Source organism: Nuphar pumila, chromosome 6, assembly GCF_984573655.1.
Source record: "Nuphar pumila chromosome 6, dmNupPumi1.hap1.1, whole genome shotgun sequence".
Lineage (NCBI taxonomy): Eukaryota > Viridiplantae > Streptophyta > Magnoliopsida > Nymphaeales > Nymphaeaceae > Nuphar > Nuphar pumila.
Genome location: NC_143254.1, coordinates 20,626,253 through 20,914,610, shown reverse-complemented (window position 1 = coordinate 20,914,610; position 288,358 = coordinate 20,626,253). Strand labels below are relative to the sequence as shown.

At 37.6% G+C, this 288,358-nt stretch overlaps 9 protein-coding genes and 2 pseudogenes across 12 annotated transcripts in view; 8 read left to right on the top strand and 3 right to left on the bottom strand.

Moving 5' to 3' along the window:
• LOC149834262 (auxin response factor 16-like) overlaps positions 1-7,617 on the top strand; it is a 9,894-nt gene extending 2,277 nt beyond the window's left edge. Inside the window, exons 2-13 of the mRNA XM_090011300.1 lie at positions 60-172; positions 267-365; positions 468-524; positions 765-920; positions 1,008-1,092; positions 2,346-2,436; positions 2,568-2,732; positions 2,834-3,032; positions 3,119-3,257; positions 4,017-5,731; positions 6,570-6,760; positions 7,106-7,617. Coding sequence (XP_089867426.1) covers positions 60-172; positions 267-365; positions 468-524; positions 765-920; positions 1,008-1,092; positions 2,346-2,436; positions 2,568-2,732; positions 2,834-3,032; positions 3,119-3,257; positions 4,017-5,731; positions 6,570-6,760; positions 7,106-7,301 — 3,206 coding nt within the window. The 3' untranslated portion in view covers positions 7,302-7,617. The remainder of the gene's footprint in view (positions 1-59; positions 173-266; positions 366-467; positions 525-764; positions 921-1,007; positions 1,093-2,345; positions 2,437-2,567; positions 2,733-2,833; positions 3,033-3,118; positions 3,258-4,016; positions 5,732-6,569; positions 6,761-7,105) is intronic.
• Positions 7,618-31,070: 23,453 nt separating this feature from the next.
• LOC149834261 (uncharacterized) lies at positions 31,071-32,181 on the top strand. The gene is made up of 2 exons (XM_090009327.1): positions 31,071-31,448; positions 32,122-32,181. Exons 1-2 carry the CDS (start codon positions 31,071-31,073, stop codon positions 32,179-32,181), a joined length of 438 nt encoding a protein of 145 aa, XP_089865453.1.
• A 3,879-nt stretch (positions 32,182-36,060) lies between these two features.
• LOC149834260 (20 kDa chaperonin, chloroplastic-like) lies at positions 36,061-42,924 on the top strand. Its single transcript, XM_090011299.1, has 6 exons — positions 36,061-36,132; positions 36,201-36,384; positions 38,606-38,785; positions 41,010-41,165; positions 41,599-41,676; positions 42,549-42,924. Exons 2-6 carry the CDS (start codon positions 36,220-36,222, stop codon positions 42,720-42,722), a joined length of 753 nt encoding a protein of 250 aa, XP_089867425.1. The 5' UTR covers positions 36,061-36,132; positions 36,201-36,219; the 3' UTR covers positions 42,723-42,924.
• A 28,133-nt stretch (positions 42,925-71,057) lies between these two features.
• On the top strand, positions 71,058-72,026 carry LOC149834259 (ethylene-responsive transcription factor ERF018 pseudogene; annotated as a pseudogene).
• Positions 72,027-85,180: 13,154 nt separating this feature from the next.
• LOC149834258 (ethylene-responsive transcription factor ERF017 pseudogene) lies at positions 85,181-86,716 on the top strand (annotated as a pseudogene). The gene is made up of 2 exons (XR_016432518.1): positions 85,181-85,465; positions 85,682-86,716. The product of XR_016432518.1 is annotated as an ethylene-responsive transcription factor ERF017 pseudogene (transcript).
• A 6,620-nt stretch (positions 86,717-93,336) lies between these two features.
• On the bottom strand, positions 93,337-119,298 carry LOC149834257 (uncharacterized). 2 transcript variants are annotated; one of them, XM_090011293.1, is made up of 14 exons: positions 118,864-119,298; positions 108,033-108,088; positions 106,792-106,966; positions 106,442-106,543; positions 103,932-104,003; positions 102,234-102,350; positions 102,079-102,156; positions 99,751-99,813; positions 99,550-99,646; positions 97,655-97,733; positions 97,354-97,562; positions 94,639-94,784; positions 94,408-94,530; positions 93,337-93,782 (listed from the first exon to the last, which is right to left on the bottom strand). In XM_090011293.1, exons 3-14 carry the CDS (start codon positions 106,840-106,842, stop codon positions 93,627-93,629), a joined length of 1,293 nt encoding a protein of 430 aa, XP_089867419.1. In that variant the 5' UTR covers positions 106,843-106,966; positions 108,033-108,088; positions 118,864-119,298; the 3' UTR covers positions 93,337-93,626. The 2 variants fall into 2 exon arrangements, with proteins under 2 accessions (XP_089867419.1, XP_089867420.1); XM_090011294.1 differs by lacking the exon at positions 118,864-119,298 and adding an exon at positions 111,908-111,994.
• Positions 119,299-142,344: 23,046 nt separating this feature from the next.
• Positions 142,345-153,552, top strand: LOC149834256 (U-box domain-containing protein 35-like). Its single transcript, XM_090009326.1, has 9 exons — positions 142,345-142,552; positions 143,129-143,250; positions 144,857-144,978; positions 146,120-146,180; positions 147,261-147,428; positions 147,922-148,041; positions 150,270-150,689; positions 151,133-151,876; positions 153,466-153,552. Exons 1-9 carry the CDS (start codon positions 142,345-142,347, stop codon positions 153,550-153,552), a joined length of 2,052 nt encoding a protein of 683 aa, XP_089865452.1.
• Positions 153,553-155,152: 1,600 nt separating this feature from the next.
• FLU (Tetratricopeptide repeat (TPR)-like superfamily protein) lies at positions 155,153-171,667 on the top strand. Its single transcript, XM_090011298.1, has 5 exons — positions 155,153-155,342; positions 157,272-157,564; positions 158,695-158,830; positions 170,347-170,664; positions 171,085-171,667. The coding sequence occupies exons 1-5, from the start codon at positions 155,186-155,188 to the stop codon at positions 171,285-171,287; spliced, it is 1,107 nt and encodes a 368-aa protein (XP_089867424.1). The 5' UTR covers positions 155,153-155,185; the 3' UTR covers positions 171,288-171,667.
• A 12,099-nt stretch (positions 171,668-183,766) lies between these two features.
• LOC149834254 (FCS-Like Zinc finger 13-like) lies at positions 183,767-185,461 on the top strand. Its single transcript, XM_090009325.1, has 2 exons — positions 183,767-184,359; positions 185,302-185,461. Exons 1-2 carry the CDS (start codon positions 183,767-183,769, stop codon positions 185,459-185,461), a joined length of 753 nt encoding a protein of 250 aa, XP_089865451.1.
• Positions 185,462-213,739: 28,278 nt separating this feature from the next.
• Positions 213,740-254,049, bottom strand: LOC149834253 (oligouridylate-binding protein 1B-like). Of its 2 annotated transcripts, none has more exons than XM_090011295.1 (12): positions 253,857-254,049; positions 249,269-249,330; positions 248,821-248,923; positions 221,846-221,922; positions 221,692-221,753; positions 221,520-221,607; positions 221,181-221,256; positions 221,069-221,099; positions 215,954-216,073; positions 215,410-215,495; positions 214,519-214,692; positions 213,740-214,351 (listed from the first exon to the last, which is right to left on the bottom strand). In XM_090011295.1, the coding sequence occupies exons 1-12, from the start codon at positions 253,950-253,952 to the stop codon at positions 214,082-214,084; spliced, it is 1,245 nt and encodes a 414-aa protein (XP_089867421.1). In that variant the 5' UTR covers positions 253,953-254,049; the 3' UTR covers positions 213,740-214,081. The 2 variants fall into 2 exon arrangements, with proteins under 2 accessions (XP_089867421.1, XP_089867423.1); XM_090011297.1 differs by having other exon boundaries at positions 215,410-215,492; positions 253,857-254,048.
• A 26,215-nt stretch (positions 254,050-280,264) lies between these two features.
• On the bottom strand, positions 280,265-285,507 carry LOC149834252 (putative polygalacturonase). Its single transcript, XM_090010038.1, has 5 exons — positions 284,916-285,507; positions 283,669-283,789; positions 282,584-282,832; positions 281,664-281,817; positions 280,265-280,971 (listed from the first exon to the last, which is right to left on the bottom strand). The coding sequence occupies exons 1-5, from the start codon at positions 285,363-285,365 to the stop codon at positions 280,446-280,448; spliced, it is 1,500 nt and encodes a 499-aa protein (XP_089866164.1). The 5' UTR covers positions 285,366-285,507; the 3' UTR covers positions 280,265-280,445.
• Between the last annotated feature and the right edge of the window lie 2,851 nt (positions 285,508-288,358).

Genomic DNA, 288,358 nt, shown 5'->3' with positions numbered 1-288,358 from the left:
ACTATGTAGACATCGTATTGTTTTATTCCATCATTCTGTATCTTTTATTCTGGGAGCAGGACAACAGAAAACTATCAATTCAGAGCTATGGCATGCATGTGCTGGACCACTTGTTTCATTGCCACCAGTTGGCAGCCTTGTAGTTTACTTCCCACAAGGTCACAGTGAACAGGTGTGCATTTTGACATTGATTAAATACAGTCTTTTGTGCTTTTGTTGCCTGGGGAATTGAACTCTGAAACAGGCTTTGGATGCTGTAATTCTAGGTTGCGGCCTCAATGCAAAAGGCAAGTGATGGGCACATCCCAAATTATCCCAACCTTCCTTCGAAACTGATTTGCATGTTGCACAATGTCACCCTTCATGTATGGTAGTTTCCAAATATCTTATGTTCCTTGTTACTGTCCCCTCTGCTTGAAACTTGGATTAGATGCTCGTTGCTTAGAAGAGTTCTATTTGATATTCAGGTTGATACTGAAACAGACGAGGTTTATGCTCAGATGACTCTTCAGCCTGTAAATAAGGTTGTGCTTGGTGTGCTACTTGCTACCGTAATATTTTCTGCTTATCTGATTGTATGAGACTCTTCGGCCTGTAAATCAGTTTGTCCATAAAGTGCTACTGGCTACTCTAATATTTTCTCTTTGTCTGTTTGTATATTCTGGTTCTTTTGTTATCTATTATCCTTTTGAGCTCTATTTTGGGTGCGTCTTATCTTTGTGAACACTTTCCAAATTAATGCTTTGGTTCTTCTGGTACTGCAGTTTGACAAGGAAGCTTTGCTAGCATCTGATCTTGGTCTGAAGCAAAGTAGGCAGCCAACAGAGTTCTTCTGCAAAACACTTACAGCAAGTGATACAAGCACACATGGTGGATTTTTTGTACCCCGGCGTGCAGCTGAAAAAATCTTCCCTCCTTTGGTATGTGCTTGTCTTCTCTTTGCTCATCTGCCCCATGATGTTTTTTCTGGCTTTCCTGCTTGTACTTATAGTAACATGGTTGTTTAGGACTTCTCAATGCAACCACCAGCTCAGGAGCTAGTAGCCCAAGACTTGCATGATGTTTCATGGATATTTCGGCATGTTTATCGCGGTATATGGCCATTCTGCACTTCTAATTTGTTATTGTAACTTCTAGGCTGTCATAATATATGTCACACAAACACTCCATATGGGGTGGCGTACCCGTGTTGACACAGTAGGACACGAGTACAGGTACTGCACGGTGTACAGGTACGCCGTGGGTCAGGTCCAGGTAAGTGTTGGGTCAGGTCCAAACCTGACCCGATCTAAAAAAAATTGGTGATGTTTGACTTGTGGTCAAAGGGGTGAGACTATTTTGGTCCCCCCTCACCACGATAAGCCCTCTCTCTCTCTCTCTCATTCCCCCCACCCCCACCACTCTGGTTTACCCCCCTCATTTTTTTTGGGCATTGACCTGGGTGGGGGGAAAAGAGAGCGAGAGAGAGGGGGGAGGGGGAAACAAGAGAGAAGGGGGTTAAATGAGAGAGAGAGAGAGAGGGAGGGGGAGGGGAATAAGAGAGGGTAAACCAAACGGACGGGTGGGGGGGAACGAGAGAGAGAGAGAGTTACAAAGCACCCCTTCCTTTTTACAATGAAAGGAAACACCCTTTTATGTTTTAAGAAATTTCATTTTACCCCTTCTTTTTCTTTTACACCCTTTTATGTTTTAAAAAAATTCATTTTACCTATGTTACCGCAACACAACGTTTCTTACCCGTGTCGTCATGGGTATGGGTAGGGGTGGCAATTTGTGACACGACCCGCTTCTTAGCCGGGTTCGGGTTTGGCTTAAACGGGTTCGTGTCGTAAACGGATCGACCCGCCTAACCTGTTTATTAAACGGGTCAGGTTCGTGTTAGGGGTATGCCAACCCACCAACCCGTTTAACCCGTATATTATGTATTCGCTTCCCTCTCCCTCCCTCTTCCTCCTTTCTCTTCATCTTGGCCGTCTATGGATGGCCTCCGCCTCGTCCTGTCCTGATCTCTCCACCGTCGTGTTAGGGGTATGGATCATTCCTGGTTGTCTCCAGAAACCCAAAATGTGGTTATGGAAACACGACTATATATATATACATACATATATAAACTCCAAAAGTTGGACATAAATGACCCTGGGTGCGACGCGACGCGGGTGCAGCACCCAGTTGGCCGAGTCCCTGTGACATAGCCACTATGACATTGTCTGTGTTATTTGGCAATTAGCTACTGATTCGTCCTGGAGTCCTGGACAAAGTTGATGTGCCTGATCGGTTGCAGGCTCACTGTTGCTCTTGTATGTTGCGCTTTTACTGATGGGTTACATGTAGACATATTTTTCCAGGTCAACCAAAGCGGCACCTACTAACTACCAGTTGGAGTGTGTTTGTCAGTGCAAAGAGGCTTGTTGCCGGTGATTCTGTACTGTTTATGAGGTATTTTTTTGGAAGATCCTGAGTACAAATATTCATGCTAGCTTTGCTTTTAGTCTTCATTTTCTTTGTGGTTCCTGAGCTCAAAGTTATTAGCTTTACATAATTACCTTTTTTTTTTCTTTGTCAAACAGAGATGAGAAATCACAGCTTTTATTGGGGATAAGACATGCTAATCGGCAGCCACCTGCTATTTCCTCATCAGTCCTATCGAGTGACAGTATGCATATAGGAATTCTCGCTGCTGCTGCACATGCTGCTGCAAACCATAGTCCTTTCACCGTATTTTATAATCCAAGGTAATTGCACAGGCACATAATTCTTACTCCTGTTTCCTAGTACCCATGAATAAATTTCTTTAATCTGGTGTTGCCATCCATGGGTATGCATGGTTTTACAGAGCAAGCCCCTCAGAGTTTGTTATCCCCTTCTCCAAATATCATAAAGCTGTATATGGAGCACAGATTTCTCTTGGCATGCGATTCAGAATGATGTTTGAAACTGAGGAATCTGGTGTGCGGAGATATATGGGTACGATCACAGGCATCAGTGACATAGATCCCATAAAATGGAAGAATTCACATTGGTGCAACCTTCAGGTTTGCTTTCTTATCAAGTTCATCAGTTTGGTTTTAATATATCCACATTCTCCTATAGCCATTCTGTTATTTATATGCTTGAGCAGGTTGGATGGGATGAATCTACTGCTGGCGAGCGGCAGAGCCGGGTTTCTCTTTGGGAGATAGAACCAGTTATAACTCCATTTTATTTATGCCCTACACCACTTTTTAAACCCAAATGCTTCAGACAACCAGGAATGCCAGGTACGTTTTTTGGAAACCAAAGTTGAAAGTATGCCAAACTGGGTCAAGTCTGGTTGGGACCCAGAATCCTGGGCCAACCTTCTTATCTTGTCTGGAAGTGTGCTTTATTAATTTGCAATCAAATATTTCCCCCCTATATAACTGCTATTAGGTCCAAGCTCAGTTTTATCTTAAAGCCACAAAAAGGACCAACAGTTTGCTTGTTGTTGATGCCTCAGCGATTATATTTCTGACAACATTCTCGTTAGTCATGATTAGTTACCATCTGTCTTTTCTTCATAATTTTTGGTTTACAAAGTTGTGGAATTTCTATCTGTCTGTTAATTGAGTACCACCTCTTGCTATCTATTATTGTCATCATCCTCGTCGTTGTCATTATCATTGTTGTTATGACTGATGCTGCTAGTAAACCATTCTTTGTTCTCCGAATCGCTTCATCTTCTGTTTAGACCGGGTTGGAGATCAATCCCTTGAACAACCAATCACCAGGTCCTATCTGTGGGTCCATCGATCTGGGAATCCTAGCTTTGCTCTTACACATCTGATCTACTGATGCTGCTGAGGTGTTAAACATGTCTTAAAGATACTGCCATATTTGTTCAGAATTGCTGATCCTATCATCTTGATACTTCTCAAAATTCCAGCCATCGTTAAATTTTGTAGCTGAAAACTGGTTGATGTTCTCTTTTAACTTTGAGTTCAGATGCTTTGAGGCCCGATGTTAACTGTTATTGACCAGGAGTTATTAATGTTCTGCAGACGAAGAGTTAGAGATAGAGAATGATTTCAAAAGAGTAATGCCTTGGCTCACAGATGAGATTGTCATCAAGGATGCTCAAAACCCTATACAACAAGGTATAAGTTTAGTCCAGTGGATGAACATGCAGCAAAAGCTGCAGAACCCCCAATTTCTTGGTTCAGTAACTCAAGCTGACTACTACCCTTCTATCACACCATCACCACTGCATAAAGTTGGAATCGATGACCCATCAAGGCAATTGGGTTTTCAGGGCCATGCCCTACCCTTACCTAACCTACAGTTTGGACTGCCCAACTTGCAGCAGCAAACCCAACAACTTGATCACCTTCAGCAGCAAGATAGGACTCTGGTTAATCCTTACCTACGGCCACAGAAGTCAGACATTATTGATCAACAGCAACAGCAGCAGCAGCAGCAGCAACAACAACAACCACCACCTCCACCTCTTCAATACTTTGTTAATCAGCCATCAGCACATGCTCAACTACAAAACCAACCACTGCAGCAGAGCCTCATCCAGTCTAAGCTCCAACAGCATCAACTGCTTGGACAAAACCTGCAACTCCAGCAGCAATTCCTTCTTCCCATTCAGAACTCCGTCCAACCTCTTTTACAGCAAAGCTTTCAATCTCAAACACATGCAGCAGAACAACAGTTACCATCAACTTCAAATCAACGTCAACTGCAGCTGTTGCAGAAATTGCAGCAGCAACAACAACATCAATCACAAGTAAGCACAAATTTGCTGCCTCAGCAGATACGGCCACCACAAGCACAACTGCAGAGCCAGCTAACGTCTCCAGCACAACAGCAGTCCCAGCAGCAGCAGCAACAACAACTTCGACAACATCAGCGGCAGCAGATGAACCCTTTGTTGCATCAGATTGGTGTTGTTTTGCACAATCATCCACAGCAGAAACCACTACAACAAGAGGTTCAGTTGGTTAGTCCACCTCCACAGTTGCTGCCTATCTCATCCAGCCACCTACAAACTCCAACCAAGGGGTCATTGCCTGCATGGGCTCGTTCAGCGTTTACGGATGATGATTCACGATCGAGCTCAACCGCACCTCCTTATAATAACTGTTCTGCCTCTTCCAACTTCATTAACAGAGCACAACAGTGTTCAGTCATGGCAGATGATCCCAAAGCAGCCGTGAACAGCAGTTTAGTTCAAGAAGCTCATCATCTAAATCCTAATGTTCAGATAAAGCATGAGTTCCATTCCACAATTGATCAAGCATCTTCCCTATTACCATTGAGGAATAATACCATTGATCACTTGGATGCAATTTCTTGTGCACCGTTTAGCTTAGAAGGTGGCCAACAGAATTTCCATATGCCTTCTTTTCAACTGTCTTCAACTCTTTTCAGAGACAATAATCAAGATGGTGACATTCAGATTGACCCTCAAAATAATCTCCTCTTTGGTGTCAACATTGATGAGCCTTTGCTGACTGGCTTGGAGACAGATAGTCCGTTTTCTAATGAATTTGGTTCGGTGAAGGACCTTGAAAATATTATCTCTGGTTATAGTACTCCAAGAGATATTGAGCCTGAATTATCTACATCAGCAGTATGTTCTCAGTCCTTTGGTGTTCAAGACATGTCCTTTAAGCCTGGGTGTTCAAATGAAACTGCCATTAATGAAGCCGGCTTTATTAACAAAAGTTCACGCCCTCAGATGTTGCAGCGTGTGCGGACATTTACCAAGGTATGTTTGCATGCTGCAAGTTTCACAGAAACCCTCAGAATGTTGCTTGAGCGTATGGTAGAAGAAAGTTTCTTGGGTGTGGTGGAATGTCAACTATACATGCCCATATTCATTCCTCTGTCACTTTGTATGAGAAGAACATCAGCATGGTTTTGACTTTTGAGAAATTCATATGGCTGCCTTTGATTTGTACGCACTCTTGATGTATTTGAACCTTCAATCTTCTCTGCTTCTGCGACCTGACACCTTTTTTAGAGACCCAACAATCTTATTTTGCATTTTCTAGCAAACTTTTGAGTGGTTTTGACTAAACCATCTACCAAATACTTGATCAGGCTGTGTTCCCTGTGTAGCTATTGCTACGAAGTAGTATTAGCATGGTGTGACAAGAGGTCACAAGACAGAATTTGTCCATTATTTTTCTCTCAAAAAGGATTTTTTGTCCATTATTTGACCAGAACATGGTCAATATCAGGGACACCTTCTGTTTGCTACATTGTTGTAATTCAGGGAAACTTCCAAAAATAACTTGAAACACTGACAACTTTCACAAGTTGGAACAAATGGTGGTCTTCAATGAGCATCTTGTTGGTTATTATATTGGAGGAGTTTTGCCCATTTCCTATTCATCTCTCCTGTATCTAGTGGTCTCAGTCCCAAGCAAGTTCAAGTTGTCAGTCGCCTGATTTTTATTTTCTTACCTGTTTTCTTTCCTTCCAGAGAGTGTTTTAGCTTTGTTTGGTTGTGAAACCTTTTAAACGATGTGTATAGACCTGGACTTCGAGAATTTCCAGACAAGGTTTCTGTTAACCATGTGGACTAAAACCTTCCTTTACAGGTGTACAAGCGGGGTTCAGTGGGGCGGTCAATCGATGTCACATGCTACAAGGGCTATGATGAGCTCCGTCATGACCTTGCCTGCAGGTTTGGAATCCAAGGGCAGCTTGAGGTTCCACAAACTAGTTGCTGGAAGCTGGTCTATGTTGACCATGAAAATGACGTTTTGCTCGTGGGAGATGACCCTTGGGAGTAAGTTTCTTGTTGAATTATTGTCCCATCTTCCTTTATTCCCATCTATAGATCCACCAGCGTGTTCACGACTCTTCAATTAATTAGATGACCACATAGGTCCTGGAATAAAAATATGATTGTACACCCCTGGTTACAGATCCATGCATTTGTGGCCCTCAGATGCAGGTTCTCTCTCATCTGTGCCCATTAGACTGTCTATACTCCATGGTATTTTTTTGCAATGCCACAGCCACTTCTGCAGCAACCCTAATCTATCTGCGTGAATATTGACATGTTCAGGTGCATAGATCACCTGAGAAGATCAAGCTGCTCATTGTTGAATATTTCTTTGGTTTTCTTCAGGGAGTTTGTGAGCTGTGTTCAGTGCATCAAAATACTTTCAGCAGTGGAAGTCCAGCAGATGAGTCTTGATGGTGATCTGGGGAACATGCAGATACCAAATCAGCCGTGTAGTGGATCACAGGATAATGTAAATATGCGGCGAGGCTGTTGCGAGGATGACTCAGGCCGTCACTCCTTAGCTTCATTTGACCGCTAGTGCAGGGCTACAGTGGTGGCACCATGGTGATGTGTGGCTTTTGCTTGCCCGTGGTTGGAGATGGTGGGCATTAGGTTTTATTCGGTGAATGAGCATTACCATGCCCTTGCAGCATAGTTGGCAAACCCGGCGAGTTGATTCAGGAATCATCCGAGTCGACCCGGATCGGACCCCAACTGGGTCACGATTCAGGACTTCCAATCCAACCTATTAAATACATTTTTTAATCATGTATTTTATTATTTTAATGCATAATTCTTATATAAAGTCACTTGTTACGAAGAATCTAATATTGTTCAATGAAAAAAGTTAATAATTATGTATAATTATATGTTTTTGTAACTTAGCTATTGACATATTAGCTTGAAGTTTAATTATTTCCATGTATTATTCATGTGCTTACACTATAAAATAAAGTAGGGGTCCGATCCGAGCCCGAGTCACGAGTTTGCTAACTATGCCTTGCAGTCTACCCCAGCATCTGGCCTGCTGGTTGCTGTTAGTGTGGGTTGATTGTCGCAGAGGTTTGTGCTAAGACAGACAAGCAGGGAAGATGGTCCCACAAAGGTAGACGATTTTGCTCTCCTCTGCCCACCGGGTGAGCTAATGTATAGTAGAATCTTTTTGGAGCTCACAAGAGCAGAAGTATCCATCTGTGTTCTTATTTTTCTGTTTTTTCTCTCATGTTCTTCAAATAGTTGTCACAATTCTCAAATTTAATGGTGTGTATATGAAATTGTGATTGGGCTTCTTGCTTTCATGGTGTAAGTTTTCGGAGTACCTGCACTGTGATATATATATATATATATACATATATATATATATATATATATATATATATATATATATATATATATATATATATATATATATATATATATATATATATATAGATAGATAGATAGATAGATAGATAGAGAGAGAGAGAGATCATGATTTTATCTGCATTTTTACTTGCCAACAATATTACTATTTTTATTTGATAGGAACAATCACACCACTTTTTTCACAACCTTTTTCTCTGTGGAATTGAGACTCATTATCCATAGGTTTTTTACATTTTAACCAGTGATCGGTGACCCCTGTACTATCAAATAATCAATTGTTCTTAAGAAAGTAACAAAAAACATGGTAGGACTGATAATTAAATTGTGATGTTGCGTGTGAGATGAACTTGAACCACTCTTTAGGCTCCCTATAAGGTATTTGTGGTGAAAATCTCAGGAGTTATATATGTTATGCAGTTTTGAATAATCACCAGCCGTTTTACCATTTTAACCGTAAGTATTTCCACTTTAGAGCTACGTGACAAGGACATAGGTACATAGACTTGACATTAGATAGGCTGCACAATTTTTTCTTGAAACTAGGATACAAGGTATCGATTTTTTTAAATTGATGATAATGTTGGGAAATTTGAAGTGTGGCAAGTGAGTGTGATTGAAGGTAGGCTCAAAGGCATATGCATCTTTAAAGTTATAGTTGCCCCACTTAGATTCTTAGTTCAATATGATGCATGCAATCCTGCTCTGAACTTTCGCCTACTCATGAAGTTCAGCTCATACAATCGAACTTTTTCGCTTACTCATGAAGTTCATCTCATGTCTTGCACTGATTGAAACCGTGCAACTTGACATAAACCACTTTAAATAACTTTTTGACTCAAACCAAGGATGACATAGCTAGGTCAAAGCGAGAGTTAAATGGAGAGATGGCAAAATCTAGAGAGCATAGAAAGATGGTAAGAGTTAGAGTACTCATGAGAGAGAGAAACAGAAAATAAAAGAGCTCAAGGATGTGTGGTGAGAATGAGAGAATGCTAAAGTATACATAACCCTAAGCCCAAGACATCAATGGCCCAACGGTTAGTCGTGAATGCTTTAAATGACCCAATCAAACGACTAGCCTACATAGGGACAAAGGCTAACCGCACTCAACGTATGAAAAAGATATATATTAGGTCAAATATAACCCTATTGAGGTAAAAGATATAAAAAAAACCAAGGAGCAATCAATGACCAACCTATTAGGAATTAATAGGAACAGCTAGGACTGTTGACCATAAAACAATGCATGCGAGAATGTTGGACTAGGTCAAGGGTGGCTCAAGAGGTCAAGATGACTTGGACTTAGATCAATAAATGATGGTCAAAAGTCTTAAACAGTTGGTCAAACTTACATATAGTCAAGGTCCTAAGCATATAATTATCCCAAATCCAAAATCAAAGTCTAAATGTAAATGTAAATCTAAATCCAATTCTAAAGTCTAGAATTCAAGGTTGTCATGCTCTCACTCAATGTACTTTGCTCTTAAAATCAATTCTACCCTATATAAACCTATGCAAAGACCCCTTCTCTTCAATATAGGATTAAACATTTTGAAAGTAGTGAAAGTGTCCTAAAATGACTTAGGTAAATGAGGTTAATAGGTAGGCAACATAGGTGCAAATCACATAATTTTGAGGAATAGACACTGACATAAATAACATGTTTGTGTGACATAGCTTTACTAAAGCAACACCCCCTTTTTCTCTTGCCTCTCTTTGATCAATTACTTGAAAGCTCGGCACATTTGAAAGTGAGAAAAACTCTTATAGGAAAAAAAAGTTTTGCCTATAAGAAGTTTTTCAAAAGAAAATTTTTGCTTGTTTGTGTAGCATGAGAAAAACAAAGTGAAAAATATGAATTTTTTTGCCGGAGGTGAGATGGTGCTAGTGATGGTGGTGGGTGGAGGTGAGATGGATGGTGGTGGTGATGATGAGATGGTGGGTGGTGGTGGTAGTGAGATATGGTGAGATGAGGTGGTGAGAGTGTAAAAATAAAATTTGTCTTGGTAGAAAATATTCCTCCACCCCCTCCGATGGAGGAATGTTTCTTATCAAAAAGTGTACTTTTAAAAAAAGGCTCTCTCCTTTGGAAGGGTCAAAAAATCTGTACAAATTTTCTATTTTGCATCACTTTTCCTACATCTTTCTCACTTTCAAATATGCCCTTAGAGACTTAAAGAGGAAAATAGCTATACATTAACCTTTGCAAGTATTTGCCCTTTAGGGCATGCTTGATGGAGAGGATAAGTTTTTTCCTTATTTGAGAGAAAAAGTTGCATGGTTGCTCCATGTGAGTGGAAAAAAGATAGGTCTAAATCCAAATTGAAATCAAATAAATATCAATATTTAATATTTAATATTTAATATTTAATATTAATATTTAAAGTTCATTTGACAAGCCCAAGATCTAATGCCCCTTGAGGGCCTTGCCCTCTAAGGCAGCTCTTCTTATTTTAAACTCAAGGAGTTTTTCAAAGATGATCAATATGAGACTAAACTTTTTTATAAAGTGAGCTTTTCCCTTCAAAAAGCCTTTTCAAATAACTAGGCAAAAGAAAATATTATTTTGCTGAAGTCCTTGGTTCCAAATAAACATAATTTTGAGCAAAATAACAATAATCTCTCGTGTGGTTAAAAATTAGGATAGAAGGAAAGAGTGAAGTTGTTCATGAAAGTCATATGCATAGGTGAAAGTACCTTTCAGTTTAAACATATATTTAGTGTGAACAAGATTCAGACTGTTTCAGAAACTAAGTAGCTAGTAGCTTTGAACTTAGTTTATAATATGAAATTCTTAGGCCTATTCACACACATACTTAATTTACGTAACTATATGTGCCATCAATATATATAAAGGTTGTATTTATTTAAGGTCCTATGCAATATCCCATTTTATAAGTGTTTTTAGAGACAACCTCAATCTCATAGAAGATGACCCACACCTTTACACTCATATATATGAGTGTCAAAAATAAAAACCTGTTTTAACCACCTTTATCAGTCTGACCTACAGATCTCATTAAGAGCCAAGAGACTCATCCTCATGTCCCATGTTTTTTGAGCACTTATGTTAAAATAGAATATGAAGATACTCTCGATCTTCACATATATAATAGTACTCACCTAATTACTCCAATGACTTGCTATTTCCATTGAACCAAGAACTCAGTTGACCTAAGTCACTTGGTTAGGTTTTCATCACGGGTAATTTCTTTAGTAGATTTTAATCTCATTCTTTTAGATATATTTTTAATGATTTTATGTGAAAGGCCTTTCGTAAGTGTATTTGCCATATTTTGGATACATTTCATATATTCTATTAAAATTACTTTTTGTTTGAGTAAATTATTCATAGTATTATACTTTAGACTGATGTCTATATTTTTTGTCATATATATTGCTTTCTACTTTATATATAACAACTTGTCTATCGCAATAAATTGCTACTGAAGGCAAGGGTTTGCTATCCAATGAAATATCAATCAAGGGATTCATTAGTCATTCTACTTCCATACTAGAAGATGCTAGTGCTATAAAATCAACCTCCATAGTTGACTGGGTTATGATAGTTTTCTTCTTAGATGCCTAGAATATTGCTCCAGATTCAAGGGTAAAGACCCATCCACCTGTATAGAATAACCCATAATCCAATGTCCCTTTAAATACTTTAAGAAGATTGCATCATAATGCTTAGATCTTGGATTGCTAGTATATCTACTTAGTTTTCTCATAAAAAATGCTATATCTGGTTTAGTTTCATTCATAGCATACATAAGACTATCAATAATACTAACGTATTCAAGTTGAGAAATACCACTTCTAGTGTATTTAAACAATTTGACATTGGGATCAAGTAGAGTGTCAACAACCTTGCTATCAAAACAATTAAAATTTTAAAACAATTATTCAATATAATGTGATTGAGTTAGACTATATTCATGTTCATGTCTAATGAGTTTGATTTCAAGAATCACACAATACATATCTTTCATATCAAAATTAAATGACTAGAATCTCTTAGTGTTATTTATGCATTATATACTATTGCTAAATATCAACATGTCATCTACATATAAGCAAATTATGACTATGTTTTCATGATTAACTTTAGTATAAATATATTTTTTATATTCAAGGATAATAAATCTATAATTGGAAATTACTTGATTAAATTTTTTATGCCATTGTTTTGGAGCTTGTTTTAATCCGTATATTGACTTAAGCAATTTTTAAACTTTATTTTTTTGACCAGTAACTACAAAACCTTCATGTTGTTTTATGTAAAATTTTTCTTCAAAAATACCATTTAAAAATGCACTTTTAACATCCATTCAATGAATTTTAAGTTTGAAAATTGAAGTTAAGGTTGTAAGTACCTTATTAAAGTGATTTTAGAGACTGGAGCATACATGTCAAAATAATCAATCTTAAATTTTTATTTAATGTCTTTTGCTACTAACCTTTTTTTAAATTTGTCAATTGATCCATTTGGTCTAAATTTTTCTTTGAAAATATATTTACAACTTATTGGTTTAAAACTAGGTGGTAAGCTAGTTAAAAATGTTGTTTTATTTTCAAGAATAGAATCAATTTCACTTTAAGATGTAGTGTCAGGTGAGAACATAGCTTTAGAAAAAGTTATTGAATCTCTATCAATCATGTAGAGATTATGTCCCAAAATCAGTTGGTTTTCTTGCCCTCTTACTTTTTATAATATCTAGATTTTCATGTTTCAAAGCATATTTTTTGGATACTGATTCATGAAAATTATTTAAAAATAAAGATTTTGCAAATCTTTAAAAGTTAGATATTTGCTAAATTCAGCTTGTATAGATTTACAAATTACTTTAGTCTCTAAATTCATGAATCTATATGTTTTTGTTGTTTTGATAGTAGCCAATGAATAAACATGTGCTAGTTTTAGGTCCTATTTTAGTTTGTTTAGGTTCATTCAATCTGACATAAGTAATACAACCCCAAAATTTAAGGTAACTTAAATTAATTTTTTTAGTTTTTCATAATTCATAAGAAGTAAATTTTAATTTTGAGTAAGGTGCATAATTTAGGATATAACATATACTAAGTAAAGCTTATCCCCATAAATTAAAATCAAGACTAGAACTAATAAGCATTGCATTCACCATATCAATTAAGGTTCCATTTTTTCATTCTACAACAACATATGCTCTGAAAGTGTAAGGTGTAATGTTTTGTCTATGTATGCTATGCTTTTTATAAAATTTAATAAAATTGTAAGATAAATATTCTCTACCTTTATTTGATCTAAATGAAGTAATTTTGCAGTTATGAAAATTTTCATTAAATATCTTGAATTTTTTGAAGGACTTATCTTTGCTTTTTATAAGATAAACATAAGCAAATTTTAAAAAATCATAAATGAAAGTTATAAAATATAAATTACCTCCATGAGTTGGAGTATTTTTTAAATCACAAACATTATTATGTATGAGTTCAAAAATTTTAGATTTTCTTTCCACTCCATAAAAAGTTTTTTTTTGAAAACTTTGCTTGAATGCACACATCACATTTATTATAATGATCATGCTCACAAACTAGAATTAATCATAGTTTACTCATTGTGTTAACGAACCTAAAATGCACATGACCAAGTCTAGCATGCCATACTTCAAGTGAGTCAAACAAGTAAACAGAAACAAAGACATTATTATTGATCACATTTAGTTTGAATAGTCCATAAAAAATAAATCCTTTTTCAATAAGTACATAGTTCTTCAACAATATTAAATTGTTGGATTTAAACACAAGCTTAAAACCACACATTGTTAGTAGAAAGGCTGATACGAGGTTCTTAGTCATGGTAGGCACATGATATAATTTGTGAAGGTAGGACTTTTCCTAAATATAAAATTGAGTTTCACACTCCCTTTTCCTTCAACCTTTTCTGGATAAGAGTCTCCCATGTAGATTCAATTGTCTTTCCCCATGACATCATATATTTTAAACATACTTCAGTCATTACAAGTGTGAATTGTAGACCCTGAATTCACATACCATCCTTTGTCGATTTGAACTATAAAGATTGAACTTACTACAACCACTAGGTTCTCTTCGAGAGCTTTTGGCTTGGTGCCCTGTCTTTCGCAATGACGCCACTCTCGCATAATGCCTTTATTTGCGACACATATAACAAAAAATAATTTCTCATTTGGATTTCTTAAAAAAATTGGGTTTCTTAATTTTTTACTTTAAACATGGCTTAAACTTTGGTTTACGATTCACCAAATTCATTTTGATACTTATATCTTTAACTCTTTTATTTTTATCTTTGTGATGAGCTTCTTCTTCTATCCGAAGATGAGAAAGTTATTCCAAAAAAAAATCATAATTTTTATGTTTTGACATATTTAAGTAGTCTTTTCATGAGCTCGATAATTTTTTAGTTATCGCAAGCACTTGAAAAGACTCATCAAGGTTAATGCCTTCTACTTTAAATTGATGAGCTAATAATTGCGTTTGATCAACTTGAGGTAGAAGAGGGTTGTTATAAAAAAATTTGAAATCCTTATATTTGCTAACAAGAAACTTGCAATTTTCTACATCTTGTGTGTTATATTTATTCTGAAGAGCTTCCTAGAGCTTTTGCGCATATTGTACATTAAAGTAGAGATCAAATAGTGGGTCAGACAAGGCATTATGAATGTCCCATTGACATACATAGTCATCTTTCTTCCACTAATCATAGGGAAGTTTGCAAGTCACAAAGAAATTTGCAAATCTTTATATGAGGTACAAAATTGTCCAAAAAGAATGTAAAAAAATAGGTCAACAACCCGACTAAATCAAATCCAGAGGAAAGACCAAGACCAAGACCGAACCAAACCGAACCGAATCCAAGTTCAAGTTGAAGTCCAAAGCCAAAACCAAATCCAAATTCAAATCTATATCAATATCAATATCAATATCAATATTTAATATTTAATATTTAATATTTAATATTTAATATTTAATATTTAATATTTAATATTTAATATTTAATATTTAATATTTAATATTTAATATTTAATATTTAATATTTAATATTTAATATTTAATATTTAATATTTAATATTTAATATTTAATATTTAATATTCAAAGTTCATTTGACAAGCCCAAGATCTAATGCCCCTTGAGGACCTTACCCTCTAAGGCAACTATGCTCATTTTAAACTCAACGATTTTTTCAAATGAGATCAATACATGACTAAACATTTTCATAAAGTGAGTTTTTCCCTCCAAAAAGCCTTTTCAAATAAATAGGCAAAAGAAGATGTTATTTTGCCAAACACCTTGGTTTCAAATAAGTATAAATTTGAGCCAAATAACAATAATCCTCCATGTGGGTCAAAATTATGTTGCAATAGAAGAGTGAAGTTGTTTGTGAAAGTAATATGTATAGGTGAAGGTTCAGTTTGATTGTACACTTAGTGTGAATAAGATTCAAACAGTCATCTAGTAGCTTTAAACTTAGTTCATAATATGAACTTCTTATGCCTATTCACACACATACTAATTTTAGGTAACTATATGTCATCAACATATATAAATGTTGCATTTATTTAAGGTCTTTTGTAGTATCCCATTTTATGAGTGTTTTAGAGACAACCTCAATCTCATAGAAGTCGATCAACACGTGTCTTGGGAAAGTTTTATGTAGACTTCTTCCTCAAATTTGCCCTAAAGAAAGGCATTCTTAATGGCCTTTTGAAAAAGGTTGGAGTTAAAGTTGCACGCATAATATATAAAGATTCTTTGGGCATTAATTTTGGCATTTGGGGCAAATGTTTTTGTGTAGTCGATCCATTGGGTTTGGGTAAACCCTATGGTCACTAACTGGGCTTTGTATCTCTCTACGGTACCATCACTTTGATACTATATTTTATATATCCATCTACACCCAACCACTCTTTTTTCTTTTGGAGAGTTTAACAACTTTTCAGGTTTTGTTCTTGTAAAGAGCTTCAAGCTCCTCTTGTATGGCTTTGACCCATTCAAATTGTGAGCCTAAATTCAGGTAATTTGATGGTTCATAGGGTTTTGAAATCTTGCTATGAAAATCCATGTATCTTTTTGGTAAGTGATTGTAAGCAATATGCTCCTCAATGGGACGAGTAGTCACATTGTATGTCACAAAATCTTGTAGATGATTGGGGTTGCTTAATCTAGTCTCAAAGTTAACTTCTTGTTTAGGATTGACCTCATTTGGGATGTCAACAACACTGGTATCATGGGTGGTGGCCCTGTCTTGATTGACATCAATAGGAGTGTAGGTAAAAATATCACCTTAGATATTTAAATTTGGTAGCATTGTGGTATCCATATCCTCCCCTGAGTTTTGCTCCTATTGATGTTCTCAATGATTTGGAAATATGGAGAACCCTCATCAAAACTAGCATTGTAAGACACATACATGTAGACACCCCAATTTTAAACAATCATTATTTCATAGATTTTATCAAAAATCAATATCTTTTGTTCAAAACTACAGAATCTAATTTAAATATATTTTTGGCATATAATATTATGTTTTCAAGCTTTTTATTCAAAAGAAAAATTAAAGAGGACATCATAATCTTTCCAACACACTAAAAATCACTGCAAACGGACATCAAAATAAAAAGTTTTAGCCAACTTTTTTAGCCTGTTTGGATCTGGTTCCCGATCTAGAAATATTCTAGGTTATCACCTAGATTCAATTGTCGCCCAAACTTTTTGGACCTGGATCTCTGTTATCATTCACAACATGGATCTAGATGTAAGTTGTTGTTTGAACTGATTGGATTTAGATTAGATCTAGTTTAGTTGGAGTCCTTGTAATTTGGATTTGAATTAGTTCCAAGCTAAGTTGTCACCCAAGATATTGATCTAGATCAAATCAAATCTAAGTTGGTGCATATACAAGTCCAATTGCCATCTAGGGAATGGATCTAGACTTCATTTGAGTGACAACCTAGGTTGTAGCCCAACCTAGGTGGCACCCAAGCCAATGTTGCCTATTCTATGTCTGACTTGAATTTATATGGTGTTTTGAACTCCAAAAACTTACCAAGAAGCCCCAAATTTGGCCTATAGCCCTTCAAAAACTGAAATTTTAACTTCTAAGACTTACCAAATTTGATTTTTTAACGCCTAAGCTAAATCTCTAGCCAATAGGAATTCATCATGTTATTCTTCTGACAAATCATATTTAGGCTCATGAATGACACCTAAATATGGATCTTTTGACCCATAATCTCTAAACCTAGGTCCAAGATCCAGTTCTATACCAATAAATAGGTTCACTCTCGCTTCCTTAGTCCAACATCTATGATCTTTAGGCCTTCAACACCCACACTTTGTTTGATTCACTCCAGCTTAGTGCACCCATATCCATATCATGTTGGAGCCTTGACCCAAACCCTAGATTTATATCCTTGTCTCATCTCTTTTTAAAGTCTTTGTCTAGCCGAAGCTCTGCCCATCTACTATCACACTCATTATCGTCATTGTAGAAATGACTAACTAACCCCAATATAAGACTTGTATTTATTGATTTTTCTGCTTTTGTTTGCTATTCTATTTAAAATAAGTGTGGATTTGTCTAACAGTTCATATATTTGTGTCTTTTGGATCTTTTTTTGACTCTTGGTGGTGTTTCTGCACCATCAAGTTCATATTTTTCTTATGATTCATGTTCAAGGTACATCATGTTGCATGTTAAAGCCAAGATCAAAGGAGAATCAATGTTCTTAGAGAGGTTGATCCCTTCTCACTGGAGAGGAAAAAATGGTCAACTTGCAAACGATGATCTCATTTCTCCTTCAACTAGATTTGCATCTAGTTCAAAACTTCTCCTTGTTAACCCTCAACAAATCAACATATTTACAAAATTGGCACAACCGATGGGACCTTGCTTTCTCATTTGAAGCACCTTAAGATTCCGGAATTAGCATGCAAAGGTCAAATTTTATCATGATTCATTGATTTTCATGTCTTTGGATCCAGATCCACCTAAGATCCAAAACCTAGTTCTGTCTTGCTTTCATTGTGCACACTTTGCACATTTATATCTGTGTCCATTTTTTGCATTCTTGTTGTCGTTGGAAAGCTTATTCATCCTAATTTTTTTTGTTCTTTTTCGTGCAAAGTTAGATTTTTTCTCTACGGTCGCAAATTTTTTTTAGAAAAGCACACAAAATTCGTGTTGTTTTTCTTGATAATTTCTTCTATTTGGCTTGTATCTCAACTTGCATTCATTGTATGATCTCATTAAAAAGTTCAGGGTTAACACTTTCTCTACTCTTTTGGGTGCTTTTCCAAAATTTGCCATTTTACCTCAGTTTTTTGTGATTTGGCCCATGTTTATGTTATGATAGAATAATGTCTTTTCAACCCTCTATCTTTGTAATCACTGTGTAGAATTTGGTGATTCTTGTTTCCTTGGAAAGCTAAGACAAATATCATTTTCTATTTTCTTTGATTATGCTTCTAGATAGGTATTTTTGCATTTTTCTGCTGCAGATAGACATCTGGCTGCTTGTATTTTTTAGTTTTTAGGCACGTTTTATTTATTAGTTACCTAAAGCTAATATGCCACATACCCCTTAACCAACCTTTTATAATTCTAAAATTAAGATTCCAGTGCATTTCTGAAAAATATAAGCTTTAATTTATTACAAGTTTCTTTCAGCTAAGACTTTTCAAGGTAGAAATTCGAAATAGTGCCAATATGCGACCTTGTCTAAAAAGGCTATCCACGGTTAGAGAGGTTAAATAAGTCAATTTTAATTAATAGTTTCTTTCCAATTTATAAAGTTGACCTTTTGCAAATCATATTGGTTCTATAGTAGGCATGTTTACTCTATTTAATATCATACCATCTATGCTCTCTCTCTCTCCATGCTTTGAAAAGCATCCATTGTAAGTGTTCTACATAGGCTTGTTTCTTTATTTTAGCTTGTTGGTACAATTAAAACATTGGGGCAGGGGTTACATGATTATTCTACTTACCTTATTTTCACTTTATTGCATGTTTGCTTCATAACTTAGACTTGGATGACCAAACTAGTGTGAATCATGTTGGCTTTTGAGTTTTGGTGCATCTTTTTTGTTCAGTTGGTGCATATAAAAATTTCAATGTAATACAATTTAGAATAATGCTTTCATAGAATATTTGCATAACACCAAGACATGTTCTTGGTGCAATGTGAAATTAATTGCTTATATAGAATCAATACAATTTAGAATAATGCTTTCATAGAATAGTTGTAGAACACCAAGACGTGTTCCTGTTGCAATGTGAAATTAGCTGTTTATATAGAACCAATCATGCTGCACCTGATCCTCCATGTTCCTGGAAACATAGAGCATGTAAGAACAATCACATTGCATCAGCTAAGATGTGTTCTTGTGCAATGTGAAATTAGTTGTTTATATAGAACCAATCACATTGCACGTGAAGAAAGGTACTGTTTAGTTTTTTTTCTATCTAAAACCAATCAGTTATATATAGAATAATGCATCAGGTTGTTTAGTTGTTTATATTTACAATAATTCTTGTAATATTGGATTGTTATTTTTTCTTAAAAAAAAACTGATCCAACCAGACCTGTCATGTAAAACCATACCTATAATTTCATATTCAACTTTATCTTATCGAATTTGGGTCTTGATCCATATTTGGATTTGCTATTTATATTTCAGATTTTGTTATACAAGATTCGGCTTGAATTCGACCCATTTGCACCACCAATGCCAATTTTTATATATTTCACAAGTTCACTTCACATCTTACACAACATATGTATAGAGTCCGGACCAACCAACAATCTCTCTCTCTCTGAAAACAGAGAACGTATGGGAGCTTCACAAAAATTTCACGCTTCATATTTTTCTCCAACATTCATTTCCCTCTTCCACTTTAAGTTCTTCTAGGTAAGGTTTAGATAGCTTGGGAGTGTTAGTGAAATCTATGTTCAATTGAGGCATTGCGCATATCATGTTCATACACAATGGCATATGCCAGCTTGGTAAGATTCAATATAGTAGTTGCAACTTCCATTCATGATCATTATATTTTCATGTCATGGTTATTTCACATAGATACATCATTTAGTTGGTTTTACTTATAAGGTGTGTCATTTACATTGACATACTCTTCCTTGTCAATGCTTGTCCTTTGGACAACCTATATGTTAAGATACATAGGACAATCTTAGAAGGATATAAGGCCATAGGCATTGAGATAGGTTTGGCACCCTGCATAGTTGTCTTGATAAGCCGATAAAGAATGTATTTTTCTAAAATAAAGCAAGAAAAAAATGTAGAGGTCCTAAATCTTTTATAGAAAATCCATCATTGAGTTTTAAGATAAGACCTTGAATCATAGCTAAAGAGCTGTCTGTAACAACAATATCATCCACATATATAAGAACATAGATTGTTCCTTGATCCGAAAGAACAACAATGTATTAGTCTTGATGCTAATGAATCCAAGTTTCTTAAAACAAGAACTTAACCTAGAAAACTCTAGGTGCCTGCTTGAGGCCATACAAGGCCTTTTGGAACTTAAAAACATATTAAAAAAACTGAGAACTTTCAAACCTAGGTGGTTGTTGTATAGACATCTTTAGAAAGATAACCATATAAAAAGATATTTTGCACATCCAATTGTTTGATAGGCTATCCATGATTAATAGCAAGAGAGATGATTAATCTAATGGTGATCGACTTAACGACAAGACTGAAGGCTTCAAAATAGACTTGGACCTTTTTGTTGATTATAACTTTTTCAACAAAACTAGCTTTATATCGTATTAAAATTGAGTTTATACTTCATGTAGGGTCAAATATTGGGATAACAAGCACATCAAAAAACCTTTAAAAAACTATAATCAAGATTATGATTGAATATTTTTTTCAAAAATAAAATACCAAAAACAATCTTAAAGGGGATAAAATTTATGAAATAAACTACAATATTAAAGGTAAACATCTAGTACTTGGTTGGTATTCTAGACTTAGCCATCATGGCCAATCCAGTATCGACAATGTATCAATGTTTTTGTTCAACAACTCTATTATGCTTTGGATGAGATATTATATAATCTATTCCATACTCAATTAAAACTTTAGAAAGTACATAATATTCTCCAACCCAATCTGTATGAAAATACTTTATTTTTCTTCCCACAAGATTTTCAACAAGAATCTTAAATTTTTAAAACTATTAGAAACTTCATATTTATGCTTATATAGATAAAGTGAATTTGAAGTATCTATCAATAAAAATGACATAGTATCTAACACCATTATTACTAGCCACTAGAGCAGGACCCTACACATGAGAATAAATAATATCTAAAAGTCAAAAATGAGTATTAAAAGATTAATCAGAAGGTAAATTATGAATCTTGCCTTTCCAACATATTTCACAAACATTATTATTAGAAAGTTTTTCATATGGTAAATCAAACAGGGCTAATATATATTGAACCACTCACAAAGTTAGGTGCTCAAATGTTCTCTGCCACTAACCAATGGATGCCCTCTCACCACCATGAGCTTCTTTAGACGTCTCTCTAATATTAATTCTCTAATTCTCTAAAAACCCTCTTTACTTGTTCCTTAAAGAAGGTGGTTCATGGTGCGAAGATCCTTCACATAACACCTATTAACATGAAATTCAAAGAAGATATTATTATCCTTGTAGAATCTTTAGATAGATAAAAGATTTGTTAGAATGCTTGGCACATGTAAAATATCTTTTATAAGTAAATCATGTTAAAATTTAGAAGAACCGATATGATTGATTTGCAAATTTAGAAGAACCATCGCCAATCTTTACAAAATCAATGCTTTGATATTTATTGTGGATGGATAAATTGTTAATGTCATTGGTGATATGATGAGTAGCTTCTGTATCTAGGTACCACCCTTCGTCACTATAAGAGACCAAATTGCTCAACGAATTCTTTGTATTAAGTATATCTCTACCCAAGATGAAATTGCAGACATTTTGACTAAGCCTCTCTTCCTTGCATTATCAACATTTGTAGGGCAAGCTCAATGTGCTTCCTATTGCATTGAACTTGAGGGAGGGATGTTAAGATACATAATAAATTTGAACACTCCCAAAATGATCAACCAGGAAGAGATAAGAAAGATCAACCAAGAGGACATAATGATGGACCAGACTCAAGACTCATGGTGAATCAGGACTCTCTTAGAAGGAGACTCTAAAAAGAAACAACCATATGGAAGAGTAAAGGACAATATCAGGAAACCCAAGATAATGATAAGTTTGTAATTAAAGAATGTCATTGGAGAGAAGTCCAATATGATTAAGAAAGATGAGAGTCAGGAAGATGACTCATGCGATCCTAAAGAGCCCTCAAATGCTATATTATAATCACTATAAATAAGAAATAAAGATATCCATGGAGCCTATTTTCACGTGGACGTAGGTACTTGAGGTGACCCAACTACATTATATTTTGTGTCCTTGTATGTTTTTGTAAAACCCTCCTCCGACAAAGTCGCCGGAGGGGATAAGCATAAAAAAAAAACCTGCAGTTTTCCCCCCAAAAGGGGGAAACCGCGTAACGAGTGGGGGTGAGGATAAACCTCACCCCCCATAATCCGCGGAAGGGGGGGGGGGGGGGGGGGAGGTTATCCTCAGCCCCTCACCCTGCGTGAGGGTTATAAAAACCCTCACGCAGGTCCTCCCTTCCGCACCCTGCATCGAGAGAAAACAAGAGAGAGAGAAAGGGAGACTTACCGGCGACAGCGGCAGCAGCGGCGACAGTGAGGTAAGTCTGACCTCCCCACCTCCTTCTTCGTTCTTCTTTCTGGTTGGGAGCACAGGGGGCCGGCAGCCATTGCTGCTGGCAAGTTGCAGGTTTTAAAAAAAAAAAACAGACAAAGAAAGAGGGAGGGGTCGGCCGGCCCTACGGCGGCCGACTCCGACGGCCGGCCCTACGGCGGCCGACTCCGACGGCCGGCCCCGGCGACCGGCCGACGCCATTGGCCGGCCCCGGAGGCCGGCCCAGACTGGTGAGTGCAGAGAGAGGGTCGGCAGGGGCCGACCCCCTGCACCAGAATCGGAAGGGACACTGCCCTTCCGCCTTTTTAAATCTGGGGACCGGTTCGGTCCTGGGACCGAACCGGGTCGGTTTGGGTGCAACCCAGACCGAGCCCACCGGTCTGGGTCGCGCCCAGACCGAGTGCTTTAAAAAAAAAAAAAGAAGTCTGGTTCGGTCTGGGTGCGACCCAGACCGGACCGGGTCGGTCTGGGTCGCACCCAGACCGAACCGGGTTAAGTGATTTGGGTGAACCGGTTCGGGTCGAACCAGTTCAAGCCGAATCGGTTCAGGGCGAACCGGTTCAAGCCGAACTGGTTCACGTCGAACCGGGTTCGATTATTTCGGATTCAGTTCGAACCGGTTCAAACCGAATCGGGTCTGAACCGACCCGGTTGAACCAAGGTCCAAACCAAACCTTTCGGATCTGGATCTGGGTTTTTCGGTTCGGGCCCAGTTCAATCTGGACCTGTCTCAAGATCCAGATTAACCGGGTCCAGATCTGAATGGATCAGTCTCGGATCTGGACCCAGTCAGACAGGTCTGGACCCAATCGGATGATCCTAGATCCAGTCAGGCAGATCTGGATCCAATCAGACTGTCCAGGATCCAGTCAACAGGTCCAGATCCAGTCAATCGGGCCTGGATCCAGTCGGACTTGTTTGGATCCAGTCAGAACATGATGGATCCGGTTCGGATCCAGTGAAACTATTCTTGATCCAGTCAGACTTTTCTGGATCCAGTCATGTAGTTTTGGGATTCAGATATGAAATGGATCTGAATCCAAACAGACAGGGTTTGGATCCAGATCAGAATTGGATCATAAGACAGTCTCGGATTGCCCGAAATCTGAATTGTACCGAGAGATCCATTTGGATACTTGAGATCCATTTCAGTAAAATGGACATATCTTCTCACTCCGAACTCGAAATCGAGTGAGGTTTTGTGCGTTGGATTCGTATTAAAGAGGGAAATCCATTAGTCTAGGAAATACAGTCAAAATAATAATACAGAAACCGTGGTTTCTCGAATAAGATTCGGGAAGGGTATTTTGGTAATTTGGTAAGAAAATTGTGAACTTATTCAGGTATATTGCTTTAATGACCAGATACCATTGTTAAAGCTTCTTAAGGCTCGATTTCGGAGAGAGTACGTTGTTTGCACTTGAGGTAAGTGATATTATAAGTAATCTTAGATGTAAATAAACATTTTTTCGTTGGTTGTTATTATGTTGTTATTGATTAGCATAATAGTTTTGAAAGACCATGACATGCATAAAATCCATGCTTGACATTTAGAGTTGAGTTATATACATGTTGATGTGATATGCAAGTTAGTTTTGATATGTCATGCATGATGAAAAGAAATTCGAATTGTGATTGCATGTTTATATGATTGCTAAATATCATGCATTGTGATGAGACCATGTTTAGTTTAGAGTCTCATTTAATCTATTCACGTGTGAATAGATACTTTAAGATCAGCATGCATGACCCCTTAAATCCCGGAAGTGGCGACTTGTGTCAAGGGCTACCTGGTTCGCGGCCAGAGTGCAGCCACCATGGAGAGTGGGCCGCCGGTGATTTAACGATGTAGAGACACTACATCATTGCATGCTAAGTGAGAGAGGTGTGAGTCCTAATGTCACCATGAGATTAAGAATGAGATTGTTGTGATTAGTCATGACACCACTTGTGAGAGAACTAATGAACTTTGAATGTGAGAATATTGTTCAATGTGTGAACTTAGTTATGACTTAGGATTTCACTCACACTGGTTTGAGACTCTAGAGGATCATGGATGGTTGATAACCATCATGTTTAAGATGTAGCAAGAACCATGCTGAGATTGAGAGCTTGACCTCCCGGTTAGCTACCGGTGGGGTCCCCGTGGTGGTTCACTGCAGTGCCTGGTGGTCTGGGGGCCACTGGGAGTGTATGGTTCATTGTCTGGCCAACATGTAGAATTGGGGTGTTCTACAGGGTTGCTACGCCCATATATGGCTATTACCGGTATAGCCAGCCTAGTGATAGTTGTGTGAAAGAGAGTATTTGAGAATGATAATGAGAGAAATTAAAATATACAAACATGTGTGGTGTATCGAGAATTAAAATAAGACTAGGGGCTTAGAGCCCACTACAGTTGTAAATTATTGTTTATTTACTTATGATTATTTCTTAGTGGGTTGTAGACTCACCCCCATTTTTTGTTTAATTACAACTATAGGTCCTAGGCATTAGATCAGTCGCTTGTGAACAATTCTTTTTCAGTCTTCAGCAGAGCAGTGACATATTTTTACTTTCCTTATCATTGAAAATGATGTAATTGCTTTGCTTCTATTATGAATGATGACTAATGTAAGAAAAAGTTTTATTATGCAATAAAATGAAAAGTTTTTTTTTAGCCACGTTTTCACTATGTAAGCTTTGCACTCTTCCCTCTAGGAAGTAATACCAACCGAACTCGGACTCCTGAGGTCCCAGATCAGGGTGATACAAAGTGGTATCAGAGTCAGGTTTACACAGAAAAAATGTTCATCATTCATAACAAGACTCAATGACAAGATGTAAGTCTCTGCTTGAATAATTCAAGTTAGTGATTATATGATTTCGTAATTAGGAATGACTAACGAACAAGGCAACAACGAGGTCCCACGGGCTCAAGACTCTGTTGAGCCTCCCTTTGTGAGAAGAGAGAAATTCGTTGCCGCAATGGCAATGGTTACGGGAGTCATCACAAGCATGACTCAGGTGGTTAGAGAGTTGACGCCTCAGCCACCTCCGATCTACATAATTCTCGGAGACCGGGATGGTTATCGTCAGAACTACCCCTACACTACCCAGGGGCCACATCCTCCACCTTACGGAAGGAGGAATTGCCAATGCAACTGTCAGAGAGCGAGGGCTGCACGTGGGCGAATGGGAGGAAACCGGATGGCGGCTCGAGGAGGCATCGGGAAAAGAGCATCTCCGAACACCAATTTTGTGCCTCGGGGAGGGTCTCGTATGGCCAGAGGACGGGGACGACATATATCCCGGACTAGTTATATGGCGGCCATGAGTGGGGGAAACCGGAGGGTTCCACCTCCATTTAATGATCTTCTGGCTGAAGAAGCTCGAAGAGCTGCATTTCAGGCAGCCGAAGCAGCTCGGCAGGTAGCGGGAGCCAACCAAGGTGACCTAGGGTTTGGACAGGGGCGAGAAAATTCAGAAGAGAGAGGCGAGGATGAAGACCCGAGTGATGATCCTGCCTCCTCAATATACACCCCTGCCACACCTACCCACACATCTTCTTCACCGTCGTACACTCCTGCTTCACCTCCGTACGACTTGAACGCTTCTCCCGAGACTCAGACTCAAGGGAGTACAAGGAACAGGCCCTACTTCGGATGGATCGAAGAATGATTAGGACTAGTTAGTTTGCTTAGTAGAATAGTATTATTTTAATTGCATTGTTCGTCCTTTTTCTTGATTAGAATGTTTCTCAAGTATGAAACTTTTTGGAATGCAATAAAGTGAATTATTTTGCGTAAGATGTGATAAAAATCTTGTGAGATTCTAATGAAACATGTGATGTTAAGTAAGAATTTTACTGCAGTACAAATGACTACTCGCAGAGGAACTTCGTATCTTTCCAAGGACACAGTAGCAGCTAGGCGGGAAAGGGAAACCATTGGTGGACCGTCGCGAAGGGCACCCTCATCTTCCCCTACTACGAAAGGGGCACGAGTTCAAGGGAGTCACGCAACAACGCACACGCCGGAGAGATATACTCATCATGAAGGTAGAAAAGAAAGTATGAAGATTCCACCTGGATCCCCAATGAGTTAGAGTACGAGGGTACCGCCTGAGTATACTACAAACCGCATATTGTATGAGCTGCTGCAAACGACTAGGGCACAACAAAGTCAGCCACAGACGGTGATTTCTGGTATCACCTCATGGGCGGAGAGGTTCAAGAATATGCAGCCTCCGCTCTTTAATGGCACTCCTGACGGTGTCGTGGCAGAGAATTGGCTGATGCAAGTTGAGAAGGCATTGGATGCTATCCAATGTCCAGATGATTAGAGAGTTTGGATAGTTGTATCCAATCTGACCAGCGATGCAGAGCACTGGTGGAGGTCCATCAGGGACACCTTGGAGCCGGACACTTACTTGCCTTGGTCCACTTTTGTGAGGAGGTTTTACAGGTAGTTCTTTCCAAAGTGTCAAAGTGACATGACAGTCGCCCAATATACTGCACGTTTTAACTCTCTCTCCCGTTTTGCCAGGTCCTTGGTGGCAAACGAGAAAGAGAAGTGCAGAAGGTTTGAGAGAGGTTTGAGGCCCGATATTTTGAAGTTGGTCGGGTCACAACAAATAAAGAAATACAGCCGACTGGTGGACTATGCCTCCATGTACGAGTTTTGGGAGATGCGGACGGTTGAGAAACCGCAAGTGAAAGAAAAAGTCAAGACGGAAGATAAGACCCAACATAGCGGTGGCAATATGACAGAATCTTCTCGAAGGAAGTTTTATTCTAAGGAAAGATTCCAGCGCAGAAATAAGAGGCATTTCGGAAGACAAAACCCTGGTCAGAACCAGGGTAAGCAAGTCAAGAATGCTGGCAATCAGCAAGCCAAGCGGCAAAGGTTCCAGAAGCCGGTCCAGTCTGACAATGCTTGTAAGACTTGTGGTCTCCAGAGGCACGAGGGTAAATGCGACTTGAGGAACGTCAAATGCTTCAACTGCCAGCAGATGGGTCATTATGCTAATTATTTCCCACAGCCTGATCGAAGAAACAACGCTCCACCAAAGCCGAAGCCAGCAGTACCAGGTCGCGCCTATGCGACTGCTCTTCAAGAAGCTCTTGCCAACCCTGATGTGATTGAAGGTACACTTCTTATTTCTGGTGTTCTTGTGCGTGTGTTATTCGACTCAGGAGCCACACATAGTTTCTCTTCTTCAGCTTTTGGGAAAAGGTTGTCAGTGACACCTTCTTGATTGAGTGTTTCTTACTTAATAGAGACCCCTATAGGAGAAACCACTATTATGGATACTGTGTATCCTAATTGCGTTATAATAATTAAAGATCGAGAGTTGCCTGTGAACTTGTTGCAACTCGACTTCAAGGATCTAGATGTTGTTCTAGGCATGGATTGATTGTCGGACCATCATGCCATTATCGATTGTAGAAGTGTTTCAGCTTTCAGATACCCCATACTCCAACTTTCACATACCAGGGTGTTAGAAAGTTACATAAGCCGGCTATCATATCGTGTTTAAAGGCCAATATTTATATTGAGAATGGATGCATGGGAGTCCTAGCGTACATGAAAACTGAAGAGAAAGAAGACCTCACAATATCAGATGTAGACATAGTCCGTGAATTTGATGATGTCTTTCCAGAAGATCTCCCAGGTCTTCCTCCTGATCGAGAGATTGAGTTCCAAATCCATCTAGTTCCGGGAACAACACCCATCTCGAAGGCTCCCTATCGAATGGGCCCTGTGGAACTCAAGGAACTCAAGGAGCAAATACAGGAGTTATTGGAGAAAGGATTTATTCGACCTTCAGTATCTCCTTGGGGTGCTCCAATTTTGTTCGTCAAGAAGAAAGACGAATCACTGCGTATGTGTATAGACTATCGTCAATTGAATGCAGTAACCATAAAGAATAAATACCCTTTGCCGAGAATTGACGATTTATTCGATCAACTGCAAGGAGCGGCATGCTTCTCAAAGTTGGATTTGAGATCAGGTTATCATCAATTGAGAATTAAGAAGGAAGATGTGGCCAAGACAACATTCAGATCAAGATATGGCCATTATGAATTTATGGTCATGCCTTTTTGTCTGACCAACGCACCAGCTGCCTTCATGGACATGATGAATAGAGTGTTCAGACCTTATTTGGACAAGTTTGTCGTGGTATTCGTCGATGACATCCTCATATACTCTACCTCGAAGGAGCAACATGAAGAGCATCTGAGGATAGTTTTGCAGACACTTAGAGAACATAAACTCTATGCCAAATTCTCTAAGTGTGCTTTTTGGTTAGAACAAGTGTCCTTTCTTGGACACATTGTTTCTAAAGACGGGATTATAGTAGACCCTGCAAAGATTGAAGCAGTCACCAATTGGTCAAGACCCAAGAATCCTACTGAGATTCGCAGCTTTTTGGGGTTAGCTGGGTACTATTGGAGATTCGTTGAAGGATTTTCGTTGTTGGCGGCTCCTATGACGAAGCTCACAAAGAAAGATGTAAAGTTCGAGTGGAATGAGAAATGTGAGCAAAGCTTTCAAGAGATAAAGAAGCGTTTGACCACTGCTCCAGTGTTGGTCTTACCTTCTGGATCTGGAGGTTTCACTATTTATAGTGATGCCTCACACAAAGGATTGAGTTGTGTTCTGATGCAACACGGAAAAGTGATAGCTTATGCATCTCGTCAGCTCAAAACTCATGAAGTCAACTATCCGACACATGATCTGGAGCTAGCAGCGGTGGTTTTTGCTCTTAAGATATGGAGACACTATCTCTATGGCGAACAATTTGAGGTCTTTACCGACCCTCAAAGCCTTAAATATTTATTTTCTCAGAAAGATTTGAATTTGAGGCAAAGGAGATGGTTGGAATTTTTGAAAGATTATGATTTCAAGCTAAAATATCATCCGAGTAAGGCGAATGTAGTCGCTGATGCTCTTAGCAGAAAGACAGGAGCTCTAGCTAGACTTGCAGACTGGGGTTATTTTCCTCGGTGGCTCATCAGAAGGCCGAAGCTCAATGCTTACCAGGTCGTTTATTATTCGTGCAAACCACATTGAAGTCAGAATTGTGGGATCAAATTAAGAAAAAGCAACCCATAGACCCAGAATTAATGCAAGTAAGAAAGAAGATTTCAGAAAATGAAGAATCAGAATTCAAAATTGATGATCAAGGACTTATTAGATTTCGTCAGAGAGTGTGCATTCCCAAGGATGATCAACTTAGAAAGCTGTTGATGGAAGAGGCACATCATTCTAGATATGCCATCCATCCCGGTAGCACCAAAATGTATCGAGATCTGAAAGATACATTTTGGTGGAATGGTATGAAGAGAGACATTGCTGAGTTTGTTAGCAAATGTTTAGTATGTCAGCAGGTGAAGATTGAGCACCAAAGATCAGGTGGTCTTTTGCAACCACTTCCCATTCTCGAGTGGAAGTGGGCGGACATATCAATGGACTTCGTTTCGGGGTTTCCTAAGACGAAGAATGAGATGGATTCAGTATGAGTGATTGTCGACAGGCTAACTAAGTCAGCTCACTTTTTAGTTTGTAAGACAACTCACTCGTGTGACCAATTAGCTCAATTGTTTATTAGAGAGATTGTGAGACTTCATAGAGTACCTGATTCAATTGTTTTAGATAGAGACTCGAAGTTCACATCACGATTTTGGCAAAGTTTTCAAGAAGCTATCGGGGACACAATTAAAAATGAGTACAACTTTTCACCCTCAGTCTGATGGTCAATCAGAGCGAACCATTCAGACCCTTGAGGACATGCTCCGGGCATGTAGTTTGGAGTATAGCGACTCGTGGAATGATATTTTGCCATTAATGGAGTTTGCCTACAACAATAGCTTTCAAGCAAGTATAGGCATGACTCCATTTGAGGCATTGTATGGTCGACGATGTCGAACTCCATTGTGTTGGGATGAAGTCGAAGAAAGGAGTTTGTTAGGACCAGAGATGGTTCAGCGAATGACAGATCAAGTGAGATTCATTTGAGAGCATCTTCTCACAGCACAAAGTCGACAGAAGAGTTATGCAGATAAAAGACGTCGAGAGTTGGAATTTGAGCAAGATGATCACGTGTTTTTAAAGATATCTCTGTTTAAGGGAGTAATGCGTTTTGGTCGAAGGGGAAAGTTGAATCCCAGATATATTGGACCATTTGAGATACTGGCGAAGGTTGGTCAGGCAGCATACCGGTTAACTCTACCAGCTTCCTTATCTCGAATTCATAACGTGTTCCATGTCTTCATGTTGAGGAAGTATGTGCCAGATCCCTCCCATATATTGGATACAGTTGAGACTGTATTAGATTTGCAAAATGATTTGGGTATGAGAGAAAAACCCATCGAAATTCTGGACACGAAAGTTCAAAAGCTGAGAAACAAGGAGTTATCTCTCGTATTGGTAGATGGAGCCATCACAGCAGTAAGGAGGCTACATGGGAGCGTGAATCTGATATCCGCGAGCATTTTCCATAATTGTTTCCAGGTAAGATTCGGGACAAATCTTCCTTTAAGGGGGGTAGAATTGTAAAACCCTCCTCCGGCAAAGTCGCCGGAGGGGATAAGCATCGAAAAAAAAAACTGCAGTTTTCCCCCCAAAAGGGGGAAACCGCGTAACGAGTGGGGGTGAGGATAAACCTGTCAACAGACTGTCCAGGATCCAGTCAACAGGTCCAGATCCAGTCAATCGGGCCTAGATCCAGTCGGATTTGTCTGGATCCAGTTAGAACAGGATGGATCTGGTTCAGATCCAGTCAGACTATTCTTGATCCAATCAGACTTTTTTGGATCCAGTCATGCAGTTTTGGGATTCAGATATGAAATGGATCTGAATCCAAACAGACAGGGTTTGGATCCAGATCAGAATTGGATCATAAGACAGTCTCGGATTGCCCGAAATCCGAATTGTACCGAGAGATCCATTTGGATACTTGAGATCCATTTCAGTAAAATGGACATATCTTCTCACTCCAAACTCGGAATCGAGTGAGGTTTTGTGCGTTGGATTCGTATTGAAGAGGGGAATCCATTAATCTAGGGAATCCAGTCAAAATAATAATATAGAAACCATGGTTTCTCAAATAAGATTCGGGAAGGTTATTTTGGTAATTTGGTAAGAGAATTGTGAACTAATTCATGTATATTGCTTTAATGACCAGATACCATTGTTAGAGCTTCTTAAGGCTCGATTTCGGAAAGAGTACGTTGTTTGCACTTGAGGTAAGTGATATTATAAGTAATCTTAGATGTAAATAAACATTTTTTCGTTGGTTGTTATTATGTTGTTATTGATTAGCATAATAGTTTTGAAAGACCATGAAATGCATAAAATCCATGCTTGACATTTAGAGTTGAGTTATATACATGTTGATGTGATATGCAAGTTAGTTTTGATATGTCATGCATGATGAAAAGAAATTCGAATTGTGATTGCATGTTTATATGATTGCTAAATATCATGCATTGTGATGAGACCATGTTTAGTTTAGAGTCCCATTTAATCTATTCACGTGTGAATAGATACTTTAAGATCAGCATGCATGACCCCTTAAATCCCGGAAGTGGCGACTTGTGTCAAGGGCTACCTGGTTCGCGGCCAGAGTGCAGCCACCATGGAGAGTGGGCCGCCGGTGATTTAACGATGTAGAGACACTACATCATTGCATGCTAAGTGAGAGAGGTGTGAGTCCTAATGTCACCATGAGATTAAGAATGAGATTGTTGTGATTAGTCATGACATCACTCGTGAGAGAACGAGTGAACTTTGAATGTGAGAATATTGTTCAATGTGTGAACTTAGTTATGACTTAGGATTTCACTCACACTGGTTTGAGACTCTAGAGGATCATGGATGGTTGATAACCATCATGTTTAAGATGTAGCAAGAACCATGCTGAGATTGAGAGCTTGACCTCCCGGTTAGCTACCGGTGGGGTCCCCGTGGTGGTTCACTGCAGTGCCTGGTGGTCTGGGGGCCACTGGGAGTGTATGGTTCATTGTCTGGCCAACATGTAGAATTGGGGTGTTCTACAGGGTTGCTACGCCCATATATGGCTATTACCGGTATAGCCAGCCTAGTGATAGTTGTGTGAAAGAGAGTATTTGAGAATGATAATGAGAGAAATTAAAATATACAAACATGTGTGGTGTATCGAGAATTAAAATAAGACTAGGGGCTTAGAGCCCACTACAATTGTAAATTGTTGTTTATTTACTTATGATTATTTCTTACTGGGTTGTAGACTCATCCCCATTTTTGTTTAATTACAACTGTAGGTCCTAGGCATTAGATTAATCACTTGTGAGCAGTTCTTTTTCAGTCTTCAGCAGAGCATGATATATTTTTACTTTCCTTGTCATTGAAAATGATGTAATTGCTTTTCTTCTGTTATGAATGATGACCAATGTAAGAAAAAGTTTTATTATGCAATAAAATGAAAAGTTTTTTTTTTAGCCACATTTTCACTGTGTAAGCTTTGCACTCTTCCCTCTGGGAAGTAATACCAACCGAACTCAGACTCCTGAGGTCCTAGATCGGGGTGTTACAGTTTTTTTACTATATAGACTCAAAAAAAATATAAATAAGACTACACATCAGTAGGAACAACTCGTTCTTTTAAAGGGCTTCCTTCACATTCATGTGAGCAACCTAGTGCACCGAGCTAAAACACTGATTTGGTTCTTCTAAGGAGATTATTCCAAAGATTGCTTGATTGCAGAAACTTGAGGTCCTAGCCAAGGCCGGTTATGATTACCTTACGAGTTTATTCTATTAGTTTTCATGTAAGAAAGAAAAAAAAATGGTAGCTTGAAAAGGCTTTGCTCATTTGGTAGAGTCGACTTTGTGAATGTCATCAAGTTGAGAAGAAATGTCACAAGTTTGACAAAATTATTTTGATTTTAAACCTGACCCATTTACATACTAATCTGAATTATACCCAAATCAATTAAAACCCATATGGGTCTATGTTTCATAACTCAAACCCGAATCAAATTTGGACATGTTTAGGTCCAACTTTTAAACCCAATTAAAAATGGGTCTACTTAAAACCTAACCTGTTTATATCTGACCAGAGTTATACCCGGACTCATTAATCCATGCGATTCTATAATTTCGGTTAAACCTAAACCTAACCTAAACTAGATTGGATAGGGTCTGAATCCAAGTTTTAGATCCATCTGAACCCACCCAGTTGCACTCTGTCACAGGGACACACCATTTTGGGTGTGTATCCCTAGTGACACAAGCGGATATGGTTGGACATGCTGACATGGACACTGATACAGAGTATTTTAATAATTTTAAATAAACTTTTTAATACTTTTTGATATTTTTCAATAAAATAATTTTTTATCATTAAATTATTAAAAAAATATTGATTAAAAACTGAAAAATTCTGCGTCCTCGTTTCTTATTTTCTGAAAAAATGCGAGTCGAGACGAACCTCATGACATAGGCGCGTCTGGCCCACGAGTCTGTGACGATGTAAAAAAGTAGCAGTTCTTTTGACACCCTCGTGACGCGATTGCGGAGTTCGCTACAACGTTCTCGAACTCTCCATTGGCCGTATTCGATTTCTAGCACTTAACAAATTTACCCTTGAGCAACTTTATTAATGACAGGACACTCCTGGAAAATTCATCACAATGACGGAAAAGCCCTCCCTTATGCATTCCAATGACTGAAACCTCCACACGCTAACGCACACCCCTAGAATTCGATGTCCAGATTCCATATTATTTACTAAAATACCCTTTACTTTTCTTAAAACTTAATATCCTAAAAATCCTAATCAGTCTTGATGCTCTACGATTGCTTTTTCAAACGGGTCGGTCAAGGTTGACCCAACACCGGATCCAAATTTAATGAGTCGATGTAGATGTGCATTTGGATCCGACCTGGAATACATTGCGGAAATCTGGATATAGATGTGGTCTGACCCTCTCTGATTCTGGATCCACAAAAAATAGGTAAAATGTATCGATTTTCATGTGAAAAGGAAAAAACAGGTCATGTTAGACCCAAATTGGACTTGGCTTCATACATATTTATTCAATTCCCACCAAACCTGACATTATGGTGTAATTCTTAGTGGTATGAACAGCTATCAGCAGGATATGCAAGTTTATGTTGTTTGCATGTGTTTTCATATGAGGTATGCCTTACAAGTTTTTTTTTTAATTTATTTTTTAACAATTACACATTTTCTAAATGTATTTCAAAAATTAGATCCAGAATAATATTCATATCTGATATAAAAATCCAATTCAAACAGATTCAAATGCTATTCGAATCATATCATCCAAAACAAAGCCATCTGACCCAATATTTGTTTATGTCCATGCTGTGTGCTTTAAATGAATCAAACAATGGACATGTGGTCAATTGCAACCTTATCCAAACCAGACAAATGCCAACACACAGGAACAATCTCACCCAGCTTGTCCAGCACAACTTTGCTCCCGACCAACAGTGTCCAGACAGGACTGTTCTACATGAGAATGTCCATGCGATCAAATCAAACACATCCTTACCTAATGAAATAATGCGTTTTTTCTCTCAATATCCAAAAAGAAAATTTTCAAAACATAAGGGCAATTTCTTGCATCCAGGCTAAGCTCAAAAAAGAGATAAGGAATAAGATTAGGGTGTCAATGGGTCAGGTTTGACCCGGACTCAACCCATACCAAAACCTATAGGGTCAGGGTTTGATGATAAATAAGAAGGTCGGACTATAGAGCCAGGTATGTTTTGTGAAATTTCATACCATACCCATGGACCGACCCGACTAAGATCCACAAATTTTCAATGTAAAGAAGGGAAAAAATATTATTTTACTGAGTATGGTCTGGGTGGGTCTGATTCATGTAATCCTTATAATATTCGGGTATGATTTCTCATATGGTAGGTCCGATTAAACTCGAATCAGGTCCCGGTATCAGCATCTCAAATCAGGTCTGGGTCTGGTTTCACCTGGTTCAAAACCAAACCCGACCCGTTGATACCCCTTAATTAGATGGTCCATCATCTGAATTGAAATTAGGGCATTATTGTAATTTAACTTTCAATCCTCCGCGATAAAAGCCCCGGTACTACCGGGGAGCGTTGGTAGGGTTTTTAGGTTTTATCTTCGTTGTCGTCGGTGCTTCTTCTTTTGTCTATCTCTCTGGTTCGTCTCTTTGCCCTAATCCCTATCTCTTTCTCCTTTCTCCTTTCCCTAACTCTCTCTCTCTGCAGATCCTTCTCCCCGTCAACGATGGCTACCATCCGGTTCGTCGCTTCCTCCGCCGCTCTGTCCTCCTTCGAAGGTCTGAGGCCCTCCGAGATTAAGGTTTCGTCCCTCGGCCCCAGAAACCTGGCTTTCGCGAAGCGGTCCTTCACGGGACTCACCGTGAGTGCGGCGACCGTCGTCGCGCCCAAGGTATAAAAGCTTCTCTGTCTGTTTGGGTTTTCTGCCATTTCTTTGTCGAAGAATGAGGTTTTCTTTGCTGTCATCGGCTGTAGGCGAAGTAGTTATTGCCACCCTTGTTCACAATGATGGAGCTCTGGTGTTTGTCCCTTGTGGGTTCTGTAGTTGGAATTTGGTCCTCTTTCGTTTCTGCGTTGTGTGCGTGTGCGCGCGTATTGAAACTGAGTTGACAACAGATTACTGTTTTTCGCATAGATTACGTGTGTGAGTGTAAGAATTATGTGACTCTAGTGTTTGTTCTTCGTGGATGAGTTCTGTCACGGGTTTCATCCTCATTTCTTGTTACTCTTGGTGTGTGCACAACGGAGCCATTTTCTGGTTATCGTTTTCTGATCGATTTGTTGTATATGTACTACCTTCTAGCTGAATTGTTAAAGCTTCCTTAGTCTTGAAACTTGGTCTGTGACAAGCCGGCGTCTAGTTTCTGTTGATATGCAGGCCACCGTTGGTATATTACCGTTGATGTGCTGCTGGTTGTTACTGTTTGAAAAATTGCCTGGGACCACTAAAGAATGAATGTGAACATGGTAGAGGTACAAGACTGCGTTGCACTGTAAATGCGTGTTCATGTTGTCGAATCAATGTATAGTGTCTTATACACACTGAATAGACTATTTTTTGGTCACCAACCAGAGGACTTGGGCTGTGTTAAAAAAGTTGTAGAATATGATTCTAAGATTATATTTGCCATAATTCTTAAGCTTGTGAAAATGGAGAATTCTTATTTAAGATATTGTAAAGTGATGTGTCTGAGAGTGCTCATGTTGTCGGAATGGTTGAAATGTATTATTATTATTATTTTATTTCAATCTTTATGGAGATGTGTCTATTCATAACAAGAACAATTTGCCATCTGGGTTGGTGACAATTCCAATTTCCAAAGCTGAAGAAATCAGCAATTGGGTAGTGTCATAAGAAAGGCCGTTCCTTCTCGTTTCTTATACCAATCTGGGTGTCAGAAACTTGGAAATTCACATGCCTTTGTTACCCTTAGTATTCATCTAAGGAGATGCTTTTTGTACATTCACTGGTGTTTGATTATTTCAATGTACAGTTTCATGCTTTTCTGATAGTCAGTTCTACTAAATCCTTCCAAGATTGTCTGAAATTGTTAGCCTTTTTGTTTCGTTGGAGATGCACAACTATCATATTCAGTGTAGTGACTGCATTGGAGTAAACAGTTTCTCCCATTCTTTTTCTTTGAATTTGTGTTTTGGCTTGGGGTGTTTTGCTTATGCTGCATTGACAACATTAGATTGAACGGAATTTCTCAATCATTTTGTTTGAATTCTTGTTCTGCATTGGGGTGTTTTTGCTTCTGTTATATTTGCAGATTCCCCTGTGCGCTACAACCAAAATTTTCCTGCACACCTAGGTTGCTTTTACATCATGACACTTAGCAAGGTGTACACATGGCATTTTTGTGTAGTGGACGTTAGGTTGTTTTGGCGGCTGGAGTTTTCCCTGTAAGGTTATTATGGTTCCATTTATCATTCGTGATTTATATCATTGTTTAGTCTGTTCTCCTTCATGTTCAGTGCGGCTCTTGATAATTTGAGTACCAACTTTTATCATGGTTTCAGTTGCAATAAATACAAAGCTCTTTTTCTTTTCTAATCAAAATTACTTTTATTTTTCATGAGCTTTATGCTCAAGTTGTTTATAGCATAATGTTCATCTTTAATCAGGTCTGTGATATTTGGTTGCTTGCTTCCCCTGCATTCCCAGTTTATTTCCAGTTTCTGGCTGAAATGATTGTATCTCTATATGCACTGTTTGCTTTTCTCTCTGGCATTAGCCTTGTTGTGGTTTGATATGCAACAGTGGTTGGCGATTTGTTCCCAGCCTCTATTTGTTGAAATTTCGTGGTATTGATGTGCTTATCAGCACTCTCTTGTCACCTAGTTTCTGTGGAGACATAAGGTTATACTATGTTGCACATTATAGTCTTTGATTATTCTGTTATTTCCTAATATGTGACTTTTCTCACTGCGTGGATTGCCATATTTCTCTCATCTTCATGTACAGTGTATATTGCCTTTTGCTTTTGAATTGGGAAAATCTTATGATGGTCTGGGTTTATTCTGATGCTTTCATATATCAGTGCTCTAGTTTCATTTAGAATTTTGATTTATCAATGCCTCTATCTAATGTTTGTATGTGTTCTCTATAGTATACCAGCGTCAAGCCCTTGGCTGATCGTGTCCTAGTGAAAATTAAGACCGTGGAGGAGAAGACTGTAGGTGGTATCTTACTCCCTACAACTGCCCAGACCAAACCTCAAGGAGGAGAGGTCGTTGCTGTTGGAGAGGGTAGAACTGTTGGCAAGAACAAGGTTGAAATCAGTGTTCAGGTACTCACTGCAGTTGCTACCTGATTGTCCTCTGTCTTCTTTTCTTTCTAACCTAAGACAGTTTGGTGATCTAAAACATAAAAGAGCTGTTTTTAGCATGATTATCATTTTTCAATAAAATGAGGTCTATGTCCTAGCACTTTTTTATGGTCCTTTTTTTCCTCACCATCTGCGAAAAGATATTAAAAAAGGGGAAAATATGTTCTGCTTTGGCTCCTCCCAAGTTACCTGGGTTTAACCATGGTGTTTTTGCTCGTTCTTGTTTTGGTCAAACCCTTTTGCCTCCTTGACACAGCAATAAGACAATACCAAAGACAAAATTCGATGGTGCTTTACTGGTACCCATGCAAAGCACTTTTGTCCCCTTGAGATTGCAATAGCACGACACTGAAAATGATCATTTTCACTTCCCTCAGAGCACATTTGATAGTTGCACTGTTGACCGAAGTGTCCAGGCTTGGAAGAATAAGCAGAATTTAAAAACTGAAATTCTTATTGAATATCATTCAATGTGTTGTTTTTCCTCATTTCTGCCCAAAAAACTTTAGAAATACAACAGTTTCAAAATGCCATTTCTGATTAACATGAATGAATTAGGCATTATCTTTCATACTATCGTCAGTGCTATACCCTAACAAAAAAAGAAGTGATATATACCATCCTTAGTTGTCATAAGTGCTACTCGGAGCTTAGGCGGAAGACCCCTAAAAGAGGACTAGGCGGGGCTTAGGCGGGGCAAAAAAAATAAAACATCAAGAAATCAACTAGTCTCTCTCTCTCTCTCTCTCTCTATATATATATATATATATATAGAGAGAGAGAGAGAGAGAGAGAGAGAGAGAGAGAGAGAGAGAGAGAGAGAGAGAGAGATCTTGCCCCTGTTTCGTTAGGTCACTGTTAAGACTCCAAAAATCATAGTTTTTAGATGTTTTATGCTTGATCTGAACCATTAGATGTTTTTATCATTGAGAGAACATGAAATTGCTTGAGCATCATTATTTTCGGATGTGTATTTTAAGAGCGGTAAAAAAAAATTATCGGTTAACATCATACTAAAATTTCATGATAGTTCACAGTTTTACGTCAAATCAATTTGAAACAAAAGTTTGTTTTTCAATAAATAAGTATTGGTTCAAATTGAGCATAAAATAACTAAAACTTTGATATTTGAAGGGTCTTAAGACTCTTAACAGTGATATAAAGAAAAAGGGGACATGATGAACCTTGTTCTCTCTCTCTCTCTCTCTATATATATATATATATAAACTAAAAAAACAGATTTAATATATGTGCGTGTCAAAAACACATGCATACATGTAAACAACAAAAAGAAAAAAAGAAAAAGAATGAGAAAATGGAAGAAAAGAAGATAAAGAAGAAGAAAAAAAACAGAAGAGGGGTGGAAGGGTGAGAAGAGGAAGAAGCAGTCAAGCAGAAAAAGAAAAATAAGAACTAAAGAAGTAAAAAAAAAAAGAAGAAAAAAGAAGAAAAAGAAGAGGGGAAAAAAAGAAGAGGAAGAAAAAGAGAAGACCGAGGGGTGAGATGAGGAGGAAGAAGAAAATAAGAAGGTAAAAAAGAAAAGCAAAAAAAGAAGAAAATGAGAGAACAAAAAAGAAAACTTTTTAGGGGGTGGAAGAAGAAAAAGAAAAAAAAAGAAGGGAAGAAGATAAAACAAATAATAAAAAACGACAACTATATCCCTGTGGCCTAGGCAGATACAAGTTACAACCTAGGTGAAAAAACAGAGCTCTACTGCCTAGACCCATATGCCTAGGCGGTGGCCCTGCGCCTAGCCCACTTAGGTGGCGTAGGTGCCACTTTTGACAACTAAGATACCATCTAGTTGTCACATTATCTTCCTGGTTATTTTAGTTGAATTGTTATTGGATCCAATCCTATGAATTTCATCTCTACAGGCTTCTAGTGGAGTGTACATGTATTAAATGAAGAGATTTTTTTATGTTTGTAGTGGTTTTCAAAGAATTCTAATGCTACATTTATCTAAAATTTCACAAGTGTTTCCCATCATGTCAATTAGATCCAAAGCACACTTGGTAAATAAACACCAGTCACTACACTTATGAGGTTTGATTGAGTGAATCATGCTTGAAACTTCAACTCCAGTATTCTATTATCAGTAGTAACAATTACACACACGCACACACACTTTACTGCATAGTTGGTCTATTCAAATACTAATTCTTTTTTCTACTGTTCATCATAGACTGGTGCACAAGTTGTGTATTCCAAGTATGCAGGCACAGAGATTGAGTTTAACGGAAGCAACCATCTTTTGTTGAAGGAAGATGACATTGTCGGTATTCTTGATAGTGATGATATAAAAGATCTTAAACCTCTCAATGATCGTGTCTTGATCAAGGTCAGTCCCTATATCCACATTCTTGCACTCATATGCACATAGACACAAAAGCTTTAGACAATAAAAGGTTAAAGCCTATGGGCGCGTCAAAGTCATAACTAGTTTGGGACCACACAAGTAAATTTAATCTTTTCGAATAACTGTCATTGTGTGAAATTTGTGAGCCTATCTATTATCATCTCATATTTATTGTGCACTAAACTTTTTGGATATATTTATTATTGTTGAGTGTGATCATCCACCTCATGATCTTCACACAGCATTGTAGTTTATATCTTTCTGGCATATTCAAGAAGTCTGACTGCCCTTATGACAATCTATTTGTTTCTGCGCTATAAATGCTGTGTTAAGATGGCTGTTGTAGCTGGTGGATTGAAACTTGATATATTTTGAAAAAATAAATGTATGCTCAAGCTTTTGCCTTTTAATTTAGGTTGCACAAGCGGAGGAGAAAACTGCTGGAGGTTTGTTACTGACAGAAGCAACCAAGGAAAAGCCTTCAATCGGCACAGTGAGTTGCTTATCTAATTTAATTTAGCCTTGTGATTGTCTTGTTTGTTCACATGCTCTTTATTTATTCTTTTGTGGGAATTGTTCTGTATTTTTTTCAAGTTCGTTCCTCTCTAGCAAGTTAAAAAAGCATCAGATATCCACCATTTTTAATTCAATTTGCGGAAATTTTGTCCCCGAGAAATGCCATTGTTTGCTTGCTTACAATTTTCCTTTACTTCCATAATGAAAATGTCAGATTTGGTTGCATTCTTTATTCTGCACAATTTGCAAAATTAGTAGCAACCTTCGTATATAAACTCCCTGCAGCTGCAAAAAGGGAGGTCCAATAATTTTGAGAATTGTTGGCTTATGTAAAATCAGGTGAGTATAAAGATTGCTGATATCAAAACTTAATTAACTTTATACAAATCTAGCCAGGATATGACCGTCCGTGTGGATTACCAGACAACCCATATGCATCCTTTAAGCGCTGTAACGCCCAAATGTCTTGCGTGGTTCTTTTGTTTTGTAATTAAGATGAACTTTCACTCATGCCTCCTCTTCTTTTAAACTACAGAGTAGCCTCTGGGATCATGTTTCATCTAGTGAACCTAGTGTAAACCAATAACGATCTTCATCTCATGCAGAAATGCTTCTGCATAATGTGCAATGCTGATTGCAACGCATGAGAGACATTTTGTGTTCTAAGTTCTGTTCTAAGGCATTTGTTCTACATTGGCATGACCAAATTGAGTTCCTAGCAATTCTGTGATTCTAAGAATCTGCAGTTTTGCCCCAAGCTCAGTATCCTAAACTGTCATACTTGAACGCACGGTTTTCTTGCCTCTGGGCTTTTTTGTGCATGTCTGAAAGCTGAGTTATGTTGTGCAGGTTGTGTCGGTTGGACCTGGACCTTTGGATGAGGAAGGTAGCCGGAAGCCGCCGACTGTCTCTCCAGGGAACACCGTCCTATACTCTAAATATGCTGGCAATGACTTCAAGAGCAGTGATGGCTCAGAGTACATTACTCTTAGAGCGTCAGATGTAATGGCTGTGCTATCTTGACCCTGCAACTTAGGCCTTTGTGTTTTTATTAAGGGAAGCTGGGGTCAGGAAATTAGAAAATGTAGGGTTTGTGAGTGACGCTGCTTCTGTCAATTGTTATCGCGGCTTTTCTGCTTGTTATTTAGTTATAATTTAAGGTAATACAGCCTTTTAATTCACTAATTATTTCAGCTACTATCTGTTTGAATATTTTTTTCAAAAATCTGGCCATACAATTGTGATTTACATGCTCGTTCGATCCCGACACAGGTAGGTTTTTATAAGATTTAAAAATTGATGGTTCATACTTTAAAAATATTCAATGCTTAAAAAACATTTTTTATATAAAAAACATGATTAAAGTGTCATTTCATAGCAAATCGATCGTGCCAAACACAACTGTAGGGTCAGATTTGAGGCTCGATAAGTGTTAGGGAGCTACCACTTTTCATATATGTATAAAGAAAGAATAGGTAAGGTAGCTCTGTAAATTCACAATGTTGATCGACACAGAGCTGTAGATCTGGTTCACTTGTTAATCTTTGAGAGATAAGACTTAATTTTTTCATTCAGTGTTGATTTTATAGTTTTTGTTGGAACCGACGATTATGTTAATTCTTGGCTTAGCCTTCATGGGTAGAGTTCTTTTTTCTTATCAGTCAGATGAGCAAGCTGAGACTCGGCTTGAAATTATGGCTAGGGGTTGGCAATGGGTCGATTAGCTTGGCTCATCTTGAACTGGTTTCCGGTAAGGGTTCTAGAATTTAGACCTCGACTTGTTACGGATGGAGTTGAAAACTCATGTTGGGCTCATCTCGTGCTTCTTAAGCATAATGGACAATGAGTTTAGTGCATTAGGCTCAAGTCAGCCCGTGTTAGGCAAAGAGCGCGGGGACCATATTGCCAAAGTAAAACATGATTGAAAAAGGTGCTCAGCTTGTTCGGCTCGTTTATAAACCCTTTTGGAGAGAGAGAGAGAGAGAGAGAGAGAGAGCATGTTGGGGTCTGTGGTAATTAGTTACCTGGTTTGGCATGGGTTCTGGGCCAATTTTTGGGTCCTAAGTTGAAAAGATCTAGGCCTAGCCTTGTAATTGGTCACATTGAGCGTTTGGTAAGGTATGGTACCTACTCAAGTAGCGGTGTAAGCTGGTTAGGTTCGGTTCAGGTATTGCAAGACCGATTTTTGAATCAGGTCTAAAAATTAGACCCAAACTTTGTCTTTTGATTCAGGATCGGCTTTAAGTTTGGGTATGAATAGAATTGACATCCATATGAGTTAGCGGGTTCAGGTACAAATTGGTTCAGGTTTTAAGTAGATCCATTCTTATTAAATCGGATCTAACAAATAGGTGTATCTTATCTAGTTTGATTGGGGTTCAAGTTTGGGTTTGGGTATGACTCAAAAAGTATGGATCCATATGGGCTAACAGGTTTAGGAAAAAAAATGGGCTGGTTACAAATGGGTTGAGTCTTAATTTAATTTATGTTCTAGTTGGGACTAGATATTACTAAGATTGTAGACTTGTATGGTTAATCAGTTCAGGTATAAATGGGTGAGTTTGTTTTAATGCAAGTAATTTCTATTAGGATTTGTAAACTTTTAGAGTTAGAAAAGCTGTTATCATAAAAGAAATATACTGAATTAATGATAATTACATTCATAAATTTCTCATAATCGATATGCAATTAGGATCCATTTGGGTGTTTGTCCAAGAAAAGTTCAATTTTGGTTTGGTTTGAGCATATATTGTATAGAACTGTTTGGTTGGGTATAAGACAGTTTTGAGTACATACCGGATCCACATTTGCATTGGTTCAGGTATAAATTACATAGAACATTAGAGTTGGGTCTAGAAACCAGGTAGGATCTGATCGGATTTGAGTTTATATTTTTCATACCCAAAACTGACATGTTTTTTAAAGATTTTAGACTTTATACCTGGCTCAAACTCATGAGTCTATCCAAATTAGGTCGCTATGAGGCTAATCGGTTCGGGACACACCCCTATTCTCAATAAGAAGCTAAAAAGGGAATCAAACTAAGCTCTGTTTATTTGGTGTCCATTTACCAGTCGTAGAGAGCAAGATCAAGTGAGAATAGTGTCTTAATAATGTGTAAAATAAAAATAGCAAGTTAATATTGCCTTTTCTTGTGTACCCCACAACCATAGGGAGAGCTAAGGTTGCTAGGAAAGAAACAAAAAATGATCATACTATATGGTAAAATGACGTGTTTTTATAAAAACCTTACAATTTGCAAAATCTGCATGATGATCACGTGTTTTATTTAATATTGTCATCAGATTTACTCTTTAGTGCTTACTAAGTTTAGGGTTTATATATATATATATATATATATATATATATATATATATATATATATATATTTGTTTGTGTTGTAGCTGCTTTATGTTTGTTTTCTTATTTTTTAGTTAATATTCAATGTTTTTGTATTGGTTTATTGTGTATAACCATTGTATAGGGGTTAAGGTGTTATCGTGGGTAGTTGGTTTTCATAGTGGTCGTTGTAGGTAGTTATGTTAATTAAATGTATGAAATGTATATGGGTAATATTTTTTTGCATGTTATTTTTATTAGATAAATGATATATTGTATGGTTAGTGTAGACAGTTAATGATGGACTCTGAAATAATTATAGTATACTATTGTAGAATTGATCACCTTACTTAGATATCTATAATCTTCTCAACAAATAGTAGCTATAACGAATTTATGGCTTTGACGTCTCATAAAATCGGATATATGAAAGTGTCAATGATCCTCTGTTATAATTTTTTTTTGAACCTAAATAGCCAATATATTTGGATGAATGTATTGAAAGATGATGATGTGAAATCAATATTATTTGGTATTGATGTTTACTTAGTTGCTCGCAACGCTAAAGAATAAGTGAAAATTTTGCATCTATCTGCGGTACCATCTATCAAGCTCAGTCCTTTAGCGATTATTCAACTATCTCAAACAACGAACGATATTGACATCTCAATCATTCAGTTCAATCACACGAAGGGCATTCAATTGCCCAAACAAATTAAAGATATAGATGTACGATGTGTAGGCAATGAAAAATGAACAATTGATGTTGTACATGATCAAAAGATCACTGCAGAAGATGTGGAACCATGTGAACAAACCAATGTCAGTGATCTTTGTAACACTAATTTGAATTATAGTGATCTTCATCATAGTAATTTGAATGACAATGTTCTTTATCGCAGTAATTTGAATGACATTCGACATTCTTAAGTAGATAACAAAGCTATGTACAAGTTGTTGCACTTTATAATTTAGGATGGATATAAAATTTTTATGGCTAATCATGAATGTTGAAAGTGCAAGAATTTTGAATACATGAAACATAAGCGATAAATATGATGATTTTTCATTTAATTTGTACAACCAAACAATCAATTTATAGTAGTAGTAGTAGTAGTAGTAGTAGTAGCTATTATGTCGATGGTGGAGACTCAGATAATATCGATGATAATGACTATACCATGTCGATGAGAGATGAGGAATACAGTGATGGCACACGACCAATAACATTTGAGAAGTCCCTTGATATGTTGTGTAACCTATATGAACATTTGTTGAGTAATATAACTGCTTTATGTTATTATACTAATGTGACATGATTTGAATATGTTCGCGTTTGATAAGTTCTCCTATAATAAAACTTAATTAAAAATCATTAAAAAGGAGGCATCTCATTTGCATGACAACTTGCATAACAAACAACTTAATGATTGTGAACAATTTTAGTGGCTAACAACAAACTCAAACAATCAAGAAATTATTTTCAACAAACGATTTAATGATCTTCAATACTATTGTGAGTTTTTTAAAGATCACGTGGTCAGAAATAACTATAAATTAAAATTCTTAAAGAGCTATAATAATAAAGTCATTGTAATATATATGAGAAAGAACTTGCATATGATAGTTAATTGCCCTTGGAAGACCTATTGCACAAAAGTGTACAAAGCAGAATTCTCTCAAGTGAAGAAGTATCAAAGTAAATATAATATGGTAGATCATTGGGCAACTTTGTATTGAAAAAAGTGCCTTCCAATTGGATTTTAAGTATTATTTTATAAACGCATACAACCTGGAGATAACTCTAATAGAAATTATGAATGACATAAGTCTCAATAAAGGTGTGGAGGTTACTTATAAACATGTATGGTATGGATGAGAACAAACTAAGAAAATACTATATGGTTTATTCGAAGAATCTTTTAGGATGCTTTTCACCTATTTGGATCATTTGATTAAGGTTAACCAAGGATCACTAGGGTATATTGAGACCGATTAGAAATATCGATTTCACTACATGATCCTATTTTTTCCTCCAAACATCAGTGAATTTTTTAAAGAATCCTCCAGCTCTTATGATAGATGATACATTCTTAAAAGAAATGTATACATATATATTATTGTGAACCCATAGTATTGATATAAGATGACAAATGATTCATATTGATAAGAAGTTGAAGGATTTATGACATAATTTTTAAATGAACTCATACTCTTCGATGAATATAATGAGAGAATGCAACTTACAGTTATCTCAGATAGGCATGAAGGTCTAAATTATGTTATCCTCCATATATGACCTATATGTCATGTTGGATATTGCATGAAGTATTTGATAGAAAACTTTTTTAAGAAATTAAGTTCACCACTCAATGCACTTTGGTGGAGTGAAACTCGAGCATCAATTAGACAACATTGCAATTATTTTCTTAAAAAAAATTGAAAACAAGATGTAGTTGCATACAATTATGTTGCCACTTACGTAAAAACAAAATATTGGGCTAACAATAACTTTCTAGCGAAAAGATATGGGTGCTTAACATATAATATAATAATGTGCTTCAATTCATGGATTCTTGCCATATGTGATAAGCCCTTAATTCTTTTTATTAAAATGCTTAATCTCAGACAAAACTTTTTGAGAAAAAAAAATATTGGGCATCATATGTCAAGCGTACCCGCGACTCTGAGTTAAAGGATGGTTTAAATCTTCGCCAACGCGTTGTAATACTGAAGGTAAAAGAAAAGCTAGAGAAACTAAAGAGAAATGTACAACAACTATGTGTGCAAGTAGTGCATTGCCACCGACATCGATACAAACCTGTAATCAATGTCACGGTTATAGTGTTGATTGTGACAAACAAAAATAATCTTGTGAAGAGTGGCAGGTTAGTGAGATTCCATGCAAGCATGTAATTACATGCATTTTGTATGAGGACAAGCTATTAAAGGATTAATATGATAAGTTCTTCACAGTTGAATCATATCGAACTGCATATAATGCATATCTATTACTTTTGATGACATATAATGTTTTACACTTCGCTCTATCAACTCTTATATTTGTCTATCCAAGAGTCAGATTAAAGAGGAGGCGGTTTCGCCTTTCTGCTTCTCGAAAAGATTTTTTTTTTCCAGCAAAGCCATGAACTTTATCTGCCCATTACCCTAAGAAAAAGAAAAAAAGAAAAAAATGATGCTTAATGTGTCATGCACGTCAAAATCACCCCTTTTGCTCGCTAAGTAATTTTGCAATTTAGTGGACATATCACCATCAATTTTTACTTTTATTTGTCGCTTGTCTGCGGTTATAGGAAAGTTTAGATTTATGTCATGAACATTATCAATCTCCTTCCTTTTCATTATCGTTTGTCCAACAACAAAGATCTCATCCTCAATCAAATGAAAGTAGAAAGTTCATTAGTTATAAACAGAAGAAAAATGGTGACACAGGCTGAATGTTAGGTGATGCCTAGTTCTCCTGTTCTTTGATTTTTTCTTTTCCACTAAAAGTGTTCCCTCTTATTTAGGCATGTACATCTACACGCGTCACACACACACACACACACACAGAGAGAGAGAGAGAGAGAGAGAGAGAGAGAGAGAGAGAGAGAGAGAGAGAGAGAGAGAGAAGCAAGATTTTTGTTGACTAAAATTAAGCACAACATACAGGATTCACTTGTTTAAAAGTGCAACATTGACATAAAGGTTCGACCAATACTTTTTGCTCTAAAGAAATGTTATTTGCCATTCTGTACATGTGTTTGCCAGTATCTAACTTAATGGAGTAGGCATTAACACAGCATGAACTTCAGTGATGTAACTAAAGCACTAAAAAAGCACCATAGGATTATCTTACTGGCAGTGTGGCCCCTTTGTATGTCAAGCATTATTTATCAGGATTGGCAAGTCAAATAACATGCTTGAGTCAACGCTCGACGATCCGCGACTCTGAGTTAAAGGATGGTTTAAATCCTCGCACCTGCCCTTGACATAGGTTGACTAGATCACCAAGGTGAGTTTGTTGAAGTCCCACTAATTTGACGTTTGACTTAGGGGGGGGGGGGGAGGGAAAGGACAACTTGGTTTACTTTTTCTAAGATTTCTCTTTCCAATATGAAGTCAAAACTCAAAAGTCTGATGACATCGTCCATTTGCATATTCACTTTGGTCTCTCATTTTCAAGGAAAGTTTATACTTGAAAAAAAAAGTTGGCCATTCTTGCTGGTGTGTGTGTGTGTGTGTGTGTGTGTGTGTGTGAGAGAGAGAGAGAGAGAGAGAGAGAGAGAGAGAGACTTATCTTCAGCCTAACACTATGTGTGTATAATGCATGTGAATGTTTATCATGCTGCAATAGCATGTCAGTGCCACTGCACCAATTATCTCTTGAAGCTGTGGGATCTACTTTCCCCCCATGTAACGCCTAAGATCTCTTGGTTCAAACTAGGATAGAAGCAGCTGGGTCTAGGTCCGGGTCCATCCTCATCATCTACTAGATCATACCCTGGTCATCATCCAAACCATATAGAACCAGGTCCGACCAAAATTAAGACAAGATTGTGGATTCTATGATCCACTTATTAGGATCGCCCAATGGAATTTGCATTTACGACCTCCTTGTAAAGTCCTTGTGGTACTTCCTCCTTGCACATTAATGTTTGTGCCGTTGATTGTAAATATAATCGACTTAGCAAACCCTGCCTTTTTCTGGTGACTTCTATCAATGTAAATATGATGTACTACATGTATTTTTTGTGGAGACCAACTTTTGGATCACCATATTCCCACATGTATACAATTTTTTTTTGGTGATCCAAAAATGATGGTACGAATGCATGCATTTTTTTTACTCAAAAGGTATATTTTTTCATTAAATAAACATGATCTAAAAGTCAATTCCCACTAAATCCTTGAAAGTATCTACGAGGACAGATTCCGTCAAAACTTGCATCATGAGATTCCAATTAGATTGTAGGTACAATGGAATATATATATATATATATATATATATATATATATATATATATATATATATATATATATATATATATATATGTTACACTCATTTTTATATACAATTTAGTAGAAAACATCACTTTCCCATTTTTTTGTGAAACTATTTTTTTTTTTGAAAGGCAAGCTGGGGTTAGGCGGACCCCTACCAAGAACAACAGCCGCCCCATGTGACAGAGGGATTCGATCCTTCAGCTTGACACAGGACCCCGCTTACCACATGGGATACCACCTCATGGTATTGTGAATCTATCCTTCTACATAGTTTGTTTAGTAAAAAATAGGACTAGAAACACACAATCAGGTGTTTCGGGCATAAAAATCAGTGACCCACAATATATTTAAAATTTAAAAATAAAAAAAATCTTATTTTTTACATTTAAAAAATATGGTCCAAAGTGTTTCCTAGCACACACACATGTGAGGTTAGTTTGAGTGGAATTTTCAACTACATACCATGGAGAGTAGCAATATATATATATATATATATATATAAAATTCCTACTGCCACGTCAGACAATTTTCAAGCCAAATAGGCCTTGGTCTCTATCCGAAACACACGCATACTTTTAGTGGTTTTGACTTGGGTCCTACAAACATTGTGAGTAGTGAGAGGGGAAGGCAGTCTATCTATGTGCACACCGTGCAGGTCTGAAAAGGGCAAAAAGGTCAATTATTTTGACCTCTTAGAGGTCAAGTGCACAGAGAAAAATAAATGGATAAGGCATATTTTTTAGGAAACGGATCCCATCATTTGGTTCCATCATACATTCAATCCTATAAATCCTGGATGGCTAGGATTGAATGTAGGATGGAACCCATTCTATTTCAAATGATGGGATCCGTATGGTCCCATACCGCTTGATGGGAACGGGCCCACAAGGCTCCGGTCATCTGGCAGGAGTAACTTGTGAATGTTACCAAACTGACCGGATGTCACAAAGTTTGAAACCGACAGGTGGCATCCCTTGCCGCAAGATCGAAGCTGGGTGTACTTGTTGGTGAACAGGAAAGGGAGGACCTCAAGGGTTTTACTTACCGGAGGCCGAATGTGCGGTCGGTGACGGGCGGTTTATTCCTTTAAATTATCCAAAAAAAAGTATGTGGAATAGGTGCAGCATGCATAGGAACTGGAGGGCTCTTAAGTGGATTGGATATTGGTTCAGCTACCAGATCGACCCTAATATCTGCATTCGTGTGTGTGTATGGACTATGCATGTATGCACGTGCATGTGTTTTTGAAATTTTGTGCTTGTGTGTGTGTGCACGCACGTGCATGTGTTTTTGTGTTTGCAAGTGTGTGAGATTATATATATTTGGTGCACACACTCATGTGCAGCTAGGACTGCAATTAGATCTGGTATACCCAACCTGACCCGATATCCTAAACTAATTATGCTGGATCCGGCGTGATATTGATAGACCCGTGGATTTAGGTTGAGTCTAAAATCTAAAACTCATTTTAGAAATAGGTTGTTTCTTGCGTAAAACTAGTATAAATATGGATCTTTGTGTACCTGTCTTGATTTTGCCCTATCCAAATGGTTGTAGACCAGCTGAACTTGTTTCAAACCCAAACTGAACATGAACCGACCCAAACCTGAAACCCCCACCAACCAAACCAACCCCAAGCCCAACCTGGTTTGTACCCAAACCAGTTTCAACTAATGTTCTTGTCATCTCTCAATCTTGGTATGCTTTAAAATAGTGATCCTTATAAGCTTTTCAATTTACAAAAGTTTATAACAGGGTCGGTTAATATTTAAGGGAATATATTGGATATAGTCTGTTGTACCTACATTAATTCTAGTTGGAATAAACCTTTTGTTCATGTTTTTAGATGAAAAAAACATGTTATGATGCGTTAACAACAGTCGGTTTTTGCATCATTATCATTGGGAGAACCTCTACTGCTCTATATAAGTCGGGTTCCAGGATCCAAAAGTAGGTTAATACTAAAAACAATATGTAGATCATATCCATGAGTTTATTTTAGAGCCACGATAAGGTGTCATCACGTGGTACACTTTGAGTGTGCCTATGCACTTGGTAGCTCTCCATCTTCTTTTGAGTCCCACAACTTGACTAGAACTCCTACATTAGACTCTAGTTTGTTGCAATTTTTATTGAGGAAAAAACAAACTTTGGCTAAAACATATTTCTGTTTAGTTCTATTTGCTTGTGGTGTATTGTTATTTCCTTTTGTTTAGACTAGCCAGAGTTGGAGTAAGGCGTACGAGAAACTTATATTGTAGAAACTACCATTGAAGTGTTTGTGTGTGCAGGTTGAACAATAAATTCTAAAACTAAAATTGGATTCACTAAATTATCTAAAAAAAAATTCTTGATTTTTTATTTCTCTAGATTCACAATTAAATTATCTAAAACTTTTGTATTTGAACTTTCGGCAAAATTTTGCAATGATTAACCTAGTTCTGGTCTGTTCCAACTAAGCAATTTTAGTGGTTTCAGCTGGTGAAAACCAGTACACTGTTCTTCTCGACCACCTGTGATCAGAAAATTACAAACATAGATTCATTGGAAAGGTGAGCACGTATCCAATAAATTATGTGTCGTTACCTTTGCTTAGTTAGGAACGTAGTTAGGTCAAAACAACCCTGGACTGAATCCTATCAGAACTCAATATCCCAGTCCTTAGCTTCTGCACGTGAAGATTCAATTGGATCTTGGATGGTGAATTGACCCATTGTCGGATCCACATCACAACTGACTGACTGCCAGCCAAAGATAGATGGCATCATGTGCAACGACACACTTCAAAGTGTGCCATGTGATGGCACCTGATCCTGGCTTGTTATTTTGACCCCAAAAAAATAAAAAAAATGAAATTTCCTAAGTCGGTTATACATACAAATGATTGCAGCAAACTTTAACCCAATACATAATCCTGTTTAATGATAAGATCCAAGCATATTAAAATATGGGCCTCTTTAAAACTCTATCCATTTTATACCTGGCCTGATTTAGATCCAAACGCCCATATGGGTCTACAGTTTCATTCATACCCAGAACCGAATATGAACCTGAACCAAAATTGGGTCATGTTTGGGAACAATTTTTTGGACCTGATTAAAAAATATGTCTATTTAGAAGAGAAAGCTATTTAGACTGGATCCAAGTTATACCCAAAACCATCAACTCATAGGGGTCTGTAGGTTCAGTCATACTCGGACCAAAACCTGAACAGTAATAAAATTGGGTAGCGTCTAAGTTCAATTTTTAGATCCATTTCGAAATGGGTCTGACAAAACCCAACCTAAACCAACCCAATTACACCTGTGTAACCCACGATTCATCGTGTTTGGGTATGATCCAGGCGTCAATGCCTATTTAGGAGGAAAAAATATCTCAGGCGTATTGAAAAGCAAATATCTAACCCTATATCCTTACCATGTGTAGAGAGATCACATCATGATTTTATCCAAGTCCAATACAATTCCCACATATAAAGCCCCAAAAAAGACCATACATATCCAGTCAGTTTTGGTTCCACTAAGTTGGGTGTACTCAAATTTGGTCATAGACTTTAGGACCAGTCAAGCAATACCCTAGTTTGGTGACAGGTCATTCTAGTCAGGTTTGATTCCTGACCCAACTAGCTAGGTCTAACCATCCTATAGACTTTATCAGCCTGCTAGGGTTAGGGTTGGACATATAGGCCAGCTTGGTTCAGCCATACTGTTAGTCATGTCTGCAAATCATGTGGTTAGGCAAGGCCATGTCTTTAGCTAAAACTGAACCCATTTCAAAATTTCAACCATGCAAGGCTTGTTTTAGGGCATCTTGCTTTGGAAAGTGAGCGCACTAGACTACACCCTTCTTAAGTTCATTGCCTATGTGTTAAGTGGGACCTTTCTTGGTCCTATGTGTTAAGAGCGCACTCAACTATATTAACAAATTTTTAGCATTCTTAATATCATTGTTTTTTTTGGTGTTTCTAAGGCATTCCAATGTCAAAGGAAGAACAAGTGGCCTTTCAATCACTCCAAAATCATGATTGGTTATTACAGAAAATGAAGCAGCTTTTTCAAAATTTTGAGTTGCCTACTATTATTGGAAAAAAGAAAATTTGAAGAATTTAAGTTTTTTTTGTGGGCCCACGATAGCTCCGCTAATCTAGTAGGGGCAATTTGTACATGTCACTAAGTCCACGAGACATCATAAGTTTGAAACCCACAAGAAGCATCCCTTGCCACAATATCAAAATTGGGTGTACTCCATGGTGGGTAGGGAGAGCGAAGGGTTTTATCAACCAAGGCCAGCCAATGTGGCGTGTCAGTGATGGGAGAATTGTATATTGTCTTTTGAGATATTAAGAAGATTATACTAAAGATAAATTACTGAGAAATTTTTAATATAGTGCTATCTATGGCATTGTCATCTTTATTCTTTATGTTGCTTTTAGGTTTTATTTGTTTCTATAGTATAAAGACAGTTTTTTTTTAATTATTTTATTAATTAAAAATTCCAATTTATTTTAAATTCTGCAAGAAAAATGAGTGTATAATTAGAAATTGTTGAGACTGATATTAAATTAAACGATGCTAAATTTCTAATCATCAAGCTAGGATGACTTTGAACCAATCAACTAAAATGACACACACACAATCACATTGGACAACGATTTAACGTGGTTCAACAATATGCGTGTCTACGGCCATGGAACAATAGCTCTCGCTTCAAGTCACCTGAGAGCTTTGTTTATTATTATATTTATAACCTTGTAAAGATCTTTAGGTTACACATTTTAGGGGATTGAAGGACTCTTGAAAGTCTACACATTTTTGAGGTTTGGACTCTTGAGAATCTTGATCCATAAAGGTCTTCTTGAGTTGGGACACTTGTGAGAGTCCTACATTAGGGAGTCTTTCACTTTGAGGTGAGTCAAATGTGTGAGAATTCTTGAGAGAGTCCAACCTATGAGAGTTCTCAGTCATGTGAGATTCTTGGGAGAGCCCAAGTCCAACGTGTCTTCTAACATCCTCCCATCAACTTCAATGGGGGTAGGGAACACATTGTGTTTATTACAAATAAGTTGGTAGTGTAGAGATGACATTGGTTTATTTAATGCATCAGCAAGTTGATCCTGAATTGAAATATATCTGACGAATAACTCTCTTTTTGCAATTTTATCATGCATAAAATAGGGTTCAATCTCAATGTATTTATTGTGTTTGTGAAAAACTGGATGAGTCACTAAGTAGGAGGCCCCAAGATTGTCACACCAAAGATTTGGAACTTGGGTGTATGTCATACCCAATTCTTTTAAGAGATACTAAAGATATATTAATTAGGCTATGTCATTGGCAATGGCTATGTATTCAGGCTCTCTACTAGAGCATTGGAGCTCCAAGAAATTAAACTGGACCCAAAGAAGATATCATAACCATTGGTCAACCTATGATCGTCAGAGCACTCTGTCCAATCTTCATCTAAATATGCTGAAAGCATAGGTTGGGAGGATAGTTTTAACAAAAAATTGTAATACAGAGTCTCCTTTAAGTATTGTAAGATACACTTTCCTTCTTCCCAATGGGAGTTCGTCGAAGCATGCATAAACTAGCATACTTTATTGATTGCAAAAGAAATACCTGGATGAGTAAGAGTAGCATACTGTAAGGCACCCAAGGCACCCACAATAATCCTGTATAAGGTGGGATCACTAAATTTAGTTCTAGACATTGCTGAAAGGGCAGAAGAGAGAGAGCCATAGGCATGGATACAAGCATAGACACCTTCACCAGTAGGTCTAAAATATATTTTTTCTGAGATAGGACTAGACCATGCTGGTAGAAATTTGCCTCTATCCTAAAAAAAATGTAGGGGTTTGAGGTCTTTGACATTAAATTAGTCATAGAGTTTGTTAATCAACTGTTGCACAAGATTGAGAGAACTGCTAGTAACTATAATGTGATCCACATATATTAGAACATAAACAATCTCATGATGATTCCTATATAGAAACAAAGATGTATCTGTTTGAGCTCCAATAAAGCCAAGAGTTTGTAGGTAAGAGCTTAACCTAACAAATCAGGCTCTTTAGAGCTTGTTTGAGGTTGTACCAGGCATTTTAGAGCTTGCACACATACTCAGGGTGTAGTAAATTTTCAAAACTATTAGATTGATTCATATACACATCATCTGGCAAATAACCATGCAAGAAAGCATTTTGAATATCCAACTGACCAACAACCTATCCATTATTAACATTAAGATAAGGAATCAATCTAATAGTGCTGTGTTTTACCACAAGACAACATTTCAAAGTAGTTTAAGCCCTCTTGTTGACTGTAATCTTAAGGTAAGCCTTGTAGCATTCAAGGGACCCATATGCACACCTCTTGATTTTATATATCTACTTGTAACTTACAACATGTGGAGCTTCACTTATGTCTTTTATTTTATAAGGACATCATACTCTTTTTGCATGGCTTCACACCACTTGGTATCTTGGTAGGCCTTTTTGAATGAGATAAGTTCTTAATCTTGAAGAATAATAGTAAAAAGAACTATATATTGGAATAAGATAATTTATGACCTAAAAGACTTTGAGTTTTAAAGTACCATCTTGAAACCAAGTGATCATATGGTGAGTTTTGGTAAAAGGAGCACTTGATGGGCTCAGGACTAAGACTAATGGGAGTTTGGTTTGTATGATATGATGAGCTCCTAGAGATCATTTGGCTTTGTTCATCAAGTAATACTTTGATTTTCATTTGGCTCCAATGGGATGATTGCATTGAGATTAGGACTAAGAGATGAAATAACAATGAGCAGTTCAATCTAGATTGTTTTGGACACACTATAATTTTGGCTCTTAAATGGAAAATAATTTTCATCAAAGGCAATAATACCCATGATGTTGAGGAACATATCTCATAAATACATATTTTTCATATTTGAAATCCAAATTATGTTTCCTTTATGGGGCATAAACAAGGATAACAAGTACATAAAAAACTCAAAAAAATTATAATCAAGATCATTATTAAACAGTTTCTTCACGGGAGAAATATCATTGACAATCTTAGAAGGGATGCAATTACTAAGATAGACTGCATTACTGAACTCCAAGGTCCAATACTTTGGTGAAACTCCAGCTCAGGTCATCATGGACAAACATGTATTAATGATCTGTCAATGTTTTGCTTAGCTGCCCCATTCTGTTTATGAGTATGGGGACATAAAATTTTGTGTCATATGCCACACTCAACCCAATACTTAGAGATGGATTCATACTCTCCTCCCTAATCAATGTATAGATATTTTATCTTTCTACCTAGAAGATTTTCAACAAGCATCATAAAATTTTTGAAAACTCTGGCCACATCATATTTTTGCTTAATGAAATAAAGTCAAGTAAACTTAGAATATCCATCTATGAATGTAATATAATATCTAAAACCATTATTTTCAATCACTGGAACATGACCCCATACATTAGAACAAACTATGTCTAAAGGATCATGACACGTGTTAGTGGAACGTCCAAAAGGTAAATTGCGACTTTTCTTTTTTTGACATGCTTCACACACAGTCTTATTAAGCAGTTTTTTATATGGTAACTCAAATGTATCTATTATTTATTATACTATTCATAGTGCAGGATGACCAAACCTCATGTGCCAATACCTAATAAATGTATTTTTTTCAACAAATGCCTCCTTAGGGATGACTTCCATGTGAAACTGATAGAGACCTCCTTTACTTGTTTATTAAAGAAGGCAATTCTTTGTGCGATGATCCTTCACATAACAACAATTAGCATAAAATTCAAAGTAATCATCATTATCCTTGCAAAATCTTTGAATAAATAACAAATTTTTAGTAATGTTGGCACATGTAAGATATCCTTTAAAATCAAATCATGCTGAAATTTTAAGAAACCAATATGATTAATTTTCAAACTTGAATTGTCATCAATCTTTACTGAGTCGGGTCCCTGATACTCATTGTGAATGGATAGGTTGTTGATGTCATTGGTGATGTGATGAGTGGCTTCTGTATCGGGATACAATCTTTCTTTACTATATACTAAAGCATCAGAGTAGGGTAGAACATGCAAAGTTGTGGGAGGAGTTGATGATGACTTTCCTTTTGCCATATTTGAGATTTGATAATATTGACGAGCCAAGTAGTCAAGTTTATCACAGTACTAACACATGATCCTGGGTCTCTCACCCTAATTATTGTTGAATATGCCACCTAAACTACCTCGACTTCTATTATTTTCACGATGACCCTTTCCTCACTTAGGTTGTCTAGATGAAAAATTAACAGCAAAAACAGTAGTCTATGGTAGTGTCATCCATATCTTTGATTTGAGCTTCATGGACCAATAAAGGTTATGTAACTCATCCAAGGTGATAGGTTCTTTTCTAGTTAAAAATACTCATCTAGTGTTCTATTCATTTTCTTGAGATCTTGCAACTATAACTTGAGTTGCATTATGAGAGATTTTGTTTGGGCGACATAGAATCTCTTAATTTAGGGCAGTCCATACGTTCTGTGTAGAGTGTAACCCAACTATCTGAGTATGAATTGACTCAGATAACAATGATATGATCCAACTAAGGATAAGTTGGTCATATTTTAGTTATTTCACATAGGTTGGATTTAAATCCACTGAATCTCCAATAAATTTCAGGGGTGCAAGCTTACTACCATCAACATACCCCAGTAAGTGTGTAGGTTTGGTATGAATTGTGATTCCCAAAGAAGATAGTTCTTTGAGGTCAATTTAATGGCTAGATAATGATGTACATTACGGAGCATAGATGGATAAATAGAACTAAAAAACATACCCAACATAGATACAAATGATGATGAAGTCGAGATGGTGTTGGGATCTATCACTATCAGCAGGCATTGGATCTGAGAGATGGTCGATTATGGTGGCTCTGATACCATAAAATGACACACACACACAATCACAATAGACAATGATTTAACATGGTTCGGCAATATGCTTGCCTATGATCGCAAAAAAATAATTATTATATTTATAACATTATAAAGGTCTTTGGGTTACACATTTTGGGGGATTGAAGGATTCTTGAAAGTCTACACTTTTTGAGGTTTGGACTTTTGAGAGTCTTGATCTAGAAAGGTCTTCTTGAGTTAAGACTCTTATGAGAGTTCTACATTAGAGAGTCTTTCACTTTGAAATGAGTCAAATGTGTAAGCGTCCTTAAGAGAGTCCAACGTGTGAGAGTCTTCCATCATGTGAGATTCTTGGGAGAGCCCATCGTGTGCAAGTCCAACGTGTCCACTAACACAACCTTATATATGATTCTGCAATTAAACAAACTATTAGAATCTTAGGATAATAATAATTGATAAATGTCAAGAATTTTCATGCTCTTGAGTGATGTCATGAGGTAAAACAAGTGTACTAGAGTGAAGAATGGATGTGCAACTAGTTCATATCATAAATGTTGATGAAAAACTAAAGCACTTTCCAGTATTAAATTAATCTAAGGTGGGCCACATAAGGCATGCTTGTTGTCGGCCCCACCTAGGGTTTGTGTTGCTGGAGGGTGGATTCATTAAGTAGCCCAGTTCACGGAGGGTTCTTAGTCATAAAAAAAAATTAAATTAATTTCAAGCTATAATAAGTGAGGATGGCAGTGGACCGAGGGAAAATGGGGCCATGGCCCTCCTCGCCCTGTTTGGACTGAGGATAAAGGGCATGAAATGAGGATGGAGATGGGGATGGACTTACGCTTTCCCCCACCCTACCCCATCCCCATCCTGATCCCCACTTTGCCCCATCCCCAATCCTTCTAAGGGATGACAATAGACCGAGGGAAAATGGGGCCCTGCCCCGCCTCGCCCCCCGTTTGGACTGAGGATGGAGGACATGAAACAGGGATGGAGGCAGGGGTGAAGGTTAAAATCCATCCCCGTGCAGGGATGGATGTTCAGATTTTGAGACAAGGTGGGGTGGGGTCGGGGTGGAGACCTTGTCCCTCGCCCCGCCTCGGTCTATTGCCATCCCTACCAATAGGCAAGTAAATATAAGAACCACATATTAAGAAAAAATAATAACAAAAAATGCACGATATATGCGTGAAACACATTTTTTATTGGAGTAAATCTTTTTTTTCTACAATGAAAGCTAGGGTTAGGCGAACCCCTACCATTTTATTAGAAATCACATGGGAGGCACCCTAACAATGCAATTCTTGTATTTGAAGGCAATGAAATGACTTCTTGAATTTGTTCAGACATTGAAGACAGTTCTGAACCATTGCATCCTTGTTGCACTAGATTGAGCTTTGTTGGAATAGAGATGGAAGCCACTGATAAAACTCAACAAATATGGATCCACAGAGGGATCCTATTCGATGCTTGCATCGATTTAATGTGTCCCACCACCTTGCAAGGTCCCTCGTGGAGAATTCGATTCATATCTTCCATATTATTCAATCGAATCATGAAGAGTCCTTGACTGATCGATGCAAACTTGATCGAGCAGCAAATATTCACATTAAACGCGGTGCTTCAAAGGCATATTGATACTCAATATTAGGGGTGGGAATTTCTGACACGACCCGCCAACCCGCTTCTTAGGCGGGTTCGGGTTTGGCTTAAACGGGTTCGTGTCATAAATGGGTCAACCCACCTAACTCATTTATTAAACAAGTCGGGTTTGTGTTAGGGGTATGCCAACCCGCCAACCCACCAACCCGTTTAATAAACAGATTCGGAGGGTGGGTCAACCTGTTTACCCAAACCTGATCTGCCAACCCGCTCGCTAACCCGCCAACCCGTAAACTTTTCAATGTAAAACGATTTTGGCGGGTTAAACATTTTAATGCCTATGGGGTCCATCGATCCCTTACCCCCGCCAAAGTTTTGAATTCACGTTGTTTATGATTTAATGCGACAAGTTAAAAATTTTAATGCTTGTGGGGTCCACCAATCACTTCCCATAAAAAAAATAGGACAAGTTAATTCAGCCACGTGAAGTGGCTGTCAAGATTCCTGTGTGGGGTCCGCAAATTCTAAGGGAAAATGACAGGACACCCCCTCCAACTTTTCAAAATTGATAGGGTTAAACCGTTAAAGGCCGTCAAAACCCTTAACCTGACCAGCCAACCCGTTTATTAAACGAGTTAATCGTGTCGTGTCAGGTTACCCATTTAATAAATGGGTTGGGTTCGTGTTTGCCACAGCCGACCCAGTTAATAAACGGGTCGGGTTCGTGTTGAGGTATGCTGACCCGCCAACCCGCCGACACGGCCCGCCAACCTGCCAACCCGACCCGATTGCTACCCCTACTCAATATGCTTTCAGGGATTTCCTCTTGAGATTCTGGTCATCTAGGTCAACTTGAATGGGACCATCATTTCATAGTGTCAAGCAGAAGGATTCTCCAATCTCATCTTCTCCCCATGAAGAATCATAGAAGCCTTGAACACTGAACTAGACTGTGTTGGCGTATTTGCAGAATCAAACACAAAAAGCATACCTGAAGACGCCATGGTGTGCGAGTGTGGGTGCTCGACGTTCTCCTTAGCCGGTCGACACCCACGATGAGCCCAGGCCTTAGGTCGATGGTGAGCAGGACCCTATACCACATAAACCTTATGTGGAATTTGAGGTAGGCTAATAGCTATGAATCTCTTACCATTTGATGACAGACTACCCCTTATATAATGAGGGGAAGAGGCAGTTACGTGAATGTGGTCTCTCCACATTCACGTAACTCCCACCCATTAACTCTCTATTATGTGGCCCACTAAGAGGCCCACTAATGGTGTCAAACCAGGTTACCCAATGAGTTGGACCCAAATCCGTTATGTCCAACATTCTTCCACTTGACCCATTGACACCAAAAGTGCACTAAATCGAGGTTTATACCGTTATCTCGATTTAATTCTTCATGTGGGTTCACATGCTACCCTTTATCACAAGAATGAATCATATGAGTCATGGAGATGAACACTGTTTTATGAAATATCATATTTCTATGTACTACACTATAATTCACCTTCAGTGTTTTAGTATGTTGAAATTACCTTTATGAATAGGTTGGTCTCTTACCTATTCTATTGGTCCTTTAATATTGTTATTTTGTTATTCTCTCTAACCGTATGAGAGTTGTTGTATGCAAAATCAACAATACACAAAGTCATAGAGAATCAAATCATTTTCACAAATGTGATCACATATAATGTATTGTCATACATCAGAATGAATAAAAAAGGCCTATCTCTTTTACATGTTGGGAATACAATCCCGGTGCTGGCCCTTTAGTAAGGAGATCTGAAGTCATTTCCTTCGTTCCGATTGTATCAATACATATCAGTTGATTCTCAGTCATTTCTTTAACAACAAAATATTTTAACTCTATGTGTCAACAGGATGTTGAGCTCTTGTTATTTGAGAAAAACACAACTAATTTATTATCACAAAAGATCTTTAGTGGTCTCTCAATAGAGTCTACAATACCAAGACCTATAATGAAGTTTCTTATCTAAATGGCCTGTGACAAAGTCTCATATAGAGCAATAAATTCTGCTTCTATGGTATGAGCAACAGTGGTAGACTACTTTTCACTTTTCCATGAGACAACACCACCCACTAGTAGGAAAATGTATCCAGTAGTAGATTTTCTACTGTCAATACACCCTCCTAAATTCACATCAGAGTATCTAACGACCTCTAGGTGGTTAGCTTTTTTGTAGGTCAACATGAAGTCCTTCGTTTCTTGTAAATAGCGCATGACCTTCTTCGCTGCCTTTCAGTGCATAATGCCTGGATTTGACTGATATCTACTAAGCATTCTCACAACAAATGTTATATCAGGTTGTGTGCAGGTTTGTGCATACTGCAAACTCCCAACCGTTAAAGCATATGAGATAGTTGCCATATGGGTCATTTCATTATCATTCTGAGGATAACCTTTTAGACTCATTTTATCCCCTTTCACCATGGGTGCCGAACTAGTTGAATAATTCTTCATCCTATATCTTTTAAGAACCTCAAGGATATAGGCTTTCTGAGAGAGGCTAATGACACCCTTAATTTTGTCATGACGGATCTCAATTTCAATAACATAAATGGCCTCACCCATGTCCTTCATATTGAAATGAGAGAAAAAAATATCTTTTGTCTCATGTAGTAGACTCAAATCATTAGTTGCAAGAAGAATATTGTCAACATACAAAACCAAAATTCTGAACTTACTCCCACTAGTCTTAATGTAAATGCACTGATCAATAATGTTTTCAGTGAATCCAAAGTTCATAATTACCTGATTGAACTTCTTATACCACTGGCAGGCAACCTGTTTAAGTCTATAAATTGACTTTTTCAATTTGCAAACTAAATGATTTGAGTCATCTACACTGAAACCAGGAGTTTGTTGCATGTATACCTCCTCTTCCAAATCCTCATTCAGGAAGACACTTTTCATATCAATCTGATGTAACTCTAAATCAAAATGAGCTACGAGGGCCATGATTATTCTCAATGATTCCTTAGTTGAGACACGGTAAAAAATTCAATTATAATCAATGCTCTCTATCTGTGTGAAACCTTTTGCAACAAGCCTAGCCTTGTAACTCTTTACATGACCTTTAGAGTCTGCTTTGGTCTTATAGACCCATCTACAACCAACATGTCTAACTCCATCAGGTCGAGGTACAAGATCCCACAATTGGTTCTTTGCCATAGAGTCAAGCTCTTCTTTTATGGCATTGATCCAATGTGTTGATCTTTCACTTTCAATAACTTCTGCAAATGTGAAGGGATCATCCTCAATATCTATGAAATTATTGGACTCTTGCAAATACACCACATAGTTTAGATGGATAGCAGATTTTTTGATTCTCGTAGACCTCTATACAGGTGGTTTAAAATGAGCCTTTGTATCCTGTTGTTGTATATCCTCATCAGCTTTTCTGTAGGTCAACATGTAGTCCTTCGTTTCTTGTAAATAGCGCATGACCTTCTTTGCTGCCTTTTAGTGCACAATGCCTATATTTGATTGATATCTATCAAGCATTCTCACAACAAATGTTATATCAGGTTGTGTGCAGGTCTTTACATACTGTAAACTCTCAACCGTTGAAGCATATGAGACAATTGTTATCTGAGCCTTTTCATTATCATTCTGAGGACAATCTTTTATGTTGATTTTATCCCCTTTCACTATGGGTGCCGAACTAGAAGAACAATTCTCCATCCCATATCTTTTAAGAACCTTAAGGATATAGGATTTCTGAGAGAGGCTAAGGACACCCTTAATTCTATCACGATGGATCTCAATTTCAATGACATAAATGGCCTCACCCATGTCCTTCATATCGAAATAAGAGGAAAAAAAATCTTTTGTCTCATGTACTAGACTCAAATCATTAGTTGCAAGAAGAATATTGTCAACATACAAAACCAAAATTATGAACTTACTCCCACTAGTCTTAATGTAAATGCACTGATCAATAATATTTTCAGTGAATCCAAAGTTCATAATTACTTGATTGAACTTCTTAACTTCTTCAATTTGCAAACTAAATGATTTGAGTCATCTACACTGAAACCAGGTGGTTGTTGCATGTATACCTCTTCTTCCAAATACTTATTCAAGAAGACAATTTTCATATCAATCTGATGTAGCTCTAAATCAAAATAAGCTGCGAGGGCCATGATTATTCTCAATGATTCCTTAGTTGAGACAGGAGAAAAAGTCTCATTATAATCAATGCTCTCTATCTGTGTGAAACCTTTTGCAACAAGCTTAGACTTATACATCTTTACATGGCTTTTAGAGTCTGATTTGGTTTTATAGACCCATTTACAACCAACAGGTCTAACTTCATCAGGTCGAGGTACAAGATCCCACACTTGGTTCTTTACCATAGAGTCAAGCTCTTCTTTTATGACATTGATCCAATATGTTGATCTTTCACTTTCAATGGCTTCTGCAAATATGAAGGGATCATGCTCAATATCTATGAAATTATTGGACTCTTGCAAATACACCACATAGTTTAGATGGATAGCAGATTTTCTGATTCTCGTAGACCTCTATACAGGTGGTTCAAACTAAGTCTTTGTATCTTGTTGTTATTGTATATCCCCATCAACAACCGGATCTAGCTGAGATTGATGTTCATTGACCAAACTTTTTCTGACATTGTCGAAAGGGATAATGACGGAAAAAACTAGGTCTTTATCTTTAGCAGGTATAAAACCTAAATCATGCATTTCCTCAAAATCAATATTTTAAGATGCATCTATCCCAATTTTAAGAAATCTCGCTTTATCTGTTTCCACTATCTATGGTGTATGAGATGAACAATAAAACTTAAAGCCCTTGGACCTTTCAAGATAACCAATAAAAAATTCACTAGTTGTCCTAGGATCAAAGGCTTTTATATGTGGGTTATACAATTTAACTTTTGTTGGATATCCTCATATACACATATATGATAAAGAAGGTTTTTTATTTGTTCATAACTCGCAAGGAGTTCTTTGAACAACCTTCGTAGGAACCTTATTCAAAATATAACTATTGTCCTAAGAGCTTCACCCCACAAGGCCAAAAAAAGGTTTGAGTGATTAAACATCGCTCGAACCATTTCTTTAAGCGTATAATTTCTTCTTTCAGTTACACCATTCTGATAAGCACTATCAAACATTGTATACTGAAGTACAATGCCTTTCTCTTTTAGAAATTGTACTAATGACCCTTCCTTTTGTCACATCTCAGTGAAACAATCATAGTATTCGTCACCTCTATCAAACCTGACAACCTTAATAACTTCACCGGTTTGTTTCTCAACTTCTTTCTTGAAGTCTTTAAAAACCTGAAAGACTTCTAAATTTTCAAATAATAAGTAAAGATATATATATATATACCGTGAGTAATCGTCTATAAAGGTAACAAAATACTTTTCACCCATATAACATGGTGAAAAAGAGTCACAAACATCCGTATGCACTATCTCTAACTTTCCATTGCTATGTTTGGCATCTTTCTTATACGTGCTAGATTGCTTAACATTTATACAGTCAACACATGACTCTATATTTGTAAAATCATGAGATTCAAGGATTCCTTCTTTCATGAGTCTTTGGAGTCTTTCTTTCAAGATGTATCATAACCTTCGATGCCAAAGAAAATAAGATTGATCTTCCTTAGGCCATATTTATTGTCAATCATTGTGTTCACTACATAATGAGATTTCTGAATTTAGAATTCGGTTTTTAACCAATACATACCATTACACACATATGCAGAACCCACATTAACAAATTTTTTGATAATAACAATCTTAGAGTTTTCAAATTTAAAACTAAAACCAAATTTATCAAGTTTTAAAATTGAAATCAGGTTTTGACTATAGGATAGAATATAAAATGTATCGACCAAATTCAAAATGAATCTCAATTCCAACACTACTCTGCAGGTCCCAACATTCTTGACATGCGAATGCATCTTATTTATTGAGAAGATGCTTTTTTCATGCTCTATTAGTTTCCGTTTGTTCAAAAATGCATGCAAGCAGTTTGTAATATGCATTGTGCCACCAGAATCAATCCACCAACTATGCAATGGAATATGAATCAAATTGCACTCATGCGAAACAAATGACCTATTACCTTTATTTTCGAGTCATTTTCTTATACTTCAAGCAATGCACATTCTTATGCCCCTTCTTTTTGCAAAAGAAACACTTTATAGAAGAGCTTTCTGACTGAAATTTAGCTTTCGGTTGAGAGTTTGAACTCTCTCTAGTGGCTTTCTTCTGATTCTTCCTCTTGAAGGAGCTTTTCTTTGGCCCCGACCTCTGTTTTTTTTATTAGAGGTCATATGTGCACTGGGCACCCTCTCTCCCTTCAGTCTTTGCTCTTCTTCAGCACACTTTAATAATAGGTCATTGAAAGACCACTCATCGTTATGTGTGTTGTAAGAGATTTTAAAGGGTTCATATTCAGAAGGCAACGAAGTCAAAATTAGATGGACCAAGAAAGAGTCAGAAATGGTGAACTTCGTGTCATTCAATTAAGATGCAATATTCCTCATTTTTAGAATGTGCTGTCGGATGTGACTGTTACTGATATATTTCATAGATACCAGTTTGGACATGAGCGTATTGGTCCTTGTCTTATTAGAACTGACAAATTGAACCTCAATGACTCTTAAAAATCTCTTCACTGTCTTGCAGTGAAGAATGATGCCTAGAATATTCTTAGTCACTCTTGATTGCAAAAGCAACATGCTAAGTCTATTCGAATGCTCCCACTTCTCAGAGGCAACCTTCTGTTCGGTTGTACTCTGTTCTATAAGAGCGAAAGGTTTGTCAGTTCTAAGGGCTAAATCAAGGTCCATATAACCCAGGGTGAACAACACTTTCTTTTCAATCTAAAAAGTTAGATCCGTCTAAAAGGAGAATGTTACTAGAGCCGTCAATAAAGAAAGAACCTGATACAACAAGGAACAAAACAGAAAGACATTATTATTGTTGCTCAGACAAGACCCGTGCTGAAAAGGTAAAAATGAGACCTTTTATTTTTACATTTTTTGAGACAAGCATAGTTAAGCCATTATCGTTCCACTTTGGTGGAAACGACAATACTCATAGTTGCTCTATCTCTTCAATTCTCAAAAAATTGACTTCAGTTGGTGAAACTAGCAGATCATGTAACCAGAGGCAATTTAGCATTATACTTTTGGGTACGAACATGCTTCATGGGCTAGAATACATATATATTATTACACTCTGTGTGAATTTAGAATACAACGACCTACCTTTGAGTACAATCGATGTTTCATAAATTCACACACAATCATAATAACAAATCTTAATACCGTCCAAAGAATCCTCAATCAACACAACTCAGATCACTTTGGTGATTGCATGAATCGATCAATCAAGATCTTTTACCGAAAATATATTTATATTATGAAGTATGCCCATGCACACATTTTAATGCATGTATATTCATGACAAAATATATTTTATATCGTCAAAATACACGTTCATGCTTCAACTTATGTGCATAAACTAGTTTTGATAATAAAATGTCATGAATTTAGTCATAATTTATGCCTAAAACATTATGCATAAATTAACCAACATAAAACGAATTAACATGCATAAATCATGCTTTCTTAATAATGAATACTTATAAAGCATGAAAAATAACAAAAGTGTGCTAATATGGGTAAAACTCGGAGTTCTCAAGTTGAAACCGGTCTAAAAACACCCCGAACCGGTCTGAAATGGCCCCGAACCAGTCATCTAAGGGTCTGAACCGGTTCTTAACCCGATAAACCAATGCATAACATGAATAAAAGCTCATAAAACCCTATAATCGAATGAGAAAATCCCTGTATTTTTATATATTCATGAAAATAGTGTCTCTACATCTCAGAACCGATGAAAACTGAAAGTAACCGATCAAAATTGGCTTCAAACCGGTCCCGAAAAGGTCCGTATCAGTCACATATCTGGTTCAGTTTTAAATAGTGTTTGGATCCTGTTATGGATCTGATCTGATCCAAATAGGATCCGAACCTTGCAGAAGCATGGGTCCGACCCGGGTCAAATCCTGTCTGAACTGGACCCGATCTGAATTGGACTCGATCCATATTGGACTCGATCTGAACTGGACCTGGGTCAGATCTGATCTGAATTTGACCCGATCTTTCTGGATCAGACCCATACCCAAAACTATTATGGGTCTGGGTCTGATCCAATGGAACCAACAGACCCGATCCACCCAAAATGGGTTTGGATTGGGTCAGAATGCCATACCCAATCTGGTATCCAACATTAAAATAGAAACCTGAGGGTTTCTGTTTACGATTTATGAGAGACCAAAAAAGTTTCTCTCTATGTCGCCCCACGGCAACCCACGTCGTCGTACGACGACCGACACCGGTGCCCAGCTGGCGACAATCACCTATCCTCGATGACGCACCCCCAACGACACCCCGGCGAGAGGTAAGGTTGTTGTATTTACCCTTTTTTTTAATATTTGTCACCTGTCATTGCCGGTGACCTGCATCGCGCCACCGACAACCCACATCGCCCCATGGTGACCGACACCGATGGCAATCTCAATGCGGTCAATAGTCGTCTGTGATGTCGATCGATAAGGGAAAAGGCCCCTTCGGCATTCTAGATGCAGGAAGAGTCATTGACGATGCTGTCAGTGAATCGGCGGTGCCACCGGGCAGCCAACGGCGCCGACAAGGCCACCGTCTATCCATGACCCTCTCACCTCCCCGACAAAATGCCACTGATCGAAACCCCAGCCCGATGGCTGAAGAGGCAAACAGGGTTTTGAAAAAGGGGGTTTTCAAAACCTTGGTTGCCGCACGTCGCCGGATGGACGCCAATGATCTGGCAAAAGCAACTTCCCCCTCCGGCAATGTTCCGCAGTGTCCTCGGTGCCAGACGACCACCCTGCAGCCCGGCGACCGACAAGACTAAGCATCGACGTGAAATTTGGGGTAGGCTAATAGCTATGAATCTCTCATCATCTTCATGGCAACCTATCCCTTAAATAACGAGGGGAAGAGACAGCTACGTGAATGTGGTCACATAACTTCCACCCACTAACTCCCCATTACATGACCCACTAATGATGTCAAACCGGGTCACCCAATAGGTTGGACTTAGATCCCTTATGTCTAGTCTAGGAGACTCCACATTCCCTTCCACGATATTAGCCCCAGCGCGGCTAGTCATTTGCATGGCCGTCCCTAACTCTGAGAAGCATCGTGCTTCTCATCCTCCACTAAGGGAGTCGAGTAAATCTTACTTTTAGGGTTTATGGTCCAAGCACACACACACACACAGAGAGAGAGAGAGAGAGAGAGAGAGAGAGAGAGACTATAGGGATTTTGACATTGTTTTTGGATCAATAGTAAATATTCAAAGGTCATAATCTTATCACCATTGTCGTCTTTACCTCATGCCACACAGTCATCCGTAATCATGCATGCATGCCACCGTTCACCGTGAAATTGCAATCATGCCATCTCCATCATCCAATTAACAGCGCAATGACCCATCACATTATCATCATCACCATCACCATCACCATCATGCCCTTGTATCACTATCAATATCATAAAAAGAATAATGGCATGTGCCAAAAGTGATAAAAAATCCGCCCCCTGCCAAAGATAGAAAGTAAAGACGCATCCCCAATGAAAAGCTTGCAAACGGGTCAGACTCGGCTGGATCTTATCAGATCTGAATTCAAATCCAAAATGTAAACAGTAGATCCCAGTTTGATCCGGATCTGAATCAGATTCGAGGAGGAAAACATGCGGTAATACTGGGTCTGAAAAACTAAAACAAAATAAGCTATTTAGATGTAAAAAATGTTATCTAGTCAGATTTTGAATCGGATCAATTTGAAATTCGACTTAAAATGTTGATCCAAATCTGATCCTAATCCGATTCCAATGTATATTCAAATCGTACTTCAAGGATCCATATCTTGAAAAAAACAAACAAACATGTCAGACCACATCGAATATCTGTCCATATCCAATTCGTATTCTGCCCTACCCAATGTACGCAGCCAATTCGAAGGGGGGTGGGGGGCACCTGCTTAATTTCCCACATTCATCACCATTTATTCGTGCCCTTAAACCATAAAGAAAAATTCCAAAACCATCCCTTTCAGTTGCTTAACATTATTTGTACAATAAAAAAAAAAGTAGCCCCACAAATCAAGAAGGAAAATAATATGATGGTCTTCACAAGGAAGGGTCCTAGAAAAATACCCAAAACGAAACCTTATCCACTAATAAACACGTGATGGAAACCCTAACGCGGTTGACAGCTATCACTTTTTAGAGAGAGTGAGAAAGAGTTGAAATCAGCCACGTTTCAATTGTTTCTTGACTGGAGACTATTAATACGCTTTAAACACGTTGGCATAAGCAGTATATAGTCATTCAACACCACCTCACTCTCCTCAACCAAGCAAGCAGCAACCAGTAAGCACAGTGACCCTCTCAAAAACAAAATCTCTTCAGCAGAAATTTTTTTCCGAAGAATCTCTTCTTCTTTTTTTTTAGTACCCAATTCGATAAGTGCCAAGATATTGTTCTCTGACGGTTGTGCTAGAAAGGAGAAGTGGTCACTGGTGATGGGAAAGGCTGTGGAGAGGAGCAATTCAGAGGGGGGAATGGAAGATGGAGTTGGAGCAATGAAGTTCAAGGGAGTTCGGAAGCGGAAATGGGGCAAGTGGGTGTCGGAGATCCGGCTGCCGAACAGCCGGGAACGGATCTGGCTGGGGTCGTACGACAAGCCGGAGAAGGCAGCGCGTGCCTACGACGCCGCCGTGTTCTGCCTCCGCGGCCGGAACGCCAGGTTCAACTTCCCCGATAGCCCGCCGGAGATCTCTGTCGGCTCGTCGTTCAGCGCCGCCGAGATCCAGGCAGCAGCCGCGAGGTTCGCCCACGGCGCAGACGAGGCTGCCACCTCAGATGATACGAGCCAGAGACATGTGGCATTGTCTGCATCGTCTTTGGCATCCGACGTGGCAGTGCCGGCTTCCGGAAGCGATGTGACGAACTTGGGCATCCACTTTGACTGGCCGAACTTGGAGTGGGGACTGGCGGATTCCGACGAAAGCGGGTTCGGCCTCGACAGCAGCTGCATGTCTTTCGACGAATATTCCGGCGGATATGCCGTGCATCCGGCGGTGGACCTGGAGGAGGAGGAGGCAGGTGGGTTGGGGTATCCGCATCATCAGCCCCTTCTCTGGACGTTCTGAGATTGGGCTGTGTCAAATTCCGGCGACCGGAATTTTTGGCCTCCGGACGGAGTGAAGCCGGAGAGAGTAGCACATAACATTTTTTTTTTGAATGGCACATTTTTCACATGCCATTTTTCTCTCTCATTGTATTTTTATTAATATTGATCCATTGTTTATGTTTATTTAATGGGTTTCTAAATAATTTAATTACCTTTTGTTATTGTATACACACAATTAAAGACGAATGATCTTTCGAGTCCTTCCACGTAGGGTTAAGGATATAAATGGTTTGGATGTGGGTGTAAGGGGATCGACATGAATTCGGATTCAGATCCATACTGGGAAACTGCCTACTCTGACCTTTTCATGCATTTGGTTTTGGAATTTGATCAGATCAGGATAATAGAAAACGCAAACATGATATGGCTGTTTAGGATATTGGATCCGCAAGGAGTAAGGGTGTCAACGGTCTGGTTTATCCGGACCCCACCAGACCGAACCAAACCCTATAGGGTCCGTGTATGGTGATAAATAAGAAGAGCTGATTAAGACCCGGGTCAAGAACCGAAGGTCCGATTAATACATGGACCCGGTATAGTTTGTGAAATTTTATATCGACCGGAGTTCCGATTAAGACCCACAAATTTTCAATGTAAACATGATAAAAATTATGGTTTTACCGGGTATGGTCTGGGTCTGGTTCATGTAGTTATTATTGGGTCCGGGTTTGGTTTTTCTTATAGTGGACCTGATTAGACCCGGGTCTGGACTAGATACCATACCCAAAAATCTGGTCCAAATCTGGTTCTACCTGGGTCCAAACCAAACCCGACCTGTTGACACCCCTAGCAAGGAGCGCACAAGTCGCTTGCAATCTTGGTGTATGGTGATTGGTTGGATATCCATCTCGTGCTCGACCCATTGGTATAAGATCCACCATTTCAGAAACAAACGTGTTTGTATAGTAGAATAAAGGAACAAATTACGTGTTTCATAATGACAGACGACACCAATTTTTCACACAATATTATAACTGGCCACAACTAAAAAGTATGGCAAATTTAGTCTACTTATTTTTTTCTTAACAGTTTTGCCCTATTGTCGCCTGAAAAATCATAGTGCCTGATTTTTTTTCGAGGGCAACTTTATTATTATTTTGGGAACATGCAATAAGAAAGAGGCAAGAAGGTGGCAATGAACCTTAGCCCGGCCCAAGGTTGACCCACCTCAGTGCAGCCAGACTAAGAGAGTTGGGCTGGGTTTTGGTCTGGGCCCAGCTGTTTAGGGTCAAATAGAAGGTGGATGACCACATGGAAATAGGTGTATGAACTGTACGCGTTTGTTGTCACATTATTATTTTAATGAAGAATCATCAAGTCAAACAAGAAGATCTATAGCATCTTTCTATCACACGGGCTGTTCACAGTTGCACGATACCACCGAGTGCTTCTCCAAGTCGCTGTCTAATAAAAAGACTGTGACCGTTGTCTAAGCAATGTGATACTGCGCTTGTGTGATGTGATGTGATGTGTTCACTGTTCAACACGGTTCGTTTTTTACTGGAATTGTGGCACTTTGGTTTGTGTGGTTTGACATAATTACATGAACTTTGTTCAAAAAAGAAAAAAACTTTTTCAAAAATAACATGAACTTTTATTATTTTTTTAATTCCAGAAGTTTTAGGGTAAAGTGCGCCATTGATTTCACAAACATGTTCTTTTACTAAAGAAACTATGTAGAACTTTATCTAAAAATTAGAAAATGTTAAAAGCAGGTGGTTTAATGGTTTTCGTTGGATTTCTCTTTCCCTAAAAAAAAAAGACTGTTTTCGTTCGATGATGCAGAGTAGCCAATATTTTTTTTCATCTCTCTCTCTCTCTCTCTCTCTCTCTATATATATATATATATATATATAGAGAGAGAGAGAGGTATACGTTGGGAAGTAAAATATTGGGCTTTATATATACTAGTATGAGAAGAATTGTTACATCAAGAATTAAAAAAACTATAAAATAAATTTCTCAATGATTCAGTTTCTTTACAAATACAACTTGTTCTGTAACTTACTCTTGTGCCGATATACATTTTTAATGCTATTAAAGAGTGTCAGTTGAAAGTCAATGATCACTGGAGAATAGTATTGGATAGCCAATGATTGCTCAGGAACCCAAAAAACGGTGTTTATTTACATTACATATAAAAGCTAAAATGTCAACTTTTTGCAATATTGTTCTCACAAAATAGATGCAGAGAAAGCCAAAGATAGAGGCGGTTAGGAGAGCAGGTTGTATGTTCCCCCGACGAACACGGGGCAGCATGTTCCGGGGGTCCGAATGAGTGCCAAAGATAGAGGCGGTTAGGAGAGCAGGTTGGCACTCATTCGGGAGTTATGTACGAAAAAATATCTTGGGATCCACAATATTCTTTCGTACACACCCAAACTGACGAATGAGTACCAACGTGGCACTCATTCGGACCCCGACACGTGGCCCCGTGTTCCAGGGGGAACATACACCACCCTCTTGACGGTTATAGAGATATAGGGGTTATGGGGGGAATGTCATCCTGCATGACGTACATATATATAAGGTTTTTTGTTTTGTACATTAATGTTAATATATTTTTATCAAAAACATAAGAATGAAGAATAAGAGGAAGAAGACAAAGGGTGTATTAATAAGAGATTTTTTTTTAGAATATTTGTTGCAATTAATGAGGTTGAATCTATGTTCAATGTCAGCCATTAGTTAGGAACCAACAGTTCCGTCATTTTTTTTTTGACATAAAAAGCTGGGGTTAGGTGGGCCCTACATATTTATTAAGATAAAGAAAACAAACTGTACAGCTTTACATAGGGGGACTCAGTCCGGATCCATGTTACACCACTGTTTATTGTTCTCACTGACTGCCATAGTCACTAGAGATTTTTCAAACATACCAACTGGGGCTCCACTTGTTTGGTTGGAGCAGCTAGTGCACGTCACCTTGTGTTAGGACGTTGCAGGTTCAAAACCCAATGGTATAGTTGTATAACTGGTAAGGGTCAGCTTAACCCCAGCTTGCCTTAAAAAAGAAAAAAGAAATCTTGCAAACATGTTAAACTCTTTGGGAGTAGTGAATCACACAATACTTCTGTCATAGCACCCAAGGCACTGAATCAACGTCTCTATATCTTCATTGCCTCTGCCCCTTCAAACATATTGTTAATGTGGTTCACCATATATCTCCACGAATTTTCAATGATGATTGGCGAAGTCTGTGAAACGTGCTCCAGAATTTCACCCAAAGGTGAAAATCTTGCCCCCTAAGAGATGATCTGTCCACCCTCCACATTCAGCATTGATATACCATCCCTCCAAGGTGAAAATGTTCATTTTGATCCATTGATCTAGTATGGGCGACCAATGCCTTTCATATCTCCATCTCCACATAGCTGGATGATCCACTCCTCTAGCTACAATTGCATAACATGTGTTCTTTAGCGGCCCCAATACATAATTGCTGAATTTGGTGAGCATTAAGAACTCTATCCTCAAAAGATAATTTGATTATGAACACACCATAATTTCCATATAACAATTTGAAAGGTAACCAACCATGTGTGACACTGGTTTGGAGGAAAATCGAGTGGGTCCCCACCTTTGTAATACCTCTTTAGATCTGTTGTGAGTACATCGTTGGCCCAACAGGTGACGAACTTGGCTCCAAATTCTCTGGAGTATCGAACAACTGAGGAAAAGGTGCTCAAGTGTTCATATTTTTTTATACAAAAGGAATTCGATTTTTAAGATTCGATAATCTAATGGGACATTGTTTTTGTAAAAGATTCACATTCATGCAAACCAAGGATTCACACACATAAGCAAATACATTTTTACATGGTTCGATATAGTATGACCTACATCTATGTTAAAATCCTCTTCTTGTCTACATGATGCAGAGAGGGAGGATGTGCTCTTTATTTATAAAAACAAGAGAAAGGTTCTTTATGGGATTAGACCTCTCGTGAGTACAATCAAGTCCGGCAAAGACTCTACAACTTTTCTTGGAGTCCTTACTATGTTGGTTTCTATGATAGAGAGGAGCTTTGTTGGGCTTCTCATCTGGAAGAAGTATCTTCTCATCAGGAGTCTCCATGAAAGTACTTGATTTACTTAGAGTTCTTGTTTTATTGGAATTCTTCACATGAGACTTTGGTGTAGTTGTTGGACCTTGATCACTTGGACGCAAGCCAGAATCCACTACTATAACATGTCCCCTCAAGCCAATCTCTTTGGGATTGAGCTTGTCTCTGAATTGGTTGAACTTATGTCCTGACAACAATTTGGTGAGAATATCAACCACTTGATCTTCTCACAGACGAAGTGATAGTTAATCTCAATATGCTTGGTTTGAGCATAGAACACTGGATTAGCAGCAAGGTATGTGGTGCCCAAATTATCACACCATTGGTTAGAGGATTCTTCTGAAATTATGTTCAACTCTGCCAACAGTTGTTTGAGCCAAACAAGCTTAGAGATGACACATGCTACTACCTTGTACTCGACTTACGTACTTAACCTGACAATAATACATTGTTTAGTAGAACTCCATGACAACAAATTTGGTCCCATAATATTTTAAATAGCCACTAGCATATTTGCGATCACATGGGCAATATGCCTAATCAGCATCAGAGTACGTAGCCAAGTGAAAAGACTCAGATTTTTTAATTTATAGACCCATATTTAAGGTTTCCTTGAGATATCCTTGAATTCCCTTTATATGAGCCCAATGGCCTTCAATAGGTTCATGTATAAATTGACAGACCTTATTAACAGAGTAGGCTATATTTAGTATGGTGAATGTAACATATTGCAAGGTCCCACAAAACTTTACTGAGTAACATCTTTCAACAATATCCCTTTATGCCTAGAGGAGCGTAGCTAGAGTAACCACATGTTTACACTCTGCCATGCTTGTTCTAGATCACTTCAATTCTAAGAAAATAATGCAACGATATCAAGTCCTTAATAGAGTGTTCAGTACCAAAGTCATGAATGACTTGCCTGACATTCTCATAAGAATTTTCTACGATAATGATATCATCAACATATATCAAAACAAACATATAAAAATATTATTATGGCAGATAAACAGGGAATGATCAACCTTAGACTCAATGAACCCCAACTATTCCAGATACACATGAAGTCTCTTAAACTATGTTCGAAGAGCCTATTTCAAGTCATACATGACACAATTTAACTTACAGTCAAAATTAGGGTGATTCTTATCTTCAAAACTAGAGAGTTGGCTCATATAAACTTCTTATTTTAAAATACTATTAAGAAATATATTGTTAACATCAAATTGATGGATAGGCCAACCCAAACTAATAGCAACAGACAAGACCATCCTAACATAAGTGAGTTTGATAATAGGGTGGAAGATTTCAAATTAGTTGACCCCCTCTTATTGATTGTACCCTTGGCTACTAAATGTGCCTTATACCGAGCTATGCTTTCATCCAAATACTTCTTAATCTTGTATATCCATTTACAACCAACAAGGTTAGAAGCTTTGTCAAGAAGGATAAGGGTCCAAGTCTTATTTTGATAAAGAACCTTAATTTCTTCTTCCATAGTGCTACACCACTTAGGTTCGGCCACACCTTGAAGAAAGGAGGATGATTCTTATTCTTTCTGACTTATTTCACTTAAGAGGTGATTCGATATTTGGAGCCAAAGAATAGTCTGGGTTTTAATGTACCACCTTGGGACTGAGTAACCTTGTGATGGGTCCTGGAAGGTGTTAGGCTTGGGAGATCATGGTCAACAACAAGTTCCATCCCTGAGGATGTGGGCTCGGACACGTCATATCTACTTGAATGGTTGGGTTGGGAAGGCGAAGGGATTTCAATATCATCTTCAGAGATAGGACAAGGTTGGTCTAATGTTTCAGAAAAGGATGCATAAGACAATTCAGTAGGTAACATGATTTCAGTAGCACTAGATAGGAGTATTGGGGTTATAGAGTGACTCTATTGAGGACTTTTATTTGAGGTATATCTACTTGAATGGTTGGGTTGGGAAGGCGAAGGGATTTCAATATCATCTTCAAAGATAGGACAAGGTTGGTCTAATGTTTCAGGAAAGGATGCATGAGACAATTCAGTAGGTAACATGACTTCAATAGGACTAGATAGGAGTATTGGGGTTATGGAGTGACTCTATTGAGGACTTTCATTTGAGGTAGGACTCCTATTGAAACTAGGTTTCTAACTTTGGATCCATTTTGACACTTTTTCAGTGTAATAGGCTCTCTTTTTTTATAGGAAAACTTTTTCTCATAAAAAATGTCTTGAAATAAATATTTTCTTTGCAATCATAACATATGTAACCTTTGTAATTGAAACCATATCATATAAAGATGGAGGGTTTGGATTTTGGATCAAGTTTGGACTTGGCATAAGGGACCAAATACGGATAACATGTGCATTCAAATATTTTTGGATGCTCATACCCATGCACACTTTAAGAGAAGTTCATATGGTGAGTTTTGGCCTAGAATTGGTGTAGAAAGTCGGTTAATGAGAGATACAATAGTTTTAAAGACATCTACGCAAAATTTATAATCCAAAGAGGCATGATACAATAAAGTCAGTCATGTTTCAATATGTTTATGTTTTCTTTCTACCTCACCATTTTGTTCAGGAGCGCGAGGACAAAATAACCAGCATTTGATCCCACAGTCATTCAAAAACTGCATAAAACTCTTATTAACAAATTCTCCCCTTTCATCACTTTTGAATATCTTAATTTGACTATCAATTTATTTTTTCACAATATTTTTGATTTTTATAAATTAGAAAAGAGCATCAAACTTCTTAACTAATGAAAATAACCATAAAATTTTAAAGAAGTCATCAACAAGTAACAAATAGAATCGATAATCTTAACGGGATGGTGTCGAAGTGGGCCCCCAAAGGTCCGCATGAACCAACTCCAAAGGAGCTTAAGTAGAAAAGTTTGTGCTAGCAAAAGGTAGTTTATGAATTTTGCTAATCATATAAGAGGAATACAACTCGGGGTCATTCTTGTTCAAATAAACAATAGATTTATTGTTCACTAAAGTGTCCCAAGCTTTAAACCCAGGGTGACCCAACTTGCAGTGCCACACTTCATCATAACATCTAAATTTATTTGGGCTAACTTTAGCAAAACTAACTTGAGGAGCCCAATTTTCTTGTTATTGTTGTCCTCTTGGCCATGGGTAAAGTCCTCTCTTTGTCCACTTAGGAGAGTAATCATGTTCAGTATATCCTTAACATAAAAACCATTAACATCTATCAAACTCAAATAAATAATAATTATCTCAAAAAAACTTGTCTACAAACAATAGATTTTGCTTAATAGAAGGAACATGAAGGACATCTGTTAACTTAAAAAATATATTCTCATACTGCAGAGATATATCACATGAATTAAAAATTGGCAATTGTGAGTTACTTCCTACCGTGATGACATCTGACCCATGATATTCACTATTGTCATGTTTTGGTCCTATGATGTGATAAGATGTATGGCCCCCATATCAAGGTACCATGTAGAGTCCTGCATATTGTTAAGTGTCATGGCAGCAAACACTTTTGGGATGTCATAAGAAGTATAGGCTGTGTGGTTTTTGTGACCGCAAAACTAAAAAATTACCTAGCCATCTTTCTGATCACGTTGAGATGCCCTTGGTTGTCCTTGATTATCTTTGTTTTCAATGTTTTTAAATTTTTGAAAGAAGGGATTAAAACATTCAATCTCTCTTCCTGTACCACCACAGCCTCGACCATGCCACCTTTAAGAAAAAAAAGTGGTCATAGATTATTCACTTGGCTGAAGAGACTTTGGATTTAATATTTGAAGTCTATTTTCTTGATTTAGCAAAAGATTAAAAATCTAAATCAACTTAGGCAGCTTATTGAGAGTAGAAGTAATGACAATTGTTATAAAACTTTTATAGTCTCAAGAGAGACCATTCATAGTGAATTGAACTAAGTCTCCATCAAAGACAAGTTGGTGTGCAAAAAACTTAACATAGTATAAATATTACAACATAGTCTTTTCTTCCTTTTTCATATTATGGAGATCATGCTTCAACTAAAGAATATTAGTACTTGAATAAGAAGCATAAAACTGTTTTAATGCAATCCAAGCTTTCCTGGTAGATGGAATATGAATAATTTATCCCAACACCAACTCTGTCACAATGACCTTGATTAAACTCAACGCGAGTTAATCAACCCTTTTTCATGAAATAAATTTTGGATTGGGTTTTAATTGCTCACTTTCTCTGATGAACGAACTTAGTGCAGGAAAAGAGTCATCCACATATTTGACAAGAAGGTCTTCAGTATACATCAGAGACTCAATTTTAGAGCACCATAGCAAGTAATTGTCTTTGTCATGAAATCAAAGTACATAGAGCACATTTGTACGGTCATGATTTAAAAATAAAATTAAAAAGGCCCAAAAAACTTATTTAGCACGCAGTTTATCACCAAATGGGTTTAACAAAGACCCATTACTCCTGATATATGTTAGGTGTAAGAAGGAAGGGAGAGAGAATTCAAAAGAGAAACTGGGTTATTTAGAGGAAGTGGTCTTGATGAAGTGGAATAGTCCCATATTGCTTGTGCTTGAGTTTTTTGTGGGCTTTATAAGCCACATATGAACTTATACACTTGTTCTTGAGAACAAGAGAGTGGGATGACCAACACACACGCGCGCGCGCGTGCGCCTGCCCACCGTGCCGAGCCGGGCCGGGCTCGGACTCGGGTTCGGGTAAAGTACCTTTTTACCCATATCCAATCAAGACAAACTACCTTTTTACCCAAAGTTTCTTTGTATAGTTGGATTCTGTAACGGGTTATGGGAAATGATAACGGGTCACGACTCCTCGTAGTTCATGCCCGTTATGACTCTTCGGATTCCGTAACGGACCTCGATCTTTCAAAGTCCGTTAACGGATCACGTCTCCTCAGAATCCGTAACGGGTCCTTCCACGTTTCATAACCGTTCGTAGGTTATAAAAGCATGGTAAGGGCTAAGGTTACGCACAGGCTGAGACATACGCATTTATGAAGCTCTGTGATTTCCCATCTCCCATGTTGCTCTCTCTCTCTCTCTCTCTTTCCTGAGTTATCCTGAAAGGGTGTTCTCTGCAACATTTGATTCGTGGAGGTTGTTTTCGAAGGATGATCCGTCGGAGTGCACCGTTCAGATCGTCGTGGATATTGTATCCTGGGGGAAGAACGCCAGACCCTAATTTGCACTGTATGTGAGGGTGAATCTTCTCTAAGGGGAGTATTTTCGTATTGCTCCCTGTTCTTGTTTCGATCTACTGTTAATCATTATTTATATGTTGTTTTATATCATGATGTTAATTGCGAAACTGTGTGATCCGAAATACGATCCAACAATATATACATAGCTCAAAATCAAATCTTAAATATGTGAGCCCTGCTCTATTTTCCCACATGGGTTTTCACTTTAGCCCCCATTTCGAATGAAGGAGGCCCTGAAACAAAAACTTGGGAGCGAGGGATCTCTTAACTGATCCCCTGTGTGACCCAGCCAATCGCATAGCATCATTTGAGTGGGACCCTGCATTCTCTTGCTGCTGGGGTGCATGGAATGTTGTCACGTGATTGGCTGGAGCACTTAAAGAATCAGTTAAGAGATTCCTGGATCCACACTTAAAACGCCCCCTTTAATATAGAAATGGGGGGTAATTTCCTGGTATAGACCTACTTTTTGCCTGAAATTCATTGTTAAGTACCACCCTTTCTAAAACTCCAGATATAGACCTATGTTTTCCTAACAATAGCCAAATAAGGACCTGGTATATCCTACCACTATCTTTACCTAGTTAATCTAAGTCACATATTTTGAAATGCCAAATATATCCTTATAATCTTTTCTTTTTCATTCATCAATATATTTATATCTATCTGACCATGTTTGAAAGGATCGTTACAAAAATATGGGTTATATCTGATCTCCAATTAGGGTTTTAGTTTTAGATCTGAATTTGACTCAGATCTCATGATAGACCTATTAATTTCAAGTAGTAAAATGGGTGTCATTAGACACAATTTTTACCCAAAATCGGACTTTAATGTATTTTCGGTTCTAACCTTGTTCTGAATAAGCCCAAATTCATATATATGCTATCCAGTATAAAATATGGCTCTGATCCAGTTTGAAACTCAATTTTTGATGATTGGCTCTAGTTTTAGACCTATATCCTACTCATGTCTCATAATAAAGCTTTGAATATGGTTGGGCTCTATATAACGGGTTCCAGCAAAATAAAGTTACACCTATCAATTTTCATGTGAAAAAAGGTTTGGCTTGCCTGATTTTGATTCAAAGTGGCTTTATCAACCAAGACCCAATATATATATATATATATATATATATATATATATATATATATATATATATATATATATATATATATATATATATATATATATATATATATATATATATATACACACATTGGGTATGGCCCAAATTCAGATGTTAACCAAACCTGAAAATATGGGTAAAATCAGTAGAAGTGTGATCCGTTTTAATCATATGCAAGTTTAACTTTCAAGGCTAAAATAAGAATTTTAAAGTACTTTTAAACGTTCAAGGGATACAAGCATAGTGACAAAAGTTTTTATGGGCAATTTCTCGTTTTTCAAAACTCATGAAAAATTAAAAAAATCCATAAATATAGCATTTTTTGGCAAAATCTCAGAAACAAAAAATAAATTAAAAAATATAAAAATGATTTTTATAAGAAAATATTAATAAAATTTATTAATATCGTGTTTAAATCACAATAAATAGCCGTTTAAAGCATAAATATCGTGTTTAAATCACTGTATTTTATATTTTTTTCATAAATCTTGCGATATTTTGAAAATCTCTTGAGAAATTGCCGTTTTAAACTTTCAGGCAATTTCTCGCGATATTATGGCTAGATTTTTTTCATAAATCTTGCGATATTTGTCACTATGGATACAAGTTAGAGAAAGCACATAAAGATAGATAAAGGGTAAAATAGAAATTTTAAAATATTTTTAAACATTCAAACGATGCAATTAGGAAATCACATATAGATAAAGGATAAAATAGGAATTTTAAAGTACTTTTAAAAGGTTCCCCACTGTTGGGTGTGACAGAGGTTAACCCAAGGTATTTATTTAGCCATTGGCAGTAAAAACAATGGTCCATATCAGGAAATTCAGAAAAGATGGTACCTGACATAGAATTTCAGGTAAAATACGGGTCTGTATAAGGAAATTTCCCTGTAAAAATATAACCATCAAAACCCTAATTTATCAAAAAAAAAAAGTCTTTAATCAATATCAGACCTTAAAAGAAAATTAAATAAAAAACGATTTTTTAGATGTCACTAAAGGCATGATAATCCCCTGGATAATTTATTCACACCAACCACCTTGTTTTATGCTGTCTTTCATTATTAAATTAACAAGAATGAAGATTAGTGAGGTTATTAACCATAAGTCAATGACTTCACTTAAACGTGGTATATTGGGAGCATGAGTGGAGGTTTCATTAGAGTCAAAATAGGTAGAAGTATGAATATGGTTTCAATAAAGAGACCATGTTAATAACATTCAGTTATGTTACCTACTAAGATGGATTGCTTTGTAAATTCAAAACAGTGGCTGCTACAAAGATAATTACTTATGTGGCTGCTGATAATTTGCCGTTTTAAAACTTTTGTGATTATGATTTTTTTTGGCTGCCGTTTTAAACTGTCACTGTAATCCTTTAGTAAGATGCAGGGCCCAGCCATCACCATCATCCTTCTCTTCTAGAAAGGAGGGAGAAGCTTCTTCGTTGGGAGGTCCTGGAACCCAACTACCCTGAGTCCCCCACACAGGTAATGACTCAGCGCAGCCAAAAAAAGGCACGTGAAAGAAATGGTGAATCATGTAGTGATGGCAGTGGACCGGGGCGGCGGCACCCTGACTCGTCTCAAAATCCTGCCTTTCATCTCCGCACGGGTTTTGATTTTAACCTCAATCTCTGCCTTCATTCTTGTTTCGTGTCCTCTATCCCGGTCTAAATGGGGGTGAGGCCTTATTTTTCCTCGGTCTATTGCTATCCCTAAAAAAAGATTGAGGACAGGACGGGGCAAGGCGGAGATCCGGGCGAAGCTAAGGAAAGCACAAGTCCATCTCTGCCTCCATCCCCGCATGGGTTTTGATTTTAACCTCAATCTCTGCTTTCATTCCTGTTTCATGTCCTCTATCAATGGGGGTGAGGCCTTATTTTTCCTCGGTCTATTGTTATCCCTAAAAAAAGATTGGGGATAGGACGGGGCAAGGCGGAGATCCGAGCGAAGCTAGGGAAAGCACAAGTTCATCTCCGCCTCCATCTTGGCACGGGTTTTGATTTTAACCTCAATCTCTGCCTTCATTCCTGTTTCATGTCCCCTGTCCCGGGGTCTAAATGGGGGTGAGGCCTTATTTTTCCTAGGTCTATTGCTATCCCTAAAAAAAGAGTGGGGACAGGACCGGGCAAGGCGGAGATCTGGGCCAAGCTAGGGAAAGCACAAGTCCATCTCCGCCTCCATCCCTGCACGGGTTTTGATTTTAACCTCCATCCCTGGTTCAAAGTGGGTGAGGCAGGTGGGACACCGTTTCCCCCCAGTCCACTGCCATTCCTAACTAGGGGTGGCAATCGTGTCGGGTTGGTGGGTCAGCATACCTCAACCTGAACCCGACCCGTTTATTAAACGGGTCGGCTGTGGCAAACACGAACCCGGCCCGTTTAATAAACGGGTAACCCGACACGACCCGCCAACCCATTTAATAAATGGGTTGGGTCGGGTAAATGGGTTCTCAGGTTCGCGGGCCGACGGGTTGGCGGGTCGGTTTGGCGGGTTGGCAGACGGGTTGACCCGCCCGCCTAATCCGTTTATTAAACGGGTCAGCCGGGTTGACGGGTTGGCATACCCCGAACCCGACCCGTTTAATAAACGGGTTAGGCCGGTCGACCCTTTTATTAAACGGGTTGGCTTAAGCCCAACCCGAACCTGCCTAAGAGTCGGGTTGGCGGGTCGTGTCAGGTTTTGCCACCCCTATTCCTAACCGTGTGTCTGACTGCGGTCTCCCCCGAGTTAAAAAAAATAGTCAACCTTCAGCCACTGTCATCAAAATTACCTAAGAATTGCAGTGGGTCCAACATGCTGGTCCAACACGGTTTAAGAGAACAAGTTGGTGTGCTCGACTGAGTGTGAGAGAGAGAGAGAGAGAGAGAGAGTATAAAATAGGCCCAAACAGGCCAACGGAAGACGAAACACTGCGATAGCACAAATCAGGAACTCGGCAGGCACTTCCGGTTTGTGGGCACGCTAAGATCCGGAACAGAAACTGTTTTCTTCGTTTGGTTCGTGAACGATTTCACGAATTCCGGCGACCCTGAGGAGCTCCCCATCCGAGTTTTGCTGCCCACTAGAGACTGTGAAAGTGAAACTCAATTCCACCGAGCTCGAAATTTTTTGTGGGCAGGCCGGAATTAGAATCGAAATCGGGTTTTCTCAATTGGGCTGGCGGCAGATTTCGCCGACCCGGTCGAAGAAATTCGGTGGGTTTTTTTTAGTTACTGGAGCTCGATTCCGGCTAGTGCGGGATTTTTCCGGCATGTTTGACGGCTAAAACGGTGATCGAAATGGAGTTTTATCAAGTTGGTGTGGCTTGATTTTTTTATATTACGAGCTACCATATCGAGACATCGTTCTTTTTTTATTCCCTGGGGAGGTCAAATCCCGATCAAGATCTTATTTTTTAGATTGAAAATCAGGTTTTCGGTGGTGAATTTCATGGAGGAGATGCTGAAACCATCGTCGGAGCAGAGTGAGAGGCCGGCGAGCCGGCCAGAGACAGGGGAGTGCTCCGGAGGTGGCAGCGGCAAATTCAAGGGGGTGAGGATGAGGAAGTGGGGGAAGTGGGTGGCGGAGGTCCGGCTGCCGAACAGTCGGGAACGGATCTGGCTCGGGTCGTACGACACGCCGGAGAAGGCGGCGAGGGCCTACGATGCCGCCGTCTTCTGCCTCCGTGGCCCAGACGGAAAATTGAACTTCCCGGAGAACCCGCCGAACATACAGGCGGCATCGACTCTGAGCTCGTCGGAGATCCAGAAGGCGGCTGCGCGGTTCGCGCACGCGGGAGAGGCGGCCGGCGCTCCATCGGAGTGCGAGAAACATGCAGCCGGCGACGACAAGGACTGGTCGTTTCTGGAGCCTCTGATGGCGGATTCCGGCAGCGGGGGATCGGAATTCGGCACGTATTCGATGTACGAGGTGTTTCCAGCGGAGGTTGGGTTCGCTCCGACGGTGGAGGAGGAGGATTCCGGCAGCAGCGCCTTTTACCAGTCTTCACTTTGGAGCTTCTGATATGGTCGTTCTATTGGAGAATGCCGGAGATTTTTATTTCCCGGCAGAATTTCCGGCATAATGATTTTTTCCGTTTGGGTGCCCCGGTGGCAGGATTTTTTTTTTTATTTCTGTGGGACCCACATGTGAGGTCCTTACCAGCACCATATTTCTGATTTCCCCCTCTCTCCTCATAGCCTATTTTTGTTTCTTGTGGGTGAGGTGTGATTGCGTGGGCACCTTGCCTATTTTTTCCCCTCCGCTGGATGCATGATTTAGACCGTCCGATCTTCACAATCTAATGACTCTGAGGAGTTTATACTTGAAAAAAAAAGTGGGTCCCGCAGTAGTGGGGGCGCACGTAAATATCCATACATGACAAGCTATCCTTTGTTTTTTTATTGTCATAAACCATAAAGTGTACTCTGAACAAAAATGATTAAAATATTTTATTATTATTTCGTGACATTTTTTGTGGTGGCCTACATTTATCCTCCATGTGATCCACATGATATTGGTAATGCACGTTAGCACTTGCTGGTTGCAACTTGTAACGGTAGCAAACAAAAACTTGTTAGTTTTTTTTTTTTAATTCAAACTAATACAGTAGGGCTAATTTGATATGTGTTTCTAAATGTCTTGCAATTTTTTATATTCTCTTCCTATTCAAAATCGTAAATAACTAGCTTTAAAATATCCTTTTTACCCTTTGCATGCACAAAATTCATAAAGTTCACACGAAATGTCATTTTGTTTCTTCAGGTACCTCAAATTCTCTCACTTAAAATGAGGTTCACACATTTTTTTCACAGACTTCACAAAGTTTGCTTAATAATAATTGTGAACATTTTGTCAAACACAAACCTCGAAACTTCACAAATGCTGACTAAGTGCGCCATATATATATATATATATATATGTATGTGAACATTATGTTAAACTCAAACCTTGAAACTTTGCAAATATCATACTAAGTGTACATATATCTCATAAGTTTGCATAAAAATATGTGCAAACATTTGGTTAAACTCAAACTTCGTAACTTCACAACTTTGCAAATACTTGACTAAGTGTGTATATGTGTAAGAAGTTTTCATAAAAATAGGATTGAACATCCTCAAACATCAAAACTTTCCTAATATCTGACTGAGTTCGCATATACCTTAGAAATTCACATAAAAATAGGTGTGAACATCATGTTAAACTGAATCTTGTAACCTCGCAAATACCTAACTAAGTGCGCTTATACCTCACAAAGATCGCATATACCTCATGAAGTTCGCACTTCTTAACAATTGGGTATAAAATCTTATTCTCCACAAAAAAAAATCATGTGAACCTCATTTAAGTGAGAATTTATGGCACCCGACAAATCGAGCGACATTTTGCACAAACTTCGTGAAGGGTAAAAAGGACATTCCAAAGCTAACTATTTGTGATTTTGGATACGAGAAAAATATAAAAAATTGTAGGGCATTTCAAAAAATGTGTCAATTTAGTTGTAAAGTACGGTCATTTTTCATAATTCAAACTTGTATCATTAATTACTTATTTACTAAAAAATCATGCTTTGCAGCGAACCAGTTTAACACAAAAAATAATTTTTAACTATTAAGTTTTTAGTACAATATATACCACTAATGTTTTTGTTGAGCTAAAAACACAACTAAGCATAAAAAAATATTTAAACAAATACATATTTTCTACTAAATAAAACATAAAGATCACATCTAAGGGTTTAGATTAAATAAAAAATACATGCAAGTATATTTTCTAAAAGGGGCTGGGACGGTTTGAAAGATAAATGTTCTAGGTGGTACACATTACTCAACAAAAACTTGTTAATATTTGGTCTTTTTTTTTAATCTAACCTGGTAAATCTGATCTATACGTTTTATTTAGTAGAATCAGCTGTTAAATTGTCCACTTACAACAAATAGGTAAAATTTTAGAAGGCCTGAAAAATCAACCACCCACAATCTGATATATTCATCACTTATAAAATCGTATTTTTAGGTCGAAAAAACACAATCCAAATATCAATTCCTAGCGCTTGGGCCATACTGAACCCATCTATGGGTCCAATGAGCCAAAATAACCTGAGTCTATGATTTTCAAAGGGGATATAACGCCTTGGTGACGAAATTATTAATCCAATAAAGATGGAGAATGATCATCTCAAGATGCATGACTATATGCATGAGAAAAGAATCCGTGTCATCACGAAGCCAGTGGCACAAAGCCAAGGTGTTACTGAAAATGTGAATGAGATTTTTGGAAAAATATGATAACTCTCCCATATGGGAAATATTGCATTTTTTTAAATATTTTTTCAGCTTTTTTAAACGGTTTAATTATCATAATATCTTGAAAATATGTTTTTGTGGCATACATTTTTTTGGGGGGGCAAAAATGGAAGGTTCCGTACTATTGGCAGTATGAAATCACAATATCTTGAAAATATTACCACATGTTTATTGTTTTGATATGAACCCTCTATTTTTCTTTTTAAAATATTATGATTTTATCACAATATATATTTTTATTATTTTTTGTCAATACTTTGCAAATAAAGTGCAAGAAATGTAATTTTTTTAATTTCTCAAGAAAAAACAACTGTCTTTTTTTTAAACGCTATCACTCTTGTCACAATAACCCTGACAAAAGTTAAAACCGATAAAATATCAACAGCCAAAACTTGCAAGAATTTGATTTTTTTTTAAATCTCACATTTTTGGGAAAAAAACTTGGCAATAAAAAATTAGAAATCTAAAAATAAATTTTATAGGAAAATATAAATAAACAATGTTTTAAAAAAGCATCATTATCTTATGATATGAAAACATAAATATCGCGTTTAAAACACAATATTTATGTTTTTGATGAAAAACTCAAAAACTTACCATTTTTTTAACTTTTGGGTAATTTCTCTCAATTTTTTTGTGACATTTTCATAAATCTCGCAAGATTTGTCAGTATGGTCACAACCACAAAATGTTTGTCTAATTTCAAGATGGACAAATTGTTGCTGATTTTTGTTTGTTACAAGCCCCCCAAAGGGATTTGTTGCAGTGGAGGGGGCCTTGGCCACTAGGCAGGTGGTCAAGGTCCCATTCCCATGAGTGTCAGCCCCTCTTAAAATAAGGATAAGCCCTTGCTCAGCCAAAGCTTGGTGACTCCTTAGGAACAAGGGGGTGAGACATGAGTTTCCAACGTGGAGACAATTATAAGTACCGCAGGCTTTAGTCAGCACGACCAGGTCTATGATCGTGAGGGTGATTTTTTCTTTCATAAAAAAAAATGCTTCACTTGTTGTGTGTCTGGTATAGTGCTTCATTAAGGATGTGTTTGATTGCTTGTCCAATATTAGACAGAATTGTAGAACAGAACAGACAAAACACATCTGTAATAATTGTTCTTCATCCAACATTTTGTTTCGACTCAAATAGAAATCATATTTTTATTTAAAAATAAATAAATTGCAAGAAAATAAAACATGAATAAAACCTAAATTGTAAGAAAACAAATCATAACCAATGAGGCTCATATCACCGACCCCAATTGTTTTGAGATGAAGGCGTAGTTGTTGTTGTTGTTGTAAGAAAAAAAATCATAACCAATGAGGCTCCGCTTGTCTGGTAGGAGCAGCTAGCGCACATCACTTTTTGTTGGGATGTTGTAGGTTCAAAACCCTATGGCATAGTTGTATATCTGGTAGGGATCTTCCCAACTTGCCTTTTAAAAAAAACAAAAACAAATCATAAATAAACCAAAAAATCCTAAGCTACAAGCAAATTGAACCATAAAAACAAAAAAAACATAAATAAACCATAAAATTAAATATAAAAATCTCTATTTCAAACCTTAATCAAAGAAAAAAAGTTTTGATTAAATTAAACATAAAACTCTAATTAAATAAATTTGATTCAAAGCCCTAATAAAAAATATTTTTTAATATTTAATTCAAATCATAATTCAAAAATCTCTAATTCAAACCCTAATAATAGAGAAGAAGAAGAAGAGAAAGAAAGAGAGAAAAGAAGAAGAAAAGAAAGCGCTTGGCAGGGGTGAAGCCACACAGGATAAAGGGTGGGTGTGTGCCCACCCTGACTTGAGAATCCCTAACCACATGTGCAATGGCCACCATGGGTTAGGCCAGGGTTGGACAATGCCCATCCTCGGACCCAACCCATGTGTAAAAACACAAGCCCCCCCCCCCCCCACACACACACACACACACATCAAACAAAAAAAGTTTTGATCAAATTAAACATAAAAACACTAATTAAAGATATTTGATTTAAAGCCCTAATAAAAAATTAGTTTTTATATTTAATTCAAACCATAATTAGAAAAGCCCAAAATTGAAAATCCTTAATTCAAAACCTAATGAGAGAGAGAAGAAGAAGAATGTGCGAAAGAAAGAGAGAAAAGAATAAGAAAAGCAAGAGAGAGAGAGAGAGAGAGAGAGAGCACATGGTGTCACCGCCCCCACAAGGGTGGAGCCACATAAGATACAGGGTGGGCATGCACCTACCTTGACTCCCTAAGAGCGGGTTAGGGCCACGGTTGGACAATGCCTGTCCTAGGACCCAACCCATGCATAAAAAACACATGTCCCTCCCCCCCATACACACATTGATTCACCATCCCCCATGAATTCTTTCTTTCTCTTTATTCTTGGAGTGCATCAGTGTTGGGCTGGCAGCTTTCTAGCATTTAATTCAACTCTCAAAGACAACAACCCATGATAAACCACACTACCCCACAACCCTTATTCAAAGCTTGTGCACAGTCAACCTCAACCATATCTAACTAATTGAATCTGCCCTAGCTCCAATCAAACAATGATAAATATTGATAAAATCACTGAATATTGACAAGCAACAGACAAAAATAAGTAACTATATGCAAAAAATCTTAAAGATCGTAAACCCTAAACAATAAAAAGAAAAAGATACTGCAAACTTAATAGCTAACCAGAGAAATGGCGAAGGATACAACAACCTTGCACGAGATGGAGCAAAAACTTTCACGAGAATCACTAGAAGGGTTGGGGTTCTAGAAGGAGGAGAAGGAAGATGATTGGGGTTATAGCTCTTTCCAGATACAAAAAATAAAATAAAAAATAAACACGCATTTATATGGAACAAAATTTTACAAGAAAAAGTAATTGAGCAATATAAGTACGATTGGAATTAGAAATTTTGCAATATTGAACTTTCACAATTTGTCATAATTTTACAATACTTCGTGTGATACTCGTTCGCAATATCATAATTATCGAACTTTCGCAAATTTTATGATTTTTCGTTGGTGATTGCACGAAACTCATCACGAGTTTTGCAAATTGTTTAAGATTTCATAACCTCACATGTGATTTTGTTAACGAGTTTTGTGGGTGTATTATTTTAGCGTCATGACGTGCGAAAATAAAAAATTCACACGGGTAAAAGCGCCAAGAAAAATTTGAGAACATGCAATATTGTTTATTCGGCGGATTTGGTAAATTGTGGGTCATTTTCGAAAACTCGTCATTTTTGTCGTACAGTATAGAGCATAATTTATCAGACGAATGCCCATTGCTAAATGCGCATGATCAACAACGAGCACTGATTTTATATAAAAATAACCTTTAGTGATGGTCTGTTTTCTGCCTAGATCTTTAGCGACAGGCCAAGACCACCAAAGACCACAAAACACAAAAAAAAAAATTGATGAATGAGCATCGTTCGATATTAAGACCATTCAACCCTACGACTTATATATAGAGAGTAATGCATTCCTTCTGCCACTTTCTCGTTCTGCCCTATTCTGCCCCCTTAAAATTGCACGCATGATCCAAGAGTCAATTTCTAGTGAATCGGTCATGCATAACACATCCGTAAGGTTGGATTTTCGAAAAAAAATCCATCTGCGTGCAGGTTGAGCAGGGATGAGGTCGGGTATATTACCATTGCTCTCTCTCTCTCTCACCTAATAGAAACTATAATTTTCGTAGTTTTTGAGTTTTTAGTAAATAAAAACATACCGATATAATCTGCAAGCATTTATTATAAGAAAACAAGTTTTTGAATCATGTGATTGTGAAGAACATGCTTTTACATGATTCTTCACAAATCAATCCCCCACAATGCGCTAATTTTTTACGGCAAAAAAAAAAACATTATCCATGATTCTTATCAAATAAACTATCTTAAAGGCATCTATGAGGTTTGATTGAGAAAATGTAGCCTAAAGTTCTTAACCCATAGTTTCTAATGGGTGGACGTAGTTGTAGGTGCTTATAGAGGACCCCATCATTACTAATATCATGGGCAATGAATTTTTTCCTAGAACTCGCCCCAGGGATAGGGATGTAAACGGTTCAGATGCAACCAATACCATAGTCAACTAATCGGAATCGGATGTTGGCTAAACGGATTCAGATTAGGATGGTGAAAAGCTCATACCAGATCCACTTAGTTAAATTTAAATGGATTTAGATGTCCATCAAATTCGGATATTTGTCAGATTCAGTTGCAAAAAATAAAAAAACATATCCTCATCCAATTATAATTGGACATGGTTTTGGCTTACCAAATGCAACTAAATGGAAACGTTCGGTCAGATATTGGATAAAATTTGATTCATCGACGTCCCTACCCAAGGACCTTTATATCCTCACTGATTCACATCAGAATGGACCAGAAGCAATTAAGCATAGGATGCCTAAAACATCATCTGACCTTGAATGGTGCATGAGCCATATTTCCAAATAACACGAGGTTTAACCAATCTGCAAAGACATAACAGAGCAACAGACTATCAGCTAATCCTGCATCCTGATCTATGTTGGAAAGGGGCTGAATAGCAGAATTGCTGGAGAAACAGATGTTGAACCATCAGCAATGAACAGGGAATTCAAACCAAGGGAATCCAGGATAATCCTAGAGCTTCCACATATCCAAATCCTGGAACCAACAAGTCTCATAAATCAATACCACATAAATATTGTCTAAGGATCAACACTGAATCCAGACCAACTGACTTGTGCAAATCCATGAGGTCTCCAGGCACGTCTGTGGCAGAGAGAGAGAGAGAGAGAGAGAGCAATATTTCTTTTTATTGTCAAATAATGCTACAGATATGAAGGTTCAACCTGATCTCAGCTAATGACCAAAAAGAAAGGATTGAATGGTAGAGGGAATGGCAGGTTGAACCTCAAAAAATGGATCAAACAATAATACACAAGCAAAGACAGCTTCTTGCTGGTTGCCCTAGGAGATTGCACTGTTCAAATAATGCAGGACTTACAACCATTCATTCAAAAAATTTCCGAAGGCTCAGATTCCATACCAGAAAAGGAGCTGCATAATCATAAAAGTCTTCGCTTTAAACATCATCAAATTTCTTTGGTTGGCGCCGCTGTGTAAAACTTTTAGTTAGAGAGTTTAGGAATGAGGCACCGACTAGATGGCCCTTTTTACGGTACAGATGTTTTCCACTTAAATCCGTGCGGAGCATCCCAGGCTCTTTAGGTCGGTCAATCTGAGAAGGACAAGCAGCATAGTTTGGCATGGCCATGAATGGAAGATAATGCATGCATGTATGAATGTGTGTGTGTGTGTGTGCATCTTACCAGGAAAGCCACAGGCTCACAGCAAGGATGGCAGGCACAAGACAGAGCTTGACTCATAATTACCAGGATGCAAAATGGATATGAGAAGTGACACAAGGCAGAAGCAGGGAAGCAAATGTTAAAAATAGTATGAAGCATGAAGCAGGATATGTTTCTGAAGGGATTTTGAAAACGTACAGGAAGCAAAACAAGAAATGGCGAGAAGCGGTAGGAATTGAAAGTAGAAATGAATAAGAAATGACATGAAAACAAGTAGGAAGTGAGATAATCTCAGCAATGAAACGAGTATAATACTTGTGATTTAAAACATAATATATATTTAACAAGGGGGAAACGAGGAGCACAATTTCCCTTGCATAAAAGCACAATTCTCATTAATGGAAAGTGAGTTTCCCCATGATTCCCACTTCTTAAGTGTGCTTCCTACTCTAGGAAGTTGATTCTGGTGACTATGATTTGACTTATTAAAATGTGTATGAGGTGCACCATAAACATAAACTAAATGGCAATGCATTTACAAATAAGTGTGCATACCTTGTCTACTTTCCCATTTTTCAGGTGGTATCGAACACCTGACCAATTTATGGATTGTGTAAAATGCGAACGCATTGATGAGATTGGGTACAAAAGATTGTCAACCAACATGGCAAAGAAGACCTGCTCCACAAAACTACACAAATTAAACCTGGAAAAAAAAAGAAATAATTGCAAACGTAAACAGAAAAGACATGCACAAAAATCAGAACAGCTTTGTTATCTACTTACAAGACCCCAGTTGTATGAATGCAGAGAGACTGGTGGCTCTTCTGGTGATAACATATTGCATAGTTGAATCTCGACTTTTGTGAGGTTCCACATAGCAAGAAGTTCAAGGAAAGTGGATACAGCCAAGCAACGAACAAGCAGTAAACCTGAACAAGAACATTTCCATTGTGTATCATGTATCATCTAGAGACGCATTGCCAACATCATGGTACTTTAGCAATCAAGTGAAGCAACTATCAGTTTTCAATAAGAGTTCTCCATTATTTACCAAAAGCAGTAACTTTGCTTCAGAAAAGTAATGATACATATTTAATTCAATGAAAAAACTAAAAGAGGTTGCCATGCCAAGTGCCAACAATTCATGTGAAATCCTTTTTCACTCTGTTGGACACCTGTAAGGGAGTTTAATATTAGCAATGTTAAATCGGCTAATCAACAGTTTTCTGGACTAGAAAGCACTCCAAGTTTCATTACAATTTATCAAAATCCTAATACCAAAAGGTCATGTTTGTCATTAAGAGATTTAAGTATTAGTAACACATTTAAATTTTGATTGTATCTGACACCACAATGGAATAAGCCTGAGTTCCAATTGAAGTTGAAACTGTGGTTTTTATTGGCACTAAAAAACATTAATTTATTCAGTTTAACATTGCTAGCATTAAGCTACATTAGATTAACCAAATATCTCATCCCCATAATATACATACATACATACATACATATGTAACCACCAATATCAATCTTGGCAATATCTCAAAAAAGCAACTTATTGTGATATCATGGATTTTATATAGATCTCAAAAAAATATCAGGTCAATCTCATTGTTCTGAAAAAAAATACAAAAAAGCAAAACAAGGGGTTTTGCAAATACTCGTAATTCCTGCAAACGTAAAGAAAATAAAAATATCTTAACATATAAAAAACAAACAATAAAAAAACATAGTAAATTATAGAATACCGTAGAAGGATATTTTGATAATAAAAAAATTTGTGATATTTTCAATCTATTTGCTATTATAATATACCGTAGAAGGATCATTGTTCAACATTTTTTTTAATTTTTTCTAGATCAGACACTATAGACGTGATGCCATTAGTTTATTTAGTGAAATTGTAGATTAGGAATTTTTTATGTTCACACAGTTTTTAAGAAACCTAAAAATCAGCAGTCCATATTGCACCAGTACTTTTACTTTAAAAAAAGGTTTTTGATTAAATAATTTGATCGAAAGCTAGTTTTACAGTAACAAACAAAAACAAAAAACGTTTACATGTCTAGACTAAGCAAAAAACCTGCAACTATGGCCTTTTGAACATGGTCTACTACATACAATGGTACTACTGACCACACACACACACAGTCCATCAGTTTGGTAGGCATTAACAAGTTCAAGTTTTCCTGCTCTTTTCAATTCTTGAAACAACGTGCTGGTGCCTTGTACTGACTGCACCTGCAATGGTGTGTTAGCAAATTTACATAAAGTACACCTAGTCTTTCCAATATGAATTTTCACAATAAGAAGCAAAACTATGAACGTTTCTCATGAAAATTCTTAAAGGGCATTTTCATATAAAACCCATCTTTTGCACTATGTTCCAGAGACTCACCTTTTCAAAAAGTACATTTACAGCCTTATGCTATTTATAAAAAATAATAAAAGATAAATCAGTTGTTGTATTCTTTTATGTTAAGAGTGCAGATGAAAAATCACTTATATATAGATGAAAAAGCCAGTATTTGCTCTAAATGGATATTCTAAAGGTGATTTTCCAAAGGGTACTTTAATAAGTTTATCATAACCAAAGGTTAAGCTATAAAATCCTGAGTTAGGATGGACTAGGTCACTATTTCTCTTCCTTTCGAGAAACATAAACCTTAATAGTAAAAATAAAGTGGATCTTTTTCTGGTATATAAGGTAAAAGTTGGGTTCTTAGTTAGAAATTTCCCTTCAAATTACCGATTGGCACTGCCAATCAAATGCACTACCATTGTATTTCGAAGAACTTTTAGATGAAGCAAAACTTGGAGAATTTGCTGACCTCCACCAAGGCAGGGTAAGTGCCAAATGAGTGTCGTTGTCATTCTATGCATATTTGCTGTAGTAAAAAAATGGATTCTTTCGTATAATATAGGGAAAATTTTATTTGAAGGTTTTTGCATTGAAATTTCACTAGTTTCCATGTTTAGATTTAAATGACAACTGGACACCTGATTTTGATAAGGTTGGTCTGCAGATGCAGAAAAGAGGGGCCATACTCCTATCATTGTCACAAATATCATTGTTGGGAAGTTCACCATAAGATCTTGTGATACTTTAAAAAGAAATCCATCTTTTTAGGACAAAATGGGAATATATTGATGAATTTAAAATGAATAATAAATTAAATGTTGCAAAAAATAAAGAGAAAATATAAAAAGGAAAATTATAAATCATGTGAAAATCGCAATGTAATAAAAATACAAAAATTGAATATATGATATATCATAATCTTATTATCAATTTCATAGTTTCGTGAATTTTATTGCAACAGTCATGGTAAATTAGAAAAAAAATGGTGATGTTTGTGACCGAGGCTCATGGAAGATGATAACAAGACCACCATTAACAATTAAAGACCTAATTGCAGCCAGAGTCTCTTGGCAGTCACAGGATTAGGATAAGAGAATCTAAAACTAGGATGAACAAAACAAACAAACGTAAATGCCCACCATAGTTGCAGGATGTCCCTTTTTCCGGGTAATCACTGAATCCAACTCTTAGTGCAGCTGCAATGTGAATCATAGCCATAAAGTATGGCATAACGAAACCCCAGGATAGATAACAGTGCACAGCAAAAAGAGCTTTGTTCATCAACCAATTGGCCCTTGTTACATATGACTCCAGGACAAACGTTTGCTTCCTCAAATAGTTCCAATACCTGCATAGAAAAGTATGAAATATGAGTTGTGACCACATAGTTGAGGCATTTATAATTATCTCTTTTGGAAGATGAAATGGGTCTCTATGCACCTTGAAAAACTTAAATCACTTGCAAGTGGGTGAGGAAAGATGGCAACTGGTGGTGAAGTTATTAGTTGCTTATGTGCACCTATGACAACAGAAAGTAACACTTAGAAAAAAATGCAACTCAATCCATGCTCCAGTTATTAAAAATAAAATCAAGCATGTTCTTTTCCAAACTTTAGACATGCAGATGAGAACAAGTTATTATATAAATACTAATGCAGTTCCCTAGGTTATCTAAGGTAAGAGGGGACATATCACCCTTTGTTCTTAAAATGATATAAATATCACTGAAGGGAGGAAGAAATGAAATGTAGTGGGAGACGTGATCTCCACTCAAAAAAGTCAAGTATATCAAATAAGGCATGATCACAGGTATGCCTCCCAAACAAACCAGGCTGAATGAAAAATTCACCAAAGGATAGAAATATGTGCACAACATTCCCCAATGTGCCCTTCAAGATGCACCCACATCATTAACACCACCTTCCAACTTGTCTGCCATGCTTGTTGTGACCCGTGAAGCCATTAAGCATGTGACAAGTACATAACCCAGGAAATTTCTAATGGACAAGAGAAGCTAGGCAGCAGCCAAGGCATGAAAGACAAAGTTACCAGATTCATGATGGTTGTTCATTGAATGAACTTGGCATGCTCCCTTCTTATCAATGCCACCTCATCAAGCAATACCAACCTCAAAAGAATACACGTGTGAAAAGCACTCCATGGTTTGCCAGAAAAAAGTTAGTTCATTTATTTCACAAATGAGCACACCAGACATTTTTGATCTCTATATATTTCATTAACAAACCAATCAGTAAGATATATGGTGACCCAGATAAAAACCAAAATATCAAGTCAATGAAATTTCTGCTGTTGAAAAAATCTAAGCAGTGCTTTGGAAATTAGTTAGTCAGCTGTCAAGGTTACCATTTCAAACCGACAGCTGGGTTATGCTTTAAACCAAATAATGCAAGAAAATTTTGCAATGATGGAATTGAATCCATAAACAGAACAACATAAGGAGATATCCCCCTACAGCTTAACAAAAACCATAATTCACGAGGTATTGAGTAAGCCAGAAACCAAAACCTAGATATACAAGTTAGCCTATAAATGAATATTAAAATCATCTTTTTTCCAAAGGAAACCATCGAGTTTTTTGTGTATGCCAGAATTTGCCAACCGCCGAGGTGCACATTTACCATATCCTGTTACAGTTGTCTCTCAGTGTAAAAAACCCCAGGGTACGCCCTATTGCTCAGCAGGAAATTCTCACCATTGCTTTGGCATTCTGGCAAGGGACGCACACCTTAGGTATTGAACTCTTGATGTCCTTCAACTTGAAGGCCTTAAGATGACCCACTTAACCAGGTGTGTGGAGCCTTTGTGGCCTAAAAGCAGTCTTCAAGCAAAGAAAATATTGCATAACCGGAAGCTTCTTAGATAGGTGGGAAGCCCACTTTCCAGAAACTCACTTCGGAAGCGCGATACTCCATGCTTTTGAAATTTGATGGGAATCTTGATTCTCCCACGCTTCTCCTATACTTTCCACACGCTTCATTTATTCTTCTTATATGTTTTCTCACTCTACTTTTCATATTTTTGTGTTTCCTCTCATGCTTCTCACTCACCTCCATGTGCTTTCTCTAAATTGGCAGTCATTATTTTTAGATTTTTTTAAAAAATTAATTCTTATACTAAAAAATCATGAAATTTAAGAATAGTCACTTTTATTTGTGTTTCATTTCTATTCTCATTCAATTCTTATATTGTCTTTTTTTATTCCTCGCTTCCTATACATTTTCAAATGCATCGCTTCTCGCTTCCGCTTCCTAGCCAGGCAACCTTGGCATAAACACAAAGAATTTGATAACCATATTATAGAAGCAAAAAGCTACCTGCTACAGCAGCAAGGGTCATATCATCAGAGTATCCACCATCTCTAAGACAAGTAACCACACCATATAGGTCATTCCTGAAATCATCTGAATGCATCTGAGCAGGATATGATGCAAAAGAACAAAATTAGCACCATCTGAGGCTTATCTTCAGCCCCTCTCCATTGGCTATAGCATCAGAAAGAAATATAGAACAATTACCATCATGCAACCTCCCCATAAAAAGAATGTTCTTCCACCAGTAGCAAATCCCATTGAACAAGGCTGCAAGTATGTAACAATTCAAAATATCATAAATTCACTATTTGTAATATTATTTTATAAGAATAAGCATGTCTCAAGAACTCATTCGTTTCAAGAAGTTTGACATGTCCAAGACTTCATGCATTCCAAGCCAATGTGAGAAAACAAGATGTGAGAGGCAGCATTTGGGTGAAGAAGATGGGACAGGATGCCTATTAAATCAAATACTATTGAGTAATAAATAGTTAAATACTCCAGGTGAGCAGGAGCATGTTTGCCTGCTATCAAGAGGCCAGCTGTGATTCCATCCTTCTCCCTTCTTATAAGGGAAAGAAAAATTTTCAGGGTCTGCCTATTTGGTAAGAATTCCCAGAATTCATCACCTAACCTGATCTCCTTGTACTCAAGAGGTGTGAGGAGGAATTTGTCCTTGTCCCACCAGTACCTCTACAGCCAACAACTTCCCTCTGTCGGAGAAGACAAAAAAAAAAAGAAAAGGCAAAGCCCAAAGAATGAGCTCTAAGGCCTCCAAAGGACACAACCCAGTCACCAGTTACAGTAAAACCAAAAAGGAGTTCCATGCATAATGCAGGGAAAGTAGAAACCTGTGGCTAACGTAGAAGTTTCATTTATTTCTCAGTTTCTGTGCAACAAAAAAACAGAGTCTACATGTGTTACACTGGCAGAAAGTTGAAAGGCCTCATTAATTAAGAAGCCACCTTCGCAAGCCCATAGCCAACATTAAGAAGAAATAAGATTCTGGAGAAAAGCCATGAATAGACTAACAAAAAGATATCTAATACACAGACGAGAATCATGGTTGCCAGACTCAGAAGTGTGTCATTCACAGCAAGCAGAAGTAAAAATTGAATCATTTAAAATCTATAACAAGTGATAAGCAAAAAAGAAAAATAAGAATCTAACTGGAAGCGAGACAATACTCGAATAGAAGTGGATGCACTATGATTTCTTAACTAATAAAAACATATGATCTATGTGTTGTAGAAATATAGAACAATAAAAAAAATAATTTTCAAATGAAATACTAAATGCAAGTATACATATAAAGATTCACATTCCATATCATCAATGGCATAATAATAATTACTAATTATGGCAAATAAAGACAATAAAACTACATCACACGGATACTGCATCTTGACTACCATTCTATATCCCCTTATATGCTGGTCACATTGGAAATTTCATAAAGGCAGTGGTATCCTCATATCCATAGCAGTATTCACGTGACAGAAATAAAGTAACATAATCTCATGAATGACTAAAAAAATAGTAATCTTTCTTCCTGAAATGAAAAGAAAAAGAGTAACTTTTGACATTGTGGTTCCTATGTTTGGGAATCTTGATTCTCAAGAAATCAAATCACAATTTTAAGAATCTGGGAATTGTGCTTCCAATTTGGAGAATCTTCTCATTTCCTAGGTACTTCCCCCATTTAAAAGAAAATTATTCCTTAAACAGTTCAACAAGTCATTTCTTGCTTTCAAAGCATGTTTCCCACTCTACTAGGACACTTCCAATAAATTTGGATAACTTGCTCTGCAGCCTATGCAGTCAAAAGCGCTAACAATGCTTCAGCACTGGCACTCTTTGCACTTAAGTGAGATGTCGCCTAGAAACCTAAAATAAGTACATAAAAGTTTATAACAAAACAGAAATTGAAAACATAAAAAGTACGTCAAAATTATTAAATCATGCCTCTAAAATAGGGATGCAAACAGATCAGATCTGGAAGAGCTAAATACATGGGAGAGTCAGATCCGGATCGGGTTGGAAGTTGGAACAGCCAAAAATCACAAAACCCGTATCCTGGATCTGACCAAATTAAATTTTAGCGCATTCTCTCTAAATGCAACCACTAGGTATTGGGCCAGCATCTAGGGTGCCTAGACATGCTTTTAACAAGAGACACTACAACAGGTATTAGGCAATAAGATCTAGAACATACAGTAACTTCATATTGTCTTGTGTGACTGAGTATTGAAGGCATCTCTGCAAGTACCCAGCTAAAATACAATGAATAAGCAAGTAATATGCTCGGTTCTTCATTCAACTCATAGGGGTTATCCCCAGCTTTCCTATCAAAAAACAGAAAAGAAGAAGAGGGCATCCAATAAGTTTTTTCTATAACTCTAGATTAATTAAACAAGAAACTTTCCTTTTTTTCATGTAAATAGCACTCAAGTTCAAGAAAATTCTGCAGGACAGAATACTTCGAACATGCCAAACAGAATGTATGCGATATCAAAAGAACTAGTTGCATACCATGTGATATTCATAAATGCAGTAACTTCCTAGAGTCCCAGAAGGCAAATCAAGAGGATATCCAGTTTGAATAAATATCTGCATGGCATATCCATGTCAGCAAACCTTTTGCCTAGAGGATCCTCTCACACCCATTATAGAAATTGTGAACGTACCTTAGGGTTCTTCTCCATCTCTGCAGTGAGGGCTCCAATAGTCCCAGGATGCAGCCTAACATCATCATCCAGGAACAAAACGTACTTGCTGTCTTTATGCATTCTCTCCACGCCAACCTATTCAGATACAAGCATAACACAACATAAATTGAAATGTTCCAAGAACATCAAATCCTAAAAATACATGGGATAAAAAAACAGCTTCAAGAACAAAAATTACTAAGAATCTCATTAAAGAAAATCTTGAATCAAACTTCCATGAGATTCATCAACAAGAATCCTTATAACAATGCATTTCAAAATCATGAAGAGATATATTTAGAGTGGATATTTAATTTCTTTTGCCAAATGGCACCTAAAATGTTGCAGAGTGTAATCACAAGAATGCATAATATTCTGGAAGAACAAAAGAGAAAGCATCAGTGCAACAGAAAAGAAATTGAAGATGACTTGATACAGCATACGGTAAATGAAGATTGTTGCACTAAAAGTAAAAGATAGAAAACAGATGATAATGGAGAAAGTCCTAGCAAAGAAAACAAAGCCATATGAGCATAAAAGACAATGCAAGTTTCATAGTCTTGTGTCATGCCTAACATGTCCATTCCATTCCTCTTTCTATGCAACATTGTATAAAGTTATTACACCAGTCTTAGTATTTTCAATAATCCATTTCAGAATTGTTGCATCCTTTGGCACCTTTTAGCCAGTTCCAGATGGCCCACTGGTGGCAACGTTCATTGGAAATTTGCACAAAGATGGCTCACCCCTAACCAAGTACCTAACAATCTACACATCCAGAAAAAAGAAAGACTTGAGGTGCAATGGAAAAGGAGAAACAATGAAAACCTGAATACAATTTTTAATGCACAAAAAGATTCCTAAAAGGAAAGACTTAAATGTGATCAAAAGTTGAAAAGATAACCATTACCACAATAAGCAGGACCAAAACTTATAAAAGGTAGGGAGAAAGAACATAAGATGCAGAAGCAGCCCAAGCAAATGGAACCATTACCACAATAAGCAGGACCAAAACTTCTAAAAGATAGGGAGAAAGAACATAAGATACAGAAGTAGCCCAAGCAGATGGTTTAGCTAACTCAGCTTTTCTGTAGACATATTTCAACAATCGCTTTGGAAATTCATAAGGACCGACCTTGGAAGCTATAAATCTCTGAGACTAATTTACTAAAATCTCAGAGGGAGACTTTTGGAGAATAAAGAAAGAAAAAACTTTTCATTGTTTTCAAGATTTCAAATAAAGGGCCAATGAGTTCTAATTGTTTATGCTTCATGTTTCTCACTTTTTTGGGGTAATCAAACAACTACATATTTTCTTAATGCAGGTAATTGGATTAGCTTATTCAGGTGAAAAATTACCATTCTACAACTTCATAACCTCTTGTAGCCCCAAGCACAAAATAGAAAAGTAAACATAAACTAAGATAGCATCAGCCCCTCCCCTCCCCAAAATAAAAAACAGAGAGAGAGAGAGAGAGATTTCTCTCATAACAGGCTAGCATGAGGTAAGGATCCAACACCCTTATCTGGCTTTTCACATGGGGAAAGAGGGACTGACATGAAGGATAAGGCAGTGCTTGAAAATATTTCACATATAGGTTTCAGTAAATACTGAATCATGTTGCATTCAATTTACCAAAATAAATTATACATCAAGAAACAAACATGTTCACATACTAACTGATTATGAATTTTCTGACTGCAGGTTGTCGACAACCCAGCTACAACAATCTTTGCATCAATAGAGTCCTGCCAAGGAACAGTGACAAACAACATATCAGAACCGCAAAACGAGAGAACCTATATAGATAATATGAGGCATATTTATAGATTTCAATAGACATCAGAATAACTGGGATAAAAATCTGAGGATGCACATCTCTATGGTTTGAACACATGCAAGACTGACCAGATCCTCTATTTCCACATACCAGGTGAGGGGAGGCAAAGAAGGGAAATGGGAACTTATCATATGATTCTGAAACCTGGACTCCTCAAAATTCTGCTATAAACAAGGAATGGAACTGAACCCAATAATAATGATCCAATGAAAGAAAAGAAACTTTATTTTCATTTTTGAAGCCAATAAAAAGTGAAATTCTTGGCACATGTGGTGTGTCAGTCTCTTGGTAAACAGGGGCCTCAATTTCTTTATCATATTACTATCCAGCCCAAATCTCTGTTAGCTTGTGCACGTCCATTTTTAATGGACGTGGGCATATGGGTATATATGACAAAGATCCGATCCAGATGAGAATATGGCTTATAACATCTGGCTTAGGTATCATATAATTTTCATCAGGATTCAGACCCACATCATAATCAAATTGGTGGAATCCTAACCGCTGAATGATGATGGAAAAACATCAATCTTTTTTATTTTTTTCATAGAGGGATGAGCTCACAGCAGGTCTTAAGAACTCGGTCATCAACATAAAAGTTGCCAGAACTTTAACTAGTGTACATATGAAGCCACATTAGATAAATAATGTATTACATTGTTGTGAGAGGCGTACGCCTCAATACCTGAAGCGTACGCCTCAGAGGCGAAGCGCACGCTCAAGGTATTGAGGCATTGCAGTGAAGCGTTTCAGGCTTGAAACACACGCTTCACTCATGTGAAGCGCACGCCTCAAGTCGAAATGTGCTTCGCTTCTAAGGCGTGCACATCATGTTTGGAGTCGCTCAAATCGGAGCTCGACGGGCTGCTCGGACTGAGACATAGGACGCCGACGGTGACGGAAGAGGGGCTGGCACCGTCGGAGCTGTTGGATCGCTTGGCCGGAGGGTTGCCGGCAGTGGAGCACTTGCGCTTGAGGGTGGAGTTCCAGTGGTTCTTGATGGCGTTGTCTGTGCGGCCGGAGAGGATGCGGCCGATGGTGGCCCACTTATTGCCGTAGCGGGCGGGAGGAGGGAATGAAAAACCTCGCCTACGACGCCGGAGATGCCATAGCGGACAGATTGATGAACTAGTCCCACCCTTCCGCATACCGGATCATGATCGCCGCACCGTGGAGCGTCGAGGAGATGACGGAGGATCCCCGCAGGTTGACGGCATCTGCCTTCCCGACGACATCCACGTTCCTGACGGCCCGAAACACTGGCAAGGACTGCACGGATACGGCAAGGCGCTCCCTCTGATCCTGGGAAGCGAAGAGGTCGAGGTGGAGGAGGTAGCGGTTCTTGGGGTGGTAGACGGCGCGGAGGAGACGAAGGACGCGGTCGCAGTCACCGTTGGAGCCGGAGATGAAGTAGGCGAGGGAGGGAGGGTGCGGGACTGCGGAGATGGAGGCGGAGGTTGGGTTAGGGTTAAGGATCGGAGGATTGGGGAGGAAGTGGGCAGAGCGGAGAGGGGGGAGTGAGGAGGGCGTGCGGCAAGAGAAAGAGAGGATGAAGAGGAGGAGGGAGGCGAGGGAGGTGGAGAGGAGGCGCTTCCCCTCCTTCGTTGAGGTCGACGTTAGCGCTAGGGTTTGCTGGTGCGGTTGCATTTCCCGGTGGCGGTGGTGGCATTTTTTCTCGGGTGGCAGTTCTTCAGTGCGACGTGTTGAGAGGCTTTCGGACCGGAGAGGTGGTTGGCGACTTGGCTCTTTCTCGTTTCTTGCTTCGCAAACAACACTGTGTTTTCCAAAATTTACAGAAACGCCATTTCAGAGTACAGATCGGGATAAAGTGGTTTGGATATGGTGGGGCATGCTTGATCCGAAGTTTATGGGTCGGTTCCGTATTCGGATTATCCTACTCACAACCACAGCCATCCATCATTTGCCATCGTAGATCTTGTGAAGACACAATTTATTTTATACTATCATTTATTATTTATTATTAGTTTTTATTTAAAATTTTCATTATTTTATTAATATTATATATTTTATTATTTTGATCATGAAGCTTACGCTTCAACGCCTCGAGGCTTACGCTTCGCTTCATAACAGGCTCAACGCCTCGCTTCGCCTCATCGCATTTAACAACCTTGATGTATTAGGATCGTTGCATAAATCCTTTACATCAGATTGGCTTGTTTGAGGATAATAGATGACTCCTAATATTACCATTTATTCGGCAACTAATACTGTTAACAAATGATGACAGATGCTCCAGCCTTTTGCAATACATAAATTTACTGGTATCTCTCTAACCTAGACAAATTATAAAACAGCACAGGAACATGATAAAGAAAAAGTATTCACCTTATAATCTGAAATCAAGAAGGATACAGCATGATAAGCTGGATCATCAGTACTCTCAACTACAAAAAGAAATTCCAAGGGTCCACCATAGAGAGAAGTTATCTGCATTGAAGTATTTACACAGACAATGTAGAATTAGTCATCAAAACAAATAAAAGCAAAAGAAGGCCAAAGAAGAAATGGAAAGACCAATATGAGCACATGAAAAACTCTCATTGGAAAACAAATGAATGGAGGACATCCACCTAAGAATACTATCTAGCCATATTTATCATTATTGGTACTACTTTGAGAAATATCATGTAGCAGTGCATCTAATAGAACCCAGTTTGCTATAAAGGAAATACAACCTGACTTCTCCAGTTTTGCAGATTGTGCTCTCCAAAACCTTTTAAAGGCATGATAACCGACACTCTTGGCAAGTTTATCTGGCTGTAGTGATCAAGGTCATTAATATCTTCACACAGAAACGCAAAGTTATTGCCTCTTCTGATTCGATCTTTTAATTTTTTAATCTCTCTATTCCTGGAAAAGGATAAAGCATATTTCAGCATAAGCAAGGACATAATATGCTTGCAGCTTAATGTACTAAATTAGTGTTCATGCTATTTTTACTACTTTAAAGTTTCAAGTTAGCTTTACAAGAATAATTGTTGGAGCTTTATAATTACTTCTGTATTTAATTTCAGAATAACACAAAAAGTTTAATGATGGGACATGCCTCAAGAAAATGCTTTTCTGCATTTGTCTGTCTTCACTGCTTCAGTGTTTTATTTTTGGCATACATAGAAACAAAACCATTTATGTAAGTGGGTACAATAATACCTCAACAATCTGGACATAATAAACCTCCCAAATAATTTGTCAATGCAAAATCTTTTTAAAAAGCAAAATACAGATTGTTTTGTTTAAACTAAAATCATTTTTCTAGAAACATAAAAAAACAGGATACCTCGAAATAAAAGGAATATATGCATCTGAACCAATTGACTCAGTTATATGGAACAATGTAGGGTCTGTTAGACAAATCAACAAAAAAAAATGATGCCGATGATTATTAGCTTCATGACTGTTAGTTAGCCTTCACAGAAAGAAAAGATCCACATGCACATTGAGCCTAGCAGATCCACAGGGCATTCAAGGATAATAATCAAGATTAAATAAATGTCCGACTCAGTAAAGGTATAGCATAGATGAAATCCACCTCATGCACCATTTACATCTCAAACTCTGCAGAAAAATCTTGAACAGTATGCACCAATTCAAAAACCAATCAGAACCACTGGAGCCCAAAGAAAACCTTCTGAAATATCTAACGAATCTAATGAGTAATGACAGTCCACATTTGAGACTCCTTGATTTTCAAATCAATAAGAAAAATCCATTAGGATTATTTTGGGCAAAATGAGACAAATACATTCAAGAAAGATATTTTGTTTTGTTCCAAAATAGTAAGATAAACAAAAGAATAACACAGAATATGATAGTAATTACATACCCATGATATGATCAACAGCTATAACAATAAATATAACATGAAATATGATATAACAAACAAACAATTACATAAATACGTGGACAACTTCAATACCTGACATAAGCAGCCAAAGTCCAGCCCAGAGCAAGAGTTAAACAAATTATGCATCCCTAAAGATAGAAAACAATGTCAGACAAAATGAAAAGTTCACTATTACAAAGCTCAATGAGAAGTTCACTATTACAAAGTTCAGCCATGTACTTTAAAAGAACAACAAACCCAGTGCATTCATATCATAGTTACACACAGTGCTGATTATGAGAGATGATGTTGGTGGGTCTGGATCCAAGATCCAGAAACAGATCTGAGTTTATTGGATTATTTTATTCTTTCCTATAATGCCCTTTGTGTTATGTATAGAGTCTTTGTTTATGTTGGGTATTTTTGTCATAGTAAAATTATGTGACAGTTTTAATATACAAAGGAGTCATTCACACGATATCCCACATTGTAAATTGTGCAGCAACAGCCCCTTTTACATCTGGTTATTCTTCTTCCTCCTCTTTAATTACTTTGGAGATTTAAGATACCTAAATATATAATGATACTGAGGACAAATAGCATCAATGTTTCCATAAAAAAGGATTGGGGAGAAAAATAGTACAATAATATCAGGAAAATATCATAAAATGTTGATAAACGCTCATGAGCATTTTCACTATTTTTCATATGTTTCCAGGCAGAAAATTCTGTTTTGAATGATTCTAATGGGTTATTGGAATTAATGATGGAACAGACCTTATCCAATATCTCAAATGATCGCATGGTCACATTTTGTTTAAGTGGCACTTTAATCATTTGTCAATAATGAGACAATACCCACCTCTTTCACTCATGCTTCACACCCTTTTATGGACGTTGTATGTGAGTCTCTTTATAGTGTCTCTCTTACATTTATGTGAAACCAAAAAGGAATAGTACAAGTTTATTCCGACATCAAACAAAAAGTGAGGTTGAGGGACCTCTTATATATAAGGTGAGAGGACTAGTTATAACGAGGCATTTAAAAGAAAAAAAGCTTGTCACATTATACCTTGTTAAACATTTTACTTACTAGATTTTATTACAACTTAAAAAAAAGTAAAGAAGACTCCATTAGCTTGGCCAAGTAGATTGGGACTTGCTTGGTTGATTTGACCGGCTTTAGTTCAAACCGCACCATATTGCTTTTGTGACTCTGTTAGGTGCTGATATGAGAAACTGGGCAGAGTCACGAGGTGACTCGCCAAATTTTGACAACTATGAATGCTACTCTTGAGGTAGTATTTGCCAGTTCCACTTTTGGGTGCAAATATAAAGCCAAAGGAGTAAATGCCTCAAACACCTCCTCAATTCCTTGGTTGCTTTCTCAATTCCTTTCTCCCAAAATAACCATTATCAGAGTAGTTGACAGAAGTCTAGCCACTTCCTCCCTACCAGAACTACCAGCTCCCAAACAATTTATAACAGCAATTTAAGATGTTGTTACACTATCACATGATATAATGGTATAATAAGGAGGGTGCAAGAGAGGTTTGAGCTGCTTTTATCACAAAAAAACTTTGAAAGTCCACACTTGGACATCTAAGATTTGAAAATAAGGGGAAAGGCATTTGGCAATAAGGGAAAGACATACTAGGGAACAAATGATGAAAGTTGACATGATAAAAATGTAAGGATGTTGAGGGAATCAAGGAAGTGGTGGGAGAGGCCTACTTGTTCAATATTTACCAAGGGAAGGGAAAAAAACATGGGGAACAAGCAGAGTGTGGATTGAGTATGTTTACGAGATAGACAACCACACCTCATCGATAGATGTATAAAAAGTACGCTAAAGGGAACGAAAATAAAGGAGAGGGCGCAGACCACTAAGAGGTTGCAAACACATGATATGAAGAGCAGAATCCATACTAAGGGTCTGATGACCCTAGTGATGCAAGTCACCACTATTGAAGCTATATCAATGCATTGATTTTGAGAAGAGAAGGATCCAAAGGAGGTCACCAGACTAGGAAGTGAAAGAAGGAAACGAAACCAGAAGCGAGGTATTTAAAATTTATAAAAACTGTGAAGCAACGAAAAATCAATTTAAAAGTAAAAATAGGAATAAAAAAGGAAGTGATATGGGATCGAGTAGGAAGCAAAATACTAATCAAATAGGAAGGGAATAAAAACTAAAATAAAAATGACAATTCTTAAACTTCATGATTTTGCAATGTAAGAATTAAATTCTTCTCAAGATATAAAAATGATGGCTGTCAATTTGGAGAAAATACATGAGAAGTGAGTGAGAAGCATGAAAGAAAGCACATGGAAAACATGAAAAGAAGTATGAGAGAAGTGCATAGAAAGCATGTAGTGAAGCAGGGAAGAAACATATGGGAAGCACAGGAGAAGCATGGGAGAATCAAAATTTTCATAAAGTTTCGGAAGATAGGAGTATTGCTCTTCCAAAGAAAGTTTATGAGAAGTGCATTTCTCACCTATCTATGAAGCTTCTGGTAACTCTCTGGTCATCCAACCTTCACAGCAACCATGATCTATTATGAAATGCTACATCCAAGCTAGACATGATGGCTAACATAGCTATTGGTAGTGTTGGGGCATCTCTTTAAGCAGAAGACAGCACCAAGTCAGCCAACCAAACCAAAGGGCCGATTAAGTTCACTAGAAAGTGTTCCTCAAAGTTCGTATAGCATGTAATGACTCAGTTATGGGCCTCAGCAAGCCTTGTACAATTGTTGAACCTTAGTACCCATCCATTATTATTGTGAACCTCCATAATGACCATGGATTTCACCAATAGAAATACCACTAACCAAATAACACCTATGATGCAACAGATGCACCAAGCAAGACTGTCATATCTGATCCAATCCCAAATCCCTGTAATGTTCAAATGTAAGGTTCAGATAAACACCGACAATATAGGCTGATTGCTAACATAATGACCAAGAACCACAAATTGATCCAAAGATATTGATACTTGATCAATTCCACGTGTTTAGGGACCCATTCCTTATGTATTTGAGTTGAAACCAATCTCCAATCATGAACAACCAACTTCTGTAGAATCAATCAATTACATTCTGCTGTCTAGCATCCAAAACAATAGATCTCCTTGAATTATCGTGCTAACCCACCACACAACCCACTTCATCTTCCATACATGATTCCATGTTATCAGGATTTTTTGGGGAAAGGAAAATTTCGCAATAAACTCAAAAAAATTGTTTTTCTCAGGAAATTCTCTGAAAATATCAGTATATTTAAATTTTAAAAAATACATAGATAGTATATAAAAATACAAGAAAAATACAATTGTATATGCATAAAGTATATAAATATTGTGTTAATAACGTGATAATATCGGTGTTTTTCTCAGGGTTACATTGGTTTCTGCAACCTCGCGACAGAATCAGGATATTGTCAATAAATGGTCGAAATTTGCGACTGTGCTTCTATCATCAATATTAGGAAACCACTGCACTGACATCCGTCATGTTCTAGATGTCATGCGCCACAAATCGGCCAGGACAAAACCTTTCATCCTGTTTTCCAGCATCAAGAGCAGGCAATGCAGAAATTTTGGACGTTTCACCAAGGCTAAATGTAAATTATGCAACCCCTCTACATAGAAAATACATAAATAATTAAATATAAATCATACCATGGCTAAACCTTGGACAAAAAAAGAACGCACACAAGCGATCCTGCAAACTCATAGTCGATATATACCTCAACATTTCAGAGAACTTGTAATAAAAAAAAAGGATTGAACCAATATCACGATCCTAAACACGCATCCACGATTCCCTCCCAAAATTTCGACTGAAGAACACAACAATCAAGCCAAACAACGAATCACACGAATCACAAAGCCGAGAACTCCGAAACCGGGCGATCTCGAACGTCGTCGGGGAGAGGGAGGAAGAAGAAAAAGCGTGTACCTGGATCTGGAAGAAGACCGCGAGCGGGATGCAGAACGCATTGCTCGCCGCGATGAGGTGCGAGTCGAGCGTCCCCGACGAGACCATCCTCAGACCCCGCCGAAGATCCGCCGGCGAATAAAGCGAGCCAGAATCAGAAGTGAAACGAATCTCGTCCGGACTCTCTCAGATCGCCTTTCTACAGAGCGATCGGGAGGAGAGACCGAGACGAAACCTCCAGAGTGAAGGAGGAGGAGGAGGAGAACGACGGAGGAGGAAGGGAAAGAAGAGGAAGGAAGGGAGGAAGAAGGGAAGACCGAGGGGTGGGAGGCGAGTATTTATAGGGGCGAAGGAGGGAGAGTGAACAGTGGCCACAAGTTTTCGTCCCCACGGAGCGGAGAGAGCGAGCGATGGCCTCAGCGCGCGCGGCAAAGCTGAAACCATCGGAGGGAGCGGGAGAGAGGGGAGGGAGGGAGGCAGCCTATTTTTGTAAATAACGGATCCAGCTCCTATTATTATTATTTTTTTTATTATTATTATTTTTATTTTTATTTTTATTTTTTTGCCCCAAGGGTTGGCGTAGTGGGCGGGCAGTCAAGGTTTCATACTGACGGACGTCGTCTGGGCAAGCCAATGCATAGCATAAGCCCGGACGGCAGGGTCCTGCGGGCATGACGATCATAGATATGGCAGGCCGAGCTAGCGTAACCAGGTCTTAGTGACGGGTGCAGCAGGTTATAAATTAAAAAAAAAAAACTTTTATTTTTTTTATGTTCAATATGAATAATATTTTCATCTATGTCAGATCATTTTCTCAAACTGATTTGGCAGATCATCTTATCTGCTCTTACGAGAGGGGCTGGGGCAAGGTCTCTACCCCCACCCCGTTTTAAAAATCTGCCCTCCATCCTCAGACGGGTTTTGATTTTAACCTTCATCCCTACCTCCATCCTGTTTTATGTCCTTCATTCCCAGTCCAAACCGGATGAGGCGGGGCGGAGGCCCATTTCCCCTCAGTCCACTGTCATCCCTAAAGAGAATTTTAGCATTTTACTAACCAATATTGGGGAGGGTGGGGCAAAGCATAAGTTCATCCCTGCATGGGTTTTGATTTAAGCCTCCATCCCCATTTCATGTCCTTCATTCTCGGTTTACATTAGACGAGGCAGGGCCAGGCTCCGATCTATATACTTAATTCATAGGTGCTCAATTGTGCTGACCGTTCATCCTGTGCATCGTAATGAACGATCAACGTGCAAAAATGAGAAAAAAAAATAAAAAATGTGCTTTTTTTTGCTAAAACAACCTTTGGAGGTGCTTTCAAACCGCCGCTAAAGGTCTGGCGCTTCAAAACGCCATTAAAAGTCTAACCGAGACACGTGCAGCATTTTATTTTTTTAGCAGTGCTTTGAAAGCACGGTATTTTTTCTATTTTTCATGTTTTTTTCATGCTGACCGTTAATCACACTGCATGATGGATGGTCAGCGCTTGAGTTCGGATTGAGACCCTACTATATATATATATATATATATATATATATGTGTGTGTGTTTGCATGTAAAAGAAAGGCTTAGCAAATTTTAATTTTTTATTATTTTTTGTTGTGTTTTCAGTGAAAACCAGTTGCTAAAGATGCAAAAGTCAACAGTTATAAAAAGCATAAATTTTGTCCAACTCAAAAAAAAACTTTATCCAAAGGACAATTCCCTCTAATTGTCCATGCTGCACTAAAACTTAAAAATCGAACGGCCATCATTTGTTCCACACTTTTCAATGATAAATTGTTTTCTCTCTCTTTATATATATATAATGCGTGCATGTCCCCCGCTGTAAAGAAAAAAGAAAATAGCATCTAGTGGTGTGCAAAAGCACCAGTAAAGGTCGAGGGCCTTTAGTGGCACGTATGCGCTACAAGTGAAATGCACTGCTAAAGCCTTTGAAACTCTGGTGACGCTTGTGGGCATCACTAAAGGTCCTTCTTATAAACTTGTGTATGCCATTGATAGCAAGTGTATGGTGTAACATCAAATCATTTACAGTTTAACATTATACCTATAGTTTAAAAACCTGTCGGGTTGACTCGGTCAAGATCACCCTGTCACCGGGTCAAAAAACAGTTGTGACCCGACTTTAACAAAACTCGACTCAGTCATGGGTGAGTCATATATATATATATTAGTAATAAAATTATACATTAAATATATTAGTAAAAATACTATAAAATATAGAAAATATATACATATATTTATATATTTTATATAAAATATAAAGTTTAACATGACCCAGCTGAGTCATGAGTTACTCACGGATGAGCCTAGTGACGACTCACAGGGTTTTAAAACACTGATTATACCTCTCTCTCTCTCTCTCTCTCTCTCTCTCTCTCTCTCTATATATATATATATATATATATATATATATATATATATATATATATATATATATGGGATAACATTTGGAAACATGCACCTCTTTTTTTTTATTGAAGCTAACCCTACAGATGTTATATGCATTCTTTGCTTAGTGGCTTACAATATGCAATACTTTCCCATGTCATAACATTGTGTTTTTTCATCAAAGAAACATGATCCAAAAGCTAGTTTTCACAATTTTAAACATGTTGAATCCATCCATAAGATAGTTTTGATCAAAACAAACTTGTGCATGGAGATGAGCCATTATAACTCAATGGTGCCATTACCAAATGAATATTTCTCCTAAGGCTTAGTTGGTCAGCCTCTTTATTTCTCCAAAGGATGGTAGGTGCCATCAAGCTTACCCATGAGCGAGAGGAAAGGCATGAAGTCCTATACTATTCATCATCCAAAACAACTCCTTTAAAGAAGATTGCCCACTCAACAAAACATGTAGAACACATCTTGAAAGTCAAATATGCTACAAAAAATTAAAAATTAAAAAATATATAACTTTTCCTCCGGGGATGTAGAACCCATGAATGTAGCCAATATTTTCAAAATAAATAAAATCTAGAAAATGTTGTTTTGAAGGCTAAAAATGCATTTCAAGTTAGAATAACTATGAAATGAGCCAAAAGTATTGAATTTTTGCATATAACTCCTAACGTGAAATGACTCGATCAAAATTGGGGTGTTTAACAATACTTCTCTTTATTGTCAAGTATACGAAGGGTCACCAATTTTGGAAAGGCTAAAGGATTGACTCTATCACCGTGCTTTTTTTAAAAAAGTCTTGTAAAAAACAAAGACATTGACGAGACATTGCAAGTTATAGCTAAAGTCATGGACATAGCTAGGGTCTCTTTATGATACATGTCTATGGAAACATAGAGGAGCCAAACAATGTTGTATCAAAGACTAAGCTAATACCTTGTTTTACACGATCATTTTTTCTTGAATTCGGTAGGCGAATGAGACATTTTTGTTAAGAGAGGTTAGACAAAACAAGTGTCTTATCATGTAAGATTGCATAGAAGACAATTGACACATTTTTTTCAAAAGACAAATATTTATTGAAAAGACAAGGATAAAGACAAACTTTTATGACAAAGACTTTAGGATACAACAAAGACATTTTTTTGAATATGACAGTCATTTTGGAGACGATACACTTGGTTCTGACATGCTTGGAGATAAAGATGGTTATGCGCTTGTCAAATGTATATTAAATTGTTCTATCAATCTGTAGGATAACCTTTGGACCTAATGTTTAAGTTGTCTACATGATGATCCTAATATAGGAATGAGTAGACTTACCTAATAGAACAATTATGTTACTACGAATTATATTAGCTGAATAAAACTTTTTAGTAACAAGCTGAAAAATGCATATGACATGACATGCTAATTGATAAAATGCTATTATTTGACTTATTTTGATCAAGATAATTACAAAACAAGTTCTTAAGACAAATTTTTTGACTCATAAAAGATCAACCTTTTGAGAAAACAATGCAAATGATTCTTATCCTGGTAAAAGTCATCTCTGATACAAAAAAATGACTTGATAAAATGCATTGTGACACCCTAAAAAAATCAGCAATTTTTTTTTTTTGAAAATAGAGCACAAAGCCGAATAACAAATTTTCTCATCTTTGAAATCATTTTGAAAGAAACCTATCACACATCGGAAGTAAAACATTTTCAATGAAGCAATGTTTCTATTGATATGCATGATAAGTTTACAAAATTTTAGTGGTGAACTTCAATAATTTTTTTACAAAATTTACATTATAAATATTCTTGATAAAAGCCCCAAAACACACACAGGGCCCTCAAGGAAGTAGAAGAGTCACGATCCAGCTCCAAGTATACTCAAGTCCATTGCATTCATCACGTCAAACCCACCTACCCATGAGTACCAAAAAAGGGAAAAGAAGGGGTGAGATAAACATGTCTCAACAGGTAACACGACCACCCATCTCGCGATCTCGAATATAGATAGGTTGACAAGCCAATCTGAACTTCAATCAAGTCCAAGGCTCAACACGAGTTCAAATCCCGACTACGAGATTTGACTCGACACAACCTTCATCTCAAGAGGTATCTCTACGAACCATGCACACCCTAGATGTATGCATATCTTTTATTTTTTTCTCCATTTAAGTTCTTTTGCTTGCTATAAATTGCTTACAAAAAAATTATTTAAGTTTTGATAGTATTACTATTTCCATGAGGGCATTACTGCTCGGGCTGCTATAGGCTCATCAGTCTACATGGGGATGTATTTTCAACCAAGAGTGTTTTACATATTATATTATTAACCCTACAGGAACTTGGTTATACCAACACCAAGGTCCAAAACCCTCCGTCAAAGTGTTCTTTCTCTTGAAAAAGTCATAGTGAACTACCCTAGCATACATAGTTGAACCTCAAACAAAAAATGAGTTTGTAGAAGACTAGTTCACCCTAGTGACCAAAGCAGGGCTCACAACAACACTCCACCGCCAGCTGAGAAAGAGTCTATCATCAACTCAACACATTCCACGGGATTGGTGCAAACTCGCTCTGAAAACGAGTACAAAGTCGCTGAATGTGACAAGTTACCCCATCTTTTAGGGTATAACCAAACTGATATGTGTAACTTGTTTTATATTTAATTAAAATTTATTCTTAATTTAGTTCACAATGTACCCTCTGTGTACACAACGAGCTACACTGAAATCTCTAACTTAAGAGAAATTATCTTTCTTGAAACTAGTGCAATAACCTTATTGCATTCTTGAGTCACCTTTGTGGCTGAAGTCTTACGCTCAATGAATCCTTATTGCACCCTACATTAGGCTCTAACTTGGAAAAATCATTTTCCAAGATCTAATTTACAAGAAAATTTGAGAAACTTGGTAAACCTCAACACGTTGAATACAAAGTTTAATAAAAAACCTTTGAAACATTTTAAGATATGAGAAAACTAAGGCATCATAGTTGCTAGTGTCAGGGCAGCGTAGTGTCTATAACGGGGACAATAAAACATTTTTCATTTATATATAATTTCTTTTGAAAAGAAGTTCAGGGCAGCACAAAGCCCATGACAGAAAGATGTTTTGAAAGGGTGAACAGGTCAACGTAAATGCCTTGACAGGAAAAAAATTCAAAAGAAGGTACGGGGGGGGGGGGGCAGCATAGTGCCCATGACAGAAAATTTTTGAAAGACAAATTAGGGCAGCGTATCCACTATGCATAGATATATTTATATATATTACATATTTTTTTCAGCATGAAAGACATATCAACCATTTCAATATTACTAAGAAAAACAAAAATTTATTTTCTAATCCATAAACCAGAAAATGCACGCTTTATTCATAACTAAAAAGGAAAGTTTCTTTGACAGGCAACCACAAGCATACAAGTGAATGCCAAACTAATTTTCCTTAACATCATTACCAAGCATACATATACCAAAACTATAAAATTTTCTTCTTTGAACAACATTCTAAACCTACCCATATGTATATAAAAACAAAAAATATTATTAATTGTTTTTTTCTTATTTAACAACATGATAAGCAATACCATCTCATCGTTGGATTCCCAAATATCAAACAAAAAAAATCGCAGGCATGCATTTCTATATATATATTTTTTTAACCCATATAAATTCAAAATAGAACCCTTTTTTTCATTTAACAGCATAGTAAACTTAACCAAGTCGTTATTTGAAATCCCAATAAACCAGAAAATCGTAGGGGTCGATTTCTATAAAAAAAATTTAGACAGAGAGAAATCAAAACTGAAATTTAATCACATGAATCAGCATGATAAATATAACCATCTCACTATTGTAATTCCAAACATTGAACCAAAAAAATTGCAGGGCATGGTTTTTTTTATAAATAAAATTTTATTTTCAGTAACATATAAATCAAACAAACACCCTTTTTTTTAATCAGCATGATAAACAGAACCATCACCATTACATTATGGAATTCCAAACATCAAACCAAGAAAATTTGCAGAGCATGGCTTATATAAAAAAAAATTTATTTCAGACATATGAATCAAATTGAATTTTTTTTTCTCATGAATCAACATGTTAACCGTCACCATTTCATTATTGAAATTGCAAACATCAAAACAGGAAAATTTGTAGGGCATGGTTTATATTAAATAAATTATTTACAGACATATATAAATCAAACTGAATTATCTTTTTTTTAAATCAGCATGTTAACCACAACCATTTCACTATGGGATTTCCAAACATAAAACCAAAAAAATCGCAAAGCATGGTAACTATATAAAAATTTTATTTCAGATACGTATACATCAAAACTATTTTTTTTTTCTATGAAACAACATGACAAACGTGCCCATGTCATTAATGGAACCCCAAACTTCAAACCAGAATCACAGGGCAAGGTAACTATATAAAAAATATATTTTAGATACGTATACATCAAAATTGATTTTTTTTTTCATAAAACAACATACACGATACAGCCACTCAAACGCCCTATGCATGCCACTAATCATGAAAATGAGGGGCCGTGTACCTACCTTGTTCTCTTAATCCGACAGGCACAATCCCTAGACACAATACACAAACCCCTAGCATGCCCACAGCCACCGCTTGTCCTCCTCCTCGAGGATGCCCAAAACAGCACAAAAGAGAAGCCAAAAAAAAATAGAAAATAAATAAAGTAACATAGGGAAAAAATAATGAAATAGGAATGAAGAAGAAGAGGAGGAGGGAGGGACCGACCTATCCAAGGTCGTCCTCCCTTCGAAGCTCCTCTGATGGGGGCATCTCCTCAATGGCAGCAACAAAGGAGAACAAGGAAAGGGGCAGCTCCCACGCAGCACCAGGACGAGGCTAGGAAGAAGATGGTGGTGCACCGCCGGTGCCGCCGAAAATCGGGTGGAGATGGTGGAGGAGAGGAAGAGGATGAGAGAGAGTGTTAGGGGGGTGCGGCAAGGAGATGAGAAGGGTGAGAGAGCAAAGTCATTGAGGAGAAAGGAAAGGGGTTTAAATTGGGGGTGGATTCGGTTAGGATCCATCCGGATCCTGCCTCAATGGGTCAACTAGCCTCCTAGTTGGTCTAACTGGGTCCAACCTAGTTAGACCAACTAGGGCTGGACCCTAGCAGGGTCAGCCACTTGGTTGAGCTCAACTGACCTTAGCAGGGTTAGCTCTGCTGGGGTTGGCTAGATTGGGTTGCAAGGACTATATTGCCCTTCATGCTAGAAAAAATGCTAAATGAGTCTCCTAGACCCATTTCTAGCCTCCCACGTGTTTAAAAACAACATCTCATTTCACTGGATCAACCTAAAACGGCTTTTTTGGGGTTGACCATGTTGGGTCAACTCAATGTCAGACAATTATGACATGCATGACCAAAATCTCTTTGAAACACTGAAACACTCTTAAAATATACATAATGCTCTTGAAACTTGTCGGGCTTACTCTAAGCTCGTATTAACTATGTTTCTAATGAAATAAAGATTGTTCTTCTTAGAAAAATACATAAGAATTCAACCATACATATGAAAATAAAAAATATCTCAATTTTTTATTATCTAAATAGGAAAGGATTAGTTGTTCAAAGTAGGAAGGTCTTGCCAATGATCAACCATCGATCTCAAGACAAAGTAAAAACCTTATTTCATACAAAAGTCTCTTTGACATAATAAGTAGTGATGCAATGTAAGAAGTCTTGTCGATGACCAACTATCAATCTCAACGAAACAAACAACTGGATAAAATATAATAGGTCAATGACATCTTTTTAAAAGATTGACGCAAAATAACATCTCTTGTAAAACCTATGATAATGAACCATGCATTTCAAAAAAACTCAATTTTTGGTAAAATAAAAAAAATTACAAAAAAAAAATGTCAAAAGAAATCTTATTGTAGGATCAACTTGTAGACCTTTTTAGGTCAAATGCAATAACATAAATTATTGGATGCAATATGAATGCTATTAATGAGACAATCAAATCATGGTGCAAAAATAACTTCATGACAAACAAATAACAGAACAAATACGATATTTATAACTGATAATGGTGTATGTCATAATGCTAAGTGCTATGGTGGGACTTATGAAATGCAATGTAAATGATGATCTAAGTCTAAAATGACTGCCATTTTTTTTTAAAAAGAAATCGCCCCTTGCTAAAATTGCTAAGAACAAATTTTGAAAATAAAAATTTTCATTTGACTGAATATTTGTCATGGAAAGTCTTGCAGATATGAGAAGAATGAGTGTTAAAGTGAGTATGTGCAACTTGCATTACTTAGCAACAATTTGATTCTTTGTCAATGTTGACTTACTTTACCTTCTAGTTTTTTCTCCTAATTAGAGTCATTATAAAATAACAGACTCATTCTTCTTTAATAGAACAAATCTTATTTTTAACCTTTAAACTTCAAAGCAACTAGTCATAGAGGCACATGTATAAGTTAATGCTTCAATAATAGCTAATTTAATCTCACAAAGATTGAGACTCTAAGAACTTTTAAATGAGCAAAACTCTTTAGCCATTTAGGCATGAAAATGAGAGTTTCAAGTGCATAAAAGCCCATGACTTTTTATTCTAATACAATTTAATCTTCTCGCTCCAAGGCTTGCATCAAACTTATACATATTGAATATTTTTAAGTGACTAACCATTTTTCAAAGACTTTGAAAGAAACAATAGGATGTGTTATGAACTTGGAATAATAAGGACAAATAGTAATAACAATGAAAATGAATAAAATGATCAATTTTTTAGATAAATAAATTTTTTTTCAAACTTTGGGTATCATGAGCCTCAAAAAGAGTAATAAAGAAGGTTGAACATGATATTCTTAAATGCAAGGCTCAAAGAAAAGCAAGTGGATAAAAAAACACTGAAAATTTAAAACTTGCTCACTTTTTTCTTTCAATAATGTCATTTTTTCCTTCTTTTGTCACTATCACCAACACCTAAAACTGGATGATGACTTTTAAAAAAAACATCGAGCCTAGGGGATGATACGACTCTTTTTTTTGGCATTTTATCACTTTTTTATGCATTTTGGTATTTTTTACTTTTTTAGAACTTTTTTTATACTCCACTTTGTAAAAAAAAGGCTCAGGATAAGGCTGAAATGGGTACATTTTGCTTTAGACAAATGAGATGACCAATCTAGTCATTTTTAGGAAAGTTAAAAATAAGACCTAGAGCATAAGGTACCCAAGCATAAAATGGATAAGTCTATAATACTACCCAAAGAAGGGGATGGGAAGTAAAGTCAAAGAAGAAGGCAGTCTTGGCATCTTTTAGCTTTAAGAGTTTTTCCTCTAAGTGAATTGTCATGGTCTTAGACCATAAAATATGAGATTGTAGATGTTGTTGCATTATTCATCCTTTGTTATTCTTAAACTTCATAAAAAATTACTCTTCTATTTGACCACAAACTCATTCATTTTTTGTGTCTTTCACATAAAGGACATTACCTTTAAGTTTTCTCTTCAAAATAATGCAAAAAAATTTACCACTGCTAATAATGTTTTGAGTGGAATGAAGTTCATGTGAACTTTTCATAAATGCAATGACTTTCTGACAAAATTCATTCAAATGACAACTCTTTTTAGAAAATGACTTCTAAAAGTTTCAAAATTTTATTTTTTATTTTTTTGAATTTTTAAAAACTTTTTATTTTTTGGATTTTTTATTTTCAATTCTTTGAATTTTTTAAATAATTATTTACAAAAGATTACCAGAACAAATCACTCACATTCTCAAAAGACATGAGAATGATTAGGTTCATGACATTTTTCTCTTGAGGTATAATGTGACCCATGTTTTGATTTTGTCCTCCTTTCCAACCTCGATCTTTTAAAATAGCATAGATTTACTCGGTACAGTACAAATTACAAAGTACTCTTTTACTAATTTCAACATCAGAGGCAGAGGTTTGAACTAAATATATAAATAACGTGTTTATTCTATGGACATTGCTCATGGTCCAGGCTAAGATCACAAGATTGAGGAATAACATATGGGTATGATAAGGTTGCATATTTCTTTGATGAATTTTGAGTTGTCCTGAGAAATATCATCAGTAGAATGCTCTTTTCTCAAAGAAGACATAAGAAATTTCAACTTTTGATTACCCATGACATAATCTAGATAATTTATCTAAGAATGGTGGTTTGCATATGTCAAATTAGACGAGTCAAAGTCTTGCACTACAACAAATTCAAGATCTTCGATTCAATTATAATTTCAAACACCTCTTTTTCCTTTAAAATAGGAGCATCAGTGGTTGATTCTAGTGCAATATGAGCTTCTTTTTCAAAAACCATCACAAGACTTTCTTTTTTGGGAGCCTTCTTACGGCCTTCTTTTGAAGCCTTGGTACGATTTTTTCTCTTAAAGCCTTGGCAAGACCTTCCTTTTTCTCCTTTATAATGACAGCCTCAGTGAATGACTCAAGACAATCGCTTTTTGGGGAACTTGTCCAAAAATATTATTTTCTTTCTCCTTAACTTAAGTCTCACATTTGTGGGCTTGAATGAAAGTATACTGTGGTGTTTAGACAACTATGATGCTCATTTCTGATCAATAAAGTCAATGTAAATGCTGAAAATTATGACAAATTCTTTTAATATTAGTTTAGCTTTGCTAACCATATAGACTTCCTCATTTTAAATGCAACTTGGTAACTCCTAAGCTTCTTTATTTTTCATTAATAGTTTACCTTTGTCAATTTGCTCTTGGACTATGTGTGCCTAAGGGGAATGCACTCTTTAGTATCATGACCAAGAGCCTGATGATATCTCCAAACATTTATTGAGTCTTTTCTTTCATCTATGGAGCATTTGATACTTTGGGCAATTCAAAATCCCTATTTTGCAGTAAAATATTTAGGACTTGAGATTGAGTTTGTTGGATCTTGGCAAACTCTTTGTCATTAGGTTATCTATGATTTTGGGTTCGCCTTTGGTTTTGCTTAGGAGAGTCTAACTTTTTTTTTTTTTTTTAAGAAGTAGCCACACTAACTTAGCTCCTAGATGATTTTTCATTATTGGATCTATCCTTTTTATACCCAATATTAACTAAAATCTTATCATTTTAAGGTTTCTTTTTATTCAGGTGGCACATCATTGAGTAGCCAAGAGACTCTTAAGTAGCTAGTTGAAGTCATCTATGATCATGATGAGTGCATGAGATTCACGTATTGGATCCTTTATCAGATGATATACAACTTTCTATCAATTGATAAAGTCTTGGGCATCTTCATTCTTCTTTTATATGAGATCATAGAGCTAGCTGATTGTTGGCAATGCATCGATCTTTTTTCAGAACCTTTATATGAATAAATTCGTTAGGGTCTAGAATTTCATGATCTGATGGATGTTCAAGGTAGAGAACCAAAACAAGGCTTCTCCATTCAAGATTATAGAGAACCATCAAATCAAGGCATGGTCATTCTTTAGACAGTTTAAATAGACATCAAGAAAATGACCGCGTGGGTTTATGGGTTTTTCGCCCCCATTAAACTTGATAATTTTTTTTGAAGCGAGACCCAAAGGGTCATTGCTCTAGGCTAAAATAAAGTCCTAGATCTCATAGGGTCTCATTTCACCATTGGAACTTTGCATCTGATGACTCATATTTCTTATCTCATCTTCCAAACTATGAACATGGTCTTCATATTTATTGGGTGAAAGATTTTGGATCCAAACCATAAGAACTATGACCTATCAATGGCGGGATGTCTAGATTTGTCTAACAAGGATATTATGACATTTATGCCTCTGTAACCATTGTTCTTATTGCTGCAAATTTTTTAACAGGATTCTATTCTATGTGAACCTCTATTGAATCTCTTTTATCATCAATTTCAAAGCAACATTGGACTTTTCTAACTCTTCAAGAGTAGATCGGTCTAAAAAATCCCAGACTACTACTTTTCCTCTGTTTGACACTTCATGATTGTATTGAACCCTATCTTCCTCATCTTCTGGATATGTTTCTTCCCCATCGAACTGTTCGAAAGGATCCATTTGGTGTGGATGAATCACGACCAATCCCATATTAGAATTGTCTTGAAGTCAACTTTGTAGTTCCCTGATACCTCTAACCTTTTTATCAGGTTGTCTAGGTGGGTCATGGGTTATGGACTCAGATTGCAAGCTTGACTTAGGGATCTTAGAACCCTACCCTTGGTTTGATTGGTTCTTAGAAGTTTTAGTGTGAGAATCCTTCTTGAGAACCATCGGTCTGGGTTTTATAAACACACAGGAGTCCACACAAATCATATAATACACAAATCAGATTTTAAAAGACATGTTTTTCTAGATCTTTTAGATGATCCACGAAATTGCGAATGGCAAAGTTTTGATAGGTATAAGCTTTCACCTTGCCAAACCTTTCGTTATATACCCGATCCATGGTTCCTGCTACGTACAAGTGAGTATTTGGCCTCCTTTGGTCACCACCTACATACCTAAGTTGATGGCATCTGATATTGGTAGAGGATTCAAAGATCCAAAATATAGGACAAGATAGGGGTTTTGAAAATCCAAAAATAAAAATTATGGCTCTATAATAAAAGTCCTAAGAAAAGGATAAATTGAGAGAGAGAAGTATAGTTGATACAAACAATTCTCACACAGAGTGAATGACTACCTTGCTGAAGGTTGTAAATTTTTCTAAAAATCCCATGTGACAAGAGTTTTTCCAACAAGTGTTTCTAATTAATTTTTTTAATCTAAAACAAGTAAGCAAACACCCAATTATAACTAGGGTTTCTACCTATGAAAGTGAAAAATAAATACTCAAAAATATTTGTTTTCAGTCAAAAATTTTGAAAAGCTAAAATCCACTTTCATGAGGTGTGGTTGAATCCGATTCATGGGAATGTGTATCACATGATCAAAAACTGGATCCAAAAGAAACCCTTACCTAAGAATTTCTTTTAGGTCCAAACAAAATACACCACCACCACCTAAATAATAATATCAGAATGATAAAAGACTCAAGGGAGGTGGAATCATAGGATTTAGGTACTTGAAAGTAGGATCCGATCCAAAGTTAGGGAGTTACCAAAAATCTTCTGTAATCCAAGATTCATACCAAACATTGACACTAATTTTGGATACAGAAGTCAGCAAAATCAAGAAATACTCTAAAAATGACATAAAAATAGGACTCCAAGATCTTTCCAACAACACCTTACTCACTAGAAAATGACAAGCATGTGTTGAAATACAACTTCAACAACATGCCTAAAGCATTAAAAAAATAGACACTAGAATACCTATTTTGACTTATCTAGGGAACTCTTCAGCCACCAACACCAAAAATCAAGAAAAAAAATAAAAAATAACTGAAAGTTAGCTTTCCAATGCCATCAAAATCACCCTGATCCAATATGCAGTTGACAAGATATGGCTTTCGAAAGACAGGCTATCTGATAACTACCAACATCAAAGCAAAATTTTGCCCCAATTTTGCAACCAAAAAATGATGATCCCATAAGGGTTTTCAGTTTTGACTTAAAACAGAAGCGTTTTATACATAGATCTCAGTTTCTAATGGCTATGAAAACATCAAGTGTTAAAATTGGAGTGCTGACATATGGTCCAAAGAACATAAGCAAGTTGGCATAAAATAGTAAAAAAATTGAATGTTCTCTTGATTTTCATGCATTTTTTCAAAGGCCTTAGAGGAAGAATCCAAATTCGCACAAAAAATGAGAAAGGTAGTTATGAACATCTATTCTCAACAACTCCTAGAATGCAGTAATACGACTTATAGATAAAGAGACATGTCTCTGCCAACTAGGCAATGTTAGACAGGAAAATTAAATATAATTGAATTTTGGATCTAAGGGGGATCTAATATATGAAAATACTAAAAAAAATAAAACTGACCTCACATCACTAATATCCAGATATCTTTAATTTTTTTGTCGAGATGAGCGGTTCCACCATGATAAACATTCTATGGATCTACAATTTTTTTAAAACAAAAAGGATGGGTTTTATCTAAAAAATATATTTAAATTTAAAAACCAGATTTGAATATTAGAAACAAGAGATATGGGGTTCACTCTTCAAGTTGTGTTGGCTCAAGTTCAGGGAATAGGTGAGACGAGGGATCTAGACCTAGACTAGGTTCAGGTTGGCTTAATTGGGTTGGACTCACGCGCAAAAAAAAATTGGGTGATGGAATTTAGGAAGCTAGGTTGGACAATAGGTGTAGAAGAGTTTCTTTACTTAGGTTCTAGACCCTGAACTAGGGAGAAGAGAACCATATTTATAAATTCTTTATAAGTTTGGATCTTAATCATATAAATCTAAGATCTAAAGATCCAAATCTTCTTATGGATGACGTGGTAAGATCCTAATGATTGGTGGTTTAAAGGTCTCTTTCTGATTGGCCAAAGTTACCTTGCTTAGATGCTAAGGCTTCTGTGATGAGGAGATAGGCATGATCGGTATTCTGGGACTCCAAGATGTAGTTTATGTTCAATTAATATAGTTCTATGAATATGAGAAAAAGGATTCTAGAGACTTATCTTTAGTTGGTGAGTGAATCAAGATTAAATGAATCACTAACAACATGTGCTGGTAACGACACTCAAAAATGCTATTGACATAATAAGATTTTTTAACGATAATTCATCATCTTTGGGCCCTCCTAACGACACATCAAAAAACTGCTAATGAATAATCCAAAACCTGCTAACAATAATTCAATTGTCATTAGCAATCCCAACGACAAACCTTAATGTCGTCAAAAAATTGGCTAAAATAGTCCTAACAAGTTAACTTGATTTGGCCATAACTTATTATCCGGATATCAAATCGAGACATGGTTTAATGCATTGCAAAGATAACATCTTAAAATTAATTCATTGTTTAAGTGTAAACCAAATTTATTGATTTTTGTGGTAAAAATTTTGCTCAAATTGGGCTCTACTTGAAAAACAAATTTTTTACTTAACAAGTCACTTTATTTTGGTCATAACTTTGGACTCGATGTCATATTGCCCTAATTTTTTTTATTTGAATGCTAAGATAGTTTAGTTTAATTATATTTTGAGGAAAAAATCTTGAGGATAACATTTTAAAGGCCAAATCTTCATTTGAAGCTAGAATAACTCTCAAATGAGCCCAAACACGAGATTTTGCCATATCACTCATGACGTAAAATGACTTGATCAAAATTGAGGTGTCTACAGTAGATCACACCTATAAAGTCCAATCTACAAAAAAATATATATATAAAATAAGTGATTGTAGTTGATAGTTTCATGCCTTTAATAACATCAAATATTAACCCATATATATATTATATTACAATTTAGTCTTTTTATTATTTTAGTTATTTTATGTCCTTTTGATCAAATATAAGGGCACTATGGTCATCATGACCATAGACTTGTTGGGAGCTATAAATATAGTTGTTGGGAGATCCCAATGACTCTTGGAAGCTCCCTAATGCCATGGCCACTTATATATATAGAGGGTTTTCACCCTTATTTGCTTTTATGCTAGTTCTAACCATATTGAAATAATATTTTTATTTTTTACTTGTGTTCTTGCTCTCTTTTGAAAGGTTATGTATTAGCTCTTAGTGACTCTTTTGTATTTGGCTCATAAATGATATGCACCTTTGTAGCCCCTTTGTGACATTATGTTTTTGCATTTATTGTTTCATTATATGGTATCAAAGCTAGGAACTCTTGAAGGCATGTGGATTCGAAAAGAGTTGGTGTTGAAAGCTCAGAAAGTTTAAAGAAGCTTGCAATGCATCTATAACAACTTGGAACGTATCCACTTCTTTTCTCTCTCTCTTCCTTTTTTTCTCCTCCTTTTATCCGTTATAGCTGATAAAGAAATTGTAACTGTTGTTTCCATTAAATTTGATGAAGAAAACTATAATATGTGGGCTATGACAGTGAAAATAATTCTCATGGATAAAGATATACGGTAATTTGTTGATGATTTCACATTGAAATCACAACCAATTCTAACAAAAAATAGTTGTTGGAGCCGATGGTGAGTTTAAGGAGGATTGCCTTAAGGGATTTGAAAGAGAAAAAACAATGCTTGAATACAAAAAAAAAAAAACTATAAGGAGTGAGAAGTAAGTCATGCCAAAGTTCTTTCCATCTTTATGTATATTATGCATGAGGAGCCATGCTCTGATATTCTTGAATTTGAAAGAGCCAATAAAGCTTAGGAATATGTTTGACAAACATATACTTAAAAGGATGTTGCTCACCAATGTGATCTTAAAGATAAAATACATAGTTGCAAACAAGGTGAAAAAATACTATAGTATCCTCAAAAGACTTTGGGATCGATTGGCTAAGCTTGAACCTATATGGGAGACACTCAATGATGCTCAAGAATGATGAACAATTGCTTCAAATTTCTAGAAGATTTAGAACCAAATTTGAACAAGTTAAAGTCAATATCATTCATAGGAAAAAATCTCTTTCTTTACATGAAGTCTTGGCTCAAGTGTGTATAGAGAAGACAAGATTGAAATCCATGTCTGATTCTAAGAATATCAAGGATACTGTTTTGGCTATGTTAAGACCAAGTGTCAATAAAAATGTTTATAAACCACCAAAATTTTCAAAATCTTATTATAGGAGACCTAGATATGATGACAACAGGAGAAAAGCATATAATATGGCATAATTATGGAGAACTGAGGCATATGAAGTCCTATTGTCCTAAGTTCAAAAGAATAGAAAACAAAATGTGGCATATGTGAAAACGTCTCATGAAGAAAGAGTGGAACCAAAGAAGATTCAAAATCTATTAAAACAATGTTTTTTTAAATCATGGAGGTCCATCCATTAATCAAGAACTCTTCTTCCTCTCTTTCAGGAGCTGCGGTCTTTAAATCTTCACCTCCAGTAAGGTTTTTTGGCTTTTAAATTTTGAAGTCCCATTTCATATGACTTCACATATGTCTTTGCTTTATGAATGTTGTACTAATTTAAAACAAAATAATATTTTTACCACTGATGGGTCTTCTCTTAATATAAAAAGCATTGAAGACTTTAAAAGTGTTTCAAAATTTTCTATTCTAAAAGTTAAATTTGTCCTAAAATTAAATTTAAATATTCTATCTATTTCTCATATTATTGACCATGGGTGTAGTGTATTCTTCTCTTCTATGGAATATTGGGTGCAAGATCTCTAGTCCGAAAAGCAAATTGAAGGACATAGAGAAGGGGACATCTACTACATGGATCGTCTACTTCTTTTAGAAGATAATTTTTGTTATAATGTTCAAAATGTAGACTTAGTTTTTTGGCATCAAAGAATAGGACATCCTAGTTTATCAAAGTTATCTCATGTACCTCATTTGAACAAATTTTATAATGAAATTTTTTATTGTGAGGATTATGTTTTTTGCAAAATGAAAGCTTTTTCTTTTCTTAAAAGGAGCTTTTTTATTTCTAAACTGTTTGAATTAGTGCACTTGGATGTATAGAGACCTCCTATCTTATCTAAAAGTGGTTATTCTTATTATGTGATATTTGTTGATGATTATACTAGATTTTCTTTGAAATACTTTTTTAGGCATAAATATAAAGTTTTTGAAAATTTTAGAAAATATCATAACCTTATCAAAAGATAATTTAAAATTAAGATTTTTATCTTTCGCTCCAACTTTGGCGGAGAGTTTATGTCAAATGATTTCAAATTGTATTTTGAAAATAATCGAATTATTAACCAAATATTATGTGCTTATACACCTCAACAAAGTGGATTAGCTTAAAGAAAATATAAGCACATAATTAAGACCACTAAAACTTTTTTAATTTAAAAAAATATTCTAAAATATTTTTGGGTTGAAGCGTGTTCGACTGTTGTGTATCTTATTAACAAATTTCCATCATTTAAGCTTCAAAATATTTTTCGTTATGAAAAACTCTTTAAAACCTTTTTTTATTATCTTAGATTAAAACCTTTTGGACGTAAGTGTTTTGTTCTTACTAATAAAAATGATAAACTCTTTCCTAAAGCTATACCATGTGCATTCTTTGAATATGGTAAAACTAAAAAAAGAGTCATATGTTTTAATTTAGAAAATGACAAACTATATATATATGTTTATTTTTTGAAAAATAAAAGTTTCTTTCAAAATATGCTTAAGAAGAACTGTGAGTATTCGTTCTTATTTAAGTTATTACCTCAAAGTAGTGATGCCTCTTTATTTGAGAATGTTAGTAATGAAGAGACTTAAATCAATCTTCAGGATTATGATAATATTAAATAAAAAAGACCTAGTATAATCCAATATAAAAGACAAGAAAACGATAGGCAACCAAGTACTCTATAAAGTTATTTCACCTTTGAAACCCAATGATTAAAAGGAGTTAGAAGATGAAATCAGACTTCTAGACCCCTAATAGATTTGTTTCATATGAATCATTTTCTCTATAATATAGAGCTTGTTTAGCTAAAATTTTGTTCTATTTTGAACTTGTCACATAAACATGCAAAGGAATATCTCAAATGGATAAAAGCTATAAATGAAAAATTAGGGTCACTAGTAGGGATGGCAGTGGATCAGGGGGCAATGGGGCTCCGCCCCGCCTCGCCCCATTTGGACCGGAGATAAAGGGCATGAAATGGGGATGGAGGTTAAAATCTATCCCTGTGTGGGGATGGAGGCAGGGATGAACTTAAGCTTTTCCCTGCCCCGTCCCAATCCCCGCCCCGCCGCCATTTGGACCGGGGCTGGAGGACATGAAACGGGGATGGAGGCGGGGTGGAGGTTAAAATCCATCCCCGTGCAGAAATGGAGGCAGAGATGAAGGTTCAGATTTTGAAACAGAGCGGGGGTGGAGACCTTATCCCCTGCCCCCGCCCTGGTCCATTGCCATCCCTAGTCACTAGAAAAATCTAAGACTTGAGAAATATGTAATTTGCCTAGGGATAAAAAAAACCATAGTTGCATATGAGTTTATAAAGTTAAAACTAAGAGTGATGGGACCCTAAAAATGTACAATGTCAGGTTAGATGTTAAGGGTTATGCACAAGAGTACAAGATAGACTATCATAAAATATTTGAGCCTATAGGTAGGGGTGGCAATCAGGTCGGGTTGGCGGGTCAGAATACCTCAACACGAACATGACCCGTTTATTAAACGGGTCGGATATGGCAAACACAAACATGACCCATTTATTAAACGGGTAACCCGACACAACACAGTTAACCCATTTAATAAACGGGTCTGGTTGACACAACACGATTACAGGACACGGCGACCCATTTATTAAACGGGTTGACCCGAAAACATAGACACGATAACCGCACATATGCATACCACCACTGGAGAGGAGAGGTCTTGGGCTCTCGACTGTGGCTAGGTAAGAAGGAGTTAGGTGGGTGACTAAAGTGTAAAGTTAGGAGTTAGGGTTAGATAAGTTTATATATATATATATAAACGGGTTGCAGGTTGACGGGTTCGTGTAAACGGGTTGACCCGCCCGCCTAACCCGTTTATTAAACGGGTTGGTGGGTTGGCATACCCCTAACACGAACACGACCCATTTAATAAACGGGTTAGGCGGGTCGACCCCTTTACGACACAAACCCGTTTAAGCCAAACCCTAACCCGGCTAAGAAGCGGGTTGGTGGGTTGGGTCAGATTTTGCCACCCCTACCTATAGGTAGAATAACTTCAGTTAGGACTCTGATAGTAGTTATTGTAAAACCCATAAATTTTTGACATTTTATGAGAAATAACAATGAATTAAGGCTAAAATATTATTCAAAAGTAAGATAAAGATGAAATTATAATTCAAGCATTAATCAAGATTTAGAATAAATTTCAAGTTAAGAATTTATTCTGAATTAAGGTTTCAATTTTTAATCAGATTTGAATTTGAATTCAGATTTAATAAATATGTCTTGAATATTATAATTAGATTTGAGTTTGATTTAAATCTAAATTAAGACTTAATTGAATGTTAATTCAAGTTTAAAATATACAATCATTTATATTCTTGTTGAAATTAATCTTTTAAATTTAATCTAGAAGTAATACATGTGAATTTTCTCAGAGTATTTTTAATGAATAAAATAATATTAATGAAGAATTTTATGAAAAAGAGGTATAAAAACATAAATTAGCCTAAAATAAATTATAAGAAACATCCTATAAAAAATTAAAGTTGATTTGAGTTGATTTTAGTGAAATTCATATTTATAATTGAAATAAAAAAACAAAATTTAATAAAATAACTAGTAAATTTCATCAAAATAAAGTTGAATATGATTTCAGATTAATTTATGATAATTTGATATATATATATATATAATGTAAAAGTTGAATTTAGTTCATGAATTTGAGATCTAATTAAAAATAAAATCAAATCAAATATTCAAAACGACAATGGATCCTTTCGACTCTAGTGGAAATCACTTTTGAAGTTCATTTTTTGAGAAAAAGATATTTTTAGAAAAGAAATTAAATAATCTAGATAAATTAAAAATGATATTTTATACTAAGTGATATACCATGGCTCATAAAAGACTATAAAATTTATAAGTGTATGAAATACACTCCTACACGCTCAAGGGTCTCATCGACCCTATCGAGTTTCGATTCTTCATAAATTATTTCTAAAGAAATCGAATTAACCTCCTAAAGAATTTAAAATAAATAGTTGAAATAAATGGGCCTTCTAATTTAATAAGTGATATGCAATTGAAATTAAGCCTAAGTTAAATTTCATGTAATTTCATTTCTTGTAATTCACAGCTTAAATTTAATATGAATTAATTAGAAATTAATTTAGTGGAATAGAACTCAAAATTAAGCAGAATATATAATACTGTAGGAGTCCATAGGTGGGGCATCCCATCCTATGTGACACTCAAAATTAAAAATTAAAATATAATAATAATAATAATAAAATAATAATAATAATAAGAAATTTGAAAATAAAGCTCAAAATTAAAAGTTACCAAATTTCAAGGCAATTTTTTAAAATTCAAAACTTGCCTTGTTTCAAAACAAAGCTTCCATGAGGGGGGTGTCACCTCTAGAGAGTCTAGGAAGAGAGTGGCTAGATCAATAAAGCAAAAAAAGAGAGAGAAGGAAATAAAGGAAGAAGGAAATGAAGACAAGAAAATAAATAAATAAATAAAAGAAAAAATATAACAAGTCAACTTGCTTGCCAAGCAAGCAAGTTGACAGTGTTAAAAAAAAAGAAAGGGGGGGGGGGGTTGACCCAACATTGTGGGTGTTCTACATATGTAATACAACATATAATGTATATTATATATGTAATACAACTCTAAATAACTAAAAGGAATATAAAAAAAAAGAGGAAAAAAATAAACAAAAAAAAGAAAGGAAGTCAATTTTTTTGAGATTTAGAAAGTGCCCCTTGATTGAGATCAAGGGCTGGGATTTACTCCAGCCCTTGACCTCAACTCAAACTTTATAAAAATAGATGAGGGGCTCACACTCCCCCCCTATTTGCTCCCCTTAGTTACTTTTAGGCTTTTTCTCCTTCTCCAAAATCTCTCTCTTCTCTCCTTTCTCCACACCAAATCCTTGATATTTTCACCTTTGGCTCAACAAGAAAGACATCCACGTTTGTGTGAGGAGCAAAAATAGGTCATGGTTGAATCCATTGTTCATGTTGGATGACCGATTTATGCTAAAAGATTAACTTATGCACGCATGAATCAATTTTTGTTAAAAAGGTAGGGGGTTCTATGCTCTATACATAAATAAAAAATCGTGGGCACAAATTCCTTCAATTTTTTTTGCAAGGATAGACCCTAAACTATGCCTCCCATACATAGGTTTGGCTTAGAGCTGTCAATGCATGTGATAAAAAAGGGTTTTCAAAAGAAATCCCCTCTAGAAATTGTTTTCTCTAAAAACTGATTTCTTAAAAATAAAAACCATAAAAAATTTAAAATACACGTGTTACTCAATTATTTTTCTGTAAATTTCATTTAGGATTAGTAGATAATGTTCATATTGATGTACTGTAAAAATTAGAATGATTTTCATGATTGTTTTCATATGAGAATACAATTTTTTTATTGTCGGGTTTCTAAAAAAAAACAGTAATTTTAGCAAGAACCATGATATGTCTAATTATTTTCATGCAAAGTTTAATTGGATATGGTGGTGTATATGCTTGTGAATACTCTAAAATTATAGCATAATCTTCTGATTTATTTTTCATAAAAAAATTACGAACCTATCATGCTTTATCAAAATTTTACCGAAATTATTTTTGAGTAAATAGTCTTCGGTGAGACAGGTCTGTTTTCCAGCCCAACGACTGTAAAAATAAGATTCGTCTATTGTAGTTTAGCTTAAATTAGTGTAGTTAAGATTTGAGATTTTTTTTGTTGAATACATGAAAAAAAATGGAAATATGAATTCGAGTGGCCTGTTTTGGCCCCACCCGAATGCATATGCCCGTCAATACGTAATTCCGGCCTAACATCCAATCGGTAAATCACTTATATCTCCCTCATACAGAAGAGTTTTAATGATACATTTGCTGCATTGAAAAACTAACAAAATTTTACATCTACAGTAAAATTCGAGCTTTGTTTATGGACTGAGAACTATTCTGTGATAGTCGAAACAAAAAATTACATGTTTGCACTAAAACATTTGTAACTCCCTCGTTCTGATGAATTTTTATGAATGGTTTGCGGCATTGAAAAACTGACAAAATTTCTTACCAACTACAAAAAATTTAGTTTTAACCATTGATTGAAAAAATTTCTATAGTCTCTATAACAGTTGAACATAGTTGAGTTTTTGCAAGTTTGGAATCAGTTTAGAACCTGACTAGCTATTTATTATGAAAACTATGTGTACGTGTGTATGCTACTTTGAATGAATATTTAGCTGCTATAAACTGTTTAAATTATGAGTTTGCTATAGGGAATTAAAGTGTTCATTTATAAGACACAAATTGATCCATATGATAAGGCACAAGCTTGCCTTGTAGCCTATATCGAATAAATGGATCAAACTTGTTGTTATGCGAATTGATGCATATTTTATATGATAATGCATGTTGTATTTTTTTGACATGATATGGACATGTATATGTTGTTCAGTTAACTAGTGTTTGGGTGCATTTTGCTGTAAAAGAAGCTCGTTGTTGTTCCTAATGCACGTGGGCTTCAAACTCGAAATGAACTTAAGTCTATGTGCCCTTATCGAGCCCAATGCTCAACTGCTTAATTTAATGAATTAAGCATGCTGAAATTTCTGCATATGACTACCATGTACATGATATGAATGATGTGAATGGATGGATGCATCTACTATTTAAAGAAATTTCATGTCCTTATTTATGCATTCATACACAATTTTAAAAGGAATGAAACATATGCTATGATCTCAAACTAAAGGTTTTAAAAATGCATCCTTAGACCCTGAAGTGGCCAAATTCATTGATTGAGACTGTTAAATGAGTGTTGCGTGTAAAACAAATAATCAAAAGATAAACATATAACACTAAATGATTGATACTCACTAAGAGAATGTGAGTGATACTATTCTGGATTCGTGGGTATCGATTTGAACACAGAAGGTTGCTCCTCCCTAACCACGAAGATAGGAGAACCCTTCACATTAAACTGCAACGTGAATGTACAAAATTTTATGAGTAAAGTTTGATGCATCGGGATGGTAATGTGGAAACTTCTCTTACTCTTTGCGTCCCTCACTCGATATTGGCGAATGGTGCCCAGCCAGGATAAAGTCACCTTTTAATTAAAAACGCTGCCTGTGTCGTGGCTTTGACGCAAGACTTCTGCCTATGTTTGTACCCATAGAGTTTTGAAAACTGTAACTTAAATGGTTATGCATTAGGTAGGCATGACATGCATCATGTAATAAATAAAATGTAATTAAAGATAAGAATTGGTTCATGCATAAAATATAACTTCTGCATTGGTAAGCGCATGCATTTTTAATTCTTCATGTATTTTTAATTATACTCATGTGATCTTAGTTGCTTATGTTTGAATGAATGACTGATAAAAGTTAAATTTTGCAATTATATGCTCATATGAGATCTTGAAAATACATGTTAGATGTTGTATTTCATTGTGTTAAATGCATGAAAATTTAAAGTAATTCTTGCTTATGTATTCTAATTTACTTGTTTTGTATAGTTCTATCCTACTGAAACAAGTTTTGTCTGACCCATTTTAAATTTTAATGTTTTCAGAAAGTGAGTGAGCTCATGTACGATGGTGGGAGGTTGCAATGGGGACCAAGTCATACTTTTCCCAAACCTCTGAATGTTTTGGATTGAGAGCAATTTTAGTTGCTCAAAGACTTTGATTATTTAATTTGATAAATAGACTTTTGTAATTGATTTTGGATGTGTATGGACTTTTATTCCATTTATAAATATTTAATTTCAAATGCATGTATGAATGTGAATGTAAACGAGAAGTAACGCACCAAATTTTAGTCCCATTTGATTTTTCCATTGAAATTTTATAAAAAGATTTAAAAGCATTTAAAAAAATCATGATTTTCAGGACTTAAAAATTGGGGTGTTATAGTTATTATTAAAGGTTGGGCTATCTACTAAATGGATATAAAAAATACTTTTTAAAATGGGGGCTTAAAAGAGAAAGTTTATATGAACACACCTTCTGAATATGAAGCATATCCTGATAAGGTGCTTTGATTGAGAAAGATTTTTAAAATAAGTACCCAAAGCCTGGTATAATCATTTTAGCTTTGTTATGCTCAAACTTGGTTTTAAATCTTGCTATATTGATGTTGTCATGTTTACTAAGAAATCTAATGCATGTATTGTAATTCTTCTCTTTTATGTTGATAACATGATGATCACAGGTGAAGACAAACACAGAGTAAAACATATTAAATGTATTCTTAAAAAATATTTTGAAATGACTAATCTTGGATTTCTTAGATTTTTTCTAAGAATTGAAGTTGCTTATTTTCCTACAAGATATTTACTTTCTTAAACCAAGTTTGTTAATGATATTATTGATAAGTCAAAAATTACTGACAAAAAAATGATGGATACCCCTGAAGTTATTAATGTCAAAATGAAGATTGATGATGGGATACTTCTAGATGATCATACTTCGTATCACCAAATAATTGGCACCTTAATTTATTTAACTATTACTAAGCTTGATATTGTGTATGTGATTCATACTGCTCCCCAATTCTAACATTCTCCCACCACAATTCACATGAGTAATGTGATGAAATTTGTTAGATATTTATAAACCTCTACCTCTAGAGGTCTTTTGTTGCCTTCTTCCTTTTTCCTTGAGTTGATTGTTTATTCTGACTCATATTGGAGAGGAGATCCAAATGATTGACGCTCAACTACTAGCTTTTGTATATTTTTAGGTGATTCTCTAGTATCATGGAAGTGTAAAAAATAGTAAAAAGTATCATTATCATCCATTGAAAATGAGTATCGGTCAATGATTACTACAATATAAAAAAAATGGTTGTGAAGATTACTTAAGATATGAGCGTTCATCTACAAACACTCAAGATTGTGTTGTGATAATAAGAGTTTAATATACATAGGAGTCAACCATACATTTCATGAGAGGACCAAGCATATAAAAATGGATTGTTACTATGTATGTGAAGATTTTTTGAAGAAGACCATCATCTTACCATATGTCACTTATGAGTATCAATCGGTATATTTCTTCACCAAAGTGCTTCTGTCACCTCGATTTCATTTTCTTCTTGACAAACTTTTGGGGATCACACTATAAGTTTGAGAGGGGTGCTAAAATGTATTGTATAAGTTTATATATTCAAATAAATAAATATATTTATTTATATTTTAGGTTATATAATTTTGGTATATGATCAAGGGTATTTTAGTTATTTTACCTATATAATAGGGCCTGTCTACTAAAGACAATACAGACTTTTTATTATTTTAGTTATTTTATGTCATTTTGATTAAATGTAATGGCACTATGGGCATCATAACCATAGAGTCGTTGGGAGCTCCCCAAGGCCATGGCCACTTGTATATATAGAGGGTTTTCACCCTCATTTGTTTCTATGCTTGTTCTAAGCATATTGAAACAATATTTTATTTTTTACTTCTATTCTTGCTATCTTTTGAGAGGTTATGTGTTAGCCCTTAGTGACTTTTGTATTTGGCCCATAAGTGACTTTTGTGTTTGTGAATATGTATATTTGTAGCCCCATTCTGGCATTGTGTTTGTGCATTTGTTGTTTCATTACAAAGTAATAGATGCTAACCACCAGCTAAACGAGTTTTTGAAAGTTTTTTTTTATGTTTTCCTTAAATTTGATCGTATCTACTAGGGAATCCCACTTGGATCATATTTTTCTATAAAAAATGATTTTAAATCTTGAATATTTATAAAAATCTTAGATCGTCAAATTTTAAATCCTATAAAAAAATACCCGCATATCAAAATTAGATGATCCAAGAGTCAATTCCTATAAGATCAAGCATCTAGCTGTATGGTTAGATTTAAGAAAAATAAGAAAAATCCTTCAAAGGCCTAATTAGCTACAATAGTGGTTAGCGACTACCACCTTCTCTCTCTCTCTCTCTCTCTCTATATATATATATATATATATATATGAAAATTTATAGCTATGCAAACCTTAGGTGCACAACTTCGACAGGATGAAGCTGGACGACCATCACTGAGCGTGATGGACGACCATCATGCTGAATAGCCCAAAAATGAGCAAAAATGTTGTTTTGCACATTTTTTGGGCTTTAGTAGCGGTTGAAACCACCACTAATGCCCAAGGGATGCAAGCAACATTTTTAAAAAAGGCATTAGCGGCGGTTTCAATCGCCGCTAATGGTCTTAGCAGAAACTGGGACCTTTAGCGGTGGTCAAGAACCGCAACTAAAGCATCATTTTTGTGTAAATTGATGTTGTTTTCAGCATTTTTTGGGGGATAGCTCTCTCTCTCTCTCTCTCTCTCTCTATATATATATATATATATATATATATATATATATATGGGCCAAATATGTATTTTAAAAAATGGATCTATCTTGGATCCCATCTATTCTTTTGCATTTTTTAAATTTTTGTTAAAAGAACCTAGGAATCCAAGGAAGTAAATGAGATGTGAATATATAATGACTTGAAAGTCGACCCAACCCAGTCTGAATTAGGCCCATGGGTCTAACAAGAGGGCCAAGGGCTTTGTATTAGAATCGGGCCCGACCCAGTTGGTTAATGGGTTGGGCTTGACCAAGCTCGACCCGTCAATGGCCCGACCCACAAATTATCCAGCCTTATAGGGTTCTGCCCTAAGCTAGTAAATTTTTTGCCATATTCTATAAAAATATTTTAGAAAAACAAGAACTAAGACCCTTAAAGCCAACATCATTTAATTTGGATAAGAGTGATGATGATGAAGTCGACTTGACAAGGATTATAATAGCAAAAAGTAACCATAGTGTCCTTGCAAAATGACACATTTCCCGAAATGCCCCATAATTTGCAAAATCCACCTCATGTCCACAACGTGGATGCCCCACTTTTTTAGAATATTTTTATCCATCGCACTAGCAAACCTCCTAAGGTTCCTGCGAATGTCACAACACATTTGTAGACCACCTTGAAGATTAATTATTTAAAGGAGTTTTGCATGGGAGCTCGCGAGCTCGCAAATTTCATACTAGATATATGTGTGAAAGTCGCAACACATTTGCGAACTTCCATGAGGATCAGTTAGTTAAAGGAGTTTCACATGGGAGCTCGTGAATGTCATACGAAATATATATATGAATGTCATCACACATTTACAGACCTCCTCGAGGATCAATTACGTTAAGGAGCTTTACATGGGAGCTCATGAATGTGGTACTAGATAAATATGTGAATGCCACCATACATTTGCAGACCTCCTTAAAGATCAGATACTTAAATGTGCTTCACATGGGAGCTCATGAATGTCATACTAAATATATATGCGAATACCACCACACATTTGTAGACCTCCTTGTGGATCAATTACTTAAAAAAGCTTCGCATGGGAGCTCACGAATGTCATACTAGATATATATGTGAATGTCGCCACACAATTTTGGATCTCCTTTAGAATCAATTACTTAAAGGAGCTTCGCAAGGTAGCTCACAAATATGATACTACATAGGCGAATGTTGTACGATATTTGTGTATCTCCTTGGGATGAAAACTAGTCAAGTTCGCAAATTTTGTTATGCAAAATTCATGAGGTCCGTGCAAATATTGTGTGAATCTACTTTTTAGTGAGAGGATGTGCCCTTCTTACTAAGTGTCTAGATATTGTGCAAACCTTAGGAGGTTCGCTAGTGCTAAAGGTAAAGATGCCATTAAAAAGTGGGGCATTCACGATTGTGGACATGGGGTAGATTTGGCAAATTATGGAGTATTTCAGAAAACGTGTCATTTTGCATAGACAATAGAGTCATTTTTCATTATAATATTGTACTGTCCTCCTACTTTGATAAATAACATGAACCCACACTTTTTATACTGGTCTGCATCCAATGTACTATACTTGGATATGGATCTTAAACTAAGATCCATATGTACATTCAGATAATATGTGGACTAGCATAATTTTGGCACTGGGATTAGATTCATCGGTGCTTTCTATAAGATATGAATTAAAATGCATATTAAATTATGTGGACTTGCATATTAATTTTGGCACGGGGATTAGATTCAGATCGGTACTTTCTATCAGATATGAATTAAAATGCATATTAAATTCAATCTTCTTACACTATTAACGTGTACTTGTTTTCAACTTTTTTTTATCAGATCCAGCATTATGGTTTACATTTTGGACCAACGCAATTTATGGGATCTAATTAAGATAGTGATACCCAATATTTGGATTTGGATTCAGAAGGATCATGATTGGGCCCATATCCAGCCCGTTTGGCCTTTAATTAAGCAAGGTAATTTGTGCATGATGCATAATGTGATCAAGTTGGTGAAGCGCATCAACTCCACTCACCAACTTTACTAAGTCCAGCTTTCCTGCTATCAAAGTTTTCCACACATAATTTATTTTTGGCACTGTACTTGGAAAAAAATGCCTTGCATGCTCCTGTTTTTTTTAAGGGAAGCCATGCCATGGGCAGAATTAATGAAGGTAATTAAGATGATTCTCAAATCAAATGCTCCATTATTAATTCAGATTATGGATCGATGTCGAATGAGGTATAGCTGGATGGTCATGTCCCACTATCATAACCGAGAGGTCTTCCAGGGACGGCCAGCCTCTTGCATGTCTACCCGTGCTCTCTCTCTCCCTGTGTTTTGTTTTGTTGAATGAAAAAACGTTCGTCTCTCTCTCTCTCTCTCTCGTCAAATTAAGGGATGGCCTCTTGTGGGGTTCGAAGCTCAGACGTTTTGGTTAAGATAGGGCGACTATCTCATGCGGCTATCTTGTTGAAACCTTTTGGTCCTCTCTCTCTCTCTCTCGTGTGTGGCATTCACATTGGTGAATGGACTCGGTTGCCTCCGATTAGTAGGGTGAGTCTAGGACCAACATTTATCGTAACGGGAGGCCGCACACGAAGATTGAATACAAGGAGAGAGAGAGAGAGAGAGAGAGAGAGAGAGAGAGGGTCAAAAGCAGTGAACTCGCATACCCATTTGGAGTCCTGTTAAGTCTTTTGCTTATAACTTTCCTTAGACTTGACCAAAGCTGACCACCAACCCATGCACAGAGAGAGGTAGGGAGCCACTCATTTGAGAGAGAGAGAAACCGGTGGAGAAAATCACGGATCACCAGAGGGAGAACCACCTGAACCTCTCCTGCCTTGAAATATGGGGCTCAGAATCCCTCCTCCCCTCCAAATTGCCTCCTAGCCCTCTTCAACTTAACCCTTCCCTGGCTAACTCTAAACATTCACCTTTATCTTATTCCTTGGCTGTTAAATTTTCCTGCTTTTTTCTTTCCCTCTTACCCTTGAGAGGAAAACTGTATCAGCGAGGAGATGTGGCGCAACGCCGGAAGCGGTGGTGGAGGAGGAGGAGGGAGTGATGGGGAGGGGGTGCTGAGGCACCAGCTGGTGGCTGTTGCCGTTGATAATGACAAGAACAGCCAGCACGCCCTCAAGTGGGCAGCCGACCATGTCGTCACCAAGGGCCAGATTTTCATCCTCCTCCACATCAGGAAGAAGACCACCACCATCACAACCCCCAGTAAGTAGGAAGAACCTTGAGCTTCTCTCAAAACAGAGAAAATCGCAATCGCGTGCAGCGATTTTCGGTGTAAAACAGAAGCAGAAAAAAATATGCGTGCAACGATTTTCTACGTAAAGCACAAAACACACAAAATCACGACACGCAAACGGTTTTTTGTGTGGCCTGAACACTTTGTAAAGTACTCTGGCTCGATCATTGGATCTGCATGCACTATATGGAGTTCGCGAGCTGACATGTATTTATTTTTTGAGAGAACAGAAATTTCATTGCTGTAGCAGTAGAAAAAGTAACAGATAAAATGTTCGGGTGTGTTACGATATCACACCAGCCTTAAAAACGCTACAATGAAGTAAAACAGTAACATCATAAAAAAAAAAGGAAACAGGGCAGGGCATCGCGTTACAAGCCAGGGTATAACAGTAAACATAAAACAGAAAGTTTAAATCATAGCTCTGCAACTTGTAATGTATGCATTATTTATGTTTTGTGACAAACTTGTTTACTGTTTGCAAGTGGCACTTCTTGGAGAACTTAGCTTTCTTTTGTGGATGGTTTGGGGTTTCTAATGTGCAGGTGGTCACCATGTACCCATCACAGATGTGGATGAGGAAGTGGCTGCTGCTTTCCTCGAGCACGTTGAAGCACAGACAAGAGAGTTTTTCCTTCCTCTTAGATGCTTTTGCAGCAGAAGAGGGGTATGCATTTCCTTTCCTAAGTCATGCATGATTGATGTGATGCATGTGTAATTAATAACACCAAAGCGACTATAATAGCAGTGCAGCTCTTTGATCATATTCAATCTCATGGCTTAGATTTAATCAATTAACTTTAATCTTAAATGGTAACCCATAAATGGCGGCTATAAGTTATTGCCATTTACAGGGATATCCATAGATAATGGTTGACCATGTTTATGGAGATCTAAATTTTAAGATTTAATCCAGACTGTTGAATCGAATTCAATCAATTGGCCTGAATGATGCCATTGATGCTTCTTTCACTCTATACCGGAGTTTTTTGGGCATGACCTATAATACTTTACTTAAAAATTATTAAACCGTAATAAAATAATATTTAAAGATATTAAATTAGTGTTCATGCGTGTCTTGGTCTTGTTGACATGTCACAATGTGTCTGACTCGTGTCACCCATGACACACCCCTTAAATAGCGTGTCAGACTTAGATAAATAAACATCTTAGACACCGTTTAAGTTATATAGGCCAGGTTTGGGATTCCTTTTCAGACATAATCTGCGTTGGGTACCCGAATCCAACATTTGAAATTTGGGCGGGTTTGAACAAACTCTGGTTCGACACAGACCTGACCCATTGACAGCCTTGGATACATAGTGACAAAAGTGAAAAACGGCAAAATCTTGGCAGCCAAAAAACTCACATATATATATATATATTGCAATTTTGGCAAAATCTCGGCAATAAAAATTAAATTAAAATAAAAAATTATTTTATAAAAATAAAAAATTTGCAAATTAAGATAAAAACACATGATTTTCTACGATAAATGGCCTATAAAACATAAATATCGTGTTTAAAACACAATATTTATATGACTGACAAAAAATGGTGTGAAATTGAAAATATCGTGAGAAATTGCTGTTTTTAACTTTCAGGTAATTTTTCAGAATATTTTTGTGAGATTTTCATAAATCTCATGGGATATGAGTAGGGATGGCAGTGGACCGGGGGAAAGCAGGGCCCCGCCCCGCCTCGCCCCATTTGGACCAGGGATGAAGGGTATGAAACGGGGATGGAGGCGGGGACGAAGGTTAAAATCCATCCCCGTTCGGGGATGGAGGCGGGGATGGACTTACACTTTTCTCCGCTCTGCCCCATTCCCACCACGATCCCCGCCTAGCCCCGCCCCACCCCGCCCATCCCCAGTCCTTCTAAAGGATGGCAATAGTCTACGGGGAAACGGGGCCCCGCCCCGCCTAATCCCCGTTTGAACCGGGGATAGAGGACATGAAACGGGGATGAAGGCAGGGGTGGAGGTTAAAATCCATCCCCATGCGGGGATGGAGGTTCTAATCTTGAGACCGGGTGGGGGTGGAGACCCTGTCCCCCGCCCCCGTCCCCCGCCCCCGTCCCGGTCCATTGCCATCCCTAGATATAGATATGAGTAGCTTATGTATGCAAAAGTAGGGTCTCAATAAATACAGCAGCCATGCACACATGTAACGTGTTTCTTTTATTAATGATCATCTACCTTTGCTGTCCTCTTTCAATATCTATTGGAATTCATTTTGAGTCTCCTCTTTCTGGGTTTGGTGGTACTCTAGCTTCATGGCAAGGAAGTAGTCGTTGAAGATATGGACATCTCGAAGGCCATCATTGATTTTGTTAATCAAAATTCCATAGACAAACTTGTTCTTGGAGTTTCATCAAGAAGTGTCATTGCAAGGTAGTTACCACTGAAATATTTTTAGTTGATTCTCTTTTTCCTTTTTTCTTTCTTTCTCTGATTTCTTGCAGTTCCATATCACACACACACGTTAAAATAATGAAAAACATTACTTAACTTGCCAGGATTAGTCTAAGTCATCAGTTTATCAACATCTTGAAGTTAATTTTCAAATTAGGCATTCAATACCTATGGGAGCTCCGCACACCTGGGTAGGGGGTGACTTTGTTTGTCCTGAGATCAAGAGGCATCTTGGGTTCGAAACCAAAGGGTGTGTCCAGTAGTCAAGCCAAACTGCCAAAGCATAAGGGGAAGCATTCCTGGTAGTCAAGAGGGAGTGGGGGAGGGGAGTAATAGTAGAGTTTTACAGCCCCAGTTGGGGTTTGGGGTAGTGGGATGGGGCATAGGAAGCTAGACAGGTGGTCTAGGTTCAAATCTCACTGGCATCACCCCTTGCACGACCGAAGCAAGGCAACTGCCTGAGGGCGAGGGGTAAGCCACAGTTTTACACTGCCAAAGAAGCGACCATAGGTTGGCAGGCTTAGTCCAGCGTGACCATGCCTCTTAATGTCGGGGTGGTTTCTCCATTCCTCATGGAAAAAACAAACATACAGTTTTACACGATCATACTAGAACATGGTCAATGTTGCACCTCTTCGTCATCCAAACTAAAAAACAGCGGTTTCTCCCAGGCATAAAAGATTAAAAAAAAAGAGATCATTCAGTGGCTCCAATCTGATTGATGGTGTGGGTTGCAACTTTCTAACTCAGGTTACATATATGAATGATTTGATCATGTTGCTTGAGTGTTCGACCTACAAGTCTTTGAGAAGACTCGGAAATTCACCTGGCCCCCTTGCACCTTTCTCAAAAAATTCCTCAACACCGAGTCCCCCTGTCAAAGATTGGGCTAAAGACTTTGATTAAACTTGCACCATTAGTTCAGATCACTCTGGCTCCAAGTTGCTAAGTTCAGTTGAGCCTTCTGAGCCATGACCCATATGACTAAGACCAGTGTGCACTAGAATTACTTAAGTGGGCAAACTTAGTCTCTCAAACAGTACTGAGCTCATAATCATACAATTAACATTGGTTTCTATGAATAAAGTCACACTGAACAATGGTTTTCCATATTATGCAGAGCTTTTGGGCATGCTGATGTGCCAACAACTGTTATAAAGGCAGCACCAGAATTCTGCACTGTATATGTCATATCTAAAGGAAAGATATCGACCGTTCGAACGGCTCCTAACCCAAATAAGAATCCAGTTCATCGAATACCTCGCACCAAAATTGAAACAGAGAATCACGTATCACATTCTCCAACAAGTTAGTCACTTGCTATATGTTGATGTATACTTTCTATACTTTTAGCATAGTAAATGATGCATGGTCTGAGTCTCTTGTTGAAGGCTCTTTTGAAAAGCTAATCTAGGTCTTTCTTTCGTAATGTTCATTTACATATTATCAATTACAGTAATTTTCTCACCTACTTATCTTTTTTGGTATTCAGGTGGACATGAATTTAGTAGACATACCTCAGAAGAATCCATAAAGTAAGTTCCATAAACATATTTTGTTCTTGAGACCATTAAGTTTTTTTGTCAAGTTCAAAATTATAGCGATCTTTCCTACAATAGAAAAGCATTCAACTCTCTTGAATCTCTGCAAACTTCTGGCCATTGTTCATTAAACTTTCATGAGCATACTAAGATTCATAAATCTCAGAGAGAGAAAATCCGTTTCATAAAGAAGGACCTCATAAGCAATATAAAGTGAATGTTATACATGTATCTCTCAAAGTATATCATATCAGTTTTTTTTTTTTGACGTATGTCATATGGGTACTCCATTTTGGCCCCGTAACCCTTTATATACTAGTTGCATTGAAAATTCATAAAAATGACAGTATCCCCGTATCAGCGGCCATATGCTTGTGACATCAGTTATGACATAGTTGACAGTAAATTTTTTTCTTTGTTATTTGCATTTGAAATGTTCATAGCCACAATGAAAGTTCAAAATTGAGAAGGATATAACTGATCTATGCATAACACATGCAATTCAGGCCTGCAGCTCCTAGGTTTGCAAGTCATAATTCCCATCATTGGATGAACGATCGAATCGAGAGAGGGAGCAACTTATCCAATGATCGAATCGAGAGCGCGGGCAACTTGGGCAATCATCTTGACATATCATTTCACAGTAATGGTAGCAGGGGGAGTTTTGAAAGACAGTTGAATGCCCATTCTTCACATGATCATTTAGATATTCTTAACCAGCACCATGATTACAGCCCCCAGCGTTACTCCATCCCGGATTCATGCAGTGACTCATCATCTCTGAAAAGCTTTGACATCCACTGGTCAAATGCATCTGGTGGTGGTCTATCAGAGCATTCATTGCCTCCACGTGAGAGCAGTGGAAATAGTTGGTCCAAGCATTCGCTGGTAATAGGCCTGCTTGCTTTTTCTCCTTTAACTCCCTTTTCACTCTCTTCTTGGAAGCTTGACTAAATGATTCGGAATTCATAATATATTTCTAGTTATGTTGGTTCTGTTTCCCCCTCCCTATTCCTTTTTTGAGCTATTAGTTTCTAATATGTATCAGTTTAAGCATACAACTATTATATATATACCTGTTAAGTTTTGCAGCATTGGGAGGCCTACTGACTATCAAACAAAAAAATCCATGTATTGCAGGTGTAAAGACAAATATGTTCAGTTTATTCTTTACCAAAGATTGTTGCAAATTTGCTCCTCTTTTGCTCGTTTAGTGCATGAAATTTGTTTTTTTATTTCATTTAACTTGCCATTTATTTGTATATCTTTTTCTTACCTTCCCCTTTTTTTATAATTACAGATGTCCTTTCTGATAGAAGGTGTTCTTGTAAATTAAAATTTGACAGTTATGGTCCATTTCAACAATGTATTGATGAAATGAATTGTTCTGTACCTGCAGGAAGATGTTGAGACAGAGATGCAAAGGCTTAGGCTTGAACTGAAGCGAACAATGGAGATGTATAGTAGTGCCTGCAAGGAAGCTTTGGATGCAAAACACAAGGTTACGATAATAACAACTGTCTTTTTTCATGGAAATCAAGTGTACGTTTTTTTTTTTTTTAATAACAAATGTGGGTCGCTTAATGGGTCTACCTCCCTATGATGTAAACCCCTAGCTCACATCAAGTGATATGTCAAATCACTTTAAGAAAGTGATTCAACATCCTAATCGCCCATTGCTTTAATCTCATGGTCCTTGGGCAAGTTGCGGGCCCACCCAAAAATTAATGATGATGTCATCATTGGCAAGAATAATGGTGACCATTGATCATCATAATGGATGGTGAGGATGTCAAATCACTTTCCCAAAGTAATTTGGCAGATCACCTGATCTGCTCTCGTAAACCCTGCTAGCCCACCACGAACCACTGTAGCACTCATGTTTTAACCAAAGGCACCCGCACACCCAGTAGAAGTTGAACATCGGACCAAGGTGTCATCACCTTCTTATCAGGCCTGTTACCACTAGGGCTAGGCAGGTGTAGGTTATAACTTGATCTAAAGAAGCCTATTTTCACTTTGACTAGAATCAAATCAAGGTTTCTGGTTGTAGATAGGAGTGACCATCGGGTCGGGCTGGGCCAGCCCGATTAGGACCTGATAAGGGCTTGACATGCCCGACTCATGTCGGCTCAAGCTTGGGTTGGGTCGGGCCTTCCGACCCGGTTAATGGATCAGGCCTATCGGGCCCTATGTAATTTACACAAGAGCCCAACATAATTAAAGCCTTTGGGCCAGGTACCCGACCGACCCATCGGACACCCGTCCCGATGGCCACCCATAGTTGAACTTACTATATATCAACATTGAAAGAACGCTACTGGATGCAAATCCCAAACAAGGGAAAGAAGCCTGCTTCCTCATCGTCCTATTTTATTTCATAAAACTGGTTGGCATTCTCGGGACTCAGTATCGGATCAGCTAATATAACAACTCGATGACTCGTGCAAGTCAAGAATTTTATTTAATTTATTAAAAATAAATATTAATTAATTAATTTATGATACAAAATAAACAATAACATATTAGGTGTGATTTATTATATATAGTTATAAACATAACTTCAATATATATATAGTGACAAATATTAATTAAACATATTTAAAAAAATGTAAAAATGGTATTTTCACTATTTAAAATTTAAAAAATAGTATGTTATTTGCAAATTATCAAAATATACTTGATAAAACATAAATATCACATTATTGTAATGATGATATTTTATATTCTAAACATAAAGTTTTCGGAAAATGTAGATAATCGCATGCATTAAAATAGTGGCATTTTGGTTAAATGGCTATTTATTACCATTATTTTAGTGTTAAATATTATCATTTAATTCATATTCCCCTCTCTCTCTCTCTCTTGAATTCTAATAAATTCTCATCCACGAGTGCCAACACACAATTTTGGAAAGTAGAATTCTTTTAAAATCTAGTTTTGGAAAATTGAAAGTTTTTAATGCATTTAGTTGATGTTTTAGCAAAACATTTAAGTTTCAACATGGTAGCTAAGACTCAGCCGAATCTTATCTGACTCGGCGGAGTTTGGTCCTAACCGAGTTCTACAACGGTTAGACCCCGAATCGAGTCAACTCGGGCGAGTCACTAATTAACTCACCAAGTTTGCCAACTATTTAAAATTTATACTCCAACGACATGGAAGCAGATCAGGTCATGCTGAACATGAACGTTTTTGCTCATGCCGACATCGTGACCATCCGATTTGCATTTTAAAAAGCTGAAAAGTCAACAAAACCACGTGGCATTCATCCAAAATGCAAACAGACGGCCACGATGTCGGCATGAGAAAAAACGCTCATGTTCAGCATGACCTGATCTGCTTCCCATCGGACATTGGCACCCAGTTTTAAGTGAATGGAATAAAACTAATCCTATTATTTTTAATATTTCAGCCACAAAGTCACTGAGTTATATATTTTACGTCCAGGTTACCTGGGCATTTATTGGTCCATGATCCATAACCTCCAACATTGAGACTTATGGCTATGAGCAATAGCAACAGTGTTACCTGGGGGATGGGGGGATGGAAATGGATCAGTATCCATATTTTCTGATCCATTTCATATCTAGGCAAGGAGACCCTATGACACTTGGATCAATTTTGGCCTGGTCCATTTCCAACCTGCTCACACCCCCTACTGCTACATCTTTATGTTCGTTTGTTTTAGCTTTGTGGTACTGACCTGTGTTAAGCGTGTGGCAATAGGCAAGGGAGTTACAGTCATGGAAGATGGAGGATCACCGTAGGCTCGAAGAAGCGAGATTGGCAGAAGAGGCAGCCATAGAGATCGCGGAGAAGGAGAAGCAAAGATGTCGGGCGGCGCTCGAAGCGGCAGAAGCAGCAAAAAGAGCAGTGGAGTTAGAAACAAGAAAGAGGCTGGAAGCAGAAAGGAAATTGCTCATGGACAACGGGAGGAAGTCAGGAGATCAGATCATTATCAGTGTTCGGTACCGGAGGTACACCATAGAGGAGATAGAGAAGGCTACTCAGAAATTTTCTGACTCACTTAAAATTGGAGAAGGAGGGTATGGACCCGTATTTAGAGCTATGCTGGACCATACCCTGGTGGCTATCAAGGTTTTAAGGCCAGATGCAGTACAAGGCAAACAACAGTTTCAAAAGGAGGTTGGTTTCTATAAGAGCTTTTTATGCATTTGCTCTCAGCATCTCATCCTTGCCTCAGGTCATATTGTATATAACCAATTCATTATTCATATTCAATCTGAAATAACACATCTCACTTTGGAGATGTGTGTGGGCTCCATTCTCATAGTTCCCAAGTGGGGATTGAATATGACCGATGATCGATTCTATACAATATGACCTGACCTACCTCAGTTTATATTGGTTAAAAGTGGCAAGGATGCCAATGAGTAGGTGCAATCCAAACACCCCATGATTTGGACGTGGCATACACCTGAAACCATGTCAGTTAACCTTTAAATTTTCTTCTTCTTCTTTTGAGGGGAATAGCCTATAAATTTTGGTCTGTTTCCATGTCTCTCATTGATTTTTCTTGTCTATAATATGTAAGTTATAACTACCATTATCTTGATTATCACTTGTAGGTTGAGGTCTTAAGCTGCATCAGGCACCCAAACATGGTCCTCCTCCTTGGTGCCTGCCCAGAATATGGCTGTCTAGTCTATGAGTACATGGCCAACGGTAGCCTCGAGGACCGCCTTTTCCGGAGAGGCAACACGCCTCCTCTCTCCTGGCAGCTCCGGTTCAAGATCGCCGCCGAGATAACCACCGGTCTCCTCTTCCTACACCAAACCAAGCCTGAGCCACTAGTACATCGAGACCTCAAGCCTGCAAACATCCTCCTGGACAACAACTTTGTTAGCAAAATTAGTGACGTCGGGCTTGCGCGACTAGTCCCCCCCTCGGTCGCTGATGATGTTACGCAGTACCATATGACTGCAGCAGCGGGCACCTTCTGTTACATCGATCCTGAGTATCAGCAGACGGGCATGCTAGGGATCAAGTCTGATGTTTATGCACTTGGTATCATACTGCTGCAGCTGCTGACTGCAAAGCCACCCATGGGGCTTGCTCACTATGTTGAGAGGGCAATAGAGAAAGGAGTGCTTGAGGAGATGCTGGACCCTGTTGTTCATGACTGGCCCATGGAGGACACTATATCGTTCACGAAGATGGCGTTGAAGTGCTCAGAGTTGAGGAGGAAGGACAGGCCGGACTTGGGGTCGGTGGTGCTGCCGGAGTTGAGTCGGTTGAGGGACATTGCTGATGAAGCATTGCCTCTAGTCCTACCAGGATATGCTGGCCATGGACATTTGCATAGTTTCCAGGTATATCTCTGAACTAAACCATTGTGCCCTTATAGTTCACTTCTTGCCATGCATGCTTGCTTGAGCTGGTATTGCTGCAGCACCGATCAGCTCGTATCTCAGCTTGGTTTGGCTCGTCACGAATCGGCTCATATAGCTGGTGAGCAGAGTCACGAGCAGCTTGTTTAGCTTAAATGAGTCGAGCCTGAACAGAGGATGTTTGGCTCGGCTGGGCTGAGATCATATAGTTAATATATATATATATATATATATATATATATATATATATATATATATATATATATATATATATATATATACAAAACCTATTAAATGAAACCTGAAAGTAGATTTCTGGTATTTTTTTTCAAAATTCCAACCCCATAGATGTGTTCAACACGATTGATTTATTATATATTGCCACTTGGATCATGCATTTTGGATGAAAAAAATGGTATTTGGAACCTAAAAAATGTATGAAAATTGTAGGCTGCTGATTTTGAAACCTTATAAAAACCTATCCATGCATCCTAATCAAATGTTTCAAGAAGTGATTCCTATAAAAACAAACATATAGATAACATCTCAGATTTTTCAAAAAAATACCAAAATTTTATGAAAATACATTATCATGTTTCATTTAGTAGGTTTGTATTTTGTTGGTTTCCATTTCCACACACACACACACACACACACACACACACACATATATATATATATATATGTATATAATGTGTGAGAATCACTAGAATATGAGAATTGAAATATGAGAACTAGAAATATGGCCATTTTCAACATTTTTTTTTTATAAATCCAACCATGTGGATGTGCTTGGCATGGTGAATTTGCTAGGAATCAACCATTGGATCATGTATTTTCGATGAAAAGATGTGATTTTTGAATGCTTGAATCTTATGAAGATTAATTATGAGCCATTTATTTTTAATCCTTAAAAAAATCTGGTTTATATATCAAAATCGGATTATTCAAGAGTGGGTTCTTATAAAACCAAGCACGTAGAACACATCCGTACGGTTAGATTCAAGAGAAAAAAAATCCATGAAAATTGAGGTTCACATATTAGTTCTCATATTTTCGGTTCTTATATTCTAGTGACTCTTATGTGTGATATATATTTTAAGTATAATATATAAAAAGAATGATTCAAAGTATATATATATATATATATATATATATATATATATATATATATATATATATATATATATATATATATATATATATATATATATATATATATAAGGATTAAGGAAAAGGATGCATGAGAGAATATGCATATAAAATATATGAACTATTAAGTTTAATATAAAAAAATATATATTTTAAGTGTCATATATAGAAAATATATATATCCCATGTATAAGTAACATGAAACTTTTTTACATGAGACAACTCATGTTTGGCTCGTCTTGTTGAGGAGTGAGCCTAGCTAGCTTATCTCGGCTAAACATGAGTCGAGTCTCCAACTCAGTTCACTGGTAAACAAGCTGAGACCGAACATGCCCTGTTTGGTTATCTTGGCTCGTTTACCAGCTCTCTCTCTCTGTTATCTATAAATCAAAATTATACTGTTGACACCACTATTGCAGGAAGTTATCAGTGTCCGCTCTAGTACTGGGCACTCCAGCGCTAGTCACACCGAAGATGGGTCCAGCAGCTGGGCTGCTCATCCTTGATTGAAGCTTGGCCAGCCAGAGGAGTCCTACTTCTACTACTTCGTTGCTCATCTCCCGGCTATTTTTAATACACACCTTTGTAATATTATTGTATAGAAACAGAAAAGAAAAATTATCTTCTGCATGTACATGCAATACATATAAACTTGTTTTGCACCGACAGTGTTGGCCTCTAAATGTTAGATAATAAAATGCTCCCATTACACCTTGCTGCATTTTCTTGATTTGAAATATGTTGGGCCCACCAAAACTTAATATTTTTGTAATTTTTGAAAATGTAAAATGACTAATTGCTTGCTGTAGCTTTAGTGCACTGTGAGAAGGCAATAGTAGGGATAAAAACTGATCGGAATATATCCTACATAGAACCCAATTCTGAATCCGATTAGTCGGATTTGGTTAAGAAAGGATTAGTAATTGGATTTGGATTTGGTATAAGGATTTCATGACCATATCTGAATCCAATTACATGTATTTTCTCGGAGTCAGTATTAGTTTGGACCTGAATCCAAATCTGTGTCCAATTAGCCAATATCCAATTAGTCGGGTTTGGTATTAGCTACATCTGACCTGAACCCGAGCCGATTACATTCCGGGGACATGATTATTTTGCAATAGGATATGTGATTCTAATCCATGTGAACCAAACTTGATTTGAAATCTCCGGGCCAACGTCATGATTTTGAATCAAACAAAATGTGAGTAAACTGCTTCATTTTCTCACGTTTGCTTCAACATAAAATTAGAGCAGGGAAAAAATGAAACGTTTTCTTTTCATTTGAGGCCAAGCGAACGTATCCTCATTCTAATCAGGATTTATATTTGGACCTACTTCACAAAAATCAGACTCTAATTCTGATCAGCAATCGATTCAACCCGTATCTAATCCATTTTATACTTAGGGAGTTAGGGGGGGGGGGGGCTACTCTGACAAATCCCTTCTGGTGGACATGGTGGTGATTAGGGGGTGCCAACGGGTCAGTTTGACTCGGGCCGGACCCGTACCAAACCCTATACGGTCAGGGCTTGGTGATAAACAAAGATGTTCCATTAGAATTTGGGTCAGACTCAAAGGGTCCCATTAATATATGAAGTTGAGTATATAGTTTGTGAAATTTCATACTGGACTTGAGTTTTGACTAAGATCTGTAATTTTTTAATATAAAAAAATAAATTTTTTTATTTTACCCAATATGGTTCGGGTTTGGTTTATGTAATTCTTATAGGATTCGGGTATGGTTTCTCTTATGGTGGGTATGATTGAACCCCGTAAGGATAGCATTTTAAATCAGATCTGGGTTTGCACCCGCCTGAGTCCGCACCAAACTTCCACACCCCTACACTGGTGTTCGTACTGTGATCACTTTGCCCTCATTTAGTAAAGCCTCTGGTTGTAAATTTTAAAAGCTAGATTCCATTGCCCCGTGGCTTACTACTATAGGTCGCCTTGATAACAAAAAGCATCTAAGTGGACCAATACCAGCGTTCTCTGAGATTGCGTGGCAGGAGTATTTTAGTCATCACAAGGTATACGACGCAAAATGATGGATGGCATTTTGGTCAAAATTCACTCCGTTAAAACCCCCTCCTGCCAGCGGCAGCGGGCGCTATCCTCAGGCGCGGGAGATAGCCAATGGCGGGTGCCGCTCGCTTCCCCTCGCTCGCCTCGTCCGTACATGGCTCTCCGGTGAGCCCCCGCCGGAGAACGGGATCGCTTGCGACGGATTCCGGTAGATACCTCCTTCTCCGGCCCCTACCGCGGCCTCCTCCTCCGCCGGCACGTTCTTCAGGTCGGCATTCCGCCTATTTTAGTTTGTGTAGGTCGAGATTTGATCAATTTATAGTTGTTTCCGGTTCTTCTGATTTCTGGAAATTCTCATATAGTATCGTTTCTGTAGCTGAAATCTCTCCGGTAGTACGATTTTGTACCGCTAGATGTGCTGCATTTTGCATGTCTAACTTGTGCTCTGAAATAGGTCCCTCTTTCTTGCTCTTATTCTCCTTTTCGTCTCTTATGCTTAGTTGAACTTTTTATGATAGTTTAGTCTCTGCACTAGGTTTTCCGTGTGTTTCCTGTTTCATTGTACTTGATATGCGCTTGGGATTTATAATTTTTAGGATTTTCTTCTTCATCTTCTTCATCGTTTTCTTCTTATTCTGTTTTGTTTAGTTGAAATTTCTCTGACAGATGCAGGGAATTACTCTGGTTTGTCATTGTAAAGTTAAATTAGAAATGAAAATGAGCAAGTACAGTTTTATTGAAAATTTGGCTCTTTCCTCATCTTCATTTGATCTCTCTGTTTTTTTTATCCTTATATTTTCTACAATTTCATCTCCTGGTTATCTTGGACATATGATATTGTACTTGACATCCTGGGTTTTTAGGTCGCATATTGTTTCTAAAATAATCCAAAAGATTATACGAAAATCCATTAAAATGCAGTCTCTAAGCCAAACTGGAAGCAAAAGAGTACGCTCTTAAAAAAGAAGAGTTTGTTATTAATAATTTGAAATTTTTAGCCTTTGTTTTGTATTGTTACTTTAGATTTAGTCATAATTTTTCTGCATCTCTCTGTTTTCACTGTGCTATTTGTTAAAAAAATATAATATTATTGGAATTCTGAATCAGAGTTACCGGAAGCTTCTTATATAGGTTGGAAGTGCGCTTTCCAGAAACTTACTTTGGAAGCGCAACACTCCACTTCCGAAACTTAATGGGAATCTTGATTCTCCCACGCTTTTCCTATGCTTCCCAAATGCTTTGTCAATGCGTTCTACGTGCTTCCTATACATTCTATCACGCTTATTTTCATGTTTTCTATGTGCTTTCTCTCACGCTTCCCACTCACTTCTCATGTGCTTTCTCTAAATTGCTAACCATCATTTTTTAATTTTGACAAAAGTTCAATTCTTACACTAAATAATCATGAAATTTAAAAATAGTAATTTTTTTAATTATCTTCCATTTGATTTACATTTCTCTTTCAATTTATTTCTCATATCATGTCATTTTTTTATTCCCATAATCCATTTCACTTTCAAATTAATTCCTCGCTTCCCACTTTCTATGAAATTTAAAATGCCTCACTTCTCACTTTCTATGAATTTTAAAATGTATCACTTCTCGCTTCCGCTTCCCATATCATTTCCCTCTTCTGCTTCCTAGTCCAACAACATTGCTTTGAACATTTTCAGCAGGTTTTGATTCATTCAATTTTCTGGAACCATTGGAACATTATGGATAAATCTGTTTTTGTTTTGCACTAAAATTTCTAAATCATGAGTGACAAATTATACTTTTCGCTTAACACCATATTATTAATGCATTTGCATTTTCTTTTCTTTTTTCTATATTTCCTGCTAAAAAAATGCTAATTGATTTAGAACTTGTGAAACGATTTTTTCTCTATCTTTCAATTTCTCCTTTTTTTCAATTTTTTCCTTTTCTCTCCTTTATCTTCTTTTTTGCAATTACAAAGTATCATTTTTTTGGTCGGAGATGAAAGCTGGATTGGTAGATCTACAGTATCAAAACCGAGTCCAGATCCCACCAGGGGCTAATCCCAGCTTGTTAGGAGAAAAGGAAAGGGCACTTCCCTCCGTCATTTCCTTACCACCAAGTCATTGTTACGTTATGCAGTCACCATGGCCTGAAAACTGATCAATGATTATAAACAGTAATGGTCATTCTGAAACCTTGTTTTCTTGAAAATTTTCAGCAAACACTTGCTCTGAAGGTTCTGCTAGAATTGGTGCCTCTAGATTTAATTCGTTGCTCAAGTTTAGAGAGGGCCAGGCCTCTGCATTCAGAGAAAAAGCAATAGTGATGCTCTTCTGTGATTCTTTTGCAAGCGCTCGAATTCCAAACATGGCAGAGTTCTTCTGTCTAGGCAGTGGTTCTCAATCAGAACATCCAATGAGAAATAAGGGAAAATCTTGTGGTTGCATGCAGTTACAGTCAAGATACTCAAATGATCATTTCTGTACATGGCTTCACTCATCAGGTATGATGGTGAGTCTCATATTTGACTTTTATTAATTTGATTGGTTTGGTAGCTTGAATCAGTCAAAACTGTTAGAAGTGAATGGTTCCCATTAGCTTTACCTGTCATGCATGTGAGTACTTAACCGAGCACTAGAATGTGCACCTATCAACCAGAGTGTTCGTTCACGCTTTTCACTGCCACCACCATGGCAATGACACAAACACGTAAGATTAATAATATCTTGAGCCAGAGCTATGCTGAGAAAAGGAAAATTAACGGGCCGCTTGGCTGATGCCCCAAATTGCTTTTCAAAACTATTTTGTTGTCGAAATGTGTTTAGTTGACATTGACGTTCAAAATCACTTTTTTTTTTCAATGAGCTTAAAAACCACTTTGGAAAACTTCATTATCAAGCCCAAAATGGGGTTATGAGAGGTCATTTTGAACTTTTTAAAATATGATTTCTCCGGGTTACTCTTTCCCAATTTGTCTCCCCTCTCATACCACCACCAACGTTGCCAGAAGAAAACAAAACCGAAAACCACCATTTTATTCTTCTTTCTTCTGGAAATTTCTGGGCGCCAAAAAATAGGTGGAATATTGTGAGGAATATGATGTCCTGTTTCTATCATTTTCCGGTGAACCCATGTCCAAAAAATCACCAAAAAATGAGAGAGAAAACAAGGCCTCATTCTTTTATTTTCCAGCTATTGGTTTGGTAGCGTGAATCAGTCAAAGCTGTTAGAAGTGAATGGTTCCCATTAGCTTTACCTGTCATGCATGTGAGTACTTAGCAGAGCACTAGAAACAAGTGACAGTACTAGAGCAATCACAGATCAAAGAAAATAGATTTTACATCCCTTCCAATGTTGTTTTATTTTCCTGATCCTGACCCATTCCAAGCTTGATTCTCCCCATTTCTCTTTTGCACCAGACAGCATCCCCTATTCTTGAAACCAAGAAAATATTTTTTTTTATACTTTTCACAATGCCATCGGTGCATAACACCAGTTTGAACTAGCGACTAGCGTCAAGTGCCAGGACTTCTTTATGTTCACTGATCATATTTCAAAGCCTGCAAATAAATTATCTGAGTGATTTCATTGCAAATGATAATTTTCTGCTGCGAATATCATCTTGCTGTTTCCCACTGGAGAGCTTCTTGGCAACCATTGCCTGTACGTTTGTCATACCTTCTGAAGCTCTGGCAGAGTCATGTGAAAACAACAGCAGCTCTCTATCGAACATGCCTCTGTTGTTCATCATTGCACTTATTGGGGCTACTGTTGGAGGTAACGTACTTTGAACCCCTCTTTCAGATATTCATTGTTAGTTCATGTTAAATAATTAAAAGAATGCATCAACTTATTGGTTAATTGTACCTAAACATGTATTGGAGTTATAAAGTTGATGTTATATGGTGTCTTTATTCTACTTTACATTGTTCAGTACTTTTTGTCTGGGAGTCTGGGACTATTTGGCATTCCACGTTCCTAAGTTTTTGGTCAAATCTATGTCTTCAAATGTAATATTTTTTTTAATAATGTCATGGAATTATGTTTCACTCATTGTTGATACCTCTCAAGTGTTGATAACATTACCACTTTTTAGGGTCTAATAGCTTGAAACTGGTAGCTCATTCAAAGACATGGATGTGCTAACCATGCTCAAAAGTGACCTAGGCCAGCATGTTATCGCAGTTCTCTCATGCTGGTCATTATATATATAGTTTTGTAATAAATATAGTCCATAAATGTTGTGTTATCATATTGTGCATTCTTTGTCCTTAGATTATGCCTAGCTGTTCATATTTTTGTCCTTTCTCTTACGAACCTATTGTTATTTTCTCAATATCAGAACTTAGCACAATTTTATTGGAAAAGGAAATCAATAATGGCACTGACAAATCTAACCTTCCCTCTATCCAAGAGTAAAAGGTAAGAAGAACAGACTAAACATGAGTGTACAATCACAAACATGCTACAAAGAGCATGTCCAAGTTCTAATCCACACCCAACCATTTAATGTGTTGCTTACTGCAATTTTTTTTGTGTTTGGCTGAGCAAAGCTCCAGAGTGTCAATGTCTCTTCATTAAACAATCAGGTATTACGTGCTTTAAAAAATTTCCCTCTGCTAATTAAACAAGTGGCTGATACATTAAACAGGAAATTATCATGTGCTTAAAAGAAATTCCTACTTTCCAAGTAAGAAAAGCCATCATCATTGAAACATATTCTTTTCTACTCTTTATGTTTGTACATCTGGTTGAGACAAACTCTCTAAAAATCAAAGCATGATAATGCTTATCCTCTTCCTAAATCCAAGCTAGAGCGAAGAAATTATGAAAGAAAGGGCAATGGGCAAAAACTGAAGAGTTGAATAATTGTTTCTTTACTGTCAAGGCAAATAGAAATTGGTCTAAGTTGAGAGCTAAATGCTTGATGGATGAAGATAGTCAACAGCTTGTGATGGCTATTATCCAAAAAAAAAATAGTAAACCAAGGGCAAAGGCTGTCATTCCACATGGCCTTCTTCGAGAAGGGAGTGGAAAATTGGTTCCACTAGGGAAGTATGGCATGCTTTGAGCTAGATTTGCCTCCCTTGGATTCTTTTTTCTTTTTCATTGTTGTCTACAATGCTGTACCACTCAAACTCCTTCATCATGTCAATCTCTGAACTCCTTTTTCAGGTCATGGCCGAAAGTATCAAGAGTTGAGTTTGTTTGTTGAAAGATAAATCCTGCAAATGGTTTTATCTTTTACCGAAGTATCTTTTGGGAGTCTTGTACCCCTTGTACCTTAAGTTTTATTTGTCCCTAGCATAGTGACAAAAGTTTAAAATGACAAAATATCAGCAGCCAAAAGCTCATGAGAAATAGAAAATTTCTAAAAAAACTCACATTTTTCGGCAAAATGGTGGCAATAATAAACAATTTTAAAAATTAAAAATATTTTTTTATGAAGAAATACAAATAAAATATATTTGAAAATAGAAAACACTCATTTTTTAGTCACTAAAAACATAAATATCGTGTTTAAACCATGATATTTATGATTTTACAAAAAAACAGAATATTTTGAAAACAGCGCGAGAAATTGCCATTTAAAACTTTTAGGTAATTTCTTGTGATAGATCAAACCGAGAATTCTGAGCTCGTCCCCAATTTTATTCATGTTTTTTTTCATAAATATCACAATATTTGTCACAGATTTCTAGAAAATGTCATTTCTTCAAGAGACATCTCTAATTGATTAATCCTTTCTCTCCAAGGATTTGCTCTTTTGTATATATCTCATATCAATAGTTAGTAGTTTTGTTATCATCTTTTTTCCACCTTTTCTCTTCATTATTTGGTAAGAGCCAATGTTGTTAAAAGGTGCCTTTAGGTGCAAAAGGCGTGCCTCGCCTTGAGACAAGGCCCTCTGCCCCTCAAGGCGCTGGCCTAAGGCGTGCTTCATCAATAAAACATTTTTTAGTATTTATTTTAGATTTTCTATTTCTTATTACTTGTTGCTTCATCAATAAAGCATTTTATTTATTTATTTATTTGCATTTTTAGATATTTTTTTATAGCTTAATCCTTAGTTTTTTTTCTAAGTTATATAATCAGTTTCATGTTAATCTCTCATATTTTTTAGTATTTATTTTAGTTTTTTTAGTATTTTATTTTAGATTTTTTATTTCTTATTGTTTGTTACTTCATCAATAAAGCATTATTTATTTATTTATTTGTATTTTTAGATATTTTTTTTATAGTTTTCAATTTTTTTTTTGAGGCTTATGCTTTACGATCAGTTTCTCAACTACTTTTACATGTTAATCTCATATTTTTTAGTATTTATTTTAGATTTTCTATTTTTTATTGCTTGTTGCTTCATCAATAAAGCATTTTTTTATTTATTTGTATTTTTAGATATTTTTTTATAGTTTTTTTAAGTTTTCAATTTTTTTTTGAGGCTTATGCTTTACGCCTCGCCTCAGTTTTCTGGTGTAGCGCCTCGCTATGCCTCAACGCTTTTCACAACATTGGTAAGAGCCAGCAATACCAAGTACAACAAACTCTTGTAATGTGTAAACCTTCTTGTTACATTGGTAGGGTAACCTCTTCAGTTCAATTCAAGTCTACAAAACATGGGTATCTCAAAATGTTGTGTATTCGTGCTAACAATGGTACAGTGGTATTTCAGGATATTGGTGGTGGGCGCTCCATGCGTGCATGCATGCATGCACACGAACAGAGCCAGGAATCTAAGTTACTGCTAGGGATGTAAATGGTACGGGTTCGGGTTGAATATTCGACTGACCCGAACCTGTTTACTCAGGTTCAGTGCAAAATTTTAAATCCAATTGAGAAATTAGGTGGAATACTGTTTTATCCAATCAGACGCAGATTCAGATTCAGATTCAAATTCGGTTTTTAAACATGATCCAATTGGATCCTTAAAATACTTTAAAAGGTTGCTACCAAAGAGGTTTGAACTTGATACATATGGTAACAAAATACCTTCCAACCAACCCATGTAACCGCACACCCATTCACACACTTGTGATATAATGTCAGAAAAGTATTTTTGATATGCAGTGATAGTGTTAAGGTGGGCAGGTGCCCACCCTGTCTCTTACCTAGATCTGCCCCTGCATGCACTTACCCTATCAATGAATATAATCTTGTCTGCGTTTTCAAGTAAATCAAGCTGTATAGATGCATTTATTATGGTTTATTTAATAGAAATCATGTTGCATAACTGGGATGTGAATATCATTTGTTAATGATTACATTTCGGTGCATATATGTGTTAGAAAATGGTATCCCACCTTCAATCACAAGAGGAAGAGAAGTAGAGAGGGAGAGAGATGTCGATGGCTGCAGAAAACCCAAAATTAGGGTCTGCGGTTTTATTCATTAGATATATACACGTGCAGTTTAATTAGGGTACAAAAACACCCTTTACACAAAGTATGAAATTTACAACATGCCATTAATGAGCATGTGTTTAATTAAAACTAAAATAGATTGGGCCAGTCGTGACATCTTTTTACCCTCCCTCAAGTTGTACATGGTTTTGAACCATGAACAACTTGCCTTTTAACATCCAAAATCTGTCCTTGATAAGTCCTTTTATAAACAAGTCAGCAACTTGATTAGCAGTCCGAACGTATTCTGGTTCAATTTCCTTCTCTTCGACCTTCTGTCTTACAAAATGTTGATCAATTTCAATATGCTTGGCACGACTGTGGTAGATAGGATTGAATGACATGTTGATAGCACTTTGATTGTCACACAAGAGAATGCTTTTAGAAATCGATTCTCCTACTTCTGCCAACAGGTGTCTGATCCATGTCACTTCGGCAGTAGCAGCTGCCATTGATCTATATTCAGCTTCTATGCTCGACCTGGCTATGGCCTTTTGTTTTCTACTACTGAGTCTGATCTATGCTCATCTGGATCTCCTACCCAATCTGCATCTGTGTAAGTAAGAAGTTTATGCATGTGATGGTCATGCATTCTCTTTCCGTACAGAAGACCATCGCCAATAGTTCCCTTCAAATATCGAAGAATGTGTTTAACAACTTTCATATGTCCAATATGTGGTTCATGCATGAACTAAGATACCTGATTGACCGAATAGACAATGTTAGGTCGAATGAAGGTAAGATAATGACGCATTCCGACTACCCTGCGATATTAGGGTCCTCATACAAATCTTCATCTTGGGAGCTGAGTTTCTGATGAAGTACACTGGGTGTGCTTAGAGGCTTGCAATCTGTCATACCTGCCTTGCTAAGAACATCAACAATATACTTATGTTGAGTAAGTGTCATACCTTCAGGAGTCCTATCAACTTCTACTCCAAGAAAGTATCGCAGTTTACCAAGATCTTTCATCTTAAATCTATGGTTCAAAAGTTCTTTGACATGTTCAATATGTTCATTAGAGTTACCTGTAATGATAATGTCATCAACATATATCAATAACAAGGTAACTATATCTTTGCATTTGAATATGAAAAGGGAATGGTCAAGAAGAGACTGACTAAAACCATATTCTTCTACTTTAAGAGAGAAACTGTCAAATCAAGATCGAGATGTCTGTTTCAGACCATATATAGCTCTCTTTAACTTGCACACGTATTCTTTGGAATTCCCTTCAGCATACCCAGTGGGTTGCTCCATGTATACTTCCTCCTTTAGAGTTCCATAGAGAAAATCATTTTTTACATCCAGTTGATTGAGAGTCCATTGGTGCTCAATAGCCAATAATAATATGATGCAGATAGTGCCCATTTTCACGACTGGACTGAAGGTCTCATCATAGTCTTGTCCTGACTCCTGTGTGAAGCCTTTGGCAACCAATCGAGCCTTGTATCGCTCGATAGTACCATCCGGCTTATACTTTATCTTATACACTCACTTTGAACCAACCAGATTTCGTTTGTGTGGTCTGGGAACTATATCCCAAGTGTCACACTCATGAAGAGCCTCCATTTCTTCGTTCACAACTTCAATCCATCTTCTAGAATTTACTGCTTGATAAAACGTGGTGGGTTGATCTTATTTGCCCAAGGCGGTTAAGAAAAGTTGAAAATCCATTGTGAAGTTCTCATAACTAACCCACCTATCAATAGGATGCCGAGGTCGGGTAGACCTTCTATGAACAGGTGATTGAATGGAAACTGAAGGAGAATTCAGCTCCTGATTAGAGCTGGGGAAGATCTCCTTCTCACGTCGAGAGTAAACAATGCCTTTATACCTTTCGGGGGCCAATGATGATTCAGAGATCACACTTTCCTGAGTTCTTTGCACAACAGTAGACACGTTTGTTAACTTTGCAATACTCGAGTTCTTCCACACATGAAGGGTGAGGAACAAAGAGAGAGAGAGAAGGAGCTGTAGGAAAACCCGATTCCAGTCATAGGATCGACTGCTCTTCTAATTTATTTATGGTTACATACTAATAGAAATTTTAGGGTACTAAAATACCCCTATTACAGCAAGAAGAAATTACATACTGCCATTAATGAAATAGCAATGACTACGAGTCTGGATCCTCTGACCCGTGACCCATTACAAGAGGTACACGTCTTTTCACCCTCTCTCAAGTTGTGCATGGTCCTGAACCATGAACAACTTGCCTTTTAACATCCAAAATCTGTCTTTTGTCAGTCCTTTTGTAAATATATCAGCCACTTGATCTGTAGTTTGTACAAATTCAAGCTCAATCTCCTTCTCTTCTACCTTTTGTCTCACAAAATGCTGATCTATTTCAATATGTTTGGCACAACTATGATAGATGGGATTAAAAGACATACTAATGGCACTTTGGTTGTCACATAAAAGAAGCGATCGAGAGATCGATTCTCCTACTTCTGTCAGTAAGTGCCTAATCCAGGTAGCTTCAGCAGTAGCGGCTGCCATTGACCTATATTCGACTTCTGTACTGGATCTAGCAATAGCCTTTTGTTTCTTGCTACTCCAGAAAACCAAATTCATCCCAACAAACACACAATAGCCAGATACTGATCTACGTTCATCTGGGTCTCCCGCCCAGTCTGCATCAGAATAAACAGTAATCTCATGTGCATTTTGCCCATTAGTCTTTCTCTTATACAAAAGACCATCCCCAACAGTTTCCTTCAGGTACCGAAGTATCCGTTTAACTGCTTCCATATGCCCTTCACATGGTGCATGCATGAACTGAGATACCTGATTTACAGAGTAAACAATATCAGGTCGAGTAAAAGTGAGGTATTGTAACATGCCCACTATGCTACGATATTGTGTGGGATTCTCGTATGGGTCTCCATCTTGAGAACTGAGCTTCTGGTGAAGAACACTAGGAGTTCCCAAGGGCTTGCAATCTTTCATACCTGCTTTATTGAGGACATCAATGATATACTTATGTTGAGTGAGAGTCATTTCTTCAGGGGTACTGTCGACTTCATCTCCAAGAAAGTATCGTAGTTTACCAAGGTCCTTCATTTTGAATCTTTGATTCAAGAGATGTTTGACCTCCTCAATATGCTCATTGGAATTACCAATGATGATAATATCATCTACATATATCAACAACAGAGTAACTCTGTCTTGGTTCTTGAATATAAACAAGGAATGGTCAAGAAGAGATTTCCTAAAACCATATTTTTGTATTTCAAGAGAGAAACTATCAAACCAAGAACAAGATGCCTGCTTCAATCCGTATATCGCCCTTTTTAATCTGCATACATATTTTGTAGGATTCCCTTCTGCATAACCAGTGGGTTGTTCCATGTATACTTCTTTCAAATTTCCATGATGAAAAACAATCTTCACATCAAGTTGACTAATAGTCCATTGATGTTCAATGGCTAAAGAAAGTATGACTCTGATTGTCCCCATTTTCACTACTGGACTAAAGGTCTCATCATAATCCTGTCCTTGCTCCTGTGTAAATCCTTTGGCTACAAGCCTTGCCTTGTATCGCTCTATAGTCCCATCTGGTTTATACTTTATTTTGTACACCCATTTCGACCCAACAACATTTCTGTCAGGTGGTCTTGGTACAACATCCCACGTACCACATTCATGTAGAGTTTCCATTTCTTCATTCATTGCTTCAATCCATCTTCTAGAATTTGATGCCTGAGAAAACGTTGTGGGTTCATCTTCCTTGCTCAAGGCTGTTAGAAAAAGTTGAAAATCCAGTGAGAAATTTTCATAACTGACCCATCTTTCAATCGGATGCCGAGAACGAGTGGATCTTCTAGCATCAAAGGTAGAAGTGGATGTAGAGGATGTGTCCATTTCTGGATTAACATTAGTGGGCGCCTCTCTTCCTCGTCGGGTGTAAACAAGACCTTTATACCTTTTGGGATCCAAAGATGGCTCTGTATTCTCATGTGCAATCATCTCATCAGCAGGCATAGATTCCTTATCCTTTTGAGCACAATCTGAAGGACAAACATCACTAGTTCCGGAGAAAAGTTCAGAATTCAACCAAGGATAATAAACCTCAATTCTGGAATTTGATTCTGAAAGGCTAATGCATCGATAATCAAAATTCAATTCATCGAAGATAACATTTCTTGATATTTTGATGCGCTTGCTCATAGGGTCATAGCACCTGTATCCTTTATAGTCATCGGCATAGCCCACAAACCTGCACTTCAAGGCCTTATTCTGAAACTTATGTCTCATTGAACTATCAATATGAGCATAGCATAAACAACCAAACACACCCAAATCATGATAGTTGGGATGAACTCCAAATAGAGAAAAGTAAGGAGACTTGTTTTTCAAAATAGTCATGGGCAATCGATTTATCACATGGACTGAAGAATGAAAGACTTTTGTCCATAAAGTAATCAGAAGATTACTATCATGCATCATGCTTATCGCACTCTCAACAATATGGCGATGCTTTCTTTCAGCAATCCCATTCTACTGAGGTGTGTGAGGGAAAGACACCCTTCTCCTTATCCCATTACTTTAAAGAAAGTTAGTAAAGTCAATGGAAGAAAATTCACCTCCTCCGTCACATTGGAAACAAAGAATACAACAACAACAACAACTACGCCTTCATCCCAAAACAATTGGGGTCGGCGATATGAACCAAAAAAGAAAATCATTCTGGGTCTTCCACATGAATCATTTTCCTCCAATCATTTCTATCCAATGCCATGTCCTCGGTGAGGTTCAAAGCATTCATATCCTTTCCTATCACCTCCATCCATGTCTTCCTAGGCCTACCCCAACCTCTTTTAACTAATATATTTTCCCATTTCTCCATCCTTCTAATTGGAGCATCATTAGGCCTTCGCCAAATATGTCCAAACCACCGTAAACGATTCTCTCTCATCTTATTTTCAATGGGTGCAACGCCTACCTTCTTACGTATCTCCTCGTTCCGAATCTTATCTTTTATTGTATTTTCACACATCCATCTCAGCATACGCATCTCAGCTACACTCATTTTTTGAATATGATGTCTCTTGGCAGCCCAACATTCCGTACCATATAGTAAAGCGGGCTTAAGAGTCATCCTATAAAACTTTTCCTTAAACCGCAATGGCATTCTACGATCGCACAACACTCCAGTTGTACTTTTCCATTTCATCCACCCAACCTTTATCCTATGATTTACATCTCCATCAATTTCTCCATACTTTTTGAATGATAGATCCCAAATATTTGAAACAATCATCCACCGATATTTCTTGCTCACCAAGCTTCACTACACTCCCATCACTAATTCGTTGCTTACTAAACCGATATTCCATATACTCTGTCTTACTCTTACTCAACTTAAAACCTCTTGCTTCCAATGTCTGTCTCCATAAGTCTAACTTAGCATTAACCCCAGCGCTAGACTCATCAATCAAAACAATATCATCAGCAAACAATGTACACCACAATACATTTTCTTGAATTGATCTCGTAAGCTCATCCATCACTATAACAAATAGGAAAGGGCTTAAAGCATATCCTTGATGTAACCCAACCGTTATAGGAAAATTGGTTGTCACCCCTCTACAAGTGCGAACATTGGTTACTACTCCTTCGTAGATATCTTTAATTATACTAATGTACTTGAGAGAAACACCTTTCTTCATCATTGTCCACCAGAGAACGTCCCTAGGTACTCTATCGTATGCCTTCTCCAAATTAATAAAAACCATATGCAAATCTTTGTTCCTTTCTCTATATCTCTCAATAAGTTGTCTAAGAAGATGTATAGCTTCCATAGTTAATCTTCCAGGCATAAAACCAAATTGATTCTTCGATATCATGACAACCTTCCTCAACTTAGACTCAATCACCCGAATGCTATATCACAAGGATTCGGCTAGCAGGGTGCCGCACCCGCGTCGACGCGGGTGCGGCACCGGGTGCAGTCAACCCGACCCTGGGTGCGTTGACCGCACCCAGGGTCATTTTTTTTTGGATTTTTTTTTTAAATTTTTTGCCCTATGAAATGGGCTGTGGAATTTAAGAAAAATTCTTTGGGGGGGGGGGGTGGCGCTGCCCCCCTATAACATCCTGGAGTGCAATCACACATTGACAGGTAACTTCTTGAATTGAAATCATAAACATAAAAACTTACGTCAGAAATTTCACAAAGGAAAAAAATAAAATAATAACTCAATTGAAATAAGCATATGAGTAACTACATAATTTTTAGGGCTTCATGTGATAGCTTCCCGCAGTCTCACTATCTTTAACCCAGGTTCTCAGAGTTGAATCTCATCGAAGGGTATCCTCCAGCTTAGCAGTTACAGAAATTTCAGAAAATAAAGTGTCTTTATAAAGTTTAAACTCAGCAAGCAGAAAAGATGACTACCTTCCAGCTGATCAACGATGGAAAATAGCATATCTGACCTCCGGGAGAGGGAGAGCGAGCGGGCGCAGCGGTGGAAGTGGTGGGTGACAGTGGCGAAGGAGGAGCGTGAAGAGAGGGAGAGCGAGTGGGAGAGGAGAGGGAGAGCATGCGCGAAGGAGAAACTAGGTTAAAATTGCTTTTTAACCTAGTCGAAACCCTATTTTGTGGTCAAATGAGGGCTTTGACCCTCATTTGACCACAAAAACTTAAGGCGTGTACGCCTCAGCGTGAGGCTCGCCTCGCCTCGAGGCGTGCACCTCAAGAAGTATGAGGCGCATGCCTCGTGGCTTTGTACGTGCGCCTTGAGGCGAGGCACACTTTTTGCGCCTTGAGGCACGTTTTTAATAACACTGGTTGTTAATGTTAATTTTTTATTGAATGAATGCTCATATTTTATTTCTTAGATACTTACATAGATCAAGTTGTTGCATTAATGTTACTTTTACATTTTAATCTCATATTTTTCAGTATTTATTTGAGATTTTTTATTTCTTGTTAGTTGTTGCTTCATCAATAAAGCATTTTTTATTTATTTATAATTTTAGATATTTTTTATAGTTTTTTTAAGTTAATTTTTTTTTTGAGGCTTACGCTTTACGCCTCGAGGCTTATGCCTCACTTCAGATTTTGGTGGAGCGCCTCACTACACCTCAAAGCTTTTGACAAGACTGATCCATACAAATGAGAGTGTGTACCACCATAAGGAATCATGGTACAAAACCACCATCTATTTTCCCTATATACATATGTTTGTGTATATATGCAAAACTTTTAAATATGCTTGATTTTTTTTTGTAATTTTTCATTTCCAGCTCTATGTGTGTGTGTGTGTGTATGCACACACACACACACACACACACACACACACACACACACACACACACACGTGTGCTAGTGTGTGTCTCCCCCTAATCCCTCACCTTTTTTTCAAAGAACGTCATTATCATGTATCTGTATTCACATCCATGCAACATAGGTGCAAGATAAATGTCCTTCTAGATTGTTACTTCTCCACAACTAAATTTCACATTTATATGCTTTGCAAAAGTCTTTAATATGGAATATACAGAGGAACTGTGAGTCAGTTTTCTTGTGAAAAAGATCTGAGCAGTCACCTTTGCTGCAAAAGATAGCATAAACTCCACTATCATCGTCATCATCATTGTTAATATGATTGTGTTTTGCTATTATTTTGTCCTTGTTTGTTGTCAATTCAATTACTTGGTTGGAGAATCTGCTTGAAGTTATATTGGTTGTTTTGGTACTTATTGTACATATTCTGTTTATTTGTTTATCCTACTACATTGTGTCAAATTTTATTAGAATTGTATTAGACAATGACAACATACTGAAGGCTACAAGACTAACATCCATTAATACAGATTTTTCTGACACAATTGAGATGTGCCATTATTGATGTGTAAGCCTTAAGATGAATTTGTTGTATGCAGGCTTGCTTGCAAGAAAAAGAAGAGGAGAATTGGAGCGCATGAATGACCAGCTACGTCAGATCAATGCAGCACTGCGGAGACAAGCTAAGATAGAGTCCTATGCACCTAATCTGAGTTACGCACCAGTGGGGAGAATAGCAGAAAGTGATATTATTGTAGAACCAAAGAAGCAAGAAATAATTTCAATATTGAAGTCTGGGAAAAGCTATCTTCGCCATCAAAATCCTGAGAAGGCATTTGATGAGTTTAAGTCTGCTCTTGAACTCGCCCAAAGTCTTGGGGATCCAGTAGAGGAAAAGAAGGCAGCCCGAGGCTTAGGTTTGGTTCCCTTCCCTAGAAATCATGTTCTAGTCTTTTGATGAAGCCTTAAGGTTTCAACAAGTTCACTCTATAAACAAGTAATAGATCTCATTATTTTATTATGAAATGGATATTTTTTTTTGTTTAATCAGTTAAATGTGGTAAAAACTCGTCTCTTGTAACTTTTAAGTGTCACCACTTACTAAGACGGTTGTTTGCAAAGCTTACCTCATGGCACAAAATGGAATACTCACTTTCGTGCTTGCATTTTGTAAATTTCATTTATATTAAATTTCATGGATTTTAGATGGATTTTTATATCCTGGATTTTTAGGTCGACCATCATTAAACAATTAGGCTAATCGTATATGGTTAGTGTCCATTTTCTTTTTCTCTTCAGATATCTCTTTAGTAAGTTTTTGAATCATTGCAATTCAGGAGCAGCCCTGCAGAGGCAGGGGAAGTTCTGGGAAGCAATCAAGTACCATTCTATGGTTTTGTCTATCTCAATGCGAACTGGTGAGGATTCTGGAAACACAGAAGCTTATGGAGCTATTGCAGATTGTTATACAGAACTTGGTGATCTGGAACGAGCAGGTGGATTCTACGATCAGTACATATCCAGGTTAGAGAACGATTAGTGCAACTTTATTCTTTTTTGTTCCGGTATTATGCCTTCTGAAGTGTAGCTAGAGCTCTTGGAAGTTGCCTCCATCGACATATACATGTTCAGCATGTTGCCTGTCGTATCTTGACTGTTTGGTCGCAATTTATTCTGCTAAAATATGATTAGGCCTGCATAACTAAGGCGTGGTAGTCTAGTTTTTGTGCTTTGAGACTCTTCCATGGCAGGATCTTGATTATGTATTTTGCGCGAATGAATTTTCTGTGATTGTGAGCTTTTGTAACTAATGTAAGAGAACCTTTTTTTGAACAGAATCTCATCAAGCAAGGATGGAAACGGTCTTGTTGATTGCCAGAAAAAAATCATTTCTATTTGCTAAAAAATTCATTTTTTAATATATATTGTGAAAAACAAGCAGATAGGTAATAATCATTAGTCAATGAACAATTACCTTTTGGGCAATGTTGCATTTGTGTTTTAGATTTTTACTCAATCAGTTTCTGAGCTGCCTACCGACTAATTAAAAGTATCAAGCCTAACCTAGCTTCAACTATGCAAAAATAGATAGCTTTGCACCAAATTGACATTCAAAAGGAATATTAAATGGTTTAATTCACTTGACACAATCATTCTGGATCATGACCATCACGTTGCGCAGGTGACATGAAAAATCATATTATGTTTTAAAATTAACATTAAAAATGGTTTTTATTGAAATAAAATTAAAACAGAATAAAATATTAAAATAATATTGTACGTGTCAATGTCCGAGATGTCTGAGCATGTCCTCTTGTGTCACCAGGGACATGCAACCAAAATAGCGTGTCCTTGTGATATAGCCCACAGGTCTCCACACACTTGAATACCTGCATTGGTTTAAAACATTCAAGTTGAAGGATGTCACGATTTTGATTATCTAGGGTGTGTCCCTTGCCTTAAGTCTGGATCTGCAGGCTCCTGATGGGCAAGGGGGGCGGGGTGTATCATACTACAGAGCGTTGGTCTCTCTTGAACCGGTGGTTTCCTCCCAATAAGAAAAAACTTACGACTGTGAACATAAAAATTTAAGTGTTTTACCAAAAACTCACCTACCAATCCTTTTATATCAGGGGGGCTTGTTGATTACTTTGCAATAGCCATGTAGACGTTGGCTTACTGCTATATGCATTCTATTCTTTACTAGGAGTTACTATATAATAAGATGGAAACCAAGTATGCGTACAAGTTACCGTTGCGGATGCTGGACCAAGGATCGGTTTTCGTTCAGTTTCAGCTCTTTTCTTGCTTCCAATAATAGTAAAGTCATATAGCATTATTTCATGAAATTATAAAAAGGCAATGATGGGCTCCTACCCTCTGCATAAAATTAGTTTAATAGTTGAAGACATCGATCAAACCCCACTGATGCATGAGTGTGTCGGTAGCTTTCAGAGGTGGGACACGTAAGGCAGAGTGGTTGCGGGGGTTTTCCCTCACCACTTCGGTGAGTTTTCTCGTTAAAAACACAAAAATCAACTGGGGCTCTGCTTGTCTGGTAGGAGCAGCTAGTGCAAATCACCTTGTGTTGGGACGTTGCAGGTTCAAAACCCAATGTTATAGTTGTATAACTCGTAGGGTCTGCCTAACCCCAGCTTGCCTTTACAAACCAAAACCAAAACAAAAACACAAAAACTAGTTCCATAGCAGCATCTCAACGTTAATAAATAAGGTCTATGGTTCAGTTGCAGCTTGATCTTATGCATAGATAAGTACATATAAGAGCACTAAATTTATGGTGCTATGATGTGATGGGTTCAAGGCTATTATTCTTTCTCAATCAATTTCAATGACCCTTTCACCAAAAGACACAACTAGATTCCTTCTTTCCATGCACTTTTTTATATTTTGTGATGATGCTTGAGGGTAATTTTTTTCTTCAATGTGGAAAAGGTCTTTTATTTCTGTGTCATCATTATATTTTTTGTTCTTTTCGTTGTCGTGATTATTTCTTTTTATTCTTTTGGATAATCTCTTAATGCTTTTATTGTCGCATTTACGTTTTTATTGTCTGGTTTTAGTTGAAAAGGATCTGTTTGAACCTGTGCTTGTTGGCTCTTTACTTTTTATTGTGCGTTTGTCATTACTTTTTGAAGTCATTTGTTATTAATATTATTATTATTTTTAAAATTATGTTGAGTTTATTTTTATAGTTTTATTCTCTTTTATGTGTCATAATCAGAGCATTTTCTTAAATATAACATGCACTCCATATATTCTCTTTTAATTTATTGAATAGGATATAGGTCATGAATGACTTTACTGAGTATGCTATGAGACATAACTTTTTTTTCAATGGAAAGAAATCATCATGATGGTTTGAACCATATTTCTTAAAGCTAGCTTCCCTTGGTAAGTGGAAAACTCGTCTCTTTCTCCAGAGGGGAGAGGAGCTTTACGTAACCCACTTCTGAAATATGAGAAACTCGATTCTTTTTAGAGGAAAGCTTGCTTTCAACTCGTTTTTCAAACCAATTCTGATGGGGAGTCGCGATGAAGCCAATCCATAATTTGAGATCCAAAGGGATCTCAATGCTTGGAAGCCTATATTTCGATAGACGAATCCAACTCGCGGGAGCCAAACAGAACGGCTTGGTTCTGATTGGGTTAAGCGAACTTTTAGACACGGGAGTTGGAAATAAAATCCCAACAGACCCGGAACGGATGAAATCAGACTGGACAAATATCGGATTGAGAAAGTTCTGGCCAGGTTTTCATGGACAAGACATACAATTTGTTGTTCGTCCAACCAATGGACAGACCATTGACTTCGGGGGGATTTTTGGATCCTTAGATGAGTGAGTTTGCAAAAACACAAAACAAGAAAGTTGTTCAAAATTGTCTTATCTTTTTTATGAGCAAAAAATTAGAACTTTTGTTCAAAAATATGTTGATGTATTTTCTGTATGATTATATCCGAAATAACGATTAAGTTGGTTGACATGCAATAAACAATCTAACTTTTGAAATAACAAACATACGATTCACCAATTTACTAAAATATGGAAGTTGTAACTTTCTGTGTTATCTTTCCAAAACATCAAAAAGATCGACATAAAAAACAATATTGTTCAAGATATGATTCAAACACTAAACTCTATTAGAAAATGTATTAAGTTGTTCAAACTCAGATCACAGTCAAACAAGAAAACATTGTTTGGCTACTTAAGCATAGCATGAGCTAGATTCAGAAAAAATGGTAAACATAAAATTTGTAGATTCAGATGTTAGCTTTCCAACAAAATTACAAAACTCTTTTAGGAAATGTATTAAGCAGTTCAGTAACTCAGATCACATTCAAACAAGAGAAATTGCTAGTCTTTTTAGATGAGTCACGAAATGGATTCAGCAAAAATTATAAACACAAAAGTTGTAGAGTTGGATGTTAGTTTTTCAACAAGCTAAAGCTTGTAATTTTTTGTTCAGGCGTTTAGGAGAACGGTCCAAATTACTAAACTCTGTCAGGGGGCTTAGCCACTCGTATCTATTTTTCTTATGTTGATTAGTTTTAGTGAAGGTTTAACCTGCAACCAAAGACACTTTTAGGGTTCATTCTCCTTGGATAAATTTCCTTCCTCCTTTATCCCAACTCCGATTAGAAACAAAAATAGACGAAAACTCGATTAATATTTGAAACAATAAGTTAACATGGATTCAATACCTCTAACAATTCAAGCATGTAAAAAACAAAACAAAACAGAAGGATTTTAACACAAGAAACAAATATCTGAAAGTGAAGCCACGAGTATCGCTCCACGTGAGATTCTCAACAACTTTAAGGTCTCCAATGCATGCAGCAACAAGTTGATGTCTAGCAGCTCCAAATCTTTACAAGTTCAATTCTCCACCAAGGTTCAAACCCCTCCCCAAAGGGTCATGTTTTTCTCTCCATGCGTTCCACTCTATTCTCCCCTTATTTTATTCTTTTTCATAAATTTTTTCAAAAACAACAAAAGCTTACTCACCAAATTTTTTGCTCAGATTTAAGGGGCTTCAAAAAGAACAAGGTCTCTCATTGGTCACGCGAGAGGTAGGCTTCCTTGAGGCCAATGAGGGCAGCCTCACTTGAGGTTAATGAGAGAGCTTATTTTAAACAAGTCTCAGCTCTCATTGCACCTCAAGTTGGCCCAATGATACCACACCTATTTTGAATTAATTGGACCAGATGGGCGGCACCTCGATCACACTCAATGAGGATGGATTGATGTGTCTGGTCAAGGAAAGCTTTGAATTTCATTGACACAGGTCCATATTAGTTCAGCTCTAGGGGCATAAATATGGATCCGGGTGGTGGTATTGGATCTTGTTATAAGATCCAATACTTAAAGTGAATCTTTACACATATTACTTTGGATCCAACATTAAAGTTATAAAAAATAAAAATTAAACTATCATGTAACCCCATACACTTTCTAACATTTTTTTTACAAGGCACTAGAACTATCCAGATTCGTAGAATTCGGTACCTATAAAAAAAAGGGAAAAAAAGTCTAATATGATTCCTAACTTTGCTAAAATAGAATAAAAAATAATAATGCGATTTCTGAAAAAGTAAAAACAAAAATCTCAAAAATTGAAATTTGACAAACATAATAAATCTTGGAGATCCAATTGAACTTGGATTGTCCTACATGTCATTGGATCTGTAAGGTATCACATTCCAGATCAGGTCTGGTGAGTTGGATTTGGATCCAACTCATCTTTACCGAATTGATGATGAGGAGGCTCTGCATCATATTCTCTTTTACTTAATGTTTTCCTCTTGCTTGTTGTTACTTCTCACTTGTTTCTTCCTCCTTCATTACACTTTTTATATTAGAAAGCTATATTTTTTTATAACAAGTTGTAGGCTTTATTCATTTTATATGGTGTTCACATTATTTTTTATTTTTTTCATATTGTTTCTTAATGGCTTAACAAGGTATCACATACTACTTTTTAATACTCACTTCCCCGCTTCCACTTCATGCATTACTTTTAGTATCCATTTTGTTTTCTAATAATTATGATTTGGACACCTCCTTATGGGTTGAAAGCTGTCACTTGGCGTTGGCGATGAGCCGATGACCCTGTTAACACTGCAAGTATAGTATTTCCCCCTGCCCATTAGGAATAGTTTTTTTGTTTTAGCTTTTGCTATAAGAGATGCGCACCCCAGGTATCGAACTTTCAACTTTTAGACGTCTGTTCAACTTGAACGCCTTGAGCATACCCACCTAACCAGGTGAACCCTTGTGAGCCAAACATGTACAATTGAACACCTAAAACATTGGATCCATGTCAGACCCGATCCACTGGCGACCTATCAATATGGTTCTGCCTTGGTTGCACACTGCAGATGAATAAAGCATAAAAAGTATAACAACAAAAGAACCAACTGACGAGCAATGATGTGACATATCCAAAGGCAACATGCTTTAGGGAAATCAGAAAATGGACGGCCCAGATGCAGGATTTTGCATTTTAATCATGGTCCTTGGTCCACCGACCATAGGCCCGCTCAATGTTGTCTCACTCAATGTTGTCAGTATCGGTATCGGCCCTGAATCGTTCGAACCAACGATTCAGCTGTATCGGATACCAATACTCAAGTGAATCGTTCTGTCAAAAAAAAACATTACTTGTCAATCAGAATATGACACATGCTAAAACCATTAAAATAATATTTAAAAATTATTTAAAAATATTTTTTAGTATTTTTTATATTTATTAAAAAATAACCGATTCAAGGGTGATATGTTTCGATTTTCTGCCTATACGATACGTATCAACATTGCTACCACCAGGTCCACAATGGGTGTTACTAATGTGGGTGGTCATGTAGGATTCCCTACTGTTCAATGAAGGATTATATGCTGTGAAGCCATTTCCCCTTGGATATGATCCGTTAAATACTGGGATCTGAGTAGAAAAGGGAGACATAGAGAAAAGAGATGAGATGGCAGTGATCCAATCTAATCACAGGATTTTATTTTATTTTATTTTTTAATTTAATCTGGAAAGATCAGCTGATGGAGCATTTTTTACAATTTTACTTGATACACAGGACTGGCAATGACACGAGCTATTCATGGTTCAGTTTATGGTCAGCTCAGAAAGAGTTTGTTCAAACACGTAAAATAGACTCGGCAAGCTAAATATGAACATCAGGCATGCTCGGCGTGACTTGTCTCATTAAGTAGTAAAAATATGTTTAATATATAAAAAAGAAAATTAAAAAAATAAACATACAAAAAGTAGGATGCACGAAAAATATATAAATAAAATATGAACTATATATATATATATATATATATATATATATATATATATAGAGAGAGAGAGAGAGAGAGAGAGAGAGAGAGAGAGAGAGAGAGAGGAGCTGAGCTCGAACATGCTTTGTTCAGCTCGTTTACCAGCTCACTTTTAGCATCAAAACAATACATTTTAAGTTTAAAAAGTTACCTTGAGCTTGCCTCAACTCGTCTAGAGTTCAAATTTGAAACAACATCACTTATAAGGGCTCTTTTTTTTTCGCTTAAGGTAAAACCCTAATTTTATCCATTAACCAAGAAGCACGGACCATAATACGGGTAAATTTTCATCTCAAAAGACCTGAAATTTATTTTCAACGCAAAAACAAGCAACTGCATCATACATATTAATTGATCAAGTCTCGATAGTATTAATTGCACTTTAATTAAATTTATTTATTTAATTATTTATATGCCAAGTTGGTGAAAGGGACACATTCGTTGAACATACATTGCACTAACTCCAATTTTCATTTAATAATTTCATAATAATGGAAAGAAAAAAAAGATGAGGTCTCCTAATGCATGAAAGCTTGACCTAATGAAGTTTAGAAACTATTTATATTGGAAGCATACCAGGATCAGTAACGTTGCCAGGTAGGATCTAGAGTACCATTTGGACAAAGCACCACTAATACTAAACCCGACTACTTAACTTATAGAAATCAAGATATTCCTAAATTAGATATCTACCATCTTAAGATTCATTACCTGGTTCAAACTGCAATATTCTTCCATTTAACTTTTAGATATATTTTTTTTTGATATTTACATGGAGAAACCGCCCCCAGGATCAGATATGCCTGCCATACTTACGATCAATGTCCTGTCGGCGTAAAATTCTGTGGGCTTACCCCTTGACCCCAGGGAGTCGCCACACTTCGGCTTGTTCAAGGGGTGATGCCCATGGAATTTGAACCTAAACCACCTGCCTAGCGGCCTAGGCCTCTCATCTCACTGCACCAAACCCCTTCCGGGCTAGCTTTCAGATATTGAAGCATCTGTATATAAATCCTGGAAAAGAAGATATAAACAATCCTTATTAATTTTAATCCATTTATACAACTTCCACAAATTTGATCAGAAAAAAACAAAGATGTCAAAAATAAAATTATAATCTAACATGATGGTCTTCGTAACAATGTGATTTTATAGTTGAACCAATAATTGTTATGTTTTCATGATTATATAAGAACAGACAAAAAAAAGGTAAGAAATGTTTACCATATAATGTTTGGGAAGATATGGCCTTCTCAAAATAAATTCGGTGACTCTCTCTTTTTCCCTAATTCTTCATGCCTTGCATTTATATAAAATCATAAAATATGACCAAGGTTGTTAAATGCGATGAGGCGAAGCGAGGCGTTGAGCCTGCGCTTCGCCTCTGAGGCGTACGCCTCTCACAACTGGTATGGAAGTGAAGCGGTGGGAGGGGAGGCAGGGAGCGGCGGAGGAGCAGTTGGCCAGCACGTGGCGGTGGATCCACCAGCACTTGGGGTTAGCACAGCCGGCAAATCGGACGGAGGGGGAAGACTTGGGGATGAAGGAGGGGATTCTGGAGGTTGATGAGGGGCAATTTGCGCATCACAGCACGCCTCAGTACCTTGAGCGTGCGCCTCTCGCAACACTGAATATGACCCATCTATCTAAAATCTAAACAGTGACACAACACCTTAATTAAAAAGCACGTGCTGTAATCCGTGTGATTAGCTGTAAATTGAAGGCCAATAAACATGGTAATTAACTGTAAATAAAAAACCAAAAGGCACCACCAAGGTGGTATCCCATGTGGTAAGCGGGGTCCTGTGCCAAGCTGAAGGCCCAGGTTCGAATCCCTCTGCCACATGGGGCTTAAGAGATATCTGGTAGCGGTCTGCCTGACCCCAGCTTGCCTTTAAAAAAAAAAAAACCAAAAGGTAATTGATGCATTTCAATCCAACATAGTTTCCTTAATTAACAAGGGCACCAAATATTATCTATAATGAAAAAAGAAAATCGTAAATTGAGAAGTCATCAAATCCCGGAAAGAAAAAGGGAATCCATTTCAATCCAACTTCCAAAGAGAAACACTATGCCAAACATAACTGATTTTGAAAAAAACAAAGGAAAAATAAAACCAAATCAGGAAACAAAGAAAATAAAAAAACAAAACCTGATTCTAGCCCCAATAGCTCTGATCGACGGTGTTTCTTTTAGTTTCGTATCTTCATAAAAGGATAAATTAAAAGACATTCAAAGCCCAAAAAATTGACAAATGACTATAAAATCTAACCATTCCCACAGTCATTTTTCAAAAGGAGAGTGACGAGGGTATTTTTAATAAAAACAAAAAAATCATAGACAATTTCATAAATGGCATCCGACCTCCATGGATGCCATTGTCAGTTTTAAAATGTTATAAAGCAATAATTTTTTGCTCCACTAATGCCCCTTTTTCTTCCATTTTATAAGTGGTATAGATGAGTCACTGTAATATGAGAACTAAAAATATGGGTATTTTCAACTTTTTTTTTTCAAATCCAACCATGTGAATGTGCTTGGCATGGTGAATTTGCTAGAAATCAATTATTGGATTATACATTTTTGATGAAAAATATGATTTTTGAATGTTTGAATATTTATAAAGATTATGAACTGATTTTAAAGTCCTAAAAAATCTTGTTTATGCATCAAAACCAATGGCGGGTTCTTATAAAACCAATCTTGTAGATCATATGGGTTAGATTCAAGAGAAAAGAAAAAAAAATCATAAAAATCGCCGTTCACACACATTAGTTCTCATATTTTCAGTTCTCATGGATTCTAGTAGAGATAGAGCACTGACAAGATACCGAAGATGGCAAATTACCAAAAAGCCATATCGCTAGAGAACATAGTCAACAAAGGGTGACCAATTTCATGATGCAGTATAAGTACCGGCAATATTTTAAATAACCGGTAAAATCCTGTAAAGATATCGAGATGTTCCTAAATAATGTCCATTTAAAAAATATCATGTTATTAACATGATAATGAAGCGATATTCAGCTTCTATAAGTTTTCATTCTTTTGCGCGTTTTCCTATATTTAGAATATTGTACACTTCTATAATCTTAAAGATTTCTTTTAAAAGAAAGCGAAGCCTTTTAATTTATCGCGAGACTTTCTGTCTCTGTGAAAATTACGCTACCGATATTTTATGACATTGATTAATTGTTAGGCCTCCACATAACTAGGGACGGCAGTGGACCAGGGGAAAGCGGGACCCCGCCCCGCCTCACCCCCGTTTCGACCAGAGATGAAGGGTATGAAACGGGGATGGAGGCGGGGACAAAGGTTAAAATCCATCCCCGTTCGCGGATGAACTTACACTTTTCCCCGCCCTGCCTCATCCCCACCTAACCCCGCCCCACCCCGCCCCATCCTCATCCCCATCCCCATCCCCATCCCCATCCCCATCCTTCTAAAGGATGGCAATAGACTAAGAGGAAATGGGGCCTCATCCCCGTTTGAACCAGGGATGAAGGACATGAAATAGGGATGAAGGCGGGGGTGGAGGTTAAAATTCATCCCCGTGAGAGGATGGAGGTTCTAATCTTGAGACCAGGTAAGGGTGGAGACCCTGTGCCCCGCCCCGGTCCATTGCCATCCCTACACGTAACAAAAGACCACCATCGGTCAATCATCACTAGCAAAGCAAAATCAAGCCCATGAAATAGTCAAAGGGTAGTTTCGTCATGAAAAAATTAAAGATCATTTTCGTCCATACCAGTAGCGTCTTTTGACCAGGATGCAGTGGGGCCTACTTTACAAGTTACAACAAAGAAATCGTTGTTGTGGGGCCCAGATTCCGCGACACGTGGAAAGTGGATCAAGGACAAGCGTCCAGTTTGAAGGAAGAGACCAGAAAAGGCAGAAAAGCACAAAAAAAACTGTCAAAAAAATCGTGACACGACGTGCTCGCGCATTTGATGCGTCGAGCGGCGTTGCCTTCCCCGACGAGCTCGAATCCCCACGATATGGCACGTGCCAAGTAGGACATGAAACCAATGGTTGTCTTACACATGGATAGTCGCACAGAAAAGCGTCAATTCATGATGTGCAAAGGATTTACTGATTGTCGAAAGTACCCTTTTGATTGGATGAAAGGACGAGTTTAGCCTTATGCCAATGGGTTGAGTTTTACTCGGACCCGACCCGACCGGTACCAAACCTTAAAGTGTTTAGGGTTTGGTGATAAATAAGAAGGTCCGGGTCTGGTTCATGTAATCTTTATAGGATTCAGGTATGGTTTCTCTTATGGTGGGTCTGATTGGACCCGGGTCCAAACTTGCTACCAACATCTCAAATCAGGTTTGGGTCTGGTTCTACATGAGTCCAAACCAAACTCAGCCAGTTAATACCCCTAAGTGGGATGTTTCATTTGGGACCAGTTTCTTGGTTCTGATGCCGGATTTGGACTGAAAAATTGGGGTGTGAATAAGGAATTGGGATCAGGTGCAATTAGGTTGCACAAATGTGATGTGCTGATGCACCTGAGCGCCCTCTATCTGCAGGACCTAACAAGAGGGGGTGAAGGTGCTTAGGTATAGCGGCACATTGCATTTGCGCGATGTGATTGCACCTGATTTCTGCTCGTGAGTCCATCTTATCTGGTTCTTGAACCAATAGAGGTCCATTGGATTCAGTTTCAAAACCACTTTTTTTCAAGATATGGATCTTATAATAGAATCTGACTGTGTTTTTGTTCAGACTTATCTGGATGGACCTTTTTCGATTGGATCATATTCATATTGAAATTTTCCGTTGTATTTATGTTCATTTCTGGATTAAATCTAACCTCTTTGAAACTTTTACATGCAAAATATTTTTCAACCTGGTATGGACAGAATCAAACCCAAATCCGAACCGTTTACATTCCTGTTCTCATGCCATTTAGAATTTTGCTTAAATTTGTAGAGCTGCTTCAAGTGTTCAGAAATTTTCAATTATGCCTCTTCAAGTTAGATTAGGCACTTGAATTGGTTCAACTCAATGTCACAAATCTTGTCATATGGATTCTCTTAGCCAAGGAAAACCTTTCGACAAATTAAAAAAAATGCTTTCACAAGAACATTTGAGTTAAATGTCGACATAAATACAATTTCAAAATATAAGACAATATATAAAATGTAAAAGAAACATAAAAACATAAACATTCGAAATGTTAATATCACATTAATATTGTGATATTTTGAAAATATCATGATTTTTAGCATTTACTCAACTTCTGAAGATATCATTGTAAAATCGTGATAGCTTCATAATTTACCATATTTGTGACTATGGTTCAATATTTGGTTAGCAGGCTATAAGCAACTAATGCCAAGTCTGAAACAAACAAGGTATTACATCTTATTAAACTCGACCAACTAAGCATAAACACTAAGTCAAAGCCTTCATGGTATTATCTCATACGATATGATACAATTTTTGTAAATGAGTATTTTGATTGGTTGGTGATTAGTAAGGCAACTGAATATTAGATGTTTGAGTTTGTTGTGCGACACAGATTTGTTAGCGTTTTCGTGAGTCAGCCAACTGAGTTTTGTCATTTAGGGAAAAGCTGAGGGTATTCTTGAGACTTTCTTTTTTCAACCGGAATGTGGCACCTATGGCCTGAAATGTTGTCAGATTCCGGTGAGATTCGTGCAATCATTAGAGAGAGACGTTTAAAGAATGAATTGATTGCGTCATCGTTGTCTTCATTTGCTTTTGTCTTTTTGTTTTTTCATGGGTGGTAAAATTAGTGGCTTACACCTCTCTCTCTCTCTGTCTTTTTTCTTTTGCCTATTTTTCCCATTTGCTTAAATCCCCACTGCAAACAGAGAGCTCCTCTCTCTATATTAAGAGGACCCTCGCCATTCTCTCTCTCTCTCTCTCTTTTCCGTGGTATCCCGTTTTCCTTAAATCCACGCTGCAAATAGAGATCTTCCCGTCTCTCTCTATATTAAGAGAACCCAACAGCCATTCTCTCTCTCTCTCTAGATTTTTTCTTTTCCTATTTTCCCAGTTTCTTAAACCCCCACTGCAAGCAGAGAGCTACGCTCTCTATATTAAGAGAACTTCCACCACACTCTCTCTCTCCTATCACATACCCACATCTGATCCAATCATCGAACCCGAATTCTCAATTTGCTATCCAGTGATGCTAGGCAAAAGATCAAGATCCATTTCCAAGAAACTGGTTTTATTAGTCTCCGGCGACCGGAAAAGCTTCTCCGAGCCGGAGTCCGGCATGACTCCAAGGACTCCTCTGGACTTGAGGATCAGATCACCTAGAGGCTGGGAGAGCAAGGATTATGAGGGGGTGGGATTGGGCATAGTCGCGGCGATGAGCTCGAAATCCGTCGATTCGCGTGAAATTCCGGCAAAAAACCTGGTGGGTGAATTCAGGAAAGTTGCTAATGTGGTGTTGGGATCAAGCCCAATCCCTATTAGTCCTTGCGCTAGGAGGGGTGATGGGTACAAGCCAATTGTGGTGAAGGAGGATGAGATGGAGTGGTCTGAGGACTATACTTGTGTGATCTCTCATGGGCCTCTGTGCACCAAGAAGACTGTTTACTATGATGGCCATGAGAAAAGGGCAGTGCTTGATGAGAGACTGAAGGACTGGGAGGTCTTCATCTCGCCGCCCCCAAGTTACAGAGACGAGTTTCCGGCGTACCCATCGTCGGATTTTCTCAAATTCTGTCATCTCTGCCAGAAAAAGTTACATGGGGAGGACATTTACATGTACAGGTACAATTCAATTTCAACCTCTCTCTGGTAAAATTTGTTAGTGTTTGTTCACATCTACATCTAGATCCTTTCCCGGTTCAATTTCAGATAAGATTAGAATGATACAAGTGTTTTCTATATTTAGAAGGAATCCCTGTTATAGATTTTTTTATTATTTTTTAGTGAATCCTGTTATTAGATATGAAACAGAACTGATTTTAGCGGTTGGGATTCTATTATTATTTATACCCAAGGAAACAATCTTTGGTTAGTGTTTTGTTTGGTTTGTTGTGCTTGTGCTTATCCATGCACTCCCTGTTTGGGCTTATTATTTCAATAATTAAATTGAATCTGTGCTTGCCTCAGTTTCTGAGGTGACTCGTGGCTTGAGGAAATTAGTATGCCAAAGGTGCTAGAACCAATTCTTTCCATTCAAGTTTCTTGGTGAGATTTCCTATTCAACACTTCCTATCCACCCCACCCACATATTTCAATTATGTACTAGTTAACAAGAAAAATTACCTAATGTTTATAGAAATTCCACAAATGACGAAACACAACGAAATTTAGTTAATTAATGACCAAAGTTATCCGATATACCTATACGAATACCCATATCTAGAGTTTCTCAGCAAGGAAGATCTTGTGATAAATTGAAAAAACCTGCTTTCTTTCGAGAAAAATGTCTGCATATATTTTAAAGAAAATATGAAATCATAACATATAAAATATAAAATCATTAAAGTTAAAATGAGCATTAATATCACGATAAACTCGCAATATTTTTAAAATAAGTTGTAGTTTGAAAATATCCCGATTTTTTGAGGATTGTAACGGGCTTTTGTAAACGTCGTGATTGTAAAACTATCTCTAACTTTGTTTAGCTACATAACAGATTGGTTTGTCTAGAAAAGGAGATCTGGTCTCTCTCTCTCTCTCAATTCATGCTTTTATGACATGCAGAGGGGAGAAAGCATTTTGTAGCATGGAGTGCAGATACATGCAGATGGTTAGTGATGAACACATGGAGAAGTGTGGACCAAAAGCCTCTAAACCTTCCAATTCTTCTGCATCATCCAATCCGGGCAACAAACTCTTCTTCACCAGCATCGTAGCTGCATAATAATAATAAGAAGAGGAGGAGGAGGAGAATATAGATGAGTGCAGCCTAATGGAGTGCACAAACGGCATAACAATACACATATACAAGAACTAAAGCATCAAATGCATGCAATTTTGATTGTGAAGTGGAAAAGCTAGAAGCTTATACTCTTCAATAATACAGAAATTTTAGGTTTTAGACCTGAATAATTTTGTCAGCCTTTTTTGTTTACCATGGTTTGTTTTCTCAATTCAATAATTTTCACACACCAACCAGGGTCGCCCGAGGGAGAAGGTGCTGACCTTTTCGTCCCAGGTTCGACTCCCACAGGGTGTGCTACTCTGAGTTTACCTGGCAGGGCTTGGGTGTCGATGACCCCAATCAGAGTTTAGCTCGCAGGGGCGGGCCCACCAAATGGCATGGTTCTCGGGGAGGGTTCCTCATCATAAAAAAAAACAAAAAACAAATTGGTTTTCTTTTACTTGACAAAATTTTAGATTGATTGCTTGATACACTATCTAAATGGTGTGGTGGATCACCAACCATTCCAGATAAAACGGGACAAGTCGGGATATTGCTTATCCTGTTTTATGGTAATTGCATACAATAATGATGATAATCGATGACCCTTTCTGGATTGTAAAACTTCATTGACCACACCTGTGCCTCAATATCCAAGACAGATCAAGCTAGAGAAATGCCAATCTCTCTCTCTCTCTCTCTCTCTCTCTCTCTCTCTCTCTATATATATATATATATATATATATATGGGTCTGTTCCAAAATTGATCCAGACCCACATCCTAACAGCAAGAACATTAATGTGACCTTGGCCAGATTGGATCATATCCACATGGAAAACGACTTTCTGATATATTATTTGACTCCCAGACCACCCAATCCTAGTCAAGAACGGGTTGGATCTGTGTCCACTAATTCATCATCCATTTACAGCCAATCTGGTTTAGGATTCATCTGCCGCTTCTTATTCCATTACACGGTAGATGAACGGCAGCGTTACCAGGCCGATGTGACCCGGTCCAACAGGTGTCTGGAACTACATTTAACCATATGGGATAGGATCCAACAAGTGTTCCTGACCCAAACTTTTGGTTTTATTAATTATAGTAGGTCGTATGTGCTTCTCAAAGACACAGATAATACAATTGCATGATCATATGTCACAATCTTGATCGTCATTTTATCTTCTTCATCATGCACCAAGATTATTATCAAGAACAACATCATCATCAATCATAATCTATCACATCATTATCATACATAGTCATTTGTCATCATAGGATGCCAACATCATCATGGCCACCAATTCACCATGAGGCCCCAGAAAACAAAAAGAGTAGTCTGAAAAAATATGCCAAACCCATTAGCTCTTTACAGAAAGCTGCCCAACATATAGTTATGCGTGTAAAATTCATGAGCTTAAAAAAAATTGGCTTAAGAAGCCCCCGTGAGGGCTCCTCTCATCCGGTAAGCACAACTGGTGGGTGTCACTAAGTTGACAGGACGTCACAAGTTCAAAACCCATGAGTGCATGTTCTTTGCAGCAAGCTCGAAGCTTAAGTATACTCTCTAGTTGGTAGAGGGGACCTGTGAGTTTTGCACCAATAATCTTGAAATTGAGATCAGGTTCAATGTGATTGCACACTTTAAGTGTACTGCTGCACCTCATCACCGACCATCTATTGTTGGGCCCCACAGCTGACAGGGGATACCCTAAAGATGGTGGGTAATCAGGTACTGTAGCAGCACACTAATAGTGTGCAATCACATTGCACCTGATCCACCCTCATAATTTTCCCACCAAGGGACGTAGTTTTCCCCGGTCATAAAAAAAAGGCTTAAGAGCGCATATAGTAATCAAGGCTTTGGCTGAGGTGGCTGGTGTCCTTCCCGAAGCCAATCAATGTGTTCGGTGAACAAACTTTCACACCCAATTTTCATCTTCAGGCTCTGCTTGGTTTTGGTTCAATTTGATAGGTGAACAACCATTTTTGCATAGAATATTACCCTAATCTTACTGCAAACATGGGCTTGGATTAGTTTTAGCTGGGGTTTGACTTTAGTTGGTTTGACCGTAGTACAAGTTTTGTACCTTTGACTGTTGGGTCTGGCTTGGGAATCAGTATCTCAACTGATTCACAACAGATTTCTTTATACACCAGTGAGTTGTTTACTGAATTTTTAACAGGAATGCGCTTAGTAACTGTACAGGATTCATTGCATTCTGCTTGCACAATTTTCAACTCAATCTCCATCTGATAGTGATAGTGGAAGTCAAGGTACAAGCTGTCATAGTGATCTTCTGCTCGCTGTTTGTTAATAGAGCAACTATGATGAACATGTATGTGTCAGAGGGGAGCAAGAAAGCTCAGGCCTATTCACCAATATCTTTCTCAGCGACTATCATGGGGAGCAATCATCATCATATACCAGTACATGCATGCATCATACCATCATCATCACCATCTTTGCATATTAACCATCATGCCATCCCACTCCCTGGGCAAGGGGGTAAGCCCATGGAGTTTTACACTGCTAAGACAGCGACTGTAAGTATGGCAGGCAGAGCCAGCACTGCTAGATCTCTGATCCTAAACATTGAAAAAGATAATGAAAGACTTTATCTTTGAGAGTTATGCATTTGAAGTGTCCCAGATCCCAATGAAAACAAAGTTCACACGCCAGTTACTATTAATTGTGGAGTTTTCTATTTTTAGATCTGCAGCTTTCTATGCAAATGCTGTCCCAATCTGGATGAAACTTCGAGTGGATTTCATTTTTTAAACCATACCATATAATATATACATTTGATAGGTTGCATTTTCATTTAAGCCATCCCCTAGAAAAGCAATATTTTAACCAAGTTGAAAATATTATTGTGGAATTAAAATAATCTAGAAATAACTTATAATTTGGATCCTACTCCAATAAGGATCATGGAAATGCCTGAACTAGCTAGCTCCCTTTGCGTTATCCCTGCCTGAAAGGTCAGGCCTACCAAAACTAATGAGCAGCTACATCAATCCAGTGTTAAAGAATGGTGAACATTTGAGGGTTTTGAATAAATCTGTAGTCTCGTCATTTCTCGAAGAATGTAGAATTTTAGAGTATGAAAATGTGCATATCTTATGTGCAGGGTGACTGTGAGCATGGAGGCCCATAAGGGCTCAACTCATCTGGTAGGGGCGACTTGTGAATGTCACCAAGTTAACGGGATGTCACAAGTTCAAAATCCACCGGTGGCATCCCTTGCCCTAAAGGTCCAAGCTGGGCAGACTTCCTGGTGAATTGGGAAACCTCAAGGGTTTTACCAAAGGGAGGCCAGCTAAAGTGCGACCAGTGAAGAGGTTTTCCCTTGGATTATCCAAAAAAAAAAAATGTGTGCACATGGAGAGAGATGATGAATCAGAGCCCTCAAAAGATCCCGATCCAGTTGGATTCTGTAAATTACACATAAAATGACTTAGGATCTAGATCCAATAAATGCCAAACTTGCCCCAAGGGGGTTTGGGGTAGTGGAATGGGGGCCTTGGCTGCTAGATGGGCAGTCAAGGTTAGATTCTCATAGGTGCCGGCTCTCTGCGCAAGCCAATGCCTAGCATAGACCCCGGGGGCAGTGTCCTAGCCTCAGAGTTTTATACTGCTGGCAGGACAACAGTAGGTATGACAGGTTGAGTCAGTGTGACCAGGTTTTCGTGCCGGTTTCTTCTGGTTATTAATTCAAAAGAAAAAATCAAGTGCCCAAAGCAGATACCAGCTTCAAATGCTACCTCACCTATTAGCCTAGTCTCACTGATTGGATCTTACTCATTGGTACTAAGGTCAACTTTGCATTGATGGCCATGAATTAGAAGGATAAACCACTAGATAGGGACTAGCTTTTAATTTATCATCTTTACATCTTGATTCGATTCTCTGTAAGGGAATCTTTTGTAGGAATCCCAAGTTGACTACGTCACTGAGAGAGAGAGAGAGAGAGATGATTAGGTGATGCATTAAGAATTAAATTAAATAGAATCTTTAGTGTGTTGCCTCGTGTAAACGAATCTTAGTTTGATTATGGGAGTCTAGATTTAGGGAGGAAGTTTGAGAATAGACGGGACTTGAGACTTGGGTATATAGGTTTAAGGGAGATTTGATGAAGAGATAAAGAGACTGAAAACACCCTGAACCCTGAGGACTGTCCCCTAGGTTCCACCTAGCAGTCCTCTTTTGGGTTTCATCTTAGTTGGGTCTTGAAGTACAATAAACACTTGATAGTTAGTACATATTTAAACCCTTCACATTAACATTAGCAGTGTTCAGTTGATTGAAATGCCTTAAAAAGCCATGACATTTTTTAAAATATGGAGTTGCTTTTTAAGGTAAGAGAGAGTTATTTTTAATTTTTGAAACTATATTTCTAAAAATACTTGGTGAATTTTATATACTATCTTGGACTTTTCAGTTCAAAACCAAAGACAAAAAACCTTTCAAAATATAGCCATTTAAACCTTTCAAAATATAGCTATTTCTGAGGTTGATTTGGCTTGAACACCCGTGAAGCTAATATAAAGAATTTACTTGCTTTGTTAATGCTTTTTTTAAGGCACGAGTTTGTGATTCAAGTCAATTTGCTCGGGTCTCTTGTGATGATGATGCACATATCAAGGTTGAACGGAGGCGTTTTGTATTGACCTTCATATAGTTTTTGGAATCACCATATAACTACTCTTTACCACAATAAAAAAGAAAAAGAGACCAACGGGTTGTGTTGGGACGTTCCAAGTTCGAACACCAAATAGTATGGCTGTATAACTGGTAGGGGTCTGCCTAACCCCAGCTTTCTCTTGTCAAAAGAAAAAGAAAAAGAAAAAGAAAAAAGAGGGATTGGTCGACCATTTAGTCAGCTTGGAAAGAAGCCGGCATAATTATGCATTGCCATAGACCCAAGGAGTTTGGCGTAGTGGGATATTGGGGCCTAGACCGTTTGATGGGCAGTCTAGGTTCAAACGCCATGGGCGTCGCTCCTTGCGTACGTAAGCCGAAGCTTGGTGACTCTCTGGGGTCGAGGGGTAAGCCCTTAGAGTTTTATGCTGATCACATGGACAGAGACTGTAAATACGGCAGGCTGAGCCAGAGTGGGTATGTCCTGGAGTGGTTTCTCCAAGTAAACAAAAAATTATGCATTGCCATCTATTAAATCCTTGTAGAAGGCCAAGTCTAGACCTGACTCACGTTGGATTGTGTTGGTGGAATAAATAGCCAGATCCAGAGATATTCAGGTTGGCTGGTAGGGATCTAAACGAGTCTGACTCGGGTCAGATCAAGGCAATACTGAGTCCAACCTAATCGGATCTGACTTAATCAGGTTCAAAGTCAGATGGAATCAGGTTCTGTTTCTAGATGCATTTGGATCTTAGTCAAACCCAAACTCAGATTTGGATGCAAAATCCAATACAGAATCTATATTAATTGGATCCTACTTTGGCTCCCGGTTCTGACTAAATGGATTCAGAATTGAGTCAGATGTCGGATAATAGTTATTTTTGTTCATTTTGTTTATTTTTCTCATATGTTTTTTGAAAGAACCCTAACCTTTTTTTCTCTAAAACCCTCAGCATTTTCCCTCTCTCCGTGTGGCGATTCTCGTGATTTTTTTTTGCACTTTGATGAAGCTGCAGTACCCTTCATATCGATTTTCTAGGTTAGGTCAAAAGGTGAGTTATATATATATATATATATATATATATATATATATATATATATATATATATATATATATATATATATATATATATATATATATATATATATATAGTGACAAACATTTTTATCAGCAATTTCTCATTTTTTAAAAACTCACGAGAAATTGAAAAAATTCCATAAATCTTGCATTTTTTTCGGCAAAATTTCAGCAATAAAAAAATAAATTAAAAAATCTAAAATTTATTTTTTATAAGAAAATATTAATAAAATTTATTTAAAAATAAAAATGCATACTTTTTTTTGTAATAAATAGCCATTTAAAATGTAAATATCGCATTTAAATCATGCTATTTATGTTTTTTCATAAATCTTGCGATATTTTGAAAATCTCCCGAGAAATTGCCGTTTTAAACTTTCAGGCAATTTCTCACGATATTATGGCAAGATTTTCGTAAATCTCGCAAAATTTATCACACTGATATATATTATTGGTAGATGCTCATACGTTAAGTGCTAAATGAGCATGCTAAATGAGGCTTTCAGTCTTTTTTCATTTTATTTATAAATTTGACCATACATATGTGATCTATGTACTTGATTTTATAGGGATCAACTCTTGAAACGTTCGATTTTGACACATGGGTAAATTTTATAAGGTTTGAAAAATCAACAGTCCAAAATCTTTATAAATTTTTGAGGCTCTAAATATCATTTTTTCATGAAAAACGCATGATCCAAGTGTCGATTCCTTGTAAATTGACCATGCCCAACATATTTATGGGGTAAGAACAACAAAAAAAAACATCGGAAGGGCAGAAAAACCCATTTATCACCTAACACGTGAGCAACTACCAATTTATACACACATATATATTTTTTAATTTTGATTTTTTTTCTTTATTTGTAGATATAAGCATTTAATAGATCCATGCATATTTGTGTTTAGTTGTTGCTATGAATATTTTTTTTATGTTTTTTTTGTATTTTATTTAAGATTTTTCATCGGATTTAACATTTAGGGTTTACTATGTTTAGGGTTTTTTCATAGATATATACTTGTTTGTATTGTAGATTATTTATGTTTGTTTGTTTGTTTGTCCTTTAGTTAATATTCAGTGTTTTTATGTTGGTATAATAGGGCTAGGGTTCACTGTGCACAAACATTGAATACGGGTTAGAAGTTATTGTAGGTAGTTGGTTTTCAGAGTGGTTGTTGTAGGTAGTTATGCTAATTGAATGTATGAAGTGTATATGGATGACCTTTTGTCATATGATATTTTTATTAGATGAATAATATGTTGTGTGATTGGTGTAAGTAGTTAATGATGATCTCTAAAAGAGTTAAAGTATACTATCATAACACAAATCCCACTAATTGAAGATCTATATTAGTCTAAAAAATAGTACATTTAATGGATTTATGATTTTGATGTCTCGTAAAACCGGTTATGCAGAAGAGTTATTGATCTTACAGTACATTTATTCTTCAAACATAAATAGCCAACAAATATGAATAGATTTTTTAAACGATGATGATGCAAAATCGATGTTATTTAGTGACAATGTTTACTTAGTTGAGTCATTGGTTGCAAAGTTAAACAAGCAATTGAAAGTGATTTACAAGAAGTAGTTGAGGAATGAAATAATGAGAATCATATAGAGAATGTGCATTTATATCAGGCACCATTTATCAATATCAGTCATTTGATGAATATCCAATTATCCAAGGCAAATAACAGTTAGGTACGAGTTGTTAGACTTTATAATTTATGCCTGAAAAGTAGGTGTAATGATGAATGCTATATTTTTATGGTTAATTTGAAAGTTGAAAATACAAGAATATATCATGAATGAAAAAAAAAATAGATACAATGAGTTTTGATTTAGTTTGTGCAAATGAACATTCAATTAGTAGTAGTAACGATGATATAAAAAAAGGAGAATCGAATGATATCGATGATGATGATGATGACTATACCATGTCTGTTGAGCTATATTCAGAAACGATAGGAGAGGACCAAGTCACTAATGACATTAGATAAATAATGGCACTTGAAAATATTGTACAAATGATAATTAAGAAGTCAAACCCTTGGTATGTTATATGAGCATTTATTGGGCAATAAAATTGTTTTATGTTGTTACACTAATGAGACACAGTTGAACATGTTCTTTTTCACTGAACTATCATATAATGAATAACAATTAAAAATCATTGAAGTGGAGACATCTCAATTTTATAATGACTTTGCAACAAAAAACTTAATGATTGTGAATAATTCTAATGGTTAACAACTAGTTTAAATGATCAAGAAATTATTTTTGGTAAAAGATTTAATAATCTTCAACACTATCGTGAGTTTTTGAAAGATCGTGTGATTAGAAATAACTATAAAGCAAAATTCGTAAAAAGTTGCAATAACAGAGTCATTGCCGTATGCAAGAGAATGGACCTGCAAAATATGATTGATTGCCCCTAAAAGATCCATTGCACAAAGTTATGTGGAATAACGTTCTTTCAAGTGAAGAAGTATGAAAGCGAACATATATGTAGTGAATTATTGGGCAACCATGTAGTAGAAAAGTGTATTTTGAGTAAATTTCAAGTGTTATTCACAAATGTATGCACGATAACCACAAATGTATGCACAATAACCTGAAAATGACTTCAAGAGAAATAATGAATGGCATAAATTGCGAGAATGGTGTGGAGGTTACAAACAAAGATGGCATGAACAAGAATAGGCATGAGAGGTGCTATATAGTTCATTCGAAGAGTTCTTAAGGATGTTTCTCGCCTATTTGGGTAATTTAATTAAGGCTAACCGCTGATCTCTAAGGCACGTTCAGACTTTTTGAAAAGATCGATTTAAGTACATGTTTTTATCCTTCTGTTCATGCATCGATGAGTTTTTGAAAGGATTTTATCTAGTTCATATGGTAGATGACATATTTTTAAAAGAAATATACATATGTATATTGTTGTCAACTCATAGTATTGATCATTCTAGTGAGATATTTTCGATAACATTTGTAGTTATGGATAAGGAGTGAAAAGATTCATGAGCGTGATTTTTGAAGCATGTGAAGAAAGAGTTTACTATCTTCAACAAATATAAAGAGAAATTACAATTTACAGTTATCTCAGATAGGCATGAAGGTCTAAAGTATTTTGTTTCCCACACATGACCTACATGTCATGTTGGGTATTGCATGAAGCACTTGACGAAGAACTTTTCTAAGAAATTTGGTTTACCACTCAATGCACTTTGTTGGAGCAAGATGAAAGGTTCAATTATTTTTTTACACTCAGTCACTTTTCAACAAAAATACATAGGTGTTTAACATTTAATATAGCAAAAAATTTCAATTTGTGGATTCTTGTCATATGTGACAAGCCCCAAATTCTTCTTATTGAAATGTTTCATCTTATGCTAATAAAACTTTTTGAGAAAAAAAAATATTGGGCATAAAATATCAAATGTTGTGGTGTCTTAGGTCAAAGAAAATGTAGAGACACTTAAGACAAAGGCACAACAACTATATGTGCAGGTAGTGCATTGCTACTAACGTCGGTACAAAGTTCGGGATCAATCTCACAATTATAGTGTTGATATCACTACAAGAAAAACGTTATTTAGAGACAAAAATTTATGATGGAAATAATCCAGCGCAACATTACGACGGATTAACGAGAGAAAACTATCTGTCCCTAAAATTTGAATTAGTTGCAGAATTTGCGATGAAAAAATTTTGTTGCCAATTCTGTCGTTAATTTGTGATGGATTAGAGACAGACAAATTTCGTCTCACACTCCGTCGCAACTTCGTGATGGATGAGTGACACCATTTTTTTCATCGCTGCTCCATTGCAAATTTGCGATGGCATTTGCGACAGAAATTTTTCGTTGCTAAATAACCCGTAAAACCCTAATGTGAGCCCTTTTCTTTTCTCTTTCTGTTTCATTCTGTTGCCCGCCGCCCATCTCTCTTCACCTGTCACCCATCGTCCCCCACCTGTTGCATGTCGCCCGTCGGCCATCGATCATCGCCAGTCAGCCGCCCTCTCCTTCACCTCCTTCTTCTTCCCTCACTCTATCTCTCACTGCCGTGTGCCGCTGCCGACGACCCCCGAGCACCGATGCCACCGTGTGTCGTGTGCCAATGACCCAATGACCCCCAAACAACCCGATTCGTTGACAGCGCCTCATGGCGCGACAGGATCCAAACACGACTGGGCTCTCACCGTCTCCGACGTCGTGTGCCACCATCGCCATCGTGTATCGTGTGCCACCGTCGTCGACCCCCGTGCACCCACACCGCCATGTGCCGACGACCCCCAAACAACCTGATTTGTTGATAGCGCCTCATGGTGTGACAGGGTCCAAACACGACTGGGCTCTCACCCTCTTCGGCGCCCCCTTCCAGGAGACTTGGGTCCAGTCTGTCGGTGAAGATGCTTCTACATACTATAATTCGGTAGGTGAAGCCTATCGATTCTCAACCTGAGCTATTCCCGGTTCACTCGTCGTTACTAGGGGAATCCTTGTAAGTTTCTTTTCCTCCGCTTATTGATATGCTTAAACTCAGCAGGTGGCCTCACTTGACCTGGGGTCGCTAAGCTGAGACAAGTAATCGACTTTTAGAGTTCTAGCAAACTTCTGATGCTTCATGCGAGCTGTGGCAATCCATCGCACACAGAGTGCATGGCTATGGTAATCCCCCGGTTGCCTCATTGCATTGTGCCGTGAGCCAACACTTTAGCCGCCGACACACCTATAAAAAAGCACCGCAGGCCAATCTTCCGTTTGTATATTTGTGCTTTGCAGGTGCGTAGCTGAGCTAATTGTGCGATGCTCAGTGCTAAGCATCGCATGCGGCTAAAAATGTCATGCAAAAATAAATAAGAAAAATGCAAAGGCAAAAGCATGCAAATTGAGTAAATACCCTTGGTGAGTAAGTGATGCAGGCACATCACAGATTATTTAATTTCTTGGATGCAACACTTTTCTATTCACACACTCACTTAGTTGTGGATATCTAAGACTGCTTTGATGGAGCTCAGAGATCATGCTGAGCATAATTTAAATGTATAAAAATCGAAGTACTCTTATTTTTGGAGTTCAGATTCTATGGTAGTAGTTAGTGAGATATTGAAGTATGTTTGCTGCAGGTACATATTTGATATTGTTTTGATATGAATGATTTAAATGTATTACAATGTTTGATGTGACTGTATCCATGCTTGCATGAAGTTATTTTCAATTTGATTATGTTTCCATGAAGATATAGATTTGAGTAACTAATTCAAATAAATTTTTTATTTGTTAGAATATGGTTCGTGGGGGTCACAGTGGTCGAGCACCCAGTGGTAGTCAGTCTCAACCTTCATCTTCATGGGCTGGTTCGATAGGTATATCATTTAACTAATTGTATACTTGATTAGTTTAAATATGCATTGTGTGAATTTCTAACTCATTTTTTTATAGATGATGTTTCTCTTGCACATGACCCACCTACACTAGCTATTCATACACGTCACGAGACAATGTCGGATGCAGGATCTTCTCAGTCTGACACATGATGACTGATTCAAATAGTGTATATCGATAGTCGACTGTAAGTATTTTATTTTTACTTATACAATACTTATCTTATAAATAGTGTATATCGATAGTCGATTGTTAATATATACCAATTCATGTGTAGCGCGAGGTTCAAGCCACAAGAAGTAATATAAGAAATTAGATAGTCACTAGTTCAACATCTTTCAGGATCAGTCGCTCAATGAAAAGAGTACCCGAAGGAGGTGTTGGAAAGATTATAGCCTCATTCATGGTATATAATCGTTTATCATAGCTAATGTGTTTCACATTTAATTTTTTGTTATAGTCATGTGTACTAACTTTCTAAAATTATTTGTAGGCTTCAAATCGCTTCGTGACTACGAATGAAGAACAGGACGCGAGGCGGGTGTGGCAGAAGGTGGCTGCCACTCGATTTGCAGACATGCTGCACAATATAAAAATTGCAGCAATAAAAGCATCTGATGGGATAGATGATCCACTACAGTGGAAAGGCCATGACCCTTCTACTATCAGGTCAGATTATTGGGATGTCATGTGCGACAGGTGAGTGGGCCATGAATTTCAAAACCGCTCAACAAAGGCTGCACAAAACCGAGCGAAGATGCCCACTGCCCATCTACACACAGGTGGATCTAGGACTTTTGGGAGCCACCTGAAGAAAATGGTAATTCATCAATATATATATATATATATATATATATATATATATATATATATATTGTCAAATTTATAAGTATTGTTGCATACTTTTTAATTAATTTTTTTATTATTTAACCTCACAAAAATCTAAAAAAGGAGACATTATGCCTTACAAGGATGTGTTTGTTTAAACACATAAACATAAAAGTACGGGAGAGTTTGTATCAGAGACAGCGAGAGCGACAACGGTATGTATTTATTGTATTAATAAACATTATAATAGACAAGTTACCATAAATATTGTAATTCTTAATTATTAATCCATATTGTAATCATTACTTTGTAGGAGTTATATGAGCAACAAATGGTAGAGCGATATGACGATGACTCCATTCAGCATCCGCCTTTTGATCCTGCTGCATGGGTGACTACAACCGATGAACCAAAAAAGGGTTGTGTGTTCAGGTTTGAGAGTAATATGAACACCACACTAGTCGTTGTCTCCTTCGGTCAGGATTCTCAGATTCTCCCCCCAGCATCAACTCCCAACGTCCGATTGACCATGCTAATTCTTGGGATGGTGTCCGCCAACTTGTTAAGGACACAGTGCATGACTATTTACATGAAGTAATTTCTGACGTTGTCCGTAATTAGTTGTGCAACTTTTTTCGGGACAGGTGAACTTCGTCTGCAAGTGCCCATCAGGTATGAAAGTTTCATGTCATTTGTTTCATGTCGTTAGATTTCAAGCTATTATATGCATGATTTCATCACATATGAGCATGATTTCATCATTATGAAAGTTTTTTGACTGCCTTATAACACATATATGAATGATTGAATCACTATGAAAGTTTTTTGACAACCTTAGAACACATATTAGCATGATTTCATCATTATGAAAGTTTTTTGACGCCTTAAAACACATATATGCATGCTTGAATCACTATGAAAGTTTTTTGACAACTTTAGAACACATATATGCATGAATTCATCACTATGAAAGTTTTTTGACAACCTTAGAACACATATATTCATGATTTCATCACTATGAAATTTTTTTACTGCCTTATAACACATATATGCATGATTGAATCACTAAGAGAGTTTTTTGACAACCTTAGAACACATATACGCATGATTTTATCACTATGAAAGTTTTTTTACTGCCTTATAACACATATATGCATGATTTCATCACTATGAAAGTTTTTTGACAACCTTAGAACATATATAAGCATGCTTTCATCACTATGAAAGTTTTTTGACTGCCTTATAACACATATATGCATGATTGAATCACTATGAACATTTTTTGACAACCTTAGAACACATATATGCATGATTGAATCACTATGAAAGTTTTTTAACAACCTTAGAACAAATATATAAGCATGATTTTATCACTATGAAATTGTTTGACTGCCTTATAACACATATGCATGATTTCATCACTATAAAAGTTTTTTGACTGCCTTATAACACATATATCATGATTGAATCACTATGAAAGTTTTTTGACAAACTTAGAACACATATATTCATGAATTCATCACTATGAAACTTTTTTGACAACCTTAGAACACATATATTCATGATTTTATCACTATAAAATTTTTTGACTGCCTTATAACACATATATGCATGATTAAATCACTATGATAGTTTTTTGACAACCTTATAACACATATAAGCATGATTTCATCACTATAAAAGTTTTTTGACTGCCTTTAACACATATATGCATGATTGAATCACTATGAAAGTTTTTTGTCAACCTTAGAACACATATATAAGCATGGTTTCATCACTATGAAAGTTTTTTGACAACCTTAGAACACATATATAAGCATGATTTCATCACTATGAAATTGTTTGACTGCCTTATAACACATATATGCATGATTGAATCACTATGAAAGTTTTTTGACAACCTTAGAACACATATCTACATGATTGAATCACTATGATTTTTTTTTACTACCTTATAACACATATATTCATGATTCTGATACAAAACATATTTATTTGACAACCTTATAAACCATATATGCATGCTTGAATCACTATGATATTTTTTTGACAACCTTGGAGCACATATCTGCATGATTAAATCACTATGATTTTTTTTTGTCAGCCTTAGAACACATATCTGAATTATGTTAATGTCCTTCACTTTATTGCTAGCTAGTCTATTTGTAATTCATTCATGTTACTTTGATTGCCTTAGATTAGGTGCATTACATATAATTTATTTTATTATATTTTGTTTATCAATACTAACCTTTTGGTTCTCTTGTAGGATGCTGGAGATAATCAGCGTAAAGGAGCTGATAGAGGTATAGATGAAGAGGCAGATCGAGACAATGAAGATGATGATGCTCAGAATCTTGGTGATGATTAGATTCATGTGTTGAATTTGTTGCACCTTCTTATTGTTTCAAACAAAACTCTTTGTATATGTTCACTTGTAAATAATTTGAACTTGGCAAGGATTATAGTGGATCGATAAATTTTTTCACCTTGTATCTTGTGTTAAATTTGTTTCACCTGCTTTGTATATGTATTTTTTATGTGTACTTTGTTTTTTATACACAGAATATATAAATTGTATAACGAGAAAATTTTTCTCGATATTTATATTTCAAACAAAAAAAGTTTTTTGCGATGGATTAGTGACGAATATTATCCATCGCTAATTAGTATCGGCCTCCAATTTAGCAATGGATTAGGGATAGAAATTTATCCGCCGCAAAATTGAATCGTCTAATGTTTTGCGACGGATGTGTATCTGTCGTAAAACCAAATATTTGCAGATTAACGACGACCTCACAATGAATCATGACATTCGCTAATCCGTCACAAATTAGTGACAAAAGTAGCGACAGATATGTTACGTCGCTAATTAGCGACTAGGAAATTGTGATGAAAGTTATTCATCACTAATTCATCGCTAAACTGTTCAGCGATAAATTTACGATGGATTACTATCGTCGCTATTGAGAAGTAGTTATGCTTTTATCAATAGTGGTAGGTTAGCGGGATTCTATGTGAACATGTGATCACATGTGTTTTGTATAAAGGAAAGCTACTAGAGGTTTACTGTGATAATTTCTTCATAGTTGAATCGTATCGAGTTGCATATAATGCATATCCATTCATTTTGATGGCAGATAATGTCTAACATATTGCTTCATAGACTCTTTTTTTATCTATCCACCAAAAGTGATTTGTAAAGTAAAATGAATAAGTATGTATAAATACCTACGCTTTACAAAATGTGTATTTATTAAAAGTTTTTAATGAATTACTTTTTTGTATTTATATATTAATTTTTAATAAACTGCTCCATTGTCTTAAATAATCCATTTTTTAAGAATTGTTTAATGAATTGCTTATTTATATTTATTTATTATTTTTTTATTAATATATTTTGTATTTATAAATCAGTTAGTTACTTAAAGAAAAACATGGTAGCTGAAAGGGAACCAAACCCTCACCCCACCCCCAAGCGTGGTCCCAATTGTAGTGCCTGAGGTATAATGAATATCCTGAGTCATATGTGTAGACAACCCCTAGCACTGACATGCATGTATTCATATTCACTTTTAATTAGTGATGAGAATAAATTATTGAGAAAAAAATATGCAGTAATCAGAAGAGCCAAAAGAGCCAAAAGAACATGAAGTGTATATCAAATTTAATAGTTTAATTAGTTTGAATTATATATACCTAGTTTGAATGTAACAAATTAACTTTGAATTATGAATGTATATAGTTTTGTAAATTGTGTTACAAGTTCTACATGTATATACCTATAAATTTAATTATCATAGGTGAATTTGAATATTACAGGTGAATTGTGTATCTGTTGTAAAATTTTAGTTATTACAAGTGAATTTGAATGTTACAAGTGAATAACCAAATCGGTGAACTTATAATTAAAACTTGTGAAAACTTCACAAATATTAAACTAAATTCACATATATAGCATAAAGTTTGCATAAACAAATCTATGAACTTTCTATTACTGAAACCTGTCAAAACTTCAAAAATATTCCACTAAACAATGTTTATATAGTATGAAGTTTGCATAACCAAATTCATGAACCTTCTGTAACTGAAACTTGTTGAAACTTTGCAAATATTTCACTAAATTTACATATATAGTATGAAGTTTGCATAAACAAATATGCGAACTTCATGTTACTAAAAGTTGTTGAAACTTTACAAATATTCATCGTGTTGATAAAATTTTGTAAGAAAAAGATTTGACTCACCCGAATTTGCAAAATCCTTTTGAAAGATAAGGGAACGCCGTTTGCAAGTCTTGACCATTCTTTGCTCAAGGAAAAGGTAAAGCCCAAACAAGTTTCTTGATTTTCACAATTAGAATCACACCACCATGGATTTAGGTATGCAAAGATATAAAATGTGTATAAATATCGATAAAAGATTAAATAAATCAAAATAAATAAATGTATTGATCTAGAAAATATCTTTTTCAGACATAGAGGCATGTTTAGTTTTTTTTAAGATCTTTCTTCTTAGTTTTGTAGCACCTTCACGTAGGTTCGATAGTTTTTCAATAGCTTTGACAACACCTCTGCGTTGGTATGACAATTTAGGCTCATGCCAAGAGAGGGTCGGAGTGCAGGCAGAGCTTAGGTAAAGTTGTTTTTCTAGGGCCAACACTTAGACATGGGATTTCTAGATCTTTGATTTTCTCTCTAGGTTATAGGGGGGATTCCCTTATTATAAGATTTCTGCATGAGATCTATATCTAAAGTCCTATGGACTTTAATCTAACCCAAATAGATCAATCCTTATTCTAAATGTGGATATGACTCATCTAATAAGAGTTCTGCATGGGATATGAGTTTGGGTATGACATGATTTAAGATTATTCTATTTTTTTGGGCTCTAGGAAGACAATGATAGGCCTTTTGGTGGCTTTTCTTCAAATGATACATGTGGATGGGGCTTTTCAAGGATTCCTATAGATTGGATACTGGAATTTCGGATCTCCAGGGTAAAATCAGGTCGTATTTCGAATCTATTATGACATAATAACTTGTTTTGGTCGTAACTTCTTATCTAAATGTCAGATTGAAGCATCATTTGGTGCATTAAAAAACTAACATCCTCAACGTTAATTCATCTTTTAAGTGTAAAACTAAATTTGATTGTTTTGGTAGTTAAAAATGAAATCAAAGTGAACCCTACCTAAAAAATATGATGTTTACTAAATAAGTTATCTTGTGGTCCTAATTTTCTACTCTAAAAATGTATTGACCTGATTTTTAGCTTGTTGAAAAGCTATAATCCTCTATTTTAATTGATTTTAAAAAAAAAATAGAGAATGCTTTTTTGGAGTCTAAAAATAAAGTTTAAATTAACAAAACTTTGAAATGCTTTGGTCAAAATTGAGGTGTCTACACCACTAAATTCACATATATAGTATAAAGTTTGTACAACCAGATTCACAAACTTCTTGTGATTGAAACCTCCTCGTAACTTTAGAAATTTGTTTCACTAAATTTGCATATATATTATGAAGTTCACATAACTAAATTTGCACACTTTTTGTAACTGAAACTTTTTGCAACTTCACAAATATTTCACTAAATTTGCATATATAGAATGCAGTTAGCGTAAAAAAATCTGTAAACTTTTTGTTACTAAAACCTATCAAAACTTCGCATATATTTCACTAAATCTATATATTCCACTAAATCTGCACATATAACACGTTGCAAAGTTCTGTGAAGTTTGCACTCTGAAATGACTTGCAAATAAGGTTATTGTGAATATGCTCTTTATATGCAGATTTTTTGACATATTTGCAGATTTTAAAAAACATCGCAAATATTGGGAATGAATAAAATGTAGATTTTCTTCTTTTAGAATATTTTGTCTAATCTTGAATATATGTGAAGTTACCCTAAAATATATTGATTTCCTATATTTTACGCATATTATTGTTACAAAACATTAAACTTGGAATAAAATTAAACATATAAAACATGCACATCTTTCGCATAATAAAATTAAACATGTAAAATATACACATCTTTCATAAAATAAAATTAAACATACAAAATATACACATTAATCCTAGAATGAATATTTAAAGTATATTTACAGAACAATTTGATCAAATTTACATACAATCTTTGATAATTATGTCAAATTTACATCCAATGTTATATAATAGTAATGAACTCATACTTTCCAAAATTGTTCACAACTCAGCCCCCAATATCTTGCTATCTGACATGTCATTTTCTGATGTCTCCTCATCCTATGCCTTGTTTGGCTTTTGGACCTTTTGTATTATGTTGCAGTCCTTTTGGGTTTTTCGTCTCCTCTTCAATCGTATCTTTGGCACCCTCTAAAACTGTATTCCCCTTCATGCATTTATAAAATTTGATTATATGATTTTTGTAGTTTGTTGCATCATTATGAAAAAGAGTTATTAGCAAACAACTACCTATAAATTACATCCCAAGAATATAACAAATCATGATATAAATACATAACTATGTAAAGTTTAATTATATGTTTTTGCCTAAGTACTACATGTATAGTAGGACAAATATATCATAATCAATTTTATAACAATCATATACTAAGTCAAAAGCATGTACATCTACGAATTGAGTTAACATACACATGCAAAGTGATTACCCATTTTCTTGTTGAGGATACCCTCCATAGGCCAGATCATTCTGTAAAAAAAGTGAAATGCAACACAACATTCAACCTATCAAGTACGAAAGAGCAACAAGTATATTATTAAATAAGTAATGTTACATGTACCCTAATCAACACGTGTAACAAACTCTTCCCATGTGAAGACCCAACACTTCGATAATTTTCCTCCTATTCATTGTGTGATGAACTTCATATGCAACACGTGAAAATTTAGGGAGACAAATACGTCTCAAGGGCCTTTCAATGGATATGTGCTCTTATCCAAATTTATAAGTATCAATATAATAATTAACACATATTAATACACAGTATAGTACATCAACAATGTTAAATAACTCAAAAGTTTATGTATAATGAAGAAATAAATACCTCTAATACAACCAACATGTTGATATTTTTTTTATGCCTCGTTACAAGTGAGGCTACTCCTCATGGGTATTCATCGACGTGATCTAGGTCTTGCAAGAATTAGATGTATGATCTATGGATCAAATTTCCACCAGTGTTGATGAATAAGCATGTGTTAAAGAAGTATAACAAGAATGTTGTCACCTTGTTTACTGTAGGACAACCCTTTCCTCCAACACACAATAGCTTCTCATTTATTCTCCTCCCCCTACTAGGATAATAATGCTTCCTCAAACATAATAACTTGAGTGTTTCTTCTTTGAACGCATCATTATATGTTTCTAGATAAACACCTGACATGTGCTTGAAATCTCCCCATTGATCTGCATTCGTTGGCTCTTTATGACATTCAAATTTAGTGATTTGTGTCATGTCCTCTAACTTGATAATCTCAATATCTTCAAAGAATGTGTTGGTTTTTAAATTTTAAAACTTTACAACAGCCTTTAGGAGACTGTGATCGATATTCCATGGTGTGATCTCCATGAATTTTCGAAATTGTGTTTAATCCAACCTGTATTTTGCTTCCTCTATGAGTTTTTGAAACTACTTTTGTGCTTGAAACTAATAGAACTGGTGCATGCAACATGTTAGATCATTTGCATCTTCTCGTTGTAGATCATGCAATCACAATTCATTTTGCTGGAATTAGTCAAATTAATTATTGAATTGCATGAACAAACAAATATAATAATTTAATTATAATGATTAAAACTAGTTATCTTAAAAACATGCTTCACTCACACACATATAACAAATTAATGAATATATATATATATTCAAATTAATTATCCTAAAAGCATGCTTTATGCATAACATATATGTGACAAATTAATGAATATATATTGAAACTCGTTATCCTATAAACATATTACAAACATATACCTCAAATTAATCAATGAATTGCAATTGTTCCCTTGTGACTTACATTGTAAAGTTGTGCTTAGAGTCTGTTTTGCTTTTGTTGAGTCTGATGTAAGCTGTCTGGTTCAGGTGAATCAATACCCCGAAGGGGCAGCCTGTATGCTTGAATTGTAATAGCCCACGAGCAAAATTGTGAATGAATTAAATGCGTTGAGCTTTCTTTTGTTCACCCTTGTTGTGATTGCTTTTTGTGATTACAATTCTTCTCCCTCTATTCTATCTTGCTCTCTTGCATCTGATCACAAGCTTCTGTAACTGGTAAGCGAGCTAACAAGTAGGCTTGCGACGGTAAGGAAGAACCGTCGCACCGTACTGGCCCATTGAAGGAAATAGGCCTGTGACAAGTGGTACCAGAGCCCGTTCTCATGCTAGGGAAGGGACTCTGGAGTCGGTGTCGACAGACACGTCGACAAGCTGCGATTTGTGAGCAAGACATTATGGCGCTTTATCAAAATCTGCGCAACACCAAAGGCAAGGCAGTTGCCGAAGCTGAGGAGATGGGTTCACCGCGAGGCCAAGAAGAGATGGATGCAACTGTCAACAAGCTGGTGGAAGATGTGACTTTGCACGAGGAAGCGATTTCATGCGCAGTTGAATCATTCGGTGGACTGAATGATATGGTGGCGAGCCTGCAAGAGCAGGTGAACTTACAGATGGGGCAGATCACTTCGTTGACGACAACAGTGGCTGACTTGCAGACTGAAGTAGGGGAGCTTCAGTTGAAAAACCGCACATTGCAACAGTGAGTGACCCTAAATGGGGGAAATGGTGAGAGGCCATTAAGGATTGATGTGCCAAGACCAACAAAGTTCAATGGTTCTCGAGACAGCAAGGCCATTGAGAACTTCTTGTTCCAAGTAGAAGACTACTTGGATATTCAAAATGTAACACTTGAAGATCTCAGGATAAAGACTGTAGCAGCGTTACTGGATGGTGATGTTATTGCCTGGTGGAGGCAGAAGCGCAGTGACATGGAGAGGGGTCAATGCATGATAGACACCTTTGACAACTTTAAAATAGAGTTGTGCAACTACTTCATACTAAGAAATGCACAGAGGCAGGCGTACCAGATGGTTCGTGAGCTTAAACATATTGGTTCATTGTAAGACTATGTCAGAGCGTTTCAGATGCTCATGCTGAAGGTGCCTAACATGCCATAAGACGACAAACTCAACTGGTTCATTGTGGGACTTCAGCCATGAGCACAGTCTGAAGTGAAAATGAGCAACCCTCGTATTTTGAAAGATGCATATGTGGCGGCCGAGCACTTAGTTGATACTCAGCGCAAGCTTTTCACCCCATCAACCAAAGTCGAGAAAAAGCTTGACCACTGAGGTAAGAAGGATGAGCGGTACGACGACAAAGGTGAGGCATCGACACGTCATCAATCCGACAAGAAATAAAACTAAACAAAGCATAACAACAACAACAAGGGTGCAGTTGTGACATCTTGGTTTTGTGGCGATAGGCATATCGCCAGGCAGTGCCCTAAGCGCCTCGTGAAGGACGACAAGCAAGCTAATGCAACACAGGAGAATTGCAGTGATACTGAATGCAGTGACACTGAGACCATGCAACCAAGGATGCAGGCCATGCGATCGATTAACGCAGCTAGAAGTTGCGCAGCTAAAAACATGCAGGTCAGTAAGGAACTTATGTATCTCGAAGTCATTACGAATGAAAAGTCTACTTCAGCTATGGTAGACTGTGGGGCCACACACAACTTTATCTCGTGGGAAGAGGTAGAGCTATTGGGTTTGAAGCTTGAGTCAAAGCAGAGGACCATCAAAACGTTAAACTCTGAGGCCAAGCCCATCCTTGGTGAAGCAAGAGATGTGGCTATCCAAGTGGGGAGTTGGGCCGACAAAGTCAACTTCTCTGTGGTGACTCTGGACGATTTCAAGATGATTCTGGGTATGGAGTTTTTGTGAAGCCAGAATGTTATGATGCTGCCAAAGTTTAACACGTTGGCGATTATGGGGTCAAACATGTCCCGCACAATGCAATGCGTTACGCAGAAAGACAAGTCTTTAGTGTTATCAGTGATGCAGCTGAAAAAGGGTGTCAAGCATGGGGAGCAAACATTCTTAGTTGTTGTGTGTGCAGAAGAAGGGAAGGTAGAAGCAGCAGTGCCATCAACCCTAGCCCCACTGTTGGAGGAGTTTCGGAGGATGATGCTTCCAGAATTGCCAAAGCGTCTTTCACCAAGACGTGAGGTCGACCATAAGATTGAGTTGACCCCAGGAGAGAAGCCTCCCGCAATGGTTCCATACCGTATGGGGCCAACTGAGTTGAAGGAGCTGCGCAGGCAGTTAGCCGAGATATTGGACGCAGACAACGTTCGTCCATCAAAAGCCCCATTTGGCATCCTGGTTCTTTTTTAGATGAAACATGATGACTCTAAATAGTTATGTGTGGATTACTGTGCTTTGAACAAGGTCACGGTGAAGAACAAGTACCCATTGTCACTGATAGCGGACTTGTTCGATCAGCTAGGCAATGCTTGTATCTTTTCCAAGTTAGATCTGTGATCGGGTTACTGGCAGGTGAGGATTGCTGAAGGTGATGAGCCGAAGACAACTTGCGTCATCCGCTATGGTGCTTATAAATTTTTAGTAATGTCATTCGGGTTGACAAATGCACCAGCCATGTTCACGACTTTAATGAACCAGATCTTCTACCCTTACTTAAACAAGTTTGTGGTAGTCTACCTGGATGATATCGTGATCTACAACAGTAACATGGAGGAACATGTCGAGCACTTGCGAACAGAGTTTCAGGTGTTGAAGGAGAATGACCTCTGTATCAAATGAGAGAAGTGTCTCTTCGGGCAGGAGGAGATCAACTTCCTTGGCCACGTTGTGGGGCGTGGTGTGCTGCGTATGGATGGACAGAAGATAAGGGTCATCCAAGAATGGGTCCCGTCAAGCAAAGTGCTAGAATTGCGGTCATTCCTTGGTTTGGCAAACTATTATCGGCGTTTCATCGAAGGTTATTCCTTCATTGCTGCGCCCCTTATAGATTTGTTAAAAAAGAATCAGGTATGGCTCTGGACAGGAACGTGTCAAGATGCCTTCGATGGCTTGAAGAAAGCCTTAGTGAGGGAGTCAGTGTTGCGACTGCCTGATCACTCAAAACCCTTTGAGGTCCACACAGACGCCTCACACTTTGCCATTGGCAGAGTTATTATGCAGAAGGGTCATTCGATTTCATATGAGAGTCAGAAGCTAAAGGATGCAAAGAGGCATTACATGGTGCATGAACGTGAGATGACTACCATTGTGTATTGCCTAAGGACCTGACGGCACTACCTTCTGGGTGCCGAGTTCGTCGTCAAGACAGGCAATGTGACCACGAACTATTTTCAGACATAGAAGAAGCTGACGCCTAAACAAGCTCGATGGCAGATATTTTTGGCTGAGTTTGACTTTGCCTTGGAGTACAAGGTTGGAAAGACTAATGTTGTCGCAGATGCCCTGAGCCGCAGGGCTGAACTGATAGCTTCACGTGCGAAGCCTTCTAAAGTGCATTTAGAGGGCACATTGTTGAGCCACATACGTGAAGGGACACAACAAGATCCGACAGCACAACACCTTGTTTCTCTAGCACAGGCAGGGAAGACTCGGTGATTTTGGCTACAGAATGACCTCCTCGTGACAAAAGGGGGATGCATTTTCGTGTTGTGGTGGGGAAGCCTTCGTTGAGAATTGCTTAAGGAGTTCCATAATACACTATAGGCCGGTCATCCTGGTCAGGAGCGGACCTTAGCACTCCTTGAGCGCGGCTACTATTGGCCGCATATGAGGGACGACATTGAGGGGTATGTGCGGACATGCCTCATCTGCCAGCAAGATAAGGGGACAAACCAGAAGGCAATTGGTCTCCTTAAGCTTCTGCCAATTCCAGAACGTCCTTTGGATATCATCTCCATGGACTTCTTTGTTAGTTTGCCAAAGGTAGAGGGTCCCAGTTCTATTTTAGTTGTTGTGGATCGTTTTTCAAAGTATGCCACGTTCATCTCAGCTTCTAAGGAGTGCTCTGCAGAGAAGACTGCAGAGTTGTTCGTAAAGCATGTAGTGAAGCACTGGGGCATACCAAAGAGCATTGTGAGTAATCACGATGCTCGCTTAACGGGCAAGTTCTGGCATGAAGTATTTTGGCTACTTGACTCTAATTTGCTGTTTTCAACAAGCTTTCATCCACAGATAGATGGGCAGATAGAGTGCATCAATGAGATATTTGAGCAATACCTTAGGCACTTTGTTAGTACCAATCAAAAAATTTGGGTGAAGCTCCTTGACGTAGCATAGTTTTGTTATAATCTGCAAAAGAGTGAGTCTTCAGGCCACAACCCGTTTGAGATAGCTACGGGGCAGCAGCCACTGACCCAGCACACTCTTGCCACACAAGAAAATGAAAGGTATCCTTCACCTATCAGTTTGTTCGCGACTAGCACGAGCAGAATAAGTTGGCAAAGACATCCTTAAACAAGGCGGCAAAGAGAATGAAGAAGTGGGCGGACAAGCATCGTCGGCCCGCTGGGTTCCAAGTTGGGGACCAAGTGTTGGTGAAGTTATATCCAGGGTGCACAGGCATCTTCCGTGGACGACACCACAGACTGCTCAGAAAGTATGAATGACCCTTCACCATCACAAAGAAGGTAGGCAAGCTGGCGTATAAGCTGGAGTTGCCCCCAGACTTCAAGGTGCACCCGGTGTTCCACGTGTGCAACCTCAAGCAGTTCCATCCAGACGATGGAGATCCAGAATGTGACATGCCATAACACGCTCCCATCATGCAGAGGGCCCCGGCAGCACAACGGGCCGAGAAGCGCCTCAGTAAGATTCGTCACAAGGTCAACTACTTGGGCGAAGCAAAGAAATATCTAGTACAGTGGGAGGAAACAACGGAACCAACGTGGGATCCTGCATTCCAGATGAACAACGACTATCCGACTGAAGTCAAGGCTTACCATGAAACAGATGACGTCGAGGACATCACATGATTTGAAAGGGGGAGCATGTTCCCTTGCGACTTACATTGTAAAGTTGTGCTTAGAGTCTGTTTTGCTTTTGTTTAGTCTGATGTAAGTTGCCCGGTTCAGGTGAATCAATACCTCGAAGGGGCAACCCGTATGCTTGAACTGTAATAGCCCTCCGGCAAAATTGTGAATGAATTAAATACGTTGAGCTTTTTTTTGTTCACCCTCGTTGTAATTGCTTCTTGTGATTGCAATTCTTCTCCCTTTATTCTCTCTTGCTCTCTTGCACTCTGATTACAAGCTTCTGCGACTGACAAGCGAGCTGACAAGTAGGCTTGCGGCGGTAAGGAAGGACTGTCGCGCCACGCTTGCCTATTGAAGAAAATAGGCCCATGACAACAAAAATTAATATAGTTATCTTACAAACATGTTTCACACATATATATGACAAATTAATAAATGCATATATTGAAACTAGTTATCCTATAAACATGATGCAAACATATACCTCAAATTAATCAATGAATTGCAATACTTAATGTAGTTATCTTACAAACATGATATATAATATTTTATACATTGAATTGCAAGAATCATATAAGTTATCTTAAAAACATGCTTCTAACACACACACGCCCCCCCCCCCACACACACACACACATATATATATATATATATATATATATATATATATATATATATATATATATATATATATATATATATATATATATATATATATATATATATATATATATATATATGACAATTTAATCAATGATGGAATATCAAATTGACAATGATTGCAAACATCTTACAAATGTATATATATAAAAAATCACTCTTTTCCAAAATACTTGTTTACGAACACCAGACCATGTTTCCTATTGCGACTGCTTTCTTGGATTCCTCGTGTCCAAAGGCTCATCTACCCAGGCATCAACCTCGAACTTTTGAGGATGCTTTTTTTTATCCCTCTATATCCCCATGAGCATTTTCTTGTGCACTATTCATCGTAGCTTCAATCTTCGGTTGAGCATCTGATCCAACCAAAGGACCCTCACTCACCTACACTTCCTTAGGTTCCTTCATATTAACCTCAACTTTAGGGTCAACACTTTTCATCTTTATCGCACCACTACCACTATAAATGACTGTCTCTAGCTTTCTTTATTCGGGCATTGAGGTTAGCAACAACCTCAGAGTGAGACAATGGGTCAAACTTCTTTACCATCGAGTGCCCCTCTTCCTCCTTAAATGATTTCGGGATGAGAGACATGATTATGGTCACAAACTCCTCCATCTTTTGTGCAAGTGTTAACTGTTGTTTGACTAACAATAAAGGCGATAGTTGTTGCTTCTTATTTAAGCATAAATTTCTGGGTTTTCAATTAGTGACACTGCATTTTCTTTAGAAAATGCCAGATATCCATGCTTTTGACCACAGTGCAAGCTCCCTCTCTACCCACATGTCAACCCTACTATGTACTTCATAGTAAGATGCATCACCCAAGTCATAATTTTTCTTCTTTAGCATTTTTTGTTGTGTTCCAACACTAGCAGATGATATGTATGTGGACCCCTCTGAGACACTCTTCTTAATCACCAGACTGTAACAAACAAATTCAAAATCTTCTACAATAACAAAACAAAAAATATAAGTAAACAGGTGAGCAACAAAGACATGACATAGGCTATTGAAAAAACATTACAAGAAACAAACAAAATATCTTATCAACAATGCAAAAACTTAAATCGTTAAGAAAACAACAAAAACAAGCAAACAATATTCCCTAATCATTTTTATAATACAAGATACGCAACATATAAACAACAAAATTGAAAAATAGAGGCAAATGAATTGTTAAGGAACTAGTTAGACAAATAAACACTCACATAAATGATTTCATCAACGAAAAAAAATATAATAGGCTATTGAACATGAAAAAACAACTTGAAAACCAAGCAATTCTACCAAAAAATAACTAACTCATGCCAATGTTTCAAAAAAACAACTAATTCAATTTATTATTAAAAAAAAATAAATGCTTCAGCCGTTAAACATGTGCTTACCGAAAAAACTCATCGTCGATGATTTTGAAAAGCTCGGTGATGAACTGTTACCGATGACAAGCCAAAAAAAGTTGTCAAAATTAATCATCGATAATAATGGGCAAAAATTTGTTGTCGGGGGGAAGCATGTTCAGGACTACAAAAAATTTTACTTTATGCGAAAATAGCCTTAGGTGGCTAACAATCGGTGTTTAAACAATGAAAGGGTCGCATTTAATGATCATACAAAACACATTAAAAAAAATTGTATTTTATTTATCTTCAATATTTGTGATATTTTTGAAAAAATACAAATATGTCAAAAAACCCACATAAAAAACATATTCGCAATAACCTTATTTGCGATAGTCATTTCAAAGTGCGAACTTCATGAAGCTTCGCAATTTGTATGCATAGATCGCCTCATATTTGCAAATCTCCATAAGAATCAGTTACTTAAAAGAAGATCCGCATGGCTCTATGTATGCAAATTTAATAAAAGATTTAAAAAGTTATGATAGGCTTCAGTTAAAGAAAGTTCACAAATTTGGTTATACAAACTTCACACTGTGCAAATTTAATGAAATATTTCTGAAATTTTTATAAGTTTTAGTAACAAGTTTGCATATTTGTTTATACGAACTTCGTACTATAAATACAAATTTAATAGAATATTTGCAAAATTTTGATAGGTTCCTATTTCAAGAAATTCAAAGATTTGGTTATGGAAACTTCATACTATATATGCAAATTTAGTAAAATATTTATGAAATTTTCATAAGTTTTAGTAACAAAAAGTTCGCAGATGAAGTTTGCGTATTTGTTTATATAAACTTTGTCCTATATATGCAAATTTAATGTCATATTTGAAATGTTCTGACATGTTTCATATATAAAAATTATGCAAATTTCGTGTAGTGCACAAAAAAATGTTTGAATCTACATTTTAGTGAGTCTGCGATACCCAAAAAACACACCAATATATTGCACGAGCTAAGGGTAAAATGGTCTTAAAAAGTCAGATATTTACAAATTTAGACATGACGCAGATTTAAAAATTATAAGAAATTTTGAGAAATGTAGTCATTTTCCGTTAAAAATTCCCCAGCATTATCGTGAAAAAAGACATCAAACCAGCCCCTAGATAGCCATCAATTAAGCAAATTTGCTACTTTTTTTAGAGATTACCACTGGTTTAATTTGATTGTTCTCAAGATAAAGTTTAATAATCACATATAAAACGGAAGCTAAAAACCCAACTACTGAAAAATAGAGAGAGAGACTTCTGCTTTTGACAAGTACACTGAATAAAGCGAAATATGATGTTGCAGTACACAAAATTTACAGACTACAAACAGGACAAATCATGATGTCCAATGCCCAGAAATTCATCAAAGACTGCTTGTCTCAGACAACAAAGCTCGGAAAACAGAAGCTTTATAGATCCAACAACTAGGTGTATATGATTCCAAGAAGAAAAAACGAAAAAGATGAACAACATTATATACTAACACCTATGGCTACATGGACTAACTTTTACGCGACTTTTAGACAGCAGGACTTTTGAGTTCAGAAAGGAAAATCTCCTCAGATAACACCCGGATTAGGTCCAATTTGCCACCACCTTACTGATAATACATGAGTTGCTGACCTGCGGTTACGTTCTGAAATCCACCATCATAAACTGCTTGACTAGCCCCAACACCCATTCCCATTGCCGCTTGCTTCAGAGCATGCTGATCCGGCATCTGCATGAGTGCCTGAAGAGAACCCATTTTGGACAGCGCCAACTGCCTCTCATATAGGTCTGCAGCAGAAAGCATGGGGAAAGGAGCAGGTGGAGGAAGTGGCATCGAGCTCGTCCCTGGTGGAGTAGGCTTGCTGCCCCACGAACACTGCACAATAAAATGAGCTTAACACTGATAAAATATAGTAGAGATGCAGGTACCATCACTGTGAAAGCGATAAAAAGGAAAAAAAGGAAACCAAGAAACGACCTTAAGAGTAAACAGAACTGCAGTAGGAGTAAATCCTGTAAAGCAGACAGGAAAAGATGATATACCTTGATGGGCTTTCCACAAACAATACGTCCATTTCCCACCTGGATAGCCATAGCTGCCTCCCTGTGGATTCTGTACCGCACAAACCCAAAGCCCTTATCCCTCTGTACACGTACTTCTTCAATCACTCCAGCACCAAGTGCGTGAAATTGCCGGTGGAGCTCCATTTGTGTAACCTGTTCAATGCACAAAAGAAAGCATCACTCACAGCACAGTGAGATATAACCACCACATCCTAATACCTCAGGTGTCAAGCTATGTCACAGGGATTCGGCTAGCAGGGTGCCGCACCCACGTCGATGTGACTCGATGCGGGTGCAGGTGCGGATGCGGCACCGGGTGCGGTCAACCCGACCCTGGGTGTGGTCAACGCACCCAGGGTCATTTTGATCCAATTCTCGGACCTAAAAAAAATTGCCAAGAAATTTTGTTTTGCCCTATTATGTCAGAGGGATTCTCCAACTAGGTGTCGTACCAGTGTCGCACCCACACCCCCACCCGATGCGGTCAACCTGACCCTGGGTGTAGTCAACGCACCCAGGGTCATTTATGTCCACTTTTGGACTATATATATATATATAATTTTTTATATTTTTGCCGCACCCAGGTTTTTTGAAAGTGCCGCACCCGCACCCATGTGACAGGTGTGAAGCATGATGCATCTTTAAAGTCTTTAACAGCAAAAGCAGAATAGCGTTATTGACTTCTCTCACAGTTGCAAAATTCAAAACAATGGGTCCTATTCAAGAATGACAGAACTTAAGTGCACTTGGCTCCCAGCCACCCGGTAGGCAGGTTGAGTAGCAGGACATAGGCCAGTTAGGACTCATGCATAACTGGCCAAGACGGCCACTTTCCAGTTCAAAAATTAAAGAAATAAGCACATTGCTTGCCTCAGGAGCAAGGTTGCCAACATAAACAGTGGTATATGCAGGATTGCTTTCAGGGGCGTCTTCCTTTGCAGTCTCTTGGCCATCTTCTGCAGTATATTACATATGTGAAAGGAAATAAGACCAGAATTTTGAGGAAAACATCACTAAAGATGAAACAATGAAATGGACATTTTATGAATAGGGAATATACCATCATCATTTCAAGAATTGCCAACCTCGTGAAATCCTTTACCGAGCTTACACTTTTACAGTTATGCTGATTGTTTAGAGACCTTAGGAAGATGACTTGTGAATGCCATGATACATCTCATTAAAAAGAGAACATTAATCATTCAAGTTATTAGGTAATTCACTGCCCATTCTTCTTTATCATCCCACATTTACAAAGTGCATTATATGGTTCATCTCCATGTTCATTAATACAACATGCCAGTTATGGCATGTATGATAAATTTTGCTTAAAATTTTGTCTCGAATTCAAAAAGCAATTAGAAAGATGAGTTTCTGTATAATGAAAGTAAAGAAGATTGCTTTCAACTGTTACCTGAGGTTCCAGATGTAAGCTCTAGTACACTCTTGGCATCTAACTTTTGCTTGTCTTCGCTGGCACCTGCTCCCTTTGTAGCCCAGTTGCAACGAATCTGCCTACTTCCAAGCCATTTTCCTGATAAATGAACAGGAATCAGGCAAACACGTGTGCTAATGACCAAGAAGCTCAGTATAGAAATTTCACAGGATGAAACTGCAGATTACTAGCAATCGTAGAAAAGCATCATATAAGATGTCATTAGGGCTGGTAAACGAACCAAGCAACTTGTGACCCTAGTCATAAATGTCGTTCTCGGCATTGGAATATCTCGGGAGATTTTTAATTTTTTATTTTTCTTAGAAAAATATAGGTTAGTTAAAAATATTAAAAAAATATTAAGCAGAATTTTTAAACAAATAGAAAACAAGGTAGGAACAATAAGATATAATATTACCTTTTTTTGGTAGAGTAAGATATTACCTTATTAAACGTACTTTGGATGGGAACCTTATTAAGTCACTATTGCAGTCCTCCAAAAATAGTCCCATATCGAGGAGGGCAACGGAAGTCAACCCCTCTTTCTATTTAAGAGGTCTTCTGTGCATCTTCAGGATGCGAAGTTGTGTGATTACGTGGTGTTGCTCATGTGAACACCTTTTGAATGCTTTTTAAAAAGCATTTAATATTGTAAGTTGGCAGAGGGCTAATGTACAGTTATGGCCTTGCTGACAGCAAGTATTTTTTGTTTTCCTGTTTTTCATCTTAGAAGTCACGATAATATCGCGGTATTTTCATAGTGAGCAAGATTTTGATCTCGCGATAATATCATGATTGTCAATATTTTTTAATAAACCACGATAATATCACAAGATTTTTAAAAACTTGGTCGTATGTGTGACTATGATTGTGACTCGGCTCGGTTTGGCTCGTCATCAACCCATTTGTCATCGATTCACATAGATGGAGAGCCAAGCCATGATTTAGTTTAAACGAGTCGAGCCCGAATAGAGGGTGTTCGACTCAGCTCGGGAGGGCTAGTGTGTGTGTGTGTATATATAGGATGACTAGAATATAAACCAACAAACATAGTTTGAACCAACAGGAGTTGTCTGATCTTTAGATCAAACCGTTCTTGTGTAACGCTAATCCTCTCTCTCTCTCTCTCTCTCTCTTACGAGAGGTCATCGTTGAGCGAGAGAGAGAGGCGATGGGAGGCCGGCAGGAGGCTACTCGGTGGGGCAGAGGGGTGGCGGGAGGCAATTTGGCGGCCGACAGGGCAACAACTGGTGGCTAGAGATAGGAGGGTGGTAGAGGTGGTGGCGGTGGGAGGGAAAAGGGGAAAGAAGAGAAGAAGGAAAAGGATGAGTGGGTTAGGGTTACACAGGAACCGTCCGATCTGATTGGACAGTTCCTATTGGTTCAAACCAAGATTGTCTGTAGTATGATTCATATTGTAACTATGAAGGAGAGCGATACAGGCCTGTATTGTATGATAAAGTCTCGATGCACTTAAAATTGATGAAAAGTAATTTTTTCGTAAAGTAATTTTTTTGTTTTTGGGGTTTAAAAACCTCTTGCGGGTCGACTCCCTCATTTGTGTAGGGGCTATTAGAGACGTAGCTACACACCCTAAGACTCGTGAGAGCAATTTAGAGGCTGATCTATACGCAAGGGAGAGAGCTTTTGCGATTTCATCAAGAGTGCATTTTCACCATTTTTTCACTCAAAAAAATGGGTTAAGGTAAAAAAAAAACTTATTTTTTCTTTTTATTGATTTTTTTAGAAAGATGGCATCAAATGATCTGGCATGTTAATGGGGCACTCGAATAATGAGTGGAAAAAGGTTGAAAAACGAGTACAAGGTATCTCTCGGTTGAAGCATCATTTAACCGGAGCGCATCATAATGTTATCGCATGCACGTTAAGAAAATTGTTGGATGCCATGAAATAGCAATGCCAACAATTACTTGTTTGAGAGAAAAAGACAAGAAAAATAGATGAGGCAGAAATGGGGTATGTAAAACCCTTGGAGGACGAAGATGAGCTTCCTACTTCTGATCCTATAGCCCCTTGCGTAGCATCAGAAGTAGGAAGTTATTCAGCAAAGGGAAAATATGTAGCTGGTGCTAGTAGTAGTGTTGCAGGCACAAAAAAAAGAGAAAGAAGAATATGAGGAAGTTATTCGAGATGAAGTAGAGTTAGAGGCTCTATTAAGAGCTTTTTCTCTCTTAGGACTGCACTTAGGGCGAAACTCGATATTCATACTGCTATGACTCCTAGCAGGCAAATGTCGCAACTAGGAGATGGTTTTATGATGCTTGCATTTCTTTCAATGTGATAAATTCATTTCATTTTCAAGCCATGGTAAATGCCATAACCAGTATTAGGCTTAACACAAGATGCCTTCATATCATGCTTTAAGAGGAAAGATTTTAGATGCTAATATGAATGAAGTGAAGGCTTATTATGATGAGATGAGGCAGTCATGGTGAGAGACCGAATGTAGCATCATGGCAGATGGGTGGACAGACAAAAATTTGATGACCTTTATAAATTTCCTTCTCTATTGTCCCAAAGGAACCATGTTTTTTAAATCAATTGATTTATCTGATACGCCCAAGACAGTAAAATATAAAAAGTTTTTTACCAGGTTGTGGAAGAAAGATTTTTTACCAGGTTGTAGAAGCTCAGCCTCAAAACATTATGCTGTTCATTATTGATAATGCAACAAAATATATGGCAACAGGTAAAGAATTGACAAGAAATGTTGGGTCATTCTTTTGGACTCCATGTGTTGCGCATTGCATAGACCTCGTGCTTGAGGACATCAGGCGGCATGGATGAGGTGCATCAAACAGTTGAATGCTTCCAAGAAATTACTAAATTTATTTATAATCATGCATGCATTTTGAGCCTAATGAGAAAGTACATTGGTGGTGTTGAGTTAATTCGTAGTGCAATTACTAGATTTGCTACGAATTTTTTGACAGTGCAAAGTCTAGTAAAAAATAGAGCTGCACTAAAAAAATTCATCAGATGAGTGAAATGCATGTCCCTATGCACAAAAAGGAAAGCCCCGAAAAATTGTAGATATTGTATTCAGAAGTGAATTATGAGATTCATGCTGAAGTTGTTGAGAATAACTATACCTTTGGTGAAAGTGCTTCGATTGATTGACAGTGAAAACAGACCAACTATGGGTTATCTCCATGAAGCCACGGATAAGGCAAAAGAGGCCATTAGAGATAATTTGAAGGGGAAGAAAAAATTGTACATACCTATATGGAACATCATTAATCATAGGTGGACTAAGAAACTTCATTAAACTTTTCATGTTGCAACATATTATTTAAATCTTACATTTAGATACTCCCCTGTGTTTAAAATGGACAGGGAAGTCAACAAGAAACTTTTGGATTGCATCGAAAGATTAAACCCTAATTATAGCATTCAAGATCAAATTCATAAGGAAATGAAAACTTATGATAATGCATTGTATGATATGGGAAGACCTACATTAGAGCAAAATCATGCCACGATACGTCCAGGTAATTTATTTTGTCTATTTGAATTTTAATTTCATATTGTTATTTAGTTATGATATTTTGTATGATTGTATATTTGTTATTGTCTTATTGATTTCTCATTTTCTTGTTTTTTTTCAAACATATGGTGAGCCAAGTTTGGAAGTAATGTTCCAAATTTAAGAGCTTTTGTCATTTTCATTCTTAGCCAAACATATAGTACAAGTGGATACGAGAGAAACTGGAGTATCTTTGAGAAAATTCATAAAAAAAAATAGATTGGAGTACAAAAGGCTCAATGAACTCGTCTACGTTCACTACAACTTACGACTAAGGTAAAAGTATATAAAATTATAAAGTTTATTTGTCATTTTCATTCAAAACTCAACTAAAAGGAAGCACAAAGAGCAATTTGATCCCATCAGTTTGGAACATTTTGATGAATTGGATGCATGGGTTGAATGACTCTTTTGAATGAAGAGGACATTCAGTGGATTAACATGGAAAGAGCATAAGAGGTAGATGATGAAGATCCCACGAATTTTGGAGACGATGTGGAAGTAGAAGAAGAAGATAATGATGATAAAGAAGATGATTATGATTATTAAGGTTTTATCATGTAACATGTTTTAAAAAAACTTGGTTATTTAACACTTAATTGTTCATAAACTTAGTTATTTTGTTTGTTTATGTAATATGAAAGTATGAGTCTTGTACCATGTTCTTAATTGCAAGATATTTAATATTTTGCATTGTTCTTGTGAGATATGCATGCAATATTGTCTATGCTTCTATATTAGTTGATGTTTGATGATGTCTAAAGCGGGCTCATAGAGACATAAATGCTTCATATGTAATTTTATGGTTGTATTTTGTGCAATTCACCATTGTTTCATGTGATATGATTTGTCTAGAGTTTTTTCTAAATTTTTCTTGATGTTTTTGGATTTTTTAGAAATTTTTATTAAAAATTTACAATACGGGTTACGGTACGATACATACAACCTTGGTTCAAACCAGTATACATATTTTACTGTTTTACATATTCTAGTTATCATATATATATATATATATATATATATATATATATATATATATATTAAGTGTAATATGTAAAAAGAAGAATGCATAAAATATATATACAAAGAGAAGGATGCATAGAAAATATACATAAGATATGAACTATTAAGTGTAATATATAAAAAATATAAATATTCCATGTATGAATAAAATGAAATGTTTTCACACGAGCCAGCTCATGTTCAGCTCGTCCAATTCAGGGACAAGCGAGCTCAAGCTTGGCTAAACACGAACACGAGCTCAATCCACTAGTAAATGAGCCGAGCCCGAAAATGCACTGTTTTGTTTATTTACCAGCCCTAGACGTCATGATATAAACCTGTGAGCCCTCAAATCTAACCATGAATGTGCAGAAAATCATGCACTCATATTATTGTCTTACAAAACTGAGATTCAGAAATTGTCTGAGCTAATTTCTAACAGCAAGTGATAGGTAACATTACCCAAACTCTATGCATAGTTCAAGAGTTCAAAGTCAATGATAGATTGAAAGCTAAAACATAGATATGAATGCTTTGATAATTACCAGTCAAGTCATTGATCGCACTTTGGGCATCCTGAAACAATGAATAGAATCAAATAATAGTTTCTTCAGATGCAGGCAGGCGGGCAGAGAGAGAGAGAGAGAGAGGTCCAACCTGCTGATTTCTGAATGCAACAAATCCAAAACCTCTTGAACGGCCAGTCATTTGATCCCACATAACTCTTGCATCTCTGTAACAACGTCCAAAATTTTGAAAGTTCGGACTTCAGTGTCTGGAACAACATAACATGGCACAAGTCTAATGCATGATAAAAATAATTTCTCCCAATGTTTTCTTAAGTGGCCTTAACTCATGATATGTAGATATAAATTAAAATCAAAACTGTCTTCCTTCCCAAACCCCAGGCTAAAAAGGAGAACGGCAAAAAATAGAGAACCAAGAACTAAGTTAAAAGAAACATGGTAAGATTTAGGCTGGTCTAATGGATCTTACGAACAGCTTGGATATACAGAAAAGCATGCAAACAAGGCAGCATCTGTAATCTCAGGGCTCAGATCACCAACAAAGATATGGTAGTGTCCTGCATGAAATAACAATGTCCACTAGGAAATCATTCATTGTACAATACTATAATCCAGGCTCCAAATAAGAAGTAATATAAAACCTGATGTGTCATCCTTCTGACTGCTGGCATATGCCCAATTAACCTTAATTGGCTGACCAAACCTGGATTAAAAGCCAACAACAGAAACAAGGTAAATAAAAGACAAGCTTAAGACTACCAAACACTAGATAACACAAAAAGGTTCTACACTTACAGATGCCTTCCATTAAGGGTTAAGATAGCAAGTGCAGCAGATCTACGGTCAAAATAATCTACAAAACCATAGGATGACTGCGCCAAAGAAAAATTCAAAATCTAAGTTGAAGAAATGTATTATGTGGACTAAAGATGAAAAGATAAAAATAAGTGAAATTGAGGGCTCATAGCACTATTATGCTTGCACTGCATCTGAAGGAACAGCTATAACCAACAAGGACATTATATGTGCCTACCAATAATTTGTTATGTGCAAAATGAAACAGAGAAGAGATACTATGTTCACATGGACTTGCAACTCAAGATCATAGTCGAGAAAATTTACAGGAGTATTTAGAATGACATCATGGAGGAAATAAAAGGACAGGACATAATTTTGTCTGTTATAAAAAAAAATGAGCTTTGTCTGCTGAAATTCTAACTGAACCGCATTATTGTTTCATAATGTACTGGACATCTCTGATGTTTTATTTGACCACCAAAAAGGCTTTTTGTCCTTTTTTTTATTTTTCATTTTGCCTAGTGCTGAAAGCATCCACACAAAATAAGCATTGATTCTGCTATTACAATTATGACCCCTATTACCATTTGTTGTCATTCTTTTTCTTTTCATGTTTATTGTCCTTTCAAGACTTTAACTTCAATTGCACACATGCTGGTGAAGGATGCGTATAAAAATAACAGCACATGCCAAAATGTTAAAGTTCAAACCGGATAGGGATTTCCAGTAAACCATTGGAAGATTTTGTCATGGTGACCAATAGATTGCGCCAGAGTCTAGTTCCAATATTTCCAAGATGGTAAAAATTTAGCTCTCTTGGATCTCTCCAATAATTATCATCCAGTTTTTATACATGTTGAATGCCTGCCACCCTTGGGTAGTCTTTAAGTAGTACATTTTCTGCAGCCACTTGAAAGTGTTAAGGAGACGTGAAGAGGACAGAGAGGGTATTCTGGTCATACCAGTCCTATTATAATTAGGACTCTAGGTGGCGTCCCAGCTGAAGGTATTTTGGTCATTGTGCTGGACCAGATTTACTTAAACACAAACTGCTGGATAACAGTCAGATTGTAACTCTGTATTGTATTCTATAAATACACACATAGGGATGACCTCTTGTTCATGGATAGAGGAACGTCCCATAGAGTTTCTCCATCCTCTCTCTTCTCTCTCTGCTTTCTTCTCTTCATATACAGGCTGAAACTCTGCCAAAATTAACATGGTATCAGAGCAGGGGCTAGAATAACTGAATAAGCACCTCATCAAATCAAAGGCTGCTGGTACGGTGATCTTCTTCCTATTTCCTTCTTTCCCAAATCCTGTCCCTTCTTTCTTCTTTCTTTCTTGTTCCCTTCAAAAATTTCTCTTATCATTTTCAAGAACTCTAAAAAGATTCAGATCTGAACCGTCACCTTCTCTCTTTTCTTTCATTGCTTCCCTGTCTCTATCTTTTCTCAAAAAAAAAAGTCTAGCTAACATTCCAAAACAAATAGAGGAACAAATCCTTAAAAAACTCAGATCTGGATCCACTTTATTCCAGATCTAAACCTGCTGGACAGTTTCCTCTCTTGAGTCCTTTCTTTCTTTCATTCTTTCTTTGTTCTTTCTTTCCTTTCTTTATACCAAAAAAAGAGGGGAAGAATATATATTTCTGTTTTAGCAGACATTACCAGCATAGAGTCAGTAAAATCTCTTTAGTCTACAGCTACTGTTTTCGACCAGCAAAAAAAAAAAACAGGCGCTGGTTTATTATTTCCTCTTTCTTCTTTTTTCTCGAAATCCTAATAACCCTCTTGCATGGCTACTCTAAGTTCCCGCTCTCCCATCAACTCTTCTTTTCTTAGTCAGCTTGTCTCCGACAAGTTAGACTATTCTAATTTTGTCACTTGGAAGAAAGAGATCATCCCCTTTATCAGCAGCCATGGTTTGATTGGGCATCTTGACCAGATTCTACCTATGCCTGCAGAGTTCTTATTACAGTCTGAATCAAAGGATGGCAAGCTCACAGATAAACTTGTACCAAATCCATATTTTTCCATATGGTCTAAAAATGACCAAGCTGTCGTAGTATATATTACGGCCACTCTCTCTTGGAAAGTTTTACTTCATATCCCCACAGGCATCAATGCTCGAGATCTCTGGCAAATTCTGCATCATTGGTTTGAGTAAATCTCCACACAAAAAATCTATCATCTAAAAGGAGAATTTGGGAGGATTGCCATAGGAGATCCTTGTGATAGATTATTTGAGCAAAGTAAAATCTATCATTGACCAGCTTGCAACGATGGGTGCCCCTGTTGCGGACGAGGGTATATATGCATGCAAACTCATCGAGGTTTGGGGTCAGAATTTAATATGTTTGTTACCATGTACTCAGGACAGAGACCACGACCTCCTTTTGATCAGTTGTGTACTTTGTGTTCCATGCTATTAGAACACGAGGTTATGTTTGATCTTGGCAACTCCTTTGGAAAGAAGAATGTGAATCAGGCATCTAATGAGGTTTTTTTTACTAGTTCATATTTTGGATCTGGTCGTAGTGGAAGAGGCAGAGGACGTGGTAGATCCAACTCTTTTGGTAGAGGTGCAGGACTTCTACCGACCCCCGGTGGTGGACCACGTCCAAACAACATCATGTATCAGATGTCCGGCAAACGTGGGCACACTAGTTCAGATTGTTACTGGAGGTATGTCCTCATGTATCACCCACCAACGGTTACTATTCCAGCACATTTTCACACACTATCCAGTGTTCCTTTTATTAGAATACGGAATGGATATGAATCCAGTAAAGGATCCATATCCGATACAGCACCCACATGTTTATATTTTAATGTAATATGTATTACTAATACAGGGCAATTTCGTCCATGTAAAAATATTGTAACCCTATTAAGCTTAATGATGTATTAGTGCAGTCAAGAAGAATTAGAGTGACTATTGATTCTCCAGAAAAGTTTGTTCTCTCTCCTCACTCCTTTATCGTTTTCTTCACAAAATATACCAGTTCATTGGCAGTTTTCACATGGTATCAGAGCAGCAACATCTCTAGGCGTAAACAGGTCACTTTCATTAACTCTCTTTTCTTTTTTCTCCATCTTAAAAAAAAAAAAAAAACAGAAACAGATCTCTTCTCGAGTTCTTCCCATGTGCAGTTCTGCATCTCTCATCCTTTTTTTTCTCTTCTCGTTTCACGCAAAAGCCGAAGCCGAGTTCTAACTTTTCACGTGATCTACCCTAGTCACGTGAATGACCATTATAATGAGTATGATGCATGGTTGTAACTTGTCTATTAGTCTTTGGACAGAAGCTTTTCAAACTGCCACTCATGTGATAAATCGTCTCCCTATGCATATTCTTGAAAATTAGTCTCCCTATTATGTTCTTTTCGGTCATCTCGATTATGATGAGTTACGAGTTTTTGGATGTACATGTTATGTACATATCGATAAATCCATGAGAACTAAATTTCAGGACAAAGCCTCTATATGCCAATTTGTAGGTTATGCACATGAACACAAGGGTTACAGGTGCTATGATCCTGCCAGTAAGAAGATCAGAATCTCCAGAAATGTTGTTTTTGATGAAAATAGTTTTATGGGAAATAAAGCAAACAATCGTGAACATGTTGACACAGCTGCTAATTGGTATGATCCATGGCTCAGTGCTGGACTTATTTCACACGCTGCAGAACATACTACTTTGGCTCCTGAAGGCATACATGATGAGACGGCATCAGATAAGGCATCGAAAACAGAATGTCTGAGATATGTATTACTAATACAGGGCAATTTCATCCATGTAAAAAATATTGTAACCCTATTAAGCTTAATGATGTATTAGTGCAGTCAAGAAGAATTAGAGTGGTTGCCGATTCTCCAGAAAAGTTTGTTCTCTCTCCTCACTCCTTTATTGTTTTCTTCACAAAATATACCAGTTCATTGGCAGTTTTCACATGGTATCAGAGCAGCAACATCTCTGGGCGCAAACAGGTCACTTTCATTAACTCTGTCTTTTGGTTTTTCTCCATCTTTAAAAAAAGAAACACAGAAATCGAGCTCTTCCCATGTGCAGTTCTGCATGTCTCATCCTTTTTTTTCTCTTCTCGTTTCACGCAAAAGCCGAAGCCGAGTTCTAACTTTTCACATGATCTGCCCTAGTCACGTGAATGGCCATTATAATGAGTATGATGCATGGTTGTAACTTGTCTATTAGTCTTTGGACATAAGCTTTTCATACTGCATGATAAATCGTCTCCCTATGCATATTCTTGAAAATCAGTCTCCCTATTATGTTCTCTTTGGTGTATATCCCGATTATGATGAGTTACGAGTTTTTGGATGCATATGTTATGTACATATCGATAAATCCATGAGAACTAAATTTCAGGACAAAGCCTCTATATGCCAATTTGCAGGTTATGCAGATGAACACAAGGGTTACAGGTGCTATGATCTTGCCAGTAAGAAGATCAGAATCTCCAGAAATATTGTTTTTAATGAAAATAGTTTTCTGGGGAATAAAGCAAACAATCGTGAACATATATTGACACAGCTGCTAATCCAAAATAAGGAATAGGATTAGAAATTTTACCTGCATCGCCTGTCACATGAGTCGCTGCCCCGGAATCGACAAACCAAGTGCCTTCATCACTCTGCTTCAATTTTAACTCTGACAAGGCAGATATCAACAAATCTTTAATCTCTCCACTGTCTCTGGTATTTGTGAACTTTCTCTTGATTTCTACCTGTGGACTCTTTCATTTATTCTCTGGATTATGCCAACAATTCGCCTTTATATGTCCCTTTTTGTTAAAAAGGAAGCAAGTAGGAATGGATCTTGTTCCCTGCGCATGAGTAAACATGTTTGGAGTGGGAAGTAAACCCCGCCCTCCGTGTCCACTTCGCCCTTGTCCTCCTCGTCTTCTATCATAAGTCACTCCTGTAGCAAAAACTTCTTGAGAATTTGAATGATTATAGTTTCTTCAGATAATCCCTTCAGAGTCATTTCATACTGGATCAATTTTGCTTGTAGCTCATCAAAGGTAGGAAGAACAGGGAGACACAATAGTGAAGTGACTATCATATTGTAGTCAGATCCCAATCCACTCAGGGTTTGTTGCACCATGTCATTGTCACTAACGTCACACCCTATAACTGCAAGTTGATCTGTGATGGTCTTCATCTTGTTCAAATATTCCATGATGGTCATGGAATCTTTCCTTAACAACTGAAATTCCCTTTTTAGAAAAACTACTCTTGCTTGAGAATTCTGCGAATACGTTTGAACCAGTCGTTCCCAGAGTTGTAGAGTTGTACAATTGTCAGGAATGGCAAGAAGGATCTCTTGAGACAGGGTGGATGTGATGTATGCAACAACTGATTGGTCCTTTCTTTCCCAATTGAGAAATTCAGCATTTTTGACATACACGATTGAACTCGCCCCTTTATCATCTTTTTCTTCTCTCAGGCTAAATTCTGGTGGAACTGGAGTGGTTCCATCCAGGTGACCTAAGAGACCTTGGCTCCTTATGAAAGGAATAATTTGCCTCTTCCAGATCAAGAAATTTGAGGTATTCAACTTCTCAGAAACAAGCTGGTTGAGAAAACTTGAATAAAGATTTGATTGAGGGTGATAGGGGTCCATAGAAAATAAGAATCAATAGACAAAAATGTTTAACCTTCGCCCAACACCTTTTTTTTCGGTTGTCAGAGAATAACAGACTGTTAAATTCAGAAAATGGAGAAACTTGGGCTTTTCTGTGCACCAAAAGGGGCTTGCGTGAAAAGGTAATCACACGTTAAGTATCCCCTTTTTGTTTTTTGTTTTTCTTTTTTTGACAGCAAAGGATAATCACAGCAAAGGATAATCAAGAATAATAATGCACAGCAGAACACAAGGAATCAAAGGATAATCAAGAATAATAATGCGCAGCAGAACACAAGGAATCAAAGGGAAGTACTATAGCATCTGAATATGCAGAGAGACTTTGGAAAAGATGGAGTAAAAGAGGATCAAATGATTAACAGAAATAAATTTAATGTTTCACGTGAATCAATTCACGAGTTCACGTGAAAAGTTGTTAACCCACGATCTGGGAGAAAACTGATGCTTCACGTGAACCAGTTCACGTGAAATGCAGTCAATCCACGATCTGGATTCACGTGAATAGAGTTCTCGTGAATCACAGATTCACAAAGATGAACCTCACGTGAGATGTGAGTACACGGGAAGATTCAGAAAGAGGGACAGAAAAGAGACGAAAGAGAAAGAAGAACAGAAAGAAAGAGAGAAGCGAAAACCTCAAATACTTGATCGTTGTCACGAGCCAGAGTTTTTTTTGTTGCCTCTAGATGGATCTATGCTCTGATACCATGATAGAATTTCATCTGTACCTGCATTAAGAGAGAAAACAAAGAGAGAGAGGGAGAGAAAGAGAGAGAGACGAGAAGAGAAATCCAAAGGGGGCAACTGCGGCTGTCACGATTTCTGTATATCAGAAATCGTGACCTAATGCTTTGTATAAATACACTTAAGTGTACACAGTGGGTCGGGTCTAGTGAAATATCCGAACCCAAATAAAAAAACACACTTAAAATTATACACTTATACATAAAGGAAATGGATTCGGGTCTGGTATAGGATCCAGACCCGAAACACTATACACCTTTTTCAGATCCATGGCTCAGTGCTAGACTTATTTCACACGCTGCAGAACATACTACTTTGGCTCTTGAAGGCATACATGATGAGACAACATCAGATAAGGTATTGAAAACAGAATGTCTGAGATACAAAAGAAATGTCTATACCAGGAGATCCAGAGAGCAAACAGATGTACCTGCTGGAGAACAAGTGGCATTGCCCAACAACAGAGAAGCACCAAGAAGATCAAGCAGGATAAGGCATCCTATTGAAAAATGGGTGAGTTATGATAACTTTTCTATGAATTTTCAGCTATTTCTATCCAAGATGGAAAAACACGAGGAACCACTTGGGTTTTGTCAAGCTATTCAATCTAACAAATTGATTAAAGCGATGAATGAGGAGATCGAAGCACTTCATGAGTGTCAAACATGGGAGATAGTTGGTCGCCCCCCAAGATAAAAATGTTGTTGGCTCAAAATGGATATATAAAATTAAATATAAACCGGATGGTAGCATCGAACGATACAAGGCACGTCTTGTTGCCAAAGGTTTTACTCAAGAATATGGTCAAGATTATGATGAGACATTCAGCCCAGTGGTGAAAATGAAAACTATTTGTATTATTCTTGGCCTCGCTATTGAACATGGGTGGACCCTTAACCAGCTTGATGTTAAAAATGCATTCCTTCATGGGGATCTAAAAGAAGAGGTCTACATGGAGCAACCTCAAGGTTATGAAGAGGGAGACCCAAAAGAATATGTATGCAAATTAATCAGAGCATTGTATGGTTTAAAACAAGCCTCCAGGTCATGGTTTGAAAGCTTCTCCTTAGAGATTCAGAACCACGGTTTCTTTCGATCCCAGCTGGATCATTCTCTATTCATATACAGGGATGGAACCACTATGGTTTTCTTACTTATATATGTTGATATATCGTGATCACTGGTAATGCGCCAGACCATATTCAACGAAGTAAAGCTTTACTTAACTCCGCCTGTGTATAATTGTTTAGTTATACACTGCCGGTCCCAAGCCCGGATAAAGGAGGAGGGTTGCGGTAGGCCTGTGACAGCCAACATAAAAACTTAGTCATACCCTATGAATATGAACCAATATGAGAATTTCGTTGGGGCGTTCCCTACTGAGCGACGTGTTGTACTCTATAGGCCCGGAGGCAGTGATAAATTGGCAAGGGTTGCTAGGTCGTCGCCCGGAAGCGACGCGTCACACCGGCGCCCGGGTGTGGTGTCAAATAGGCAAGGGTTCCCTCACTTTGTTGGACGGGTGGGGGTAAAGAAGTTAGTCCAAGACCATAAAATTAGGTTAACCACTTGGAACATAGGGTCTTTAACTGGTAAGTTAGTAGAGTTAGTAGATGTTATGTGTAGGAGAAAGATTGATATTTTATGTCTACAAGAGACCAAATGGGTAGGTGAGAAAGCAAAAGTGATAGAACCTTGGGGATATAAGATTTGGTATACAGGAATAAATAGGAATAGGAATAGGAATGGAGTAGGGATTGTTATGAGTCGTGAGTTTATAGATAATGTAGTTGAGGTCCGTAGGAAGGGTGATAGGATTTTACTTATTAAATTAGTATTAGGTACGGATATTATTAATATTATTAGTGTTTATGCACCTCAAGTAGGTTTAGATGATTCCATCTAAGCGTCAATTTTGGGAAGATTTAGATGGAGTAGTACAAGGGATATCTTATGGAGAAAGGCTTTTCATCGGCGGTGACCTTAATGGGCATGTAGGCATTAGTAGGGATGGATTTGAGAGTATCCATGGAGGCTATGGTATAGGAGAAAGAAACGATAGTGGAGAAAGGATTTTAGAGTTTGGTTTGTCCTATGATATGATCTTAGCAAACACTTGGTTTAGGAAGAGGGAGTCTCACCTAGTAACATTTAAAAGTGGGGTTAATACGAGTCAGATAGATTTTTTCCTACTTAGAAAGAGAGATAGGGGTTGTTGCATCGATTGTAAGGTTATACCGGGAGAAAGTGTAGCTACACAACATAGAGTCTTAATTTTAGATCTTAGAATTAGACAATGCCGCAAAAGGGATAGACATAGGATAGATCCTAGAATTAAGTGGTGGGCACTGAAAGAAGCTAAACAAGGAATGTTTGTAGAGTGGGTAGTTAAGGAAGTTGATTGGTGTCTCGAAGATGATTCATAATCTATGTGGAATAAGATAGTGGGTGGCATGAGAAAGGTGGCTAAGGAGGTATTGGGTGAGTCTAAAGGCGGTGCACCGCTAGGTAAGGATACATCGTGGTGGAACGAGGATGTCAAATTAGCTATTAAGGTTAAAAGAGAGTGTTATAGAAATCTAAGTAAAAGTCGTGATAATGAGAATTTGGAGAAGTATATGGTAGCAAAGAAGGAAGCTAAAAAAGTAGTTCGGAACGCGAGGGATAAGGTATATAAGGAGGTTTATGACAAGTTGGATACCAAAGAGGGTGAGAAGGATATTTATAGGATTGCAAAAATGAGAGATAGGAAATCGAGGGATCTTGGGATGGTTAGATGTATCAAAGATGAAACGCAAAGGGTTTTAGTCAAAGATGAGGAGATTAAGGAGAGATGGAAAGATTATTTTGATAAGCTATTTAATGAAAGTCATGCTCAGGATCTTGGAGACTTTTCCATTCCTTTTCATGAGATGAATCGTGACTTCATGCGCAAGATTCAAAAGAAAGAATATGCAGAGGCCTTGAAGAAAATGAAATCAAGAAGGGCAGTTGGCCCAGATGGTATACCTATCGAGGCTTGGAAATGCTTGGGAGAGAAAGGTCTAGAATGGTTGACAAATCTTTTTAACAAGATTTGGCGAACAAATAAGATGCCTAATAAGTGGAGGAAGAGTACTTTGGTGCCTCTATATAAGAATAAGGGTGATATACAAGATTGCACAAACTATCGTGGTATAAAACTCATGAGTCATACTATGAAACTTTGGGAGAGGGTGATTGAGTCTAGGTTGAGGAAAGTTGTCATGATATCGGAGAATCAATTTGGTTTTATGCCTGGAAGATCTACTATGGAAGCTATACATCTTCTTAGACAACTTATTGAGAGAAATAGAGAGAGGAACAAAGATTTGCATATGGTTTTTATTGATTTGGAGAAGGCTTACGATAGAGTACCTAGGGACGTTCTCTGGTAGACAATGATGAAGAAAGGTGTTTCTCTCAAGTACATTAGTATAATTAAAGATATGTACGAAGGAGTAGTAACCAATGTCCGCACTTGTGGAGGGGTGACAACCAATTTTCCTATAACGGTTGGGTTACATCAAGGATCTGCTTTAAGCCCTTTCCTATTTGCTATAGTGATGGATGAGCTTACGAGATCAATTCAAGAAAATGTGTCGTGGTGTATGTTGTTTGCTGATGATATTGTTTTGATTGATGAGTCTAGAGCTGGGGTTAATGCTAAGTTAGAATTATGGAGACAGACATTGGAAGCAAGAGGTTTTAAGTTGAGTAAGAGTAAGACAGAATACATGGAATGTCGATTTAGTAAGCAACGAAATAGAGATGGGAGTGTAGTGAAGCTTGGTGAGCAAGAAATATCGGTGGATGATTCTTTCAAATATTTGGGATCTATCATTCAAAAGTATGGAGAAATTGATGGAGATGTAAATCATAGGATAAAGGTTGGGTGGATGAAATGGAAGAGTGCAACTGGAGTGTTGTGCGATCGTAGAATGCCATTGCGGTTGAAGGGAAAGTTTTATAGGACGACTATTAGGCCCGCTTTACTATATGGTACGGAATGTTGGGCTGCCAAGAGACATCATATTCAAAAAATGAGTGTAGCTGAGATGCGTATGCTGAGATGGATGTGTGGAAATACAATAAAAGATAAGATTCGGAACGAGGAGATACGTAAGAAGGTAGGCGTTGCACCCATTGAAAATAAGATGAGAGAGAATCGTTTACGGTGGTTTGGACATATTCGACGAAGGCCTAATGATGCTCCAGTTAGAAGGATGGAGAAATGGGAAAATATATTAGTTAAAAGAGGTCGGGTAGGCCTAGGAAGACATGGATGAAGGTGATAGGAAAGGATATGAATGCTTTGAACCTCACCGAGGACATGGCATTGGATAGAAATGAATGGAGGAGAAGGATTCATGTGGAAGACCCAGAATGATTTTCTTTGTTGGTTCATATCGCCGACCCCAACTGTTTTGGGATGAAGGCGTAGTTGTTGTTGTTGTTTGTTGTTGTTTAAGTATGCGGTTCAAGATGAAAGATCTTGGGGAACTGAGATATTTTCTTGGTGTAGAGGGGGACAAACAGGATGGAAAAATGTTATTAATTCAACACAAATACACTCTTGACCTTCTGGCCAAACAGGAATAACAGATTGCAAACCTCTGCCAACATCCAGTGTTGTCAATCAAAAACTCAGTCTTTATGATGGTGAATTAAATCCTGATGCAGGCAAGTATCGCAGTTTAGTGGGCATGTTACAATACCTCACTTTTACTAGACCAGACATTGTATATTCTATAAATCAAGTATCTCAGTTCATGCATGAACCGAAAACTAATCATATGGATGTCGTCAAACGCATTCTTCGTTACTTAAAAGGCACGGTGGGTGATGGACTCACATATGTACAATCTTCATGGGAAACACCAAAACATGACATATTGGCCTATACAGATGCAGACTGGGCAGGGGACCCAGATGAGAGGAGGCATGTTTCAGGATACTGTGTTTTTATTAGTGGAAACCTTGTTTCATGAAGTAACAAAAAACAAAAGGCCATGGCGAGATCTAGCACAGAGGCAGAGTATAGATCTATGGCAGCTACCACAACAGAAGTGACCTGGATTAGGCATTTACTTATAGAGATGGGAGAGAATATCTCAAGTTCGACTCTTATGTGTGATAATAGAAGCGTTATACAAATTGCGTTCAATCTTGTTCATCACAGTCGGACTAAGCATATTGAGATTAACCAGCATTTCATCAGACAAAAGATAGCGGACAAAGAGATTGAACCAGTTTATATGTATTTAGAAGACCAAGTCGCTGACATGTTCACAAAAGGTCTCACAAGTAACCGTTTTTGGTATCTGAAGAACAAGTTACACATAGTTCAACCCCATGCGCAACTTGAGGGAGGGTATTAGAATACAGAATGGATATGGATCCAGTAAAGGATCCATATCCGATACAACACCCACATGTTTATATTTTAATGTAATATGTATTACTAATACAAGGCAATTTCGTCCATGTAAAAAATATTGTAACCCTATTAAGCTTAATGATGGATTAGTGTATTTAAGAAGAATTAGAGTGGTTGCCGATTCTCCAGAAAAGTATGTTCTCTCTCCTCACTCATTTATCGTTTTCTTCACAAAATATACCAGTTCATTGGCAGTTTTCATACCTTTTGGGAGTCCAAGGCTCCCATCACCTTCTCTAGCATCGTCTTTGTATCCTGCGTCAGTGGTGTCATACCAGGATCATGATACTCTTAACACCGCATTCAACAAGTTGAACTTGAAACAATCCCAGTTGGTGAATCTGTGATCTACAAGTATGCAAACGCAACACAGTGTTAAAGAGCAATTTGTCTTTTCCTCCTCTCAGGCCTCTTCTTCCCCTGAAAATACTTGGTATCTTGATTCCGGGGCAGCACACCATATAACAAGAGATTCAGGTAAATTCATACATGACATGCCTTATCGTGGATTGGGTCATATTATTACAGAAGATGGTAAACATTACCTTATCACTCATATAGGCATTGTCTTGGCACCTGATTTGTCCAACACTCTTCTTCCTCTTAGTATTAAACGTAATCTTATTTATGTCTCTCAATTATTTGATCAAATGAATTCTCATGTTTCTTCTCTTTGTCTTCTGTTTTTGTGAAGGATATTCACACGAAGCAGATGCTCGTTGGAGGGAAGAGATGTGGTGGTCTTTATGTAGTGAATTAAGTTCCTACATCATCGTCGGATTCTCTTGTGTTACCTCTGCCTAGTTGTTTGTTGCTTTTGTCTCGAGTATCTTGTTATATCAATGATGTTGAGTTATGGCATCGTAGGTTAGGTCATTGTTATGCTGGTTTCTTGAGTCTTTTGTGTAATAAGAATCTCACTCTATTGAGAGACAAAGTCAAAGGGTCTTTTATTTCTTGTGATAGTTGTTGCGTTTGTAGGAGTCATAAATTACCGTTTGGTCATTCTAATAAAATGACTTCATCCTCATTTGAGCTTATCCATTCTGATGTTTGAGGACCAGCTCCCATTATGTCTTGTTCTAAATCCAAATACTATGTTATCTTTGTCAACGATTTCAGTAGGTACACTTGGATATTCTTTTTGAAGTCCAAGGATCAAGTTTTCCTTACTTTTAAGTAGTTGCAAAGCCTACGTTGAAACTCAATTTTCTAAAAAGATTTCTGGAATTTTTGTAGCGATGGAGGAGGTGAATTCACCTCAAATTATTTCCTTAAATATCTTCGCAATAATGGCATTGAGCATGAAATGTCCTACCCAAGAATTGCAACTCAAAAAGAAAACATCGTCATGTGACAAAAAACGACTCTCACCATGATGAATGATTCCAAATCGAGAGCAGACTTGTGGACAAAAGCTTTCCATACTGCTGTGTTTCTTATTAATCGAATGCCTTTGGGTGGATTAAATGGTGACACGCCTTTCTTCATATTGTTTGGAAAACACCCTAATTACTATAGACTTCGTGCCTTTGGTTGCAAGTGTTATGTTCATGTTGATGACTCCCTTAGGAACAAGTTTGCCCTGAAAGCTCTAATTTGTCATTTTTTTGGATATAACGATGAGGTTAAAGGTTATAAGTGTTATAATTTAGAAACTAATCATCTTGTTATTTCCAAACATGTTATATTCAACGAAAATGAGTGTGTGGTTTTTGCTAAGCTATGCTACAGTGACTCGGCACAGAGGTCGTCGCACCTGTGTCGACATGAAGTGACGCGGGTGTAGGTGCGGGTGCGGCACCCGGTGCAGTCAATCTGCACCTAGGATTATTTAAAAATATTTAAAATTTTGTCCCAGCGTCAGCCACGTATTTTACAAAGTTTTTTAAACATGTGCATTAAATGCTTTGAGCCACACGTATTGTTTTTACTTTTTACAAAGTTTTGTCATAAAAAGTTGAGTCATGTACATTCTTTTATACTTTTTACAAAGAGTCATAAAAGATGATCCACTTTAAAAATATTTAAAGTTTTGATCCAGCCTAAGCCGAAAATGTGTATTAAATGCTCTGAGTTGTACATACATTCCTTTATTGTTTTTACACAGCTTTGTCATAAAAAGTTGAGCCATCTACATTCTTTTATACTTTTTATAAAGCTTTGTCATAAATGCATTAATAAAAAAAGTGAAAATTGCATCGAAATGGATTTCTGCATTAAATGGGGAGAGGTTTGCTCTAATTTCAAGCAATTATTTTATTGTTGAATCCACTAGTAACCCGATTAGGCTACATACCCGATTAACTAATCAGATCCTGATTCAGTATGAATTTTCTGCTTCTGAATTTGGATCCTAATTTTTATTATTTACGGTGAAAACAGATTTTTTCATTGGGAGCTTGCTTTATGGATATATATATATATACATATACCCTCCCGCACCCCCGCACCCAAGTTTTTTTAAAGTGCCGCACCCGCACCTATGTGACATAGCTGCTAAGGAACATAATTCAGATCGATTTAAATCCTTGATAAAATTTTAGCATGTGGCACCCAACAGCATCCAGCCTATCTCAACCATATGTGGGCCCACCTTCAAATCAGGTGTCGTCAGTCGGCAGCCAGTTGGAGACTCAACCAGCAACTAATGACGTGCAGTTTAGTTTAGTCGAAATGATGATCATGATCATGAGTTCAGCATGCAGCAAAACTTGGATGTTGGTCAGGGTGAAGGAACCAAGTTGCTTAAGATTCTTGTTTAGTTCAGTTTCAGCAGTTTCCCCTGGTATATAAAGGTGTTCTAAGATGCAGCTGGAATCATAGTATAATCATAGGGCTAATAAGGATGATAGAATCTCAAAAGATACTGCAGACAATCTTCAAGACACAACAGAAATGATGTGTAATGTTGTTGGACAACATATTCAATTGAGGAGATCCACTAGACCACATCGTCCACCAGACAAGTGGGTGAGTTATGATACTTTTTATGCTGTCACATAGATGCAGGTGCGGCTGCAGCGATGCGGCACTTTAAAAAAACTTGGGTGCTTGCGGGAGGGGATATATATATATATATATATATATATATATATATATATATATATAAAACAAGCTCCCAATGAAAAAATCTGTTTTTCACCATAAATAATAAAAATTAGGATCCAAATTCAAAAGCAGAAAATTCATACCGAATCAGGATCCGATTAGTTACTCGAGTATGTAACCTAATCGGGTTAGCAGTGGATTCAGTCATTCAACAATAAAATAATTGCTTGAAATTAGAGCAAATCTCTCCTCATTTAATGCAGAAATTCATTACAATGCAGTTTTCACTTTTTTTATTAATGCATGTAAAAAGTATAAAACAATGTACATGGCTCAGCTTTTTATAACAAAGTTGTGTAAAAACAGTAAAAAAATGTATGTACAGCTCAGAGCGTTTAATGCACAACATTTTCGGCTGACGTTGGGACAAAACTTTAAATATTTTTAAAGTGAAGCATCTTTTATGACAAAGCTTTGTAAAAAGTAAAAACAGTACGCGGCTCAAAGCATTTAATACACAGGTTTCAAAAACTTTGTAAAATACGCGGCTGACGCTGGGACAAAATTTTAAATATTTTTAAATAATCCTGGGTACGGGTTGACTGCACCGGGTGTTGCACCCACACCCGCATTGCATCGCGTCGATGCGGGTGCGGCGGCCTCTATGTTGAGTTCATGTGACATAGCTTTTATGTTGATTTTAAATTGTTTATAATCGTTGTCCATCAAGAAAAGTAACCATGCAGTTTTACTCGGGCGTGTAAAAATAATCGATGGGTTGAAGCTATGAATGAAAAAATCAATGCCATGCATGAGTTTGGTACTTGGAAGGTTGTGCAGAAACCCATGGATAAAAATATTGTTGGATGTTCTATAAGATTAAGTATAAGGTTGATGGTAATATTGAGAGATATAAGGCAAGATTAGTTTCATACCCAGGAACATGGTATTGACTTTGATGAAACTTCCAGCCCTATTGCTAGAACGGGGACAATTCGTGTTATCCTTTCCCTTGCCGTCACTTTTGGTTGGCAGTTCTATCAACTTGATGTGAAGAATGTGCTTCTTCACGGAGAATTATATGAAGTATATATGGAGCATCCTCTCAGTTATCCCGAAGGTGACATTGCAAAGGCGACCTTGAGATTAAGAAGGGCTATATGTTGGCTCAAGCAAGCTTTCAGGGCATGGTTTGAGACATTCAGTACAACAGTTCGGTCTATTGGCTTCACACGTAGTCAATGTGAATACTCTTTATTCACCCACATTAATAATCATGATATGACATTGATTATTGTCTATGTTGACGACATAATCATAACAGGGAGTTGTCAATCACGCATCCATGACCTGTAGAACTTTTTACATCATAAGTTTCATGTGAAGGATCTTGGTGTTCTCAGGTATTTTCTTGGTGTACAAGGTGATAGAACACCCAATTCTTTGGCTCTTTCCCAGAGCAAATATGCCCAAGATCTGTTACAATGCAGTGGTATGGCAGCATGTAAGCATGCTAAAACACTAATATAAATACAAAACTGCATGGAAATAGTGAGAATGATACTTTGTTGGACTCCCCAAAAAGATTCAGAAGTACAATAGGGGCACTTCAATACCTCGTCTTTACAAGACCAGATTTGGCCTATGTTGTTAACCAGGTATCACATTTCATGCATGCTCCTAGGCAAAGTCATATGGATGTTGTGAAAAGAATTCTTAGATACATCAAAGGCTCGATTACTGATGGTCTTGTATATTCCAAACTGACAAATCATTCATATTCGATGAACCTTGTGGTGATTGCATATTTAGACGAAGATTGGACAGGTGATCCCTCCACGAGAAGGTCAGTTACAGGTTATGGGGTATTTTTTGGAAGGCATTTAGTCACATGGTCTACCAAGAGACAGTAGTCAGATCAATCATGGAAGCTGAATATAGAGCAATAGATGTCACGGCTGAAATTTTATGGATTAATCACCTACTCTCAGCCTTGAGGCAGTGGATAGATAAATCTCTCATATATTGTGATAATCTAAGTGCAGTGGCGGTTGCAACTAATCTTGTTCAATATGGGAAGATGAAGCATGTTGAATTTGATCAATATTTTGTTCGTGAACAAGTGGAGGACAAGGAAGTACAACGACATTTTATTTTTGGAGAACATCAAGTGGCTGATCTCTTCACAAAAACATTACCCTTTCTTCGTCATTGGATACTTAAAAACAAGCTGTCCATGGTCTTGACCCTTGCACAGTTTGAGGGGGATTGTTAAAGAGACGTGAAGAGGATAGACAGGGTATTCTGGTCATACCATTCCTATTATAATTAGGACTTTGGTATTTTGGTCATATTAGTCCTATTATAATTAGGACTCTAGGTGGCGTCCCAGCTGAAGGTTTTTTGGTCATTGTGCTGGACCAGTTTTACTTAAACACAAACTGCTGTATAACAGTCTTATTGTAACTCTGTATTTTATTCTATAAATACACACATAGGGATGGCCTCTTGTTCATGAATAGAGGAACGTCCCATAGAGTTTCTCCATCCTCTCTTCTCTCTTCTTTCTTCTCTTCATCATATACAAGCTGAAACTCTGCCAAAATTAACAGAGGGGTGCTTGAACTTCAACAATTGTATCTTATTGTCTTATTTATCTAAAACAGAAAGAACAAAAAGATCTGGTATAAAGCTCGATTCAGCAGCAAAAATCAACGGATGCACTTTGCGGGTTGCAAATGTACGCATCAATAAGAACACAAAACTGGCAAATTTAATATATATATATATATATATAATTCTGTCAGCAAGGTGGAAATATCGCAATATGCTCATTTTAAATGTTAATTTATCAGCAAAAAATCTTACGGCTTTACCGTCTTTGACTTAAGCTCCCATAAGTGACCGATCATGAAACCAAGTGCAAACTGCTTAAAGTTCCATCATTACATTTGCTTATTTTTCTCAACTTTTCCGCTTTCAACTATTGTTATTTTCTGCAGTTTTCCTTGATAAACGACAAAGAACAAAAGGTTGGCATATTAGATTGACATATTTTTTATTATTACAATGTGACCCATTAAGACACGATGCCCATATAAATTTGTTATGATAATAATCAGTGAATCACACACCCATACCTATGCATAAATGCCTGAAATATTTGATTTCATCGCACGGTTTCATCAAAATATTCCCAAATGAAGTTTAAGTACATAAAAGTACACAATATCCTCAATTTATCAATGTTTCTGATTTCTTGTATTTCATCTTCCAAAACTTTCATTTTCATATTTATGTTTGCTATTATGTATCTTTATGGTTTCTTGATTTTTTTATCCATCGAGGTTTTCACAAAATTTTCCCAGCCAAATCAAATTCCTTCAAAAGTATCCTGACAGAATATTCGCCTGTGGAGATATCCCAGCAATGATTCTGTGATACTGAAATAGACCAATAGAGTTCTCTTCACTGTCAAAGAATGAAAAAAAAAGGTAAGCATAAAGCAGCAAGCAAGCCATAAAGAACCAAACTACCATGAGTGAATGTGTTATTGATGCAGGGCAGGATTCGATTGGGCCCATCGTGCCACCCGATCCGCCACAAAGGGCAGATGAGCGACCTCGCGTGTATGACTCACTTGCAGGGACGGAGCCACGACGCAGGGAGGTACCCCTGCGCACCTACTCCAGGCGTGGTGGAGTTCGCACGCCCCAGAACCAGCTGCAGATAGAAGTTGACCCGGATCGCGGGTCGGATCCAAGTCTGGACCCGCGACCCGGGTCCAGTAAATAGCCTTTAAAAGGCCCACTCCTAGGGTTGCGTGGAGAACAGTTTCTGAAAGCTTCAACCGTCATTCCCTTTCTGCATTTTGCTTATTCCTCATTACTTGCATCCTTGTTTTCCCTTAATTTCTTTATTGTTAGTTGTTTCCCATTGTTTATTGAAATTTATTGAGATTAATAAAGAAGTTCAGCCACACTGATTCACGGTGGGCCTTTGTTTTCACTCCTCCTCCGACGTGGGCTGCATCAAAGTGGTATCAGAGCCTGCGCCCATCTTCATCAGCGAGATGGCTCTTGAAGCAGGGACCGATCCGGTGCGAGGCGAGGACCGTGAGGAGGCTGGCAGCGAAGACCCCTTACTGCGCGTAATGGACGTGTTGACGAAAATCCAAGGAACATGTTGCGAATGAGCAGGGATCTCTCCGGCCTGTCAAAGAGGATGGATGGGTTTGAAGAGCGCATAACAACACTCGAATCACCCAAAGAGCCGTGCGCAATACCGGGAGCAGACCTCGTCGAGGGCGCAGCCGCAGGTTTGATTCCCAGCGCTACCGCACCCCTGCAGCCGACGCAACTCCAGCAGGGTCGCGTCACTCCGTCCCTGTCGGCGATAGCCATCGCCCCTGATCTGGGCAATATGCAGCAACACCAGGGAGCCCCGATGAGCAGCAACTCCCTGGTAACGGCTCCTCAACCCAAACAACATCCTCCTGTGTTGGGCTCGCAGGTGGAACCGAGCCTGCAGGACCCCAGCAGTGCGTTGGGGCCACCTGCAGGTCCAGGCTCGTGGTCACGTGTACCTGTGGCCACGCCGCAGGTCGACCCGAGCCTGCAGGGCCCCAGCCTTGCGCTGGGCCCACCTGCAGGCCCTGGCTCATGGCAGGGCACCATGCAAGGGGCGCTGCAGATGGAGCTGGGTCAGCAGGGCCCCAGCGTCACGCTAGGCCCTGTTGTAGACCCGGGTTCGTCTGCCCGAACCAGGAAAGATCCCTCTCTCCCTCCCGATCCCGCGCGGGGAGGCTCCGAGATTGCACCTCTACGAGCAGGAGCAGGCCAAACCCATTGGGGTGGACCTGACCCAAGAGGGTCCAGCCCAGTGTTCGTTACAGCAGGGCACAGGCCCGTTTCGTTGGGTCTCAGGGAGCGGGTTTGGGTCTAGACAACCCTTACCCAACCTACCTAGTTGGTTCAGGTTCGCGGGCAGCCCCGAACCAGAACCAACCCAATAATTTTGACCCTCAAATTAGACCACATGTCGACCCTAACCCATATCGGACCAGAACGGAGCTCCAGTTTGGATTTGAGCCGGGTCAAAACCAGACCCATAATCTTATGGATCGGGGATCGAGTTCAAACCAAGCCTATTATCCCCACAACTCGAACCTCGATCCAGCCCATCCATATCTGAGTCCGACGAGTAGTGTAAGAATGGGCCCGATCCATATCCCATCGGGCGAGTCAACCCATCAATATACCCACCAGGCCCCATACCCAAACCCACCTGTCTACCCAACCCTGGCCCAGAACCCAATACAACATCCGACCCAACACCATACTCCTAACCCACAACCATATTATACCAACTCTACCCACCAGGAACCCGAACCCCACTTGCACCCTCCACCCTACCTTGGACTTCCCGTCATACCAGTACCACAATACCGGCCGCAGATGGTGCCCGCCCACGGGCAAATCAGACTGAGGCAATGTCAGCAGGAACCGGCGCGCCCTGACTGCCGACCCCCCATTGGGAGAGTTCGACAGCACCAGCATCCCGAACAGCAATACCGCACTACGGACAATGAAGCAGTATGGGACGATGATATTTTCTGGAACGAGCATCCTGCAAGAATGGTGGAGCCGCGACAACAGAGAGCATCAGACCACTCCTCCACTTATGGGGTGAAACTGGATCTTCCGGAGTTTACGGGGCGATTTGACGCGGAGCAGTTCTTCGACTGGTCTTATGTCGTGCAATTCTTCTTCGACTATCACACCATCGCTGAACATCGTCGTGTCTCTCTAGCGTCTACTCGATTGAGAGGCCTAGCACAGACATGGTGGGTGGAGCTACAACGATCGAGGGAGCGGCAGGGATTAAAGCGCGTACAGTCGTGGGAGGAAATGCAAAGATTGATGCAGTCAAAATTCGTGCCTTCGGATCACGCTACGCCGAGCGAGCCTACAAGGAATACCTGACCCTGCGCCAAGGCTCCCGAACTGTAGCAGAGTACACCGCGGAGTTCCATCGACTTTCCCTGCGTGTGCAGATCGAGGAAACAGCTCGTCAGCAGGTCACGAGGTACATTTCGGGTCTCCGTCCTGCTATCTCTGATGATTTTAGTTGTGTCGCAGTTGAGACATTGGATCAAGCCAGCAGTCACGCCATGAACATCGAGGACAAGCTGAAGCGGAGGCAAGAATATAGGACGACCCGTAGTGAACCCACCAGTCGACCTAAGTCGGGTTTCCCAACCAGGGGAGCAAGCTCCCCTAGTGATTCCAAGCCTAGAACAGACCTTAGCAAACCTGACCAGTCAGGCCCAGCTTTCCACACCCGGTCTAAAGTCAAACCTAGTGAGTCGACCCTTCGTTGTTTTAGATGTCAAGAGTTAGGGCATGTCGCGTCCAAATGTCCCACCGTGAGCCGGAACACCCATCTTGTTGAAGGAATTATAGAGTCTGCATCCACAAGTGAGAGTAATAGTGATGACAAGTCATCAGTTGAAGACGAGGATGAGAGGGGAGTTATAGAGTTCGACGGCAACGTCGAAAGTTTGTTGTCCATCCGTCGTGTGTTGACCACACCCCGAGAATCGGCCCCATCGAAATGGTTAAGGAATAACATTTTTAGGACCCGGTGCAACTGTGAGGGACACGCTTGTGATGTCATCATTGACACCGGAGCATGCGAGAACATGGTGTCTGAGAGTGTGGTTTCTACCTTGAAACTCAACACTGAGAAGTTGTCCCAACCCTATAAGATGGCCTGGTTCAAGAAAGGAAACGAGGTTCCCATCACTCAGCGATGCCTAGTCCGGTTTTCCATGGGGGAACACTACCACGATGAGGTGTGGTGTGATGTAGCCCCTATGCACGCGTGTCACATTCTTTTGGGACGTCCCTGGCAATTTGATCGCCAGACAACTCACGATGGCCGCAAGAACACATACTCGTTTATCTTTAATGGCCATAAGATAGTCTTTCTACATATCAAGGAGACTGGCTTTGCCACCGTGGACAAACCTGAGCGAGTCCCCCGACTAGCAGGCCTCTCGTACCGGCTTTTCCTGAACCATTGTCAGGAAGATGGCTATTGTTATGCCCTGGTGGCAAAGCCAGTGATGAGTTCGTCTGTATCCATTCCCGCGGACGTTGCCCCTCTTCTAGAGGAGTTCTGCGACATTATGCCGGATGACCTACCTGATGGATTACCTTTGACACGGGTAGTTCAGCATGCCATTGACTTTGTGCCAGGGTCGAGTCTACCCAACCTTCCCGCATATCGCATGAACCCCTCCGAGCACACCGAGTTATTAAGACAGGTTCAGGAATTACTGAAAAAGGGTTTCATTCGCGAGAGTGTTAGCCCTTGTGCAGTACCCGCCTTACTCACTCCTAAGAAAGATGGGTCCATGTGCATGTGTGTCGATAGTCGCACGATCAATCGCATCACAGTCAAATACCGTTTTCTCATTCCTCGTTTGGATGATATGTTCGATATGTTATATGGTGTCTCCATTTTCTCTAAAATAGATCTAAAAAGCGGGTATCACCAGATTTGTATACGCAAAGGGGATGAGTGAAAAACGGCATTCAAGACACGTGATGGATTGTACGAGTGGTTAGTCATGTCGTTTGGCTTATCTAATGCCCCAAGTACCTTCATGAACATGATGACCCAAGTCTTGCGTCCCTGTATTGGGAAGTTTGTTGTTGTCTACTTTGACGACATTTTGATCTATAGTTCATCAGTGTCCGATCATTTGAGTCACCTGCGTCAAGTCTTAGGTATTTTGAGGAAGGAAAAATTGTATGCCAATGCAAAAAAGTGTGAGTTTATGACGTCCAGTGTCATGTTCTTAGGTTTTATTGTCACCTGATGGCGTCAAGGCCGACCCCGCAAAAGTTTGTGCGATTGTCGATTGGCCTACCCCAAAGACTATAGGAGAGATCCGTAGCTTCCATGGATTAGCCACTTTTTACCGACGTTTCGTGAGGAATTTTAGTACCCTCATGGCCTCCATCACGGAGTGCCTAAAAGGTACTAGTTTGCATTGGACGCCCGCTGCTGGAAAAGCCTTTACGATCATCAAAGAAAAAATGATCAGTGCTCATGTCTTAGCTCTCCCTGATTTTAATGCAGTCTTTGAGGTTGAGTGTGATGCCTCCAAAGTAGGGATTGGCGCTGTCTTGAGTCAGAATCGTAGACCCGTTGCCTTCTTTAGTGAGAAGCTGACTCAGGCCAGGTGCCAATACTCCACTTACGATGTTGAGTTCTATGCCGTGGTACAAGCCCTTCGTTATTGGAGACATTATCCCATTTATAAGGAATTTGTCTTGTACACGGACCATGAGGCTTTGAAGTATCTGAATAGTCAAAAGAAGTTGAGTGCTCGTCATGCCAAGTGGGTCAGCTTCTTGCAAGAGTACACCTTTTCGCTTCGCCATCAATCTGGTACCCTGAACAAGGTGGCTGACGTTCTTAGTCGGAAGAACAGCCTTCTGATGACTATGTCAGTGCAGGTCATTGGCTTCGAACAATGCAAGGAATTATACCCCACGGACACTGATTTTCACAAAGTTTGGGAAGGGTGCATCTCTTCAGATCGCACCCTCAACCCTCTTTTTGTATTCATAATGGTTACCTCTTCCGTGGGAACAAATTATGTGTGCCCGATTTCTCCCTTAGGCTTCAGTTGATTTCTGAATTACATGAAGGAGGGTTAGCAGGGCATTTCGGGCATGATAAGACGTTCGCTCTCTTAGATGAACGATACTTTTGGCCCAAAATGCGCAAAGATGTTGTCAAGTTCATCCAAGGGTGCCATGTGTGTCAAGTGTCCAAGGGTCATCGTCAGAATAGTGGTCTGTATACTCCGTTACCCATTCCTGAACGGCCGTGGGAGCACGTATCCATGGATTTTATCGTGGGCCTTCCCCGCACACCACGTTGTTTTGATTCAATTTTAGTAGTTGTTGACCGGTTCTTCAAAATGGTTATCTTTGTCCCGTGTAAGCAAACCACCGATGTCTCTTTAGTCGCCTCATATTATTTCAAGGACGTTGCCCGTTTCCATGGTCTACCTCACACAATCACTTCTGATCGTGACACGCGTTTTATGAGTCATTTTTGGAAATCGTTATGGGCCCTGTTGAAGACTAAGCTTCAGTTCAGTAGTGTGTATCACCCCCAGACTGATGGCCAAACCGAAGTTGTGAACCGCACCTTAGGAAATTTGTTACGGAGCCTAGTGGGGGAAAATGTCAAAACTTGGGATCTCGTATTACCCCAAGCAGAGTTCGCATATAACAACTCCATTAACTGTTCTACTGGTAAATCTCTGTTCCAAATAGTGTATGGTCGGTCACCTACCCATGTCGTTGACCTAGCCCCTGTGTCAGATCTCTCAGCCCCAGCTCCGGATGCCTTTGATGCCATCGAATATATGTGTGACATTCACAGACAAGTTCGAACCAAACTTGTTGAAAGCTATGAGACCTACAAAGCTTTCGTAGATCAGGGTTGTTGTGATGTCCATTTCCAGGTCGGTCAACTCGTCTGGGTGTATCTGCGTCCAGAGCGTTTTCCTGTAGGCACCTATAGCAAATTAAGTCCTAAGAAGTATGGCCCTTTTAGGATCCTTCAGCGATTGGGTTCGAATGCCTACCTCCTTGAGCTACCCGATGATTGGCATATTTCCCCTATTTTCAACGTGGCTGATCTATATGCTTATTGTGGCAACAACAAGTCGTCAGAGCCGACTTCTTCTCAACCAGGGGAGAATGATGCAGGGCAGGATTCGATTGGGCCCATCGTGCCACCTGATCCGCCACAAAGGGCAGATGAGCGACCTCGCGTGTATGACTCACTTGCAGGGACGGAGCCACGACGCAGGGAGGTACCCTTGCGCACCTACTCCAGGCGTGGTGGAGTTCGCACGCCCCAGAACCAGCTGCAGATAGAAGTTGACCCGGATCGCGGGTTGGATCAAAGTCTGGACCCGCGACCCGGGTCCAGTAAATAGCCTTTAAAAGGCCCACTCCTAGGGTTGCGTGGAGAACAGTTTCTGAAAGCTTCAGCCGTCATTCCCTTTCTGCATTTTGTTTATTCCTCATTACTTGCATCCTTGTTTTCCCTTAATTTCTTTATTGTTAGTTGTTTCCCATTGTTTATTGAAATTTATTGAGATTAATAAAGAAGTTCAGCCCAAGGTTTTAAAACTCGCCGAGTCAACTCGGTGACTCGGCTTGGCTCGGCCCTCCAGCGAGTCAACCCGGCAAGCTAAACTCGGTCTGCGAAGACTCGGCTGTGACTCGGCCTGACTCGGCTGTGACTCGGCCTGACTCGACTTGACTCGGCCTGACTCGGGCGAGTTCTGGAATGTTTAAATTTTGATTTTTTGAGTATTTCAGAATAAAAAAAAATTGTAATATTATTGAAAATATTGTTGTTACTTTCTTAATGTCTTCAATATGTAAAGAAGACAATATGTGACTATGATCTAAGGTAAATGTTATTGGATATGAATCTATTTCTAGAAGCATCAGGCAGGACAATCTTCAGATTCAACAACAGCTAATTAATATTTTATGATCAAGTAGATTGTTGCTTATATTATGTTCTACACAATTATATTTTTTGCAGTTTCTTTGCATAAATGCATTTAATATTTTGCTTTAAACTTTACTAACATGACTATATAACAAGGAAGAATTTGGTTTTCTCCTCACACCTTTCCTCTTTGCCCCATCTTTATGAAGGCATAATAGACAAGAAACTGGAACAAAGTCATACATACTTTGGCCTTAACATCCATAGAGTTCCAACATCTACTTGGTGCTTCTTTCTTGTCCTTTCATACTTCATATTTTCTTTGTATCTCATATTATACCCCTTTAATCAGAACCAATTGTCCTCACCTTGCCTTATCACATCCAACAAAAATTTCTCTTTTCTTTATAGGCATGTGCATTTTTAATGCATAAAGGCATCTATGTAACTGGAATAAATTGTGCTCTTTCATTCCACATTTCCAACTTATTGCTCATTAATGAACAATTTATCCACATGCTACGATCTCCTTATTTCAGTTCAACCCAAGATTCTGCATGGAGCCAAAAAACATCTCTTGTTTACTGAAAAACATGGTTTGAGACAAATTATATATTGTTTTTCTTTTAAAATCAAAAGTTAACAAAACCCGGTCCGAGTCACCGAGTTGACCCGCCGAGTCACGAGTCAATAAAGAACGAGTCAAGTCCCGAGTCACTAGGTTTTAAAACCTTGGTTCAGCCACACCGATTCACGGTGGGCCTTTGTTTTCACTCCTCCTCCGACGTGGGCTGCATCAATTATCCATGAAACTTGCTCCTATTAAAAAAAATTGTTGACCATAATTTTTTTCTCCGCCATAAGCATCCAACTTGCACATGTATTCTGAAGACCTTATAGCTTGAGACAAACAAAGTGCTAGCATGCATCTTTTTAAAGCACAACAAATTGCCACCTTAATATAAAAGCACTCCAAGGCAACCAATTTTTGGATCAAAGCCCACAACTCTAAGATCCAGATTTTACAAGGTTAGGAATGCACCCTACAAACTTGACCATGAATAATAGCTAAAATCTGCAGCCGCCTACAGTGACCATTTCAAGTATGATGAAGCAATGAAAGAGTAAATACCGATAGCTGATGCAGCCATTCATAAAAGTCATCAGACATTATTAAAGAATAAAAGCAACATTCACACACTGCATGCTAGAAAATAAATAAATACTGCTATTATGGTAATAAGAGTGCTAGCGTCCAGTTTGGTTCAAACCAGAACAAATATCACATTTAGTGGAAGACAAAAGGTGTGATGATTTGATGAAACCTAACCAGCTTTATGGTAATCCATCACAAACAGCGAGCAAATATGATACAAAGAGAAGTGATCAATTAATATGCATAAGTTTCCAATCTCAGCCGCATAATCAACCATAGATAAGCTCTCCATGCAAAATTTAAAGTACACAAAATAAATATATTTTGTAGGCAAACCTTTTCTTTCTTGATAAGTTTACACCCTTCAACTGGCCCAGCAGACTGAAAGACCTCATTGAGGAGAGCATCAGTGACACTAACATGAATATTGCCCACATATCTGTAAATGCTAAAGCATTAGTCTCAGAATCAGAAAAATAAAAGCTAAATGCATCATTAGGATTTCACAGGAAAAAAAAGGGATTTAGATCAATATTCATAATAAAAAGAATTTAAAACCCTAAACGTCATATGCTAATACAAAGGAAACGATAAGAGAAAAAGGAGAATCCGCTTAAAAGGTAAACAAAAAGAAAAAGAACTGACTACCAAAAATAAGCATGAAAATGTTTATCTAACAAAAGAAACATTTCTATTGGCTCGATGCTAGTAATAGAAGTACAATTAAAACCAAAGGAAATTGACAACAAAGTTGAGGAGCAAAGTTGCTCAAATGGCTACTCACACACTACGACATGAGCTTGTATCAAATCCGGGAGGCAGGTTTCCACCTGGAACTGGCTCTATCTGCAACAGGAATAATTTGAAAAGGTAACTATTGTGACTCAAAACTTAGTTTTTTAGCAAAGACTTTACTTTCCTACATATGCAGAATCTTGAATACGATAACACTACCCAGCAATGACATTCACATAATAAAGAACAAACAACAAAGGGAACAGTTACATAAAGTGAACAGAACAGAAATATTAATATTAAAGATGACAACTTAAAAAGAACACTTTTGTCACAGGATCTAAGAAGGTTCAAACATAACATGAACAAAGGCTTGATACTGAGAATATAACACTCACAAGATACTTTTTAACAGCTCGGCATCAGTTCTAAGCCATCAATGGAATAGGCTCTACCACCAATGGAACTCCTTATTATACTTCAGCCATGTCATGGCAATATTTTAGTGGGGCTCTGCCCTTTCCCTGTTAATCATGTCTCCCTGCTTGACCCGCATGCAGCATTCATATATAGATTTATGCAAGTTCATATATCAAAAAGTACCAACTTTCAAGCAATAAAAATCCTAAAAACAGGAAATCAGGATCCCTAGTAGCAATAGTCATAATCCCTAACTACTTCTTTCTTTTGAAAGAGGGAAGCTTGTTACTTCTAGACCGGGCTTCCAACTCAGCCTAAGTGCATTTGATAACCATGGCTTCAACATAGAACCTCCAAAAGTATGGTTTATCTGTTAGTTAATTTTTCATTTGGATGAAACTGATCTTGTAAAATTAACCCCATATCAATCAGTTTTGAATGATATGGCCTGCTTCATTCCAATGATTATGTTTTAATTAAGTTGATCTGTATTTTATGATTATGGATAGCAGCATTACTTCAAAATTGCATGTCACCTAAGAGTAGCCGTAATTTTGTTTTCCCCATTAAAGGAACAAACGACTAAAAACAGATCTCTCTCTCTCTCTCTCTCTCTCTCTCTCTCTCTCTCTCTCTCTCTCTCTCTCTCTCTCATATATAGGGAAATTACTTGCAACTAATGAAGGTAATGAACTATTGAGCTAGGAATCATAGGTGCAAATTGTATCGACTCAATCTAACCACAGATGTGTTCAGCATGGTTTTTTTTGCTAAGGATCAAGTCTTGGATCGTGTCTTTCTGATGCAAAAATGTGATTACTTGAGTTATGAAATTTTAGCACATTGTGGGCTGGTGATTTTTGAACCCTTTTAAAAACCTAATTACTTGTCATAATCACATGATTCAAAAGAGGTTTCCTACTAAACAAGCCATGTAGATCACATCTATAACAATTGATCTATAAAAAGTTGGAATTTTTTTTAAAAAAAGAGTGATTTCTACTCTCTCTCTATATATATAGAGAGAGAGAGAGTGTGAAGAGTAGTTGCCTACACCAATCCGTGACTACTGCTGCCTACGAGGCTTTTGAAGGGTTCCTTTTCATGTTTTTCTCAAATCTGACTGTACAGAGGTGTTCCATGTGTTTGTTTTTATAGGAATAGACTCTTGCATCATTCAATTCTGACAGTGTAAAGTTTTTATAAGGTATGAAAATCGACAGTGTAAAATTTTTATAAATATCATAAATATTCAAGGCTTAAAAAATCATGTTTTATTATTGAAAAAACACGATCCAAGTGTTGTTTGTTTTCTAGCAAATCAACCATGTTGAACGCATCTGCGTGATCAAATTTGGGAAAAACAACTTGGACCCTTCTCTTGTGGTAGACTGTCATAGGCAACTCCCTATATGTGTGTGTGTGCATGCGCGGCCAGATGTACTGAGGTGTCAAGGTACCTAAAGAGCTATGACCCTTGTGACCATTATACACCTAGATGTCCCTGCATTTTTTTGTCATGGTTTCATATTATTTTGTTACATATGTGTTGCAACTTCTTATTGCAAACAAATTCAAGCTCTCGTTTCTAACTCAAGGATAGAGATTTTGACATCACATCAAGCCAAACAATGATCTCCATCAACGTCACCCAGGTGTGCACATGCATTAGTGAAAGTCTAATGAGGGAAATGACATTATGTCCCAAAAAGAATGAGGTTTCTACTTAGCACATTGAACGCCAAGAAAATATATTTCTAACATACCTACTTGATTAATTGTATGCCTCATTTTCTCCTTAGACAACATCTCTCATTGTCACAACCTTTTATTTCCTTTATCGGACCATCCTGCTACTCTACATTTAGTCCTACAGGAAACACTTATTTAGTTAACCTCCCTAGATATGAGGTCAATAAACTGTCCTTCCACATGATGTTTTCAAGCTGAATTAACTGTTCAATAGTCCTGCTAAGCCAAGCAACTTTCCATCTCTTGATACCTTCTAACATAAATTATCATGATCTGCATCACAGCATAAAGCCAGTACAACAACAACAACTACGCCTTCATCCCAAAACAATTGGGGTCGGCAATATGAACCAAAAAAGAAAATCATTCTGGGTCTTCCACATGAATCCTTCTCCTCCAATCATTTCTATCCAATGCCATGTCCTCGGTGAGGTTCAAAGCATTCATATGACATATCCTTTCCTATCATCTCCATCCAAGTCTTCTTAGGCCTACCCCGACCTCTTTTAACTAATATATTTTCCCATTTCTCCATCCTTCTAACTGGAGCATCATTAGGCCTTCGCCGAATATGTCCAAACCACCGTAAACGATTCTCTCTCATCTTATTTTCAATGGATGCAACGCCTACCTGCGATGTAAAGCCAGTACGAGTAATATAAATGGTCATGAGCTGCTAGCTCTACCTTTTGAACTAGAATTACACAGATGGATGGCCGGAAGCTTCTTAGACCAGGTCAAATGTATCTGGTACATATTTCATGTTTGCTTGGATGTTTATGTTGATTCAATGGGGTCTATCTGTGTCTGGTGAACTAACACTGGAACATGTGGAATAGGCTGTACCACCGATGGAACTCCTTATTATACTTAAGCTTTTTGCAGGGCACTTCCATTGCTGTTAGTCATGTCTCCCCACTTAACCCGATGCAGCATTCATATATAGATTTATGCTAGTTCATAGATAAAAAAAGTTCCAACTTTCAAGCATTAAATTCCTAAATACAAGAAATTAGGATCCATAGTAGCAATAGTCGTAATTCCTAACTGCTACTTTCTCACTTTAAAAGAGGCCAGCTTGCTACTTCTAGATGGAGCAAAAACTCAGACTAAGTGCATTTGATAACCATAGCTTCAGCATAGCACCTTGAAAACTATGTTTCTTTGTTAGTTAATTTTCCACTTGGATGAAACTGATCTTATAAAATTAACCCTATATCAACCGGTTTTGAATGTTATGGCTTGTTTCATTCCAATGATAATGTTTGAATTAAGTTGATCTTCAAAACTGCACATCACCCAAGAGTAGTCTCTCTCTCTCTCAATACTCAGCAAATTTCCATCTCTTGGCATCTAACAATACAAATGGTCATGAGCTGCACCACAGCATAAAGCCCATACAGTATACTAGTAACCTATTTACTTTATTCTCTTGGACAAGAAATATGATCACTATCACCGGCATGGAGCAGAAGTATCACCAAGCTTCGTTGTTTCTTGGCCATGGTGGTATCATTACAGAAAATCAGAAATATGGCCAATAGCAAATGGTATATTCTCAAAGCAAGATACATCCTCCAAGTTTTGATGACGAAGTTCGGGTAATCTTCGGGTGGGGTCACTGACACCTAAGCCCTTATGGAGCACACCAGTGAAAGGCACCCACATACCTGGAGGGAGTCGCACCTGAGACGAAACAGTCAGCACCGTCTCCCCTGGCCCACTACCACACGGGCAACACTGGCAGGTGTAAGATACGTCCTCCAAGTTAAAAGGAACATTTCGGTTACTTGCTCTTTAGGAAAGATACAGAAACCACAATTACATTATCATAGCAGCCGTGCAGATTGAATACCAAAAACAATCAGTAACCCGAACGCCTCTACAATCTGTAAACCTGTGACTCTCCATCCGTAGCGATCAGAACAAAATGCACACATCCTCGACACAGACGCCCACCTGAAAAACTGTAAAGCTCCTCAATCTTAACACAACCATTCCAAACTTCTAAAACCACAACCCTGACAAGTGAAATTAGGGTTCGCTCAAACCTCGCTCATTTCACCAGAAGATCAGCATTCGTACTCAAGAACTCACTTTCTCCAAGCATCAATTAACGTCAGAAACCCTAACCTCCCGCTCCGCTCTAAAGCGAAACGATTTCGACGCTTCCGAAACCGGACCGTGGCACCGAGTGAACAAAATTACGGCTCATCGCGTTCCTAAAATTAGGGTCAGCTACATCCCCGAGAATCATCAGATACAAACAGCAACCCGCCAAACAAAAACCATAACTTCACAAGCAAAACGATGCCGCAACGAAAGCGGAAAGAATTCCATAAATCCTAAGCCACAGAAAAAAAAACAAGGAAAAATCGACGAGAAAATCGAAACTACACTCGATCGAAAGCGTAGATCGCCGAAAATTTCATTCAAAAGGGGAAATTCGGGAAAAAATAGCTTACGTGTGGAGTGGGAGGGAGAAGGCCGGGGTGGAACTGCTGCTGAAGGAGGGCCTGCTGCATCAAAGCCTGCTGCTGCTTCAGTCTCTGCTGCATCATCGATTCTCTAAGGCTCCAAAAAAAAGAAAAAAAAAAGAAAAAGGAAAAAAAAGGAAAGAAAACCCTAAGCAGAGCAAACACAGAGACCACTCGAGAGAGAGAAAGGGACTCGATCGCAGGATCACGCTATGTAGAGGTGTGGCCTGTGGGCACTGGGCCGGGCAGCCCGCGGCCCAGCCCGCGGCCCGGCCCGGCCCAACCCGGTCAGCCGGTACAGCCCGTTATTATATATATGGGCTATTTACACTCGTGAGTAAAAACAGATCCGATGCCATACGGATCATGGTTGACCCGATCCGAATCAGATTCTTCATCTTCTTTTTTTATGTTCAGGAACCCCATCGAAGCGACAAAAGCCCCCATGACTACTCCGCCTTGCGTAGCCTGAAAGCTACGGATACACCTGACCTGTGTGCCAGTGAGGTTTGATCAAGTGCCTTCGTCCCAGCACCTCACAACCAATGTTATCAGTATCGGTGCGTATCAGACGTATCAACGTATCAACCTAATTTCGATACGCTGCAGGCCTGAATAGGCTATTTTAATAAATGTAAAAAATATAAAAATAAATTTTTAATATTATTTTAAAATTATTTTATTAGTTTTAACACATGTTAATTTATTTTTTATTATTTTTGAGCTGATACAGAACGACTCAACTGAATATCGGTATGGACCTATACATCTGAACCCAACGATTCAGGGCCGAAAACGATACTGACAACATTGCTCACAACTATGTCTTTGAGAATTTGAATCAAAATTTTAAAAGTTACATCAATAGGCATTGGCTAAGATGTAAAAGGTTTGGGGCGAATGTACCCAATACCGATTAATGAGATATTGGCTAAACAGATTGGAATTCTAATTCTGATTCAGTCAGAGAAAAGATCATATATTAAGATATTTGTCAAATCCAAATAAGATATGGTTCTGGCTTACCAAATCTGACTAACTAGGGTCAGTTTGGTTGGATATCGGATAACATCTGATCCATTGACATCCTTAACCTCATCGGCCATGCTGACCCAAGACCCGACAAGCTCAACTGAGGTGGGTCATGTAGAGCCTTTTAAATATCCTTACAAAGACTCGGATCCATTTGATAGTTGGGCTAGGTCAGACCCAACACTTGCCGGGTTTTGGGCTGCACAAGGCAACTCAAACCTTGTTTGTCTCGGGTCGGATTTTCGACGGATCATTTGGTACCCAACATGATGCCCACCTTAATATAAAGCTCATTATGAGTGTAAACATGTCTCATTATACGACCTTACCTTGCAGAGGTGCTGCTTCTATCAATCAGATCCATATTGTTATTATTTAAATTTTATATGATATATTCCAACACTTTTAAATTTTTTTATATCAGTGACAAATTTTTTATATAAAATTATGCTTTTGTTGTGTTTTTTTCTTTTTTTGAAGATTTTTTTTTCATAGAGAAACAGGAAACCGCCCTAGAGAGCTGGAAAACTCGAGTGCACCCCTCAACCCAGGGAGCCACGGCCTTCAGCTTATGCAAAGGGGACAATGCCCACCAGAATTGAACCCCAATTGCCCGTCTAACAGTTGAGCACCCGAGTGTAGAGAAAGAGTTCATCCAGTTAAGTACACCTGAGAAATTTGGAATTGGCAATGGTTGTAACACTAATTAAATAAACAAAAACTGATTGTATTGTCCTTGTAAAATAGCATGTTTTTCGAAATATCTCTTAATTTGTCAAAATCCTCTTTATGTCCAAAATTTTATATTCTCAATTTTTGTAGCACATTTTTACCCTCTGCACAAGCGAACATGTTGATGTTTAAATGATAGATATGTACGTCGTTCTAAGGTCACAATATCTGAATAAAAATGATATTTACATGAACATTTTGCAAACCCGATGAAGTTCACATAAAAAAAATTTGTTAACTTGGCTAACTTGAATCTCGACAAAGGAGATTCACATATCAAATATGTGCATCTTCTCAAGTTTACAACCCTTATGTGCATTTTCTTTAATTGAAAAGTTCTAGCTTGGCTGGTTTGTCTCATATATTTGTGACAATCTTGACATTCACACAAATGTCATGTGAATCTTCTTTAACTGAATCTTTAACTGAATACTCATATAAAGTCAAGAACTATGTAAGCAAATATATGTTTGACCTTAACAAATCATTGTTGTAAATGCTCCCAAACTTTGCATGTTTTCTTATTTGAGGTCAGCAAGTTCGTGTCATAAATTTGCATATCTTACGACCTTCACACAGATACCATATAAACCTCATTTAACTACAACTGGCATAAATTTTGGATGTATGTTCACTAATATATGTCTATCATTCACAAATCATTGTTGTGAATGTAATGACCCCAAATTCATCCTGTAAATACACAAATTTTTTTTTAAAGAGGTAAATGACATTAGGATTGATCTATGGTCTTGCTCTAACCAGACAAAGCTTTAGAAGGTCTGTTTGTATACAAGCATTAGCATTTATTAGCTCATTAAAACTAAGTTCGCGAAAGAGATAACTAAAGACAAAACTCTTTATCAAAAATAAAAAAAAATACATCATTTTAATGAATGCAGAAAACATTCCGCGGATATAAAGCACATCATAGATTCACATCCCAACATACCAACATCCATTTTAAACCCTAATTTAAATGAAATTGATCAACCCATAATTAAAACTTAATAACTTTAAGTTCACAAAGTTTAAATCAATCTTATAATGTTTAGAATCCATCAACCAATTACAAATTTCTCCATCTCCAGCAAGTCAGTCCCGCTATTGCGCCTACTCAGTTAATTTTGAGCCTCAACATTCATAAAATATTAAATGATGGGTAAAAACTCAGTTCTCGTACAAAATCTCACATTATCCAACAGTAAAGAATAAAACATAAATCAATAGAATATCAAGTTTAAAAAATATTTATGCACACAATAATTCAGATATGCTTGCAACATAAACCAATCCAAATATACTTACAATATCACATGATATGAAAATCAATATATGATGCATGTGTTAAGGAAAGTGAAATCCAGCAAAATAGAAATATGTTCAAGGTCAATCCTCAAGAGGGGCAATTGTACTTGAGGAGAAATAAAAGACAACTGGACTCAAGGAGGCATGATATGGCAAATGGTTGTTGCATCAAGAAAGAAAAAAAAAGTAACGTTGGATTTGGGAGGTGTTAACAATGGTCTTGTAAGTACAGAAAGAAAAGACCATCATCAAGGCAACCTGTTAAAATGCACTCAAGGCAACATGTTAGAATGTAGTCTTTATTAAAAGAAACCTCTCCTGGAAGGCACATTGAAGAAGGAAGGTCATAAGAAGCAAGAATCTCAACCCAAAATAGAAAATATTATATGCTTACCATGTGAAAGAAAAGTTTATTCATGTGCCTCTCAAGTTTGTAAACATTAGCAACCAAACCTTACATACCTTAACCAAAGTCTCATAAAATTGTAAAGACTCTGAGGTATAAGTTGTACATTCACTCTCCAAAATTATTTAGAGTGAAAGAATTAAAAATAAATAAATAAAAGGAAGAAGGAGAGAGGACTCCCTTACTATGGATGTAGGCATCAAATGCATAACCACGTTATCATGTGTGTCATTGTAGAGTATAATTAATATTTTGAGTTTTAAGAATTTTCATGGTATCAGAGCAGGAACGATCTACGGTGTTATCATCCTTGCTGAAGAGCTCATATTGTCCCCTAAAGTGTTGTTGACGTGCTTTTATGGCTGCTTCAAACTTGTCCTCATCATCAACCATGATTTCAAGTTTTTCGTTGGCTCCTAACTATCTTGTGCAATGGAATACCTTCTCAAGTCTCATGCCAATCAAATTAGATCGAACCAACTATCTGCTATGGCGTTCACAGATAGAATATGTGATGTATAGTCAAGATTTAATCAAATATGTTGATGGTTTAATCACCTCTCCAAATCAACTTATTGTTCAAGGTGAGCAAGTTTCTCAAAATCTTGAATTTTTTATTTGGAAGAAGGTTGATCAGTTGGCCTTTAGTTGGATAAAGGCTATTGTGCCAGAACCTATGCATGAGCAAATTATAAGATTTTCTATAGGGCATGAAGCCTGGCTTGCGTTGAAACATGCCTACTTGTCCCAATCAAAACTAAGAGTTCTTTAATTGAAAAGAGATCTCCAAAGCAATCAAGAAGAACAATAAATCTATGATTAATTATTTCAATCATGTCAAATTTGTGGTCTCTAAGTGCCATCATCAAGTAAGTTAAAGATGAGGATATGGTCTTATTCACTCTCAATGGCCTTCCTACCAAATACGAGAGTTTCATCATCAATGTTTCTGTGTTTTATGATAAGCTACCAATATTTGTCAAATTATTTGGCATGCTTCTCACTCAAGAGAAGAGATTGGAGTTATTTGTGCCAAAAAAGTCTCATCGGATGGAATCCTCTTCCACTACTTTCTTTTCTCAAAGTGGTAGGGGACGCGAAAATTATTTTCGAAGCTGTGGAGGAAGATGATGCAGTTTTGGGAGAAACTTTTAAAGCAACTTCCAAGCACAAAAATCTGATTTCAATCAAGCATCCATCTCCAATCATGATGGGCATGTAACATGCCAATTTTGTGACCGCAAAATTACACTACTCGATAGTGCTATGACATACCCAAGGCATTTGCCGCCATCACTTTGAACTCTGCTCAAGATGATGCGTGCTAACCTGACACTGGAGCAACTAATCATATGTCTTTCAATGATCAATGTATGGTTGACAAGAAAGAATACCAAGAAAACAAATCTGTCACTATTGAGAATGGTGCTAGTTTACCCATTGCTAATACTGGTAACGTGATCTTCAACTCAAATTCAAATTCCTTTCTTTTAAAGAATGTTTCACAAGTTCTTAATATTAAGAAAAAGTTATCAGCTATGGCTAAGTTTACTTAGGTTAATCATGTTAAAAGAATTCTAAAGTATTTAAAAAGGATGATAAATTATGGTCTTAAATTTGTTAGATCCAATTATTTGGATTTGTTTGCCTTTTTTGATGTAGACTAGGCAGGATGCCCTGATGATAGAAGATCTACTGAAAGCTAATATATATGTTTGGGACCTAATGTTCTTTCTTGAAGATCTAATAAGCAACATATTGTCGCACAATCCAGTATTGAAGCGGAGTATAAAGCTTTGGCATGAGCCGTGTTTGAGTTGATATGGTTGAAGAATCTCTTATTTGTATTAGGCATCCATCCACCTAATATTCCTATATTGTGGTGCAATAATCTTGAAGCTATTTATCTTGCTGCTAATCCTGTTTTTCATGCCAGGACCAAACACATTGAAATTAATTATAACTTCATTCAGAAAAAAGTTGACAAACATGAAATTCTTGGAAAACCTATTCTTTCTGAAGAGCAACTTGCTAACATTTTCACTAAAGATCTCACAGGGCCCAGGTTTTGTAACTTACGCAACAAGCTCAATCCCCAAGAGCTAGTGATTGGCTTGAGGGCGCGTGTTAAAAAAAGTGAAATCCAACAAAATAGAAATGTGCTCAAGGTCAATCCTCAAGAGAGGCAACTGTACTTGAGGGGGCATGAAAGGCAGTTGGACTCAAGGAGGCATGATATTGCAAGTGGTGGTTGCATCAAGAAAGGAAACATAATAACGTTGAATTTGGGTGGTGTTGATAATGGTCTTGTGAGTGCAGAAAGACAAGACCACCATCAAGACAACCCATTAAAATGCAATCAAGGCAACCTGTTAGAATGCAACAACCTATTAAAATGCAATCTTCATCAAAGGAAACCTCTCCTAGATGGCACGTTGAAGAAGAAAGGTCATAAGAAGCAATAATCTCATCCCAAAATAGAAAATACCATATGCTTACCATGTGAAAGAAAATTCTATTCATGTGCCTCTCAAGTTTGTAAACATTGGCAACCAAACCTTACATACCTTAACCAAAGTCTCATAAAATTGTAAAGACTCTGAGGTATATAAGTTGTACATTCACTCTCTAAAATCGTTTAGAGTGAAAGAATTAAACAAAAAAGAAAAATAAAAAAAAGGAAGGAGAGAGGACTCCCTTACCGTGGACGTAGGCATCAAATGCAGAACCACATTAATCCTATGTATATCCTTGTGTGAGTGTGATTAATATTTTGAGTTTTAAGAATTTCTAGCATGAACTATTGCAAATTGCGTGTAGAACACATGATGATCTAAGTTTACATCTTGATCTTATATAGCCTAAGACCTAAGTTCTATTCAATGTTGCAAAGATTCAAGTTGTGCCCGACTTGAGTCTTGAAAGCCTTAATCTGGCGCTACCCTAACCAACACTATCCTAAACCACGTGTTGGTTAACATCATAAATGCTATAGTTTTTTAAATTTTGTTGTTTTCGATTTTTCAGTTTCTTTATTTTGTGGATTGTTATCTTTTTTGTTGTATTCTGTTGTATTGTTTCCACAAATGGTGGAAAAGTTATACTCTATTTATTGATGTTTTCATAATAGCTAATTTCTCTTCTCCACACCATTGTTTTTTTTAACATAGTATCAGAACCTTAGGGTCTGGTCTTTCAAAGAGTGATATCTTTGTAGCATTGATCATGTGGGTCTACTATCACTTCAGTTCAGTATCATCTTCTGTTGTGCGTGATCAATCATAGTGATCAACTTTACAGTATCTTGTGCTTCATGATGATTGCAGTATGAATTTGTGTTCTTGTAATCTCTCTTATTTTGCCTTCTGTTGTTTATCAGTTCTTGATGATACATAGTGATTCTTCGATCTATTGTTTCGTCAGAAGGAGAAGTTAACACTGTGCACGTTAGCACAAATAAACCACGTCAATAACTTTCACCATTCTGATTCAGAAAGTTGTCCACTTGTTCCTTTGACTTCCATTGTCATCTCCAACAACAAGATAAAAGGGTATTGGGATGAACTTGCTTCATACTCACTCATTCTCACATGCACCTGTGGTGCTATGAAATTTTTTAACTCAATAGCAGCAAAGAGAAAAAGTTATGCAATTTATGATGGGTCTGAATGATTCATACAATACTGTAAGTGGGCAAATTCTTCTCATGGATCAACTTTCATCTATTGCCAAAGTATACTCCTTGATCCTACAAGAGGAAACAACAAAATTTAGAAAACTACAACATTTATAATCTTAACCAACACGCAGTTTAGGATAGTGCCAGATTATGGATTTTAACATTGAGAAACCCAGACTGACCCACATGGAACTGATCCAATATAGCCAAGTCATCTCAAATTGTGAAAATCCGCCAGCTAGGAAGCAAGAATGAATATTCAATTCAAGCCCCATCATGACCAAATTATGTCAAATCTTAAACTAATAAACTTCAAAGTTACTAAGAACTTTAGCCATGATTTTTCATTGGATGAATCTTGGATTTCAAAGGAATGTTAATCTAATGAAAATTTTGAAATACGATTGAATAACTATTACATATTATACAAGAATCAATCACAAAGAAAATAGTGGATATTGGTATATTTTAAGTGATGTTGTGAGGACTCACCTTACCATTAGGTGGTTCAAAAAAGCTAATGATAGAACCAGGGCAATGATTTGCATCTAAGCATCTGACGCCAATAACCTTTATATGAACTCTTTGGTTTAAGGACAGTACTTGCAATCTATGCCATGGAACACCAATCTTCATATTCACTAGGCGTGCAACGATTGAGGAACAATATATTTTTCCAGGCCTTGATAATCTGCATCAATATTCAAACAACAGAATGGTCACACTAATCAATGTCTTAATGTAAGAGATCTTATAGATTTAGAATTGTACTACAAAAATTAACATTAACATTATAATGCAAAATTTGCAATGTGCTAATAATAGGCATAAGCTTCAAAATGATAAGCATCATGTACCAAGATAAGAGCTGACACTAATCGTTTTTAAAAAATTGTTTCCTAACATGCAAAAAACATATTCATAATTTGATCATTCTGAGGTTATTGTTTAAGCCACCTATCATAATTTCAATTATCAAATCACATTTCAAACATCCACAACTTTATCAATTTAGACTAGTCTTCGATTACATTATTACAATCAATGTTGTACGTATTGTATGATATGTGTCGTTACTACGAGGAATATCTATACGATATGCACTCGTATCATGATATGAGTGTGTATTGTATGATACAAACTTGTATTGTACCATATCATACGATACAATGTCAATGTACTTAAAAAGGGGTTAATTACTATTTTTTAGTTTTAAAGACCTTTTGAGGGTTGACTCCCTCATTTATGTACCAGTCATTAGAAAGGTATTCACACACCCTAAGACTTGTGAGAGAGATTTGAGGGGCGATCCATGTGCAAGGGAGATGACTTTTGCGGTTTGCTAAAGTAAAAGTGCATTTTCATAATTTTCATTCAATGAAGTGAGTTACAATAAACAAAAACTATGATGAGTACAATTACAAAACTACCCTAAAGTGATTTATATTAAAGAAGTTGAATGTGCAAAAATTAGAGATTTATATTAAGGTAGAAATCAGGCTTCACACTCCTTCAACAAAGATGTCATCAAATGATCTGGCATGCCAATGAGGCACTCAAGTAATGAGTGAAAACTGATTAAAAATCGAGTGCAACTATTGTCATAATATTTTTGTTTATGTAATATGAAAGTATGAGTCTTGTGGCATGTTCTTAATTGCAAAATATTTAATATTTTGCATTGTTCTGGTGAGATAGTTGATGTTTGATGATGTCTTATGCAGTTCATAGAGACATAAATGATTCATATATGATTTTATGGTTTTATTTTGTGTGATTCATCATTGTTTCATGTATTGTAATTTTTTTAAAAATTTTAGTGGTTGTTTTCTTATTTTTCATGCTTTTTTTTTGAAAATTTTAAAAAATATTTATTAAAAAATTATGATTTTTTACGATACTTATCTTATTTTGACCCTGACCAATATGGGTGATGACGATACAATACTTACAACCTGGTTGGATATACGATCAAGTAATGTTGTTGTATCTAGCTCTCAAGGCTTGGGACGATGCAATACTTACAACCATTGTGGCTTGAGTAGGTTGGTTCAATTGCAACCTTGTTGGGGATCCATATCTTGTTCTTGTATGTTTCCTTTTGAAAAACTATGAAATTTGATCAAGATTTGACAGGTTACTTAGCACATAAGTCTTGGATGGCTCCGGCAATGCCTTGAGTGATCAAAATCCCAAAGCTTAGTTGGTACAATTGGGTCTTGTGATCCAAATTTACCGAAATTACTCGGATCCCATTGGACCCGTGGATACCCCTCATCATGTTATATCTCAACTATCTTTTTTTTTTTTGAAAGGCAGACCCCTACCAGATCTCATTAATTGTAATAAAGAATATAAAATAAACATTTATAAGTCTCTCCTGGGAACCAATCGTGGGGTGATCCTTCCAAGATATTTGGATTCCCTCCCTTGGTTAAGTGTTTAGCTATCCGATTTGAATTGTATTGAGATTCATATACAACAATTCTATGACAGCTATACAAAAAGGTTATTCGCCCCTGCTGTTTCCGCGGTCTTCATGAAGACGTCCTCCGACCGTATATACCTCCGGTGACAAGTCGGAAAGTTGGATCCATATGGTCAGAGTTGTCAAACAAAACCTCCAAATGAATCGGCGCACCAGGTTTCCACTTGTTCGTTACGAGCGTTTTCCCAGCAATGCGCCAGGGGCCACGACGCTAGATAACACTAAACTGTTCTTCTAAGGTCACTGATATAAGGAAAAGCCCAACTTTCAGTGTTCTTCTGGGTGAACGGTTACTCCGGTGAAGCTTTGGGATTAACTCCGTCGGTTCTCGGTTCTAAGCTGGGCAGCTCCTTCACATTGATGATATTGGGCCACCCTAATGGGAGCCATTCTATGTTACCTGGTCCGCCATCCCCATCTGTTTCCTCTTCCACCATGGTTCCAGGTCCAGTCTCTTGCTGCAAGGTTGAAGTCATGAAAAACCATATATCTCTACTATCATTCCGTTTAACTTTGGAACTTTGGCAAGGTTTGGATGGATCGGATCGGATCATGTGGGTCAATTTAGTCAACGCCCACAGCCTAATTGGTTCAATAGAAGCCTGTGACCTGGGCACACCTAAATCAGTTTTAGGGATGAAAAGGAGTCGAATATATGGGCTGGGTCATGCTTGATCAAACACCATATCCATTTTGAGGAGTCAATCTGGATTTAGAGAGAGGGAGAGAGAGAGAGAAGCCCTGCTGAGCGAATGATACTGGTAACTTGAACTCCAGCAGCATCAGGTCGATAACGACGATTGAGAAGCTATGTCACAAGGACAAAAAAGCCATTTTTTGTCTGCGTGTCCCTAGTGACATAACCAGACACGTGGACACAGACACTGACATGTGTAGCGATTAATTTAAATTTTCAATTATTTTTAATATTATTAAAATATCAACAACAATCTTGATTTGATTAAAAATTAAAATTATTATATGTCCCCGTGCCCTGTTTTTCCAAAAAAAAAAAAAAAGAACTTGGCAAGTCCAAACAGCATCACGAGTCCTCGTATCCACGTATCATTGTGACATAACTTACAATCATCATACACCATGCATCAACGACAACAAAGAGCGACAGATTTTTTGTTGGTTGGGCCAAGGGAAAAGCCTCCCGTCACTGACCGCATATTGGTAGGCCTCTGGTTGATAAAACCCTTGAGGGGTGTTTGATTCACAGACAGGAGAGGACAAGGACGCATTGACTTATCTTGTTCTGTCTATGAATAACCGTGGACAAGACCATTTTTTCTTCTTCAAAGTGTCCACATGTGTCCTGTCCTCCCCTATTCCATGGGGAAGGGCGGAACAGTGTGGGAACACAAAATGGTGTCCACGAGATGCACTGTCCGTACCATTTGCACATCCCGCATTTGTGTGGGCGCATGGGCCCCACAAGGCAAGACACCTGCAGACACTGCATCCCGCGGAATCAAACGCCCCTTGTCTACGGGGGGAGGAACACAGGTTTGAACTAAGGGTGCGATTGGAACTTTGGAAACACTTGATAAGAATTCTCATTCCGCAAAACTGTAAGGAAAGAGATTTCTTAATTTTAAGAATTCTCTTGTTTGGATAACCCAATCTCTTGTCCATGTTTGTTTTTACCATGAAATCAATGTGAGAATTCTCACTGTGTATCTTTTAAGGGAAAAATGTTATGAATATGAATCTAATTGCTTAAACCTCGCATTTTTCTACAACATTTGAATAAGCAGTCTAAGCATAGCTACCACATAGGCACCATAAACTGATGGATATCATGTGAAAAATAGGAAGAATTCAGCACATAGCATGGTGTTGAGATGTCACCTTGCAAAACAAATAGGAAACAGTAAACAGAGTACAACAGAGCTAGGTAAAAAAAAAAAAAGATCACAGGCAATATAGAGAACAGACGAAATGACAGAATGAATGTCGTGAGAGCTTGATGATTACTAAGGCCTTTGAACCATAGATATGCTTCATCGTTTGATGTTGTTTGATGCCAAAGACCAAAGATCTTGGTGAAACTGATTCTGTCATGCATTGTTAACACGAGAATTGCAGGATAGAGCTTAACCAATGTGTTCTATGGGTGCCTCTACATCACATAGCCCCAACCATCCGAACCAGCAATGCAATGAATGTGTTGGTGCAGCTGGTGCTCATTCATCCTCTGATGAAAACCCATTAATCGAAGATTGGCACTCCACACCGTATTTGCTTGAAACCCGACAGAAAAAAGAGCTCCCACCACCACCGAACAGGCAAAGTACTAGGCCAGAGCCCATATGTACATAATCCCAGGTATGATGAGGATCACTAGCAGCTTCCATGTACCAGATTTCCAGCTTCTATGGAAGCTAGCGGCAGAGATTGAGCCTACTGTACTAGTTGGCCACCTGTGCGAATACAAGTACAGGAAAATCTTCCATCTGAAATCATCTTGGATAGGAAAGTGTACAAGAAAGAGAAGTCTGCACCACAGTAGAAGAAACAAAAGCAAAGGCAGCAAAGAGCCCATCTGTCCACTTCCTCTCAAACCCACACACACACACACACTATGTACAATAGAGGGAACTGACCCTTCATGTTGATCTATTGAGGTGATGAGACCATCTAAAGAGCGTGAGATGAGAAAAGAGCAGCTAACAAAGCAATCTCTGAGCCCCCCAGGTAAGCTTGAAGCAACCATGGTCTAAAGCATAAGACAAATGAAAATATCCAGTCTCTGATATTTTTAAGCTCTTTATGCATCTTCAACAAAATCACCCAAGAAGAGACACTATTCATGTAGAAATTTCAACTGTTTCATGTCTCCACGAGGGCGGTCACAAATATGAGACCTACTATTGTCAAGTCACCCAAATCAATACAAAATGCAACACTAGGAAAAGGAAATTAACAGCAGTGGTACTAGAAAAAATGATGCAAATTTATGCACATACAGGTAGATGAAAAACCAACTTAAACAACAAATAGGGAGGACTGCAAAATGTCAGTTTGAAACACAACACACTGCCCTCACCATTGCTGTCACAACCATTACCACCACCATTGCAATCGCCACCACAACCACCATCCACCACTACTTTCACCATTGCCACAACCACCATCCACCACCACCACCACTACCACAATAAATAAAAATAGATACCTAAAAATATTACATTTTTTCATATATTGTACATAACTGATCAATGAACAAATATATGATCCAAAAAGTCTTCCCACTTTCTTCTTTGCTTCCCTTTATCAGGCGACCTCCACAAACATAGTTTCAACATACATGTAGAGGCAGGCAAGACAGATTGTAAACAGTTTCAAATGATGAGATCATGCTGCACAAACACCCATCATAACTAGGAAAGTAAAAGGTTTGGATTTAGGTCGAATGTGGTCAATGCCAAATGCAACTAATTGGATATTGACTAATCGGAGTCAGATTCAGATTTAGATGGACCAAAGGTAATACAGAATCCATTCAAATACATGTAATCAAATTCAGCTATGCATTGGAATCAGATATCTATCAGGTTTGGTTAAGAAATCATAAACTGAATCCAAATCCGATTATGATGTTTTCTTTACCAAACCTGCCCAATCAAACCTGAATCCAGGTCGTTGAATCCCTAAAATTCATACCCCAGTGTTTCCTCTTTCATACAAAAGCACAATACAAACAACTTAATATGAGCGTTTTAACAACAGTAATCAAAGCCGGTTTAACTTGAATAATTAAGAACTGGTTGAACCCACCATAATAAAATGATGGAATAACCACGATGTCCATTTGCATTGAAATGCATATCAAGCAATTAGCATAATAATAATATCCCCATTTTATCAATAGCTAAAACACTCAAAATCCTAGCCTACCCTATCACCCTTAACATAAGAACTCCGATTCAAATCTCTAAAAAAACAACTCAACCGAAAATCCACAAAATTCTTTAGAATAGCACAAACCCTAGAGAATGAGCCAAGAAAACCACAAGAAATTGCATCCACAATAACAGCGAACCTTAGGGTTTCTAATGGCACCAAATGCAACAATTCAGTAGAAAATCCACAAAATTCATAAGAACAGCACAAACACTAGAGAATGATCCAAAAAAACCACAAGAACGCATCCACAATAACAACGAACCTTAGGGTTTCTAATGGCACCAAATGCACCAATTCAGTAGAAAATCCACAAAATTCATAAGAATAGCACAAACCCTAGATAATGATCCGAAAAAACCACAAGAAGGCATCCACAGTAACAACGAACCTTAGGGTTTCTAATGGCACCAAATGACCCCATTCATACGTTGATTTTAAGGTTTAGAGAGAAGGTAGATAAAGGGGAACATGACGCATTTCACATTGTAGATAGTAGGGTTCAAACGAAATCCAACAAATTAGGAAAAATAGAAGATGAAACAAAGTTAGACAAGCATTAATTTCCGTTCCTATACAGTTTTCTAGGGTTTTCACTCACCTGAAAATCACCTTTCTCACGATTGTCGTTGTCCTCAGAGAGAGAGAGAGAGAGAGAGAGAGAGAGAGAGAGAGAGACGAAAGAGGATCAACATTAACACTCATGAAGATCAACAAAATGTTGAACCCATGAACCCAACAAAATAGAGAACAAACTAAAATATAGAAAAACAAAAGCAAAAGGAAAAGAAAAAGAAACTACAGCCAGCTAGCAACAAACAATAAAGCCAAGCTCAACCAGGATCCTCTGGATAAGAAGGAACCACCGATGAGTGAACGTCAGACGGAAGGAGAGGTCTCTAAGATGCATACGTAGAATCGCGTATACATCAACCAAGATTTTATGGACAAGATTGTTAAGGATGACCAGAATTTGACGGAAAGTAGCATCATTGCGTGCCATCCAAACAAACCACCAAGTAGTAAGCAACCATGTCTTCTAGATCAGTCTCCACCGCTTGCAACGTCTAATTTCAATAAGGCCTAGGAGCAGATCAAGCGCAAAAGACTCCTCTTTAACAATTACGTTCGGAGATCTCCACGTGCTATTAAATAGGGCCACGAAGATTAGGCAGGACCAGAATAAATGAAAAGTAGTTTCTTCAGCAGCTTGACACAGCACACACCAACTTGGGAACTGAAAGCCCAACTTCTTTAAATAACTGTGAGTCTGAACCCTATCATACAAAATTAACCAAACCAAGACCTGAGATCTTGGGGTAGGGCCCTTACCCCATAACGCACACTCAGGGAACCAATCTGCTCCTTGGGGGAGCAACGATCTATACACTTTATGGGTGTGGAACGCACCATTTGGTGCAATAGCCCAATGCAACCACTGATCATAATTACCTGCATCCCCAATTTGATCTCTGAAGGACGATAAGGCTCTCAGCCACATGCTTCGCAAGTGCGAGATCGCCAGCCCCCAGGTTTCATGACGAAAGTTAGATAAATCAGGAATACCATATTTAGCATGAAGCAAACGAGCACAAGGAGAACCTGGTTGATGGGCCATCCAACATTGCTTGGCCACAAGAGCAATACTCCTTTGTCTTGGAGCAAAAACATCTAAGCCAGCCATACGCTTAGGTAACACCACCGTTTGCCAACCAACCAAATGACGCTTACTCTTAAGCTGACACCCAGACCAAAGAAAATCCGTCATTAAACGACAAATCTGCTTCTCCACGCCCACAGGCATCACGAACATTGACATGAAGAATTCAGGGATAGAAGAAAGAATATGTCTGATTAAAGTCAGACGGCCAGCAATGGAGAGATAAGACGCCTGCCACGAAAAAAGCTTGTTTTTCACTTTTTGAATAGTTGGAGCCCAAGCAGCGGAAGAGAGGCGCTTCACTTGTAACGGCAGGCCCAAATACGTCATCGGCAACTCAGAGATTACACAATTGAAAATCTGTTGACCCGCTGCAAGCATAGGATACTGAACATTGAACATAGTAATGGAGCATTTGCTATCATTTAGGGAAAGCCCAGAAAGAGAAAGAAAGAACTGGAGAATAAGCTTGAATCTAAGCATTTGTTGCACGTTTGCTCGCCCAAAAATAATCATATCATCAGCATAAATAAGAATATGATCCGAAAAATCCGGAAGATCTAGAGGATCTATCAGGCGCTTCCACTACAACAGAGCAGTAGATTAACGACGACCACCTTCCGTCGCTAATCCGTCGCTAACCATGTTAGCGACGGATTAGCGACAACGCGGCGACAGTATGCTTACGTCGCGAATATTTCGACGCTAACTGGCGACGGAATAATTCCGTCGCCAAGTCCGTCGCTAATTGCGACGGAATAACGAGCGCTATATTCCGTCGCCAATCCGCCGGTACTAAACGGCGACCACGGCGTGGCGACGGATTTAATTCCGTCGCTAAGCCGTCGCTAGATTAATATGAATAGCGACGGAATCATCCGTCGCTAATCCGTCGCAAAAATGAAAAAAAATAAAAAAAAAAATTATTTAAAAATTAATTACGGAGAACTGTACAATTTATATTTCCTGTACAATTTATATTTCCTGTAAATAAAAAAACAAACCACACAAAAAAATTCATATAACAAGTATCTATAATAATTAATCGTTCCACCTTAAAACTAAGAAGTTTAATTATTTACAATTCAACAATTACAATTAGGAAAAATAAAAAAAATAGAACTTCTTCAACACAGTCCTCTAATCATCGCCAAGATTTTGTGCGTCTTCTTGTTCATTGTCTTTATCTGTCCCTTCAGCTCCACTACCCTGATTATCGCTAGCAGCCTACACAAGAAAAGAACAGTCAGTATTGATAAACAAAATATAATGAAATAAATTACACACTATATGTGATTCTATCATGTGCTCATGTGTGATCTAAGGCAATAAAAAAACTCTATATGTGATTCTATCATGCTCATATGTGTGCTAAGGCAGTCAAAAAATTGAATATGTGATTATAGCATGTTCATATGTGTTCTAAGGCATATAAAAAAACTCTATATGTGATTCTACCATGCTCAGATGTGCTTTAAGGCAGGCAAAAAACTATATATGTGATTCGATCATGCTCGTATGTGTGCTAAGGCAGTAAAAAAATTGAATATGTGAATATAGCATGCTCATATGTGCTCTAAGGCAGGCAAAGCCAAAAATTTTATATGTGATTCTATCATAAATGATATATAACATGTTCATATGTGTTCTAAGGCAGTTAAAAAACTCTATATGTTATTATAGCATGTTCATATGTGTGCTAAGGCAGTCAAAAAACAGAATATGTGATTATAATATGCTCATATGTGTTCTTAGGCAGTAAAAAAACTGAATATGTGATTATAGCATGCTTATGTGTTCTAATGCAATCAAAAAAACTTTATATGTGATTCTATCATGCTCATATGTGCTCTAAGACAGACAAAAAGTTAAATATATATATATGTGATTCTATCATGCTCATATGTGTGCTAAGGCAGTAAAAAAATTGAATATGTGATTATAGCATGTTCATATGTGTTCTAAGGCATCTAGAAAAACTCTATATGTGATTCTACCATGCTCAGATGTGCTTTAAGATAGTCAAAAAAACTATATATGTGATTATACCTGAGAGGGACCTGGAATCGAATATCCTCTATCCTGAACAGCGGCCTTGATCTCATTTCGGAGAAAGGGGGCGACGGTGTATTGGAAGTAGTTATTCAGTGATTCATTAATGATCTCGCGTACATCATCACCGGAAAGAATAGTCGGCTGCTTGGAGCTTATGTCGGCGCAAGAAGTTGGTGAGCCGTAACTGGAAGAACCAATAACTGGTGAAGTGTTCATATTACTCCCAAACCCGAACACGCGACCTTTTTTGGGTTCACCTGCTGCAGTCACCCATGCTGTAGGATCAAATGATGGATGCTGAGTAGCGTCTTCACCATATCGCTCTACCATTTGTTGCTCATATGCCTCCTACAAAATAATGTTTAAAGTATTCATTAATAATTAATGATAACATTATGATGACTTGCATATATATTGCAATGATTATTAATAGAATTAATACATACCGTTGTCGTTCTCGCCTTCTCTGATACGAAGACTCCCGTGGTCTTCCGTTTATGTGTTTCTACAAACACATCCTTATATGGTACACTGCCTCCTTTTTCTGCTTCCTGCGAAGTTAAATGACAAAAGATTTAGTACACAAATTTGCAACTATACTTATAAAATTAATATTATATATTGATGAGTTACCATTTTCTTTAGGTGGCTCCCAAATGTCTTAGATCCACCTGTGTGTAGATGGGCTTCGGGCATCTTCGATCGATTTTGTGAAGCCTTCGCAGAGCGATTTTTAAATGCATCTCCCGCCCACATATCGCACATTTCATCCCAGTAATCTCTCCTGATAGTAATAGGACCATGGCCCTTCCACAGTAATGGATCATCTACTACGCCAGATGCTTTTTTTGCTGCAGTCTTCATAGTGTGCAGCATGTCTGCAAATCGATTGGCAGCCACCTTCTGCCACACCTTCCTTGCATCATTTTCTTCCACCGTAGTTGCAAAGCGATTCGAAGCCTACAAATATTTTCAGAAAGTTAGTAGACATTGCTTAAATAAATTAAATATGAAACACATTAACTATGAGGAACAACTGTATACCATGAATGAGGACCACAATCTGTCTAATACCTCCTTTGGGTACTCTTTCCATTGAGCAACTGGTCCTGGTAGATGTTGAAGAAGTGAATTCCTAATCTCCCGTACTACTTCTTGTGGCTCAAACCTCGTGCTGCACATGAATTGTTACACAGTAAATATCAATATAAAATATTTAAAAGATATGCAATAATTGAAAACAAAATACTTACGGTCGATTATCGATATACACTATTCGAATGAGTCTTCTTGTGCCAGCCTGTGAAGACCCTGTTTCCTGTGTTGGCTGTTGACTTGTGCGATCAACTGGTGTAGGTGGGTCGTGTACAGGCGCAACATCATCTGTAAAAAAATACACACCAAGTTCTCAGAATGTGCATTTGAACTAATCAAGCATCTAATTAGTTATATGATATACCTATCACAGGAGCCCGTGAAGATGAAGGTTGAGCCTGGCTACTACTGGATGAGCGACCACTATAACCTCCACGAATCATATTCTAACAAATAACATATGTCAAATAATTCACATCAAGTATTACAATGCATTCAAGTCATTCACATCAAGCATTGCAATGCATTCAAATAATTCAAATCATTGACATCAAGTATTGCACTAATTCAAATCATTCGTTAATTGCATAAATTATAATACATTCAGATAAATTACAATGCATTCGAATCATTCGTATCAAGTATTACAATACATTGAAATAAAATTTTTAATCATTCACACCAAGTATTGCAATACAACTCACATCAAGTATTACAATGCATTTAAATAGAGGTTTGTAGTATAAGATTTTTTTCACTAGCTTGAGAATTCTTCCTCGTCACTAGTTTGACTTTCTTCTTCTTCTTCTTCTTCTTCTTCTTCTTCTTCTTCATTGTTTGCCCATCCACTTGGTACATCATTTGGATCACATTCCTCTATGAATGTTTCATCAGCCAATGGAGATATGACATGCATATCATGCGCAACATCGTGACCATAAGCGAAGTCACAGACATCATCTGATTGATAGTAATCACTGTCTTCAGCTAACTCATCTTCTTGTAACTGATCATACTCGGGGTATAGTTTGGATTTCACCTTGCAAACTGCCCACCATTCATTTCTATCTAACTTTTTTATACTCGGATATGAAGTATAATAAACTTGTTGAGCTTGCGAGGCTAATATGAATGGTTCATATGTTGCAAACCTGGATTTATGATTCACCTCCACAATGCCTGAAGCTTTGTCGAGTCTTGTTGCAGTTGGATCAAACCAATGACACTTGAATACCGTAACCCTGTTATTCATGCCTAAGTAAGTCAACTCCATTATTTCCTCTATAACACCATAGTAATCATGTTCATTTTCACCGTAGCTGCTACCCTTGACACACACGCCACTATTTATCGTTGATTTGTTTATACCGTAGTCTTTTGTATGGAATCGATAACCATTTACGATATACCCGTTGTAGCATTGCACAACTTTGGTCGGACCATTTTCTAAATCACATATTCCTTGATCTTTAACATCACCATGGCGAACCTACGCACAGACATAAACAATTATTGTGATCACGATCAATTAAGTAACTTAGTGTTGTTTATAAGTACAAAATTTATGTTAGCTTCTTTACCAACTGTTTCAACCACTCCACAAACTTAGTTTCACGTTCTTTTTGTACTTCTGCATTAGTGAGATGTGAAACTTTGCTTTGCAACTCCAGATCAAATCGTCTGCAAACCACAAATACTTATATTACCGAGCCATGTATCCACATATAGAACATAAAAGGATTTATAATTGAGTTGCATATACATATACTTACTCGATGTATGGGTCGATCGCTGAACAATTAAAAAGAATATAGATGTGTGCTGCATCTTGCTCTCGATCTGTCAATAGCCTTGATCGGCAACTACCAAATGCATGCCCAAGTCGTTGAAATATCGACAGCTTGTCAGCTACAGTTACTTGTTCTCCATCATCGTTACGGGGCGGGCATGTGTAACGTGTTGAAATATGAGGTTCGAAGTACATAGATGAGAAATTTGAAATCTCTTCTAAAGTGTACGCCTCACAAATAGAGCCTTCTACTCTTGCTTTATTACGAACCTTTTTTTTTAGGTCGAGCATGCATCTGACAAGAATATACATTGCAAATTTTAAATATCTGTCATTAAAGAGACAAATATAAAAAAACATATACCTTTCAAATGGGTACATCCATTGATATTGCACAGGGCCACCAACCCTTAGTTCATATGGCAAATGTATGATCAAATGTTCCATAACATCGAAAAATGCTGGCGTAAATATCTTTTCTAACAGACAAACAGTGGTGATGACAGAGTCCTCGAGATTCTTTACATCTGATACAATGACCTCCGATGCGCACAATGTTCTGAAAAATCCGCTCAACTCAGACAATACCCCCCATATAGGTTTGTCTAACATATCATGGAATGCTAGGGGTATCAATCGTTGCATAAAGATATGACAATCATGGCTCTTCAACCCATATAACTGTCCATCGTCAATCTTCACAGCCCGAGCAATGTTAGAGACATATCCATCTGGAAATCTCAGTTGTCTCAACCATTGACATACATGTTTTATTTGATCAGGTCCGAGCACGTACTTCGCCTTTGGTTTCAGTACTTTGCCATTATACTCTTTGAGTTCCAATTCTGGTCTTTTACATATTAATTTTAAATCCATACGGGCCTTCGGATTATCCTTCGTTTTTCCTTTAATATTCATTACTGTATTGAACACATTATCAAACACATTTTTCTCTACATGCATCACATCCAAATTATGTCATATCAATAGGGTCGACCAATACGGTAGTTCCCAAAAAATAGATTTTTTCGTCCAATTGTGTTCCTTCCCAAATCCACGGAAGGGTGTAGGACTGCGGGCATCTGTTAATACATCTGGAAAGTATCGCAATCTTCTTAAAATCTCTATGCCAGACAATCTTGAGGATGGACCTTCCATTTCAGTTGTGCCTGCTGTAAATGCATTCTTTTGACGTCGGAACGGATGATCGCTGGGTAGAAATCGACGATGGCAATCAAACCAGCAAGGCTTCCTTCTATGCCTCAATCTAAAAGCTTTGGAATCCTCCATGCAGTACGGACAAGCCAACCTCCCATGTGTGCTCCAACCAGATAACATACCATATGCAGGGAAGTCACTGATTGTCCATAGAACAACGGCCTTCATGTTGAAATTTTGTTTTTTGTGGGCATCATACGTGGTAACACCGTCATCCCACAGTACTTTTAATTCATCAATCAATGGCCTTAGATATACATCAAGATTTTGGCCAGGTGAGGTCGGACCAGGGATCAACAGAGACAAGAAAAGATTTGGACGTTTCATACACAAGCTTGGTGGAAGGTTGTATGGAGTTACAAATACTGGCCAGCATGAGTATGGAGTTGATCTACCCCCAAATGGATTAAATCCATCTGTACATAGACCGAGTCTAACATTTCGCACTTCCATTGCGAAGTTCTGATGAGTACGATCAAAGTGCTTCCAAGCTTCAGCGTCAACAGGATGCGTGATCTTGTTTTCATCGTGTCGAACTTTATTTGCATGCCATCTCATGTGTTTAGCTGTCTTTGAAGACATATACAATCGCTGCAATCTAGGAGTGATAGGAAAGTAGCGGAGCGACTTGTATGAAACTTCCTTTGATCTCGTGCTACCATTGCCTCTTGTCTTTGGCTTGAACCGAGGATGCCCACATGACGGGCATGATATGTCATTTTCCTGCTCCTTGAAATACAACATGCAGTGATTTGGACAAGCATCAATCTTTTTGTAACCCATACCTAGAGCGTTGACCATAACTTTCGCACGATAGAAATTTTGTGGCAATTTCTCATCTTTAGGCAACATACTCTTCACAATCATGCACAAACGGTCAAAACATGATTGACTCAAATTATACTCGGACTTCAAATTCATTAGTTGAAGAACTGCAGACAAGATAGTGTGACTCTCACAACCGTTCCAAAGTGGCTCATCAGCATCTTTAAGTAAATCATAAAATCTACTAGCTGCATCGTTTGGTGATTCTTCATCTACTGCAGTTCTTACATCACTAGAACTCATAGCAGAACCCAGTTCTGTTCCTGCAGCATCAAATATCAAATTCGTATATGGATTATCGTGCACCACATTCACCCGTGCATCAAAATCGTTTCTAAATTCTTCTCCATGAAACGCCCAGTTCTGATAATCACTCACAAAACCCTTCCTGTATAGGTGATGTCTAACGCCATGAGGTTCTACAAATCGATTATTCTTACAAATCTTGCAGGGACACCTAATCCGACCTGTGGGATCTACCGTACTGACACTCGCCGTTGCAAATTCAATAAAACTATCGACACCATCCATATATTCATGCGATAACTCATTGTCCACTATCCTACGGTACATCCATTCACGGTTTGCAGTCATTCTGTCGTATGATGTTACGAATAGTATCCTAACGAATTAAGAAAAAAACAATCAGAATGCGACGATGAAGAAAATATCAAATTTATCATGCAATATACTATGTCAAACAATAACAAGAATTTTGATGCATGCATTGATAACTTAATATTTTCATGTGCAAACTATTAATGACATGATACAATCATTTGAAGCATGCTTTTATTATAAAATTTCACATGGAAGTCAAAAGCAAATTGAAAGTAACTACATGCAAGCATGGATACAATTACATCAAACATTGCAATACATCATAATCATTCATATCAAATAAATGGCAAACATGTACCTGCAGCAAACACACTTCAATATCTCACTAACTACTACCATGCTTAGCATGGACTCCGTACTCCAAAAATAAGAACACTTCCATATTTCTACATTAAAATCATGCTCAGCATGATCTCCGAACTCCAACAAAGCAGTCCTAGATATCAACAACTAAGTGAGTGTATGAACAATAAAGTGCTGCATTCAATAAATTAAATAACATGTGATACGTTTGCATCACTTACTCACCACGGGTATTTACCCGATTTGCATTGTTTTTGTCATTTACTTACCACAGGTGGCCGAGCACGAGTTGGTTCCGTTGAAAAATCTGCACAAAAACAAAACAAATTAAGTAACAAACTAACTAATCAAGAAAACAAATTGAAGTAAAACTAACTACCAGTAGACATTAACAAACTAACAAATTGAACAACATGGACAACTTGTATATATACATTACAAAAAAAATTTCAACTTAAAATCCATATGGACAACATATATGCAAACTACACTTAAAACCATATGGACATCTTATATACACATATTACAATTTTTTTTTCAAGCTAATCACATGGACAACATAGGGATCACATAATAACTTTTTTTTTTTTTAAAAAGAGATCACATGGGCAGCATAGGTATCCATAACAAAAATTCTTTTCAAAACAGATCACATAGGCAACGTAGGTATCTCATAACAAATTTTTGTTAAACCCAGCCGAGTGGAAGAGAAAGAGATAGACTAAGAAGGTTGGAGGCCTTGTGCTCAGCCAAGCTCCCTTCCACAGCCCCTTTTCGCGTTTTTCTCTCAAGGTACGGGTATTTTCTTATGTGAAACGTTTGAGAAATCGGGTAGAGGTAGGATTTCCATGCATGTTTTGATGGAAATCCATGGCGAATCAGTGGATCTACGAATCCACTATGTTATATTGATATTTTTCCTTGTTTTTCATTTTTTTTTTCAAAAAGAAATCCATGGCACGATCGATGTGGTATGGGTGTCGGCTGACAGACCAGCCGAAGTCAAGCCGTGAACCCTCGTTGTTGGCCCAGCCGAGTGATCGGCTGGGTATGATCCCTTTATTTCAAAAAAAAAAAATCTTTTTATTCACGTTGGTGGCTGTTGGCTGGCTGGCAGCCAGCCGAGTAGCACTCGACTGACTGCCAGCATGCTGGCAGGTGCGCCAGGCCCAGCACCCAGTCGGCTGGGTGCTAGGCGAGCCTATGACAGGGCCATAGCCGGCCCAGCCGGCCCAGCCGACAAAAATTCTTTTCAAAACAGGGAAGGGGGTTAAACCCCCTGCCGGAAAGGCAGTTCCGGCATGGGGGGTTGACCCCCTGCCGTGCCTTTACGGCAGGGGGGTCGACCCCCCATGCGTTTCCGGCAGGGGGTCGACCCCCCATGCGTTTCCGGCAGGGGGTCGACCCCCCTTGCCGGAAACGCAGGGGGTCGACCCCCCCTGCCGGAAAGCACGGCAGGGGGTTAAACCCCCTCCGTTTCCGGCAGGGAAGGGGCATACCCCCTGCGTTTAGAAGAAGAAGAAGAAGAAGAAGAAGAAGAAGAAGAAGAAGAAGAATATTACCTGCGCTTCGCCGGACGGTGGCGGGAGGTTGACGGGGAGCGGCAGCTGGCGAGCGCCGGCTGGCGAGCGGTGGACGGGGAGCGGCGGCTGGCGAGCGGCGGTGGCCGGACGGTGGCGAGAGCCGACGGGCAGCGGGAGGGAGCAATACAGTGAAACAGGGAAAAGAGAAAGAGGGATGGGATTAGGGATTTACGCGACATTTAGCGACGGCTTAGCGACGGCAAAATTCCGTCGCGAAGCCGTCGCGAAACCCAAATACCAAAAAAGCGACGGAAAATATTCTGTCGCTACTCCGTCGCTAATTAGCGACGGAGTAGCGACGACAGAGTTCCCTCTCTAAATCCGTCGCTAAAATGGTGTTCTTGTAATCAAAAGTAGCGACAAAAACATGCAGTCGCTAATCCGTCGCTAAGTAGCGACAGATTAGCGATAAAAATCGTTTCCTCGCTAATCCGTCGCAAATTAGCGACAGATTCTATCTCTAGCTAATCTGTCGCTAAGTAGCGACGGGAAAAATCCGTCGCTAATTAACAATTTTCTTGTAGTGTTCTCCGCAGCACGCTTGAGCAACACCACGAGACCCTCAACAATGACATTGAACAACAAAGGCGATAGAGGGCAGCCTTGCCTTAGTCCACGCCCCAATTTGATCTGACCACCTCTAGTGCCGTTAATCTTAATTATGGCCTGAGCATTAGAGACCAATTCCCTCACCCACCCAGAAAAACGACGACCAATGCCAAAATTGGATAACATTTGAAATAAGAAGGGCCAATGCACAGAATCAAAGGCTTTATGAAAATCTAATTTAAGAGAAAAATAGGCCTGACCACTAAGATGTAAGGAGTGAATGACTTCAGAGGCCAAGATGAATGAATGTTGAATCCTCTTATTGTGGATAAAGGCGAACTGAGAGTTCAAAAAGATTTGGTGAGCCACGACCTTCAACCTATTAGCCAACACCTTCGCAATCATCCGATAAAGGGCACTCATAACAGAAATCGGGCGAAACCTAGAGATATCAGTTGCAGCATCATCTTTCGGAATTAAAGAAATAATTGCCAAGTGGGTTTGAATAGGCAATCTGGAGTTGCGATAGAACTCATCAAACATGATAATAACATCAGGCTTCACACAAGGCCAAAACATTCTGAAGAAATTCACATGAAACCCATCATAACCTGGAGCTTTCCACCCTGACAAACCTTTGATTGCCCTAAAAATCTCATCTTCAGAGAACTTCATTTGCATAATTCTAGCTTGATCTTGCCGAATCGAACCAGCAAAAATAGGACCAATGACACCATTCGCAGTAAGAGAAACAAAATATAAATCTTTGAAATACTGAGTGACAGCTGAAATAACGTGCTGATTAAGGAACAAAACATTCCCAATGGTGATTGATGGGATGACATTCCTCCTATGACGATGAGAGAGAGAGAGAGGCAGGAGTGGTATCGGGAGGGAACTCCCGAAAATTCAATACGGGGAGAGTTAGGGTCCCCACCTAGGGAAGTGGGAACTCTATTCGGGGAATTCTACAGTTTTACAATTCTCTTTCTTAAAAAAGATGAGGCATCCAAACAAGCGAATCCTAAGTTTTAAGAAATGTGAATTCTCATTCACATGTATCCAAACACGCCCTAAAAGAGAAGGGAGGTTTAATTGGTTTAGTGTAATATTTAGTTCTTCAATCTTGAAAAAAAAGGCCAATAATTCACTTTGCACTCTCATTTCTCAAACAAGAGCTTCTTGTTCTGTACAACAAAAAGAAGAAAATGAAATCAACCAAATACAGTGAAGTAATATCCATTTGGCCAGCAAGTGATGGCACCTTTCACAAGTAAAACAATCCCTGTGTGGTAACAACAATCAGACTGAACCGCAATGCATCAGAAATCATAGTCTATGTCGGTTGCATTGGGTGATGCCGAGCGGCTAATCAGCTGTCCGTGTTCATCGTAGCGGTCCAGGTTCTCACATGGTTCTGGGAAAATGCTGCCATACACTCGTCCATCAACGTAGGAGCATTGGAATATGTGTTTTTTCTTGTATTGTAACCCAACAGACATATCTTGGAACACCACATTCTTCACAGGGATCTCATCGCTGCCTTGAATCCTGACGGGCACACGAACACTCCGGCCATGGATGGCTATGAAAGTTATGTCCTCCAGTGTGGGAAGCGCCTTTGGGTCGTAGTCCTCATCAGGATGCTCGTTGTAGTCAGTTTTGATGATGATCCCAACCCGAACGTCGTCGAATGTCAGATTCCGAAAAGAAATCTGCCGCACATAGCCGCCTCTCCCTGGTGCAGTCTTGATCCTGATTGCACGCTTCGAGTTCCAGACATGTACATTCTCCATGGAGACGTTAGAAACACCCCCGGACATCTCACTGCCAATGGATACACCTGCACTGCACAATGTTCATAGGATTTTTTCATTGTCATGGAAATGACACTAGTAAGAAGATGCAAGCAAATAAAACAGATGTGAGAACACATTCACACATCCATTGGAAGTTACTACTTAATGAAGATCGATAATTAATACAAAGGGTATCTGAGTGAACCTCAAAATTTACTGCAACAGTATGAAATCTAATTTTATAAATCATATCAAACTTCCAAGCAACAGCAACGGAACAGAAAACCTCAGACATGTGCACAAAAAACCTCAGACACGTGCATACTGTAAATGGTGAAATTGTTAAATTTGGGAATGATAATTTAATAGGTTTTCTCCAATATCCCAAATAAAATTATGGGACAAATGGGAAAGTTGACGTAGAAACTAACTAATAATTTAACAGGTTTTCTCATATAACCCAACTACAATTATAGGACCACTCAGGTGGTATCCCATGTGGTAAGAGGGATCCTGTGTCAAGCTGAAGGCCCAGGATCGAATCCCTCTGCCACATGGGGTGGCTGTTGTTCTGGTAGGGGTCCGCCTAACCCCAGCTTGCCTTTCAAAAAAAAAACTACAATTATAGGGAAAATAGAAATGTTGTCGTATAGAATGTTAGATTGTTGAGCTACCTGATGATGCTGAGAGAGCTTTAAGAAGCAACCATAGATCAAATGGGTTATGAATAAAACACCTTACCTTACCATTGAACGCACAACAAGATTACGGATGTGAATGTGAGTGGATGGCCGATTATAAGCAATTCCATACTGGTCCCAGCCGCTCTTTATTGCAATACCATCATCACCAACACTAATGTAACAATTCTCAATTATTACATTCTCACATGAGTCTGCATATAGCAAATACCACAGTACCAGATTTATTATGCTGATATTTCTGACAAAAGGCAGAAACAAAAGGGAAAAAGAAGTAATCCTCAGAAAAGTAACCAATCAGATGTCCCCCTCTTCAAAGCTCACAAAATGCTATAAACTTTGCCCTGGACCAGGTTTCCGGAGGTGACACCACAAGAATGACAACATAAGAAACTAGGATGGCAGCTGTCACACAGACTGTACACCGGTATCTGCACTTCTGCAGCTGTATCCATGTGACATAGGATGGCAATCTAAATGATGTAAAGGTCTTGTTTCCAGAAAACATACATAAAAATATTGTACTAGTAAACCATTTCAACAACAATGAGATGCCATTACATTTTTCTTGTGTCCATATTGAGAGACTACATGATTTATGCAGTCTCAGGAAAGAGTGGAGATAATGGCCAACAAATATGCGTCTACTAGCAAATAACACTATTCAGTTGTTGAAACCACACAAATTTATAGGGAATAAATGAGACTGGAGCCATCCTATTTCAAGATATTAAGGCAAAGAAGCATTGACTATCAAAGACAGTAATCAGAACCAGAACCAGAACCAGGGCAGATAAATTGAAGAAAATGGAGAACGTCTGCAAATTCTGAAATGTATTGAAGCATGTAATTATTTCCTATATGTAGCTGTTTCAAAACACACCATACCAACGAATTACAAGTGGCCATTTATTTTGGCAATTAGAAATTTATAAGAAACGAGAGGAAACACATGCTTACCTGGATCAATCCCATCCGTGTTTGGAGCACCATGTACAGGAGCCAAAATTGTGACCCCAGAGATGTTTACATTCTTGCAGTCGAAAGGGTGGAGAGTCCAAAAAGGAGAATTGCGCAGAGTGATGTTTGAGATCCTTATGTCAGATGACCACATAATCTGCACAAGAGGACCCCTAGTATGATTCAGAAGCTTTTGGCGGTACTTCCGCCACCATGTTTGACCCTGTCCATCTATAGTGCCATTGTGGCCTGTGATTCAAGAAAAGGGACACAAGCTATCAGGGAAACATATTTTCCACTCAAATGCTGGCAGCGCAGAAAAATGACGGACAAATTTACAAGCTCCGATTTGGCAATGACACAACCATTTCAGCCATAGAACATTAGTGATTGAAGGAACTTAAAATACATTTCATAAGCTCCTGATACTAATTACTGCTGCCTATGTTCATGTTTGGTTGGGAAATTCCTCATCAATGTTTTGCTGTCTCAATTGCTACAAGAAGGCAAATAATTGATGAAGAATCCAGTTAAACTGGAAGTGAATGGAGATCTGATCACTGCATAGGGTTGATCTAATGTTTTCCCCAAAGCTCCATTACATATTTTAAGGTTGGAAAAACTGAAATTCAGAACCAGATTTTTTACTCATTAATGAAGATATATAAATACAAATGAAACTTTTGGCAACTATTTAAGCTCCTAACTTGTTTTCACTGGTTATGGCAGAGTTCTAGACCCCTTCCCTTCTAATTTGAATAACATCATCTATTCTTTGCATTCAAACAAAATCCATCAGGCATCTAACTAAAAATGCAGTTCATGTACTTGATGAACAGCAAAGAATAATGCATAACTGCAAGTGAAATTAGAAGGAATTTGAACTGCAGCCATAATAAAGAACTGAACTACAGCTGATGGAGGTCCTTATCACATGTGAACTATCTATGAGAATATCTAACAAACCCATAGTTACTAGATTTTTCAATGTTGAACCACAACCTGCAACCTATGGACTGCCCCAAGTTGCAGGTCTAGCTCCGGTAAGATGCAACGACAAAAGAACCCCATAAACAAAATTCAACCTGTTATTTCAACATCCGTTAGGTTTTGACCATGGATCAAACTGCCATATCGAGGTCCAGGGTGCTCCCTCCCGTATCCATATGATGGCAATGGGGGCATCAATGGCCAGTACGTTTCATCCTGTCACAACAAATATCCAATTTGACACTTAATGATGAGTAAGCTGTTCCAGGTCAGCCCCAAAATTTATAAATAAGTAAAACTTGATTCTAGAAAAGGGAAATTTAAACCAACACCCACAAAATTGACCAGTATTTCTGAAAACTGTCATCTAACAATATAGCACAACAAAACAAAACCTACTTACAAGTAAACAAAGTTGGATGAAAAAAGTTCAAAGAATAAGATGCAATCTGACCAACGTAGAAAATCATTCATATTAGCCAATAGCTAATGAAGGCACGTACCACGAAAAACAAGCTAAAGGACAGTTTGGTCAGGCAGGCAACTGCCAAGTTTTGAAAGAAGAAAATTGCCCACTTCTTCATTTTCTTTTCTAATAATCACAGAATTGGTTGAGATTCAAAGAAGAAGTGATCTACAGCTCAGAGGAGTGATAATGGAAAAGCCGAAACAAAAAGAAATTTCATAAAGACAAACAAAGTAATACAAATCACAAATGCTTGGTTTGAACTTTGAAGAATAAGAAGCAAGCAGATATAGCCAGGAAACGAATCCATTTTGGGATGAATTAGGATTTCTTGGTGGAAGAAATCTACAGTCAAAACAAATGGGCAAAACCTTCATCGAGTGTCAAGATTCTGAATCATAACCAACAAAAAATCATATATATATATATATATATATTCAACCTCACTAAAGTAATCCCTTTAATGGGTCCTAGAGATTAGAGTTGACAATTATATTCTTTAGTGCTGTACCGAGATTATGTGTGTGCGAGAGAGAGAGAGAGAGAGAGAGAGAGAGAGAGAGCAATTTTAAATCCCTAACAACTTCAAAAATAAGGAGGTAGTTTCATGCACTAACAGTCATTAATATGACCGTTTTAGTAATTTTATATGCAAGAATGACATCCACTACGATGACAGATGAAGACGACGACGACGACGACGATGATAATGACGAGAAACATGATGATGCGGACAATGGAACCCATGAATCACACCACAGTAACTAAAAAGGATGATGATGATCGCATCACAATAGTAACGAACATGATAATGTACAGAATCGAACCTGAGAGTTACATAACAACTAAAATGAGGACGACGATGATAATGCTTACCTCGATCCCCAGAATCACCGCATTTTCAGCGAGGAACAACGTCATATGGCTGGTCAGATTGAAGGGCGCCGTGAGCCAGACGCCGGAGGGGACGTTTAGCTGCCCTCCGCCCCTTCTCCCGTGACTCGCGATCTCCGCCACCGCCCTCTCGAACGCCGCGGTGTTCACCGTCCGCCCGTCCCCTACAGCACCGAACTCCTGCAGATCGAACACCCAATGCCGGAGGCTCGGCGCCGCCGGGGCGGCCGGCGCGGGCGCCTGCAGGAGGATCCAGAGCCTGTCTCCGGCGCCGCGCTGCCAGAAGAAGACCGAGACGAAGCCGACGATCCAGAAGACGAGGAGGACGGAGCGGTAGCGGGAGGAAAAGAAGGAAGAGGAGGCGGCCGAGATCTGGCGCTGGAGCTCCGTCTTGCCCCGTTGGAAGCCGGAGAATCCCAGCGCGTCCGCCATTTCCGGCGGCGACGATCGGGAGGAGGCCGGATTGCCGGATCCGGAAAGAATCGGAGAGATCTCGAGGAAGAAGAGCCGGCTAGCGGATCCAGAGATCAAGGAAGCTAGAATTGGGGTTAGGGATTCCTCTTCTTCCTTCTGCTTCTTCTTCCTCTTTCTTCTATCAAAAAAAGAAGATAGTAAAAAATAATTCTTCCTCTTTCTTCTGCTTCTTCTTCTTCCATGAGGAGGAGTGTTCTCGAGGGTTTTATTGTTGAGGAGGGAAAAGGAGGAGAGAAGGAGAAAGGTTTACTGGTGAAGCGATGGAAGCGTGGGCTCGAAGGGAAAATATAACGTCGCTCTCTCTCTATCTCTCACTCGAGGAGGGTCGTTGGGAGGGGGAGAGGACGACGATTTAAAATTTTAAATTGGGTGTTTCAAAAGAAGAAGAGAACGATAATTTAAAAATATCGCCATTTTACTTCAATGTTGAGAGCGATAAATTCTGATAAGATCGTGATATTTTAAAAAAGTATCGCCGTTTTGTTTTGGTCTTACATGGTTTTTGTTTTATAATATTTTAGAAAATTTGCATCTACGATATTGATATATATAATTTAGGGAGTAATGGGTCGGTGCTAAACCCATTTGGTGCTAAATCGCATGCTAAAATGTTTTTTCGGGTTTTTTTTTCATTTTATTTTTAAATTCTGACCGTACAGATGTGATCTATGTCCTTGATTTTTATAGGGATCAGCTCTTTCAGCTTTGATTCCAACATATGAGTGGGTTTTTTATAAAGTTCAAAAATTCAACGGTCCAAAATCTTTGTAAATTTTTTAAGCTCCAAACATTATTTTTTTCATCTAAAATACATGACCCAAGTGTCGATTCTTATTAAATTGATCATGCCCAACACATTTATACAACTGAACCGCATAAAAAGCACCGGAAAAACTGAAAAACCCATTTAACACAGACCCATTGCTCATAATTTAGGTATAGTGATATTTTGAATGTTTTTCTATGGAAATGTTTACAAGTCAAGACAAGGTACAGGTAGTTTGTTTAGGTTTGAGGTCATGTCACAAACGTGGAATTTGATAATCTAAAAATATCTTCTCCCAAAAAAAAAGATAATCTAAAAATATCATGATTTTATTGATATCACAATTTTATCACGATCTCAGGTAACGTAAAAGCCCCGTTTCAAGCTTTTCTTATAAGCACGTTTGAAAGGGAAGATTCCTTTTCAACTATGCAAGTGAATCTCATAGAAAACCCATCATATTATTTAGAATCGTATGAATCATTTTTTTATGTTTGTTTTTTATTTGACGAAATAGTACATGATTTAATTCGTCATGTTTGGTTTTCTACTATGGAATATCATATTCAACTGACTTCAAACTTTACATAAACTAAATAGGTCAAAAGAGTAGGTCGAAAATATGTGCATATATATGAGAGAGAGAGAGAGAGAGAGAGTAATCAACATCATACAGGATGTATGACTTCTATTTCAAGTTCACTTTGACTGGGATCTATTTTCTATTAATGAGAGAAAATCTATGTTAGCTTCAGGTGCAGTATAAGAAAACACTCATTAAAAAAATAGCTTCTTCTCTTTTTAAAACATGGGGTAACCGAGGTGGTCAAGCTGAAGGCCCAGGATCGAATCCCTCTGCTACATGGGCGGCTGTTGTTCTGGCAGGGTTCCGCCTAACCCCAGCTTGCCTTTAAAAAAAAAGCCATGGGGGTAAGCTCACGGAGTTTTACAGTGTCAGGACAGTGACCGTAAGTATGGCAGGCAGAGCCAGCACGGCTAGGTCTCTATTCCACATGGTGGTTTCTCTGTGTAAATAAAAAATGGGTGTATTAGCATTTAAAACTTAGATACATATTCAAGTCTATTATATCGAATCTAATTTGTACTTGAACTTGAATTAAGACTTGTAACTATTCAGATTCAGATCTACCATGATTTAGTTATATCCAATAATCCAGTTGCGCACTTAGTCTTAAGATCAGTCAGAGAATCAATAAAAAAAGAGTTTCCAAAAGCAAACTACATATTTATAGGCGGCACGGCTTCTAAACCAGCTTAATAAGCTGAGCTTTAAGTGTTCAAGCAAACTATATATATATATATATATATATATGTGTGTGTGTGTGTGAGAGAGAGAGAGAGAGAGAGAGAGAGAGAGAGAGAGAGACGGTGCTCCCATAGCATATACACCCACCTAATAGAAGCTTTAAATTTTCATTTTTTTCAGTTTTTTTTTTGTTGATCAGACCCTATAGATATGATCTATAATCATTATTTAGTGAAAAACAAGATTTGGATAGTGTGATTATGGCATACATGTAAGTTTTTTTAGATCTTCAAAAATCAAAGGTTCACAATATACCAAAATTTCATGACATAAAAAACCTATTTTTATGACCAAAAAACATAATCCAAAACATGATTCCTATCAAATAAACTATGTTAGGTACATCTATAAGGTCTGATTGAGAAGATGCATCCTACAACTACAATTTCTAGTAGGTGCTCCTGGAGCATCATAGCATTACTCTCTCTCTCTCTCATATATATATATATATATATATATATATATATATATATATATATATATATATATATATATATATATATATATATATATATATATATATCTGTGTGTGTGTGTGTGAAAGCAAGTTGAAGAATAACGCCAATGATATTTGAACCTGCGACCCCTAAGTTATGATAGTATGACTTAACCATCAACCTATCTCATTCGGCCTGCCTACATGATTATAATGTATAAAAAAAGGAGAAAATCTGATATCCTTTCCAGTTTGGGGTAATTACTACTTTTGCATTTTGATTAGGTAAAGGTAGTAGGGCTGGAGGAAGTTGCATAGAAGACCATCATTTATGTGAGCAGTTGGGAGTGTTGTATTGACTTGGAGTCAGTTTCATGGTTAAATATATTCTCAAATATGTTCTTTTCTTCATATGTATTAGT

Bases quoted from the DNA above. Each gene is read 5' to 3' on its own strand.
- LOC149834261 (XM_090009327.1), top strand. From the start codon at position 31,071: ATGCGTTTTGGTCGAAGGGGAAAGTTGAATCCCAGATATATTGGACCA. The intron at 31,449-32,121 runs GTAAGATTCGGG...TTTAATGACCAG, and splicing joins TTTTCCATAATTGTTTCCAG to ATACCATTGTTAGAGCTTCT.
- LOC149834260 (XM_090011299.1), top strand. From the start codon at position 36,220: ATGGCTACCATCCGGTTCGTCGCTTCCTCCGCCGCTCTGTCCTCCTTC. The intron at 36,385-38,605 runs GTATAAAAGCTT...TGTTCTCTATAG, and splicing joins CGACCGTCGTCGCGCCCAAG to TATACCAGCGTCAAGCCCTT. The intron at 41,677-42,548 runs GTGAGTTGCTTA...TATGTTGTGCAG, and splicing joins AAAAGCCTTCAATCGGCACA to GTTGTGTCGGTTGGACCTGG.
- LOC149834257 (XM_090011294.1), bottom strand. From the start codon at position 111,994: ATGGTCTCGTCGGGGACGCTCGACTCGCACCTCATCGCGGCGAGCAAT. The intron at 99,814-102,078 runs GTATGCAACTAG...ACATACTTGCAG, and splicing joins GCATTTATGAATATCACATG to CCTTGTTCAATGGGATTTGC. The intron at 94,531-94,638 runs GTAAGTAGATAA...TTTGTGGAGCAG, and splicing joins ATTCATACAACTGGGGTCTT to GTCTTCTTTGCCATGTTGGT.
- LOC149834256 (XM_090009326.1), top strand. From the start codon at position 142,345: ATGTGGCGCAACGCCGGAAGCGGTGGTGGAGGAGGAGGAGGGAGTGAT. The intron at 143,251-144,856 runs GTATGCATTTCC...GTGGTACTCTAG, and splicing joins GCTTTTGCAGCAGAAGAGGG to CTTCATGGCAAGGAAGTAGT. The intron at 150,690-151,132 runs GTTGGTTTCTAT...TATCACTTGTAG, and splicing joins AACAACAGTTTCAAAAGGAG to GTTGAGGTCTTAAGCTGCAT.
- FLU (XM_090011298.1), top strand. From the start codon at position 155,186: ATGGCGGGTGCCGCTCGCTTCCCCTCGCTCGCCTCGTCCGTACATGGC. The intron at 155,343-157,271 runs GTCGGCATTCCG...GAAAATTTTCAG, and splicing joins TCCGCCGGCACGTTCTTCAG to CAAACACTTGCTCTGAAGGT. The intron at 170,665-171,084 runs GTTTGGTTCCCT...ATTGCAATTCAG, and splicing joins GAAGGCAGCCCGAGGCTTAG to GAGCAGCCCTGCAGAGGCAG.
- LOC149834254 (XM_090009325.1), top strand. From the start codon at position 183,767: ATGCTAGGCAAAAGATCAAGATCCATTTCCAAGAAACTGGTTTTATTA. The intron at 184,360-185,301 runs GTACAATTCAAT...TATGACATGCAG, and splicing joins GAGGACATTTACATGTACAG to AGGGGAGAAAGCATTTTGTA.
- LOC149834253 (XM_090011295.1), bottom strand. From the start codon at position 253,952: ATGATGCAGCAGAGACTGAAGCAGCAGCAGGCTTTGATGCAGCAGGCC. The intron at 249,331-253,856 runs GTAAGCTATTTT...TTCCTGTTGCAG, and splicing joins TTCTCCCTCCCACTCCACAC to ATAGAGCCAGTTCCAGGTGG. The intron at 215,496-215,953 runs GTAACAGTTGAA...AATATACTGCAG, and splicing joins GCTTACATCTGGAACCTCAG to AAGATGGCCAAGAGACTGCA.
- LOC149834252 (XM_090010038.1), bottom strand. From the start codon at position 285,365: ATGGCGGACGCGCTGGGATTCTCCGGCTTCCAACGGGGCAAGACGGAG. The intron at 281,818-282,583 runs GTAAGCATGTGT...TGCTATATGCAG, and splicing joins CACGGATGGGATTGATCCAG to ACTCATGTGAGAATGTAATA. The intron at 280,972-281,663 runs GTAAGGTGTTTT...AACATTGTGCAG, and splicing joins GTTGTGCGTTCAATGGTAAG to TGCAGGTGTATCCATTGGCA.